The 268267-nt window shown below is 40.9% G+C and overlaps 2 protein-coding genes across 4 annotated transcripts; one reads left to right on the plus strand and one right to left on the minus strand.

Annotated features, from left to right (window-relative positions):
- Positions 1-97751: 97751 nt before the first annotated feature.
- tbc1d22a (TBC1 domain family, member 22a) lies at positions 97752-205136 on the minus strand. 2 transcript variants are annotated; one of them, XM_041029950.1, is made up of 14 exons: positions 204950-205136; positions 204417-204473; positions 202075-202258; positions 201141-201390; positions 197876-198058; positions 182265-182335; positions 173946-174074; positions 170914-170979; positions 166563-166677; positions 148375-148481; positions 137540-137615; positions 128958-129085; positions 117030-117125; positions 97752-99115 (listed from the first exon to the last, which is right to left on the minus strand). In XM_041029950.1, the coding sequence occupies exons 1-14, from the start codon at positions 205009-205011 to the stop codon at positions 98987-98989; spliced, it is 1653 nt and encodes a 550-aa protein (XP_040885884.1). In that variant the 5' UTR covers positions 205012-205136; the 3' UTR covers positions 97752-98986. The 2 variants fall into 2 exon arrangements, with proteins under 2 accessions (XP_040885884.1, XP_040885886.1); XM_041029952.1 differs by lacking the exon at positions 170914-170979 and adding an exon at positions 171483-171545.
- Positions 205137-206736: 1600 nt separating this feature from the next.
- Positions 206737-240210, plus strand: cerk (ceramide kinase). Of its 2 annotated transcripts, none has more exons than XM_041030270.1 (13): positions 206737-206978; positions 217701-217835; positions 219496-219618; positions 221753-221878; positions 222480-222546; positions 223869-224014; positions 228498-228572; positions 228763-228915; positions 229959-230064; positions 230529-230608; positions 233239-233444; positions 236235-236449; positions 238747-240210. In XM_041030270.1, the coding sequence occupies exons 1-13, from the start codon at positions 206810-206812 to the stop codon at positions 238850-238852; spliced, it is 1707 nt and encodes a 568-aa protein (XP_040886204.1). In that variant the 5' UTR covers positions 206737-206809; the 3' UTR covers positions 238853-240210. The 2 variants fall into 2 exon arrangements, with proteins under 2 accessions (XP_040886204.1, XP_040886205.1); XM_041030271.1 differs by having other exon boundaries at positions 233242-233444.
- The last annotated feature ends 28057 nt before the right edge of the window (positions 240211-268267 follow it).

Here is a 268267-nt window from a genome sequence, read left to right on the forward strand (position 1 = left end):
CTCAACCTTATGACTGAGGAATAGAGGAGAAGCATGAAGGGCAGGAATCAGTATTCTCAGAAAAAAAAAAAGCACGCACACACAAATTGACAGGCCCGAATCCTCAGGGCGACTTTATGGATTCTCAGCGCTGCGTTGAGCAAGAGGCTCGTGCAGCCATGCGAGACCAGCCACTAGAAGCCTAAATATAAAATAACCCCGAAAGAGATCCGGGGATATGGGATATGTGTCTGCGCAATCTAACAATCTCAGCTAGCGAGAATAGCAATATACAGTAAACTCAAAGAATGAAAGCAGGTGGAACTGACAGTGTGGTGGATATTTCTTGTTTATGTCTGTACATGTGGCAACGATTGGAGAACTTGCAGGTAGGAGCATTTACTTGTGATTTCCTATTGGAGAGCAATAAAACCTAACCATACCAAGTCCCAACCTGTTCTTATATCATACGAAAATTGGTTGACAGCCAAACAAATGTAAATTCATGGCAACACAGTCCGCGCAGCCATACTGTAGAGTGCAGCATGAATTGGAGGGCTCCCAGCTGACTAAATAAAAATCTGGTTTGATCCAGGGGACGAGCGCCGCCACAGAGCCTGCGTATGTATTAGCTGCGTAATGTGAAGAGGCGGAGGGGAGCACAAGGGAATCGCTCTATAATCTTATCCACCATTCACAATACCTTTCTCGTTCAGTCCATAATACCCTCAAATGGGTTTTTTACTGCCCAGACTCAAAGCTAGCCAGTGAGCTCTGCAAAGTCCCATTCCAATGAAAAATGCCCAACTGCAAACAATGTGGCAGCGACGCTCACAAAAACACAGACTCACACATATAAACAACAAACTATCTACTTCTGGCTGGGAAGTAATTAGAGAAGGTTGAGTTGGTGAGTAGTGCTGCTGGCATAGCAGTCTGCTGAACAGAGGTGTGGTTTTCTCTCAAATTACCTGCCAATGCCTTCTCTTTCTCTCAGCCTCAGACACAATACACTGGCAAACAGACAATGGACTGGAATAAATGAGTGAAAGAGCAAGAAAGTGTCTGGAGATCATGGTTAAAGCAGGAAGGACACACAAAGTCAAAACTTGTGCATGTGATATTCAAAGGAATGACAAGGGATTAAGTGAATGGCACAAAGAAAAAGAGAGTGAAGGAGCTGCACACCCTCGCTGTTTATTCTCTGTCTCGTAATTACTGGAATGATTAATGACCGCTATCAGGACTGTTCATAGCATGAGAGATGATCTTACAGGAGCTGTGGAGTTTGTTGGAGCTGCTGTTAAGTTTTGTCATGCCTGGATTATTGACATTCATGTTGTGACCCTCCAGAATTCACAAACCTGTCATAACTTTAAGGACCTCATGGGTGTGAATCATGGGAGGATATGCTCTGCATAATAGCTTGACGTTCCAGAGCAGCAGGTTGTTCAATGGGCTAATTTTAGCGTGGGAACAGTCTGATGTACAATGCCAGCACAGTGTGTTTGCTTTCTGCAAAACAGCTTAAATGGACTGATGTGGTGAGTCACAGAGTGAAAATGTGCTGTATGTTCTCCTAAAGTTGTGCATTCAGATTTTGCTTATGGCCACCCTATCATCAATCTCTCACACGTATGTTATCTACCATCAAAGAAAAACTTTTTTCCCTTTTACTTTCTTATTGAATAATGAATGAAAACACTGACACTACTCTCATATCTGTACACTACATATGAAGCTACCAGCACCCTGTTAGCTTAGATTAGTATAAAGGCTGGAAACAGTTGAGGAAGCTAGCCTGGTTTGCCACAGCTAATGAAAGCACCATAGGCGAGAAGGAGCCAAATGCAGACTCAAAGACAGGCTGAGTCAGTGAAGATGCTTTAATGATGAAAAAACAAGGCTTAGAGGCAGATGGGTTGACAAGCAGAGAGGCAGGATCACAGGGAGGTAGAGGTAACAGGATAATACTCACTAGTAGGAGGAACACGGGGAAAAAACACAGGAACATGAGAAGATGATCTGATAAAGCACTGATGAAACTGGCAGGTTTTAAACAGCGGCCTGGTGAGGGAACTGGGTTCAGGTGTGTGAGTGGGGAAGGAAGCTCAGGTAACAGGAAAAAACTCCAGGGTGGCCAGATAAAGAATGTCAAATCTTACAGCGAACATGGAGAACACGGGAACTGAGCAAGGACTGGAGACAGGGGCCGGGGGAACTAGGAAGCAGTGGCAAGACTCATGGACACCCACTAAGATGATTGTTTGTCTTCTTCTAGTGCCTTGACTAAATCGTTTTATATCAAGTCATCACAAAGACATAAAGAGTGCAATATGGATCGAGATGCAGAAGACAGCACCGGCCTAGTCTTTATGCTATTGACACAGCCTGTGCACTGTCACGCTGACAAGTACTTCTTTGGTGCATAGCACATCTGTCATTGTTGCTCAATAATGCAACCTTGCACATAGTAAACAATACTGAAAATACAGCTCCCCTGTTATTAGTTTCCCTCAAGGTCTTGGTCACCACTAAGCAAGGGTTATCTGCTCTTAACTCACTGCCAAGCCAACAAAAGAACTTTCTCCGTTTCATTTGTCTCTATCTGCCCATTATTCTGCTCTGTTTTTTTTTCTTATTTTCTCCCTGAATATCTCATTCTTCTAATTTGTTTGTCCCTTTATCTCTCTGTCTTGCTTTCTCTATCTAAAAGATGTCAGAATAGACAGTAAATCACCTATAGTACGTATACAAATTATTTCATATTTGTACAATTTCAGTATTTGTATCCCGATTTAAATTTGATCTGAGTGGGATAATACACAAAATCACAGCCTGCGCATGAGAGGAAACAAGTGCACTAATAACACCTGCTGCATCACACAATTTGGCTAAACTGTGAAACATATTGTCATTGATTAGGCATGGTGTTCATTATTTATTTTCAGATGCCACCTAAACCACCACAGTGGGCTTATTTAAACACAGTCACAAAAACAGATTCTCATGGTTCCAGCTCATTCAGCGTGTTCATCAGCTGAAAAGCATATGATGATGCCAGGGAGGTCATGTCAGATTCATACAGGCGGTTCATTCAGCGGTAACAGCTCAGTTGCTTGAGTATTTATGGATGGATTACTACATGGGCCTATCTGGCATAGGCCCAGGGGCCCAAGGGGTCAAGGGGTCTCACTTGCAAAACGTCTCTCAAAGAGCTGCAAAGAAACACAAAACAACAAAAGATACAAACTGACCACAAAATGACGCAAAACAACCACAATGAGATGGAAAGCAAACACAAATGGTGCAGTATTATTTTGTGTCTCATTCAGTCTGGTTGTCTTAGTTCTCTTTAGGACAGGTAGGGAGGGGCCTTTTAACAGGACTGTGGTCAGGGGCCTGTTGCCTCATAACATGACCTTTTGGGTATGGGTCTGTGGCTCAGCTGGAAAATGTTATTATTTATCAATTTGTTTATTTTAAGCTCAAAAACCAAAACAGACTGTATGGCACAAAAATTAAAAATTCAAGTTGGCTGTCTGTGCCAACGTTTGTTCAAAAAGTGCAGCAAAAACGTGACTGACTTGTTCATGCAGCAGTGCAGTAATTCATTTAATGAACCAACAATTTCAATCATGGCACGGGTAGCCTAAATTGCCAGCGGGTATACAACATTTTTACAAAAAACAGTCACTTCACATCTATCAGACAATTAGATGAAAGTCTTTTTTTTTTTTTTTTAATTTCCTTTCTTCTAGTAGCTAATGCATAAACACTGATTCCCAAAGGCAGGAATTTGTCTTGGCTAACTGTAAGACAACACTGTCACTTACTTTACCTCACTTGTTTGTTTATATACTGATGCAAAGAAGTTGAGGTGAACACTGTCATACACATTTCACCATCAGATGCAAGCTTCAGCACGTTAAAGTGACAAGCCTGCATATATGTGTGTGTGTGTCCCCAGGTGAGGCTCCAGCCTTTCTCACTCTGTAGGTGGACAGCTGATGGGATTCTTCTTCCACCTGACTTGGCCTTATGAGTGTGTCTGCGTGGGTTTTTATGTGTGTGTACCCATCAGGGGGATGTGTGCATATACCTGACAGCATACCTGTGTACTGTGTTTTTTGTGGCTGTGTATGTCTGTCTGTGTGTTAGTTTGGCTTTGTGCATGCCTGTCACACTGTGGATAGCTTCTGGGTGTGAAGAGGGACAGTCTCGAGGCTGACAGTCCATGGAGGGAGCTGTTTGGAGGGCAAATATTACAGAGGTGTAAAGCTTCACACTGGCAAAATGGAGTGAAGGGCTGGAGCTGTCAGGTGTTTCTCTTTTTGCCTATCTGTCTTTTTCTGTCCTTCACTGCTCCCCCTCTAATTTTGTCTACATGTCACCTTACTTGTCTCAAATCAGCAATGAGCGCTGCCTCTCCAATTCTGTCTCTTCTCCCAGAAGTAATTGCGCATGAAGAAATTCTGACAGGTAAAAAAAAGGAGAACTGATAATTCATTGCAATCCTAATCTTTCGAAATTCTTTTAAAGACGGCGTAATAAAGGACGACGTGAAACTAAGGATTCTAGCTCTGCTTTTCAACCAATGTGTTAGAAAAATATCCTGAAATTAAAACTGGCAGTCAGCAGCCACACTGCAATTTCACATCCAAAATAATAAAGAGTGTCACTGTCCAAATACTTGAGGAGCTTACTACGTAAAGCCTTTCCTGAGCCATGAACCCACCGTGGGAAGAAAAAAAAAAAAGTATATTTTAATGCCATAACTCTCCTGAGTAGAGCTCACGTGTAGCAGAAGGTCATTCGTTTCAGCTCACTCCCTTCTCTGAACTGATTTGAATTCATCTCACTTTGTGTAAGAAAAAATACATAATGATGCTATAACTACTGTGCATATTTTTTTAAACATATTTGTTGAAACAATGTCTGAGCTTCAACAAGTTAGGGATTTAAGACACCTGTTCCTCTACAACATTTAACACTTGGGTGGACCAAGGCTAGGCTAGGCTAACTACTGAACAGTCCTTTTTGTTTGTGGTAGTCTAACGCCTGCTGAGTAATTGGCATGTCCCACACACTCGGTGTGGTGTTTGTCTTAAATCATTAAGAGCAGGGGCCTAGCTAGACCCTAGGTCTGTGAGTCAATGGAAAGTAAGTACTGGGTCCCCAGACGTGATTTGAGTCGCTTCCTTTTTTGCCACAAAAGTATAAAAAACAAAACAGGCTGCTAATCAGGTTTTATAGTTAATTCAACTCCTACTGTTACCTCTGAGAATTTAACTTTATGCTGCAAGTGACAATGATATAACTTTGTCTCCAGTCTTTTCTGAAGATGTTTGTTACTAACATTAGCATTTTAACTTCATTATATTTCTATTATATTTTCAGTTCTATAATTATAATCTATTACAATTGGTTTCACATGGTTTTATATGGCTAACTTTCTTCCACCATCCGCTGATGTATGATTTGTGTTCAGATTTGTATTCAAAATGGAAGACATAAAAATGACAGGGATTTTAGCTGAGATGAGTTTTTTTCATTTATTTTTTCCTCTGTCTCCCCCTGGGCAGCACACCACAGCTGAGTCAGCTACAATATCTCAGGAAAAACATTTCAGGCAGTCAAAATTACCAGCAGGTTTGCAACCTATGCATAAAAAGTACTGATGATAAAATGTAGATTAGATGTTTTGAATCAAGACCTTTCCACTAAAATTTTCAGAGAACCTGGTTTATGACAGTAAATACATGATTTGGAATTTTAGGCGTTACAACTGCTAATCAGACTGGATGTTGTGGACACCACTGGCAACAAGTTGTTGTATTTTCACCAACAGCGGTGAGGTGGGTGGTGCAAACGTTTTAATTTCCTTAATAAGCCTTCCTGATGCAGAATTAACAGACTTTGTTGCATTAAGAAAGATCTAACAGTGGGTTTACATAGAGGTTGAAGGTAGTGCCCCTTGAGATTCACTAACCGTCTTCACACAAGATGACAGATCACAGCAAACAGCACTTTGAAGCAACTGCAGTATGCTGCAGGTAGGAAGAAAAGGCAGGGGCAGGAATTCATGTTTGCATCAGCGTCAGGATCTGGAAGCGGTGTTGTACAGGTGCAGCTAATTGGATTGATAAAGAGGAAACTGGTTAGTGACTGGTTCCTGAGTGGGTAAAGGAGAGGAATAGTAGCTTTAGGCCTACTCGATTAGGTGAAATTAATCAGGAAGGTGTGCTCTTAGATTCAAGCTGATAGGATAATAAAGGGAAGTAGGAAAATACCTAAATGGACAGGAGCCCGGAGGCTCAGAGGGTGATGAAAGAAGGTTGAATGCAGTACATCAGGCTCCATATCAGGTTATCATGCATTATTTCACATTTCTAACATGCTGTCAGAGCCAAAGTGTAGTTGTATGAGCCCAGTATGATTCCAATGACGAAAAAGGGCAACAATAAGACAAATAAGCAGCTCGGTCTCAGAGACAGTGTCTGTGGGTGTTGCTGGACTAAAGAAAACACTTCTCATTCTGACTAAGAATGAGCCACCTGAAGTTGAGTAGTCTTATTTGTGCTTCAGTGACGTGCCAATGCTAACAGACAACAAATCACTGTGCTGTTATGAGTTTTTGTCTAAGTGCTATTTTATTTTGTCGCATGCATGCCAGATTGTATAATACTGCTCAAAGCAGAGGTGGAGCAGACCACCCCACAGGTGTGAAGAACCCATAGGGTCTTTGGCAAAGGATGTGGGTGGGCACAGGAGGGTGTGTTGTAATGCACAGTCGGTGACGGCAGAGGCTGAAAAATAACGGGTAATGTGCTTGTCAAAGTCAAATAGCATTTATAGGGATGTCTCTTAGAGATCTTAAAAAAAAAAAAAAAAAAAAAAAGCCCAAAGCATGTGACCTTATCCACCACAACATGTACTACATTAACACAGCTGCACAAAATCTGTTATCTTGCTGAATCTTCCAGCCACAGCAGCTTTCATATATCCAATGCATGCTACACCAAACAACAGAGTTAACGAGCTGGAGAGCCAGGTGATGTAGGCAGTTCTGGTGGAGACCAGACTAGTACTAAAAAACAAATATCATATCTTCAGCTTTCTCAGGTAGCCAGAAACACAACTCCATAATCAGTGCTCATGTTGCTCAATAACTGTAAGATATATAAATAAGTTTACAAGCCAACTTTATAAATTGATATGCTAAAACTGTCTGCAGCTTGTTCTGCTGCCCCCAAGTGGCCAAAAAATAAGCAACAGCTGCTCTCATCTGAATCTAAAGTTAATCACTACCCCAAATCCAGGTTCTTATCCAAAACCCAGATTTTCTTTAAATTGTTTTGTCCATGAGGACATTTGGACCTCGTAACTACCGAATTTTTTTTTGCCTGCGCACACATACAAACACTCCACAATCCACTCTAACACACTGTGGTAGACCACAGGCAAACAGCAGGGAAGTCACAGAGTAATGGGACAATCCATCACCAGCGGCTGCATGCTGCTGCATGGTCTTAGTCAAAGAGACCCACCCGTGGAGACACTAAGGCAGCAGGCTGGAAGGAAGCAACCGGAAGGTACTGATTTAAAGACCAGAGGTGATAACTAGTGAGTGGGAGGAGGAGGGGGAGGCCGGAAATCTTTGCCAAAATTGCTGCCTGAAATCACTGTGGGTGTGTGTGTGCGTAGGCCTATGTGTGTGTGTGTGTACTGTATCCTTAGTGCATCCCCATACACAGTTATACAATATATGGCGCATGTCAGGAATCCAATGTTAAATCATACATATTTAGTTCTAAATATAATTAATATGTTATCCTTTGAAAAATATTTATTGTGAGTATTTTTATTATTATTTTGTGCTCTCTCAATTATTCACACCAACCCAAATGAGGCCTTTTCCTCAGTATCACTCATTACTGAATAATGTTTTAATAAATGAATGAAAGCCTGTCTTGAGAAGTTCAGCTACAAAGGACTCAAATGAAATAATGAACCCTATCTTGAACAATAAATTAAAAGAAATGCCTACAATAACTAGTGATATTTTATTCTGCGTCAACAGACCAAGGGGACTCAATTCTGTTTTTGTTCTTGGTTTTTAAAACTTCCAAAAAGTCCATTTGATTTAGAAGTGATTTCATCTGGAATCTGAAATTTAAATGTGATCACCGAGTGTGACCTGCTTTCTCAAAACACCTGATAAGACAAAGCATGAAATCTTAATAAAGTCACTCTGAGATGACTGTGCAAGTACAGCAGCTGGTACAACACAAAACAGTGGCTGGCAGAACAGAAGAAAACAAAATAATAAATGGATTTTTCAAAATGCTGGGTCAGCTAGTACAATTAGTTGGATGTTAATGCTTCTTGTGGTTTACTTTTAGTGCGACTCTGCTCTGTTTTCCTCCAATCTTTGATTTTTTCCTTTTTTTGGTATCAACACACACACACACACACACATGCAAAAGAGGCTCTTACCACAATCAAATCAAACACATACACAAACATGCTGCCATGCAACTAAAGGTAAGTCTGATCTCTTCAGAAGCGGATATGCCTTGATCCAATTCAATCTAAAGATCACTGAGACCTGTATTGGAGACATGTGGTCAAATCACCTAGGAAAATTAAATTAAACTAGATTTAATAGAGCTGTATCAGGCAATGAAGAAACCTATCATGGAATCAGCCCCCCATCCATCGTCCAAATGGAGACAGGTGATCGGCAAAGACATGGCCCACAGACACGATTAACAGGAATGAAAAACAGAAGAACAGAAGACTAGAATCTGTACACACACACACACACACAGAGGGGGGGGGGGAGAGAGAGAGAGAGAGAGAGAGAGAGAGAGAGAGAGAGAGAGAGACACACACACACACACACACACACACATAGAGAAACACATGAAAAAACAGACAAAGAGGAACACCAGTGCATTTCAAAAAGGAAACTGGAAAAAGCAGAGTATTGAAATCGATGCACTACACACACACATCAAAACGGGGCAAACAACCACAATTTAAAGGTCATGACAAATTCGAGGAACACACTAGCACATACACTGTATGCACATACATGCGGACACAAAAAACGATCTCACACAAGTGATCCCACCTCCTTATGCATTCATGCCACAAACAGTCAGATCGATTCCTAACACAGGGATTCAATAGTAACCACATTAATCCACCACTGGGCACAGTCGGCTTGTCTACCAGACAGACACTCAGTCAGCTACACTGCTGCTCGGGATCAGTATTGGTTTACAGAGGGAGTCTGAGGGAGAGTTGGAGAGAGATGGGTATGAATGAATGACTGCAAGGCTCCCCAGAATGTCACTATGTTCACTCTGCCTGCCCTTTGCAAAGATGCCTGGTACTGTGCATCAAATCAAACTACTGTATAGGCAGTACATCAGCACACCCATGAACGCAGCTCCAACAACATACGGTGACAGGAAAAGAACATGACGGCAACAGCGGGTTTTGGTAGGAAAAAATGGACTAACATTCTGGTCCATTTCAAATACAATGCAGCTAAGACATGAAGTGAGTATTTTCAAGAGAGAAGGCCTAGGGCTACAAAATCGCCACAAACCTGAAGAGACACCTCAACCCACGCAGAAACTGAGCTAATGTAAAGATGCTAAATAACAATGTTACTTTTAAAGCTTAAAACTTAAAACCGCCTTCTAAATCATACAACTTGTAATGCCGTGTTTTCTGTACCCTGTGGTTTAAGCTATGAAAGCAGTATGCTGAGGTTAAAATGCTCGGTCTTGGTCTCGCCAAAAACTAGACTAAAATGTTCCCATCACTTTTGTCAATTAATCTTCTGATGTGTGCTCAGTTTTACCATAAAGCTGCCTTGTATGCAGGCAATACCAAAACAACATACAGTTTCTGTAGTGGATAAAACCTGTGAAGCACTAGATAGAAGACATATCTTGGCAGACACTGGGCAAAATTCAAGTACAACACGATATCATGAATATGCTATATATGCTACAATATCTACTGACATTTAGTGACTTTTCAAGCAGGCTTGAGCTACTTTCCATTGAAAGTAGTTGTTTACAGCTGTTCCACAACGGTTTTCAACTACATCCTCAATTGCGCACGTTGACCATAGGTGGCCCAGCCATAAACTAGGTTTTGACCTCATCTTGCTCACCTACTCCTCTACTTGAATTCAATCAGGCATCTCCATGCTCTGCATGCCTTTTGTGTGTCTGTTTTTTCTCTCAACCTTGCTGTCTTCTGAAACTAGCTGAGTGTTCTCACCTTTCTTCCCAATGAAAAATCTCTGGAATTCAGTGAAAGGAGGACAGTTTTAGCAGCCATGCCAGCGCACTGGCTGCTGGCAAACTATTTAATGAACCCATTACAGCCAACACTCATTTCCCTGACTGAATTCAAAGAAAGCTCACTTTGCTGGAGAGCCCAATCCTCCCTCTCTCTCAGCACTCATTGAGATCAAGTATATTTTATCTCCTTGGCCCAGTGGTAGTTCAATCATCTATAAACTAAGGAAGGTGCGAGGGTGATGCCCAAACCTGGCATGACCTGAAAAAACCTAACACTTCGGGTTCAGCTGTAGTTTTTACTTAACTGCTTTGTCGAGGATTATGCCTTTAAACACACATTTAAAAACCGTTATTCCTAGTTTACCATTAGAAAAGAATCTGTTTAGAATGACTCCTACAAAAAGCCACAAAAAGCTTTAAAGATTGTAGTTAGAGGCTTACCACAGGAAGCATGATGTTATGATTACAAACATGATTAACTGAAAGGGTAAAATGGGGGATGTCTTTTACCACTTCATTTTAATATAATTGAATTAGATACAAGGAAATGATACATTTCCTTTGATAAATGTGAGGAAGCATGAATTTGTGAATGAAGGTTGATCCAGTCACTTCTTTTCTTTGTTTGCAGAATTCCCACTGCTGTCCTCTATCTCTTTTTTGCTCTATCTCTCCCTGTCTCGAGTAGCCTTGGGAGATTTTGCAAGCTTTTTTTGTTATTGATTTGAATTAAGGAGCTTCAAAACACAGATAAATGGATTTTGATCCCAGCATAAATTTAAGAGAACCACATGCTTTCGAAATGTGTTTGAAGGCACGAGCAAAGCTGCTGTTCGGGATGGATTACACTTTAAGATCATCAGCTTTACTGATATGCATGAGTGGACTTAAGTGTGCATGTGTGTGTATGAATTAATTTGTGTGTGTGTGTGTTTGTGTGTGAATATCTTGCCTCTAGTGTCCTCCTTACAGCACGGAAGCTACTGTCCCTGTGCCCTATGGCTTTCCAGGAAAACCAAAGTAACCTGGAGAATGCACAAGCACAGACACACACACCTGTCAGTAATCCACCGCAGTGTTCAGTAGCTTTTTTCCTCTCACTATCCACCTGCCTTCTTTTGTCTTTCCTTGAGGATCCTCGCATTCTTTATTCATGTCGTATGAAACATTTAGCGGCACAACTGCTCAGCGCAGTTTCCATCCTTAATCGAGCAAGTAAACAAAGCACGATTCAGCCTATCATTAACTGATTCAGCCTATCATTTCCAGAGACAAAGCCACGGTCACGACCACACTACTAATATAGAATAATGCTGAACTGCCCTGAAGCTAAGAAGCAGCTTTGCAGGTGTTTATTGAGATTAAAATCAGCTTTCATACTTCTGATGCCTTCCAACCACTTTAAAATTGGAATGAGTAATAAGCCTGCTGTATTTCATATTTGCACAGTTTTTTTTAATTAGAAATAATAAGTAATAAACAAAGGCCGTGGACAGATTTTGAGTGAGTTAATTTCTTATTTTTGGGCTTTGATGAAGTGCTGATGAATACTGAATGATATTAAGCCACACTAGCACCGCAGATACATGGATGACAATGTCAGTCTGTTGGTCATGTCAATTCACAACTTTGGCCCAGACTGAAATGTCTCAACATCTGGTTCAAACATTCATGGGCCCCAGAAGATGAGACCTAATGACTTTGGTAGCACACTAACCTTTCCTTTAGTGCCTTTAGTGATAGATTGAACGTGACCACCATGAGGCTCACATCTGTGCTCTTAAGTAAAATGTCTCAACACATACATGTCCTCCTCAGAATGATTTGTAATAATTTTCATTGTAATCGTCTTGAAAAGTCTGAAAATGAAAAAAATCTGGGGACAATGTAGGTGCCAGGTTTGAAATGAAAGCAAAATCCACAGTATAAAAAAAAGACAATATCTCTTGTTCTGCTGCATGAGTTTTTATCCTTTTTTAAAGCAGTCTATCATACCTCAAGTCTGTGGAGTGCAATGGTAAATTGATGGAATTCTCCTAGTAAATATTAATCTAGCACCACTATCAGTACAAAATTTCATTTAAGAATAGATACATGCAAAATTAATGACATTCCCATCACCCTCAGCTGTTCAGTGCTAATGTTTACACTGTCATTAGCACTGACATTAAGATTTAGCCCAAAGCATTTCTGTGCCCAAGTACAGCCTCACAAAGCCAACAGCACGGATACAGACTTTAAGGAACCTGAAGAAATCATTGTTTGAGTGAACTTTTGAGTCTAATTCAGAAATAACAAACTGCTCTTACCTTTTAATCACTCTGTGATGAAACTTCACAATAAAATGCCAGTTTTCAACTATCAAAGACACAATTGCACTTGATTTGTTCTGGGTTATTATTATAATTTGTATTTTAAGTGGTGACAGTAGTTATAAGGAAATAGGTAGTGCTTTGTCACCAACATTGAAAATATAAAATTATCAAAAACATACAGGCACCGGCTGTGTCGATGCGGATCCAAGGTGAAAATTTATTTGTGATTACTCTGTGTTTCGCTACAATGCATATGCAGGTGGTGTTCTTCTGTCTGACAATTTGATGGCCGCTGCTATCTTAAATGGTCGTATTTGGCTGATTCATGTGCATATAAAGTAAAGAAGAGCCACATTTGAGATGGAAAAGTGAAAGAATTTAGTTGATACTATCCCCCAGGATTCCTATCATAGCAGGTTGGTGTGATTGGTTCCAGCCCAGCGCTGCCTGGACCCATTTAGATAATAAAATGGCCTGCAGTCTCAGGACTCATACATACGGATGCAAATGCAGTGTATGCTCACATGCACATACAAACAGACACATGCAGAGAAGAGGAAGGACAATATTTCCAAAGTCACTGAAACACAGCCAGACAGGCACAAGCATGCCTCATCTGAGGGTGGATGTAAATCGATTGCAGTGGAGGAAGGAAGGCACCAGTAGCGGCTTTCATCTACTTTAAAACTACTACACCTGGTGAATAGAAGACACTATAACGTCCTTCTCAAGATCAACTCACCAGGCAATCAGGCCATTGCTTAACCTTTGTAATAGTTTGGTGTTAGAAAAGTTTATAAGTATATATTCCTTCCTCCCCCTCTGCTTGGAAAGTAAGGAAGTATTCTCTGTAGGAGGGTGAAAAGCATCACTGAGGTGTCATGAATCATTTTTAATCTTGTTAGGAGCTGTATAGGATGACCTTTCTCTGTGCTTCTGTGTTTACCTGCCAGCCGCTGGGCCTATTGTGCAGTTTATAGGGCATCTGGCTCCTACACACACTCAGTCGAGACTAAGGTCAGACTGAGTCATTTTCTAAACCACTGGGTGTGGGACCGGCCTAGTGTGCGCCCATACTGTATCGAAGCATTAAGTCGTGCTCACATACACCTAGAAGGTAAAGACACAGGAGATGGCTCGGGCTGCTGCACCAGCGTTTCTGTAGAGCCCCACTGACTTCCTGTCCGGAAACTTGCAAATCCTACGCTAATAGGGCAAAAAAATTAATGGGATACATGTCATAGAAAGTATCTGAAACTTACAGTATTCTTTCTTTCTACACGCATAATGTTGAATTCATCAGATCAATAGAAGCTGCTAGCATGGCTGTAGTCTCTTAATCATGATACAGAAGTTATAACAGTAGCACCTTGCTTTTTAGCATTCAAAAGCAGCATATAAACAATTAATAAATGGCTCATAGTATTATATAACACAATTTTAATATTGTAAAATATCTCTTCATATTTTATAAGACTATAAAATAAAGTATTTATGTATAAATTCTATTATGTTTTGGTATTAATTAATGAAGTATTTCTGGAAGAAATCTAGTAAGTAGACCTCAAGTGGAAGATTTCTGGTCATACTATTTTAAGTTAAGAATATAACCTTCAAGTTAACACGGCTTTATAAGTTCTGAACACATTAAGAAGCAATTCTAAACCCAACTGAGACTGATTTGTACATGTGGGTAATGTTTCATCACACATTCATTCATAGGAGCATCACACTTCTCAAAAATACATTAGCAAGCAGCAACAACAACAAAATGTCCAGGTTGACATTCCCCCAAAAAACAGACCCACAAGCTTGCAGGCAAGCACATGCAAACACCACTTGCTCAGATAAACACATAGGCACATTCCCCCGCACAAAGCACACTCCATGTCAATTACATAAACAAAGATTTGACATTTTAGTGATGTCTACATTTGTACATTTGACATTTTGCTAAAAGCCTTAAACTTTGTCCAAAGGAGCTCTCAGTGTAATTATGTTATAATCAAACCACCATAAGACAGCTCCTGCTCCTGAAAATGTGTAATCACAGGAACAAGGCATTCTTCAAAGACCTGCTGAAGAATAGGTAATCTTCTTGCTATGCGAAAATGGCTCTGAGGTGCGATTCTATGAATTTTAGTGGACAATTTTAGTTAAATTGCCGCATGTTTATTTTTCGTAAAGGCACCTGGAGTTATAATCAAACCACTCAACCTGGAATTTCCGGCACCATATTCCACCCATTTGGCACCATAGGATCTCTAGTTACCATCTTAACAGGCAGTTTCACAAAAGCAACAGTGAGTGTGTACGGATGTTATAAAAGCTGGTTAAGGCTGGCTCCCTCTTTATCAAGCAATAGCAGGATTTCACTGAGTGTGTCCACAGGACTAAACTGCACACACACTGCTCTTAATCCTTCTAAGACGATACAGGTTTCTCCATCACGCACACGCTTACAGAACAATATGCTTCCTTGTACTTTACAGATGTAGTAAATCCCATTACATCTACCTTAATTGTTCTTAATGTCTGCCTTGCAATTACACTAATCAATGTGCAATGTCTTAAGATCCATGTCTTACCCAATTGCTTCTGACCCAAGCAAAAGGTCCATATCCCACCCCCACACTTAAGGTTGAGCCTTTGCACATCTCATATCGTGAGATGCCAGCTCCACATACCTATTCACATCCTGAAAACTATTCTACTGAATGCACAATAAAACAAGCTTTGGTTCAAACGAAGACATGACCCAGTTCATCCCACAGCAGCAGAGCTGTCTTGTCTGAGACTATTATACCTCCTGCTGCCAAAGATTCTCTTTTGAACTTCTGTAGAAATGTTTTGTTTTCCTTTTTGAAGATTTGAGTTAAAGGCCATGAAGTTATACAAACTACTGCAGTTGTAATCACATGAAAGTCATCACTTTGATGGTACTAGTCGTACTAGTTATGATATATATTAATAAAATGTTATGAATTAGTACATGAAAGGGATTTTTCAAAGTAATACTATCATGACAAGAATCCAACCCACTGGTTATGTAGTGGGATATCGTCCATTGGTTGGATTCATTATTTTGAGTTTTCAGCGCTTTTAAAATCAGCATCTTACTACAGCATCTTACTACCTCAGTTACTCTAAAATGTGGAACCGTTGGTTAGATTTAAGAAGAGATTGTGGCTTGAGTTAAAATAAGTACTAATATAAGGTAAGAGGACCTTCATCATCATGGTTACAATAATAAACACACGGTTAAGGCACAGCTGCCTCCTGTGCTAAAGTCCTGTGTTTTCCTGCTGACCCATCCCCCTCCTCACATGGACTTTGTCACTCTGTAAACTACATCACCTGACTTCCTCCAAGTTTCCGGGAACTTTAAACAGGCTTCCACGAATTGCTTTGCGGCACACCCTTTGTTCACCCAGACATTTGCTTAGTGCTGGAGGTAAGTGACAGACGAGCTCGGAGCAGCTACCAGCCTGATAGTCTTTGAAGGATGCAACTGTCACTTGGTCTGGTTCAGGATTCAATGCATCATATGGAGAGCAGCCATCTGTCCCTCCTTGCTGTCAAATATATATCTAGTCTACAACAAAATCAAATCCACAAAACTCCACCAGATACAGGTAGATGCTGGTAGCTGATGTGACGCTCTCCATGCCAAGAGACTCAGTGTTACTGCTGCTTCTGTCAGTTGATTCTTTCACAGAAAAATTCTGTGTTTGGATTGGAAGTGAGGGAGTGGAAGACGTGACAGATTCATCTAATATAACGGGAAACCAATATATCGCTCTAACCCTAATTAATTCCAATGTGTAAATCTAATTTATTTTCATGTTCTTTCAGACATCACAGGTTCAATAAAACTGTCAGAGTAATGACAATATTATCCATATTAAAGCTTCATAAATGAGCCTCAACGTTCAAAGTATATCAAACAAAAATATCTTATCAATGACACTGCATAAAATTCTGAAATAGATTATGTGCTGAATTTTGTTTTCAATTGTTCTCGGTCGAGTAAATGCAAAACTGTGACTCAGTCTAAAAACGATAATGAAAACAGAGATTCTGATGGAAACGAGCAAAGGGCTAAATCTGCAATTAGGAAAACTCCATTATATTTCTTTCTATTAGTACAGTCACATGGTAAGAGCTGTGCAGTCTCATATAGAATATACTCATATACAATACTGAGGAATGATTAGGAAAAAAAAAAAGCAAAATGGAAATAGACACAATTACCTGTAAAAGTGCCCATAATTCAAAAATGCCCACGCAATGATATCCAAAAGAAAATATTAGGCTGGCATGATGGTACACAAGCTCAACAGTAGACACACAAACGCATACATACAAATAAAAGCCTCTCTTAAGCAGTTGTTATTAGAAAATGGTCATTTTCTTAATGGCGGAGGCACTTAGTCAGAAATGTAGCTTTTCATCATCAGTTAGGATGACTCGGAAACATTCTCTCTTTCTCTTGTCCACATACACAAACATACATTTGCTTGAAAGGCAGTGCAAAGCAGAGCTGCAGTGTTGATAAGTGAGGTAGCAAAGGGAGCCTGATGACCATACAAATATAGCAAAGGCACTTATTGGCTGTCCTTTTACCATCTTTGTGTGCTCTGCAAACACTCAGAGTCTGCTGCATTAGATCTGATGAATGTGGTCTGAATCAAAAGTATACTGTGTGTGTGCACTTTCACTGGATTAACAAAGATCAGGTCAAGGCCTGCCCTCACATATCTTGTTTACCATGGTCTGAAAAGGATGTTTGGATGGGGCAGCAAAGGTCTGTCTGAAGGTGTGTGAGTGTGTGCATGTGTGTGTGTGTGTGTTTTTTTTTCTTTTCCTGGTAAAGACTCTCTCGATAGCCATGAGGTACTGATGTGGAAGAATCATCTGTGTAAGTATGAAGTATCATGAAATAAAGATGTAAAGGGTCAGAAACACAATGACACTCACACATACCCTTGTACAAACACACCTGCTCACACAACAGCATAAACAAATGCACAAAGAAACGCATTACAAGTCTGACCTACACAGAAATTACCCATGGGGACATTTACTCTATAAAAAACTGTCTGAATGACAGTGGTAAGGTGATTATTTTTGGCAAAAACCTTATTAAATTGTTTAGTTTTTACAACATCATGTCCACAAACTGAGATGCCAAGTTGCTACAAGGCCATGATTCCAGTCGTATATCAGCAGGTGGATAACTGAAAAGCGAGGGCAGCCTATTCAGTCTCATTCACTGAACTGTGTCACCATTCATACCTTAAAATTAGTTTCATATGCATTTCTTCTCTCATAAGACATAAGCCTCAAGGTCTGGACATAGCAGGACTTTAAGTCCATTATCTTGCTTGATTAAAACATAAAATGACAAAAAGGACAAAAACAAATGCAGTGAAAATACTCACTTCTTGCAGGTGGCACTGTAACAGCAGCGATTACTTTCCTTACCTGCAGGTTGTAGACGTGAGTGTGTCCTCATCTGCAGGCCTGATGTGCTGCTGCTGTTTTATCGTCTCGGCTCACAGGTAATGCAGGTTGGACGAAAGCTGCCAAAGTCATATGTAGTTTCTGCAGCTGATAAGGGGTAGCAAAACATGTATCACTTATTGCACATGAGCACACAAAGATTTGAGAAAGAATTTACAGCATCAAGGAGAGGTGACAGAAAAAAGAAGAGGGTTCAAATCAAAAACAAGAAGATAATAAAGACAGTAGGACTAGTCACTAAATGACCGAGAGCAGTTCTAAACCAGAGACACAGAAAAATAGACAAAAGGGAACATGGCACAAATGAGAGAACTTTAGCTGTGTGTACTGAAGACGATGAAGATCAAATCACCGTAATTATTCCATAACTGTGGTCTGATAACTGAGCTCTGATCAGTGAAAGCCTTTAGAACATTTCACACCACATTGCAACTGATTAAAACAGTGGATTAAATGTCTGCTTTGCACAAGCAGAGAACAGAAAATGTGTCCTTTGTTTCTCAGATCACACTTTAAGTCAACATATACCATACATATTTAAAAAAGAAGAAGAAAACTGCAAAATCACGCCCATGATGGAGCTCTCCTTTCCTGACTTCTTGAACTTTGCATAAAGTGCAGTTACGATAAGTTAAGAGTGATTTTGCAATTCAATGCAAGAACATTCATTACCACAATATGGAGCCCATATGCAGCTGAATACCATTAAATGGGTCAAAGATGTTGCACAAATAAATCATAAATAAGGGCATAAATATCATTTTCTGATCTTTACACTCTTTATTGTGCTAAATAATGCTAGGTTTGAATGTGCCTTAAGGTGATGGTACATGGTACTCATTACGTTTCACTCTAACAGTAGAATTCATTATCATTAGTAACATGTGTGCACTGACAATGTTTAATTAGCTGATCAAGATAACATTGTAATCTAGGTGCTACACCATCGTGTCAAGTTATTGTGCATTTGTGTGTGCACTATATGTTGCTGAATTTTCCATGTTCCATCAAGCCTAATGAAGACACTGGAAATGGAAATGAGCAATCACTCAGAGACACGCACACATCATTAACAGACACATTTACAGTCTCATGGTGTTATTAAGCACTGATTTGCTTTTTAGCTGAAATTCGTCTGTTCCCTTTTAGTTTGTGAGACTTCAAGAGGAAACACAATTAATTTGGACTGTAATGCTTTTGGTAAATCAGCAGTGACTTTGTTTAAATGCACTCATTATTGTGTTTTGATTCCAGGGAAAAGAATATCCCATGAATGTTTTCATTTATATGCAGGCATCCATATTATAGTAATTATCTGATTATGTCAAACACAATCTTCCCAACAGGCTAACTCACATCAATCATTTCCCTGCTGTCATAAACAGCAGTCATACTGGTCCCATGGCAATTCTCCTGCTGCCATTTAGCTTTCTCATGTGACGCGTGCTTGAAAATGGGACATGATCCAAACAGGAAGTGACTTCATGCCAATGTTTTTCAAACACACACTTTCTACAGCATCTGCACATGATGACTACATTACAGTAGACTTGAGAGATGACAGGAGGCAAACTTATAGACTACAGAAAGTAACAGTAAAAGGATAAATACAAACAACCCAAAATTACTGAAGCCTGAAAATCCTATTCAGTATGACCAGCTTCTGAGGCACCATCTTGGAACATGCTATCCAGATCTCTCAATACATCATAGTCTTTGCACTCCTACTGGAATGGGAGTAAAGTGAAACTCCTATGCATTACACTTGAACCAGTAAAGGTGTATGCAAACCTAGCAAGAGTTCTGCAGCACTGGAACTGGTGGCCAGCAGGAACATAAGTAAACATAACCAGTCTAGTCAACCTGTTAGATTCTAGCAGGTCTCTTTATTGTCCAGCTAGCTGCTCTGCCAGTGTCCGCTGGCCATTAGCCAAGCAGCAGCACTGTCATCTCCAGCATGAGCTTCTAAAATGTGAGGTTATTCATAATGTCCCACAGGGAAGTGTTATGAATTGTGGTTCTCAGCTCAAATAGCAGACTGAGCTGTAATGACAATACCAGGCATGCGGAGAGGAGAGAGCAAAACCATATCAAGGCCAAAATGACCCATTAACATAAAAATACATCAGCGGACAGCAGAGGTAAATGCTTCCACAGCTGGGAAGACAAAGAAAGCATTAGAAAAGTATTAGAAATTGCAATCAACAAAAGTAAGCTTCAGTACTGAAAACTGCTCATTTAACGTCGCCTTTATTCATATCATACTTTATTGTGTATTGTTTTTTCCTCACAGATCAACAAGCTTAATCTGATTATTTCTCTTCTTTGGGGATGAGCAAAGTTTTATCTTGTGTTATCAAATTTTAACTTATAATACATTTAAAGAAAACATAGCACTAAAATAAAAATAATATACAATTTTTAATATACTACACATTATGAATCTTAAATTGCACAAGTTAAACACTTGTTTCCAAACAAGACTAAAATATTTGCTAAAAAATAAATCCTTAAAGGTGAAAGTGTCTCTAATCAAAGCTATTTTTTCATGTGTTACTGAGATAGAAAAAAAATGATGGGTTCCTTCATTTCATGATGTTGCAATATCCTCCATCCTTTCCTGTGAAACTGTCACTGTGTCCACATGCATAATGATTAGTTTCAACCATGCATGAAACTACATTGAGGGGGACTGGGGCAGTGGTCACGCTTGTCAGTGGTAGACAAAGGATGGGTCCCATTAAAGAGATGAGCTTTCGCACACGCAGAGACACGCATATACGCACGTGCACATGCTCACTAAGTCAAGTAGTCATACAAATACATTATCAAAAAATTAGATACAAGTCAGCTACACTGTGTGGAGGGTGAGTCAAGAAGCCAGTCAGAAAAATTTAAGCTTCTGTCACTTTCTATGTCATGAAAAAGTCCTATTGGGCCTGACTTGACTTGGCGTAACCCAGGACAAAATCCTTTAAAACGACTCTTTGTGTGGGGTTGTGCTTTGAGGTGCAAGGTGAGAAGAAAAGCTTTGGGAGTCATGGCACAGCCCCATCTGTTGATTTAAATTGAGCTTCTGAGCCCATATGTTGTCGCCGAAGGCCTTGCTTAAACATATTTCCACCAGGGAAGCACGAAAATGCTCATTGTTCTCACTTTTTCGAGCAGGAAAGGTGGTGTGAGTTCAAGCGCAGAATACAATATCTACTGGATTAAGTGATTTTTTTTTTTTTCTAAAAACCATATTAATCAAATTAGAATGACAACACAGTTAAAGATCGCATTTTAAATAAAATAAACATTTTAATTTGACAAGGTTACAGGTTTGGAACAAAAATAAAAAACATTCTTCCTCTTCATCTTTTTAAATAAGATAAAATGTCGACCTTGATGCAGGACAGACCTTTTTCATAGCATATATTTTAAAATACCTTCAAACAAAAGGCAAAGCTGTATATAAATTTAATTATTATGAATTATTAATTAGGAATAGTTTGACATTTTGGGAAATGTGCTTATTCTCTTTCTTGCTGGGTTAAATGAGAAATGTGCATTATGGAGCTATAGCTGGGAATTAGCTTCCCCATAAAAAATTAAAGCAGGCTTGAGGCTCTATCCAAAGTTCAAATATATTCTTACCCATAAAAAACACAACTGTCATGTTTACATTTCTGCGTGTGTATGGATTAAACAAATGAGATGTAACTTTTTAATTAGTGATTTTTAGAGTTAGGTATTTTTAAACTTTGGACAGGGCCTATCTGCTTTCAGTCTTCATGCTTGGCCAAAGGAAGTTGACTTCTTGACTGTAGCTTCATAGCTACAGACACAGACACAAGAGTGGGATCAATCTTTTCATCTAACTCCTGTCAAGAAGGAAAATAAGTTCATTTCCAAAATGCCAAAAATCAAATTAAATGATGCTCATGCTCAGTGCCAGGGCCCTCAAAATCTATCAACTAAATGGAACAAAGCTGTCATTTATATTATTAGTTACATAACGTAAGAAGCCAGAATACCCTATTATCAGCATTAAATAAACCTGCTTTAAATTAGTATAATCATATAATGTAACAAATTGGTGACCCCAATTCTTTCTATAAAGCTGCCGGCACACCCAGGGCCACAGAATTTGGCACAATCTCAGACATAATTTTTGACTATGCAGTGCAGTGGTTCAAACTGCTTCCAGTTAGCCAAGACTCCCACAACAGTTCCTCTCAGCCCCCCCCCCGCCTACTCAAAGCTATTATACATCACCAAACCCACTACACACACTGTGTACCCTGTGATTGCGACGGAAACATTGCGACCTCAATTCAGTGTCGACAAACTTGAGTTACTGTGTAGCTTACTTGTAGCAGTGTGGGTAGTGACACATGTTTTCTGCAGGTCTCTTGCTGTGAATATGGATGAAAAAACATCCAGCAAACTACACGGCTAGTGTCAAGGATCACAGTGCAGCAGGGATGAAGTCCCTTTTTACAGGCAAACTCACAGCAGCCTACGATGTGCTGTGGTTTTCTGCAGCACGGACAATCAGAATGTCTTTCTCAACATATATTTTTATGCAACAGTTCTGCCTGCTGATGCTTATTGTTGCAGAATGTGCTTCAGTAATTAATTTGCAAGTGCCCACGCTCACTTTCACAAATGACAATCTATTAGATGACTGCAGGCTTGCTTAAGCGATCGTGGGCAGGATGACAAAAAGAAACTGTACATATTCTTTTGCTTTTGTGCACTTTATGGTTAATGTGAATGAGGGATCAATTTGCAAGAGCAAAACAACAACCGTTTGAGAAGTTGTGTAATAAAAAAGGAGAATATTTAATGATGAATAATATAAAAGAATACACACTAAAAGCCACAGGTGCCAGGTTACTCCCATTGCGAGTGGGTGTAAGGGTAAATTATGCAATGCTTTCTGATCCAATAAACAACCTACCCAACATATTATTCCCAGGGGTGTGTTTTGTTCCCACATACCCCCTCCTCCTACAAGCCTAATTCTCATTTACACTGGAAAACATATCTTGTAAATTAATGAGCAGAAGGTTGCAATTAAAGACGTTATGCAGCATCTGTCCCTTAAGCTCCTAAAGCAGAAATGATTGGAAGTTGGGCCAGTATGCCAAGCGTTTTTCTACCAGACTGCCTCCCATTTTAAGCTGCAAGTTTGTAAATGGTGACAGGTGTTATGCTGATACTCTTTTAATACTGTGTGTGAACTTGTTTTAAATGGCAGCTGGTGAACTGGTGGTAGGAGTATGCTTCTTTCTGACAAAGAAAGCAACTGGTTTAGCCTCACACAAGAGAGTTTGGTAATACTTGAGGAGTTCACACAAAAATTATTGTCTCAAGTCGAGCTGAAATTAAAATTAATATGTGCTAAGAAATCCATATAAATCGTATATATTTTTGGGGCTTGTTTTGACTTGTGTGCTTATTTTGTCAAAACAATAACTACCAAAAAGAGGACTTTTTTCAAGTTCTATAAATGTCTCTGCCATGGTAGCATCCCTTATAATTGTGCTCTTCAGGAAGCGTGATGTTTTTGGTTTAGACTGACAGTATCATTACTGTAATTTGATTGGTCCAGTATGTTCGTAGGTATGCACTAAATCCTCTCAGTTCCACTAGCCACACAAGCAGTTAACCAGTTGGCAGTTTGACATAGGTATTCCTTTTTCTGAGCTCTATTGCTGTGCAGTGAGCTGCCACAATCGGACACTGGAGACGCTAGGGTACCACCTCAGGCCTGTTGTCCTGCACAAACACCTGGTGCTGAAGGCATCCAGACGTGTTTCCAGAATCGAGGACAGCGTTCAAGTCTCAGCAGAACAGGAAGACAGATGGGACTGGGCTGTTGTACAGCCTCTGCTTGGTAGAAAGGCTGAGCTATCTATCACTCCATACATGTCTGAAACTTGGTGGTACAAGCATGACCAAATGTCTCACGTGTGTTGGTAGGATTGTCCCACAGGATGTGTGTGATGCATGTAGTAGTGTCAAGTGGTGTGCACAGCCTTAGTGCTCACATTTTCTGCTCCTAGCTGCTGCCGCTGGCTCGCCCACAAACACCATCCTGAGGCAAAAACAGGGGCTGAGCATGTTAGTCTCCCCCTGCCAGTACATAGCCTCTCCACTACACAGACCCCTGCAGTGCATTCTTACATGGGCATCATTCAACCTCAGGCTGAACTGCAGGGGATGTCTGACCAGCAGTGGGCCATAGAGCCTTGGTGTGCAGGCCCACTGGTGTGTGAACATGCCCTGGTGCCAAGCCAACCACTGCCCCTGCTATGGGTTAAATAGCTCGCAGTGAGGCTCCTGTCCCAGGCTGGACCCAGACTGGGGTGGGGTTGTGCAACGGACCAGCAGCCCTCCACTTTACTTCCTTTACTAGGAATGCAACATGCTAAAGCCTCAATCAGATGGACGCTGATTGATCTGAACCAGACCCACTTGAATTACAAGTAAAGAAGCACACCCTGTATAAGCCTATTACCTGGAATGTCTGCAGTATATCTAAAGAAGGTACTACAGTCTTACTGGTCCAAGATCTCTCATACCTCAATACCCAAAATAGCTGGACTTACTAGTCTCAGAGTTAAAGACCTAACTCTGGTCAGGACAACTAAAGACAAGCTCGAAAGGTCCCCATCTCCTGGGGCTTCTTGAAAAACAGGAAAATATCGTCCTGTCTCAACATTTGTAGGCTAGAACAGTGCACCACACAAGTTGACAAAGCATCTTCTAAGAAATTTGGCTCTCAAAAGTTAGTGAGCCACTGCCAGAGACATGTCCAACAAAGTTTTTTCCTCTTTGTAAAAACAGAAAAATGTGCACATTGGCTGCAGTGTCATAGCTTAAGTTTCCCCACAAAAAGTGAGGAGAATTCAGATTTCAGTTTGAGTATTTATATTCTTCCTCTATGCATCTTGTTCTGACTCACCTGAGCTCCGTATTAGACAGACAGTATTGGCCCAGCTCCTCACACAGACCCTGCAATGAAAATACACAGATAAAAAAACTGACTGAGGCTGGTTTTTCGAGAGCAGAATTTGAGGGCGTATGTACGTGTGCATTGCTGGTTATCTCTCGCAGTTTCTTTCAAAGTCCCCACTCAAACGGGCATAACCGCTCCCCCTTAGTATTTTCCTAAAAAAAAATGACACAAACCTGTGATGAAATGCATTTTCTGCAGTTTCAATATTTGGATATTTCCCCACAGGTGTGGTTTAAAAGTCAATTGATGGTCTTTTTTCACCGTTGATAGCTTGGCTGGCTTAAAGCAACTTCCTAGAGTTGTTTTTCCATGTGTGTTGCATGATACACTCTCACCTTCAGTCTGTTATTTGGCCCTAAACCAGAGTGGGAAAAAATGACTCACTATTATTTCAACATCTTTACCCATTTATTTCTGTTCAGGATCACAGCGGGCAGAGGAGCCAAACCCAGCACGTAATGAACAGAAGGCAGGGAAACACCCTGGATAGCAGAGCTTGAGCCGGGCCTGGTCTCACCAACACACAGCAACTGCACTCGCCCACTTTTGTACTGCAATATTTCACAATGTAACAGTGGACCAAATCAGAGCTAAAACACTCATGTTGGACTTTAAGTATCAAAAAGGTAAGTTTGGCTCACTTGGATTAGAAAGTACACAGGCTTGGGATGTGATATATATCTAAAGGCTCATAGTGTCTCAATCAGGAAGGCTCGTCAGGTGCAGTGTGATCAGACTTCTGACTGTTGGGTATGGAACAAAAACCTTTGATGAGGAAGCAGGGATCCCATGTTCCTATAGCAAACAGCTTCCCTGAGAACCTGAGGTGTGCTGGAAGTCTCTTGCTTTATTTTCTACCACTTACACTGTATAAACTTTACTTTGCAGAAATATACTTTAAATACACTTCAGCATGAGTTACTCCATGATTTTTACCCTTACCCTGTATGTACTGTATGTCACATTGTTCAATGATAGAGGGAAGCTTTTACTAAACAAACACATGTCACATTTGACAGCCAGTGACAGTTTTCTGAACACTTGTCTTTTTCTGTCTCTGTGATTCTGTCATGCTGATTGGCTATTTTACCTTTGAAGACATTTTGAATCTGCACATATTTCTTGATGTTGCTCTGAATTCCACCTCCCCCCTCTCCTCCTCCTCCTCCTTGACTGCATGCACAGTATATGACATTTGGAATGAGGCCTTCCCCAAAGGATGCAGAGTTTCTTGCAGGAGACTAGTGATGTACCAGATAAGACAGGGATTTTTTTTTTTGCCAAATAAAGTTATAAAACATTTAGTATCCTAGTTCATTAAGTTTTAGGGCATCTTGGGGAGTAATGGTACTAAAAGGCAGCAGCATTTGCTGTGTTCAGACTTTTACACAATTGTCTGTGGAAAAAAAAAGAAAAGAAAAAACTAAATTAAGGTGCACTACTCTGGGATACTTTGGAAAGACTCACAAATGCCTGTGGGCTCCCAAGCAGCTATATACATGTACATGTGGTTTCAAAGCCCTTCCTTGTCGCAATCAATATCTACTGTGGAGATGAATGTAACTACAAAATACACCAATCAGTGAAGCCACTGAACCCTAATGAGTCATTTGATGGTTTAACAGCACGAGAAAAATCTCAATTAAACTCAAATTTGTGCTATAGAAAAATGGGGAGATATATTATTTATCCTTAAAATGTATTATTAATGCAGGTTAATGACAAAAGTGGCCACAGTACATTTTAAATGTTGAAATGTACATTAAATGAGTTTTTGCAGTGGTGTTCAATTTCATGCTGGTCATCAAAACAGCTACCTGGTGTATACAGTATATTAATACAGGTAAGTAAATAGAGCAGCACTGATTTGAATTGATTTTTTTTTTTTTTAAATAAGGTCCAGTTTTACTTCGTGACTCTGCAAACCGTGTTCATTATGGATGTCATGCCATTTGACTGATACTGACTGATAAGCTGGAACATTTCTTTAGCACGGTTTATGAAAGCCTCTATTTGACCTGACTTTCTGCATTCAGAAAAGAAATGAATCAGGTTTTCTAGCATGGGCAATGAATGAATAACTATAATCCAGACGATAACGTTACACACAAGTTCTTGGGACAACAAACACACTAAGCAGACTCCCCTAAGAAAACATATCTTCACAACAGATTTTCAATGGATCCAGTTTAATCATCCCCAGCAGGGCCCATATACCACATTTAACTGCCATTTGGCTGAGTTTAATGTTGTATCAGCAACTTAAACAAAAAAAGAATGGCTACAGGTAGCGAAGAAGGTATCTGATTAAAGATTTCATGCAAAGTGCTCATGTCATCAACTTTAACCCTTTATGGCCATTTAAAAGCCATACTTGATAGAGGTAGTTAAATCTGTGCTGCAGAGGGACAGTAATCAAGCAGTGTCCCTAAACTACTGCTACACTTCAACACACACACACACACACACACCTACAGCATGCTGACACAAAAACACACACAAAAGGGTACAGTGCATACTAAATAAAATCAAGTAGGCCTACCTTATTACTGAAATGGTGGTGAAAAAACAAAGAAAGAAATAATAATAAAAATATAAACTACAAACTCAATATCTGTGCTCTAGTGATGAAAAGTAACTCAGTATTTACTCAACTACTGTACTAAATGACAGGTTTGAGGTACTTTGAGTAGTAATTTTATGCTACTCTCTACTTATAATCCACTATATTTCTACTCCGTTACATTCAAATACATTATTTTAATTTATTAATGGGTACTACTCATCGCCGGTAGTGTTTTTGTTTAACAAACAAGTCCTACACAATTCTTCCCGACTTGAAACACATCCCTGATGTGTTAATAGTTCCACTTTGACCAGGAACAACGTTAAAATGAAGCTAAATTTATGAATGATGCGCCCTCCTGATTCACGGCGCAGCCTACGCGTTCATTTTAATGTTTACGTGCGTTTTCTTAGATACTTCCGTACTTTAAGTGGCATTTTAATAGGAACACAACTTTTCCCTGTAACGAAGTACTTTAGACAGTCGCTTCACTGCTTTCACTGTAGTTTTAAGACACTTCTTTCATATGAAGAGGTAAACAGAAAAGTACAAGCTCTGACCCAGCGGTGTTGTAGCTCGCAAACATCACAGACACACAAACACCAGGACGAGAAAACCCAGCCAGAAACAGCTTAATGAACCAACACTGACTCACCGGTTTGTGCTCAACAGACCGTCACCAGGACGCTAAGTCCTCACTGAACGGAAATCCAGACCTTCACCGAAAAACGTTTAGGAATTTAGAAACCTGAAAGATGGCGTTCACGGAAATGAAAATGGCGACCTTGGAAAGTTGTTCCTCTGTCCTGCGCACGTGCGGTCGCTCACCTGTGTGGAGGGCAGAGGCAGAAAGTAACTAAGTACATTTACTCAAGTACTGTACTTAGTTACCCGTTTTTTCCCCCTGCCACTTCATTCTTCTACTCCACCACATTTCAAACAGGAAACTTGTACTTTTTTTACTTATTTCACTGCAAGGTACAATCAAGAAAATAATTAGCAGATTAAACCATAATGACAAATGTGATTAGTCGCTGCCTAATATAGAAACGTTAGAAATGAGCTCCACCTCGGCCAGCTGCAGCAGTAAAAGTAAAAACCTGCTCACACATGCCTGCATGAGCAGTAATATATAATTGCTTAACTGTCACAGGGGCCATTGTTCTGCACTGAGTACTTTTACTTTAAGTTTTATAGTCAGTACCAACATCAAGACAGAAATGTGACTCATCTGCTCACAGATACAAATTCCAATTAGATCCAGCTAAATTTCAACTTTAAAATTCACACTTTAGCTAAACTCATTATCAAGGTGGTCCTAGAAAATTTTTTTTTAAGATACATTCATCTCTACAGGAGATACTGATTGCAGCAAGTGCTTTGAAACCACATGTACGCTGTCTGGGAGCCCACAGGCATTCACAAGTCTTTCCACCCTTTTTCATGACCCAGTGTCATGAAGAATAAAATGGAGCTTCTGCACAGTTTAAGGAAGGTTTCTGATTACAGACTGATTGACCTGTAGCACACATACTGATGCCATCATCAGTGCAACATGGATGAATGCTGATTTAATGATACCAACCTACTCTCTGCTTTTCTACTTTTTGGCTTCACAGTTACTTTCCTTAGAATCACAGGCAATATATTAGTAGAGCTAGATATAAAATATTTTTGTATCAATTACCAACAAAATAATTGTTTCCCAGTGAAGAAGGTGGTATCTTCAGATTGCAGCATTTTGGCCTAAACAATTAATCACGGAATAGTCAATGAACTGCTTCAGCGCTAATTTAAACCGACTTGTTGTACAGCTATATGCATTCATCATCACTGAAAAGTTTAGCAACGCGATTGATGCTCAAGGGGGAACTCCAACTCCATCAACTGTACACAACAAAGTCTATTTAGTAGTCTTAGGGGAGGATTACTGCAAGTGTGAACTAAGTTGAGTAAAGCCTTTGTTGAACTGGCGGGTGAGTTACATTGAGATTAATGCAGGCGCCAGGTTTTGATAAGGAAGAAGAATGTGTGAAATAAAAATGGCGATATCTCATTGTGCAGCATCGATTTTGATTTTTTTTTTTTAAACTGTCCATCGTGTGTCTGACAGCACAAAAGAAGAGGAATGCCAGATGAGTGGATTACTCTTTTCATAGTGGTGATAAACTGAATCAATGAGGAATTCAACATTCATTTCATCTCATCCGTGATATAAGATAATTGGATAAACACTGACCTTTTGGACCTACAGTGCAATTGTTTGGCAACAGATTTATTGGATGATGCTGCACAAGATGTTTGTAGATATTTGATAGGGATGTGATGTTTCTTGTCATTTGTCTTTGCCTGTTGGGAGACATAATGATGCCATCGTCAAGTCCGTTTTCAAGAATTTTCAAGAACTGTGTAACAATTTGAGTAATTGTGCTGGTTATTAAATTGGATTCAAAGTGGTTGGCCTTGTGCATGTAATTGGTCTGTGAAGGTTTCATGAGACATAATGAACTATAATACAGCCAGAAGCAAAATAAGCACCCTGCTAACACATTCAAGCACTAACAGGCCATATTTACAGTACACATGCTGTTCATACATTATTTACTGTATATGTATGTGAGTAGGTGTAGTTTCACAATAGCACTGGGTTTCTATTATCATTAGAAACATGCTCCTACAGCCCAGAACCAAAGGATCAAACATTGGACATGAGTCTCATCACATCAATGTCACACTTGTGCACATCATAGTCACATGCACGCACAAACACACACAGCCCTCTGTGCTCACTTCCCTTCTCTTGACCAAATGCTTAGTCTAGCTGTCTCGGTGGGAACTGTATCCTAGCTACAACCACGCACACACACACACACACACACACACACAACCACACACAGACAGACGATTGCGCACACACTTGTCCCATCCCATTTCTCCCCTGGCTGATCAAAAGCAAAGCGCTGTCAATCATACATGAACCCCTCCAATCTGGACTTTGTCCTTGGTTACAGAAAGCAGTCATCATGTCTTTCTTTTCGGTTCCCTCCGTCCTTTCCTTCATTCTCCCTCCTGTCTGTCTCATCCTCCCTAGCCTTCTCATATCAAAGCCAGTGAGGACAGCTTTCGGGCTGTGGATCTAAACAGCGGGCGGCCGTCATGGCAGGAGGTGAATTAATCCACCCTGGCATTTTAAACCCCCAGGCCCCCTCCAAACAGTTACATCTGTGCGGCCCCCTGTATCTTCACCAGTTAATGCATGCCAGGCACCGATGTGAACAATGACACAGTTAAAGTAATCTGTCATCGCTGCACAATTAATGATAGATGGTGACAATTTCTACTTACTCACTGGCGGTTTTTGGACGGTAACTGCTGATTGTTTATGATTTAAAGGGAGATCCGAACTGTCACTGTGAGAGAGAGAGAGAGAGAGTGAGAGTGAGAGTGAGAGAGAGAGAGAGAGAGATTTTTTTTTTCTTTCAGCCCCATATGCTGGTTTCACAGGGGCCCTTGCTTTTTGGCTGTCATATAGGATGATATTCCAAGGCATTGTTCCAGTGTATCCAGCCTCCTCTGAGTCAAAAAGATTCTCCTTCACATTTTCTAACATACACATCAGACAATACAAATCTATTTACTATTTAGGTTTCTTTACTTTACTCCTTTGCCCGCCATTGTTATTCTGAGACACTACATATTACATATTTGAAAACAAAGGTCTCAGTAATAAAGGTTATGTTAGTATAACCAGTCAAATCACATTTTATACATTAACAAATCAAAATCTCATAGTGGAATGTCTTCAATCATTGATAATAACAGTCCTGACATAACATAGTCCCACCCAAGTAGGACATTGTAATAGAGATACCTAGGGAGTTGCTTCTGCTGAGCAGTGGCTGCAGAAAGACACACATTTTTCTTGAGGCTGCAGCTCAGTGACTGGGCAAACTAGCACGTCTCCTTTGGCTGGTCACGTAGATCCCTACAGTATGTTTCTGGCCAGTCTTATCTACATGTAGCTATAGAAGACCATTATTCAAAGTCAGGTCCCTGGAACAGAGTCCCTGATCCCAGGCATGTTGCTCAGCACTGTGTTGGGCCGTTATCTGGCAGAAGAATAGATTATGCTCTAAATGAATAGATTATACATCCAACAAGTGAGAAAAAAGGAAATTCATATTTAAGGAAAGTGTGTTTTTAGTAAGGAAATATATATATATATATTTTAAATTACCAAAATAAAAGAACCAAGACAGTTCTTCAGTTGCAAGAGTGAAAAAAAAAAAATGAATTCAGCACATTTCAGCAATATGTCACCAGATCATGATGCCCTTTTCTGTCAAATTTTCTCATTTTGTAACTCAGTTGTTTTGTCAACTCAGTAGTCTGCAAATCAGATTACATTTTATCCCTCAGTGACGATCTATGGTTCATCACACGTACAAACCGCAGCGGATTTGTATTTGATGCCACTGAGTTTTTCTGTGATTATGGGGCAACCATAACCCTGTCTGAGGCTGAGGTTATCTCGGTTGGCTTCTGAGGCTGTGTGGATAGACACATCAATGAGGATTTGAGGGGAAGAATCTATATGAGAAAGTGAAGCAGAATGAGCAGAAAGAGACAGATAGGCCTCCCCAAGTGTGGCTGCAGTTTCACAGAGAACTGAGCCATTAGCACTTTTATTGTCAGCCAATAAATTTCCATGGCTGAAGATTGATCAGACCTTACAGAGCTCCACTCAAAAGCATCATATTAAAATTGGAAATGACAGCTTAGTCTGCTGGTCCTTTTGTTTCATGCAATCTTTTGTAGCTCTGCCATGCATCAAGAACTTAATGTGCATATGGCTCGTTGCTGCTTTGGCACAGGGAGACAAGTGTGACTTTTCCTGGCTGAAATTGTTCAGCAGATAGAGAGCCCTATGGCTTTCTGGCTTGGGACGGTGATTGAGAAAGGCCAGCTGGCTTACTCCAGGTCTGGACGTGAACTGACAGGAGAAATATGGTCTTGGGGACTGCCAGAGGAGAAGGGGGTTCTGGGAGAAATATCTATTGGCCAAGGTTGGCCAACAACACTCAACCATTCATGGCTTAAAATCTAGGAAAGGCTGAAAACACCCAGCTACAGTTGGACAGAGCTTGACCCAGCAGAAGCTCAAAACAAAAAGACAATGTCCTAAGATATTCTGATGGTACCAGTGGCCAATTCCTAAATTTTATATAACAATAAAGGCGATTTGAGGCCACTATTTGCAACCATATTACATGCAGCAAAAGCAGCATATTTCAAGCTTAATTATTTTCCTAAGACATGCTGCTACAAGGAGGAAGCCTCATTAAAACATAATGTATGCCTCATGATCACAGAGTAAACTGTTCCAAGCAAGAGATACCTGACTATTAACCCATGGTTTTCTTCTGTACCATTCCTTGTTATAGGTGTTGCCACATTTCACATCTTCATTTGCTCTTAAAACAGACAGAACTGTTATGACCACAATCAATAACTGCAAGAAATAATGAACAAAATAAGATCAACAACATCTGGTATGATACTGTGCATATGGATTACCATACACAGTCCATAACAACACAGAATGCCTGCTTTAGTGCTGCAATATTGGTATGTTTTTGGTTTCTCAAAGAGCCAATCTGTTGACGATTTGCATCAGCCTTAGTTTTCTGACTGATATAGACCGAAACTGCCATATCTGATCAAATCTAAGTAAACACACAGGTGACTGGTACATTTTGAGGGCAAATACTGCACTGAGTACATGAGGTTCTCTCACACTGCAGGTGAAAAGGCAGCTATTTAAAAAAAAAAACATCTGCAGCTACGTCCATTTGCTCAAATGTAACTGCCATGATTGACTGTGCTCATGTTAAATTAAAGGCACCTCAGGATTATGAACTGGTTTTCTGCATTTAAAAAATAATGCTCCATCTCTGTGCTAATCATTTGTGATGCAAAAGTGCTCCTGACAAATGTGGTTGCCCCACGTCTGTTACTAAGTTAGTCCATTTAGCAGCATTTTAGACACATTTAGTTCCTCTCTGCTTTCATATGTGCTCAACATGTACAAGTCTGCAACACTGCACACAGTTATGCACACCGCATGGTGGTATGCACCATTGCTTTCTCTAATCAAGTTGGGTAAAAAAAAAAAAAAAAAAGGCTTAACCTCCTAAAGCAATTGGACCATGTGGTATTAGTCTCTATTAACTGGTAAGAGTCTAGATCTCTACCACACCCTTGAGAAGTCATTGACTTGGGTTTTTTTTCACTCATTATCTTCATTATTCATTTATTCCGTCCTCATGCTGTAAATTAAGCGTGTTCACGTGTACTTAATTTTCAGGTTAATTGTGACTTATGAGATAATGACTCACACCTGTTACAATGCTTCAATGCATAGTTCCCACTCACTGCCTGAATCAGAGAACTAAATCAGTGAATGAACCCCCATTTAAAAAAAAAAAAAAGAAGTTAGTTTAGTGTAAATGTAAAAGACTACAGCTGGAACCACAGATCTCAATACAAGTTTAAGAAGGTAACATGGACATTGATTGAACCCAAGGTAAATAACTTTAGCTCTGGTCCCCAACATTCCTGACTGAAGGGAAAACTTAAACTGTAAGCTACAGAAGTTAGAACTGTAGTGTGATGGTGATTATTTGCTCCATCTGCTCACAGTGTGTTAAAAAAAAGTTTTTTGGCTGCACCAACACAATCATCGTTCCCCACCCACCCTACTTCGCTGGATTTGGCTCCCTGTGACTTCTTCCTCTTCATGAATGAAATTCATGCTGATGGGTCTCTGTTTTGACAGAGTGGAGGAGATGCAGCATGAGCTGCAGATGGTGCTTAACATGGTTACGGAAAAGGACTTCCAGGGAGCGTCCCCAGCGTGGCAAGAGCGCTGCGAGAGGAGAAGCGTATCACAAGGTGACAACTTGGAGAGGGACAGCAGCTAAATTTAAATCAGAAACAGTGTTTGGTTTTTACAGTCGCAGTCTCTGAACTTTTTTGTTGTTTTCGCTGGTTCGAAATCTCAGGGCATTTCTGATTAACTACTAAAGACAAAAAAAAACTGAGGAGATGTTACTTTTTGTAATTTACTTATTCTTGAATCTTCTTTTTGAATGCCAAAAATATGGACTCCTATGAAATCTGAGCTTAATCAATGGAAACTACAACTGAATCAAATCTTTTTAAATGGACTTTGAATCATTTTGAATTTGTTTTTTTATTTTTACATAAGTGCATTCTTTGTGAATCTGTACAAGCTGTGATTTTTTTTTCAGGTCAGTTCTTCAGTGGATGAGGAGCTTACAGAAAAAGATCTACATAATTTACAGACATACCATACCACGATTTCCTCCTTTGCTCTTCAGATGCTCCGTTTTTCACCTCAGTTGCTGCCAGGATGTTATGTTTAGAGCCAACAAACATTATTATAATATACACACAATCATGTCTCTGCCATACTTTTCATAATTCATATTTCTTCCTTGATTTCCTGACAACTAGAGAGCTTGTCAGTCTGCATGATTTATTGATGGGAGGTTTGTGGGAACAGTTCACCTGCTGTGACCTTAATACCAACTGCCTTTGGAAGTTATGCAAATTAAATGGTCTGTATCGCGCACTCCAAAGTTGAGGGAATATAATAATCAATATTTAAATATCAATCACTCTGTGTCTACTCTTGGCAGTGAATGGGCTTTAATTTACATCCAATCTCATGTACAGTGTTCAGAGAGCTACATTACTGTATAGACAATGCAATCAATTAACTTTTCACTCATTACAATTCTGTACGTGAACCTTTCATGTAGACTACTATTCTCGCTGTGAAATTTACCGCGTGTTGATCAAATGGAGTCACTTCAAGAATCTCTCTTTGTAAAACACACAAATGGTTGGCTGATCAACATCCCTCAACAGGCCACATTTTATTGTACAATAATTCACAGACTCATGGATAAGAGGGTTTTACATAATGTCGCCTGCTATTCATTCCGAGAACAAAGTGGAGGCCCTCCTCATGTCTCACTCCCAAATCTGTGGGTGAGCTCATGATTAATGTGTAATTGACTTGATGAATGGGTTTCCCATTCCATGAATCCATCAAAATACTGCTTGATTAAGCATCCTCTGCGCGTCTGATTAAAAACCAGCAAGATCAGCTTCATTTAAACACAAGCACGGACCCATCATGTTTCAAAATCTGGTCACGCCCACTGATTATCTCCTTGCAATGCGGAGTAATCAATGCACATAGAGGCTGGGTATCGGGGGTGACACAGTTGTGGTTGTAGGGGATAGTTTGCAGGCAGTGCGGCAGAGAATCGGCCCAGTTTCAGCAATCAGTCATGCCAACAGAAGTAGAATAGGATAGATAGGGGGAGGAGGAGGAGATGGATAGTGGAGGGTAAGAGTTTGAGAGGTGAGAATGAGATGGAATGGGATTCAGACATGGATGGAGAGATGGATACAGAAAGTAAGACAGTGTAGTGAAGAAAGTTTGATAGGGAAAGCAGGGAGCGGGGGAAGGGGGGATTGGTGGAGATGGGGGAGAAGTGCTGACAGAGGAGATGATGAACAGACAGACGGAGATATGTTACGGGGTATTACGAACAGAAAGGTAGCTTAGAAACCGCATGTGACAGTCCCCTCTTCACTTCTTCTTTCTGCTTGAATCTATACCTCTTTTTTCCATCTCTGCTCGAAGTGTCAATGAAATTACAAAATGATATTGACCAGAATCTCACCCTCACAGCTCCCAGTGAAAAAAGACACTGCATCCCTTACAATATATCACCTGTACCTGGCTACTATATGACATTTAACAGGTCTATATAGTAAGATACTCAAAGATACACTTTACATTAAATTTAAACAAGAAGAAATATATTTAACTGGTTTATTGTTGTCTTGAATGAAACTTTCAGAGCATACATCAGCCATATGGTGTGCAAAGGCCTCAATTCCCGGGGGGTTTCTCTTCTGTGACTGTGTGTACCTATGATGTGATACCTAGACACCATTGCCAGACCCACAAGTATTATAAATAGCAACCTTACAGATACTATTTTTTTTTATATATTTGATCAGTAGCCTATAATGAGAATATGTTCCATTATGTGACTTTGTTGTAAATATACTTCTACTTTTGTGGCAACGCTGCAAACAAATCCTTACAGCTAACACTTAAGGACAGAAATGGTACAGATCACTGTGTGCGTTATTTTTTCTTTATAATTTAGATATTCTCAGCTTATGTGATGTGAAAACTAAACTCAATTAAAAAAAAAAAAAGATGTGTCTTGTTATTATAGTTCAATGATAAAAGTGGTGACACGCAGCAGAGCAGTAGAATTGCTAGAAGATAGATTTGTAAAACTTTGTAGCCTGCCTATTCTGTTTTATCTTGATGTTCAAGACAATGGGTGCACATACACTGAAATTTAATCTGTATCGCACGCGCCTCTTGTCCTGTCTTTAAAAAAAACTCAGTTAAAATAAAAAGTTGATATGTAAGAAGTTAAATCTTTGATGAGGAAAATGTCCTTGACTACTACTCCAAACACTGGTAATAATGGCCTCTATCTACATCTGGTACGTGTCTTGTCCACAATAAAATAAGGCTTTCAACTATCCCAGATTTTCTATATTTCATTCCCTTTGTGGTCCACTCACCCAGTTTAGTTTCCAGAGCTTTGGAGATAATGAGACTTTGGCTCATGTCTGCATACAAGAACATTCATTAACACTCAGATGAGCATTAGCAGCAGAAAAGCATTTCTCTCCTCTCTTCTCACCTCCCCTTCAGTTAGAGGTCTTATTTTCTTGGCAGCCATTAGTCCAGCTTGTGTTTTCTTACCTTGTCTCAAATTGTTGATCTTGTTTCCATCTAATTTCCAACCTTTAATCAGCCAAACTTCACAAGCACTCTCTTGCTTTCTTTTACATTTTCCTCTCCTCTTTCAATCAAGCTCAGGCCGTCTCCATGCTTCTCTTTCTACTGAATTTCTGTCTTTATTTCTCTCTCCACGTGCCCCCACTCCTTTACCCTCACCCCTTCTCCCCTCCCCTGCCACCCACCATCTCTCTTTCCTGCTCGTACTGAACATCAAACAGAATCCATTTCCCCTGGAGAGCAGGACTAGCCCCTGTGAGCTGCTCTTGATCTCTGTCCGAGCATCTCTGTTTGACAGCTTACAAATGAGCCTGACCCCTTGTAAATAGGACACACAACAACACACACACACACACACACACACACACACACACACACACACACACACACACACACACACACACACACACACACACACACAAACACATACAGATTCCCCTACGCAACCGCAAGTGAAGTGCGGTTGTAACCTCTGTCATGAAACAAGACCTTTGCTGGCCTCCCTGCTTTCGGAGACATCGAGCGATTGTGCAGCTCTGCCCACTGATGACTCATTTCTGACTGTCTGACCTCTAACCCTGTGGTGTCACCTTTGACCTCCGGTGGTGAAATGAGAGACAGTAGTGAGGAGAGAAATCAGTAAAACATGAAAACACGCATTCAAACATTACACCTGCTCACATTACATTTCATTCCTCTTATCCTGTAATCTGTGCACCACACTGCTTAACCACGCCAGCACACACACAGAGCATTACCCTCTTCACTGTAACCCTCTATGCAGTTCAGTCCTCCGATGTGTTTACCACCACAGCGCTGCAGCACGAGGATCACTGAAGTTGTTATCATTGTGCCTGTGACATCGGCCCAGTGCACCTCCTGACATTAGGTTCACACAGATGCCTGAACAGCTCCCAACGCACTTCTGCAGTTTTGCTGTGGATGAAAAATTTATAGGGTATCCTGGAAAAAATCCAGATGCAGCTTCATCCCATAAATATTTATCTGTCCGTTAACTATTGTGTTTGCCGTAAGAGGGGAAAAAGAGGACTATATGGTGGAAAGAGGTCAAAGCTGAGAAACAGTGCGGCAGCTGACCACACGCAAGACAAAACTGCTGAAAACTGACAAACTAAAACTGGGAAACATTTAAAAGTGGCCATAAAGTAAACACGTGAGTAAAATACAGTCTAGAAGTGTTCAATGATCACAGCTGGAAACAGGTAGTTTGCCTGAGATGCAAATGTTTCTGGCTTTATAAGATCCAACAGATCAGCAGAGCATGTGAGTGAATGCAATCCATCAATATAAAAAATGTGGAAAAACCTACAAAAACTATCCTGACTCTTCCTACAACTTCCCGTTTTATCAAGTTGACTAATTGGGTGTGAAGGACCTCAGTCAGGAAGATGACCAAGGACCCAAAGCAGCAGGCCAAATGTTTGAGAAGAGAAAATCATGTTAAAGCTCTGAGAGCATGACACAAAATATGTGGTCTGATGAAACAAAAATTGACCTTCAGCCAGTGTTATGTCTGACAGAGACCCGGGACACAGCACAGTTCATCATTCATCTAACACCATCCTACTGTGATGCATGCAGGTGGAAGAATCACATGGAGGCAGTGGGTGAAGCAGGGGGGTGGGGGGAGCCTTTCTGTGGCTGAGACTTGAGATGATTGAGAAAGAATGAACCCAGACAGACACAGTCACATTCATAAAGAGAAACAGACTTTAGATGAGGAGATTATTTTGTTGTCTACTTATGCTATCCTGTTTGAATCACAATCAACACTGGATGGTTACGGAACAAGAAAGTAAAGTTTTCCAGAGAAAAACGCAGACTTGAATCTTGTTTTGAGTCTGCAACGCATTAAAATAGCTGCTCACAGATGCTCCCTAAATCTGCGAGGAATAATCCGGACATATATGACAGAATGCAGATCTGCCTGTGATCCCCTTGCCATCTTTATGTTTTTGTATTTTGTTTTTATCATCTTGTTGAGGGTTTTAATCCAGAGTTAGTTATTTTTAATGTAAAAAACTGAAACTAGAGAATAATTGGTGTTTGTGCCTGATGAATTACTTAAACAATTAACTGATATTCAGAACTGTTGCAGATTAATTCTCTGATGATCAACTAGTTGATTAAGCAACTAATAGTTTCAGCTCTGCCTGTAATATCTCTGAGACCATTAGACCATTTAAGGCTGTTTTGCAAATCAATGAGCAGGTTTGCTTTATGGCAGTACCAGATTTCCAAGAAGTAATGATTTGGCGAGTTAGGTAGATCTGTCAGGTATTTAATTCACTGCAATGACTAAAAACAGACTTTACGGCCAGTTTATTTTATCCATATGGCTTGACAAATTTTTTTTTCCAAAAAATGACCCTGTATTATATTAAGATAAATTCCTATTTATCCGAGTTTATCACAGGCATTCATGATGCTCCGAGAATGAATGCCGGTGATTCAAGTGATCTCTTGATTTTTCCTTCTAGTGTCAACATGAGGTTGACATTTGTAATTTAGAATGAAATGTCTTGACAACTGGATGGATTGGCATAAAATTCGTTAGCATTTAGCTCAAAGCACTGCAGGTGTGGCAGTAGACTCTATTTAACACCCCAGTTTTGAGATTGCAACCACACGTCATTACCCAGTGTCATTTTCAAAGCACTTTCAGGTTTTTAAAAGCTACTCTGCACATGTGGTGGGACTTACAGAGTCATACCGACAACACAGAAATAACTGCAGCACAAAAACGTTTAGTTCAATTAACAGAAGTACTGAAGACAACAGTTACAAGGATTTCCCCCAGCAGCAGCTGTCGGTCGTGTTCGGTAGATAAAAAGAATCTGTTTGCATTCACCAACACACCAATCTATTCCGTGGAGTTGATTTCAGGGCATCATGCAGATAATGAATGGTGTTATTTACTGAAGGGAGGCCACTGTGGAGCAGCAAGAGAGAGGAGATGGCTGAGAGGCAGGCAGGTGTGTGTGTGTGTGTGTGTGTGTGTGTAGCAGTGTGGCCCTGAGCTAAACTAGCCTGTCCTGCTTGTTCTAGGCAGGCTCCCTCACATGGACACACACAGAAATACACACACAGACACGCACACAGAGCACTCCTCGACATAACACCTCCCAGGCACATGCAATTGCACACACACACACACACACACATATACAGAATCAACCTCCTACGCAGCATCTGTCCTCTGCTGGCTGAAGCAGCCCATGAGGTGCTGTAGTGATGTGTGGTTCCAACAGCAATTTGGCTAAACTGACAGCAGCAACAAAGAAAAGTGTGTGTGTATGTATGTGCAACTCTGTGTGTGTGTGTGTGCGCCGGTGTATGTTTGCTCTTGAAGTGTCTTGAAATGTGTTCATGCAGGATTGTGGGTGTGTGTGACCTGCACATATGGCTTTGCATGTGCTCCTGTAATAAGTCGTGTGTGTGTGTGAGTGATTGGACTGTGTAATCATTTGCATATGCCTCTGTGTGTGTCTACAATTGTAATCACTATGTGTCCATATCTGCATATGCATTTCGTACCAGTCGTGTGTGCGCGCATGTGTGTGTGTGTTCCAGCAGTATTTTGGTTTGTGGATGACAGTAGTGAAGCGCAGTCTCTCAGCAGGTGCTATCTAATATTACAACAGGAATGTAGGACACAGGGCCATACAGTACAGCAGTTTAGCTGTTTACTGCACTGTTCAATCTGACAGATAGCAGACTACCAGCTTGTCAGTATGCACTTGTACGTGCACCATAGCAACCCTAGCACAGCACCTACACTTCCTCTTCTGATTCAGTGGTTAGACTGAGCATGTTGACTTATGTGAAGGAGACCAGGCAGGCTGGGTGTGCACGCATGCTGTTGTAAACATGCGTGGGTGTGTACAGCGGGTTATTTTAAAAAGACATACAATGTTGTGCATGCCTTTTTATTTCTCTCCTTTGAATGAGAGCATGATCTTTTATATGTTAAGTGGATGTCATTCATATCCTTGAAAAAAAGCACATTTAGCACATTTTCAGATATGTGTAGAACTGTGTAATTGTTGACTAGATATCTGGGAGATTAAAGAGCAGTCAAGCTTAAATTCTTGCTATAAACTCTCGTAGTTTCCAGCTATGTTCCTGGAAATCTTCATAACTTCCAAAAACTTAGGTGGTATTTACCTGTAAATTATTCCTGTATCTCCAAAAAATACTAATTTAATTAGTACTAATTAAAAGGGAAATGGAGAAAGTGTTGCTATAGTTGCTATCTGCATGGCAATCTAAATATCAATTTAACTGATGTTTGTGTCACATATTGGCTTAATTGCATGTTTGCATATAGTTTTCAGCTTAACACTCTATCCCTTTTCCTCTTAACAGTCTTTATGCTAAGCTAACTGCCTGCTGGCTGGAGCTTCATATTTAGCATACAGACATGACAATGGTATCAATTTTCTCATCTAACTCTGGGCAAGAAATCAATTGTGTGTATTTCCCAAAATGTGGAACTACTCCTTTAATCTCCATTCAGTCCTTTTACTTATTGATATGTCCATCTGGTAATACACTACTTTTTCTATCCCCTCCAGGCTTGCTTACCTCCCATTTCCCATGAGTTTTAGGGTGCGGGCTTAGCTTTATCACATCTAATGTGCAAGCAGATTACTGGTAAAAGAAGAGCACTATTCTTATCTGCTCAAACTCTCATTTTTGGAAACTAGAGGTCTTTGTGTGAGAGTGTCAGACAGATACTTCTTGCTGACCATGTGCTTGTAATTGTAATACCTGTAGCAGTAGCTGGTGTCAGCCATAATAACTGTTCTGTCCCGCTCAAAAACAGGGGAAAGGCAATGAATGATGAATGATATTTCTGACCAAGAACCGTGGATGTGAAGAGCTCCCGTGTAACAGCAGTATGGACACATCAGGTACTCAGGTATTTTTAGAAGCCTCATGTGCCTCCCTGCGCTGGACCTGTCTGATTGCAGAAAAGCTGTCAATTTCCCCCCCAAAATTTCACCCTCTGTTTAAATTATGTTCTTTTTTTTTTAACCGACTTCATCTTTTGCTGCTGTCGCTGTCTCTGTCCATTTGCGCCTGACTTTTTCTGTCATTGTCTTTCCTTGTGCCTTTGTCTCCTATTCCCTCTGCCATTTTTTCCTGAAATGCATCACCTCTGCTGTCCCTCCCTTCTGCATTTTTCAAATCTCCAGCCATTCCTCTGCTCGTCTACCCCTCCCTACCTGTTATGTCTCCCAAAGTCATCCTAATTAGTGTTTAAAGCTCCTGCTCCCCCACGGCGAGGTCGTCCGTGCCCGTAAGCCACCGCTGCCTTGTCTTCGCTGTGCCAACTCTAATGAAAGAGTCCAATCTACTGCCATCGGTGTGTGTATGTGTGTTTGTGTATCTATGTGTGTGTGTGCGTAAGAAAAAGGACAGACCACTCACACATCATTAACAGCATTACCTCAATTACACAATCTGACAATGAGAACCAGCAGAGAGAGATGGGGAGTGAGTGAAAGGAGGGTGCAAGGAGGGAGGAATTGACAGGGGGGGTAAAGAGAGGGAGGGGGAGACAGAGGTCTCACTCAGCATAAATGGAGAAACTCAGCAGCAAAAATTGTAATCGTTTTCTTCACCTGTCAAGAAAATGTAAAACAGCTACTGTACACAAAACCAATTTCTCAACTGCTCTGAATTTAATCCTCCATTTCTGTTTAAAAAACACATTCATTCATATTCAACACATATCCAGGTTTGATTGAATCCACGTTGACACATCACTATGACAGAGACACAGCGGTGCACGGAAGTGGGTATTTCTGTAAGGGGCCCTGATGCAATCTTACCAGCCTCATATTCCTTTTTCTCTCCTCTATCTCTTTGCATGACAGTGCTTTTCCCCTCCCTCTGCAACAACGGTAACTAGATTTGACTCTTGTCATGATTTTCTGCCCCTCATTCCTCCTCCACGGCTGCTTCCTTTTTTATTTTTTTTTTGAAAAGGGAAGAACAAAAGAAGAACCGATGCCTGTCTTTTAGTTATCACTGAATTTCCTCAGGGAATAAGAAACAAAACAACAAAGGTCGGATAAAAAAGAAGCGAAAGGGGACATGATGGAGGTGGAGAAGATGCTGGCGGACGGAGAAATGGTTCAAATCAATATCATGAATCTACAGGGATTTGAAATGGTGCCCAGGGACAGTTTAGGAGCAGCACATCCGCTGCCGATTGTGTGTCTCACCCAAGGGGCAAGGCCAGTCAGGGCTGCTCGACCACAGTGCTCAACAAATCAATAGTCCTGCATTTTGTGGGTATATGTGTGTGTGTGTGTGTGTGTGTGTATGTGTGTGTGTGTGTGTGTGTGTGTGTGCTCTCTGCCCACAAGCCCAATATCCATTGACAGAGAAGGCCAGGTGAAGCGCTGGGTGAGAAAACTGTGCAAACAAGGAGATTGTTATGGGAGTGGGGGGTAAATAAATGCTGCAATAAAGGTCCTGGGGCTAATGTGAAGTTTAGTCTTTTCACAGGACAAGATTTTTAAAAATAATTTCTGGAAAATTACAAGGAAAAAACAGCAATTAAGCTAAATTTAGCAAATTAAGCAAAATGTTTTACTTAAATATGATGTGAGAATAAGTGGAGAATTAGGTGAGATAGTAACCACTTAAACAACTTGGGTGATAAGAATGAAATCATGATATTAAAAGGATTTTTCTTTTCTGATATTAATATACAGTAAAGGCCCATAGCAAATGTATACAAGACTACATGTAAAATAATTAAAGGCCAACCAATACTGGAATTTTTAGGCCAATAGTCCTATTTGGGATTTTTAAAAAAGCAGCCTTTGTCCCCAAACACATACACTAAGTAAACATTTTTGACAAACATACCTTAAATAATTTAAAACAATCAAGAATCACGACCCAAATATGTATTGAGAGGGACATTTATCATGTAATTTCTTGTTAGTTATCAGCTGCCATATACACTGATAGCTAAACAATAAGGAAGTACAAAATGGCAATTCAGATCAATTGGAATTATCCAATAATCCAATGTTCTACCAGGAAAAGGGAAATGAAATAATGCTATATACTCTGTGTAGTACTCACTTATGGTAAGGTTTTGTTGCTTTAGTAACTTTAGGGGCCATAATTTGTGACACAGTTGTACTACAGTGGATTGGGTTATAGTGTAAAGCGTTCATGTTATGGAACAGACCTTTGTGTCTCATTAATATTTAATGTTACATTTTTGAGGTGAGCCACAAGGGTGCGGCGCATGCAGCGTGACAAACTTGCTCTGTTGTATGCGGCTTGCGAGCCAAGTCACACACGGATTGTACATTGCAAAGTAGGGGAGTCACTATATACTATGGTCTTGCAACACCACTCAACATCTAAACACAGCCCACAGCACAGATTCTGACATTTGTCGGTAAGTTTTAAAACCAGCGAAGCCGCTGTAGCAGACTTGTTAACTAGCTGACACACTGTGGGTGGGTGTATCTTTTCTTTTACAGTTTGCTGGCTCAACACACTCGGTGGCACACACTTCTTTGTCACACTATCAGGCTCAAATGTTGTCCCCTGCACACCAGTGATATTAACACACTGTTGACTAACATTTAGATGCACAAGCTGTTAAAATGAAATGTTAAATATGGCATTAAAATTCTATCCTGCTAACAGACACGAGACATCATTTCAAAAGCAGATCTAAATCTAAATAGATGGAGCGAAAAACACACATTATGATTTCAGTATGACTTTAAATGATGCCTAACTGTGCATTTTGTACACACTTCACTTCACACTACATATCGAAGGCTGAGGCAATACTGTATGGTCCTATGCATATCTATTCTTTCAAAACTCTGGTAATTAGCATACTGTACTTCAGGCAACAGCTGGCGCTCCATACTTGAGTGCATTATCTGTAAGCTAGGGAACAAACACATGTACTCTGTTGTTGTTTTGCAAGTCAGAATCATTATTATTGCAAAGCTAAAAAGGAATACAAAATTCAGGCAAGACAGCTGAGGGCGCAACAAGAGAAACCATTTGCATGTGCAGTGATTTCCATCAAGATTATTTTATTATTCTGTTAAGTGAAATGGAAACAATTCATTGGTTTCAGAGCATCAACAATGAGGCAGAGGTTCACTCTCTAAAAGGAAAGAAACTAACAATATTTCTAACAATATTTCCCCCATGTGGAAACTAGTACAGTTTGTCACTTAATCTGATCTCGTCAGCTCGAAGTTGTCTTTATATAATAGTTTAATCGTGGTTTGAGTTTATCAGGTGCATTCAAGACAGGCTTTTCACAATAAACCTTGTTTTTCTGAGCTATGGGGCTGACCTGAGACACAGGGCAACACAAATGGCAGAACAAATACCATCAAAGTCAAAATCCCAGTTGGAGTTGTAGAAGAATTGCCATCAAGAAAGGTTTCTCAAGTTAATTGTGATGAGACAACCCTGCAGTCAAGCCCATTGCGGATCTACACAGTCATGAAGGGGAGCACAAACAAAACTGCGGCGACAAGTGGGAGAGAAGAAATGTTGGTTTTTGTGGAATTGCAGTGGGGTGATTGTTTACTTCACCCCTCCTTTGGTTGGGTCCTTCCTTTGTGTGCTTCTCATTTATGCTGACAAAAGCTGCTGGCTAGAAGAGGTGAAGCACCTCATCCTAGTTTGCACGGCTGTACTGCAGAATGGCTGACAATTTTTTTTCTACGCACTCATACACAGAATTTTGGTAGATTCTGGAGTAACTTCGAGTCATTTTTTGCTCACTGATTGGTCTGAATTACTACTGCTGTTTACCGATTGGCTCCCTGACTCATTGAGCACTAATAAGGCAGAGATATGCAGTAGCAGTCATTTCAGTTCATTGCTAAAGTGCTCGTCCTACTCCCCAACTGTACATTTTCTCCATTTCATTAAGTAACCAACTGGTCATTATATCAATACAACCTTTCCCTGTTGCAGTTGCAGTTACAGTTTTCTTTCACTCTGTTGATTATGCCTTATTGTGAATTATAAGGTGTAATAGAGTATACTTTTCCTATTAATAGGTCATTGCTTTATACATAAGAACTGATGGAAAGGATATACTGTGATGATATATCCTTTTTTTTGCTTTACCTCTTGTCATCCAAAGAGCCATTTTACGTGGCTTTACCATCCATGGACTGACATAAATTGCTGTAAGGTAACCATAAAGTGCTCCATTCATCTGCTGGTTGGTTGTAACGGTGGAAAAGAGGCACTTGCCATGCCTGGTGAATTTCCCCCTTGGTTCATTTAGCTGAGTAGTACAGAATGGCTTCAGGCAGATCTGATGAGTCATCCATTCAAAATGATTTTTTGATGCTTCCCCGCTCTCTTCCACTTAAAGAAATAGCCTCTGTGATAGTGACCTAAAACACTGGCTTTCAGTGAAAACTCCATCTGAATTTAATCTACATGTTAAGTAATGTGGCACGGTACATCAGAGCCGTTGGATCCAATTCATGTACTGTAAGACATTACATCATCTTCCAAGAGGCTTTATTGAGGCTTGTGAGTTTTATCGAAGCACAGATACGTAACATTTCTGCAGAAGGCTGCCACACCGGTGAAAGCACAGTTAAGCATTTTCAGTGGTGGGGATGATCTTGTTTTTTGGGAGTTTTTTTTTCCTGCAGGAGTACACAAATGATTGTCAGTGCAGGTCATATTGTCAGCTCATGAGGCCCTGCATCTAGACAGAAACCAAATAAAGCTCTGCCTCTTAATCTTTGTGTCATAACATTTTCACACAGAGGTGAGATAATAGAGCTTTTATATAACTTTATATCTCAATTTTTATCTCTCGCCCTATGTATCCACATCTTTGTAATGCTCTTCCTCCATCCATCCTGCTTCAGCCTCTGCCTTGCACTTAATTCTGCTGCATTTCTTGTCATTTTCTGTTGCTCTGTCATATAATTACTTCTATTATTTGCAGCACTGTTATAATTCCCCCATTGCTTTGCAAACCAAATCAGCAATGATGTGATGCTGCAGTGCTACAAATCAGTGAAAAGCTCAAAGCCCCAATAGCCAAGCTAGTGAGTCTGTCAGGCACAGCGGTGCTTTGAGCTAAAAGTTAACCTCAGCAGGTTAACATGTTCACAATGACAATGCCAACATGCTAATCTTCAGCAGGCACAATGTTTAAAGGATCCAACAAGCTGCACCAGTGGAGAGGAGCGTATGTATCTTGCTCGAGGGCATCCTAAATGGTGCAGGAAATCTTATCAGACCCTGTTATGGAAAAAAAAACACCAACCAACAAGATCCTCTATTGGTAACAGCTGACGTTGTGTTGTGTAATTGCTGATAATGGTTGCTGATAGACCAACCCCAAAGGCCAAGCCTCAGGGAAAGCACTCTAGATTGTCGGTTGAACAGCGACTGTCACTCACTATTCACGGTCCATGACCATATAACAGACAAAGCACCACATACACACACACACATCCACACAAGCATCCATGCTTTCATAAGCCATTAACCCCTGCCCTACCATATACCTCAGTATAATTACATTCTACAGGTAATCTGCGTCGGTAAATGCAGGAAATAACCCATAACTGCCCTGATAATCACTCACTGTGCAATAACAGAAAATGATAAAGATCCCTAAAATGATAAGGGTCTCAATAAAGAAATGACACACACGGGCGACATGTGACAAAGAAATGAGGTCCTGACCTTTTCACCACACACTGATGCTTCAGTTATTAGACCATAAGGCCTTAGGGTACACATTTTAAGACAGTGTTATAAACCCTGATTCCTTTCCTTAATTGAGCTTACCACAAATTTGATATTGATGATCTGGGGTCAATTTAAGATTAAAGGTCAAATACACCTGTCCTGCAAGGAAAGAGTTAGCATGTAATATACTGCTATACTGTATTCCATAATCATAGTGGGTATGTTTTCAATATTTGTTTTTAGCAACATTAATAGTGTGGCTCTGGGCAATGTACTTTGATAATTTAAGCCAATGGCTGACACTGAAAGCAAAGATACAGCCATTACACACACGTTTCCTTCACTTGAGCCCTTTTGTGTTTCCCTTTGAACTAAATTACCTGCTTTTTGAGAGAAACCCACACAATAATTGGAACAGAGGAGCATAATAAAAGCAAAGGATAGCTGGTTAAAGCTGGGTTCAATAGCGCTTTATCGTTTTTGACATAATCTTGATTAAAATACAGTTTCTATCATTGTTTTCTTTGTGCTCCTTTGAAATTCCAACTGCTTTGACAAATTATGGCTGAGTGAGGGAAATGCTTTGGCAGCCACGTGCAGATAAACACAGTAGGTGGAAATACCTCAGCAGGAGATTAAAATCTTAAAAAAGCAAAGAAAATATGGCTTAGACTTAGAACAATGTTAAGAAGGAAACCTGTGGGATGAGCTTGCTTTGAATACAGTTGGACAACTTGGTGTTTGAAGTGAGGCCTTGTGAAAGAACTGGTTTATTGGACTTAATATGTAGTGTTTACACAGTGGAAATGGAAAAGGAAATGGGCTGCATCTACTTGGGCACAGCAAAGAATGGCTAGCATTGCAAGCACAAAGCCCAAGGATATGGAGTGATGCTTGGTGGCGTGCGTTTCTATGTGTGTGCGTGACAGAAAAAGAGGGGGTGGGGCTTCTGCACTGTGATTGAAATCCGCTTGGAAAGTTTAACTGTTTGCCTTAGTCTGCCTGCCTTGCCAGATGGCCGTGGTTTGTGGTCTGGGACTGCTGTGGCACAGTCCATAAGGCAGCCGTCTCTCAAACCCATGTAAGAATCCCCGTGTGTGGAGTTGTTTTTTGTCTTCTGCAAATTCTCATTGTCTGTTACAGGCTCTGCTGTCTCACTGCCTGAATTATAGAGAAGATACACAATGAGGGCAGGATGTTGGTGGTGGGGTTTGGGTAACTCGTCCCATTAATGTAGTTAATATTATATTTTTACATCACTGCAGGGTGGCCAGCTGGATAACTGAAACAAGGTCATATGCGTATAGTATTTTGAATTGACCGATTCTAAACCCAATCTCTTTCTGTCAAAGCTCTAGTTACTGATGAGTAAAAACAACAAGACAAAGACAACGCTGGAGGGCTCTATGTGATTAGGTACAAGCACAGTGACTCACAGGCAAGATCTACGACAAAAAGATGTTCAAATTAACATTTACTAACCTGTGTAGTTTCAAACATTAATATTTAGAAAAAATGAGAACAGAGTCTCAAGCTTGCAGTAGACTACAAACCAAACTGAAATAGCTATGCTCTTACAGGCAGCATCACCGGTTTGTAACCAAAACAACTGGAAGTCCTGTCATTGTCTTCTATCTCTAACATAGTTTGCTGATTGGTCCAGCTTTCCGTTGCGGGGCCATCAATTCTCAGATTCTATCAGCTGGTATCCGATGAATGTCTTAATGATGGAGAATTACATTTTAAACCGTTTCTATCACACTGTAATGGAAAGACTTAGAGGTAAGATCGGAACAATCAATCAATATTGAGCTTATCTATGGAGCTAATATAACATACTATGACCTTTATGCCAAAATTAAGAATTCCCTGCTGATTTCTTTACATTCTGAATCAACTGCTGCCAACTTGCATTGGAAAGTTGTGAAAAGGAGAACGCTGCAGATTAGGTTACACCTCATGAAGCAGGAAAATAATTGTTATTGACTTCCTGGTTAGTCCTCGCTCCCTCTCATTTTCCCTCTTTTACTCGCCTCTTTTCCTTTCCTTCTTTCCCATATTCATCTGTGTGTTTACCTCCATTTTGTATTCTGTGCGGAGGCTTACTTTACTATTTATTTTTCATCTTCTCCTCTCTCTCTGTCCACGTCCCCCCACCCACTATCATTTATCTCTCCCCTTGTCACATCCTCCCACCCTCTCTCTATCCATCCATCCCTTCCTCCTTCCCATGTGGACAGGCTGCTCTGACCTGTATCTGTCTGGCATGGATGAGTCCCAGGTTTGGTTTAAATGCCCCAATTATTCTCCTGAATTATGATGTCTTGCTCTGGGCTGTGTTGCTCTGTCTCTGTGGCTCTCTTATGAAAGCTGGCACGGCACAACAGAACCATTTACAGAGGCCAGTTTAAGGGCACGTTCACATGAGCACCTCTCCCCATGCAGCAGGCCATGGGCAGCTGACGGTTGGTGTGGAAAACTGGCCTCATAAAGACACTCTGAACAGCTCTGATGTATCCAATTTAAACGTCCTGCTTTATGAGGCACCCGTCTCTTGTTTTCTATGGATATGATAATCGTTATGAATTGTTTCACTTTGGCACAAGGTTGGATACAATGAGCAAAGTCCCAATAGAGAGAATTAATCTATAATTCAACATGTTTTTTAGTGTGTTTAAATGACTGAAATATTTATTTTACTGCATTTGAAGATCTAGACCACATAGAAGACAGTTAGGTTTAAATGGTTACAGGAAAAGGAAATGGTACTATTGTCTATTTGACATAGCCACTAAGTGTAAAACTGGAAAATTTACGACTTCCTGTTACCTGTGCCGACAGCGGTATGGATCATCAAATCTAACTCTCTTAAAGAAAGCAAATGAGTGCATTTCCCAAAATGTTGAACTATCCCTTTAAATTCTGTCCATCTTGCAGTACCTAGCAGCCTTTTCTTGTCAGTCCGTTCTGTGGCTAAAGGAACATTCATGCTTTAGTGTAAAAGATTTGCCATCGAACTGAAAACCAAGGCAGGTGAGGCGACACACTCCGCGCTGAAGGTGACTTGATACAGCACCCTGGGTGTATTCACACATGGTGCACTCGTACTACTCTCCCTGTTGTGCAGAACTGATTCAGCTCACACTTAGATGAGCCCAATATAGCCTAGCCCTCCCATCTTTTCAAAGCAACTGTGTAATCCAGCCTCCATGGTTATATCCCTCATTTTTACCACCAGTGTAATCCTACATTACGACTGAACCCACTAAACCTCGGGTGACATATGTTCCACACTCTGAAAGGTAGTCTAATCATCCAGCTCTTTTTCTTCACCCTATAATTGATCATATCGCATGTGGCCTTGATTAAACACCCACTCGCACTTCAGAATTAATCATGCATTGCATGAACTTAACATTAATCACGGTATAACCCCCGCTCCATCTCCATTCCTCAGTCGGACTGTAATGGGATATTCATCTCTTCAACAATTAATAACATCGGCATGGGGGCTTCTGCACACTAGCCCCATTCTTTCTGTTCCCACAGTGTTATTTTAAGATGGTCGCGGGCGATGATTGAGGGGTCGCAACAAGAGCTTAAATGGGATTTATTAGTGTTAGATGCCAGAGGTGAAGAGAGGAAAGAAGTGATGAAGCAGTGGGGCGACTGTGAGATTGTACGAAGCGGAGAGAGGGAAATAGAGAGCAGGGAGAGCAAGAAAGAGAGAGGACCTAAGGGTGATAGTCATTGGCATGTTTTCACACGTGTGCCCGCTGGAGAGGTATCAATCTTCTTTATCTCTTTTAGATTTTTTATATCTCTGTGTTTTTCTCTCTGCAATAACCCCCTGCCACCTACCAGGTGATTCATCTGAAACACTCGGCAGCAGAGCTCCTCTGGGGTTCATAGAAAACCCGCCACTACGATCCATAACAGTACATAACGACACACACGCACAAAGGAATGAGAGAGCTGGAAAATAGATTATTATGCTCTTCTCAAAGATTCACCTGATCGTAACAAAATGAGAGTAGCCTATCACACAGCGGAGCTGCTGTAGCGCAGAAAAAAAAAAAGCACCAAAGAGATGACTGACGAACACAGAGCTCATTCAGTGAGGTCACTGGATGAAGTAATGACAGACAGCCATATAACTTTTTACAGACTCTGGCCTAAAGTAATGATGGTAAAGCATTCACTGACTCATCCTGTGGCCAGAAGGAAACACAACGACAGTAACTGGCCAGAAATGACAGCTCGTTCAGTTTGTTCAAGTCTTCTCTACTGAGCAAAATTAAATTCAAGTAAATCAGAAGAGCAGCTGGATATTTTGGGAAAATACGCCTGTTCACTTTTTGTTTTGCCGAGGGTTAAATGATACCAAGACTGATACCACTCATGTCTGTGTGATGAATATGAAGCTACTGTTGAGCCTGCAGTTTATTAGTTTTCTTATCTTAAACACTGGAAATGGTTGTTGGCTTACAGAGGATTATGACAACTTGTTCATTTGTTTACCATACAAACAGAGTCCAGAGTGATATGAATCATCTGATCTAATCCTCGGCAAGAAAGCTAATGAGTCAACTTCCCAAAACGACAAATCATTTCTTTAACTTAGCAAAAATAAACCAGGAACTTCTTCAAAGAAATGGAAAGTCAAATTCATGAAAAAACAAGATGGATTCATCATTCATTCACAGGTGATTGTGCTGCTACAGTTTCACACAGTCAACATGTGGCCAAAGTAAGTTAGTGCTACCTGGATAATGCTGTATACAGGATGGTTCACTTTAGGAGTTGTGTCTAATTGTTACAAAATAAAAGCTCAATATAACAATAGTAAAACAAGAAGTTAAAGCACTGTACCTTGGTTTAAGGTGTTTGTTGTTTCCTGGTTTTGGTTCCTGTTCCTGTCGTCCTCAGTCAGGTGTTCCTCCTCTCCAGTGTTAAGGTGTCATAGGAGTGGGCCACAAAGTTTTCCAGTCCAATCTCTCTAAAGTAACCAAGACCCATTTCCTTCAGTCCATGCTTTCAGAGCTCTCAGTAAAGTCACCTATTGATGACATCTTTTGAGAGACTGTGAAGAGGATCTTGGGAAATGTAGGAAAATGTAATGTGCCAACATCCTGTAATTACCAATTGTGGCCAAAGGGGCTGCTGTTCAAAAACAGCTTGCTTTCTTTGACCAGAGACAATGCATTTGTTGCACCAGATATAGCCAAAAGCTTATTTTCATCTGCAGTCTCTGCAGGCTACAGATGATGTGCAGGTTGATGTAACAAAATATTTAACATGAAAACAGACACAATAAAACAATATTGCCATCAAAATAATGGGACACACTGGTTTCTAACTAGAGAGGATGCTGTCAGTAACCGAAAAGGACTTAAAAAAAAAAAAAATCATCAGTAGAAGAATCATCCAAACCGACACGCAGCATTACGGCTGGCCAACTTGAAATGTATCTGGAGACAGCAGGGGCCAAATTCCTGTTTAAAATGTGTTGCATAAACAGGGTGACTCACGCTCCTCTGGGCTTCCCACGTATTTACCACACATTTGTGGTAAGTTTGCATTCATTTTACAAAGGCCATTTATCTAAATATACACATCTGTCCATGAAAGTATCTCCATGAAATGATGCTGGGATGATGTTTGACAAATTTAAAATAAAGGAATTCATCAGCTGGAAACCACTGCAAATACAACAAGGTCAGTCTTACAATTTTATTTAATGTCCCCATTTTAAAGTTGTAGTGTTTGGAAGGAGTGACACAAACACTATACTAAAGTACTAAGAGTGAGAGGGAGCACTTTTGCCTCAATTTTAATCATAGTCAGAACTGTGACTACATTTAATAATTAATTTCGGCCAACAACCAGAAAGGCATCTCTCTCCTGCTTTTGGTAGCAGCTCTCACATGTTCCCAGCTGTGAATGAATTCTCTGGCGTGTCTGATGTGGCACCTGATGCCAAAAACAGGATGTTTCTTGGCAGGTAGAGACAATGTGCTTGAGCATCAAAGGATGCCAGGTTCTTTGAAGCTCCTTGGCATTGGTCAGCCGCTCCAGATGTGCCACGCAGCGCCCCCAGTGGACGTGGTGTGAACCCAACAGATGTTTTGCCTCCTGCTGCGACATAATGGTGAAAATCCAGGATGACTGTGCACACGTGCTTGCAGATGTTTTACTTATGGCTTGTAACAAATTGAAATAATACAATCCATACTGTGATACTGACATGATAAGGATTTCTCTTTCAGTGATCCCTATAGTGCAAGGAGAAAACCTCTCTTGCAACTATAGGGAACATTGTGATTTTTAACATTTGTTAAAAAATCTAAAACTCCATGACACACGTAGGTACAATCTTTAAGCGAACAAGACGACAAAGGCATAAACACAAAGTTAAATAATCAGTAGATGGTGTCTAAATGGTGTCTTAGACATTGTTCCTGCACACACAAATTTTCTGACATTTACACAATGAAAAACAACTGATTAAAACATAAAACATTCAAACTCATATAATTAAAACTCATAAAACATATACTAAAAAAAACACCACATAAGCTCACATGAAATAATATTCACTGAGTGATATTTCAGCATTGTTTCTGAGAGACCATGTTTTGTCCATTTTGGCACAGTGGACTGGTCTAAATACTATAGTACCCATGGGCCTCAGGCACTGCGGCCATAGAGAGGCCAGTCTGAGGTGCAATTTGGAACCACAGGGAATCATGTGTTTCCTGAATTTTTCACTTCCAGAACCAGAATCACCAAAAACAGTTCAGGTGATTTACCACCTTCAGTCTCACTGGTCAGTTATATGTGCCCATTTTTTGGCACCTGTCATGAAATGATCAAACAAAGTAAAAACACAAAATTGTTGACATTAATGACACAGTCTCAGTTCAGGGATTGGATCTCTGTAGCTTGTTCGTTTACATGCACACGCTGCAACTTCTTGGTGGAATCAGTCTCAAGACACCAACACCCTGAAGTGCTTTAAACAAAGAACGGATGGTACCTGATCACACAGTGGATATATTCCGTTGAATAACTCACTCCAAGCAACAATCATCTACATTCAGTGCAAGTTTGTTTTCCGCATTACACAAGAGCACTGCTGTCTTCCCGTCTTCTTACCTGTGTTGTGTCTTCCCCATATACATTATATATGACTCTCAAAGCCTTTTGTTCATCTGAGCTTCTTGTGTCTCCATAAGTGGCACAGGGGACAGAAAAGCAGCTGAGTCAAAGGTATGATAAACCCTTGAATGCCTTCAGTATTCTCTGTTGGCTGTTTGGCTGTGTGTAAGACAGAGCTCCCATTGCTCTCCACTGTGTCAATGGCACTCAGAACAGCAGCCTACAGTGATAGCGCTCTGCACTTCTTTTCATGCTCGCTACTGTGCCACGGGGGGGAAAGACATTCAGTTTCCAAGGACATGAATTCAGCAGTGATTTAAACGGCTCGAAGTATTTAAATTTAACCACATCATGCCTGGGAAAAAAAAAAAAAAAGCAGCACAGCAGGCAGCTTTTTCTGTGCCATAATCCACACTGCTTTTGACTGTGATAGTAGCCTTTCAGCATATCTATTGAGCTGTCATGTCAGTGTTTAATCAGTGGAATAAAATAGCACATTTATAATAAAAGTCTGATTTCTAAACTTCAATACATTATTCTGTCTTCCTACGTCAGTATTATCCTACTAGACACCAGAGTATTATAGCAATTATAAAAGAGAAGATGTTCTCTGCTTTGATTATAGGCACAGCAGTGATATGGCAGTGTAGTGTTGCAACAGGAGAAAGCTTAAAAGGCTCTTGTGTCGTGAGAGGACTAATTATACAGTTCGCTTTCTTGCAAATTGAGAACGTACGATGTTCATGTTGTTTAACAGAGGCCATTATTGATTTAGGACTATTTTAAAGACTCTTATCTTACTTATCTATACTTATCTGAGTATTTCAAGGATTTATCTGTATTTTTAAAAGCTCCTTGCAAAGCTCACGGTTTGATTCTGCAAAACACATATGTGCAGTTTCATTAATGGTGGTTATCTCTTCTACTTAGGCAGTTTGGTACATAAGTAGATACACAATCCATAATCTGACCTCAGATCCCTGACTTCCTCTTCTTTTGTTTTTTAATACTGAATCAGAAATAATGCAGAATACTGGGACTTAAGCCAAAGGCAATATTAAACATGGGCAGTGATGCACTGGATAACTTTTTGGCTAGTGCCTATGAAAAATGAATTTTTCACTAAGATATTGCTTTGCTATTTGGTTAAGGTTTGTTTTCTTTTTTGTTTGCTTTGGGGCAATGAGCAAACCTTGGCCTTCACATAAAACCACAGTGGACAGTGTCATAGAAGGTGATGTGTTTTCATATAAGTTTGCAATTTTTTTTTACATTTCCAAGGAATGTGGTTGAGGCACATTTTATTCATGTCTCCCTGGTCCTCCACCTCAAGAGCCAGGAGAAGAGTTGCATTGAAAAATAGTTTCTGGCAGCCATATTATTTCTTACAGCATTGTTTTGTTCTTGTTGTAGAGTTTGGATCAGGCCTGTGGTTTTGTACTAATGCAGCAAAATTGTTACCAGTTCTCAAAGACATATCAGCTGATATTTAGACTCCTAAGTTTCACACATTCAGTTATAGAAGCTGCCCAGTACAACCACAGACTTGTGTTGGTGGCCTCCGAGCAGTTCTGCTGGAACAGTAGTTGGGTTAAGTCCATGTTCAAGGGCAATGCAATTTATGGTTATCAGATCACATGTACTGTTATGAGATTACAGTAATCTTTTATTCCCTCTAACCCTCAAATTATTGGCCATGTAGTTCCATTCCTGGTGTCAGCTCTGTTCTCAGCCAGCTCTCAGTAAGTAGGTCTGATAATGTCTGCTGCAGATAACAGTGGAGGGATTCCCTGTGCTTCTGTCTCTCACGCCTTCCCAGTCCATTAGCCAGCCATGCTGACTGTGTGGCCGACAAATGACTGAATTAGATCCGGGTGTCACCCGATAGGGGGAAAATATTTTGTCTCTCCTAGATCCTTGACACATGCTCTCTTCCCCCCGTGGTGTCTCCCTATAATGTTTCTCTTTCTGGGGAGCCCAGTTCCTTCTTACATTTCTTTCTATTTTGCTCTCCCTCTCATCCAAGCATGAAATTTCCTAATTTCACATTACAGCACATGACACCAGACCATTTATTCTACTTTTAGTTTTCATTTGGAGTCACATCTCCTGCTATTCTTGTCTTACTTTAGTGCAAGTCTGTTATGTTTGGAACTTGTTTTGAGTGCAACTGTAGATTACAAAATCTCCTGTAGCAAAACAAAAACTGACAATCATCCGAAAAAGTACAAATTTACATTGCAATCTGTGCAGAGAAGGGAAAAAGAAATCTAAATTCTGTTGAGATAGTGGATAGAAAGATGAGGATAATGAGGACTGTAAACTCTACAGAGAGCTGGAGGTGAGTAAATTTCATCAGTGAGGCAAATTTCAGATGAACTATGACACTGCACAAGGCCATATGCAATCACAGCACACTCAGTGTTACTCCAGGATCTGGTCTCACATTGTTCACAGTCACATTGTTGGACAGTCATTAGGGAAAAGCTCAAAGTGTAATTTTTTTCCTGTTATTTAGTAGTGGGTTATGTCCTCAAAGGAATTTCTGTGATCCCTTAAAAGTCTGCTCTCCAGAATAATGACAAAACCAACCGGGGCCACTGCAACTGAGCAAGATGTCTTTGGAAAATTTCCAGTAAATGACCTTGTGCTAAGAATTTCTGTCAAGTAGCTATTTCAACAGGTCAGTAATGATCCTTCAAGGTCAGCGTTTAAACTAATCTTAATGAGAGTAACAGGCAGCAGCTGGATCCGAGGACAAACAGACCAGAACAGATTCAGTCCAGCTTAGTCCAATTAGTCGACACCTATGTCCTCACATCACCTCGAGGTCTTTCACCCTCGTCTCTGACTGGAGACAAAGGTATTCGCAGAGCAACCTCTCCTGTCTAAACTCTTAGTGGTGCCACTCTCCTATGTCCCAAACTTTTAATTAGATTTGATGAGCTGCTGGACTCTCTTAAAACATGTCTCCATCTTGGTCTCATTCTCACTGCTCAACTGTCTCCCCTCAAGTTCTTTTTCCCCCCTCTCTTGCCTCTCTACACCTCCTTGATTCAGTTTTTCACATTCATACCAAGTCCTCTCATCTTTTGTATCTTTCTGCACATCTCTCCATCCTTCACAGCGGTCTCTGTCTCTCCTGGCCCAGAAGCAAATATGGTTCATTACATTTTTAATGTTGTTTGTAATTGCTTTGCACTCTCAACATGTCAAGAGCAAATCATTTTTCCACAGCATTTGTTTATGTTTGGTGTGCAGGGATCTCAATGAGCCCTCTGCAAGTGTTGTACTAAACATGTTTTTTTTTTACCCACGCTGACTGTAAGCATCTCATATCACTTGAGTAGAGGAGCTCTTAATGTAAGATGCTGGATTGCAGCTGGAGATTACTCCATTCAGAGGAGAGGAATATGCTCTATTTGTGGTTCCCATCCGTTTAATTTATTTTAAATTTCTATTTGCTGCGGTGTTGTTGTGTGTTGTGCTTTCCATTCGGTCGTCACTGAAGAAAAGACAGCCGAGGTATAGAAAAATGTTTCATCCACCCAGACTCATTTCTAAGCATTTTGTATATTTTAAAATGGTAAAAGAGTAAATGTGCAGATGGATTTCTGAGTGATGGTATAGCTATTTTATTCTTGCCTACAGTTTCCATACCTTCTATCGATTTCTTTTTCTTTTGCCGCCAACTCACTCCCACAGTTTGTCATGTTAAATATTACTTTGCATATTATCTCAATATCACTTTGCTTCGGAGACATGGCTTGCAAATAACCACATGAAGTAAAGTTTTTTTTAAATAGCTGTGTAGGTGTGTGTTTACTGAGCAGGACTAGATTTATATTCTATTAACTGATCATCACTCTGGTTTGTGAATATTCAAAAACAAAAAATATTTCAAGTGTTTAATGGCTTTGTTGCTGAGAGTTAGATGAGAAGATCGATGTCACACTTCAGATGTGCAAGTGGTATAAGTCCTCTCATCTTGTTCTAGTATATATTTAAAAAAGCTTTTAAAGTATAAAGGCAACAAAAGAGTGAAAGATCACTGCACGAAACTAATGTCAAAACAAAACGAAACCGTTCCCCTTGTCTCTCCTATCTACCAACCTGCCCAGGCCAGGCGCCTCAGCAAAACACAGCTCCTCCTACCTGTCAAAACACAAAGCTGCTCAGTAAGCCCACAAGATTTCAAATGGGAGCAGGGCGCTTGCTGCTTTGTAGTGGGCAAAATCTGCCTTTCTTCTCACTTCAACAAGAGCTTTGAAAAATACCCAGCCCCAAAACAAACAGATGAGATTCAGAAAGTGGAGGAAGACAACTGAAGCAAAGCACCAGAGAGAAACAGAAAGGAAAGGGGGGGGCAAAGAAATGTAAATAGAAATAGATCTTAAATTTACTGAAAGTCAGAAGTCAGGTGTGTGTGTGTGCATGGGCACTCTCCTCCTCACCTCAAGCAACTGACAGCTGTCATGTCACCCTCCTCACCCCCCCACACACATGCATTTGTACTCTTGTACATGTGAGGACCCTCACTGACACAGTGTAATTAGAAATGTCCTCACTGAACATCTACGACTCTAATTGGTCCTCACAAAGACAGAAATGCACAAACACAAACACCTTCCCTGTGCACTGTCTGAGTTATGTAAAAGCTTGCCAATTAAATATTGAGAAGAACACACAGGGAATCATGAAGAGGAAAGAAAAAGAAAGATAGAGATAAAAAAAAGAGAGAGCAGAAAGAAGAGCACACAAGCAAGAGGCGTGGAAGGTGCAAATGATGAGCAGCTTCTGTGTATGTTGTAATTACATAAGCGGTTTCTCCTCAAATCTCCTCCATAGATATTTAAAATGTCACCCAGAGTCAATGCCAAATTGTCTTTTTCCTTTCTCAGCAGGAAATTTTTGCATTGATTATTGTCAAACCTCTCGTTATAGCTGGGTGATGTGAACAAAAAAAAACTTTTCCTTCAAGCTCGGAGCCCATTCACAATTTGAATCGATTTTTTTTTTCCCTCCAATCGCAATGACATCGGACTTGTCTATGAATAGCCTCTCCTCTCCATGCACACTCTGAATCAAAAGATGATCATGTGCGGGAGGAAGGATTGTTGTTGGCTTTTCCCTGCAGAGACCACGGCTAGCATAGCTGCAAGTCAGTATTGACAGCTTGTGCAAGTGGATAAAGTTAATGTTAATTCTTTAACTCCTATGCCAAATGTTTGTTCCCTCAATCCAGATGAATACTGATTCAAAAGAGTTTGTTGTGAGCAGGCGCAGAATACCTAGAGAGCACACGTGAGAAAGCTGAACACTGCTGAACGAACGGTGGGATTAGCTATCCAATCAATTTGTTTTGAATATTTCCAGGCTCCAATCGGAGCAGCAAGAGAGGATCAAGAAAGGGAAAGCTGTAGCTAATGAGAGAGATGTAGGAGAGCCAGCATGCTGCTGTGGGAGAGACAACCAGGGCCGAAGCAACAGGTGAGACTGACAGGAAGCAGCGAGACAGAGCTTTATATGGTATTCAGTTATTTATCTATTTGACACAAAATACACCCCCCAACACACAGTCAGCTACCACCACAAATAGAATCTAATTCTGTAGGAAACACTGCACATCCCTGTCCTAACTGCCCACATGTAGTGCCCACTCACACCACAGGCAAGACACATGCAGTAAAAGAAACTCGAAGAAATTCTTCGTCAGGCAGAGAGAGGTCATCCTGATCACATCTAAAACTGGGTGAGAATAACAACAACAAATCACACAAAACTCATTAGGCAAAAACATTTACATGCAGGGTATCAAGTGGTCTTTAAATGTTATGAAAAGCACTGAGGCTTTCCAAGGTGTTAAAATGCCCTAAATTTAGAAATGCACAAATTATTCAGTAATATACATGAGTCCATGTATATTACTGAATAATTCTAGGCTTTATTGTTTGCTTTTCTTTGACTAGCATGACTGAAAAGTTTCATTCTCTGCTGTATTAAAAAAAGGCTTTAAAAGATTTAAAATTTAATTTGTTGAACGGTGCAGGAACCTTGAACATACCTTGAACTCTAAAAAATGACCCTGGAAACCTCTGAAACTTTTCTACAACACAGTTCTCAGACAAAAATTATACAAATTAAGGGGTATTTCGAGAAATAACACCACCACTTTTATCAGTATTCTAGACTGGAGTTAATGGCCGTTATATGAATATGCTGGGCACTTGAGTAGAAACTTACCGCAGGACGCACTCATACTATTAAAAGTGGACAGATTAGATAAAAAATGGATTCAGATGTCCCTGGCCTCTTCCAAACCCTCCTTATCTCAAGTGTATGAGCCCAGGTCGTGTCCCTTCCACTGCATTAGACATGCACACGTCCTCAGCATAACACTGAAACACACAGCCCAGTGGGAGTGTGGACGCCAGTGCAGCGAGTAATCTGGAAGAATCTTGTATTACAGGGCTCATATTCATGTAAAACAAGGCTTACAGCTTACAGCAGAGGAGTTTTAGATTATGTTTAATACTTTTATATATATATATATATAATCTTCCTTTCTCCTGGAGATACACAGATTTTTTTTTTTTTTTTTTGCATATGCAATGTGTCTGAAAAGCTAAATAGTATACTGCAGTAGTATTCCTCAGTCCTGTGAGTGTTTCTCTCTGTCAATCACCTTGGAGAGGTATGACAGCTTTTGACCCACTCTGGTGTTGCAGCTCATATAACCAGCTTACTAACAGGGCGATAATAACAGTGAAGCACAAAGCCTATCTTCTGTGCGTTAGCGTGGCTCCCAGTGTGAGCGGCTGAGTGACGAAGAGACAGAAAGAAGAGAGAAGGGGTCACAAGGCCCCGAATATCCACTTAAGTCTCATGAAAATGAAAATTGTTCAAAGCACTCAAAGAACCCACCTCATGCATCCGTCACTGTTCTGTTTTTCAGCTCTGGCAGTGACTCAGACTTGGATTGCCAGCCTTTGTTTTTTTTTTTTTTTCTTACCCTCGCCTGAATAGAATTCAGACTTCAGAGGCAGTCGCTTGATGATCGCTGACATTGAGAGAGCCCTGCTCAGCGACCCCTGTGACCCAGAGCCTTAAATCTCCGAATGAGAAAGTGAAAAAAAAAAGGAGAGGAGGAGCAGTTTATGATGTCGCACTTCAGTGAGCACCGGAGAAGAGAAAAATAAGTATCAATTTTACGAGGGGCTCTAAATCAGGATGGGTTTGCAGAGACGACTTTATCGTTCAATCTGGCCGCCTGCTCTGGAGGTGTTAGCGAGGTTAGACAAGCGAGCGACGAGCACACCCGCCTCGCCATAACAATAATCATCTAGCTAAGCCCGCAGCTCACGACCTGTAAATTGATTAAGGAGAGGATGGTGACAGAAAGATTCTCTGCTAACTTTGCTGAGGCGCTGCGCGATGAATTTTCAGGCCTTCATTAGACGGACTGTCCGTCCGAGCGTGTTGAATCCAGAGAGGAGATGATGAGAGGGTGTGAGGGGGTAATGGGAAAACTCCAAACTCATTGGCGGTGTTTATACGAGCTGTCTACCATGAAGAGAAGGGCCACGGCCTGCTTTGTCCCGAGATGAATAAAAAAATCATCTTCTCTGTCTGTTTCATTACGGAGAATCATTTCTCCCAAATCAGAGCAGATAAATCATTTAGAGAAAAATGAGGGTGTGTGTGTGTGTGTGTGTGGAACGCCATTTTGTGAATGTGTTACAAGGCCTCTGTGTATGTCTGCCTTTGTGTCCGTCCCCTCTCTCTGTGTTTTGTGCGTAGGTGTGTTACAACACCCATGCTTACGCGTGAGTGTTTGTGTGACTGTCAACTTGAGAGTCAACAGAAGACATGAAGAAGCGGATGGTTATTTCTGTGTCGGGGGTGAGGGGAGGGGGGAGGGGTCGTGCCCGAGGAAGCATGATTAAGACGCTGAATCAGACTCCGTGTTCAAACATCACAGCAGAATCATGCAACTTTAACTTCTTCCGACCCGTTGACACAAACAAGTTAGACATGACTCCATCTAACATTAATCAGCCCCTCCAGGAAACTCGAGGATGCAGAAGACTTTTTTTTTATGCAAGATAAACAGTTTCCATGCAAATATTGCAAGGCCTTGCAATTTTGGCCAGCCTTTTACAGCATAAGTCATCATTTCCAGAATGACGAAGGCTGTAATATTTTTAGAAATCATTAATTAATTACAATAACCCATTAAAAAAAAAAAAACACAGTTACAATACAGGCTTCACAATATTTAACTATATATTTAACTCACTCAATCCTCTCAAATCAAACCATATGAATTGAGAGTATGAACTGTATAAATGTTACACAATTTTACATATTGTACATAAACCAAAAATATCAAATTTAATTCAAGAAAAAGAGTGCACTTACTACACTGTAAATACTGTAAATACTGTAGAGTACTGGTGTTGTATTTCACTAAGTGTTGTGAGATAATGCAGGCAAAGCAGAAAAAGGTTGGAAAGGGCACAAGGTCAGAATTTGAATGAACAGAGAATGAAATGAGTATTTTTGGAAATGTGCTTATTCGCTCTCTTGCAGAGAGTTAGCAGAGAATCTCGATACCGCTTTCACGTCTGCAGGCTAAATATAAATCTGGAGTCGAGAGACAGTTAGCTTTGGCAACAAGGATTGAAAAAAGGAGAAACAGCTAGTCTGGCTCTGACCACCTACCAGCACCTGTGTCACCACTAATTATCACACTATATCACATTTCATACTAAGTGCTGAAGAACCAACGTATAATGTGGTTTTAGATTGGCTTATATTGTGTAATCTAATGTTGGGCAACCATGTGTCTAAAGCCAGAGATGGGGGCCTTGGAGCTTCATATATGTTCAATTAGAAACACTATTTGAGCTAAGATGTTAAGATCAGCTGTATGATTTTTAAGTGCTTCTATTCCACTGTATTAACAATTCTGTTTCCATACATTAACTATTCTTATTTACTTATATTAATTAGTCTTTCTCAATACACATCTCTTTAAAGCTGTGCTAACTGGGGCCATGGATGAAGTTTCCAAACAAAAGTCATGACAGTTTTTCAGCTCTCTCCAGAGGGTAACTTACCTTCAGGCAGTAAACTGAAAACCCTTAATTTAATCTTTTACCTACAGACGTGTTTGCTTTGATTCCCTGTTATCCCTGCATACCAAAAAGCACAGTTTTTTGTTTGAAAAAGAGAAAGAGAAACAACAGGCATGGCTCTGTTTCCACTGTTTTTTTGTTTTTTTTTTAAATATCCCTGGGGATGCCGTGGTGTGCTGTAACAGTTGATTTCTAGTGACACTGAGCCACAGGAGCAAAGAAATGAGGAGGGTGGCTGAAGAGGAGCGTGTTACCATTTTTCACATGGAATAATTCGCTCCTGATTCAAGCAGATCTACCCCCACCTCACTGAAATTTCAAAGAGAATGTGCAAGACATCCTCAAGTATAACAACCTGGCCCCTGTAGTCCCACACCAGCTTCCTTCTGCAGTGTTGAAATTTTGTTTTTACTCTCAGATAGCTAAGCTCACAGCTCACACATTTTAATGTATTGCCAAATAACGCATTAAAATGTGTGTCCGATTTCCCTAAACAGCTTGTGCAGCATAATCCAATTGTTTCAGGCCCATGGTGCACAAATTTGACTTATTACATTGTACAAGCTGGTTTGAAAAATTATCATTTGACATTTAATGCTGTGAAAAACCGGCCCCAGATAACTTCATTAGCTGGGGGAATGGCTGACATGAAACTACAGGGAATAACTCACTTGTTGGTGATCTTACAACTTGGATTTCAGTGGAGATTAAAGCAACATAGGGCTACATACTGGATAATAAGAAGTGAATGAATGAGCATGAAATCATCAGCAGGACATGTCCCCTTGTGTACAGGAACAAAATGGGGCTCCACTCAGAAAAACATTGCTTCATAGCACTACTGTTGATCAAAAACTCCACAGGGCATCTTTAAATACAGCACTTAAATCAGATCCCACCACTGTGAATAATATAACAACATTTTATTGTTACCTTCAAACGTGGCTGGGTCTCTGTTTATGCTGAACTCAAGTATACCAGAAAAAAAAAGAAAGAAAAAAACCTAGAACACAGGCAGGAGTGTGGCATGTGTCAATTTGTGATTAAAGTGCATTGATAAAGTGGCCTTTCATTAAATACATACTCCCAGGTCTGAATCTCTGATTAAGTGATTTATGATTAAGAGCATGCAGGATTAATTCAGTATTTTCTTTAGATGTAAAAATAAAATACAAATAAAAGGATTTCTTTTTCCTCCTCCTGCTCTCTTTCATTTTTTTTAAATTAAATTTATTAAAATTTGATAAATAAATCAGCTCCATTGTCAGCACCAACTTCTTCCACCCTAGTTCTCTTAGAAAATTAAAATCATTCCTTTCTGTTAAAGATTTGGAGATCATAGTTCATGCTTTCATTTCCTCTTGCCTCTATTATTACTCTCTATGTAGGAATCAGTTAGTCAGGCTTATTTCACCTGCAGCTGGTACAAAATACAGCAGCAGAACGCCTGAATGGTACCAAGCAGAGAGACCACACCTGCCCTGTGCTGGCCTCTCTTCACTGGTTACCAATGAAGTACAGAATTGATTCGATAGAAGATCCTCTTTTTGGTTTTTAAAGCACTACGTGGACCGGCACCAGGTTACATCTCTGAACTGCTCATCCCTTACTCCACCTCTGTGCTCTAACTAATTTACTTAAATCCTCTTATGTCTTGTTATTTGCTCATTCCTGCATTTTGTTTGATTGTAATCAAACAATCTCATGATTTCATCTCATTTCAACACAAAGGCATAGACACTACCACAAAACTTTAACACACACATAAGGTACAAAAACACGTACAAGCACAACTGGCCCTGCACATGCCCCTTTTTTTCACCCTTTACACCACATGGACCAATGAAAGTGGAGAAAACCAAAGCAATCCAGAGCAGCTGGGCATCTCCTTCACTTAAGGACTGTATTAACCTTTCCACAGATGTCAGTATATAATAGGTGGTACCGTGTGCTGCACACTGGCATTTGTCTTGGATAAGGTGCAGGGGTCCTCCTGCTAAATGCCACCAGTAATGAAGCAGCTCTCTGTCTGTGCCTGTGCTTCCTCTAATCTGCAGTTAATGTCCCTCTAGAGTATCTTTATGAAAATGTGTGTGTGTGTGCATGTGTTCAGTATGTGTGTGTGTGTGTGTGTGTGTGAAGAGCATAGAAAGACAGCTGTGTGAATTTTGTGTCCGTCCTTAAGGAACTGGGATGCATGTATTAATATAAGTCAGCAGTGTGTGAGTACGTATTGCCTTTGGAGATGTACTGAGTACTGTGATTGCCTTTAATATGTTACTTCCTCAACTGATGTGCAAACATTAGTTTTTCAAACTTGAGTTTTACCAACAGAGGGGAATATTCACCACCAACAGTCCAAGTACGGCCTATGGCACACTGTCTTCAAGATTTTGTCATGGTGGCAGCAATTCATGGCCATAATAAACCCTGCAGAGGTCACTACTATGGTCTAATATCTCCTCAGCTCTCTCCATCACTCTGTTTCTTCTTCAAAATTCTCCTTTATCATTTTACCAACAGATTATTGGAGGGGGTGAGTTGACTTGCATCTCAGCCCTAACCTCAGCATTTCAACTCACTGGGTATCACTGTCCATCAGTATCGATTCTTCAAAACTCTGAGCCAAGAATCTATAGCGTCTGGTCAAGTTGACCAGAGACCTATGGCAAATTATGGCAATGTTTCCCAATATAACAGTGAAAAAAGCCAACATGCTACACATAAATTAGAAAACTCTGAGGCCTTTACTTTGTATAAAACAAAAATAATTGAGCATGAATTTTAAAATAAGATGTTGATTCTAATTGATTCTTCACACAGACTTCAAAACAATCCATTTTCTCAGAGCCAGCATTTAGCAGCCATTAGACAAACTGCATTTTAAGGCACTCCAGCACTGCCTTCACCACTCAGCCGTGGTGGTAGCCGCTTGGGATGACCATATACTGAATGCATTTTTTATGATTCCAGCTGTGTCAAGCATGCAGAACACCCCAGGAGGTTGGAAGGTTTGAGCCCAGAATCAAAGGCGTGTGATTCTGGGGTAATTCTGCAATGGTAATCACAGATGTGTTTACACAACTTGATATTGAACAGAAATAAAATACAAAATTTAACACAGATGAGAAGTTTTAATAGTTAGAAGAACCTCCCAGTTTGCCAGCATTACATTGCAATGTATGGGCAGATATTTTTTTCTTTTTTGACATACTGATAAATGTTGTCTCATATTTGTGACCGGTCCCCCAGGGACCCACAAAAGAACAGTAAGAATATCTGGTGAAGGTCTTTTCATTATCAACCTCTCTCGCATCTCACTGTCCTGTTGCTAAGCTCGATTGACCAGCCAGAGCAGAAGAGCAGACCCTGTGGGCCTGACCACATGCCACACAGACACAATACTGCATCATACAAGGAGGATCTGCCCCAGAAATACTCCATGAAACCATGAGAGCATATTGTTCTCTATTACAGCATGGTGTCATAAGATTTCAAAAAGTTCAAAAGGCAAGTCCCAAGCTAGAAATGCAGGAATGGTAGAGGAGACAACCTTGAATAAAATGTTCCCTAAAGGACAAATAGATATTTATTTAGGTTTTTCTACTAAAGAAATTGTGATTGAACATACTCATTTCAGTATGTAGTGCCTGAAAAATGTTGCGCTTCACCAGGTTTCTTTCCTGTGCTCAAGAGCACTATGTTACATTCAGCAATAGCAGCAGTGTGTTTGTAAAAGATAGAACCAGAAATGAGAACATGAACTGTGTAGGGTGGGCAGTGATAGGAACAACTGTGGAAAAAGACAAGAGCTCTAGCTACAGCAACAACTCACCACTGTGGTTTAACAGGTTCAACAACTGCCTGCTTTTAACTTAAATTCAAAATTCAAAAACGGCCAAACTCTGCAGCAAAGAGTTTTGCTTGTGTCGGTTAAATAACTTAAGAATGGATCACCATGCCGTTCAGTTTTTCTTACAATTCAATATCACAGATTATTTCAACTTTTAGCTTTATCTACTTTTAATATGTTTGTTAAGTTTTGCAACAAACTACAGAAGCGAACAGACTTCGGTTGCACAACCTTTTACTGATCTCTTTTAAACAAGACATCTGAATGACTGACCTCACCGCCTTCACTAGAAATTTGATTTGTGCAACAGAAGCAGAGAATTGCAAGACAAGATCAAAAATACAAGACTCATGCAATTTTTTGTTTCTGTGGCTGTCACCCCATTCAACAACAACCACAGCCTTTGGTTCAATCTGTAACAGCAGCTGTCAGCACTGCTGTACTGCATGTACAATCTAGTGTGTGCATTTATATACATTTGAACTAATTTTTTCATAGAAGAGGGATATTTTTATTTCAAGAGGATGGGTAGTTAGAAATTAGAAGCAAGGGAGGGAGATAAGAAAGTACTGAGATGACAAAGTACAGCGTTTCTTCTGTATTGTTCCTTTTATGGATGGTCTCTATTGTTTAACTTTATCTATTTTTGTACTGCTTCTGTGTATTCTTTGCACCTCTGACCAAATGAATTTCATCCTTTGAATAATAAAGCTCAATTTGAATTGAACTGGCAGTTGAGTCTTTAATGGAGGGAGGCCTCGCCTGTGAGAATATAAAAAAGTCATCACAGCACAGGCCACATTGTCGACTTTCTGTAAATCAGTGCAGTGAAAAACCAGCTCAGGATTTCACTGACTGCCTGTTAACATCTAACTGAATAGATGAATAACACAATAGAGTTGAACCACACAAGACTAAGAGTCTACAGCCATGATGCAGCTCTGGGAGGCTGATGTTTACCATATTCACTATCTTGGCTTAGCATGCTAGCATGGTTATATTTGCAAATGATTAAAGTAGCATATGGCTTTGAAATACTGTTGTGCTAAAGCAGTTCTTCTACCTCTGTTGCACAGGAAGAGCAATGTTTAAAATGTAAAAATGAAGATGTAAGGGTTGTACACTCAACGCATTACAAGACACAATACAATTTGTTGAGTGACAAGAACTCTTGTATGATTTCCCAACTGAGCATGCAACAAGATTAGTGTAGAAGGAAACAGCATTGTGCAATTAGCGATCGCACTTCCAACATCATCTGCTACCACCGATATACAATAGCACGAAAAAGAGAGAGAGAGAAATAATGAGACACGGCGAGAAGAGCAAGCAGAGGCTCAACATCCTCCCTCAGTCTCTAAAAATACAATTAAAGTCTGCAAAATCATGTAATATTACAGCACAGTCAGTGTATCTACAAAGAGAAATGTGGCAGATGCAAGAGTTCACTGGCGGGGCAGCACACACTGTCAGTTCAAGACCACAGGAAGCATGAAGACGCCAGAGTTTAGCTCTACACGCCAACCCAGGCACTCGTTGTCCAGCACCAACAATCCTCATCTGCCTTTGTTAGCAGCAACATTATTATTTCTCTCTGTGTAGTGTACAACACATAAAACCCCTCATGTTTTACTGCTCTCTACAAGGATCTTATTAATTTTCCAAATACATTTTTCCACAGACTGCTTCATTCTTTTAATGATGTGATTTACAAACAAACAAATCCAAATAAATATTTCAACCCATTAACTTCATGGATCAAATAGAAACAGAATTTAAAATCACACACACACACACACAAAAAAAAAACAGTTAAATTTTAAATATGGATTTCGGTTATAATTCTCGGCAAAAAAGTGAATTAGCGTCTTTCCCAAAATGCAGAACTTTCCCTTTAAATACTACTCTATTTAGAAAACATTGTGTTAGAAAACATTGTGTTTTCTAACACAACAAACATTCATTCTCGTGCTATTGAAAAGGGACAGAATATCAGTCTTGAAAATCAGGTCCCACATGGGGACATCAGATATCAAATGACCACCAGGACTGGACAGCATGATGCTGAGAGCTCCTCAACTCTTCTCTGACGATGAGCTAAGCCTGCCCACCTAAAGTCCTAACTTGCCCTTCAGTACTTGTGGGTGTGAGAACAACCTGGGACTAAAATCCTCATCAACCTGAATGCAGTGAAATCTTGACAGGGAAAGACATGAATAGCATCCTCCCTCCAGTCTCTCAGCAGCTCCTATCAAGGTGAGAAAGGCAACCAACTCCCTCAGCAGCATCAGTGGAGCGGCTCTCTGGCCAGCAGCACAGGACCAGTGTTGCACAGGGCAGCTCACAGCTGTGAATGTGTGTAACATCATTTAGCATGGTGCTGCTGAGGAAGAGGAATCGTGCTTAAACAAACTAATATTAGGGAGGAAGAGGCGAGAAAAAGTAGTCCATTTTTGCCCAACTGCTATGCTGTCCATTATTCCTGTCCTGTGGCAATGAAGGGGAAGCCAGCTGGCGAGAGACCTCAACAATAAACAAACACAACATTGTCTGGCTTGAACAAACAACCTGCAGTTTCCCCAGAGCCAACCTTCCCTCCCCAGCGATGATGAATATTCTCTGTCTCACACAGTCATATTTTTCTGTTGGCTGTGGCGGGTTTTTTGGCTTCAGGGCCGGATATTGATAAAGCTGGAACAGGATTTTCTGCACTGTATAATGTGGCTATCGCTCAGTGGTGTGTGAGGAATGCTCTGTGCCGCTGTGGATATAGATATCCAACCTCCAGCTTTGACACACACACAGGGTGACTGAGGTTTATGTGTAAACAGTGAAGCAAGAGGAGTGTGTGTCAGTCAGTAATCACTAATCTCATACTGTCTCTGACCTCTGTGCTTCTGTCCTGTGTAGACACACATGTGTATGCTGTCCAGACACCAGCTCACACTGTTCTATTTGAGCTATTTACCCATTTAATCCCAGTGTGTGTGCTTCGCTCCATTTCAGCCAGCAGTAATGAGCTGTGGCTAGACCCTGCTGTGCATGTGTGCGTGTGTCTAGATGCATCCTGCAGCGAGGTCTATAGTGTAAACCATGTCGAGTCACCCAGCACAGCTCAAAATAGTGGCACCTCACTGTGGTGTGTGTTTGTATAGTAAGAGGCCCACTCTCCTCCTGTGCCTCATTGAGCCAATAAAATCGTAAACAGACACACGCACATCTATGGGCAACGACACAAATGCACAAACACACTCGCAGTAAACGCACACAGTGTTCCGCCTTTATTATTTCAGAAGTGCTGGGCTATCCTTAACCCTGAAAGAACACTGCATTCGCCGCTGGAGGTTATGTAGCAGTAAATAAATATAATTACTGTATTAAGTTGCATTTTCACTAAAGCACAGCCTCACATACAAATAGGGCTAATGCTCTGTATTAGTGCTGCTTTCATTATTAAGCCTCTAAATATAAATGCTGCACTCAACAAGTTCAGAACTGAAACCTGAAGCAAAAAAGGAACCCAAAGTTTAAGAGCTATAAAAAGAGCAGAACGCCAAAATCTATGATACAAAAATCACAAGATAAATTGTGCTGAGCTTTAGAAGTATGATCTTCACAGATGTGAATAGGGTTGTGCAATAAGTACACCAGCCTGGGAACCACACAAAGACGGCAAGGCAGCTTTGAAGGTTAAAGCACTGTAGTGACACAACAATGTTCATACTTTAACACTCTCATTGTCTAATGCTGTGATGCTGTGTATGAAAATGCACTTTAGTGCTTCAGTAGTTCAATGCTGAGGACAGGTGTAGTGGAGCAAACCTTGCTCTGAAAATGCTCTGAAATATAGCAGTAAGCTGCCAACATCTACTAAGTTATGTGGGGGTAATAGTTTTGCATTGAAATGTGTTGTTCATCAGGTAGCATTAATCTTTCATCGGGAAACAGTGTGTCTGGTAATGGAGACTCTCTGTGTGGCTCTGAGTATTAGCTGAAAAAGACTGCAGCGATAATGGCTCCACAAAAAATCTGTAAAGTTCACCGTGAATCCCATGAGCTCTTTCAAGAGCTGAAGCAGGATGAAACCAGGTTCATGAAGGACTTAATTCTGAAGACTAGCAAACCTGATAGGTGCATATACACTTCCAATAGCAGCCCATACACCTCACCACACTTTTACAATATAGTGTTTGAACCCAGGATTGTCTGGGAGGGGATTAAGATAAATGCATGATTCAGCAAAGACAGACTTAAGTGCAAACACAGCTAGGGGTGTTACTGCTGCAACCAAGGTGGACAACAGACACTGTTCACAGCAGACATGTTTGACATGTCATAGCAAAAGAACCGAACAAGTCTTCTATCGTGGCTAAAACTGTAACAACTAACATGCAGCAACAGGAGAAAGCAGAGCAGAAACAGCAACCTGCACTTCAGCAGTGATGAATACAAAAACTGGAACAGACAAAACGCCACCAGTTTTCTCCAGGACAATACGACTGTCAGTGATTGTGAGCAAACCAGCAGGTGTTTGGCTCTTAGCTGCCCTTTCTAACCTCAACTCCAACATGCCCTCTGTGCCTCACACCCTGCATTCATAATGCAGCCGATGTCCTCTAATGACGAACATGTAGATCTAATGTAGCACAGCAGTGGCCTTGGACCAAATAAATATTTAATAACATATTACGCTTAATGGCTGACTGGGCGCTCACTGATGAGCTACCGGAACGCACGGCATAACGAGCTGTTAGCCGAGATCTCCCCGCTCACTTCTTCTCTGCTCCGATCATCCAGAGACTAAAACCATTACATTATGCATGAAAGGGTGCAATGAGAAGCTGCAAATTGCTAAAAAAAAAAAAAAAAAAACCAGACATGTTGCTTTAGTAATGACCGGATTTATGACACTTAACGGCACCCATTCTATCTGCGGTCAGTCTTTGAAAGGGTAATATGTAAAAATAGCATTGTAGAAATAGTGAAAAATATAGAATTACATAAAAGTATCTTTGTTTTAATTTTGTATATCACATGGTTGATCTTATAAAATACAGCTTGGATTTAAGACTTTGATAACTGCCAGTTTACTTGTTTGATTAGATTAGAACTTTGAAGAAATGAATGTTTTAATACAAACTAGTACAATTTTATGGGATAGAGCCTTGAACATTAATGACTAAAAATGGTTTTTACATTACTTTGATTTTTTTCTAGTACTTTAGACACATTATGAGATATTTGCCACTTGCTCCTCTTTGTATTCAAAAAGCAAATCAGCACTTCACACAAGGCACAAATAAATTATAAGCTATAGACGTGTGAAATTAAGTTTTATTTTCCAAGCAAATTGTTGGAATATAGCTGGCTGACACATCTCGTTTTGGCTTGACTCACAGGTCTCAATACCATATAACCACAGAAATTATTATTTTGGAGAGGAAAGTAGCAATATGGAGGGAGAATGTGTGAAATGCACTTAAATGTTAATAGCGTTAGTAGTCTTGTTGCAACTTTGCAAAACAGTAACAGCTGTCTCCTTCGTATCGTTGGATTCTTTTCTGAGCTATTTGCAGCTGAATTTAATAATTGAAGCTAAAAACCAAGCCAAAGCTTAGCTTTGACATTTTGGGGAATTATTCACTTATTTCATTATTTTTTTTTATTTTCTAATTCAAAATTCAACATTCCTTTATAGTCATTGCGAGTACAACAAAATTGCGTAGCAATCCAGATGATGTATTCACTCATAACAAACAGTAGTTTAAAATAGAAAAGATTTCAAATTAAACTAATTCAATTAGTTGTAACAAATAAAACAATAAGATATAAAACAACATGATGTGATAAAAGTAGTGCAGTTGGAATATAAACAGTGCTCTGTAAGTGTAACTAAGTATTGTAGTGCAGAGTCACATGGGTCCCAAACCATCAGTGTCAGTGTTTGGCAGTGTTCAGTTCTCGCGTGGCTCTGGAGTAGACATGATGGACCTTAAACGTTGACCAGAGTGCAGTGGGTCAAACAGATGATGTCCAGGGTAGGACGGGTCTTTCACTCTGTTGGCTGCTCTGCTGAGGGAGCAAGAGCTGAATAAGTCCTCCAAAGGGGACAAAGAGTGGCTGATGATCGGGGCGGCATCGATGACCCTCTGAAGGGCTCTTCTGTCCGCTGTTGAACAGCTGGTGTACCATGCAGTACGTCAGCACATGGAGCAGCAGCATCAAGTGTGAAAGGACAGTAATCATTGAGGCCGCTGATGACAGTCTTCTTTGGCAGTGGTGAGGCAAGCTGGGATGGTGGACATTGTCACGGACAGGTTGAAAATCATTTTAAAATCCAGATCCTGAAGAATGTTCCAATCAAACAATCCTGCAGCTGCGAGGAGGCTCCTTCAGGCCATATCTTAACAGTCTTTGTGGGTTGGGCCTGAGGCGGGGTATATGTTGGGGTGAAGAGTATGGATAGATGATCTGACTGCACTTGGTTGTAGATACTTGAAGGAAGAAGAAGTTTCACCTCTTGTCCAAGAGGTTTCTTCACTTCTGACTGACTGGCGCAGAGTCCCAGGTATTTCATCTCTGTGGGGTCGTTCTCAAGGTCACTGATGTCACTTGGTTTGTCAGATTTTTGTTTCACAGACAAAATGTCAAACTGTTCCTTTAAAAATCATCAACACAGTCAAGTCAGTAAGGGAAAGCAAATTACCACTTATTGACATGACACACGAGTGTATAACAGCTTTTGAATCCTCTCACATGTTCCAGGTGTTTACACAAGATGGCTTCCTCACCAGTGTGGCTGCACTGACTGGAGCAGAAATCAAGAGAACTAGGATCAGGGCCATGAGGATCACGCAGGCACATGTTCTACGAGCGGTACTCTTACTCGCACAGTGGGGATTTAGACATCCTGTTTTTGTTCCTTACACTGAGCGCAACCTTCCAGTGGTGTGACCACCAGCTGTCGAGCTCATGCTGCGTGGGCTGGAGCACAGAGGCCTGTTTCCCGGGTGCTCGTCCCTGCTGGATGCTTGTGGTTACATACAGTGCTCGCTCAGCAAAGATCAGGCCCACTCAGGCTGAAGAAGCTGATGAAACAACATTCGAAATCTAATGCAAATAATCTAACGGTGGGAAATGAAGAGATTCACTCATCAAGAAACTAAAAGGCTTAAAATGGAGATTCTACTAGGCAGTGATATGAGAATTAAAAAGCAGTCTCTCAATGCAACAGCAAATCTGGAGCAATAACTTCACATTATACCAAATGAAAATCAGACAGTTGCTTCTCGGTATCATCACACTGTGTATTTTCATATTTCTGGCCAGTATAATAACCAAAGGACATCTACTTTTACCAAGGAGCACAGGTATTTATATTCTTCGTGAATTATCTTCTCCTAACTTTAGCTAAGTTCTCTCGGGTATTTTGAATTTAATGGAACTGCATCTGTCCTGTAGTGACGCTGTCCAGTCGAAAGATGATTTATCAAACACCACTGATCCAAACTGACGAAATACCAGAGAGATTGTGAAATAATCTCCCTGCCGGCGGTGAACAAATATCACTGTCTGTAACTGGCTTAAATCAATCCTTGAACGATGCTCGTAGGATTGTGCGTTAAAATTCACGCCGGTCATGTGTGTGTGTGTGTGTGTGTCTTTGTGTGTTTCTGTGAGTTTTTGTCCCGTATGCACACATTTGCTCTGAAGTTGGGGCGAAGGCAACAGGGAGGAGATTACGACTCGCTCACCTGTAAAGAAACCTGAGCAACAGAGCAACCTGCATTAAAGTTTTACCCCCTGACTGATACTGTGCTCAGTCAAAGAGACAGAGAGAGAGAGAGGGAGAGAGAGAGGGAGTCTCCATGGTTACTATGGCTGCTGTCATCTTCACTCCTGTGACCTTTTACACACTGCAGATCAATAATAGCGAGGTATAGTCTCCTAGGTAAACAAGGGAATAGGAAGATGGCTGACAGGAGTAATTGCTGACATTTCTCAGGCAGATTTCTCAGGCAGTCAGTAAAGCTTCAGAATACAGTAGAGACTTATGTAAGAAACTTGAGGCACATCTGTTTTCTCTCTATCGGCTCCAAAATCTCACACCAGACCAGTCACCAAACTTTTTTACTCATGGTGGTGCTGCTCAAAGTGTGACGAAACTTTAATCTGCTGTCACTTCTGATGCACCATCTTAGACTTAGCTCGGTATTAACTCTATTTTTCGAGAAACTATAAGCGCACGGTGTCTGAGGGGGCAACAAATCCATAGTCAAACGAAAGGGAGATTATAAATGTAGCTATACTATCCTTCTTTATTACACCAAAGGATTTCAGATGGAGCTTGCGCTTATTAAAACTCCTCTCACGGGCTGTCTTTTGAGCAAGCGAGGCAAACCCTTGGCAGAAGAGCAGGGGTTGCCTTGGTGAGGCTCCGTTTGAAGTTGTGAACTCCTAATTTGTTTTCCGTCTTAAGCTGCCAAGCCAAGCCTTTTCAAGATGCCTTTTCAAGCTCTTCATGGGTGAAGTTGCTTCGGTGCAGATGCTACGCAGAGAGGAGGGTAAAGCAGAGAGATAGGCGGAAGATGAGAATGGATGGAAGGAGCGAAGGGAGGGACTTTGATCAGGACAAAGACCATTGTGACAGAGACAAATAACGGGTCAATGCGTGAAAATGGTCTGGGGAGCAGGAGGAGAAAAGGGGGAAGAGTAAGTGGAAAACCTGATTCTTCACAGCAGGAGAAGTGAAAGGCTTATTCTCTTCTGAGGTCTGGGGCTGTAGTGCTTTGCTAGGTCCCTGAGGACATATTCAATATCATATAAATTAATGCAATAATGATTGCAATTCTGCAACATTAACACACTAAAAATGCATGTCTTGCTACAGGAGCCTACTTTTATTAGAGGTGGGAATCCTCAGGAATCTCACAATTCAATTAGGTTTCAAATCTTGGTGTCGGGATTCATTTCAGAACTGATTCTCAACTCAAGATCGATTCTCGATTTAATAAAGAAGAGAAAAAAAGGGGTCACTATTTTCAGGCTCTTACTCTGGTCCTAAGCCATTCGTTCATTTTCTTAGTTCAATAAATATGTAATATGAAAGACTAAAACCTGGCATGTAAGCTTACTGGCCTCAGTGAGAGTCTGTGAAATACAGAAATCAGAGAGAAGTGTAGAAGTATGCAGCTTTGTTTTGTTTTAAAAAAAGAAGAAGATGCTGTAATAATTTGGCAGATATTCTGCATGTGTGGGAATAATGAAATGACAGTGTAATTAGCACCACTGGCTAAACGTCTTCTGCTAAAACAAAAGTTTGTTGCCTGGTTTTAATCAGCCCTGTTTTCTTTTTGGAGGATATATTTTTTAGAACTTTTCTAGAACACTTTGGAGTGAGGACAGTTCATCTCTTTTTTGTTCTTTGTTTGAAAATAACTGTCTTTGTGCACATGAAATAAATATTCATCAGATCACCCTTTCTCCTTTTATATGACATGTCTCTGTAATTGTGCTGTCTGCATATTTGTACTTCATCCCTTTGTCAATACATTTGGTTTTGTTTAATCGCAGTTGTTTACATTTTGCTGTTGCATACACACATTTCGCTGACAAAAGTATTTGAATCTGAATCACAAAAGGTTCAAGAAGGATGAAATATCAGAACAGACATGGCAGAGACAAAGAGTGTCTATTGTGTTCCTGTACAGTTCACACACTCACTTGGTACAAACAGAAACACGAGCAGCGCCTTCGTATCTTTAGACAGAACTTTTGTCCAGAACACAGCAGCTCTCTGATGGCAACAAGGTCTCAGCAAACACTGATGCTTGTACATGACACCTCGATTTTTTCTCCATCCTGACATTTCCACTTCTGTCTAACACTATATTACTGTCAATCTCTATTATAATGGACTCAAAAATTAAGTGCTAGCATGACTCTGCTGCCATGGCAACTGGCATTACATCTTTGAGTTGCTTTCATTTCTTCAAATACAAGTTTTTTGTTTTTTTTCCCCCTGTGCTTTCTCCATGCGTCTCCTGTTCTTTGGCAATTTGCCTCATAGAGTAAACTGTGCAAATGGACACATTAAGCCACATTGTGCACGCACAGTCAGACACACATTCATACACACAAGCGGCTATAGCCCAGCGTGAGCAGTACCAGCCAGGAGCACAAATACAACAGAAAGAAAAGTGAGCGAGAGCATGAAAGGTGGGTTTATTTTCAGAAAGTGGGGTTCAAGGCCAAAAAAGAGTTTAATACCTAATTTCAATTTCAGCGGTGAGACGGAGGGACTCGGCGGGGAGCCGGAAACCTGGCAGAAAAGAGGCCACAAGAGAAGCAGGGCAGCGCTGTAATGTTCGCCTCCTAAGCTCTTCTCAGTGAGGGGGAAGAGCGGCCGCAGTCGCTCTGAAGCTCGGCCAAAGAAACACTCACACAATTAGTGCTGGAGTTTAGAGAAAGGTCAAGTGACTAAAGGGATACTTTGATGAAAATATCTCAAACTAAAGTAAATGTCATACTTCTTAACCAAGTTTTCTGCAGCAGTACAATACCTAGAAAACCTTTGTAGGTACTATTACTACTACTACTAGTACTACTATTGATTGTCAGAGCTTCAGTTACCTTTAAAAATGCTATACGTAAGTTTTTACTATCACTGCATAGCCAACATTGGAATTAACAGCTGTTTACTTTGCAGTCTCAAAGAAACATTGTGAGCTCAGCATCAAACTTCATTCCTTTACACACCAAGAGAAAGCAAGCATATCCTTTCTGCCTCTATTTCTCTCACTTTTTTCTTCTAGTGATGTTAACCTGCTAACTTGTTTTATTCTGGAGAATTAGCACATTAAAATCTAAAAAAAACAATCAAACAAATGTCAAACATCATTCAGAAATCGATGTTATAAAGACGGATCACTGGTCCACAAAACTGACCCCAGAAACATCCAAAGTACACATCTGCTGCAAAATCATGAGGAAAATAGAGCTAAGGCTGAAAATGGTGATTACTACCTGTTTTAAGAAATGAAATAATCCTTTTGTCTGAGCTGTTAAGTGAATGTTTGGTGCATCAGGTGGTGGATGAGGCCAGCAGTTTTAAATATGCTGAAACGGATTGCCCAAACCCTTGTGCAACCCAGCAGGACGCCTGAACAAATCGGCCTCTGAAGTGTGGAAATCTACAGTACAAATGAATAGTGTTAATCTGGTGGGTTGAGTGCTGCACACTTGCAGAGAGAACATACTGTGAAATCTTGTTTGTTACCCTTTGCTCTCTTACTCTCCAACCACCTCTCTCTAACACCCCCTCCTCCCCGAGTCCTCACTTCATGTTATCTTCTTTTGTAGTCTATCCTCCTTCCTTCTCCTCCTCCTCCTCCCTCCGTCTTACTTCTCCCACTCTCCTGGTCTCACTTCATCTATCCCGTCTTCTCCAGCTCAAGTGTTTAGAGCCTGAAACGAAACAGGCAGCGTCTCAGCAGGAGGCTGCCGGTAGCGTTGAAATCTGCCTAGCTTCCTCCCACAGTCTCCTCCCTGCTCCCACCCTCTCCTCCCTGCCGTCATCCACAATTTATACAGCGCGCTGAAATGATAATTCACCGACGTGATTCCGCATACAACATCCATGGGACCCCCTACCAAGAACAGAGGAGATGGTCTACACTTCCACATGGCTTCATGCATATATGTTCAGTTCAGTTGTTGGATGATGGATGTACTCTTTCTAGATCAAACCGAGTCCTGCTAATAACAGTACATGTTTGCGTGTTCATCCAGATGGCCTCATTTGTAGTACTTTATATTACATAAGTCTCCTTGTTTATTACATTACAAGCAAACTTCACAATTCTTTCTTACAACTTAAAAAAATATTCTTTCTGGTTTCTTTTTTCCAAGAATTTTCTCCTCTCTTCTATGAGAATTATTTCTGTGTCAGAAACTGGTGTAGATACATGGTGAGATGACAGATTACCCAGTGTCAGAAAAAGCTGCGGGTTCGATCAGAGGCTTTGTGTTGGTGGTGGAGTTACTCCACAGTAACAGCAGGTTACCTTCCTGCAAGAAGTGAAGACTCATACTTGAGGCAAAATCCTGACATGTTCTGAGTAGAAATGGCAAACAAAAAGGTTTTGAGAAGACACTGGGAAACTTAAAAAAAGTGTGGCGATACAAAGAAAAGCAAGGGAGCATGTTTGCTACCCGATTGTAGTTGGGAATGTATTTTGGAAGAACTACAGAGTACGCACAGTTGGTTATTGCAACTCCAAAAAAAGAGATGCAACACCGCATCATGTTTTTCAAGGGCCCAGCAGTGATGTCACAGTGTACCGACACACTCTGGAGTACACCTCTACATCACTGCAGCAACAAGTGCAGTTAAACCAGTGGAGGTCAGAAAAAAAACATGGTTTTCAGCTGCTCTTTAAACTTTTTTTCATGGCAGCGAAACCTTTATTAAGTCTCAACACTAGAAATAAATTATTCTCAACTTTACTTAAAAATCAATATTTCAAAATAACATCACCACTTTCCTCTGATCACATACAAACTATTAGTTTTTTTTTCAATGCTGACTTACAATCAGTTGAAAAAAAACTAATGTTTTAAATGAACACTCCAACTTTTCATTTTGGCACGAATCTCTTCTCTCTGCAATTGTTTAACTAAGCTTTCAGTGCTTTCTCTTTCCCTGCATATTCTGTCCAAAACGTCTTAATCTGGGGTGTTTCTACTCATAATAGGCAGCTTAAGGGACAGAGTTTTTAAATGTTGGATATGAAAGAGTGACTTGGCCTCCATTCTTCAGCTCAAACCCCACCTCTGGCTTTAGTGGCAATCTTTTATCCAAGCAAGATTAAGGCTGCATTTGCACCAACAAAGATTATTTTTTAAAATTGGAGATTAGTTAAAGTTCAATCAGGATGACGACTTGACTCCTTCTGCTGCTCTTTCATTCATTCATTAACCACAAAAGGCATTTTTGACAAAGACATTTTGACTTGTCAAAAGTAAGAAAAGCACAGGTGTTACTAAAATATGACTCTGTTCTATTGTGTCTCTGTCAGCCATGACAGTATACCAGTGAGCCAGCATGCACAGTACCAGGCCCCTGATAATGAAGCAGCTGAACAGAATTCGCCCATCATTGATTTTATTATTTACACCTGTGCTTTACCTGCTGTGACATGTCAAAAAGTCTTCTGTAAGCATAAGCATAAGGCGGCAAGCAGTTACTGCTGTGTCTGGGACCCGAGAGCATTGTTGGTATTTGGTGTGTTGGTATTGCTCTGTATTTTGAATGGGCGGCAGCAGGGTGCAACTCCCCCACCTCAGCCACCGGCTCCGATCCTGCACCATATGCCACAGGGTTTTGCTATCTGCCAAGTTTAATCCTTCACTGTAAAAACTGCACCTTATCACATAGCCAAATAAAGCAACTTAAAATAGAGGAAATACTGTAGTTTGCAGTATGAGCTGATTCAGTAAGTTTGCAACTTTTGCAAATTAAAATCATGGCAACTGTTCACTGCCCAGAGTCGATAACCAAACTTTGACGCAGAATTAAGTATAATTCAGGTAACTCACACCAGTAACGTTAGCTCTTGCATTGTTTCTGTGGTTGCCACGGTTACACATTGCCACAACAACAAGTTAAGTAACTCATCAGCTTAGATGAAAGCAATAACCATATGCATTCATGAAAACAGCAGCTATTCTGTTTACACTGGGAACAATGGAGGCAGCAGCAGCAACCACTCACTTTCTGCAAGTGCTGTAAAGCTTGTTGTATCTTAAACTGCTAATGACAGAAGGAGCAAAAGGAAAATAGTAGTTACCTGGAGTAACTGCAGTTCTCTGAGCATGGCAATTTACTGGGGTTTGCTATTGTTTCAGCCCTGATGATGATCCATCTCAGAACCTCTTGAACTCCTCAGAAATTCAGCAAAGCACTACAAGCAGAACAAAGAAAAAACTTGGCATGAAGAGAAAGAGCCGTGCACTTATAAATAAAACACAGAAGTGGAGACCAGAATATCCTGTGCACCAAGCTGGATGCAAACTAGCAATATGGCACCCACATCCATCCCTGATCAGGCAGGAAAGGTGCCCACCAGGATGTCCCAGCAGGGGCTCTGACTAAAGACCCTAAAGTCATATCTTTTCACAATTTGTGAATGTAGACCAGTTTTGTGGTTTCTGAATGACTGTAACTGGTAAGAAGAGCCTCTTGCTGATAAGTTTTTCTACTCACTTTCCAGATCACGAGGTTCTGATCCAGGATTTAACAGGTGGGATCAGTCTTCCCATATGAATCAATGGACATCTTTCACTTTTATTTTGGTTGACGGGCAGAAGTGTATTTTCCTGCCCTGGCAAAGCCTGTGAGCAAACCCCTGCTGCCCTGCATTTTGACACTAATGTGGTTTGCAAGATGATTCCTCAATAGGCAAATTTAAAGTCTAGTCTCATGCCACGTCCATCTATTCAAGTGTGGACAGAGTTGTGGTGTATCCTCTTTTGCATTTTGCCCATACCAGTCCCGTCCTTACCCTTTCCCTCCTCCTGCGCCCTGATATGGAGAAACCCCTTTGTGGATTACCCAGCAGGTCTCATCAAAGCCAGCCAGCCAGACTGCTGACTGACTGTCAGAGATCTCTAACACTTAGATAAAGAAAAAAGAAACACACTCATTCAAGAGCACATTAGTGCACTAAACTTGCTGACACTTCTCAAGACAATTTAATTGCAATTAAAGTAGCTTTTTTTTTTTTAACAGATTACAGGTATATAATTGTATATTTTGTTCTATAACCTAATCTCACTCACTGTCTGAGGAATGTTAATTTGTTTACATCTTACACATCCATGTGCTAAATATCAGTAGTAGCTGGTCTAAATTAATAAGCTTTGACAAAGGTGACTGCAGTGCTCACTAAATCCCTTAAATCTTTACAGCATTACTGTAGCTATCACATGTTTATAAAGCAATAAATGGCTTTGAATATTGGTTATTCCAATATTCCAAAAACCACCATTTAGCATGAGTTTGATTGATTGATAGCAGTTATCAATAATGCTGTTTGATATTACTTTTTAAATAACAATAGCATTATATTGCACCTGGGCTGGCACTAATGAACAATGTTGTGTGAAACAGGGGTCACACAAGGAAATAAAACATTCATCTTAGTCAAGTGAGCAAAACAGTCAGAAGATACCAATCACGGTCAAATTTCCAGTACATGCACAATGGCCATGTTCGATATGAGATAACACTACCAAGTCAAAATTCACACACTATGCCATTAAGTACACAGTGTTCACAGTGTACTATATGTAAGTGTATTAGTGGACTTATCCAAATTAAGACACAGTGTGAGATTTGATGTGATAATATGGTTGCCATGACAGCAGCTGTGAAAAGAACAAGATTGCTTAGAATAATGTCCAAACCCCTATAGGAAGTGTTGTAATATCCGAAGTGCTCCATGGCAACAGGTGAGAGAGATGGAGGAGTGAGTATAGACAGGGCATATAGACAGAAATGTGTACTGCTGTAGTGTATGGTTAAGTTATGTAATGAGTCTGTGTTTATATGACAGAGCCTTACACGTGCAGTCATCATGTGCTTCTGCATGTGTCTCGCCCGAATGTGTCCAGATTCCTTCCATCTCTATTATCAGATGTTCTTTCACAGGTTAATCTTACGTAACTTTACCAGCTGCTGCCCAGCAACTTCCTCCGACAGCCGAGTGGGAGCCCGTTATAACCTCACAAAGTCCATTTGGCTTTCATTTAGAAGTGGTGCGTTAAGCAGAGAAGCTTCAGGAGCAAGATAAAAAATAAATAAATAAATAAAAACCCATTAATCTTCTCTAATTAGCCAGACATGACAGTATTCAAACACAAGGCTTTTAAGGCTCAGAAACCAATCAATTTGTCTTTAAAACTCTTTTACCATTTCATTTACAAAATGGGATACATCATTACTGAAACATAAAAGCACACATTTGAATTAGTGCTCCTTTGTCACAGCTAACTAAGGCCTACTTGAAAACAATATGTGGACCATTGGCTGCTAACTCAAGCAAGCTACTCGTTAATTGTCTAGTGGGTGCTTTATCTGGAATCAAGGTATAAATAATAATGTATATATAGTGTAGAATTAAGATGTTTCAGGGCCTCCATGCCTGTTCCTGGTGGGGTAAAGAAAAGGAGACAGACTGTGAAAGGACAAAGTGGGTGATGCAAAGTGTCAGAGGAGTATAGGTGGGAAACAAGACAACAGCTACGCTATCAGCTCAGTGTGGCTTTGAGCGAAATGCTAATGTCTGCATGCTCAAAGTACTAATGTTAAGCTGCTGATATGAAGCAGGTATAATGCTAACCATGTCCACCATTTTAGTTTTGCATCTTAGTTTTGCATTTTAGCATGCTGATGTGTTAATTAGCACTAAAAACAGCTGAGGTGGTTGGTTAGTTTTGCAAGTGTTTACTGCAAAACTTAATTTCAGTATTTACTTTATTGCAAGTAAACTGGATCTGTGGATGCAGTGGATAATGACCAAATGATTAGAGTTTATCTCTGTACCAAATTTAATGGCAGTGCAGTAGCTGTTCAGATATTTAAGCCTGGACCAACATGAGCTATTGGAAAACCCAGATCAAAGAATGTAATTTGAGCAAACTGAGAGCACAAAGACAAGGAAGGATTAAAGCAGACTCGCAATGATACTTTAAAATTTAAACTGATTCAGGGCCCCAGCGCAGCTGTCAGATAGGCAGATTAGCATTGGAAATGTACGCAAGTGTCAAGGTAGATGCATCACTTCAATTAGCTCAACAGTCACAAAATGATTGCACTACACAGTCGTCAAGTAGCTGCCTCACACTCGCTGCTCTTTCTGAGTAAAGCTCTTTCCACTGTAATAAAGTGAAAGAGACGTACTGTACCAACAAGGTATCACAAAGGATTTATTTTGACATTGTGGCCTCCTTCTCAATCCAAATTAGTGCGGCTGTATTTTACAATGAATGCAGCCCCCTTCTAGTCTATTTTATATTTCTAGTGATACATCTGTCAACATATTGGAGAGCAGATTTCCTTTTGCGCCTGGGTTTAATCCAATATTGACAAGTGAGGGTATAAAAAAAAAAAAAAAAAACGTATCTTCACAACTATTCAGTTATGTTCCTTTTTGAAATGAGAAATACAGTTTTGTCAGTTTCAACTGGAGTGAGCCGGCACTGCAAAGCATTCCCATATACTAAAGAAATAACTGAGGTGGAACAGATTTAACAAATCAAACTAAACTCGGGCAACAGAAAATATTACTTGAGTGGTAAGTGTGTTGAAGGCAATTACAGGCCGACTTCAGTGACATTTTTACTGAGCCCGCTTTCAGACCTCTGAATTGTTACCTACAATCAGATTTGGACTGTTAAAAAAAAAAAAAAAAGTCTGAGCTGTTGGTTTTAGACAATGCCAGCAAGTAGCAACAATAGACCTTGGTAATTTACAGCATAATTAAATACACACAGTTGTTTTTGTAATAACCTGTACAGTATGTATCAACACACAGGTTAAAGGGAACAAGATACAAAGTTTTGGTAACAATATGGGAACTTAAAAATCATTTATATATACATTATAAGTATTGTGTTCAGTTATTTTCATTTCTTGAAAAAGTGACAACCCTAGAAGATACTGGAACTTACAGACCTTTCAAAGACCAGAATTACAAACAGGAAACTGACATGAAAGTTTAATTTAATTGTTAAAGTGCCAAAACTTTTCCTGCTAAAGTCACACTGAGTGTTAAAGTTTCTAAAGCAACAATTCAGTCCATCAGGAGACAATCACAACAACAGACCTGTAACAATAAAGCCGAAATAATGAAGTCGCACAAAAAGTCATGTTACACTCTTTCAGAGTTGGATCACAGAACTAGGACTCAAGGCCTTTAAATAAAGCGCTGAATGTGAAATTAAATAACTACAGTTCGCAGCAATGCATATTGTCTGCTCTGCCGCAGCAAACCCTACTTTTTTTTTTTGAACATATGAACCTCTTTGTTGTCGGTCTCTTAAGTACCTTAAGGTGAGACTTCTTTTATTTTTATTTTCTTTTATTTTGAAAGGCTGAAGGAAAAGCTGGCTGACGGAAAGTGGTCAGTGACATTGGGCTCTAAATGGAGTTCAGTGTGTTATCCACAAGCCAGAAAAGGGAGGCAGGAACTTTAAATAGCTGACTCCTGCACAAGGACAAACGCTCTATGAACGAGGGACAACAGGCTAATATGTGCTGGGTCACAATAACCACTTGGCTGGACACTTGTATTTCTATACAGGCCCACGTCTTGCTACTGAATTCAACTTATTTTAATTAAGACTTTTATCAGCTGTACAAGCAATCGTTTAGATGCATGTTCCAACATATATACATATATTTTAAGATAGCTGTGAAAGTCTCTTCCCCTCTTTACAGCAGTGTTCGAGTCATATCTACAATACGCAGGAAGTACGAGCCTCCTTCTCTCCCTCTGTCACGCCGTGCTGAACAATGAAATCCCTGCCAATCCCTAAAACCACCACCTCCATGAAATACTGGAGTTATTCCTCCTCTGAAATTCAAATGAAGATTAATCAGAACTGCTAACAAGGCAGCTTGAGTAACAAGTCCTCCGAAAGCTGTGTGATTCACCCCTGCACCAGAAAGAGGGCAGGAGGAAGGAAGGAAGGAAGGAAGGAAGGGGAGAAAAGAACGGTAATAGATGGAGAGGACAGGGTGTGTGTGTGTAATGTTTGTCTCCAAAACAATGGGTCAATGGCTGAGTGTGTAACTGTGACCCAGGAATGTCATCGTAGGTTTCACAGGTCAAGGCTTTTTCCGTCCATATGTGCAGAGGCGGATGTTTGTGTATATGAAAAGGCTTTATCCACACACACTGTGGATAAAGCCTTTTCATATATGTTTTCTTATGGAGTGTGACTGGGTGTGAAAGCACTAAAGAAAATGATTCACAGATTTTTAGCCTTTAGGTCTCACTGGCTGTAATGTACTCAGACTAAATTTTAAACCATGCCCAACTTTCTTCACTTTTAAAACTTGATTTTTGACACTGAAAAACACCTACAGGAAAAGATAAGCTCATTTTATTGGATGACAGTGGGAAATCTTACAAAATGCTTCTGTGCTGCCTTCAGGATGTACTGAGCCTGCTGTCTGAAGACGGGTTAACGCTGTGTGGTTAAGCGTCTTATTATTTTGAATCCTGCCCAACGTTGCAGAAGAAACATCTGAGTTGCGTCGCCTTTTCATAAGTTACTTTTTCCTATTGTTAGAGTAGCATCAAGCTGCTCTTTTGTGAGCCACCTATGTTTGCCCACACGCTTGCGTGCTGTTTTCCTACTCTCGCATTGTGCTAACGAAAAGAGTCGAGCAGGTGCACACTCAGCCCGCCTGTAGCGGTGTCTGGTACTTCAGCCTGTGTAAACCAGCCAAGGTGGTCTGTAAGCTAAACAGCAAGTTCTCCTAAAGTACCAAAACCAACAGTTTAGCTCAGCCTTGTAGAGGCTGCAGTAGATTTACAGTCCTCTTTAGTCCCTCTTTTTTTTAGAGCGGTCCAGTGGGAGAGGAGAAGGTGAGGGGTGAGTTGAGGGTTAGAGTGTTAACTTGATAACCACAAAGTGTCTCCTGAAGCTGCTCACTGCCCTCTGATGGCTCCACTAGTCTCACAGAAAAGTAATCCGGCTGCTGAAACATCCTAAGTCAAATACAAACGCAGACATACACAGTCAAACAGCAGTTAGTGTGTGTTTGCTTTTCGACAGCTGTTGGATTTGTACTTCTGTTTGCGTGTTTGTCTCTGCGCTCACATCCCCGGTCCACAGGGGCCAGCCGAACCCCGGTGATACACCCCGGTGGGACAGCGGCAGCTCTGACCTGCTGTCCTCATCTGCCTGACTCGTTGCCAGCGTTTCAACTTTGACCTGAACTCGGTTTTAATCTGAAGAGCGAAGGAGTGAAACACAGGTGGAAGCTTAACTCAAGTGCAGAAAGGTACAGCCACATGTATCTGCCACTGGAACAAGGGATCCTACCCCAATATTAAATTACACAACATAAGTTCTTCAGAGAATCTCAAAACTTGTTATATGAAGATTTTTAACAGAGAAAAACACAGTATCGAACCACGTAACGCCAGCATAAACACAGACCCGCACACATCTTAAACACATCACAGTACAGCGAGCCTTCAGCCTAAACCCCCTCTCTTTGTCTCTCTCGCTTTTATTTTAAGACACACAAAAACACACTGACACACACTATGGCAACTTGCCAGGTGGCACATTGTCACAGCATGAGGTTTTGTGGTGCTAAAGGCAATGCAGCGTGGCACTGTGTAAACTGTCATCTGGCAACAGAAGTGACACGACTGGATCAAACTGTGGAAGAGCTTCCTCTCCCTCAAACACACACACACACACACACACACACACACACACACACACACACACACACACACACACACACACACACACACACACACACACATTAACAATTTGAGCACATACACACACAAGCGTAAATAAGCAGACAGATGCATACATGGATTGAGACAAATGCCTCCACACACACACACACACACGCTGTGTTAATCCCTGGACACCTTGAGTGCAGGACCACACTGACGAGGTTAGAGGACTGAATTGTAATTTATCAGTTTAACCTCAAACTAATGCAAAAAAAAAAAAAAAGCCAGTGAGAGTATTTCCCATTAGTGTGTGTGAATGGATCTACTGTCCAGTTGGCAGGATTGAACTGGTTAAGCAGCCAAATGAAAAGCAGGAGTAACAGTAACACACACACACACCTACACACCAGTTAATTACATACCCTGAGTGTGTCATTGCTAACCATTCTGTCTTTATCGCTACAGAGTCACTTAGGCTTAGGCCAGCGGGGTCGGCTGCTATTTTAGCTAACACAGCAGCTTGGTAGCCTAAATGTGATAGAGGATGTACACATCCACACACACACACACACACACACATGTGCACACATACACCCCCAACGTGAGAGGGTTAAGACATTCGTATTGCAGTTTTTAAATTGGTGTGGACCTGAAACGCTGCGTTTTTTTTTTTTTTACCCAATCACCTCGGAAAAACAGCCACCACAGCATTGAGGGGATGAGAGCAACTTTTACTGTAGGTGCTGTAAATCTAGGTAGCTTATCCATTTGAAGGACTTCTCTGCAAAAAAAAAAAAAAAAAGGTGAAACTGTTACGAGAGAGGATTTCAAACTCATATTCACTTGTCACTAAAAGCAGATTATAACACTCTCTAAACTCTAACTCTATATGTTGTATAAAAGTGGAAATTAACACTACAACAATACATGTGAAGTGAAGTCTGCTTTAGCTGAGGCTGGACATTTCAGCTGTTTATCCATAACTTTTAGATAACTAGTTTTCACACTCTGAATCTAGACTAATCAAATCATAATCCTTGTTGTTCAGATTAATTGAGCTGCTCCACAACCTTTGCCCGTACCGCTAAAAACCCCTGGCTGGAACTCGAGATATCAGTATTCAACAAACAAGACCAACAACGTTGAGTTTTGTTGCAGCTGATGTGTAAAACCTCCCACTCTCCTTCACTGTGAGCCTACGCTGTGAAATACATTTGCAGCCTGTAAAAGGCACATTGGACAGGAACAGATTGCGAGGCGTGATGCGGCACAGTTCAGCATGTTGCGCTGTGGGTTAGACCCTTTTCTGAGCAGCCTCCAGAGGTGTCAAGGCGTGACTCATCATCAGTCAGCTTACTGCTCTATGAATTTTCAGGGATATAAAAAAAAAAAAAAGAAAAAGAAAAGAAAAAAAAAACATGCATCACAGATACGCAGCTCTGGCTGCATCGTCTCTGTAGCAGACAAATAATCCATGCTGTGCTTCCTGCAGTTATTTGAGAGGATGAAATTATTTGTCAAGACTGAAGGTGAACATCTGTATCGGTATGAAAAGAAAACAGTCTGCCGTCTCGTGGGTGGCAGTCATGAGCAACACTGAAACACAGCAGCAGTTCCTCTGTCAGTGGCATAAAGTGTAACCAGGTGACCACTGAGAGGTAGAGCTTTGAACGTTTGCACTTTGGTACAAAACATCACACACTATGAAAAGTTATTTAAAACAAGCCAGACCCTTTTGTTCTTTGATAGGTAGGTGTCACCGTTTAAATGTTTCTCAGTGTCAGACGACTGTATCAAAATAAAGGGTTATAAAGGCAACCTTTACTCGTGCCAATGTCTGACAACAAAGCAGGAAAACATATTGTAGTTGGTGACATGTGTGTGATTTGCCAAATTTCAATAAAATAAGCAATTAGAGAGGCAGAGGGAACACAAAGGTGGCCTCTAACTTTGCCTGAAGGCAGAACAAAGCTGGTCATGTTTGTGCAAGTTTTATTGAATGACAGTCAAGCACTGACTTTCTCAAAAAAAAAAAAAAAAGTTTGCTCTGCTGACTCTACGAGTCAAAGCTGATATTTTTAAATGTACAAATTTTGGAAAGCCTCTTGGTAGAGCTCTGAATTTGAAGTTTTGGTTGAAAATTAGATGTTCTGTTAAAGTTTCTAATTTAATGGGTGTTCTGACTGAAAACAGCACAGCATTGAACAAAATGCAGTCAGCCCGGACACATCTCACGGCATCAGCTAGCGACTAACATTAGCTGGGCAAGCATCGCACTCCAGCACCATCTAACAAGGCGAGCTGATCGACGCACACGGCAGCTGATAGGCCAAAGAAAACAGCCTTGGATGATGTTGTCGAAACCCTGCCTGGTCTCATTAAAAATGAACGAGCGGGCTGTGTTTTGTCTGTCTGAACGCCACCTGACTGTGGAGATGGATGTAGAGTGACACGTGTGTGAAGTCTTGTCGATCTCGGTCACCATGATGCTCTCAGTGCTGATGAGAAGACACACAGCAGATCAGATGGGTCCTGATGAAGTTTGGCTTGACGCGATGAGTAAGCAGTCGCAGCTAATTCGGGGGAGTTCGCTTTTCTTATTGAGCAAATATAATCCTATAATAAAAGTCAACTGAGTTGACTATCTAAATTGTGCGAAGTCAAGTATGAATATTCAGTATCAGTGCGAATCATGGTTACAGAGAGAAATTCTCACCTGCTACAGGTGAAACTGATGCCAAAGTCAAAGTTCACAACAGTCAAGCTGCTTAATTATCTTCTTGATTTAAATCATCAGACACCGAGGTTTGAAAATTTGACTTGAAGAAATGAAAAGACAGTTCAGTGCTTTGTTGCAAGAGTTCAAATGAAGTGCCTTCTTTAAATAGCCCTCGAATTTAATCTCTGAAGAGCACGCTGCTGCACATCTTAGGAGCAAGGAAGGGAACTTTTTTTTCAGTCACTAAGTGTCAGCAACTGATAAATCCCAGTGTTACTAAGCTACTTTTACTATTTCACCAGCTGACTGAAATAAAACATGTCTCTTAAAGTATTAAATATTGTAAATGAAGTTATTACAGGTCTTATTTCTCTCCCTGTGATGTCTAGTTGCTGTGAAGTCCACTTGTGGCAGAACAGCTGCTAAATCCATCAGCTGGCCTCATGTTCTCCTACTCAGTTCCAGCTTTTTCAGAACCGGTCTTTGTAAACGTGCCGACTCGCAGCACGACTTCTGCGTTTTACCTGCCAGTCACTTGTAAATCAAATGTCAAACTCAACCAGGCAGGGCCAACATTTAACAGCATGTTAAAGCAAACCGAAACACCTGCACAGTGACTGTGATAATCTTTCAGCTAAGATTAGCTGCGCCTGCTGTGTGTCCTAGCTGAAAGATTATCACGGTCACTGTGCAGGTGTTTTGGTTTACCTTCTCAGCTGGATGAGAAATCAAAAGATTGCAACAAAAATGAAGTTGCTGTTGTTGGAACAGTCATGGCAGAGACAACACTCGTGTACAGTGTGAAACACCAGGGCCACCTGAAACACTGTAGACTGATGCTGTAGTTTCTGAAAAGGTCGCTATACTTTTGCAGATGAAATGGAGACGGATTAACAACAAACTGAGACGTATTTTCAAATTTAAACACTACATTTGCTGCTCTGAAGAAGCCAGAGATCATTTTCCATTCACCGCCCAACATATTTGGTTCCCTCCGTTGCCTCTGCAGAAACTTTAAACTGAAACTGATTTACATCCCAGCTGCCAGGGCCTCCACAGTGCATCTAAAATCCTCTCCAGAGACACCCTCAGACTGCGTGTTATCCTTCATTGTGACAATAAAGCTGCTGTTGCCCAGATCCTCTCTTTGGAAAAAAAAAAAAATTCAATCAGGAAATTGATTTCAGACGCGGGCTTAAAATTCCATGAAAGTCTGTCTCAACATTTCTGCCTTGCTGATCCCAGAATGCTGCAGCATTTGCCCTGTGTGAGCCCTTGATGAAAAGGACTCACGCTGGTAAATACTGGTTTATGGGCCTGTAAATTAGAGGAGTTAGGAGGGCATTGGGAGGTAAACAGCAAAGGATGATGCTATAATAGTGACATACTGTACAAATAAACAGTAAACAGCTTCAATATGTAGAGAGGAAAATGGCCGTGAGGAAAAAAGGAAAAGTTAACTGTGTTAATATTTGTGCTATATCTCTTTAGCTTCACAGTGAGCTCCAGCTGGTTCTTTGTTGGCACTTCTTCCATCTTTCATTCTCTTACTACCCTAGTGTGTATGTGTGTGTGTGTGAGCGAGCACGCACATGCACTAGCAGGCACCTTCCTGCGACCATTGTTGGTTTTAATGTATTTTTAATTTCCCATGAATTGACTGGAGTCCTCAGTGACCGGCACTCCATAATTGGCTGCCTGTGTGAACATCAGTCAGCTTAACGAGAGCAAGGGAGCTTCTACTGGCGCTGCTGCTGCTGCATGGGCTCACCACACACACTCACACTCACACTCACACTCACACTCACACTCACACACACACACACACACACACACACACACACACACACACACACACACACACACACACTCACTCATTCACAAACACACACACACTCACACACACAGGTATGCACTCACATTTGCAAGTGAATGCAGCTGGCTCTCGTTTTTGTGTCTTCTCTGTCTTCTTTTCCTTCTCCGTCCTCTGCAACAGAGACACGCACACGCACAAACACGCACGCACACACATGAGAAAGCCTCATTAATCAGACTGGTGCTGCCATTGCTTCCAGAGGGATCAGACAAGAAGTGTTTACCTGTTAGACTGTGTGTATGGGAATGGTGCATGAATACAGCCGATACAATTAGCTACACAGTGCACATGAGCGCAGCTGTTAGCCCTGGCCCGCTCGCCGCGCTGACTAATGCATGTGCAGACACAAGGTTTCCAGGCTGTTTGGATAGAGAGGCAGGGGAGACATGATGCTCTGAAACACTGTGTGTCATACCTCCAGTTTAATTGACTGCAATTGGACATGGAATATTTAGCAATGCAGTGAATTTCTTTCTGCCCATATCCTCCGCTCTATCTCTCACACACACGCACAAACTCACACAACAGTGCTTGAACCACATATACAACAACATGATGCCATATTCAAAGCAATTTTGTCATATATATTTATTTACACTTTCTATTTACAGATTTTTGTTTCAAAATCTTCTCTGTACACATTTTAAATTCAAGAACCACTACTCCTGTCACCCACAACGCTCTAGTATTATTAGATTTTTTTCTGAGTACTCAAGAGGCAAAAGACATGGGGGAGGATTTTTTTTCCCCCCCAGTTTGGTTTTCATAAACATATTTTCATGTCTGGAGAAGTAGAGTGAGGGAAAAAAAATACTCTGAAAGAAATGAAAGCAGTTGAAAATGTTACTTAAGGATACCCTCCTGAAGATGCTCCAAAGAATGTTTGAAGTTTGCCTCTATGTGTCTGTGTGTGTGTTAATAGAAAAAGGGCTCCAGCCAGATAGCACCTAGGCCTTCATCACCATGGAGACGTGTGTGTGTGTGTGTGTGCTGAGAGCCAGTGGGTTACAGGCAGGCTAATTTGACACCGGCAGCAACTGAGTGTGTTTGTTTATGAAACCTTCTCTCATTAAAGTCTGATAGGCAGCTAATTCTGGTTAAAGGGAAGTTACTGCATATGACACTACAGCAAAAACTGAGAAATTCGGCTAATGATTTAAAAAGAAGAAGGGTGAGGGGGTGGGTGGGGAGTCGAGCCTACAGTGTTTGCCCATGACTCACACATTCACACACACATTCTCACACACACACACACACACTCACTCACTCACAGAGAGTACAGTAACTGTCCACCTCCAACACTGTTTGTTGTCCCGGGCAACCCTGGTCACTACTGGCATCACTTATTCCCCCACAGTGTTTAATATTAAGATGTGCAATAAGGCAACATAAGAACTTGAAAAGTAGGACTTTGGATAATAATACCTGACAATGATTGACTGTTCGCTAAGCCCCGCCTCCCTTAGTTACTGTTGCTATGCATATACTAGCTACATGCATGAGATTGTGGTGAAAACACTGAAGTTAAAGCTGCACAGCCCAGGCAAAAAGCCAGCTGATTATCCATGTAAAAGACTAACTACTTAGTTGTACTATTATAAGTATGATAAAGAAAAATGCTGCTTAGCTTAAATACTAGTTCATATTTTAAGATGGTATGTGTTTCACTTTTCATGTTACAGGAGAAAGGGCATTTAGGATAAGGATAATCTTGGGTAATGTTGGCAGGGGTTGATGGACTGTGCTGTTAACACTTTGCCTAAACTCTGACAACATCCAGGACTGGGTTGGAGTAATACTACCTTTTTTTTAATCTCACAAACTAATGTAGTTAGCTGATTATATGCTTCTTGGCTTTGTAAGTAGCATCAGCAGTAGAAACACATTCTTTACACTTTACCTCATGTGTCTCTGGTTTATGAAAAAACAGACATGACCCTCAACACTCCTTCAAATACCCTGTGCACACCATTTTAGCATGTCCAGAAATCTAAAGTTCGACAGGCCTACCATGCCTAGTTAACAGGTGCTAAACTATGATTGGACAATCGCTGGTCAGGGGAGGGGTTTAGCAAACAGTCAGTTGCCAAGTTTTGACTATTAATATGGTGTAAATGCCCAGAGTATAATTAAACAGTTTACGTTGGTGGTTTACACACCCCAAAAACCAGATGTGCACCAAAAAATCTTTTCACAGCAAATTCAAAATGTCATACTATTGCTTGCAGAACTCTAAAACCTTTCCAAGTTAATGTGAGGTCAAAAACATATCGAGGATGTTGGCTCGTGTCTCCAGAGTCAGGCACAACTTAATAGACTTGTCATGTAAACGGCATAAAAACAATAAAACCAGAAAGGAAAAGAAGACAAATCTTTAAAACGCTGATTGAAAGAATATATCTCATACAAAAAGAGAGAGAGAGGAAAAAAGGTTATAAACTTTAAAATTAAGTGCAGTTTTTCCTTGTCAGACAGAATTGGAGATGAGGGGCTTGTGAAACTGGTGCAGACTGTTTAAAAAAAAAAAAAAAATTCCCAACATGTGATCAAAGACTGACAGCTCTCACAGAAAAAGCACTGAAACTTCCAAAGAAACACAACTCTCTCTCTCTCTCTCTCTCTCCTTCCATCTCCCCTTCACACACCTATGCACACCGTCTTTGCGGGGCTCGGGTGACAATAATGGATCCTGGCGGAGTCGCGACAGGAGGCTGCAAACGTTAACAGCTTTGTGTTATGTCATGAATGTCTGATTACCCACCCCCCACCCTCACCCAGTGCACCACCCCTATCACCTCCTCCCAACATTACACCAATATGGTGCTACTGACTTTGGCGACATCCCATTTGCTCTAAATGAACAGGACAATGTACGGAACAAAGACGCTGAAAAGGACAAATGTACTGTAATGCTACAATTACAATGAGCGGTGTTAAGCGGAAGGCCATGTGCACAATGATAATAAGGTTGTATTTAAATGCACCTGCTGTTTTTGTTCATTTATCTGCAGCGCTCTACAGACTAAAGGATTTTACATTAAAGGTTATGTTAAGCTGTCACATTCGAGAGGAGCAGTGTGGGAAATGACATTAAAAATGGATTTCTCCCACCAAAACTCAGCGTAACCAAATCATTTTAAAGCCACGACTCTGCTTTACTCCATCATTTTTTTTTATTTACAGCAGAGGGTCTGTCCCCCCTGGAATTATAACGCATTTTTTAAAAAAAAGGAAAAAAAAGAAGAAGAAAACTGCTTTTGGAAAACCAGTTGGAGAAGAAGGCGATGGTGCACAGAGCTGTGCCCTGGTTTTCCTTGTGTTTTTTACATGACGGCACGGAGAGAGATGATCCACGATCGTCCTGAAGCTGAGTGAAGGGACAACTTTGTTTTCGTCAGCGTGTCCAGTAAAACTCCAGGATGTTCTCCAACATCTCTGAGGATTCTCACTGCATTAATTGGGAAGCAGGGCAGAATAACAAGTTACAATATTTTGTTAATTTTGCAGCAGCCCAGTGCTGATTACACATGATTCATTTAAGAGAACCAATATGGATCAAGCATGTGTAATTACACTCGCTGCAAAAACAAAATACAACATGCACTATTTTCATATGTTTATAGGAAACGTATGGGTGATATATTAATAAGAGTCACTCACTAATGCTCATCTGGACACAGACCGATGTAAGTTGAGTATTTTTGAGGTGGAACTACGTCCAGAGAATGTGTAATGAAATATTTCTCTTTATTTGAACTTATTCTGTGAACTATTGCACATTTACTAAACACATTTCATCTGTGCTGCTGGAATCACCAAACTATCAAAAGAGTGCCTCCACATGGAAAACAGACAAAGTCCTGTGAAGTCTATTCTCTGCCAATTGTCAAAGACAATGCCCACCAACACCAAACCAATGGACAACGTACTAGACTGTGCCTTTTTTTTCTATACTCATTAAGTCCGAGCCCGTAAGACAGGAGGAGAGGAATGGGTGAGAAACGACGTGTCTTAATTAAGCCAAAACTGATCATTTTGATATTTACTTCGCAATTTCACAAATTTAGCTTCCATGAGGAGAATTCAATGTCTGAACTGACTTTCAAGTAGTTTATTTTGACGACTTCCTGCTGTGTTTTTTTTTTTTTTCCCTGTCACAATATACACATCAATATGTTTTTGGTCTATTAATGCCTTGATGAGAGGATTTCCAGTTCTCACTACATGTGTGTTAATGTGTGCTCTGAGGTAGTCTTAGGAGGAGTTAATAGATAACATATGGCCCTTCATATACAGACAGGTCTGAGTAAAACCTAATAAGTAGCTTTCTTACTCCTAATGGCTAATTATTATCTTTCTTTCTTATTACTTTCTTTGACGTTTGTCTGCGTATGTTTGACTCTCCTGACCTGCAGCTTTTTACTGTTACACTCAAACGCTGTGATGTTGGCGTGCGGAGTGGGAGGACGGGATAAAGCCGGGGCTATTGAGCTGGTGTGCTTGGTTTGTGGAAGGAGGGAGACGTGATGCTTCCCCTCATCGACCGACAATCTCTCTCACTCTCTCTCTCTCTCTGTAAAATTCTGGTGCGCTCATATAGGAAAAACAATCTGTGTCTCTCCTGGCACGAAGCAGGAGAGCGAACAAAGAAAAAACAGGAGAGGTCATCTTCCTTCAGGTTGTGTTGTGACCAGGAGAGGGGCTCAGATATGTAAACCATCTAGCACAGTGCCCTTTTGCCATCTTTCTTTTCCTTTGCTAACTGAAAAAAAAAAAGGTCACATTTTTGCCTCAGGGAACAAAGAACAATGTATTGCCATGGTATTGGAAATAACAGTAAGCAGAAAAGAACATTTTTCTGAGCCAGACTACACCCCAGGCGGTGCTGAGCAACAGCTCGTGGTCCTGCATCAGGCCTGAGGTTGTACTTTGAGGCGTCAGCTTGAGCAGACAAAACTCCAAGAGAAAGTTGTGGCCTTCAGTGATGAAGAAGAGGGCTCCGCACTGGACTGCAGGAGTGCACGTTTCAGAGCTGATCAGAGAAAAATAATTTAAAAAAAGGCTCCACATCAACATGTTAGAATGCTACACCGCACGCCCCCAAGTCATTGGTTGATTCGAATCTCTTAGTAGCTGAAAGGCCCATTGGGCAATTTGGGAAAGGGAGGTTAAGAAAAGAGGAGGTCCTTCCATGTGGGGATAGAGGCCTGTAAGTTCAGCAGATGGCTGTGGGGAAGGGAAATGAGGAAGAAGAGGAGGTGGAGGAGGAGGAAGAGGAGAAGGAGAAGGGGAACAGCTGCAGAGAGCCACGCTCATCATCTCTTGTAGTGGTTGGGCGCGTCGGCAAAGGCAAACTTCAACCTATAGGCTTCAGCCAGCAGAACGCTCACTTCCTCGTTGCCCCAGTGCATTGTGGGAAGGTTCTGCAGGAGGATCATTAGCCCCTGTTGAAAAAAAAAAAAAAAGGAAAACAAAACATTTAGAAGAGAGACCAAGAAATACAAAATGCGCAAAGAGACAGAGGAAAATGGAAAAAGCGGGAACTGTTTTAGAGATAAGGAAGAACAGAAAATATTGATCAGAAGAGGAGAAATGAAAAATACGGATGCAAGAAGACAGTAAAGGCAAAGATAAATCTGCAGGTGTAAAGAGGGTAGAGAGCGTGACGTATTTTATTACACTACAGAGCATGGTATCTATGCAGAACCCAGCAAGCTAATTTTCAATCTCAACAGCGTGGGTTTAGGTCAGACTCTTTCATTGGCATTTTAATTCTTCTGCACCTGACAAAGAACCACTTAGGGCTTTCTCAAAGTAATAAAGAAGAAATAAGCCACATGAAACAGGAGTGGAAGCGCTACTTGGATCTGAGAGTGATATAACACGAAGCAGATGCTCCTGAAACACAGGTAGGCAATGTCCACAAGAGAAGGAAAAAATTCAGAGAAAATTCAAATACTGGTATTAATATCAAGACCTAATTTACACTGGGAGGTAGAATGGTTTGCACTGTCATTGACTCTCGGCCAGTTGTAAATGCAAAGTCTGCAGTTTAGCAGGGTGCTTAAAAAAACAAACAAAAAAAAAAACATGCAACTTAAGAGGTCAATTATGTCTCATCCTTCTATCTCCAGAAAGTCTGGCAAAAAGCAGCAGATAACCCCTTAACTGGTATAGGAGAATAAGTACAGCCAATACAGCAGCAGATTGAAGAAGCAGAAGTGCTAAGGGCTGAATACTCACCAGCATGTAATGTTGCTGACTGTGTTGCAGCTATTGATATGTTTCCTTGTAAGAAAATATCACAGAGTGCTTTTAAAAACTGCACCATCTGAATGTATGATAGGAATATATAACACATTTCTCTGGTTCAGTTGTACGGTTTGTTCAGTTACGGTGAAAAACTATTCCAGCCTCAAGTCTTTACTGGACTCAGAAGACAACACCCAGTACAAAGGCTGTGATCATTACCTCTATACTGGGTCCAGATACAGATCACATGTTAAGACCAAATGTGAGATTTATTTGAAAACTACAAAGCTACGTACAACCACCTAAATGCAAGTACAGCATAAAATATTATTCCAGGCTGTAGCTGCATTTTGGATCCTACAAAGTATACCCTTTGGGATCTGGTATGTGCGAGTGTAATGTTAGCGTGGCAGACAGGCACAGTTACACTTGCTTTCTGCCTCTGCCAGTGTGTTTGTGTGACAGAGATGTTATTAACTCAGTCAAAGTGGTTTAATAACAGCTGCGAGAGAGAAGGAGAAAAAAGATAAAGAGGCGGGTCGGTGTATGGGGGGAAAAAGGGAAAGAAAGGATAAAGTGTCAAGTACAATTGAGAGAAGTTCAATCCTTTCCCCAGATTCCTGTTCTGTACATTACTGTGCAAGTACGAAGACAGACAACAGCAACACACACACATACGCAAGTTCAATCTTGCCGACTAATGCCTCTCTCTCAAAGGGGAATGAGACTGGTTAGTAGTGAGACAGACTGATTCTGTGTGTGTGTGCGTGTGCATGTACGTGCATGCCGCGGATCAGTGTCCCGGGGAGTTCTCATCATCAAGGCTGAAATCATTGCCGTGACAACAGGGTTTACAACCAATCATGGTGTTGATAATCACATCGACGGACAAATCACGTTGGGTCTTCTGGTGTCTACACTCATCTGACTCTTGAGCAGTTTGCTGGTCTCTCGAAGGATGCGACTCCGTAACAAAAAGTATTTTAACACTGATTCAAGCCTTTGAATATAATTGTAATGAGTCTGTGCTGTAGCCTTATATTTAACCTCTATTTCATCAGCGTGTCGAAGTGCTTCCAAATTTCTATGCACATTCCACTCTCATCTTTCCACAACTGCTGAGAAAGTCAAACTGCACAAAACTTTAAGTGGGTATATTTACAACAGTGAGGCGCTTTGTATTATTTTACCCTCCTACAAATTAAATTGAAGGTGTTTGGCTCCATTAATTTTTTCCTTCCTAGCTTGTTTTTAATGAGCCGGTGAGACGACCCCGATGACTTTTCAACAAAAAGCATTTGTATTCTGACTGAGGGTGGAAAAGTGCAAGTTTTCTTCAACTAATGAAGCTCAAAGCTGCCATTCCTGGCCAGATTATACAGATTAGGCTGAGGATGTGTTTCACCTCTGTCTCCTGAATAACTAATAGGTAAACCCAGCTGAATATCAGTTTTGAGATGCAGCAAATTTGGAAATTTGTTGTTTTTCTTAGCCTCACTAAGAGAGTAGCTGGTGATTACTGCGGTGGCTGACTTTTGTGAGCCTTAGGCCGTTGAAATGTGCTGAAACCCTGTTGGAGTATTTAAAAAAAAATTCACAAGGAGCGAGAGCTCTGCTAAAAATGCGAACAAATTTGACCTTTGTCCAGTGTCGTCAAGCATGGAAAAAAAAACAACCTCTCAGTTCATGATCAGATTCTGTCTAAAATACTGCTCCGTATTACAATCATGAAAATCCAGCTGCATGTTAACTCTACATTAAATAAAACCACTATATTAGATGCTCCTTTGAGAAGACCTGGACCTTGACTTTGAAAGGTTGACCTAATGACTTCCCCCCTTTGGTTCAGAAAGACACACTTCTCTGAAGTATTTCCACTCTGAGGGATGGAGAGAGAGAGAGAGAGAGAGAGAGAGAGAGAGAGAGAGAGAGAGAGAGAGAGAGAGAGAGAGAGAGAGTGAGAGCAGAAGAAAGAGAGAAGGGCAGCCTGATCAGGATTCAGCTTGCCTTTCTCTCATCTGTATTCAATAGAGCATCACTATCAGCTCTCTCCTTTCATCACTCACCCACTCCCCCATTCACACACACACACATCTGAAATCCAACCATTTCGCTCACAGCTAACGGACTGCAGGGGAGGGTGCGTGTGTTGTGTCTTTGTTTATCTTATGTCTGCTCACATGAAAACAATCAGATGCCAAAAAAAAAAATCAACTAATATCTGAACTGCAGATGTCCTGCTGAACACCTGTGGGGCACGTTAGGCTGAAAACAAATCAGCAATAACTATTTGCTGATTGAAACAGAGCAAAGAGAAAACAGGTAAAAGATAAATAAATTATTAAGAAAAAAAAGGGGGAAAAAAGCCATCGGAGCGCTTTTCATACTGCAGCTGATTTAATAACATGTAGTTCATGTGTTACTCAGCCATAGAGAGCGCAGTTCATGTGAATCTATGTACTGATGTGTGTGTACAATATGTTTTCTGTGCATCACCCCAGGGGTCCTGGATGCCTGGGGCGAGACACCATGTACCTCCTCTACTGGACTTCACTGCCCCAGGCTCTTCAGGCAAACAGGAAGCTTCCCTGTGCTGTATCCTGGCTACACATGACTTGTAATGATATTAATATATGCTAAGGAGCATTGCTGGACTAAAAGAGTCATGTTAAATGAATTCTGAAGGCCTGACAGTTACTGAACCAGATAATTGGGATGCTGCTGATGATCCCAATTATATTTTTGCTTTAAACCAAACCTTTAATACCAGGAATGAGGAAATTCTGCCTAATACTATTGACAACGGCAGGTATGTAACTAACTTAAATGCTTACTGACATCTAAAGTCCCTCTCCACTCAAAAATGTATCTGGGTTATTTTTTACTTTACTTGAATGTTTGACCTTCACATTGTAGAAAAATGTACGTGCGGTGTTTGAAACTAAAAGGCTGTTTTTTTTTTATTCATCTCCTGAAGGAGGGAAGTTTCTCTGTTAGTTAACTTTAATTTGAGTTGATGTACAAGATGATTTTGAGAAATCACAACTAGTCTGGAAACCAGTCATGGTCCAAATATAACTTACAGTTAGCATAAACATAAAGTTGCACATATAGTACACATAAACTACAGAATGGAAAGGAAATATATGCAGGGAAAAACTTTTTCTTTGTGGAAAAACCATATTAAAACAAATTCTTAGAGTATTTAGTTCATTATCAGTTATTTATATCAGTTTTAGCGTATAATACATATATATATCTCCTTCTTGTATGTGCCTCCATGTCTTGATTCAGATGACAGAGTGCAGAGGACACTGTACTACCCGTTGAGTTTTTACTCTCTGGTCGTTTGCACCCCAATTATACCAATAAACGAAAGACAGCTACTTCAAATTTAACTAGTCATATTAAAAACATCAGCTGCCATCGCTTTGGGGATTATTTGGAGATGGGGCTCATTTTGAAGCTCTAAAAACTGAAACAATTCAAGAATCTCTACAGTGACCCCTGACTCATTTCAGATGTCCTCCTTGCAGCCTGCTTTAGCCTCCACAGCAGAGAGACAGATAAGTAGGGGGTGGGAAATTTACCATGTGATACCATATCTTTATAAATCAACAATAGGCACTAATTGCTATCCTACAGGAGAAGGACCAACCACTGTCTAATCAAGTGCTGCTTCGAGTGTCACTGCCGTTAGGCAACACACCCAAACAAACATACACACAACATACACATGAGTGTACTCATGCATGCTCCGCCACACAAGTACACATCCATAGTGACTGAGGAGCTTCATTAAGAGCATATTTCTGCACGGTAACCATCTGCTGGCTATCACTTCTGTTGGGCTAATGACTTTAATACGGTTTAATTGCATACATCTCGCTGTCAGGGGGGAATGCTGCACTCACTCCACTCCACACAGGTGGCACCACTTCACGCTGAGAGGCCACGAGTGCCTGCGTGAATGAGTGTGCACGTTTGCATGAGAGAAAAAGGGAATCTGTGCAGTCCATGAAATTAAATGTATGCTGCGCATGTGTTTTTGGGGGTAGTGAAGACTGTCTAAGCCATCGGTAACGAGCGAGATGTAACAAATGTGTGTGGTATGATGTATGGCTGTTTACTACAGTGTGTGTCTCTGTGTTATAGGAAGGAATCAGTGTAAGAGATGATGTAGTAAATTGGAGGTACAGAGCAGACAGAAAAAGAGGATTTGTGTGTGAGTGTGTATTTGCTATCAGTGTGTATGGTATTTATGTAGCTAGCCTTTTTGTGTGTGTGGGTGCTTGTGGTTATTCAGGCATGAATATCCATTTATCCAACAATACTAACAAACACATTGATCCACCATTACTGTATACAGTAATACAGTACGCTACAAAAAAAAAAAAGAAAGGAAAAAAAAACGCAATTAGCACTCCATCTCCTACGCTTGGCAAGGCTTAAGTGGTTAATGGCTATTGATACTGAGGGGAAAGCAGATTGTCAATAGAGTCAGTGCTAAGGCTCTTTCTTCAAAAAGAGAATGGGATCATGTAATGGTTACACAGAAAGCCAAGGCCACTGCCAAGTGAAATTTATTCACTGAGTGTATAGTTATTATTTTAACCTGGATCTGAATGGGGGTGACAAGATTTAATACAGTCTATCCCCGTTTCCACTTCACATTTATACAGCCAGATGTGTTCGGTGTAGAATCAGAAACTTAAAAGCCGGTATGGAGTAAATAAAACAAAAGCCAAACAAAAACCTGACGCTAAGCAGGGCTGACTAACATGAAGACACCACATTTCAAAATCTGCTTTACTAGGAAAGTTTAGAGTCATATTAGTGAACACTGAGTTGGATGAATGCTATGTATGTGAGTTATGAACAAGTATTAGATATAAGAGCTGAAATCTCAAATTGAGTCAGAGAGAAATATTAGCTCAAATACAACTAAGACACTGACTGAAGCTATCAGCAGTAATGGTGGCTTCACATCGTACACAGACGACACATATACACACAGATAAACACACAATTAAAGCTCACTCTTCCTGAGAACCAAACAGTCTATTTGCTGGCAGAATGAGACGGTGCTAAGTGAAGTGAGTATACTGAGTGGCCAAAGTCGTTGGAGGTGCCTCGCTGTCTTTCCTGCAGTGTCGACTACAGCCACCAGCAGCGAGCAGCTAAAGCCCTGGAGAAATTAATGGGGGAGCGACGACAGGTGTGGTGCGCACAAACTTACTAACAGACACACGTTTGTGGCTAAAAATGGCAATCATCTGTAGTAGCTGTTGTGTTTCTTTGACATGTATCATTACACCTTCGACCTCCCTCAACCAACACATCTACATGAACACACAGGAAAATGCAGATACACACACAGACTGTCACCCACGAGCACAGGCTCTCCAGGTTGCTGGTGGTGGTAATGGTGTTTTGCAGCACCCTGAGGTGTAATGGGCCTAGGCACTGCTCTGTCGGGGCCATTAGCTTGCTGTAGTTCGTATAATTACACAAAATGGGCACTCTGGCAAACAGTGGGTGCTAATGTAGGAGTGGGGCACTGTAGCATGTGGAGGTAAGAGCTAACATAGGATGGCACAGCCAAGCTGTCTTGTAAAAAGCCGGTAAAAAGCCTAGTGGATTAATATAGACTGCTTGTGATGTTGTTTCTATGGATAATGTGGTATTTCTGTTGCCAAACAAACATGTTTAGCAAATTGTTTGTTATTTTTTTAAGTGATTCTTTGTTGCAACTAATCAACATGATGTGGATTTGTTTACATGCAGTTCACAGAGGAACTGCAAGAAGAACCTTTTCTCAGCAAGAACCCATTTTGTAGGAAAATGCAAAACACCTTAAGTAGTTTAAAGAAATTGTTTGACATCGTAGTAAATATGTTTATTCGCTTTCTTGCAGAGCATTAGAAGAGAAGATTGATACCACTTTCATGTCTGTAAATATGAAACTACTGCCATAAGCCTTATAGCTTAGCATAGCATAAAGACAGGGAACAGGGGAAACAACTAGCCGGGCTCAGTTCGAAAATAATAAAATCCATGTATTAATACTTCTAAAGCTCACTCATTAACATATCAGGTTTGTTTAATCCATACAAAAACCTGGATTGGTTGCCAGGCAACCCATGGAGAATCCAGGAAGGTACTGCTCCCAGCTGTGAAACAGTCTGTCACGTAATCTCCTGTAAAACCACAATTCGTAATGTTGTTCATTTCGGTTTTGTACAGGTATCAATCTTCTCATCTCACGCTTGGCAACAAAGTGAATAAGCACATTTCCCAAAATGTCCAACTGTATATCTATGAGTCTGTTACTGTTTTAATACTAGAGTTGCACTAACGAAGCTAAGACTTTAATTTGGCCCAGTTATGTGCTTTTGCTGTCTGTAACTTTTAACCAAGCCCGGAAAACTACTGGAAGGAAAAGAAATGAGTGTGTAAATAAATCCGGACCATTTTCTCCTTTGACATTCAGGCATTTCCAACGTGCTTAATGTGCATTAGGTCAGTATCAGTCCTGAACTGTGGAAAGCAAAGTAATTCACAAAATCCTGCTCTGTCATTTACTGAAGGAAAAAGATAAGGCGACATGTGGGATGTGGGTAGAACCTTTGGTAATTTAAATACTGTGGGAGTGTGAATAAGATTAAAGCTTGAGAAAATGGATGATAGATTGGCTGAAAGCTTTCAGGACACATAAAACCACAAGTGTGGGTGTATGTGTTGAGGTTATCATTTGGCTACTCCAACCTCTGCTGATACCTCACAGAAAGATTTGTTTTAATGGATTTTATTTAAACTAAAATGCAAATAGTTATTCTGGTATGAGAAAAAGAACTTGGATCTCATCGCTCTCCACAGTTTACACTCACAGGGAGCAGGCTTTAGCCTTTCACCCATTCCGTACCAGTCAATGTCAGCCCAATGACAAGTTCACAACCTTTGAAAAAAAATGCAGCCAGAAGCAATCTAAGTACTAAAACAGTTGTCTGTGCTTCTTCTGTGTATTGGAGCATTTACAGTGATATTTCACTCCGCTTGGCTTGTTTCACTTTTCAGTACATACAACTTCAAAGTTCAAGAGCCGTCAATATTTAACCGTATGCCCCCTCGGCATCAACCATTATCGCCCAAAATTTGGCAAACGTTTTTCTTTTTGTACCGTTCCAAACATGAGCAAAACTACTTCAGAAATGTATGACCCATCCACTGCAATACATTTATGTTGTACATCCCCGCTTGTGGAGTACCATGCTGTCTACGGCTCTACAAAACTGGCAATATGATGAGCATACTTTACCACGCAGAGGCCCCATGAACTTTAACATATTAAATTCGACAAAATTAAAATAGAGCCTTAACAGTTTAGCTCCAGCCTTCACCCACTGCCAAGTTCAGACAGGTTAATGCCACCCTAATCAAGAGCTCATGATCCCTGAAAAAAGAGAGAGAGCAGGAGCGCCTCAGTTCTCACTTTGGCTGCATATAAGAGCATTTAAATTTAAAATTCAATATTTATGTCTCAATTCGTGACCCAGCCCATTCCTCAAATCTCCTTTCTTCTCTTTCTCTTAAAAATCTATTTGCCCCCCTCCTCCTGCTGCAGTCTGTTTATTCCTTACGAGTGGGTCGATTTTGCTGTTTATTTGGCATTTTTGTGTCTTAACAGAGTTGAGCAGGGGGGCATGCAGTTGGCTTATGGGCTGACAGAGCAACTCCTGTTATTCTGTTATCTCAGGGCAAAAAAGCCATAAAACTCTGACTCTTCCTATCTCTATTTCCCTCTCTCCCCTGGATAAACCTCAGCCAGTGATAATGTCGGTAATGACAGTCAGACGGCAAACTAATCACCTCACACACGATTGTTTTGAGCAGATAAATGCTTTTTCAGAGACTCCTGGCAATGGCAGACCTCTGCTTGCACGCAGAGATCAACAGAGCTACAACACCTCTCAGTTGCACAGCTAACATACAACTGTGTTTGTGCACATATTTCAGCACAAACACACACACTCACTGTTTTGTCTATGCAACGCCACACCATGACTGATCACTGCCGACTTTCCAAGCAGCTTTGGTCATCAAAATCGTGCAGCACAATAATTCAGCATACAAGCCCACGCAAGTTAGCCTTAAAGCGAACTTTAGTTGTCAGTGATGGAGAGCATGTAGGAGGAAGGAGAGCAATGAAAGAAGGATGTCATGGAATCAAAGGCAGGATGGGGTGGAAGGCTACATAATTACTTTCACCATATTAAGTCCTCTGTTTTCCTCTCATTTTTTTTTTCTCTTCTCCTCTTGTTTTGGCACAAACAGATTCATACACCACATCGGGCATGGCACTCAATCAGCGGGGTGATTATTAAAAGTTGTTTACCGGGGGTGGCCTTGTCTCTTTTTCAGCACTATTGACCACAGTGCCATCCATCAGAGAAGCTTCAAACCCCTGAGAGGGTCTGCTCGATACCAGCCAAGTTTGGGAATAAACTTCTGAGGGAGAAGATGAGGAGGTCTTGTCATGATGAATGGGTGAAAAGTTTGGAATTAATCAGAGGAGAGCATCGGCTCTTTACTGGAAATTGCAAGGTGGTGATCTCAATGGGGACTTGCTATTGCTCATGCACACACATATATACTATAGGTTAAAAGAAGAAGGAAAAACAAAGCAAAGAAACTCATTTACTCATTGAATGAGCTTATCAGAGCTCCCACATGTATGGACACAATACCCAAATTCAAATTAATTATTATTAATATTGTACTCTAAAAAAATTAACTAGTCACCTTCTTTACAAAGCCCTGTCCTAATGTCATTTCAATTTTAAAATACATTGTTGCCAGTTTATTGGAAACATCTTTGTGCAGGTTAAATTTGTTGACACTAATTTAGAGAGGTGTTTACTCATCTCTATGATCAGTTTTTGATGCTAGTGGTGTTCATGGTGACACTGGTGGCTCAATTTGATAGAATGATCGAATGATAATTTTTTTTTTTTTTTTTTAAATATCACATAACAGAAAAGGGACTGTGCATGCAAAAGGCGGTAAATACAGAAAAAGTGCCATTTTCCAGTAGAGGGCCCTATGGACTACATTGTTTACAGCATTTGTGTTGGCAGAGTAAAACATCTAGAGTGACCAGATGTCCCGATTAAATAGTGCGAGTTCCAATTTTCAAGCATTTGTCCTGGCGTCCTGACAGGGACACACTTTGTTCTGATAATTAGACTGAATGGATTTGAGTTTTGTTTTTCCAAAAATAAACTTTTTAAAAGAGATCATTGTGAAGTTTGTCTCCAAGCAAAATAATAGGGTAAATTAACACTCTAATTAGAGAGGGGGAGGGGGGATTATGGGTGTTTTTCTTTCGTTATTATAAAGGAAAGTGGCAGGGAAAGCACAATTATCAAGATATATCAAAGCCACAAAGTGGAAATCAGTGTCATAAATTAAAAACAACAAAAAATCAAAACAAAAACAAACCTTCATTGTTGTAGTGGAGAATACTGACACTGAACTGCAGCTATGGCCTCTTAAAAAACAGAAGCTGATCTATCTATAGGCAAACGAGTTCAGACGCTGGCACACAGTTAAAAGGACACTTATTCTATTTACACAACATGAATATGTTCTACTGATATCACGCAGAAAGTAAGCTGATTGCATTTATCGCCACATGTCCTGATTTTTTTCCCTTTTATACTTTGCCATCACAGCTGAACACAACACAGAGGTGCACCTCCTTACTTGTCTCTCTGTATAGTACCTTAGTTCTTCTTTTATTCCAAGTAGTGTTCTCAGCTTTACAAACAGTGTTATTTGGCATGTAGTACATTGGATGCATGGATGCTGCAGTTTCTAATTCATTCAACAATGCGCACACAAAAATTATGCAACTGTAGGCTGCTTGCATATTGTTCCTCAAATAAAATATATATAATCACTGAGTTAAAAACATTTCTTGCCAGAATTTGAGGTTTTCATCCTCTCTGCAATATAAAATTAATCCTAAACAAAGTTGTGTTCCCAGTCACGGTGATTGAAATAGTGCTGACATTTCCAGAACACCCTGGTTCCTCTGGAGTGCCCTCCTTTCCTTTATTGCTAAGGCTGCCTAACCCAAGGCGCTCTCTACACGTAACTGATCTGAGGACAGATGCTGACATTTGCAAAGGTCCACAGTTTTTCACACACCATTAATTACGCTGAAAACAAATCTTTGTCTCCCTCTTTCACTCTTCCACTTCTCACTTGCCACCCTCACTACAGCTCTTCTGCAAATATTTTTGGAAAAAAACCCAAACTGTAGTGACAGTGAGATTCCACTTACACAGAACTAACAGCTTTGCATTCACACAAACGTTCGGTCTTACATTAACAATCACGATGGGGATCCTCAGAGCGTGGGCTATTCAGCAAGGCTTAATCTGAAATCTCAAGGAAACAGTATTAGATGTCTGTGATCAGGTGGTTACGCTGATGACTGAGAAATCCATGCTTGAAAATAATGCTCTTGGTTTTGTTGTGAATGGACACAGATGGGAACATGTCGTTGGAAATCTGTAGATTAACTTTCATGCTGCCTTTTTTTTAAATGATTGATTGATTGAGTAAATATTGCAGTAAATACAGTAGGCAGAATATATACATGAGCATGATGGGAAAATGTACAGACTACAACATTAATAAGGTAGGTCTCATGCATAATGAAGCACTCAGCTGTTTCTATAATCACCTTTTAGTAAATTCAAGGACTAATGTTTCTACACAATATGTAGATATGCTTTGCTGTGGGAAAATTGACTTTTTATATTCACATTACCAAGAGAAGAGGGCGTCATATATACTGTACGTTCTGATGTATAAAAGGTTGAAAGAAAACATGTCAACAGAAGTTGTACATCTAAATACACCTGAAGAGATTCAGACACAGCACAGGCAGAGATGAAAGTGTGTGTACACAGTATGTATGTGCCTTTTCAAAACTCTGGATCTACACAGTGAAAGTCAAGAAAAAAAACTGCAATGTAGGGTTTCTGCTCCATGCACTACATCACTGCCAGCTTCAAAGCTATGAGCTGAAGCTGTATCATATACGCTGAAGAATTTGTGGAAAACGTACAGGCCTTATTTGAACAGATTTAAAAGCAAAAGGCTAGAGAAGGATCCCTGCTCAAGCACCAGGAAATATGGCAACTGAGTCTTTCAAACTTCTTCATGGCATATAAATGTCAACTTCTTCATGGCATACATGACAAGTTGACATTTGTGCCAAAACCTAACAAGAACCCCCATTTCCCTGAATTTCTGGGTAGTGGTTATTGGCTTGTTTCAAAATATTACAGAAAAACATGGTAATTTGCTTCATCTGAACTTTGAGGGGATGATTTCAGATAGTTCAGACTGGCCCATTGTCAAATTTCCAGGCCCAGGTACAGAGCCACAGTCACACTGCTCCACATATGTGGGCTTACAAACCAGAGAGTAAGTTCTGCTGTAGCCCTGTTGGGTGTCTGCAGGTAATACAGACTAATGGGAACGGTGCTGACTGTGCTGGCATGTCCTAAAAACAGCAGCGCAAACACATACCTGCATAATATCTCTCCGCTGGTGTGTGATCAAAAGTGAACATGTGTGACAGGTGATGCATGAGTGTGTGCATTAAACGGTACAGTGTGAGAAAGAATTGTTTATGTGCATGTTTATGTTGTCCTGCGAGGCTCTGAGTGACAGAAAGTGCATAAAAATGCAAGTGTGTGCAAGCACTGACTTATCCATGCAGTCCAGGCCTGCAGTTAGCAGTAGTGTGCTAGCTGGAGTGGAACGGTGGAAGGCAGATTGCTTGGGGAATGCCATACTCCTCCTGCTTTTCATTTAGCGGCTTAACCAATCCAATCCCACGACCAGGGGAGGAGATTCACAGTTACTCTCCTTACTATGTTTGATAACAATGCATGAATTATCCTTTTTAAATTACTTTCTGCATGCATTTTTTAATTAAAACTATTAAAGTGAATCAATCATTTGTGTTCCCTTTCAGGTCCCCAAGCATGTAACTCGCCAGCAGTTTGTCACACACCGCTGCTCCTCGCGCTCTACACTTTACAGTGACTGCAATTAGCTCACGCTTTTTTTCTACAGTGAGTGACTACACTGCAGTGACTGAGCAGAATTAGAGGGTTATGCATATTAAAGTGACCTCAAAAGAAAAACTTTTTTTTTTAACTCTCATGTTTGCATTTGTGAGTTTGAACTTGCGAGCTTTTCAAATTAACATCTCTGCAGCTTTGAGAAGTGGTGAGCTATTTCACAAAGTATAATGATTTGAAAGTACTATGATATTATGAAGTTATTATTTAATTTATAATGTTCATTTATTTCAGGGATAAACAGGCTTCCATCTCAGCAAAGTACAAATAAATGAAAAACAATTATTTATAGATATTAAACAAAACAACAAGCTGTTAATGTTGTGCTGTGTTAACTAGCTGCTACAAGTCTAGTTATACTCCAGACCTGGAGCAACTGGAGAAGTAATTCAGTGTAATAATGAGCAGATTGATGAGAACAGGTTGGAAACCTTTATTATATTGCTGGGAGCACGTGTTGTTTGTGTGCATGCATGTTTTAAGCTAAAAAGGTTAGGCCGACATCTGTAATAGGATAATATAAAACAATGTTTTGTTTTTGACAAGTGTGATATTGCACTGCCCTAACAAGCCGTAATAAACCGCCATCTTCTGGGGACCAGGAACATTTATGACCAGGAGGCTTCATCCTCTGGGGATCATAAATACCTGTACAATATTTCATAGAGATGCATCATACAGTTGCTGAGATATTTCAGTCTTTGTTCTGGACCAAACTGGTGGACCATCTGACCAACACACTCCCCACCAGCCCCTCTACTCATGATATCAATGATGAACCAACATATGGAGTGAAAAATGGAGGAAAAAAGAACATGAATGAGTGAAAGAGATCCCTGGTGAAACAGAAACAAAACAAATTATGAAACTTAGCAGCAGAGAAAAATATAATGGCAGAAACAATGCAGCTAGGAATTAGTGACTTGAAACAGACGGAGCCACATAGAGAAAGACTGAAAGAGAAAGAAAGGCAGACATGAGAGGATGCTGTGAGGGTTTCTGGGTAAAGCATGTGGAGATAAGAGCTGTTCAACAGGCCCTTAAGAACCTGGCAGGCCCACGTTTGAACTCTGAGGCTCAGTGGATCAGAGGCAGAAATCTCTTGGAATTAAACCACTAAAGCTGAGAAGAGAAGAAATACTTTTCTCTCTCCCCACTGACACTTATCTGCATCAGAAAAATACTTAGTAAACTGCATTATATTTGGTAGATCAATTGGAGAAAATGAACAATTTTCTCTGAAAGCCACAGCCCTGTGCCACCAGACAAATGCCTTTTTAAGAACCACAGACATGTTTGTTTGTTTGTTTGTTCTAATTCAAAGAAACATTTATAAAGTCTTAGTGTAACTTCAACACAAATGCACACTTTTAATCTGAATGTATAAATATATATAAATCCAGACAAACTGAGCCAGGCGACTCACACACACACACACACACACACACACACACACACACACACACACACACACACACACACACACACACACACACACACACACACACACATGCACATGCACATACACACAGGACATCTGTGTTCCATTAAGTACAGACAACAGACTTCCCATGAAGACATAAACAAATAGGCGATGAGAGCTCATTTGCTGTATACCGGGCAGGGGAAAATGCCAGGATGACATTTGGCTGTGTCTGCTTATGAGTACGTGTGTGCTTCTCCATGTGTGTGGAGGAGACCAGACTCCTGAGAGTGACAAGAGAAACAAGGTGTATGGTGTGACTGCTGTTGTATCGATGACATTAGCGCTATAAGGGATGTACACGATAGTGAATTTATCACGACAACAGGCAAACATAGATGAAGTATTGAATATCCATTAGCAGCAAGTGGGAGCAAAAGAAATTTAAAACTGGAGTAGAAAAGAAAACAGGGAGAAATATTACTGCAATTTAAAATATGGGAGAATTAGAAATAAGTGCCTGTCTCTAATATAAGCCTGCTTTAAATGAAGGCCTAGTTCTTACTGCAGTTGAGGGAACTATTTAGGAATTCATGGCATCTACAAAGTCTTTTACCATATTGCCACAGCAGGGCGAGTATTTTCTAAAGTTTCTTGCAGTCTCCATGAAGAGTAGGTACTCCTGGGGTTTCTTCATTTCAGAACTACTACTGCAGAAAAGTTTTTAACAGACTGTAGGGTGTATGACTGAGTACGTGTTGCAGATACCCACTGCGGACTTGGTTTTCAATTATTTGTCCAACAGCAGAAAAATGTTTTAAAACCTAACTAAAAATCTAAGGCTTTGCTGACAGCTCTGTTAGGCTGCACTCACAGTGGTGCTTTGAGCTAAATGTTAACATCAGCATGGTAACATGCTCACAGTTTTGTATTTTATTGGGAGGATGTTAGCTCATTATCACTAGACACAAAGGTCAGCTGAGGATGATTAGAATTAGATAAATTTCATGGTGGTGCTACAGAAAAAAAAAAAGTCAAGGGATCACCAAAGTTATTGGAATTCTTCGTCTGTGGACCATGAATGTTGTGCAAAATGTTGTTCTGTCTAATACATGTTGAGCTATTTCACTGGATGAGGGACAGTTTCAACCTGCTGTCCCACAGCGGTCGACTGACCGACTGACCGACAGACTGACACAGCTAGCATGCATAACAAGCAGAGGGGAGGAAATTATAAGCTCAGAGATTAAAGAAGAGTTTTTTTTTTCACAATAAAGCCATGTGAAGTCAAAAGTCTCTCATACTTGTAGGTTCACACATTCTGATCATGCAAAAACTGAAGCCGACCAAGCTGTAATAAAGTCGATGGTATTTAGGAACTTAAATCATTATGATTTTTCAATCCGCCATTGTTACTTCCCCACAGCCTTTATCTGCTCTCAGTATGCCTGCTTAGTCTTATTCAAATGACAACGATTTCCATAAATGCAAGGATTTAAAAAAACATTTCATCGCAAGAGTGGACACACTGTAACTAAACAAAGGTTTTCAAGGTTTTTCTGCACACATACTGTAGTTCAAAACGATACAGAAATCCATTAAAAAGACAAATCTTTAAGGTCAATCTGAAATGTAAAAAAAAAGTAGCAATCTTATTTGAGCTTGAAGTTGACTGAGAGAAAAGGGGAGAGGGTTTGAGAGGCTAAGAAAAGTATGAAAGTAAGAATAGATGTTAAGTTGATGTCTCATCTTCAAACTCCGACAGCCTCCAGTGTCTCACTCAGTGGGTGAATCAGCTTTAATCAGCTGGCCTTCATCTAAAACACAGGTTCTTTAGAACCCAAACCCTCTGACTAGCGTTGCTGTTGAAGACTTTTTCTGATTTGTTGCACAGTGGGAGTCACAGAAAAGGTGGAGCGCAGGGCTTGAATGTCACTGTCAAGAACGCACGTTATGTAATTTCAGCCCCCTTGTATTAGCTGTAATTGCATTGGTTTTCATTCCTCTTTTCTTCAAAATAACCACCTGAGGGGAGTTACAGTAAAACTCAAATGCGCAGGACCTCTGAAGAGCTAAGAGCCATTCCACATTCAAGCAAGGAAAAAATATAACTCTGCAGTCGTCTTAATAAATAAAATCCAGCACAGTGGCAATATTCTCAAGGACTGCTACTATGATCCAAGGTGTCATTCACACAAATTCTCTACTTACACTGTGGGAAACTACTTTCAGATTTTAAGCTCAAAAGCTTCAAAAAAGTAAAAAAAAAAACAAAACATTTTTACTCATTGTAACTTACTACAACTTACTACAGTTAAATAAAACAATACATATACCTTTAACAAATGTTCTCTGTCTAGATTTCGTTCCTAGAGTACACACATCCAGTGTCATCTAAAGACAAGATCAACCTCTGGAGGACAGGTTCACTTTCATTTATCTGGAAACCAGTGATACAGCAGTCCTTTGGTTTGCCGTGTCCATTTTGAAGGGTAGTTATTGCTGTTAAGCCTCCAGCGTGTTCAGACTCCAGCCTGATGCTGTCAGTTTTAATTAATCATCTGTAACTTTGCTCAGAATAAAATTGTGTCTTTGTGATAATAGCATAGGGGAACAGCATTACACAAAAGTGTGCTAGACCATAAATGTGGTCTCCACATATATTTATATTGCTCTAAAATTTAATCTATTCTTACTTCTACCCTGTCATTCCTACCCTGATTGCCTTTCTTTACGCTTCCTCTATTTCTCTCATCTTCATGAGGATGGATATTTTGCCCTTGGCACAGCACTTGGTAGTCTGTATGGAAAACCAGCCAGTAGGTAAAACTATATGGAGCTGGGAGATAAGTGCTCTTAAATTTGTGTATTTGTGTAAATGTGTGTGCTTGTGAGGTAATGAAGATAATACAGACTCAGTGGGCACTGTAAATAAAACGAAAATAATAAAAAATCAACATGCATATGATCACACTGTACAGAAATAAGGACACAGCAAATGAGATGCAAGGTAAAGCAATGATGGAAAAAAAACTGTATACAAAAAAAAAGGTAAAACAGAGAAAAGGAGAGAGCAGCCAAAGAGCAAGGATGATGTTTGTATGTGATGATATTCGACTGTGTTGTACTGTTAAGAAGCCAGGTCCCCCCAGTGAGCTGGCAACCAAAGTCACCTTCTGGCAGCTGTTTACTGTCATCTACTAATGCACTCACAACGACTTTTGAACCTCACAGTTAATGACCAGCGAGGTAGTGGAGAGGGATGTAGGCCATGAACAACTCCACAACAACAGCCTGGTGGACTGTTTTAATGTGTGTGTGTGTTTTTTTTTCTATGCAACTGGGACAACTGAGATTAATTTACATAAACATGAGGCTATGTACAGTATACCACCATCAGTGTGACCACCTGGGTATGAAAACAGTGTGTATATCTTTATTGTATGTGTGTGATGCCAATCTGTTTCTCACTTCACAGAGGCTTACAGCACCCCCTGTGTCTCACGTGCACGTTACCTGAAAATCCCTCTCCTCCAGAATCTCTTTCCTCCACCTCACCAGGAAGGCTGCACACACGTAGAGGTGGAAATGGGAGAAGCCCTCTGGTTCAGCCTGGTGAAAGAGAGAGAGAGAGAGAGAGAGAGAGAGAGAGAAGAAGAGATGAAAAACGCTGTGGACAGCTGCTGATTTACACCAAGTTTAACATTTCACAGCCATAAATCAAATGAGACCTCCATCACAGCTATGTTATATTCAAATAGAAGCTTAACGACGTAAAGACAGCTTCTCAGTACATTCAGAATATCTATAGCTATGGATTTTCATCGCCTTTCATTTTAATAACGATTTAGAACCTTTTTTTTCTGCCATTTTCACAAAAAAAGGGACAAGGAATGAAAAAATAAAGAGAAATGAATATAAAACATTTTCTGTCACAATCCAGACATTTACATTTGCAAGGTGACAGAGACAAAGATACAAATCCCCTCTTCTTTATACGGCTTTTTATTACAGCCCCTCGTTATGTTTGGCAGATCACTTTTTTTTTTATGACTTGGCAATGAGCAGGGGAATTAAAGAGGGGGAAAGACAAAAGATGAGATGTTCCTTGTTCTATTCATTTTTTTCTCCAGAGCCATATCACAGGGAGGATAATTACCACGGCATTTGAATGCAAGGGACTTAGGAGAGCATGCTCCTTTAAAGGTGGGATACAATATCCAGAGTGCATCTTAAAATGTGAGATTTTCTGAATGCACTCTGGCATACTTGTCAGGGGGTTTCGTTCCCCACATATGTTACTTTAGCTTAAAATTCATGGAATCAAAGTGTGCACTCTTCAGTGTGTGTGTGTTTGTGCCACCCAGATGTGCATGAGAGGCAAAAACACTCACACTCTTAGTAATAACATGAATTTGTGAATTATTCCACAAGAGTGCTCTCCTTTGATAGTATGCAGCATTCAAACATGCTAAAATTTTACTACCCCGGCTTTAGGAAACAGACCCACACACGTATGCTCTATGATATTCTATGATATACTCTGTAGTCTTCTTAGTGGGTTAATAAAGAGCCCAGGGCTACACACATGTTCCAATAATTCAACCATGTTTAGCACATCTGTGTACTAATTTCCAATTAGACAGAGGGTGTAGTATTAGTCCTTTCTACTTTGTCTTGGTATTGTAACCAACTGTAAGTGCTGCTCTTTAACCACCATACTCATTTGTGTATAACAGTGAGCCATAACTCTGCAGGAATGAACAGAAACTGCCTTTCTGCTGTGATAATTGAATTTCTCTCCAGGAAGAAAGGATGGAATAAACAGATTAATAGTGGATAGACAGATTTTAACACAGGGATGATGTTATAAAAAATAAAAAAGTGGTCTCCTCCTTTACAGCATTGTTGTTTCTACTGTGTTTTGGGTTTTCTAGACAGATTGATCCTCTCTGCGCCTTCGTGTGCGTCTCCTGTTGTTTCGGTTTCCTCTTGTTTTCCCTCCCAACGATTTTCAGATTTTTCCAAACGTGTTTGTGTGTGAGTGAGGGGGGGGGGGACAGAGAATGTGAAAGAGGGAGGATGGAGTGTGGTGAGAAAAGAAAAAAAAGAGGGGTGTTTGTGAACAGCGAAGCATGGCGTGATGCGAGTTGTAAACTGGCAGGTGATTGGCTTGTTGGTCTAACCTTGCAGCTTCAATCCAAACAACTGAAGCAAGCAAACACACACAAACACACACACACACACACACACAGATGACTGAGTATACGAGTGGCATACGGGAGCACAATGTTTATCAGTCCTCAAAGATTTGTACAGTTTTAATTTCCTTTCTTCTATGAGTTTATGTTTGTGTGTGTGTGTGTGTGTGTGAGAGAGAGAGAGAGAGAGAGAGTTGCGGCTGAAGGCACCAGTGAACTCTCAGGGAGAGTGAAACTCTGAAATCCACTATTCCTCTTTGTACTCCCCCCCTCCCTCTCTCTCAATCACCCCTCCATCTATCCTGTGCTCTCACAATCTGTCACCTCCTTCAGTCTCATTCAGCAAATGTCTGTCACACCCTCTTCTCTCACTTTCTCATTAATATGACTGTGAAGAATATTTCACAAATTAGAAAGTGATTTATCTTTATCAGAAACAGCTTCTGTTAACAAGTAATCTTGATTTGCCACCAATCATTTCCATGGTGATCCAACATGGACAGCCAATGGACAGCCAGTCCACTGGCTGCAGCAGGAATGTAGCCTAACTAATGACGGTGTATTTGACTCACTCGTTTGCTGACAGCTGAAAATGGCAGAAGAAACAAGAAAAAAAAAGTAAAAAGAAAAGAAAATGCTCACTTTTATTTAAATACATCTCAATCACTAGCATGACAAAGTGAAAATTCACCACAGTAATGCTCTTTAATTTTGTCATGGACATCTAAAACACATTAAAGGGAACATTACACACTGGGATTATGATGCACAATCAAAACGTGTGTATTTTATAATTTTAATATTATAATATTTTATAATCATGTCTCTCCATTAACTGTGGAGCTACAGCTAGAGGAAGATATTAGTTTAGCTTAGCTTAAAGGCTGAAGGCAGAGAAAACTAGCCCAGCCACTGGAAGCTGAGACAGCATCAATCTTCTCATCTGACTTTAAAAAAAAAAAAAAAAAAAGTCAATAAGCACATTTTCTCCTTTAAATGTTTACAACAGCAAACTCCAAGCACTTGTGTGAGAAAAATAATCACCAGATTGACTGATGATGGCAATAACTGTTAGATGTAGTCCTGTTTATCACAAACTTTCTCACACTGCGTTATACAAAATTCAACCTTTTGTAAATGAAAATAAATGCTACAGCCTGAAACTTTAACATCTCTCTCCCATCCCAGTACCTTCTGCTCTCTTTTGTCACTCATTTCTCTCTTTGCTGCTCTATCCCTCCCTCCTGCTCCATCCATCCACCGCTGCGGCATCAGCTCAAGGATTTCTCATCATTATGATTTGCAAAATAAAGTTTGTCATGGGAGTCAAGGTGACTCCGTCAAACTTGTCTCTACCTCTTCTCCTCCATTGTTATTCTAGGTCCTCCTCCCCCCTTGTGTCAGGGCAGCCATATTGGCTGAGACAGGCGAGACTCTGACTGACAAGCGCTGCTGATCAAAGGGAGGGGAGAAAGTGGGGGAAGGGCGGGGGTTGAGAGGGAGCATCGGGGGAGAAAGGGCGATGGGGGTACGTGGGGAGGAGTCGACAGGGAGAGGAGGGAGAAGTAAGAGGGAGTGCATGAGAGACGGAGAGGGTGGGAGGCTAAAGGTGAACAAAGGAGGAAAAGAGAACGTGGAATGCAGAGTGAGAAGGAGTACAGCAATGTCACAGCGTCTTTAAACTGCTGCGTTGGCTGTCTGACTAGTCTCATCCCTCCAAAACAAACCGGCCTGACGTGGGACTAGCCGACTCCAGACAAGGTGAAAAGGTGACGGTGCGGCAGGGTGATGTAAGATGATAAACGAGCAGATTTAAACTGATGTAACAATTACACAGATAGAATATGATGAACCACTGGAACTCCAGAGCTTTTAAAGTTTTACAGCTCTTTTCATATTATATGTGTATGACTGAACATGACTGCAGCAGTGATTGGTGATAACTGCTTCAAGCTATACAAGTATTCTTGCATGCAATTCCTCCCTAAGTGCTGCGATAGTGTGCATGATGTAGGTATGTGACTGCAGAATAAATTTAAAGACTACATGGCAAGGACAGGAAACTTTGAACTGTAGATTACAATGTAAGATCTGACAGAGAACAAGAAAAGACTGATGACAAGAATCAGGTCATGGTGCAGTCCATCAAAATAGGGAAGCAGGAGGCCTATGGAGGGCGAAGATGCCCACAGTTTGTCAGAGAAATGGCTCTAAATACATTTAAAATCAACTTCAGCACAGTTTTTGTCCCTGTGTGTGTTCCTCCAGTGTGGTATCATGCTTTAGGCTAGATTTTAAATTACCGAGCACTAAGGTTAATCAGAGGGGGAAAAAGCAGCAAAAATCAGGATTCCCACTTCGCCATGGATTTAGTCAGTTTTGGATCCCTGCTGTTTCTGTTCAAGCTCATTTAGTGTTTGTGTTTATGTTTAATTCGATATTTGGTTGCCAAATATTTCCTTCAACAAACAACAAAAACAAACAAACATCTTGCTGCTGCTGCTGCTCACTCTGACCCTTGTGACTTTGTATCTATTCATTTTTAGTCTACATTTATTCTACATGTTCTACATTTATTCTACATGAGGTCAATTAAGAACAACATGTCGTTACCCTGCTTGTGCGTAAAGCATATGTGTTGAAATGACAGTGAAGCTGGACTTGAGCCTGATACCTGAAGAATAAAAGCAAAAGAGCGAAAATAAAAAGCAGTGAAGAAATATTGATACTGATGCTAGTGGGAGTGCGACAGAGGGCCACAGAGAGGAGAATTTTATGAGTGAGTGTGTGCATTTCTGGAAGACGGTAAGACTCAGGGTGTGTATGACCAGGGTCCTGTCTACAGAGGCCTGTCTTATTGTTTGGAGTGACCACAGGGCCAACCATTACTACAGAAGAGAAGACAGAGTGGCAGGTAAAGTGAGGAGGGCCACTTCCCTCTGGGATAGTCATACAATCCCTCTTTTATTCAGCTGGCAGGTAAGTGTTTCATTGATAATGCACAAGTGTATGTAACCCTTGTATAGTCTGACTTTGGAAGAACTTTCTGAGTGAGCTAAAAGATGTGAAGGTCTGAATGAAGCACCAAATTTAGAAAGGTTCCTTCTCCTTGGGTTTTCAGAAACTGACAAAAGACGAAGCTTAATGAAATGAAAATGACAGTTATAAAACGTTAGGTGAGATGAGAACACATATTGAGGTCAGCGGTGGAAGAAGTATTCAGATTCTTTACTTATTCTTACGTAAAGATTCTTAAGTTATTCTTTACTAGTTGTTTACAAGTACAGCTACTGATATAACAATGTAAAAATGCTGCTTAAAAAGTTGTAGTCCTTGGTCATTGTTGATGCTTGTGCTTAATAAAACAAGTTAAACGATTAATCAATAATTAAAATAGTTGCCTATCAGCTTTCTGTTGTCGTATAGTAGGAGTATAAAGTACTATGAAAAGGAAATAGTCAAGTTAAGTATCTCAAAATTGTACCTAAGTACAGTGCTTAAGTAGATGCACTTGGTTACTTTCCACCACTGATTAAGGTTAGAGCTGTGTCACTAAGAACTTCAAAGAAACAGTCTGTGTCTGTGCTCTTTCATTTCTTGGCTAATGGTCTGACTTTTGCTGCTGTAAATTACAGCAACTTTCCCACCTGGAATTGACACATATCATCACATCTTACACAGCGGTTTTAAACATGGTCACTAACAACGCTCAACAGCTCCCTGCTTGGGAAATTCAACCATCCATATGGGAAAAGAACCATGTTTTAGAACTTGAAAATGTCACGGTATCCCTTTAACAGCCATGCTAATGCTGCCACACTGAGCTACTTGCTAATTTCATGCTCCACGCAACAGGGATAATTTGGTCCCTGTCTGTCTGTCCGTCTGTCTGTCTGCCTGTCTGCAGGGGAGGAGAGGTGTGTGTGTGTGTGTGTGTGTTTCGTTGTGAATCATTCCTCCTTTCTGTCTGTGTTTCTCCCTCTCTTCCTTCCCTGAGATAGTGACAAATAGAGAAAAAGTACAAAGGATTAAAAAAAAAAGGAAGAACTAGACTGAGGGCAAAACAGACAAAAAAATAAAAAAAAATCAAAAGACAAATACCATGAAACGACTGCAGGTAGAAAGACAGAGAGAGAAGATGACAGAAACCGAGAGGAAGACAGAGCAAGAGCTGTCTTGTGCTGGATCAGGCTGCTGAACAGATGGTCACACCGCAGAGAGAAGACCACAGCGGAGACATTACAACACTCAGGTTAAAATCTCCCCTGGAACACATATACGCACACACGCGCACACACACAGGCTCAGTGGCAAAGGGCAAGGTCTTTCTGTTCATTATCAGCATTTGTGAGAAACCCAAACAAAGGCTATGCATTAAGGACCTTTGTCAAAAAGCTGAATTTAGCTATTCTAGTTTGGACATCAGTAAATAATGCATGCATTTGCTGGTGTTGAAAAGGGGCCTATACAACAACCGAATCATCTGCAAAAGAGAGAAGCATCCTTGGCTTGGAGGGAAGGTCGGGAAAGTGTGGAGAGGGCTCAAACAAATACATGAAAACACATCGACGAGCAAAGGAACACAGCACTTTACAGCACTTTTAATAGCTCATTTTACCAAAAGCATTCAAACCAAGGATAATCTAAGAATCCTTGAGCGCAGAGCGAGCTCTCATCATTCAAAAGCACAGTCCCTTGAGCTGAAGATTAGGAAAGCGCTCACAAGGATGCTGTGTGGTAGAAATCACATGCTGTGGGCTCTTCTGTGCAGCACCTCCTATGCAGCATACCCCCACCCTGCCCCTACACAGTGGTTCTCCTTTTCGAGTCACGACCCCCCAGAATAATCAGGCTGGTGTCCGTCTGCGTTCCGAGGTCTCCTTATTTACAAATTCAGATCTGAATACACTGTCGTGATAGCTAGCAAAACTGTCTATAGCTGCTTGGTTAAGCACAATCCTGTGACACAAAAACACTTTGACACACAATAAAATCTGTTCTATAGGAAATGATATGGCTGGTACAGGTGATATAATGTAAACACCATTCCCGGGTCTAAAATATATTTATTTTTAAGATGCTATTTTATTTTTTTCCATCTAGCAGCCTCTGGTAATTATCCTGAGACCCCCTTGACAGTTGGGATGCCCAGGTTGAGAACCACTGTCCTAACAAACCTGGTTGCTTGTTGTGAACTGTTTTTCATAAGCATAATTTAAGGACAAATATTGAAGAGAAGAGCAAGACATAAGGACATGGTTGTAAAAGAAGCATAGAGGAGTAAATCTGGGATAAGCTGAGAAGAAAGATGAAGAGTAGAGAGGAGGTGGGAGGAGAGTGGAAGAACAGCTGTACAGTCGAAAAGAGAAAAAGTTTTTGAAAGGACAGTAGAAGAGAGCAGAGTAGAGAAGACAAGAGCAGCTTTGTGTCTTGCTGTCAGCTCCATTGAAAGTTTCATGAGTGGAAATGGCCTAATTCCCCTACTACGGTAGGACTGGAGGTGAGGGACTGCCACAGAGGCTCCCAAAAAAGGTGTACGTGTGTGTTTGTGTGTCGTCTGGAACGGTGTGTGGGGGCGTGTGCATGGGTGTGTGTGGAGGCTACGATCCAAATGACATTGTAAAACATCAAATATTTAGAGGATGGATTACAAGTACAATGTGTAGTTGGGTTGCTGTCAAGTCACGACAAAGCAACAACACCGTTTAATCATTCATTCCTTGTTTCTTTTTTAGACTTGAGGTGTACGGTGTGCGTCTGGGATCCTTACACACTGTAATTCTTGATTACAGTCATATCAATATACTACACCCACACATCCAGACCCACTTATTTAGTTTCAGGTTCACTGAGGCAGGAAACCCAAAAAAGAAATGCAAACTTCTCAAGGGCGAGTTCAAACATTAAATGTATGAAGTTATGATGAATCCAAACCATTCCCCTGGGAAGTATTCTGAAAGCAGAGCACATAACAGCACATGACAGGTACCGTGACAGCAGGCTAAGCACAGTAGCCCATACATCCTTCCTGGGGAATCCCAAGGTGTTCCCACCTCCACAGGGAGCCATCCAGGAGGCCTCTGAATCAGATGCCCAAATCAACTCAACTGACTCTGTTCAATGTGAGGGGGCAGCAGTTCGACTCAGAGATCCTTTCAGATTTTTGAGTACCTCAGCGTATTTCTAAGGAACTAGGGTTGGGGCTGATTACTGCAAGTTTGAACATTTCAAACTTGCAGGGGGTTTGAGGTGGAATTAGAATGAAGGAAATAAAACTCTGCTAAAAGCCTCTGCTGCATTCATTTTAATACCTTTTCTCCAAATTGCCATCGTCCCACTGACAATGAAGCACAAAGCTAAACTGATGGAGTGCTCTTTTAGCCAAGTACTTTCAGCTGTCTAACCTTACAAACAGTGTAGTTGCCAAGCACGGACACTTAATGAGTAGCTTTGCAGAACTGTTCAGTATTAATGTTCTGTTTGTTGAGTCAGATAATTCCAGTAATGTCGTGATTTGGTGCCTGTTTAAACAAACACGTACTGTGTGACTCTATAAATCAGTAAAATTATTCAAAATCATAACAAATACAACTTAAACTGAGACGGCCCCGTGGCGTTAACTCATCCATCATTGTACCCACTGTTCTGACATCAAGGTGTAAATTACTTTCTGGAAATGAATTGTGACTAAATGTCAGGACAAGGAATTATGCATTTTTCTTAGGGACATGAGTAGTTTATGATGCTGTAAATCCATTTTGAAAGCAGGACTTTCTGTTCCCCTCATGTTTGGCTTGATGTGTCTCTCTGACTGTGTTTTGCTCACCGGATTGCTGTGCTTTCACTCATTCTTTCTGCTTTACTTCTGTCCCTCTTTCAGCTGGATGATGATTAGATTGGTCGCTAATCTCTTTACTGATGATGCATGATGAAAAATAATGGCTTGTTGCTATGGACACCATGCAGACTTCATGCACAATAGAAACCATTACACCCCTGAGCTGGGTCAGGTACAGAGCATTACGGGGTCAGCTAGTATATCTTAATAACAACAAGCTTGTGTTTGAAACATGATCAATTATGGATTATTTACATGATCAGGATCCTGAGTTTCATAAAGGGCATTCACTTAGGCTCTAACGTAACTGTCTTCACATACGTTTACAACCATAAACAAAACATTTCCTTGCTTGTCCATCTCTCACCCTTTCCCTCTATCGCTTACTTAAGCCATTCATCAATCAATGCATCAAGACTAACTTGGAAACTGTCCGAGGAAATGTGTGAGACAGCCTGCCGGGGCGTTAACAGGACAGACTTGCACTGTGCTGAACTCTCTGAAACATAAAAACACCTGAAAAACATTCACACACATTCTTATTAAGCTCTGCAACTCCAGATATGCACACCTCTCCTGCCAGCTGGCTGTGGTTAAATCAAAAACACGAAGGAAAGAAGACCTAAAAGGCACAAGAACATAAGAGTTTGTTGTAATGATTTAGCATCAGTCCTTTACAAAAATAAAACTCAGTGACTGCCAGTAATTATTATCTATAGCTGACCAGGAGCTTGGTTTATCAAAACATAGTGCTGCTGTCGGATCAAGCAAAGTGTTTTTTCTGAGTAAAATAGGTTTCTGAGGCTTCCTCTCCATTGATGCCCACATAAGTCATGTGGGTGGAAAGACTGCACTTAAACTGGAGGACTTTGAGAGTTCAGGACTTGTTTTTCCAGGTTCATGAGCACTGCGCTGCAGCTGACCCAGCAGTTTTATGTCACTGAGAAGAAGAGAAGAAGGCAGGGACAATTTAGCAAGACTGAAGTAATATAAATCTTTGGAAGCTTAAATTGTTGGACTAAAAATACTGACAGCTCTCATTTTGAGTGAGTATAATAGAGTAATTAGAATTTAGCAACTGATTTAAAGATTTAAAATTTAATAAAATGCAGAATACTACAGTAAAGTACAGAACCAGAACCTACAGTAAAGTTAAACATTACATAAATTACCACAATCTGCAATAGTTTTATCAGCATTCAAGAGTTCAAGAGTTCCAAAACTAAATGTGACAGAAAAAATTACCATGTTTTAATGCAACTCAGGTCGAGTAAAGAAAATAAATAAATAAAATAAAATACCACCCTTGCTGTTAGGTGGCTTTTACTTGTCAGTCGCAATCTATCTCATGCTGTCCAAAGTTCAGTTAAAGTTCATTAAGATTTAGACAAGAGTCATTTGGTATCTATTCATTCAAGCTATGGCTTGTTGAATGCAGTAGACCAAGCACTTAAGCTATAAACTGAAATGTGTCCATATTTAATTTTCTTTTTTTTTTTTTTAATTTCTGTGTTCCTGTTCACTTCTATTTTTACTCGCTAGTCATTCCTTCCTCTCCCTATTGCCTCACTTTACTCCTTCACCTCTTACCCTTCTAAATTTGCTTCCTGTCTCCTATCAACCAACTCACCCTTTCCCCTCAGCCTCCTTTTATTTTCCCAGGAAACTTAACTGCAGCCACAATGATCACATACAGGAAGTGTTACCTGAGAAAATCCCTGGCACGTTTTACTTTGCCAATGCTCTATCTTTCAGGCAACTTCAAACTTGTGGCAAAGTTAGACTTTTGAGTTAAGCAAACATGGACGCGCTAAGTCTCCTGTTGGGTTCCATTAAACTACTGCAGAAGAAGCTCACAACAATATTCCATCATTAAAAGAGCACCAGTCAAGGCTCAAACTGTGAAAAACAATGAAAAAAAACACTACTGAAATACAGGATTTCTGTATTTCTGTTTGTTTCATGTCTCAATTTGAGGAAGGTTACAGTCTCCTCATCGCTCCACACCGTCTGACAAGGTTTGGATGTTTAGGTCACATGATTCATGATTAATCTGTCAAGTCTGTTTCCACAATACTTTGTCGCATTTTGCTTTTAGGTCTTTTAAGTCTTCTGTCTCAGCCAAGTGAAAACTTTTTGCAATACTTATTAGTTTTTTTTTTTTTTTGTAATTTTCTGCATTTCCACTCCAATTTTTTTTTATCTGCCAATTATACATGCGGATGAAAACAGGTGGATGAAAACCCACCAAGTGATGCTGAAGATGCTGAGAACAGCAGCAGGAAGAACAATGGAAAACAGCTGCAGACGCTGTTGCTACGATGACAGCTGAAAAGATACACACATATGTTTGCGCAACCACCTGGCACAGCTGAAAGTGCCTCCGATGGAGAAGATCATTTTAAACCCTACATTAACTCTCCATTCATCTTCTCTCTGCTCCCCTCATCTAATCAAACACTTTGATGTGATCGCATGTCTTACACTCTCAACCTCTGCATCAACTGGAAAATCCAGTATATGTACTCTGCTCAACCCCTGGACTACCCACTCGTGTCCCAGCATATAGACACACCCCGCTGAATCAATAGCAGACATTAGGTGTTATTGACAACGCCAACTGAGGTTAACAGTCTGGCATAACTGTAGGTGTCGCCTATTATGCTGTGTGTGCATGTGAAAGAGCAGAAGAGTGAACAGGTCCAGATGTGTTTGAATGGGATTAAGATCCTGCTCTCGCTCATTCTCTCATTTACACATCTAGGTCAACACAGTAATAGGCTTTACTTTGACACTCTCACACACACATATATACAAAGAACACAGCTGCCATAAAACGAAAATTAAACCATAAGTTAAAACAGCTAAAGCCTTTGTTCAGAGTATGAAAGAGGCTACTGACGTCTTTGTTTCCTTTCTGAATGAACTAATCCTTTAGAATCCCTCGCCCGCAAATCTTCTCCTGAAACGTTTTTTCATTCACATTTTTTAAATCTTTCCATAACAGACCACTATCTCACACACACGTTGTGCTAACACCAAACAAATCAACTAACAACTTAAGTGTAAAAATGTCAGTAGCATGGCTGTGTGATCGGGCTGAGCAGCACAGTTACACAGATACAGGCTGTATCACAAGCTCTGTGTAATTACAGATATCATAGAGAGCTGCCATGTTTGAATACCTTTATAAAAAAATATCTTTATTATGTGGCATCACACCATTGGGTTGGCTGGGATATAATGGTAGGAATTACAAAAGCGCCACTTCTGAGGCAATCATAGATGTCATTATCAGAGAATACCCCCGTTTCTGAAATCTCACGCAGAGCCAGATAGAAATGGACAGATAACAAAAAGCACAATAACAGTAGCTTTGCCGTGTGTGTGTGTGTGTGTTTGTACCTGGTAGGTGTCCCACAGTCTGATCGTGCAGCGTAGTGGCAGCTCCCTCATCAGGAGGTTGTTCATCCAGCGGAAAGCAAACTGCAGGTACTCCACCTCGTACTGCTGCATGTGGCGGTGCACAGACTCTGCCAAAAATAATAATTATCATAATTTTAAAAAAACAACAATAAAACACAAAGATTAAGGTTCTACTGTTTGAACCTATCCTTTTTAAAAAGAAAATGGTAGCGATGCAGACGTCTAGAAGGAAAAAAAAATCCTTTAAGCACTGGCTATAATGATGGTGACAGAATCCTTCATAATGCTCCTCTCTGTTAACAACATAATCAGCGTCTCACACTCATGCATGCACACACACACACACATATATATAACAGAGATGTAATTATGGAGCTATCAGAATTGTCTGAGAAAAGCTACGCACCACATTGGGATGAGAAAAGGGAGTGCATCCATTGTTAAATAAAGCTTCAAAGCAATTGCATGTCGGTCCAGTGAGGAATGGAGGGCATACACTGTAGGTCAATGGCATCCAGAGGTGAGGACAGAAGCAATGTATATGTGATGTATGGTGTGTGTGTTTTTATTATTTCTCTCATATTACAGCTTCCAGCAGAAGCTCATTAAAACAGTATTTTTGCTGATTACCTGACCTGTTGTAAAAGGTCAGTCTTCAAGCCTGTGTCATGTTTAACAAAACAGTGACTATTTATCGTTTTTTGTGTAGGAGAATAAAATGATTTTAATCTTATACAAAGCACATAGGTTTGTGATTTTCACCTCCACCTCTATTAATTAAAGTTGCAAATACCTATTCTGATTTGCAACGGTCTTCGGTCCTCCCTGCCAAAACACACGCCTTGTTAGTTTAAAATATATCTCTTCTGTGTTGTTCTATGAGGCATGCTGCATTTCCTGTTAAGCCTCATTTGCTCTGTTTGCAGTTTGAGCTTTGTCAAACTATGGTTACATGATTTTCAAGCAACACGAAAAAAGAGTAATGACTAAAATGCATGTAGTTACCACTGAAAACTGAAAATATTAAATTACCCTACAAGAACAAACACTGCTTTTGTTCAGAAGTATTTTTTCAGAGCAGATTAACACACATTTGGCGCAATAGCAGCTATTTCCAGCACCTGAACTTCATCATCAGTCTATCCGTCATAAAATCTCTCAGGCTGCTCCGTCCTCATCATTATCCAACTACCACGTGTTTTCAGTTGCACATCCTTGAAAATTCTGGGTGTATAACAGTGATGTGGAAAACTGGCGTTCATGACCAATCAACAACATTCAGCGCTGCTTCCTGAACCCCCAGAAAATACCACCCTCTGAGCAGGGAGTCTTTTAGGGATAAAAATATCTCCCCGGAACTTAATTTAGGCCTTGGTTCCACCAGTGGAAACGCAGGTAGGAGAAATGAGCTCCTCAAAAGGTTTCTGTTCCCCGGGGAAAGTTCCTGCGGTTTGAATGCACCTAATGGAGGTTTGTGACACAGAAGAATAAGCTACATCAGGCTTTGGCTTCACAGACAGTACTTGCAAATAAAGTCAATGCATCGTTGCTTTTGGTCTTTTCATGGCATTTGTTGACAATATATCAACAGCCTTATTCTTCAAAGTAGGTTTGATGGATTTTCTGTGCACATTACTATAATTCATCTGATGTGGTATCAATACGACCTGGGATTTCATCAAGAAACAGCTGAATGAAAGCATCCGTCAAGACTGCAGTTTTCACTCAGTTTGTTTTCCAAGCATCAACATCAGCTGGCTATTAGACGTCCACACCTGTCTCCTAATACACACAGAATGTTTTCTTTCAGATAATGTGTCACTGCAAAAAACAAATCCCACGGAGAGAAGACCACACAACGCATCAGTCAGTCTCAATATGTTCTCAATACGGAGTTCAACCATCAGTGTCGATGTCGGTGTCATGGCACGGCACGCTTGGCATGAACGCTCGCTGAGAAGGATGGATGAGAGGCAGAGAAAACTTGAAGCACACGGGGCCGTGACACTGAGAACGGCTGCCTTTGTTCCTTTCTCTGTTCTTGATAAATGTTTGTTTTATGCTTCTTTACATAACAAAAGATTAAAAATACCACTCAGTATTCAGCGACTCCCTATTCCATAATCATCAAACCCATGACACTCATTCTCTCTCTCATACAACAAAGGCACACACACATACATTTCATAATAGAGCTGTAATTATAGAGCTGTCAGACAATCTATGAGAAAAGCCAGTTAGGGAGGAACTATAGCATCCTCTTCTCTCACACTCTGTGCTCTTAATCAGGGCTGACTGACAAGCACACATACACACACACACGCACCCAAATACGGCTTTAATAAAGCTTTAATTGGTGAAACATTATGCAAGGTATTTCTAGCCAAGAACACATACATTATTACTCTCAAACACACACTACAAACACTTGAATGACACCTGTCTTCCACTGCTCACACATGCGTGTTTAACAATTAGGCACACACTCCACCACATGAGCAGGGCGCGAAGTAAACACAAAGCTATTATTTCACACTCCTCTCTGCAGTTTAATTATCACATGCTGCTGTAAAAGCACAAACAAGGCAAGCTCATTAACAGCGTATGCATCATGGTGACAGATCTTAGCTAGCTGCCAAACAGAGAGGGAGAGAGTGGAACAACTTTAGACAATGTTAAATTACACTAATGAACTTGTTCAGCCTAATATTAGTGACTTCACCAAACGGAGAGAGGAAGAGGTGCACGATGGAGGAGCGGTGGAAGGGAGAGTCGTTTGTCATGAGGAGTTACCGCGGTGGGAGAGGAGAGGAGGAGTGAAGAGAGGAGACATAAAATTTTAAAAACAAAAAAAGGAAAAAAAAGAAAGGTACAGAATAGAAGAACGCAATGAACTGCACTGCTTAAACTTGTGACCTTTTAACCGTGGGCTGCCGTCCAGCTGGCACAGTGCTTGGCATGCTGGGTAGCGTAGTTACGGTGGCTGGGGGAGGTTGAGTATGACATCTCTCATAGACACTGATTGACTGATGAGTCTTGTCTTCCTTCCTACTGCTGGTTAAAGTTTAGGACGCAGGCCACGGTGCCGGCTAGTCCGCTCCCCACCGTGGACCGTAGCCCTTGGCTGGTGAAGTGCGGCTGCACAGCAGGGGGTCAGAGGTCGTACAGTGACTAGTGAGCGGCTCCCAGGATTCTGCTGATGAGGCCAATTCTGTCTGACTTCGTGCTCTCCTTGGTACAAAACGTAATTACCGTCACAATTTTCTCTCCCACTCTCTACTGGCTTTCTTTTTTTTTTTTTTCTCTCAGCATCTTGCTCTCACTCAGTCTGTTCTGACACAGTTGCTATATTTTGAATCTGTTCTGTGTCATTTGCTCCCATTCCCTCCTCTCTCTGTAAATATACTGTATATTTAAAACAAATGCACTCATCTCACTGTAACCTTTACTCATTTCTTTTATTTTACTCTTGCCTGCAAGGAGGATTTACACCAATCCTCCAGTAGACACAAAAACAAGGCTACAGTGCCATGTGTTATCACCAGTGTTTGATTTTCTGTAACCAGGATCTTGCACACCAACTCAGCAAGCAATGTGCGTACACACAGTATGTGGTGCCTCAAGTCTTTTTTCTTTCTACATATTGAATGTAACTGACCATTTACTAAGCCTTTCTAGTTACCGTTGTTTAACTATAATTAACAATTTCTCTTTGGGGATGAGCTTCGTTTGTATGCGGGTGAGATACTTTTTCATGCAGCCAAAATACACTAGACATATGGTTTGTTCTGTGAATTACTACATATAAATAGTAGCATATACTGTATATATGTTTGTGTGTGTGTACATAATACTGTGTGTACATATATTTGCCCGTGTGTTAGTGTGCATACTGCTTCTGGTGGCACTGTGATTAAATCTCTGTTTATTTGTTTGTCACACAAAGAGAAACACCCTCCAGTGAGTAAAAATGATAAGTTTAATAACCAAGTCAAGTACAAAAGATAGAGTCCACTGAGTGACGCTTGCTTAATTATTCCTCTCACACAGCAAACAACCACAAGGTCACATATTTGTTACTGATTAGCCTGAGGGAGACTACAGAGATTGTGGGGGAGAATATGTTCTTTCATGGTGTTGCTCTATAAACGTGTGTGCACTGTCACACATAAACAATGCTTCCCTGTCATTTCTTTCCTAAATATGAGGTCTACGAAATTTGTTCATGTGGAACCTGGTGCAGGAAACCAGAGGAACAGCAGAAATGCAAGTGCATTTCTAAGGACAGATTTCGAAAACGCTTTGAAGTACGGAAAAGTGTATATGATACGTGTGAACATAATAAATACTAGCTGTTTGTAAATGGAAGAATTGTGGCATAGTTACAAAAAAACACACACCGAAGATTCTATGTAAAACTTGAAATTCCTAAAGGTTTGTTAAATGAAAAATATTTAATTAAAAGGAAAAAAAGATGTGAATTTCCTTGAATAAATGCAGGTAAAACAGTTGAAAACATGCAAAGAACTGTGTGCTAATTATGTGAAATGTAAAATTGCTGCGGGCATAAAGAGTGGGGTTCATGAACATTGTACAGGTGGTGACTGGAGGTTGTGAAGGGCTGTGTGGGAAGACGGGGAAAGATGGTCTAATTGACCTTGGGCAGGTTAAAACCCAGAGCAGGCCTGAACCTGAATTTAATATGCGTTTCTTTAAAAAATGGCACACATCAAAAGAAAAAAATTAGAATTACAAATGTTGCTAAAACAAAAAAACTCTTGCATAAAATAAATAAAAATTTAAAAAAACACACAAAGATCAAACACAAACACAAAATGAACTGCCCACTTCAAAAAGCAACTGCTGCTACAGAAAGGTAAATGAGCTCGAATTTTTTTTTTCTCAAAAGCATAAAAACACATTGTAACTTTTTTCAGCCTTTCATTACACAACACAGTCCCACAATCCAGCTAACAGCCTTTTTATGTAATTCAGGCTCAGAGCGCACACTGCCAGTGCGTCCTCTAATTTGCATAAATACATTCACCTTTGGGCAATTTGCATGTTGATGAACTTGTGCTAATGCACTTGCATGCAACAAATACACAGAAAGAGATAAGGGGGAGATAAAGAGATCAGAGGAACATTACAAGCATACCGACAAAGTGGCTTGTCTTTTGAGGAGAGACACGTGCTAGCGTCAAACAAGGCTAATGGGAGTTAGCGTCACTTATTACAAGTAGGATTAATTAGAGAGGAGGGGCTGGGGTTGGGGGGGGGGGGGGGGGGGGGGGGGGTCTGAGGGAGGAGCAAGTAATGGGAGAAAACAAAGATATTTTAAAGTAAAAACTTTCCAACAATGTCAACCGCTGTCTTCAACTAAGAGAATCAAAGTAAAGAAATAAACATCTTTGATTTTAAATTTTTTTTAACAAATCTGTGTAGTTTGTTTGGCCTCCTTATTTCAAGTTCAATTACAGCTTACAGGCCACATCTGGATTCACGGAGTAAGTAAAAACGGAAAATTCAAAGAAAGCCTGCAGAGAGATTTGATCTTTTGTGCATAAAATAAATATATATATTAGTTTTATTATACTGGATAAAGAACACTGAGAAAGCCTTAAGCCCTACCCTGCCACCACAGTAGTAGGACCTGAGGGACTAGGGAGTGTTTTTCCAGTCGTTCCAGGACATAAACTGATGACATTAAGGTCATCAAACCTTATCCTTAAAACACTGAAATTAATTGCTGTCATAAGACTCTAAAATTCATGCTCTTGAATTTTCTTATACCTCTATGCTGCCTTTAAAACAGGCAGTCATTCAGATTTGAAAGTTTGTTAAAGGGTGATCATAACCAAGCTTTGGTAATGGCATAGCACTTCCTGTCAAAGACAGGGAAATGCACAGCTAAACATCTCCAAAGAGATCCACAGCTGGTCTAATTATATGCTGTAATCTAAATGCATATAAAGTCACAAAATGACTTTGTCTTTGCTCCAACAATATCTTGCTACGCTGCTGTACGCCTTTGAATGCACTTTACTGTACATTTCAGTTAGACACCTCCACAGTGTTAAAAGTTATAGTACATAATGGATGGTGGGGACATGGTCATAAAAACAGTGTACATTATCTTTCTTTCCCTCTCTATGACCGTACAGTATATGTACGTTTTCCCCTCCATCTGACAGATATATAGGAGGAGCTACATGCAGTCATTTTGAAGAAGCAGAGAGAAGGTGACAGAGAAAGTGGAGCGAGACAGACAGATCAGCAATGTCCTATCCCTGCTGACCCAGTACTGCAAACATTAATGCAATGAAACACTGCACTGAGGTCTTTCACTCTTTCCCACCATCGTTGTTTCTCCTCCCACTGTCTTAACAAATACCCCATCTACAATTAATGCTCCTGTACTGGATACCCAACTGATGCAAAGGCTGAAAATGCAAGCCCCGTAGCAACAGCTAATGTCTAATCTTTTGCCTTTTTTTTTTTTTTGGAAGGTTACAAACTCTCTAATGGAGAATAATAGATTTGTTCATTTTGCAACTAGTTTTGTTTAACGTGTAATGGATTGTTAATCTCAGAAGAAAGATATAAAAATTAATAACAAACAGAGAAAAACAGTAAGGAACTAATTTAAAACAATCTCATAAAAATCCGATTCTACAACTTGGGATTTCAGAAGAGGAAAAGTAATATTTAAAAATCTGTAGTCAAAACATAACCCTGTTGTGAAAAGACGTTTTCCAAAAGTCTTTATCAAAATGCACACTACTCTGGATAAACCGGCATCTGATAAGAGCTGATAGGTAATTCTGGAAGAGATGAGAGGCCATTGTTCCCAAAACAGATTCTATGTCGACAGCCGAGCGAAAAACAATCCTGTAACACGAGATAAAAGCTATCTGTGATCTCATTAGGGGTGGTAATGTCAAGCTAGCGAGGTATAAAATGGCTCTGCTCCAACTATGATGACAAGGCACTTATGGAACAAGATACAGTAAAAACGTCGAGTCATTTTTTATGTTTTTGCTCGGGTGTGGTGAAGCTCGGATGGTGCCAGGACTTTGCTTCTTTTTTTCTTCTTTTTTTGTGTTAATTTATTTCTATAAAAGATACAAACACACACACCAGTTCTGACCCACACATACACTCCAATACACACCATCTGTCTCACAAAGGTCCAAATACAAACACATACACAAGTATATCAGTGTCTTTTTCACACACAGACAACATCATGCACCGACACTGACACTCATACGCCCTTTCTTTAGTCAAGTTTACTGGTCACAATTGCACATGCAAACAGACAAGCCTGCATACACGCACTAACTTTCTCTGACATTCACACACACACATATGCACTCTCTCTCTCTCTTTCTCTCTCTCTATCCATTTGAATGCAGCGAGCGAGTCCTCCCCTCCCTCTGGCTGACAGAGCGGGTGACAGGACAGTCGGACAGCACCAAGGTTAGCCCAGAACATGACCACTGTGCAAAGGCGTGCTTTGATAAAACCCTGTGTTGCACAGTGCATTGTGGTCCGTTGTGAACGCCACACACGTTTCCAGCAACAAAGGCGAGTTTGGATAGTGAAAAGCAAACCAGGCGACATTTACACATTCATTGTTTTGACAAAATGGGAATTACACTGAGAAAATCAGCTTCGCTAATTAACACTAAGTTGCGAGTGTATGTGAAATGTCATCGAGCCGTGTGCGAGTACACCGTGTGTGCATACATTACCTTCCAGGGCTCAGCATGCTTTGCACTAATAATCACCAGCACGTACACATTTCTTTGAGAACCGAGTGGAATGAAAATTTGCGAGACACTATCGTTAAAAAAATGAATAAATAAATAAATGGAAGAATCAAGGCGTGAAATGTTACTTCCTGGGGTGTATCCAGCTCTAACACAAGATTTCAAACTATCAAAGAAAGTTCAAGTGTTAAGCAAGCGATAAGTCAAAATTGAGGAAAAGAAATTGTCGTTAAGGCACTTTTGAGGTGACATTTATGCTTTTTTTTTTTTTTTTATTCCTGTTGCCAGGAAGAATCAGAACTTTAAGATATTTATGCAAGCCAAGTAGTGTCCAATCAGTGCCACCCTTCCTACTCCCTGCCACATGCATACATTTCAGAGCTAAACAAGGCTTTGCTTGAGCACTTCAGTGAAATGAAAGAGGCAGAGAGATCACAACAGGCCTTGTACTTGATATGCTCAAACACGCAGTATGCACAAGTTGATATTTCCCTTGTCTGCCTTCAAAATACTCATAGGAAAGAACAAAATTTACACCGATATACATAAAACCTTATATTGTTTGTGGTGAGTTAGGTGTGTTTGAGAAAAGACGAAAGAAAGGGAAACAGATGGATGTTACACTATCAAAAAGAAAAACAGAAAGAAAAGAAAGAAAAATAGCAACAGGAAAGACAAGGAGAAGTAAATGGAAATCAAGTCAAAATGGCAGAGCTGTGAGCAGAAAGTACTTTATGGATGGGTGGAAGGATGGATGGATGGATGGGGGCAAGGCAGATGACTCACCATCAATCCTGCTGACCAGCTCCTCCAGGGCCTTGACTTTCCTCTGGATGCCTGGCTGGGCAAATGTATAGTTGTCCTGAGGAGAGGAAAAATCAGAGGGAGTCAATACAGACCCATGCTCCAGTCTACAACTGTGAAAATTTAAATAACTGATCTGTAATATGTATGCTGACTCCCAAAGCGAAGGAGTGCAAACACAATGAAGGAATAATTTCAGGCAACAATAAGGAGCACAAAGATCAGACAAGTAAGTGGATAAGGCTCCTGTGGACCTGGAATGACCACGCAAGTGCCAAAAAAAGAAAGCAATAACTGGAGCTAAGAAGATCAAGCAGATTTTATTAAAGGAATATTTGTCATATTTCTCTGTAATTTCTTAGACAAGCTGTGAAATTGATCCTTGTTGAGAAATCTAACATGATTTGTTTCACATTGAGGTTTTGCAGCCATTTGGCCTGAGAGTCAGTGTATCACAGCACACACTCAAAAGGGTTTGAAATTTCACATTTTCACTTTGAGGATTCATTTTCAGAGAAGTGCAATGGCAATTACAGATTTGAAGTGTTTGCCAGGCCTCATTTCACACCTCACACAAAGCCTGAGCCATCTTTAAAAACAGTAAATAGAGAAAATAGGCCGCCTAACTAGCACTGGCATGATAAAACATGAGCGTCTCTGGCCCTGAAGACAAAGTAGGGGACTGACTGTAAATGTGCCTGTAAGAACATAACAGGTGAGCTGTGAATGGGTCCTGACCTCATAGTTTAAAGAAGAAAAAAAAAAAAAAAAAAAAAAAAATCCTGGGAGCCGATTTCTGAGGTCTTCTTTTCACTATTGTCCCTTTCAAGCAGTTTCTGTGCCTCATCTAGTCTGGATAATGCCAGCAGGTTAACAAAGCTGGAAAATTAGTAGGAGTGATGTTTGTAAAGCTACTTGTTGAAGGCAAATGTAGGGAGATGGACGCACAGGCTACAGTAAGTAAGTATTAACTCACTACAATGGGTGCAAGAAATGTCACTGGTTTTTTATTAAAACTGTGACTGTGTTCTGTAATGAGCCTCCATATCTGATGTTCTCACAGTTCTGATAAAACATACTGTTTCAGGCAAACGTAGATTCTTCACACACACACACACACACACACACACACACACACACACACACACACACACACACACACACACACACACACACACACACACACACACACATATATATATATATATATATATATGTATACATACACACTATAATAAACCTCAAACTCAATTATTCACATCAGACAAATCTTGATTTTCATATAGTCCTGGTTATCTAATGAGAAGCAAATGAGAAACCTTGAGACTGAAACTGCTGAAAGCTGTCCACAGCTGTGATAACATTTCAACTAAAGACGAAAGACACCAAGTTTGAATAAATATTATAAGTTAAAATATAATGTGTGTATGTGCTGTATACAAATACAAGTATGCATCTGTTTTGTGCTTACTGTCTGATTAAGATAATTACACATTTTCTTTTATTTTAATATGAACACAATAGGTGAATATGATCAGCTATTGTGTGGGCAGTGCCAGTTGGTTGAACTTGCAGAATACAATACAAGTGAGAATAGCACATAAGCATTTTGTGTGTGTGTGTGCGCACCCAAACACACACGCACACACACCGAGGATTACGTTTCCTTGAGGGGTCATTTCAGTGTGGCTGGAGAACAGCTGATGGTGCAAACTATCCAACAGATGGAAAGAGGGAGAGAGGAGGAGAAAGAGAAAATGAGAAGGAGAAAGAGAGGAGAGGGAAAGAAAGAGAGAGAGAGAGAGAGAGAGAGAGAGAGAGAGAGAGAGAGAGAGAGAGAGAGAGAGAGAGAGAGAGAGGGGAGGAGAAGTCATTTAGCAATAAACAGCTCCAGTTGTCCTTCAGGCTCAGCAGAACCAAGGCATGTGTGTCCTCCTGAGTTCATCAGTTGCTGGCAGTGGACAAACCACATTCTCTCCTGCCTTTTTTTTTTCCTCCATGTATAGCATCTTTCCATCCCTCCATTTCCACCCCCCCCCCCAAGTATTTATTCATATTTCCTCCATGCTACACTTGTTTTCATTATCTGAATCACCATTGAACCTTATGTAATTCTACATTTGTAAATTGTCTCCATTTCCTGTCCAGAGCTTCTCTGACTCTGTCTCTTCTACCACCCCAATGTTAATACGGTTAGGTGCTAAGCAAGTGTGAGGGCCAGTACAAGTAATTACATTTGCATTATTGAAGCTGCTGGCTTTAATCAACTGCCCTTCTTTCTCTCCTTCTGCCTCTCTCTCTCTCACCAGCTTCTTCTTTCCACTTTTTCATTTAAATTCCCTGTTCACTATACCTCTTGTCAAATGCTCACTTTTTCTTTCTTGCTTTTTTTCCCACGTCAGTCTCTTTAATGCTTTTCAATCAGTCGAACTTTCACTTTCTTCTCATCTCTTTTTTTTACTCACATACACTCTGTTTTGTTTCTGTGACTCTTATAAAATTGTCTAACGCTTTCTTTATTTCAGATCTGTCTGGCTGTCTTCATCATATTTTTTGCTCATTGCCACCACTTTGTCTGTTTATATGTCTGTCACAATCTCTGCCCTTCAATTTCTAAAATGATTGCTCAGACGGAAACCAAAGTTTGTTGTTGTTAAAGCCATGACTCATCATTTTTAGTGCACTGCTGATTCAATTTTCTTTTCTTTTTCATTTTATTTTTACTTGTACATTTTCATCCCGTGGTTGTTTTTTTTCTTCATCTTCAAAAGAGGAAGTAATAGATTTTATCTTGTTCTCTAATTTCTGGCAAAATCAACACGGAAACAAACCTGGGACCTAGAAAACTTTTAGAAAATTATGCATCACATGAAATTTTGATTTCAAGTGAGTAGGCGCCATGAGAACTAAAGGGAAAAGGACTTCTTTCTGCTCTAGTTATGTAATCAAATCCAGATGTAAAAAACATGGTAATGTATTTGAGGGTCAAGAGGTTTTCAAAACTCCAGTCTGTCTGTGCTTTCAGGTGTTCACTTTCTTTCATCGCTTCATGTCTTTCTCTTGATCCTCCCTCTACTGCACTCTGTCTTGCTCATTTTCCTCCTTTTCCACTCCTCTATTTATATCGTATTCCTTATATTTCTCCCTCCTTTTCCACACTCCTTTAATTCCCTCTTTTCTCTAATAAATCCTGCTGTTCTTTCTTCATCCTACTCCCTCTACATCTGTCTCATTTTTCCCTTTTACAATCTCTAACTCTTGCCCTCTCCCACCTTCTGTTCCCCATTTCATTGTCTATTTTCATCAGTATGGTCGTGCTAATGAGGCTAGACTTGACTAAGTGTTTTGAACATGCTATTATTATGTCTCCTCTGCTTTGTTGTGTTCCCTGGTTTCATTTTGTTCCACAGCGTACTTCATTTTATTTTGTGACCAATTATTGTTTAGTTAGTTACACCAGTTTTTTTTTTCTTGAGCCATATTTGTGATGAGGATAAAATACTAATGTACTTTTGTTGCTGTAGTTTTATTTTTCCTGCATTCACATTTATCAGTTTTTTTCTCTTTTACCTTTGTCTCAACTGCTCAGCCTATTTTCCTCATCTTCTATCCTCTTTTTCTTCCCAACCCCTCTCCCTTCTTTACTCCCTCACCTCCTTTATTCCTTATTTTTTGTCCCATTTTCTATTTTCTGCCTTATCTGCCTGTTCCCCTTCCACTCACTTCCTCTCTTTGTCAAATCCAGTATGTCGGATCTTTGATCAGCTGAGGCAACAGGAGGAAATCAACTCTCACTCCTTCATTATTTATACATTCTCCTCTTCTCCCACCATCTGTCCATCCAGCACATCTGACCCAGCAACTAAGTGGAACTGTCCCGGATCACCCACGTGAACAAATGGACACGCAACGCACAAACATGAAGTGTGTTTCTCTTTCTCAGCCAGGTGTCAACAGCCTCTCTTTCTCTCTTTCTTTGTTCTCCCCCTCTCCCTCTCTGCCTCCCCTCTTCTCTCTCAGTCAGCTGAATCAATAGCTCCTCTTCACCTCTCAGTCCATTCTATTAGAGACAACAATGGCTCCACGCTGGACTAAGATTGCCTCCTATTGAGACCCTGGATGTCTATCAGCAAGCTGGACAGAAGCAACACAACAACACTGCAAGGGTATGTGTATGTGTGAAAGACAGAAAGACACGGAAGGACAGAGGAGAGAGAGAGATCGAGTGAGAGATGACAGGTCAAGATAAAGGGTAGACAATAATGGACAAACAGCGTTTGCAGAGAAGACTGAAGGACAGGGCAATGATCTGTCAGTCTCAGGCATGTGTGTGAGCGTGAAAGAGAGAGAAGCAGAAAGTGATTATATCAGAGTGATGACAGGTTGTGATAAGGTGTAGACAAAGGTGTAGACAATTACAGTTGTTCAGAGGTACAGGAGGATTGGCCAGGTTTCATTTTGTTGCTTTGAGTTTGTGTGAACATCTATGGCCTGTAGCTTGAGGGAAGTAAACTCCAATGTGTACTGGCAGCTCGCAAGTCTGAGACACAGCAGCGCAGTTCGTCCAGCTGATGGTTACAGTATAAAAGCAGGGCCAGTGTGTGTCTAAGGCTGAGGACCCTAAATTCCTTACTGGTACCGACCACAATATGAACAGGAAATCAACAGGATTAGGAGCCTGAATGTTGCCTGTATTTAGTCAGCATTTAACATTTGAGAAATCTGGGTGCTTTTGGTAAATGAAAAACAAAGTTTCTGATAACACAAGCCGTTATCACGCTAAACACAACTGTTATACGTAAGTATCGGATAATAGATGGTGGGCACATGATGATCAAAGAAACACTCTACATTTCCTTTCTTTCCCTCTCTGAATGCACAGTATATTTACATTTTTCCTACATCTGACAGATATACATCCACCTGTTCATTCTAAAGAGGCAGAGAGAAGGTGGCAAAGAAAGAGGTGGGGGACAGATGTAAGAAGCCGATTAGAAACCCGGTTACCCATTTGCATGGCTGAAGAAACCAGGTTTCTCTAATTCCTTAGCCCAATTACAGAAACCGTGTTTCTCGCAAACGTGATGTTTAAAAAATCAGGTCACTGCAGAAAGCAGACTGTGATCTGGCTGCTGTTACTTAAGTCCATATCTCTAAAAAAACAAACAAAAAAAATCTGAAAAGAACAGGGCCAGACATCATTTTAAACCATCATCTTTCACACCTCCAAATTGGCTTATTTATAGTATTTTCCTTGTGAAGTGGCCTATTTACCCAAGAGCAACCGAATGCTAATTATTTAGAAGAGCAAACATAAAAGCTTTTATTGTTATATCACAAGGAAGTACATGTAGTTAGTTAGGAAGTACTTTGAGACTGCCTCAGAATAAGAACTGTGCTATATAAAGAAACCTGCCTTTGCCTTGCATGACCCCTAACGTGATCAACACCACTTGCAAACAAGGTTTTCATCCAGCGTAACAGTGCACACACTCTTTTCTTTATGCCAGTCTTATTACATAGACGTCTCCATCCATCCTTCCTGTGCCTGATTTTCCAGCCTTAGCCTTTATCCTCAGCAGCTGTTACTGCTTGCGTCTCCACTGACCTGCATGTAAGCTACCTTAGCAAACATGACGCAACCTAAGCTGTAAAAGACAGGGAAATGATGACGGGGGGGGGCGGGGGTATGGCTGACACAGAGGGAGGTGGGTGTGTTATGGTCTAAGTTGTTCTCGAACAGCGGACACATTTGCAGGCACACCAATAAAGCTTGGAAGACAGACAATACAAACACATATACAAACATGCTGTCAAGCATCACACACACACACAGACACACCAGCTGGCAGATCATTCCTCCTCTGTGTCTACGTGTATGTGCATGAGTGTGTGTGTAGGTGGTGGATTGAGTGACAGCCCAAGGTGGCGGTAGGGAACCCTTGGGGAAACCAGAACAGGACATGGCGTCTGGTTTGGTCTGGCTACCGTCTGCTAGACGTCGGTCCTCGGACCCCTGTTCCCACTCAAGGGAGACCCCATCTCTTGCTGGCACCGTGGAAACAGATGGTTGCCTTGACAATGAGCTGACACACTCCGATTGGCTCATGCTCCAAGGGAGGGGCTAGAAGCAGCTCAGATGTAGAGAAGCAAGAGAGGGAGCAGCTGACTATTTAATCTTTGTGTATATTATTTAAATTATGTTCATTTATTTTGTTAGTTTGTTATAAGTGCAGTCAGCTTCACCTGATACAAGTTATTATGTCCAAATAACTCATCTTTTCAGTCTCTGGGGCATTTCAACTTCAGGAGTGCCACACATACAGTACCTGATTCAATACAGAAAATATTACTGAAAACCTGCTAAATATTATTCTTGCCAGGTCAACTCTTAAAACGTTCCAGCCATAAAGTTGTTGTAAACTGAAAGAATATAATTATCGGTCATGTTCTCCACTCTTTGACTATTATTAAAAGTGACTTTGAAGTTACAGTAAAAGTTATAGTTATGTGCCATGTGGATAAAAATCAACATTTCCTAACAAGCACACACATCCTGCCACAGACTAGTACGTCAAACCATGGCATTTGAATCAAAAAAAAAAAGGGGGCCAGAGACATTTTCATGTTGGACCCCCATTTGTCAAGACTACCGTTGAAATATAATAAGTTCAGATCCCTGGGCGAAATTAAATTTCTCAAAGTTAGGTCGTGCACTGGAAAAATACATTTAAGAGCCCCTGCTGCAAAAGGCATATCTGCAGAATTAGCATAAAAGACAGGTTTTCATCTGCTGGCTTTAAAACTGAGAGCCCTCGGGGGTGTGCTGGTAGAATAATGGACTTTTAAAACTTTTTGACTTCATTTCCTTCTCTGGGCATGGCCGGTAAGACACAGGCTCTCCGGCTGTACATGGACAGCACATAGCTGCTACATACTGAGTGCAGCCGTTGGGAGCACTTCAAGCTGTCTATACTGTAAAAAAAGATTAAATTACTAAGGCTTTGACAGCACATGTTAATAATATATTATGGTTTGGGATTAGCAGGACATGCTTAAATCAACAACACAATACTGGGCAGAGATGACAGGTCCACTTAAATTCATTGAAACGGCAGATACGGAACCATTTTAACAAGTTACATTAGTCAAGTTAGCCAGAGGCGCTGTCCAATTTAGTACAAGACTAATTGGCTGCTGGAGAGACTGGGGTAACATTGGGGTCAACTTAACAGAGCTGTGTCTTAAATGGGTAAATGTACCAGTCTGTGGAAGTTCCATTTACTTTTTTATCCATTTATTTTCTGTTTAGCTGTCATTCGGATTCAAATTTATGCACCAGTTTAGAGGCAGTCATGCTTAAAAGCACTTGAAAGTGTCACATGAGTGGATAATGATGAACAATAATAAACACTAGCCCATTTGAACATGACTAATGTGCCCCCTTCTAGTCCTGCAGCTCAGGTAGTTCAGCCATGTTTTTTGATCATGTCAGAACTAGATGTGGCAGCAGTGGGCAGCAGTCTGTTTGATGTGCAAATGGGATCTGGAGAGCTGGGTGCTGTTATCGTGTTGAGGCTGTTGTAAACACATGTACACACACATGCACACACCAGTGCTTGTCCATTTACTACTGCCTTAAAGGTCATGCCAGGACAGAAGAAAGACTGTCTTCACTCATGTACTCCTGAAGCTGTCACTCACCTCTGCTAAAGCAGTGGGGGTGGGGGTGGTGGTACATGTTCTGGCGTGGGTATGTAGTCCTACACAAAAATGTTGCACTTACAGTCCCCAGCCATTAAAAGGGCATCCAAGGACGACTGCCAGCATTTTATTGCTTTTGAAGTGTGAAGACTAACAAGAAAAGTTGTCTTGTACAAAATATTTCTACTAGTCGCTCTGATTTTGTCAACACAGACATTAAAGTTGCCTGGAATCATCTGATCTCTCTAACCTACCTTTTATCCCAGCCTGCTCCTTTGGAGGAGGGGGCTGCAGCGCTGCTCATTAGAGAAACTGCTTAAGTGAATTGACAGCAAAAATAGCCTGTTCCATTTTAGGTGGAAGAGAAATATGGTGGTGAAACACTAAAACCGGAGCTAATGGCCAATTTACTGTATTAAAAAGATAAGACAAGAAACTTTCAAAAGTATTTCCAGTGTACACCAGGTAATTATATCAAATTCTGAGGAAAGTACACCAGCTGTGGCTCATGGATGGAAGAAAGAAAGTTTCTCTTCACAAAATTTCCTAACCACAGAGGTTTTCAAACCTCCCATTCAGGATTTTGTTTCTGCATTGTGACGCTATTTAATATTTTACCCAAACTGGTCCAAAACAAGTGGAGACCAGTGTGGCACCAGTTCCAGAAGAAATAATGGACATATAAGGTGCTTAAAAGGCAGTGAGAGAGTGAAACTGCACGGACAGACTCTCCCTCACTCTAACCCCCAGACCCTAACCTTCAGGCCCACAGTTAAGTGTAATAGTGTATAGTGGATGTGAGAGGGTTTGAGGCGAGGTCAGAGCAAGGATCACCAACTAATTACAGAGCTGAGGCACTCAGCCTCTGTCAGATTGTTTATAAAGCATTAGGGGGGGAAACGTGGGCTTCCCTGGTGCATTGCACATAATTAGTTTGGAGCCAAGGTCACAAACAAACACAAGCATGGGGACAAACAACATCTATACACATACAAAGCGCACACAAAGACACACACACACACTGTTCTTCTCTCTTACTGCTCTCAAGCTCGTCTTCCTTTCGGTCCTGCTCTCCCAGGGGGCAACGAGGCACAGCATCTATTAATTGCTTAAATGAATACTCTACCAATTGATAGTTATTTATTGATGCTCACATTTTATGCACAACACATGCTCCTTACTATTAATTACCTTTGGTGCAGGGCAAACCGAAGTTAAGTTTATTTTAATGCAATGATGTACGTATTAAACAATTAAATTAATAAAAACCACTTATTAAAACGCTGCTCTCTTTTCTCCCTTAAACTTCGCTTCACCACCATCATCAAGATTCAGGATGTTTCTTTTACCCCTGATTTCCATACAACAATAAGCATATTGCCTAATCAATACATTTAAAGACTAACTGCTGTGGCCATTCTCTTAAGTGTTGCTTTAGATTAGGGTCATTGACCTGACTGCGAAATCTTGGCACACGCTTCTCAAACTGTGCCAGAAAATGATTTGAGTAGAGCTCTACTAAAACATGGTCACAGAGACAATCAGTAACACACAGGGAAAGTAACTCACAAGTATTATGAATGAGTCAAAAATGTGGATGTTTTAGAATGAAAAAAAAAAAAAAACGTTTGCTACTTCTTCTTAGAGCACAAACAGCATCTACAAAGGCAGAGAGTCTCTTCCATTGCCTCGGAAATTGTGCTTTAATCCAGAAAACACAGATATGGTAAAAATATATTTTAGGACCAAAGCAGAATTAAGGATGCTAAGTAACTGTGGCACAGTTCAGGGCACATCTAATGCCAGCCCAGGCAGGCGTGTTTAGAATTGACAGATGGCTCAACCATGACCGCTGAGAGCGAGGTCAATTAAGAGAGCTGGTGGGCAAAAGGGTTTGGGAAGAAATGATGAAACAAAATGAAGTTTGGTTCTGAGGTCTGTGTGCAATTATCTGGTCTCCAGACACCCGGGTCTGCTTTAGAATATGCAAGACAATCACATTTCTTAAACCCACACAGAACAGCTCTTTCATACATAATGCTTACACTGTTAGAGAGGTCCTGCAGGCTTTATGTTTGGCACTGAAGGTCTCAAAAGTGTTTTGTTAAATTTAGCATTAAGGCATTTTTCTTGAACTCACCGAATTGACACTGTCTCTGACAACACAGAATGAAACTCGACTCATACGTGCAGGAAATCACAGAAAACCTGCAAGTACCTTCGCACAAACGCACACATACATTGTGTGTGGCGGTCGCCTTTCATGCCATTCGTACACAGTGGAAAACAAAGCCTGGACCGTCGCTGGTTCATTGATCGTATAGTCTCTTGGACTGCTCGCCTTCCATTCGATATGTAGCTTGAAGGTTGCCCAGAATCCTCTGAATGTGTAACAAGAAGCCGGTGATTGTGAATTCCGTTTTTTTTTTTTTTTGATTTATCAATTAATCATAGTCGAGATGTCAAAAAGTAGTGAAAGAGATACCCTTCACAGTTTCCCAGAGTCTAAGGTAATGTCTTCAAATGTCCAAAAACTAATGATTTTCAGTTTATATTGATAGAAAACAAAGAAAAGAAGGAAACTTTCTTATCTGAGAAGCTGGAACCAGACTCTGTGGTTGTTTTTTTCTCTATTTTTGGTGCTAAAAAAATTATTAAATAATTAAATAGTGTTTCTGTTGATCAACTAATTGATTAATCAACTCATCGTTTCAGCTCTAGCTAACTTTAGCCATAACAACCTCATATTGTGAAATGGCTCGCTGCTATGATGAGTTCTGGGGAGCTACTTTCAGGCTTCTAGTGGTTGAAAAAGTGAAGTGCTTGATGCTGCTTAATTTGAGTTAAAGCACCAACAATCAAGACTATCTCTGTTGAGACTGGATCAGATAAACTTCCATCAATACAAAAAAAAGTAAAGAGAGTAAGTAAGTAAAAGAAGCGTACAGGAAGCAGAGCGGGATAGACAGACTACACGGAGGAGGGAGTCAGCAGGAGACTGAGTACCTACAGTATGTTGGTATGAAAGTATAAAACTGTATGTGGGTATTTTGATCAAAGTTTATTCTAAGACAGCGTACATATTTTCATCACATCCGTACACACATGCTTACCTGGATGCCGTCCAGCAGTTTGCTCATGCACCAGAAGCTGTCAGCCTCAATGTTCCTCAGAGCCTCTTCCTGGAGGCTGGACACGTCAAAGTTTTCCACTTCCTCCTCTAGAGAAGAGAAAGGAGAACAGAGGGAGTGAGAAATAAGCAGTGCAGGAGACAGATGGAAAGGAACGGCGAGAGAGGTGAAAGAAAATGAGAGGGAAAGTTAAAGAAAGGCAAAAGCACAGAGAGAGAAAGAGTGGAGAAGAGAGACACAGAGAGAAGTTCAAGCCTACCGGCACAGCAGGGGCCCTGTCATAAGCCCACCATTCAGAGGAGCAAGGAAGTCAGAGGTGTATGGGGAGGACAAATTCAATGGGGAGAGTAGGCACAAGGGAAGAGGTAAGGGGGTGGCTTATGAAAGAGATGTATGGAAAGGTACAGGGCCACTGACAAACTGGAGTGCGGGAATAAAGGAAGAATGAAGTAATGGAGGGAGTGCGGCGGCGGAGCGTGTGGGAAGAAAATAAATAGCGGACTAATAGAGTGGGTGAACGATTATCATCTTTTGAAAAAACAGCGTTTCTTCCACGGCTGCTTTGAACACTGAGAAAATGTCACAGTCTCCACACACACTGCATTAACATACACTTTTTTTATATTGCAGACATAGTGAATCTATTTTGCATATTTTCTAGGAAAAGCAAAAGAAATTACGCAGCTGTTGGTATGTCTTTGAGCTTGCTGAAGTTACAGGACCACCCCAGAGTCATGTCACCAACTTTGAAAGTTTTATCCTTTCTAATGTAGTCTTTTACCTTATTTTACCATATTCCTCTCATTTTTACTTTACTTTTATTGGTACTTGTTTTCCTGATTTGCATTTGACTATTTCGTGTAAACTGCAAGAAAAAAAGGTATAATAAATACAAAAGGCCACTGTGACGAGAGAGGCAAAGAAAGAAGTGAGGTCTAGGCAGGAGGATAAATAGCCTGTAAATAAGTAAAGCAGAATGAGGTTCTGACGTATCCTAAAACACACTGCACAGAGGAAACAATTTCTGAGCAGCGAGCACACTGAGTCCCCAGTCATCTCCAGCGGGTGACTTCAGCGATGGGTGTCATCAGATGTCATTAACGGCAGCAGTGTGTGACGGACTGCAGGGGCTTTGACGGGCTTCTGACAAGCCACTGACAGCCAGTGGAGAGGAGATGGGACGAGACTGATTAACAATGATCTAGAGAGAGAAAGAAAAAAAGAAAGAGAGAGAGAGAGAGAGAGAGAGAGAGAGAGAGAGAGAGAGAGAGCAGGGGCCAGAGAAACAGAGAAAAGGAAAGTGTGTATGTGTGTGTGTGTGTGTGTGTGTGTGTGGCCATGTTACCAAAAATTTAGTGTATGTGAGATGGTGCATTCCTAATACACACTCGCATACACAATCAGGACCTGGCAGCGCTGCTTGGTATCCTTGGCAACCCCAGTGGAATGTTGTCAAGGTTGTAATGAGCATGCTCAGTCTGAGAGACAGGCAGGCAGACAGACAGACAGACAGAGAGCTGGCAGTGGGCCAGGACTACAAAGCCACTAACAACTAGGCTGTATGCTTGCATGTGTGTGTGTGTGTGCACGCGCGCGCTCTCATCATTGTCTTATCTTGCTTGAAGTCAGGTAAGGGTGGACAGAAACCAGACAGAGAGGCTACAGTTCCTTCATTTCAGCGAGACCTTTCATCCTATCACACCCGGACAGATCGAGATGTCCAGACGCACAAAAATCTCATTTTGTTCACATAGCGACCAGATGTTTAATACGAGATATGGAAGTGGTCAGGGGCTGCATTGTGATTACATGTCAGTATAGTTCATTCTAACCACAATACTAACACACAAGCAATGGCAAAAGAAAAATGTAATAAAGCTGCAGGCTACACATAACAGCCATTACTAGAGCAGATGTACATGATCTAATGAAATCCAATTTTTGGTATGAGATCTAAAAATAATAATAATAAAAAAAAAAATCAGTTACATTGAGAAGCGTAAACACAGAGAGAGAGGAAGAGGTCAGACCCCCAAAAAATATTATGAGTCAGAGACAGCTGATGGGATGAAAACTCACAATATTTCTCCTGGGCTTAAATTGAGGCCACAGCAGAAGTCAACTACAATCAACTAGACCTAAATGTACTGTTGGAGCAGCTGTTATAACAGTGCAGAGACAAAGGGAGCCACCATCTGACCAATTTGAGGCCAGTATTTAATTTGATAGCTACTCTATAGTGATGCAGAAGACAATGACAATACAAGAATACAGGCTTCTCTCTGTGGGATGCAGTGGCTCTGGGCATTAAATTTGTAGCTGAAAAGATTAATTGTAAACAGGCTGACTGGCAATTCGTGTGGTGTCGTTGCTGATTAACAAGGTGCTGCGAGTGCCACTGTTCTGGCGTTCTGGGAGACCCAGAGTATCCCAAAGCCTCAAATCAGTCTTTGTCGTGGCTAAAGCCTTACTGTCGGGCGCAGTTCCAAACCTAGACCTTGACTCCGGAGCAGATTAGAAGGGACAGCTGCTTCCAGGAGTCCAGTGGTCGTACTGGAATTGGGCATAGCTCATCACAATAACAAGGACACATGAGAGAGAGGGGGGGGGGGGGGGGGGGGGGGGGTAATAGAGGAGGAGAGGCCAAGTAGTTGGAGTGACTGTTCTCAGTGTGGCTGGATCACAGGGCAACAGTGCCCCCTGTGATCGCTCATGGCACTGACGCAAACACCAATGACCGGCTGTACACGGAATGAATGCTTAAAAACAGTCAAAGCTCAGGTTGTTAGTCATTTTCATGGTCAGGTAGCCCAGACAGCTCTTTCTGTTCACCTCTTTTAAAGGATAAAAGAATCAAAGCCGTGTGGTGAATGTCTGATTTAACAACCTGTAGCTGAATTCACTTTTCATGACCTACTTGCTGCACCTTTAAATTAAATGCTAGTGTTCTAGAAAAAAAAAAAAAAAAAGACAAGAAAATAAGCACCATAAGGCCCGGCCACCTTGAACATTCAACAGACGTTCTGTCTCAGCTGACCTGCCTTCAGAAGAAGAAATTGCTAATTACTTTCATAGGATCCACGCCTCAGTGGAAATTCCTTCAAGAGATTCTCTTGGTAATTACTTTTGGAGCTCTGCCTCCACACTAAGGACCAGCTGACAATACATGTCTGGGACATGATCCGTGTCTCAGTAGAAATGCTTCGCAAATAAGGACCTGGGGAATTTCTGGAAGTTCAAGCTTCAGTGAGCCCTGCATCAGAGAATGGGAGCCTCAGTGGCTTTAGTTCTGTGTGAGATGTTGCTCCAAAATAATCTTCGGGCAAATAATATGCTAGGGCAGTTGAGGCAGCAGGTCAGACACGAGCTCACCTAGGAAGAAGGTCCTTTTTGATCGGGCCAGGTATGCTGAGACACACACAAACTTCCATGTCTGTGCACAATCAAAGATGCACAGGCCTCTGAAGATGGGCATTTTGTGATCAAATTGGCAGAGCAGCACAGCACACACAGGACCACAGACTTGGAGGCAAAGCCAAGGAGCACCGCATGCATGCATACAAAACTGCACACGCACAGACATACACACACACACACCAGTAAAACTCATTACAGAGCAGTAATTGTTTGCTTGAAAGTAATCAGAGAATTTCTTTGATGTTTTGTCTTGATGTGACAGAAAAAAAAAACAATCCCAGAGCTGATATACAGAGGAAAATGTTTAATTTAGGAAGCTAAACTTTCTCCAACAACCCAAATTTGAGGTGAACTATTATTCTCTTGACATAGTTTCAGCTCTGCCACTTCATGTTTCCTATCCCCCATTAATGCACCGCTCCTATCTCTTTTTATACCTCGACTTTCCTCTGATAGACTCTTGATCTCTCTGTTGGTACATCAATGCTTTTCCTCTCTACTCTCCATCCTCCCTTGTTCCCTCCACTTCTATACAGCCACTTGACATCTCTTCTGTTGCTACTGCTACCCTGCCTCTCCAAGCTGTTCCACACAACCCCACCCTCCCCCTTCTTCCTCTCCTCTCTTCCTATTGGCCACAGAGCCAGTTTCCTGCCAGGCCCCAGGGCTCATTTCCTGTTTGTCCTGGCGCAGGGGGCAACTTGTCCAGAGAGACCAACTGCTTGGTCGCTGCCAGCTGTGAGTACTTGGCACAGCTTGGCATGCGGAGCCGGGTTACACCTCCGGAGACCGAGTGCGGGCACCTACATACACAGACACGTGCACGCGCACTGAGCACACACAACGCACACGCTCACGCCGGTGCTGCCATCTGCTCTTTACAACTATGGGCCACAAGGTAATGTGATGTAAGATGATAAACGAGCTAGTTCGGCCTGATGTAATCATAAAGTGTGTGTGTGCTGAGCGCGACAGTGAGTGTGTGTCTGTGCAGACAGCAACTGGCAATAAGAACAAGTCCTGTTTGAAAACCTTCTGTTGGTTCAGATTAATCACAAGCAAACCTGAGTTGCCGACCACCACAGAGAGAGAGCACGCGACTGGTTTTAACCAGATTTCACCATCCAAAGCTTATAGGATCACATGAAGCGGTGCAGTCATTACTTATCATTTACAGCGGAGGTTACGGTTAAATCTAATGAATCTAATGACTTACAATTTGGGTGGTGAATCCAAATATTTCGCAATCCACTTATCACCTAAGAATGACACCCAAGTGACACAGCTGAAGGCTTGACACATGTTAGCTGCCACAGATTCATGTACAGTAATACCTCCACCTCCCTGCCCCTCTAACAATCCCCCACTCCACCTCTCAGTCAGGCTGCAGCAAAAAAAAAAAAAAAAAAAAAAGTCATTTCCCCACCGTGGCACAATTAGTGTGATAACACCGATGTTAATGAGCGCTGAACATTTTCCAGGGAGGTGGCATTCATACTGTTGGATAATTAAGAAGAGAGTCAGCCTGGCAAACCTGGTGTCACTAACACATCTAGAGCGCACACACACACTTGCACAGACACACAAATGTGCAGAATCACAGGATATTTGAGCGCAATGAGAATAGAATTATGGGAGCGTGCGAAACAGGATGTGAGGGTATGAAAATAGACAGCTGGAGGTGAAGGAAGGTAGGAGTGGGAGAGTGTGTGTGTAAGAACGAGAGAACAGGTGATATGAGTGAAGGTGAGAGAAGGAATAATTTATCTTTTTCCTCTCACATAATTTAAGAAAATAATTGCGTGTAAACCCTTTTGTTTCCTTGAATCTTCAGGTTTATGAGACTTATCTACAGTTTGCTGTCCAGTTTCCAAAAAAGCAACTTAATGGGAAGTTGTCCAGTGCCTTCATCTCATAGTTCTTAGAAGTTACAAGGGTTTTCTTCAAAGTATGCTGCTAAGCTTACTCACTGAAAACACTGAACTTCAGCCTAACCAGTGATAAGGACACTTTAGTCCATAAAATCTACACCATCACTCCAACAATTTTCTCATCTCCCACTATCTGCACTATGAGCCGTGTGTCCATACATCAAACAGCAGGCCCCACAGCTGTTGGCAAGATAATGTAAGTCCTTGACATCAAATGGAATACAGCTATTAATACCATATCTGCCTATGTGCAGACACATAATGATCCACTTGCCCTGAGGTAAGATGGTGTCTTGTATGAGGAAGCTTAAAGTGTTTAATGTTGAGTAAGGCCACCGCATCGCATTAACTGTTGCTACCGCTACCAATATCTCTATTTGTACTACAAACCCTCCCCATCACCACTCCTCGTACTGGAATGTGGTATATTTCTACAGCACGGATGTGTGTGAAAACGTGGGATTCAACATGCGTGCAGCTGGCAACATACTCCACAATTGTGTAACCATGGCAATGCCAGAGAGACGCTACATTTCCTGGAACGAGGCCTGTTTGTGTTTTCCTCTACAGCTTTCTAATGTCACTGTGACAACATGCAGAGAAGGGGGAGAGGGCACTGCTGATCAATAGCACAAATCATAGCTGGAGCAACAGGACGGTTCCCCATAAAGCTTATCATGCATACACACTGCCAGGGGGTATTCGAGAATGGCAATATGAAAAACAATTTTTTGCCGAGAAGCCTGAAGGAGGACTTGCCAAAATCCCAAATGTTTAACTAATTCAAACTAACATGCTTTAAGTGTGGTTTAACTAATTCAAGCTAACATGCTGTTATCAGGCTAAAATAATCCTGTTAACTCTCACCAAGCTAATTTGGCTCTTTGAGCACAGCAGTAGGGGATTTGTGGACATAAATCTAATTTTATGTGTGTTCCTGCATTTTACTGGTCTCATTATGGTCCAAATTGTGCTCCAAAATGTTTCCACACTTTGATCACTGATATTACCAGGGATTGTGCTTAGAGCACGAGTGATGACGGTGGACAGACAAGAGACTTAGGTGATAATCATAAGCCTTTTTTTTCTGGACAGCTATTTGTATCTATCATCTATTTGCTTTTCTGTCTCCATCTTCTTCTTTCAGTCAGTCTTTCATGAAAAATGGTTGTTTACATTAAACGGGATGGAAATCAGAGAGAGAAACAAGAGAAGTTCAAACCCTGGCTCCTTTCTCACCACTGTACAGCTGTCCGATCACAGAATGAAGTGGATTTGAATGTCTTTCAGAATGATTTTCAGTTTAGGAAAATTACATAAGTCACAAACAACCTCCCCTAATCTGATGTTGGAATGGCGTGGGGGAAATGGCTTTCCAAAGCTATATAATATAATATATATATTACATAGCTTTATAATCTTTTTCACATTATTATTTTCATTGTGCACTTTTGAAAGTACTAACAATTCCTTGGCAATTAAGGAAGATCATGTAACATAATGTCCTTCTACTTGTCTAACCAGTGCTGTGTATGTAGTTTATAGTGATAATCATATTTCCTGTAATAAAGTGGTTTATACATGTACATGTAAAGTGAAGAATTCAATCAGTTGTTCACGTTCACTTTATATCAGCTGCCTCCTTTTACACACTAATATAAACTTTTTTTAATCACATTCGATGTCCAATCCATTCAAGGCACAGTAAATCTGCCTGCCTAATGCAGGCATTTGGGAGCTGAGGGAGAAGTTTCCTGAGATGTAAGTGAAGGATCAGTCCATTAAGTCATTAGTGTGTGTAATCTGCAGGCTTAGTTATGAAAAAAAAAACCTTAGGGGGAAGAGTAATAAGCAGACATTATGAACGGCAGAAGACACACGTAAACAAACAAGCAGTTGATGTGCAGAGTGGTGAGACAGACACCTCAAGACGTTATCTTGTGCTTGTGTATGAGTGTGCGGTGTCTACGTGTTCGCACATATGAGAGCACAGATCCTTTTGGAGTGTGCATGGGTGAGTGTGTCTTTGTGCGCAAGTGCTATTGTTTCAAACATACCCACACATCTGAAGCGTGTATATGTCTGCGTGTCTTTCCGTGCGTGTGTACCTACATGCATGTGTGCGCACGTGGTCATGATGCAACCCGAAACACCACACACAACCGTCGCAGCAGCACGGTAAGATGACTGTTTCAATTGCCTCCAATTGCATCAGGTCAAGCGGAACGCATCTCGCTGGTGACAGAATGATAAAACAGATTTTCTTTTTTCCAATCACACGGCTGACAAAGAGAACGAGAAATAGAGACTCGGAGAGATCTGAAGCTTCTTGGTGAGGAGAGTTTCAATTTATGGCTTTTTATAGTCAAGTAATTAACTTAATCTAAAAATATTCAATAACCCCTGCGATTATTCACAGAAGATAAATCATTTTTTGACAGAACTATTTCTCTGGATCATTTCAGAGCTCTATTGCTTTTTATCAGGGGCGATGAGAGAATCTCTGGTAATATGGGGAAATAAGATCAGGTCAGATGTAGATTAAAGCACAGCCACTGATCTTCAGCTTTGTATGCCCTATTGCCAAGCACTGACAATTGGTCTGTGTGATTTCACTGGTCATTTTTACACCATAGGCCAAAACATGTAAGTGTAAAAAAAAAAACTACAAATGTTGTACTTTGACTTTGCAAATAGCTAGTCAGGGAGGCTTTCCATTTTCCACCATATTACGTTTATGTAATGACATTTCCTGTCTCTACTTACATTTCTTGACCATGGTAATAGAAACTGAATAAACAATGCATAAAAGGTGCTGCTTCCTTGTAGAATTAACATTTAATGGTAAATATTGCTATTTGATTCTTATTTGTTGGAACAACTTTGTTTATCAATTACTGTCTTCATTTACCTGAGAGGTTCAAATTATCTTTAACAGCTGACAAGTAAAGTGAAGTGGAAATCTCTTAATGAGATGATAAACACTTGAACAGTGCTCCAACACTGGTGTTCATACTGTAACTGGTGTGCCAAAGCAGAGGCTCTTTACCTAAACCCAGCTCGCACCGAAAGTAGCTTTTTCACAGCCACACATGACATTTTCTTGCAACTAACATGGAGAAACTTGTTTTCCTTTTTTTTTTCCTTTTTGATCTGAAGATACTGAGTGTAACACCTTTAAAAAGAAAGAAGTAGAAAATAAATGTGAAGTGGCAACCATCAGAAGTCTGAAAGAAAAGAACATTTCAGGGGGATGAAGAGACTTTTATACAAAGAAAGGTGGAGATAGACAGAGACTAAACCACATAACTGATTCAATTTCTGCCAGTCCAAATGCTGTTACTTAACCCCAGCAACATGGTGATTGCGTTCTAAACCAAACGGAGGAGCGGAGACAAAGACGAAGCTCGAGCCAGGAGAAAGACAAAGAGGGACAACGTCAAAGGAAACAGAAGAACAAATCTCAAACTGTCTCGGGGAAAATAATGCCTACACCGAGGCAATAATCTCACCGAATGATTAAAGCATGAGAAATTAGAGAAAGCAAAAGTAGATAAAGAACAAAGTGGAAAACAGTGTTCCTGCTGGATGTCAGCAGCTGTGCTCGGGCAATCACTAAGCAGCTCATTAGAGCTAATAACAGCCGTTAATCAGAGGGAGACTTAGAATAGAAGGCTCGACCAACAGTGGCCAGACCATGGGGAGAAAGAAGCCGATATTAGTTAACCGCCTACTGGCCAAGATCCACTCCACAGACTGCTCAATCTATAGACGGACAAACAGGCAGATGGAGGAGAGGAGAAGAGAGAAAAAAAACCATAAATTCAAACAGAAAAGACAGAAGCACTGTAATCCCCTGATGTGAGGGCACAAATGAAATACAAATGACCACAGCATGGCAGAGGACGACGTGCCACGGCTAAAGCTCCAAGCCAGTGGACAAACAACTGATCAGAGAAGAAATAAGGGAGAAAATGTAGAGAAGAGGAGAGAAAAACAAAAGACAAGAGAAGATACAATCTTATGATGAAAGGGCCAAAAAATGCAGAGTAAAGCAGAAGTGCCTCAAACAAAACCAAACTGCTGCTTACTATAGAACACATGCTCAGCTTGACCTGATGGATTCAGACAGAATATTATACTACAGCCAATGACTTTCCTGTCTGAGGTTCAGAAAAGAAGAGATGTTAATTCACATCGTTTCCAGTGTCATTTAGATGTAAGCTCCTGTTTTCATCGAGCCAGTTTAGACTCCTCTCATTACACACAGGAGACATCGGCTTCATCTAAGTTGAGTGTGTGTCTGTATCTGTGGCAGCTCACCTCACCAGTCTGTGCCCTGTGTTTGTGTGTGTGTGTGGTGTTACACTCCTCCAGGCATTTCATCACAGCTGACTGACAGTCTGCTTCCATCTTCCCAGCTTTGTCCCTGGGTGCTCCACCTAGTCTATCTGCAATACTGCCCCCCCCCCCCCCCCCCCCCCCCACACACACACACAGAGCACTTCCCCCACACACTGTGACAATTCAAGGGCTGTGACTCTATGTATGTGTATAAGTGGTATGTGCTGCACGTTGACTTTCTCAAAGAGACATCCAGCAGAGCTCTCTCTCTCTGGTCTGAGGCATTGTACAAAATGGTTGTACAGTATATAGTGATATAGGTTCTCCAGTACCCTACTGGTGGTACATTAGCAACACTTAGGTTGTCCATCACAGCCAATTCCTGTTAGGTTCTAGTGTTAAAGCAAGCAGCAAAGTATGGCAGATAAACTAGGCACTTAAGCATTATGTAGGATGGATCACACACACAAAGACCAGCACACACATATAATTAAAACAAGACACACACACAGAGGAGTGTGTGTATATGAGCAGGGTGTCTGCACGTTTAGCTCCAGTCAGAGAGAAATTCAAATCCTGTGTACTTTCTCACCACCCGGCCAAACACTACTGTGTGAAGTAGACGTGCTTGTTGTATTGCTGGTTTCAGAAAGTTAGACACACACACACACACACACACAGAGTTTTGACAAATCCTGTGGTAAAAGCCAAGAAAGCAGTGCCAGTTTGTGAGTGAAAGAAAAGTCACTCATCTATTTTCATTTTAAAAATTCTTTTTTCTCCAAAATAATAAAGACTGGAATATTTCCAACATCCTTTTACTATAAAAGCTATTGTATTTTCTGGAGTTATATACTTTAAACTGTATACTTTGTCTGGTGAAATAAATTAAAAATGTTCAATACTTGATTTCCTTTACAAAGACCTCTTCCTTTTGTTTGTGCATAAATGACCAAATGAATGGGCTTGAAAAAGCCCTGACAACAGTGTGCAACTGCCTAAATCTGTATCTCTGGCCCTGGTGTGGTAAAAAGCAGCTGAACAAAGCAATATCCAGCATCTGCAGTGGAAGAATCTCAGCCAATCATAGTCAATTCAAATTAAAGAACTGCAGCAACTGAAATAACAAATACTGGCAACAAAACTGCTGCATAACAGAGGAGCTTTTTTTTTTACACCTTTATTGATAAGGATTGTGAAGACAGACAGGAAATGCAGGGAAAGAGAGTCGGTAAATGACACGCAACATGGTCCACACAGCAAGGAGTTGAACTTGGGACTCAGTGCTCAGGGCCTTTACACCCATGTGGTATGCACCCTAACAAACCAGTTATCGGCCCGGAGATCTATATTTTTCCTAGAAACACAGTAGTCAAGGTAAAGTGTAGACTGCTCTACATACACTGCCCACCAAGTGTTCTGTTGTCTGGCCAAAGCTGCAGTCATCTGGTACAATAGCAAAATACATACCATAACCTGAAAGAAGGCATGTTGCAAATTAATCTTTTCCCCTCTCTCCTATTTTCTCCCATTGATTTCAGAGCATTTTTCTCTACTTGTAAAGCACAGTTTGTAGCCGTGGAGCTGAGATAAACTATTTAAAACAATGTAAAATGTCAAAAGATCTCACTGAAGCCGACTAAATTTAGAAATGTGCCCTTGCCAAACACTAGTTGCTCTGCATAAGCTAGTAATATTGGGTATATTGTTCAGCTCTGGAACTGAACTCCAGAACCGAGGGAGCCTCGCAGATGAGAGGTGAAACATCTTCGAGTGTCTACAACAAAGTCCAGCTGCCCTTGATTCAACTCTTCTCTGAGACACATTTTTCTGCATTTGTGAAAGCTTAAAGAGAAGCTTTTGGTGAAAAAGTGTGTGTCTAGGGATATGAGAACTCTTTATGATTCAAAAAAAGGCTGGCTAGAACACACAGACTGACACACATTTCTTCCACAGCAGTGTCAAAACCTCCATCATACAGGCACATTGCTCATCTTGCTCCTCATTCCTTCCCCTAATAACCACAAGGACACATCACCAAAAACTTTCTGGTTTTATTTGTCCCTTTACCTCTGTTTGCCCCTCACTAAGTGGTGTGAGTAGAGTTGTGTAAATGTCTCAGGCTTCTCTCTTCAATCCCCTTCCTTAAGTAAATCACGTTGCCATTTGGAGAAGAGCCTCTGCTTCTGTTGCAATAAAATGCATTTAAATTTTAAAATATACTTAACCCAGAACATTTTAGGTTTGTCCTCATCCTTCCTTTCTCAAGGGCCGCCGCTCACCAGGCACATTATCCTATTTCTACAAGGACGACAACAAATGTCTACAAAATGGTAGAAAGCACATCATGACTTTTAAGAACCAAAATCACTTTTGTCTCTGCTGAAAAAAACTTTTCACTTATTTTCTTTATTTTTTCAAATATCAAATCTATATATAGTGGTGGAAACTGCATTTGACAGTATGGACAACGGCCTGAAACACAAATTAAACAACAGATTGCTGATAAAATATGCTGCAAGTACTGCAGCAGGTAAAACTGGTAGTCACCAGTCAAACATATGAAGCCTCATTCTCTTTACATTTAATGTAACGAAAATTGTGTTAATTGAACAAACTTAAACCCAGTCCACTGTAAGACATCAGCCAAATTCAGGTGAAAGTAAACCTTATGTTAGAGCTCTTGATAACAAGCTTAAACTTAACTTGTTAGCTTGCTAAATTACATAATCAGCAGAAACAGAGAGGCATTAGCATTTAATTAGAGGACTAATTATTGCCACTTGATGAATTTAAGACCGATATTCACTTTGCTGCTTTGCCCTGATTTATTCTCCATCAACTCCTGAGAAAAATCTGAGGTTCTTTAGTCGCTAAATGCTCCATTGTGTTCACCAGTAACTGCCTATACTGCAGCTGGAAACATCACCACAGAGAACAGTGATGTTGAGCCAAACTTTAAGATTACAGGCCTGAAAACCAAAACAATGAGCTGAAAGATGCTACAGAGCTCCACAAGCAGAACTGGGTGATAACTCTATGTGGGTTTGGCACAAAATGTGACACCTTCCACATTTCACATAGTTATTTGATCCATTATTGGAATAAAAATATTGATTATAGCAGCTTTAAGGCTCTCTTGTGGCTCTTATTTTAAAGTCCTTTCTCTTAAACTGGCATGCAGAACTCCTTTTTCATTTTCAAAAAAGAAAAAAAAAGACATACTTCACTGTCAGAGAGCCTACAGCACAAGATTTCTTTGAATATTAGTATATCCGAGAAGCGCATGGTTTGATATTTAATCAGACAAAGTCTATACATGAGAAGCACTGTTTTCACACAGTGGTGACAACACTCGGCACAGAGCTAACTGCTGAATTCTTCATGAAATCCTAGCAACAGAGAAGCTGTTGCTAGCCACTTTCTGCCTCTGATGACAAGTACAGCTTCAAAGAGGAGGATGGCGATAGGGTACACCAGGCCATTCATCTCTTAGTTGATAGGAGGATGGACTGCCTGGCTCAGCTGCTTCCTGACAGCATGGGGGCACTTTCTAAGTCGGCCATTTACCCCTTTTTTCCGAAAATCTTGTTTGGTAGGTCTGTTGTTTGTCCCTCTCTGTCATTCGAAATGCCCTCACTCTTTGTCACTCTTAAGCTTGCCAAAAGACATGCTGGCTGGTGTTATTTTCTACTACTTTGTCTCCACTCTGATTGTCAAACCCTCACCTCTTTGGATTTTCGCATACACTGCCTCGTCTCTTTCTCTGTCTCTCTAACATGCCTCCCTGTTTTCATCTTTCTTCAGAGTGGATCCATACTTAGACATTGGCATGCAGATTACATTATGGATCCACTCGCCGATCAAAGGCCGTTCCACATTAAAGGAGGGCTGGCCCTGCTCTTTGGCCCGTCACAGCCCATCCTGGCTTTAATTAGATGACTTTTATTGTGGGCTAATGGGATAGGCGCTACACTGTGGAAGATCGGGAGAAGACAAAAGAAAAGTAATGCCTCACAGTTGGGCAACAAGAAACGATAGACTCTCCAAATCAATTTCTCCTTTGACAAGAGGGAGGCCTGCTAGATTGCTTAACAGTCCAGGTGGATACACAACAACTTTAGTGGTATTTTCCCTTCCAAGACATCAGAAGAGTTTATCGATAATCTACCAATTGGAGCTTTTCAATTTGGATTAACGGTCAGGTATTAAAGAAAGCTGGTGACAGGCAGAAAAGGAGGGCGGCTGTGAAGATGGAGCGGTTCATGGGTTGAGCCCTCTCTCCACATTGCATCATCAAAAGGTAAATGGAGAGTACGGCAGCACCACACCAAGGCAGTTATGTGGCGTGGAAAAGGAAGCAGGAGAAACAGAGCGAGAGAGCGAAAACCAAAAACAAAAAGATGCTGACAAAGTGACATTTGAATAGTGGAATGAAAGGAAGACAAAGGGAAGACAGAAAAGACTTGTTTAGAGGATAGATTAAACAGCTGCAAGCAGGTCAGAGTCTTAATCAGGTTCCCAATCAGTGAACTGACTCACATCCTCAGATCCTGGCTGTCACCCAAACTCACTCTAAGCTTTAAACCACTCAGACACAACAAACACACGTTTGGATCAAGGGTTAGAGAATTAAATCTGAACATCTGCATTAGTGTGAGTGAAAAGGAGAACTAAGTTGCCGTTATCCCAGTTTCTAAAAGACACTTTGGTTTGGAGTTTGACTGCTTTCTAACTGAAAGCTTATCCACGCCACTGCCTCACCTATTGCGCTCCTCTTAGGGCAACTGATCAGGCCAACGTACCTCATCTGTGTTGGTGTGGATCTGTGCATATCAAGGCCCACGCCCAACAACAGTCACCATTAATGCAGGTTTAGACATACTTTTAGCCTCAATGAGTACATTTCTGATGTTCAAACTTAAATCTGTAGAAACAATTCTGTGATGGTACTTGTTAAACTATAGTCAAAGCTTCTGGCAACAGGCTGAACACTGGAAAAAAAACTATATTAAACAAATTTCCCTTTGAAATTTCACTTCCAAGTCTCTGTGTCTAGGGTCTGGGTCTATGTTTCTTAAGAGATCAGTGTGTTCACCAGATAGGCTCGTCCCTTGAGTCTGACAGATCAGTCTTTGCAGAGAACAAAAGTAACATAGATGAATATCTCAGGTGTCTGACCTACAAACACCTTTGAATGTGAATATTTTAATATCTGTTTGCATAAGAGGTGTTCAGCCAACATGTCTACATTGCCCTACATTGTGAAATGGTATTTATTTTTAATGATTCTTAAAGAAAAAAATTCTGACTTAAGAGAATAAATGTCCTGCTTTCACCAATGCGTTCATGAGCTCACAAAGGAGGGAGGTAAAGAGAGGGGGAGGGAAAGTAAAAGAAAAAAGGAAAAACAGATGGCAAAAGAAAAAGAGAGAGAGCCAGAGAGAGCAAGAGAGCACAACAGCATGAGATAGTATATCTCACACTTCCTACCCCTCCACAAAGGAGCAGAATTAGGCCCACCTCATGAAAGAGCCAAACCTCTCTCTGCGCCAGAAAACAACACAACCTAACAACAACAACACGGCGCATCAGCCCATCATGTAAGATGCCAACCAGGCACGTTTGAAGGTTTGTTGGCTGTGTATGTTATTCAAGGCTCATCAGCGCATGGAGTTGCAGGGGGAACAAAGCGCAGGGTGATGCTTTGAAGATCTGACATTAGTCTGACTCACCCACAGAGAAAGGCAAAGAGAGAGGAGAAACAAATGCAGAGAGAGGTGGGGATGGAGAAGTAGAAAATGACAGAGTGAGAGAAAAAGCAGAGGAAACAAGACACAGGAGAACACGGTAAGTGAAACTGTGAAAGACAAGAGAGGCTAAATAAGAAAAATAAAGAAGTCAAGAGTCACTCCTTTATACATCATCCTGCACACAACTAGTCACTGAGGTTGGGGAACATGTGAACTCTTTACACGCTGAGTAATTCATTCTAAAGCTGCAAATGTATACTTAAAGATTAAATTAAAGATGTTGATTCAACTGCATGCTCATTTCAGAGGCTGTGCCACAGTTTATGGTGCTTTTGCATTGTATTGGGTTATATAAAAAGAAGTAAAACCCAGCAGAAGTTACAATTAAAAGCAGAGAAAATGCTTTGAAACAAACACTCATTAGCTCTGAGTAAAGTGCTGTGTGCCAAAAAGCAGTTAAGGGAAACACTGGAGTCTGGGAGTCCAACCTCTTGCGTGCTTCCCAGCACTTAACTTCTGAATCCTAAGTGTATCTCTCTAACCACAGTTGGTCCTGAGTGAGTAAGGTACTCCTCAGAGCATTGTGGTTTCCACTTAGTAGAGCTTTCTGGGCTAAAACATAGCACAGAAAGCTAAATAAGCATAGTATATAAAGTGGAAGGCAAAAGTCTGGACACCCCAAGAAATTTTAGCCTTAAAATAAGTTTTAGCAAAGGTCTCAGACCTCAGTTAGTTTGTTAGGGCTATGGTTTGTTCACAGTCACTGTTAGGACAGGCCAGGTAATGCAGATTTCAAAGCTCCTCAGACCTTGTTCCAAATGTCAGCAGCCATGGGCTCCTCTAAGCAGCTGCCTATCACTCTGAAAAACTCTGAGAAACTCCTGCACAAATATGACACTCATCATGAAATGAGAAGAAAACCTTTCCTGCATCCTCACAACAAACTTCAGCATCAGAAGTTTTCAAAAGAACACCTAAATCAGTCTGATGCATCATCGGTCCTGTGCACTGATGCTGAAGTTAATATAGAACTTTTTGGCTGCAACAAGCAAAGGTGTGTTTGGAGAGGAAAGGGTGCAGAATTTCATGAAAAGAAAACACCTCTCCAGCTGTTCAGGACAGGGGTGGATCGAACATGCTTTGGGCTTATGTTGTAGCCAGTGGCACAGGGGACATTTTGTTGATATAGGGAAGAATTGACTATTAAACACAAGCAAAATCTAGATGCAAACACCACACGGTCCGGGAAAAAAAAAGCTGAAGATGAAAAAAGGGTGGCCTCTACAGCAGGATAATGATCCATAACATGTTTCAAAATCCACAATGAACTACCTCAAGAGGCGCAAGCTTAAGGTTGTTTTATGGCCTTCACAGTCAACCCGACCTAAACATCACTGAAAATCTGTGGATAAACCTCACAAGGGCAGTGCATGCAAGAAAGCCCAAGAATCTCACAGAACTCGAAAAGGAAGAATGGGCAAAAATCCCCCCAAACAGGAACTGACAGTCTCCTGGCTGGCTACAAAAAGTGTTTACAAGCTGTGCTACTTGCCAAAGGGGGTGTTGCTAAGTACTGACCACGCAGGATGCCCAAACAGTTGCTTCAGGCCCTAAAACATGAGAATAAAAAAGTAATCCTGCTTAACATATTAAAAAAAAAGGGGCTTTAACTTTGGAAATCAGGTCGTCTTTTATTGCCTCAACTAGTCACACTGACAGAAACTCTGACCAGGGGTGCACAAAAAAAGGAATTTTGATTACATTTTATTTCATCCTACCTATTTTATTTCTCCTGACTGTGTTTTATGCCACTGGTGCACAAAAACAGAACAAATAAAGAAGTTCCAAAAATTTAATAAAGAAAATATATGCAGTACATTATGCTTACTGACAGTGCAAATTCCAATCCTATCATGATTGTGTCACTACTGTCTTTCCTGTCAACTATCTGGATGGGTGGAGGTACAAGTAAGAGAGCATTACTGGGGTGTAAAATGTTTCTAAGTAGCTCATCATAACTGTTCTGACAATTAAAATCATTCTTGAAAGACTGACAGTGTTCATTTCTCTTCCAGCTGCTTAGAGTCTGTGCGTGCTTTGTATCTGACGTTGTGAGTTTATACTGTCAGAAGAATGAAGTGCGAGAATAAGACAAAACATGCATCTGCGTAAATATGGCACAACATAAACGCACACAGCAGGGGGGAGGGGCTCTGGAGACAACAGCGTGGTGTTCATGAACGAACACACACGTGCCTACATGCCATGCTCTCACTAACACACATACCATAGCCTACATACACGCATGCAGCCTAATTGTGTTAACCAGAATGATTTGATATATTAAGTGCATCTAAACACGTACTGAGGTTGAAGTGTATGTCAAAATGAAAGAGGAACAGATAGATGGAAGAAAAGAGCGTGGAACAGGGGGCACCGAGCTGTAGGAGGAGTTCATTTGCCGGAAAGTTGTGAAAAAAAAGGAGGTTGTCTCGAGGGTCCAAGAGCTGATTCCCTGTGACCTGTGGTGATGAACAAGTGAGTAAACCCTGAGTCTTGCCAGCTACAAAGGTGCCACTATGCACTGTGGAGAGCAACACTCTCAGCAGAGGGGCAGCGAAAAGAAGTGACTGATCCTCACTTCAATGGAATATCACACAAAAGATTAGGGAGTTTTAAAATGAAAGTGGGGGGGGGGAGACAAGGAGCGAGAGACGGCACTCACCGATGTACTCGAAGACATAGACGACGAAGAACGGCGTGACCAGGTCGTTGATGCCTTGCACATAGCCGCTGGCTGGATGGCGGATGGCCCAAATAAACAGGATCCGCTCAAAAATCTTATATGCACAAACATACACACAGAGACAGAGAGTCAAAACAGCGGTTTATAGACAAAGCACATTTACATTACTCAGACAATATGTCAATTTACAATATGAAACAGAAAAGCAATAAATCTCCTTGTTGTGGAGAAGCTTAAAAAAAGGACTTTGAGAATAAAACAATTAACCATCTGGCAAGTTTTTTGTTGTAATCAGTTAACGAATTTTCTTTTCCCTAACATATGATCACCAATAATGAAGCAAAACTTTCACATTCACTGAAATCTTTAACAGTTGTTCTCAGAAAAGCCAATTATGTCTTCAAATATCACACTTGTAAATATAAGGCTGTTAGAATTAAAGGTTTTAATCACAAAAGTGCATATTTCAGAAAGCGAGTGTGGTGTGGGAAGTAGAAATCAGAACATTCTGAGGCATGCCAAGCTGGTGAAGAAGAAAGCAGTTGAACTGGAACAGCTCTGCATGCTATGGGAGTCTGGCTGTAAGGCTACAGATGTGGATATTGATTTTAAAGTTCACACTTATTTGTTTTGTCTTTTCATGTATTAGAAGGAGAACATTAAAGACACCCTGTGGAGTTTTTGACCACTAGTCGTGCTACAGAGCAGTGTTTTAAAGAGGGCCCGGTTGCGTTTGCTTTGTACATGCGCACTAGGATGCACAGGCACTTAGTTAGTCTGCTGATGAACTGTAACATGCGCACAAAGCACAGCAATGCACCAACAAAAGTTTTTAGCCCTCAAGGATATACAGACAAAGTAAACATAACTTTTGTTTCTTTGTTTGCAAAAAAAAAACTCCACAGGGCACCTTTAATGTACTCTTGTAACAGCTCTGGACCTTGACACTCAACTTTCAACAAGCAAATGCATCAAGAACACTTATTTAAAGATGATTTTACTTGAGTTTAATGTCATATTAATTGCTAGTAGTAACAGTCTAAACTCGAGACGAACCATGTCTTTGCCTCTCAGCAACACCTCACTCTTCAGCTCCTTCAGCTGTATTTTTGTGTGTCAAAAAAAAACTTTGTTCTCTGCTTTGGTGTTGGTCTCCTCCCTCCTCTCTTTTTTCGTACTCAGTTTGTTTCTGTCTCTTGCTTCTCCTCTCCGAGTCTGTCTCCTCCTCCATCTCTCACTCTACTTCTCAATATGTTTTTGCAAGGCAAACACTTCCATCTTGGTTATGGGTGGCTGTTTAATGCTGTCAGCCCCAGTGAATTAGAGGGGGCTTGATGTTCAGCTTGTTTTTCTGGCGCGAATATGGAGTTCCCCAAAAATACACATACACACACTCTCACACCTTGCTGTACCACACCCATCAAGCACTTTCTTATTTTTTGGGAATGTGTCATGTTTCTGTCACTTTCTAAATAACCTCATAGCTCATTGTTTTATGGAGAAAAAAAAAAAAAACACAAGCACGGCAGTGTCATTTTTTGGAAGCTGTGCAGGCAAATTGTCTCATTTTTATTTAAAAGTAATTCCATCAGTGTTAAGACAGTGTGAGAGATTGGCAAGATGCAACTCTCTCTGGTTTTCCTTTGCACGTTCTCCTTTAACCACCTTCACCTGCCTCCACACCTCACACCTCCTCTTCTCTTATCAAAGCCCCATCCATCAAAACTTGCAGGGGGAGTAATGGGACTTTCTTTTCATGCAACCTCAAAAGCTGACATACATATTTCACATTGGCACCTACACACAGAACCACTTTGAGTGAACCCATGCACATACACATCATCCAGCCCACATCCACTTTAGTATGGGCAAAGACCCCCCCCCCCCCCCCCCCCCCCCCCACTATTTTTGTGTGTTGCGACATTCATATATGAAAGACTGAAAACTGAGACCGAAGACAAAGAAAAACTTCAGATGCTAACAAAACAACATTGTCTTCAAGTGTAAGCAGAGTTCACTGAATCCTCCAAGGACAGCAAACTGGATTCTTGCAAATTATGTTAAGCTCACATTAATTTCAGATTCTTGTCAAAATGCAGCTTTCCCGTGTCTCCAGTGTCAAAGCGCTATGGCTCCATCCCATTAGTTCCAGACCTCCGAGACCCTGATAAGGGTCATCTCAAGAGGTAGAAAGGAAACTGATACAAGAGATGGTATCAAGTCAAAAAAAACTCTTCATTGACATCTCACACACAAAGTGTGAAAGAGTAAAGGAAGAGCTAGAAGTTTAAAAATTGAGCCCACTTTCAATAGATCATGGGCTCAATCTTTCAAATATCCAGTTAATGAATCAACAACCACTTTACACTCACTACAATGCACTCGTTCAACAGTATCAGTTAAATGCTTAAAATGAAAAAGGAAAATCTGATTTCTTAACATGGCAGACACCAGGGTCTACTGATAAATCCTGCTCTTTCAGCCTGTAATCAGAATTTGGAGGCAAAAGTGAAGGCTTTCTTTTCACGTCGGGAACTTGTAATTGCTGCTTATCAACAATTCGTGAAGACTGTATTGTTCTCCAAAACAAGAAAAACTCAGACACTTAGATACCACTTAGGAAATCACTGCAGAATTGCTTCAATATCTCTCTCTCTCCCCGAAATGGAACAGGCTGTTGACTGCTTTCCATCTCGACTAAATCTCAGCAAGCCCCATGGGAGGGAGAGGGAAGGGGGAGAGGGAGGGGGTGGCTGAGACAAACAAGTTAATGAAATGAAGCAGAGGTGATTTTCAGGTGGCGCCGCAGAAAAACCATATAAAAAAAAAAAAGGGGGCCTTTGGAGTTTGCTGCATACCAAAATATATGAGGAGCACATTGCTTGAATATTTCAGTGCACGCTGGTGGCTTTCATTTGGCAAACAAAGAGGGGAGAGCTGGTGTTTGGGGATGAGAGGAAGAAAGACATGGGTTCTGGGAGCGGGGAAAAGTAGGTAAGGGGCAAATATACATATAATATATACAGCAGTTGTACACACTGCACATTAGATAATAGATAGAAAAGAGTCAGCCACGTCCTTGCCTGGTCTTATGTTTTACCTCCTCACCTCCTCAGGTATAGCTCTGAGTTGCATCCTGTATAAGACAGGGGCAACAGGAGGTGGCACTGCCTGGGTCACTGTGTCTGAGTGTATGAATTAATGTGCTTGTATGTGTGTATAACCTTGTGCACAAATGCTAGCATGTCTCCTCATTTCCCTTTTTGTACGTGTATACACATGAATATACTGGTGTGTATGCTTTGGAGTGTGTGTGAATGTGTTCTTGCCCACACCTATGTGTAGGTGTGTACACAGAGCAGTCCAGAACACTGGCCACCTCATTAGCCTGCATCTCATTATGAGACTTTCCTTTCGCTGTTTTCAGTTCCCTGCTTCTCATGCCAGTGGTTCTGTGTAAGACAGGACCTCCCAGAAGCACTGTAATAATAAGATCAGCTTAACCCCACAGATATGAATGGCATCAAGTTAATTTCCGTGTTAAGTTGCATTGGGAAGCTGCTGTGATAGTCCCCCAGGCCTGCTGAGCTAACTTCCTACGCACGTGCCAAAATATTCTTATTACAGCGGAAACATAAGTGACCACATTTACATCTTAAGTATTTAAGTAACACCGTTTTCCACAGCAACGTACAAGGAATTGAGTTAAGGATTCTAGAAATGTGTGCCTTTCCATATGTTTTCCTAATGTGCCCTAACTACCTCTGCTAGTTATTGTTTTATCAAACATACTGCTTAAGAGGTCTTTAGGATAATTAGTTCTTATATCCCGTACAACACGGCACCCGACAGTAACAGCAAAGTCTCTGTTCAATAGCACTAACAAAGCAGAACAAAGTAGTACGAGAGTGCTAACCATGCAGAGTGAAAGTTCATGTGGATTTGATCACATGCATGACTGAACGTATGATTTAATTCTTCAGTTTGTAGTCTTAGTTTGTATGTGTGTGTGTGTGTTTGTGTGTGCACCCCATGCCAGACCATGCAGTGTGATGAAGCGAGGGTTTTCCCCATTTCAAACTACTAGGCAGAGTTTTCCAAATGTTCCTTCACTGAGTTTTATGATTATGCTAATATAACATCCCACACCAACACAATGCATTTATTCTGTTTGTGCCCGAGTTTAATTATTTTTTTAAAACTGTCAGTTACTTTGATTCAAGCCACTTGTTGACGTTACTGCCCTTATCTGCCCAAAAGCAGAGGGGAAAACCCTGCTAGATGAGGTGGTGTGTGTGTGTGCAGAAGAGGGGGGTGGGGTGGGTCTCACCTCTTGGACAGAAGCTTGTTGAAAAAGAGGAATAAGAGGATTAGTTCTCGGTATGTCAATGTGAATCTGCAGAGAGAGAAAGAGAGAAAAAAAAAAGACAAACACTGAAGCAACGGGCAGGTTAGCACAGATCTGGCCATTACAGGCAGTGACAGAGACAGAGAGGGAGCAACAGTTAGTGGATTGGTGTCCTTGATTGAAGGCAGACAGGGGTTTGGTGGTCTGAAATGGATAGCAGCGGTGGTCTTGAGTGTGTGAGAGTGTCTCTATGAGTGTCGAGCTGTCTCTGTGACAGTGCGTTGATCGAGAGTACATTTGTGTGTGCTTTCTTGTCTGTGTGAGACCACGTTTACACCATTTCAGAGTGTCTACCCTGCAGATGAACAGTACAACAGGCGGACAGATTCGTCAGAAGGGAGCCAGACGGGTGCAGGACAGCGACTGGAGCCAAGCCAACTGAAAAAGTCCAGACCGGAGCGGGCAGACTGTTTGTGAGAGTGTGTGGCTTGTGACGGACAGGACTGGGGATTGAGTTGTATCCGCAGGTCTGTCTGCTCTGTCCACCTTACCTCTGTCACCTTTGGCTGCAGCACCAAAGACTCAGGACTCATCCTAGGAATGTCTATGTGGATCTAACAGCAACATGGGAGAGAGAGTTGTTAGACACACACACACACACACACACACACACGAGTAACAATGTAGAAGTCCCCTTCATGCACTTGTCAACATTTAAACCTGTAAGATATTCTGATCATTTTGACTAAAGGAGATACCTATGCAGTTAGCAACCACAGGTAATCCAGGTGTGTTTATTTCTGGTCAGTCTTAAGATGGTATTGTTCTACATGTGCACATAGGCGATACATTTGCGTGCTGGTTTCTTTTATGCTTCTATGTAGTCTCTGTTTCAGACCCACATCCAAGTCTTTGTGACCTATATTTACCCGTAAAACCCTTCTCAGCGACGGTCCGCTGAGACGCTTATATGCATCTTTGGAGAAGAATAATTCTAGCGTAAGAGACAAATTATTTATTTAAAATTGAAGTCTATTTGGAAGGCTCTAAGGGGCTCACGCCGGTTGCCCAAGTATATGTTGTTCTGCCAGAGGTGCATTTCCCAAATCTCTACAACATGACCCATTAATCAGACTGGCTACAATTATGAGAATAAGGCCCAGACAGAAAAGTAGCAGAATGCTCCTTTAACAAGAGAACACCAATTTACTGCGCTAATGTGTGACTTGTTCGATATAGAAAATGAAACAAATGACAGCGTGGTTCTGTGTAATGATTCTTATGCTACAACTTTCAGTAACATTCAGTTCAGCATTTTGGTTCTGGCCTGTACGGTTGCGTTCAAATGGCTTTCTGCCATTTAAAGTGTAGACATCTACTGCCAGCTCACCAGACTGCATAAGCCAATTGCACCCAATCTGCGAAGCGTAACATGACAGATGTGACAACGTTAATGAGGGATTGGTTAAGAGAGTAGAACAAACAAACACTAAAAGACACGCAAATGTGGCCAGGAGAAGAATTCAAATGTGTTTCCAATATTTCTCTATTACCTCTGGATATCTAAGTAGGCAGCTGTTTGAAACTTTAGCCAAAAGAATTCGATAAGCCCTTAATATAACAAGAATCTGCTGAGAGTGGTTTGGAGTCTTTCTGCCCTCTGGTGGTCAAGTATGTTGTTTAATGCAGCTACAACAGTGGAGCTAATTTTAAGTCTTCAAAAAAAAAAAAAAAAAAGCTAGACTTTTTTTAAACACTTTCTCTTGGGATGGAACGAAACTGCAGCAATACTTCAAAAAGATTGCAGTGCAAGCTGGGACTTCTACAATGGCTACATCCATATGCATATGTATACAAGCATACACACAAGCTGTTTAGGCGAGTAAAAAACAACATAAACAAGTATATGAAAGAGACAGATGGATGGAAACAAGAAGAGACATAAAGTGTGGAGACATATGGAGATTCAGAATGGATGATGGACCTTCCCATATGAACACAGATGCAAAGACAAGCATAAGACACACAGGTACATGGACGCAAATACATCTACAGCCACTTAAACAGACAGACAAAATACATATAAATCCACAGCCATGCACAGTTTGGGTGCCAAAGCAACATATGTATAAACACACATAATCACACAAACAGAAAAAAAAAAAAATTCACTAGAAATCACTGCGCTCTCCGTCAACACAAACAGTGCTGGAACAAGCAGAACTTGGCAAAAATGAGGCTTCAAGATGCGATCCAAACAATCATCAAAACAAAGTATGCCAGCTTTCTGCCACAGTGTAGAGGAGATCAATGGGAAATTGGACGGAATATGAGAAATGTGTGTTTTTGCTATCGACAGCTCACTTTGATGTTTCTTATCAGCCTGAAATGAATAGGAAGTAGTTGAGTGTTAAAAAGAAAGAGTATGTGGGGGAGAGAAAGAGGGACAGATAAACAGAGACAGAGAGAGACAGAGTAAAAGCACATATTATTTTCAAAGCCAAACAGAAGCATTCATTTAGGCAGCTTTCTGAAGCTCAGGGCTGGTTGTGTCTACTGAACAGAGCTCGAACACACTGCCTCCATGTCAACACAGACAGACACACCGACAGACAGACGTCCAATGAGTACAAGAGGGAGAGGGACTAAAGGACACAAGGAGAAAGGAAAAAAAAAAACATAGAAAAGCACTTTTTGCCAGATAACTGGTTCCAGTAATCCTTTCCGCAGGGTCCAATCCTGTCAAAACACAGCCTTTCTGACACACATACGCTCACAAACATACACATAAACAGTTTTGTGTCCTGGCTTTGTGCAGAGGGAATACATTAGGGACGAGAAGTTGTTCTTGTAATTGAAAATGGAATCCTTTGTTGTCCGTCTTTCATTCTGTCCTTCAAGCTCTTGGATTCAGACAGGTGTTAGAAAAAAGTCAGATGTAGAAGAAATGATTAAACACACGACTAAACAGTACCGTGAATGGGCATGTGCTTGAGCTTGAATGTGTTTTATACCTGTCTATATGTGTCTTGATGGTGTTCGTCATTGCGGGAGTCGTAGTATTGCTGGATGAAGCCGAAATATTCTTGTCTCTTCCTCTGAAGGACGCTCTCTCTCCTCTCTGCGTTAGCTGGCAGGTAACCCTGAGAAAGAGTGAGAAACAGACAGAGAAAGACAGACAAAGAGAGACAGAAAATAGGGAAAAGGATAGAAGAAAGAAAAAGAAGGAAGAAAGACAGACAAAAAAGTGAAAAGAGGGATTTAACTAAATTCAGACCTAGAAACTTACACTCAAAAATGATTAAACAAGAAAAAAAAATATTCATTGAGAACTTCAAAAATTTGAAATTTTGAAAACTCTAGATAAACTCAGCTTAAAGATTGGAAGCAAGGGGAAACAACTAGCCTGAATCTGTCTAGCAGTAACAAATACAGATTAAAGAAACAGTGAATTAATTAATAAGTGAAATTCAGGTGCTAATAGGCAGATTTTGTTCCCTTTGGACAGAGTCAGGAGAGCTATGTTCTACTGTTTCCAGCCTACGCTAAGCTAACAGAGTGGTACTGATCTTCTCATCTGTCGGCAAAAAAGCAAAAGCATTACTTCTCAACTTGTTAAATATCCTAAAATCAGTATTCATTAGAAATGAAAAAAAATCTTCATGCTTTCAGATGAATGCTTAGTAAACTTGTCTGCAAAAAAAAAAAAAAACATTTCATTTGTTTTACCTCAGTTTTATCAGTAGCCTGAAATTTTAAAATTACACCAAACTTTACATATTTGAAAGTGTCTGAAATGTCCAGCAAAGGCTGAGAAAACACAAACACAACAAAGTAACTGGTGGTAGCCTCCAAACTAATACATCTGTCAGTTTGTAACATATATTTACTGTACATGCCAGTATGTTCCACATGGGACTCATTAATTAAGTTCTATAGATAATCAGTAAGACCATCTTTTCAGAAACCGCATGGTGTCTTATGTTGTCTGTCTCTCTCTTACTTATCTGTCAGTATATAAGATTTACTGAGCCTTTATTTTAAAATTCTTGTTCTAAAGCCTTGACTTGGTTTAGGTCCGTTAGTCAACTTCAATCAGAAACCAAACACCACCACCTGGGATTACACAGTCTGTAATTTACGCACTTCACTCTGCAAAGAAAACTTTCTGCTGCTTAACCAAACGCTTTCTGCCTCTTAGGGGAGGTACCTTTGTGTCTGTGTGTGTGTGTGTGTGTGTGTGTTTGTCAGACAGTTTCTGAGAGCATACATTTGTGAAAGTGTGTATCCTCTTTGTGCGGTCAGGCTTATGCAATGAGGAGAAAGTCTACTCCAAACTGAACAACAAATCTAAAGTCGATTAAAAGCGAGAGCTGGGACCACAGGCTCTAAAATATTCACAAAGTTAAAATCTTCAAAACACAACTCGAACATGACTGCTGGCCCTGAAAACTTGTCCCTGTGATAAAAAGCTGGATTTGTATAGCTGTTAAATGTACAAAGCTCCTTAATGTAGTTGCTGATATTTTATTATGACTTATGTGCATGTGTAACAATATGCTACACTTTTGAAAATATGAACAATCTCCCGGCGTTTGTTACAGAAATGGTCAGACACTAACAGCACCCCCCGGAAATCCGAGTAACATGTTTTTTAGCAAGTACACATTGTAGTAGACTTTTTGTCTGTCTGTCTCTTACATTTTGTCGTCACCTAATATTTAAATTGAGCATTGAGTTCTGAGAACACATTTAACTGCGGTTCAGACACATCTCTGTTTTGGACTGGCTTTAGTGGAATCACCATCAAACTCAACTTGTCTGCCTCAACCAACAGAGACAACCTGCACATAAAGCGAGATTCGGAACAACAGGCCTTAAAAGCGTGATGTTGACTCAGTGTGTAACATATGTGAGTGTCTGTTACCTATGTGCATTTCTGCCTCTATTGTGACTCTGATGTCTGTTGTTTTTGGAAGCGGGCTACCACTTTTAGGTAACACGCTAGCAAGCATTCAGAAACACACAAACTATCAATTTTGGGCAACTGTCTAGAGGAAAATCAATAGGAAAAGCAAAAAAAAAAAAAAGTTTCTCCTTTCTTGTTTTTTTTTTTATTTAATCCATTTTTTCCCAGGAAAAGGCCCCAAGAGAAGTCTGGAGAGTCTAGAGGATTATTTGTTGCACACAACAACTTTGCTTGCAGACAGACACACACACACACACACATACACCTGGCTGAGACATACAAACACGGGGAACAATCACAGCCAAACTAAAGTGAAGAAAACAAACATACGCAGTAAATCCAAACACCATGGTTCCACACACTCACATGTTCCGTTCTGACATATAAAGACGCATCACATTCTCATTCTCTGTCAGCACATCCATCACATCACTTCCAAGTATTTCTTCTTCGATTTATCTGTTGGTTTCAGTTACTAACCCTAAAAACATGAAAGTCAATCCCTGCACAACCAAAACCCTCTGAGGGAGGCAGACTCCTTACTCATCCACACCTCCTGGCCCATCTCCTTGACTTCTGCCAGTCAGCCAGACTGCAGAAATCAGACCAAGTACCGACTGTGACTTTTTCGTAGTTGCACTTTTTCCTTTACAAACACACACGACATGCACACAAACACAATAGGTCAGCTAAAAAAGCAGTGGGCTCCAGTGTTTAGGTGCACTGTGCCAAACGAGTGATGGGAGAGCCTGTGTGTGTTGAAGGTTAATGGACAGCTCAGTGGAGGTCAATCACACTGTATCTGCACAACTGCTCGACAGGACAGGAATATTCATACACACACACACATACACAATGTAAAGTGCGTCACACACTGTACTGCCATTTTAAACTATATTACCGATAATAGGACCTTGAGAGACGATAAAGGTGAAGACCTGGCTTATAACTTCTGCAACAAAAAACCTGTAGGTTTGTCAGCATAAGAATAGAGAGCTTTATGTGGACTCCTGCCCATCTTCAGAACTAACTTACTTTGGTGAACTCTCTGTGAACCCTGAGCACAAAATCATTGACCTGCCCTTCAGAATGCATTCACACCTAAGCAGTATTTCAGGTGGTAGCCATCATTAACTGCTCTCTGTGTATTTTCCCCTCAAATTTTCGACATGCCACTGCTTACCAACTCTTGAAGCAGCCCTCTCTAGTCCCTATATTTTCAGTAATTATAGGCCCATCTCTAAGCTGCCACTTTTATCCAAGACTTTCAATAAAAAGAACGTCTCAACATACCGGTAATTGATTTCTTTTAATGAAGAACAATAAAATGTTTTGAAAACTGATTTTTGCTCTCTGTGAAGTGGACATACAGAAATTTCCTGCAGCTGAATGACTTCAAAACTCTGTGCCTCAGAACAAGCAGCATTAACAGCCTCTGGTTTCGTCTGGGTGCCTCATCTAATAATGTTAAAAAAAGAACCAATGTGTTGTACTTGTGTAATATTTTATGTTTTGGATTCCATTACATTTTATTATTTCTAAGACACTGTACTGTAAAGCACTTTATAACTGCTTTGAAAGGTGCTATATAAATAAAGTTATTATTATTATTTTTTTTTTTTTAATTGTGTGTCAGCAGTAATATGTCTCTGGCTTCTCAGATTACCCAGACCAGCTGAAGAAAAAGCAGGCAAAGAGCACACGCAGCTAGCCTTTCTTTTAGAAAGCAGAGAAGTTAGAATAACTGAGTCTATCCCACAGTAAAATACTTAGAGTGCCCAAGATTCAAGTGTACTCAAGCTAGAACCTGAGTGACTAATTTTCATTTAATTTGTGGTCCACTGGTTAAAAAGGGTGAGTGGAGATTAAAAAAAAAAAACAAAAACAAAAAAAATTGGAAGGCTAAAAGTGAAGTGCATGAACGCTCTGAGTAAACTGCCAGTGCTACAAAATGTGGCAGCACAGTGCTGCAGTGCTGCCTCTGTTAATCAGTCTACATAAAGCTCATCTCTTCACTCTTCCTTGCATCAATCTACTCCATCCATCCTTCCATCCCTCTAATGGATCCTCCACATCAGTAAAATCTCTGTAAAAAAGGAGAAATATACTTGGGGAATCCATTTGGGGAATTTAAATGAAATTGTCTTTTCTATTTTTTTTTTCCCTCACAGTCTAAAGTGATTTCTACTTAGCAGGTGCACATTATCCTGGAAGAGCAGACTGGAAACAAACTGTCCCACGACAGGCCCAGCAAAAGCTGAACAAAACTTTACCTCCTTTTAAAATGTGTCTCTGTGTCTATACACATATACACATGTATCTGGTGAGCTTAGATTTCTACATGATTTGTGTCTGGCAACATCCATATGAGAATCAGTTTCATTAAAGAAAAAAAAAAAAAGGCATTCGAGATCAAAAAAAAAAAAGTGTTCAGCCAACCAGGTATAGAAGGGTTTGTGTTGATGTCTGAGTGGTCATTTGCTATTTTACACCATAAAATGACCTTTTTTTCTTTATCTTGCATGAAACAGAACGTTATTCATTTCATTAGTGTGTCAGTAATCTTTTCTCATGTATCTGCATTCTGAAATAATTAAAAGAAAACTTCAGTATGCAAAACCAATGCATCGTCAGGGCTTCACTGTCCTAATGATCCACATGTAATCTCATGTGATTCCTATGTTCACTGTAGCTACAGACTTTAAATATTAATTAATACTCAGAGGTTTAGCAATTCAGCATTTTTAGCCATTGAAAGCTAGCCATCGTGCACTCTCAGTGAATTTAAACACACAGGATGGAATCAAATGCACAAACACTGAGGATGTTTACATGTTTACATTACTGTCACAGCCCTGACTTTTATCTTGATTTATCATATATTAAAATATATGGATAACGTGTTTACATGCCACAGAAAACTAGCGTGCGTGTAAACATAGTCGGAATATGGGATTTAATGTTCACTTACAGAAGAGTCAAGGTCTTAAAGTTTAGATCAAAAATTACAATCACATCCTTCCCCTATGTAATCAATAAACCTGCATAGTAAGCAGTGGCAAGCGCTGTGTTTCACTCATCTTCAATAGTAAGGATGATCCTTGATTGCTCAAATGCAGAGAGTGGATTTCCCTAAACATACACAAAGCAAAGATATATATTCACAGAATTTACAGAGGTAACATCTTTAAATTTCTAGTCCCAGATCTGTTTAAAAATGACTGCTCAGGTTTCAGTTGTTAATACTGGGAGGTGACAGTGGAGCTGCACTTCACATGAACTATAGCACAACTGTACAAACTGAAAAGGAATAAAATGTTCCAGCGAAATGTGTGATGCCTCTAACTCTGTGCATACCAGGGGAGGTTGATTACAAGTCTGCCTCAAAAGAAAAAAAAAATCCCATTTTTCTTTTCTCTCAGGCGATACAATTATGTGTACTGTTGTAAGGTAACAGTTTAACATAATAATCTCTAAATCTGTCCCAGCTGCCGCTGCTTCTTGATACATCTCATATAACCCTTTAGCCTTATCAATATTTCCACAGCCAGTTAGTTTTCTCGTCTCCCACCACTTCACATTTAACAGCCACACTCCATTAGCAAATGTACATATTGCCACAGGCTGACATTCTTTCACAAAGCAGAAAAGCCATTTAATTTCTTCCTTTCTCCTTCAGGCTCGGACACCGAGTGGTCTTTAAACAAATTAAATAAGACGGTATTATTTCTGAAATAATAGGAGAGTCGACCGGATGTGTTACTTGGGCTGGAGGCAACCTGTGGAGCCTCTTGCTCAAGAAGTAGAAGGAGGTAGAGGGAGCTATCCGGTCAGGTTAAAAACTGCTCTCTCCCTTCTGGCCTGGTTTCAGGATTTTGCCTGCTTTTTAATTTCCACACTGACTAATAAGAGTGGAGACAGTTATGGATGATTTTCGTGATGTGGTGGTAAATGAAGGCCGTTGGGAGAATGTTACCAAGCTGTGACCGCAGTGGGAAAACTTGTTTCCCGTCTTTGTCAGGTAAAGGGGAGCGAGGCTCGAGCACGCCTGCTGAGACGGGACAAAAAGAAAATCAAATAATTTGGTGCACATTGGTGAGCAGGAGAAGGGCACAAGGGACGCCACTGGAGTGAGGTTTTATTAGGTGCCTCAGCCAAGTTTATGGAATACAGCACAGCTTTGAGCCTCAGTGTGTGTGTATGTGTGTGCAAGACGGCGAATAGATTTTTCGAGCCTGATCCCTCCTATCTATTTCTCCACTGGATCATACCACAGACAGGACAGAGAAGGCAGTCAAGTGTTGTGACAAGATATGAGAGCTTTTGACACCATGCCCACTTATAGCTTTAATCCAAACCCTGGATTTAACCCTGGTATAATTCACACTGCACAAGACTCTAAGATTTTGAAATCTATTGAAATCGTAACTTGTAAGGAAGGGCATAGATTACTTCAGATATGGATCTAAATTTTGCACAGTCAAAACACCTCCTACATTTTTATTTAAAGTAGCCTGGAGATGAGTTGCAGTTTCTGTTTCTCTTATACCACATTTAAGCTTATGGTGACCATACTGGATAACGGAGACCCAGCTTGGTGTTCAACAAAACAGAAAGAAAGTTGCAAAACAAATATTGAGACTGGCTCCTGAATGAGGAAATTCTCTTGTCCTTTAGGAGCTTCAGGGTTTCAGAGTTTGATGAAGGTGAGAAAGTTCCACAGACTCTGTGTATTTCGCAGTATTTTGCCAAAAAGAAAGGTGTATAGAACACCGTGAGCATATGCACCATAGCATATGACCATACACCGTCTTAGTACTACACAGAATGTCAATTATTATCTGTCTCATTCACACAAAATATGGAAGTATAATGGAAAACCATGAGGAACAATATATCCAAGAATTATTTATTATATTTATGAGTACTTCAGAAGTGTAAAACAATAATTTCTCATGATATAATTAAATGATCGTGATCTGAACTCAGATAAGCAGCATAAAATGCATACATGGATTGACCAATTAAAAAGGATTCATTTATTTAACTTGATGCAAGTTTCAGGTAAAAATCGACACTTGCCCATTTAGAGGCAATGATGCCCTAGCTACTGTAGCTAAGCTGTATTGACAACTCTGATTTATTTATTTTTTTACATCCTATAACCTTCAATCCTGTCAATTCTTTCTTCCCCTCATTTCTGTTTTTTCATTTCTCTCTTTTCACTTCTGAATCTGGTTTTTGCTCTTTAATGCCTTCTGTTTTGTTGTGCTTTTCCCTGCTTCTTTGCCCTCCACACAATCCCCACCTCTGCTGCCTCCATTTTTTTCTCTGCAGGGAAGCAAAGGCGGTCCAGCTGTAATTTATACAGGCCACAGGCCAGCTGTGCTTTGCTGCCCCAAAGTTCTCTGCAGTGCTCTGTTTACATATATGCATACTGCACATGAATATGTATACACACCATAGCCACCCACACATGCACGCAAACATTCAGTAGATACATGCAAATACAGAAAGACAAACATGGACGATCAAACAACACCAACAGGAACAAACCATTATTGAGGTTTTATTTGTGATACATAAGCTAAAACATCCAGGCACACAAACATACACACAGTCAGCTAAAGTACTAAGGTGCCCCTCCCCTCCCCTGAGCCTGGCTGCCTACACTGCAGCCAGTGCTCTGCCACTCCATACAGCGTTATGAGCCCCTCACTTCAGTAGAGTACCAAACAAAGCAGCCGTTAATGCTTAAAGCACCCAGTAGGTAACCTCCCACCACCAAAAAACACAAACAGGCACACAGACACACACACACACCCTTAATGACATCTTTTCTGCGGCACATTAGCTATTGTGCGGTAATTAATGGGAGAGTCATGGTGTTCAAAAAGCCAGTCTTCCCTCTGCAGACTAGAAGCTGTACACCACAACAATGGCTTAATGAGTAAACACACCGTGTGTCTCATGAATAAATTATTTGTGCCTCGCAATTAATTTTCCCCATTGAAGTCTGAAAAAAAAGCAGGACTCTTACCAGTCTTCATAAATCAAAAAAGGGAGGGGGGTACGGCAAGAGAACATGACAACAACTTTGTGTGCGTGTGTGTGTGCATGTGCGCCTAAGATCATCCGTAATGTGTTTATTATTAATCGTGTGATTTTATCTCCATGAGCGAGTGTGAGTGTGTGGCTGTATGTGCATTTGATTAAGCTGTGTTTTTCATTGCAGGTTTATCTATGAGAATTCATAGGTTTTTCTCTTGAAGTGCGTTGGTCCGCAAGTTTGAATGTAATGAATGCACGGTGTTTGAATGTACAGTGTATGTCTATTGTATTTACGTGTGCTCAAAGAACTTACTGAAAGGAGTTTCCACGTAATTGGTCGGACCTGTCGGGGGATTCCAGACCAGCTGAGTTTCCGTAGCTCCTCTGTAAAACAACAACAAAAATACCAGAAGGTAAATTTTACATTCACCACTGAGCCTTTTCATGTTAAGATGTAGATTCCCTTACAGAGCATGCTCTGTATCATTGCCCAATATACGCATATCAAAGTATATATGGTCAATAAGTACTAACAAATTTCAGTAGAGGCTAAAGATATATATATATATCTTTAATTAACAGAGAGCACTGACTAACTTATCTGTAAAATGTCCCACTTAAACATATTAAAGCTGCAATGAATCAATTAGTCAATTAACAGATAATTAAACATGTAGCTACCACCAGCAGCTAGTCACACTGGCATCTCATTTGTTTAACACCTCCATCCGCCATATATGCCAACTATTTTGCTGCCTCAGTAAGATTAACAAACAACCAGCAGAGACTAGAACTGCTACTATTCTAGTGTTAATGCACCTGGCCAAGAAATAGATGGCACATAAAGCCTTGTAAAACAACCTTAAATATTTCATTTCACTTGGAAACATGTTTTATCTAAAACAATTACATTCTCAAGAGCCAGAAATATGGAAGTTTGTTGCCTTTTAAGAAATTGCTTTTTTCCGCCTTCCACCATGATTAACGTGTATTTACTACTATGTAGCTATTCCAGTATGTGGTGCAGGAGAAAAACTATACAATTTTAAGATGGCACTTTCAGTTTTTAATCAGCATACACGGCTGACTCTCCCATCTGTTTCAGGCAGTGACAGATAACCTAAATACTAACTTCATGGTCTGAGAAATACTGGCCTACTGTGATAAAAGGAATCCATCTGCAAATTTCAATTTCAAACAATTACTAGATAAGTAAGTCATTCTTGGACAGCTGAATCAATGATTCAACCTACCAACCAGTCATCCAACCATGCCTCTGCTGTCTAAACGTCCCTTCCTGTCTGTTTTTCACTCAACTGAAATTATCTGATGGGATAGAAGTGGATTATTAACTACTCTCTCACCCAGGCCAGGTGAGAGAGACGGTGGGCTATAATGTAAAATAAATCTGATGGAGAGGTGCAAATTGAACTTTTAAATGGGCAGAGAGAGGTTCCTTTTGGGTCCATGAAGACCCAGAAAATATGGCTTAATGCTAGGTGTCTCAGATTACATCTAAACCATACCCAGGTCTCTCTCTCTCTTTCTCTAACACACACTGACAGTAGGAGATGACGGTTGGGTATAGGGATCAACAGTGACTCAAGGGAAACTGCTTTGTCTTGTGGTATTTAGCAACCTGTGTCTTGTATTTCATCCTATTTTCAGTGAATCGAACATAACAACCAGGCTACGATAAAAGTATAGGATCTAATTTCCCTGCAGCAGAAAGAGATCATGTTCATAACACATAATATCATCATCATTTTATCCTGTTGGACGTTTGGGTGAAATCTGATCACAATTCACCTCCAAAACGTGTTTTGTGAGGTCACAGTGACCTTGACCTTTAACTTTTGACCACCAAATTCTAATAAGCTCATCCTTGAGTCCAAATGGACTCCAGGCATTCCCACCAGGCATTCCTGTTATGTTGCAAGAACAAGACAGACTTGACCTTTGGCCTCTGACCACCAAAATCAAATCAGTTCATCTTTAAATCCAAGAAAATATTGGTGCCAAGTTTAAGGAAATTCCCTCAAGGCGTTCCTGAGATATCACATTCACGAGAATGAGACAGACGGGTTGTCGCCTGAACAGAGGTATAAAAACGCAGTGGAAATCTGTTCACTTGCAATTTCACTGCCACTTGTTCACCTGCTTTCCAAGAGTGAAGGAATGAGAGGAAATTGATTTCTGTACAATGAAATAGCACGGATTTAACATACTTTTCTGAGTAATAAACAAATAAATAAATAAACAGATGTACCTAATGAATAAGCCAAATTCTTCCACAACTCTTATTCAAGGCACTGGCTGGAAATTGATAAGCCCTTTGCACAGAGTGAACAGTATTGATTAGTGCTGCCAGATGACTCTGCCTTCCCTGTTCTTCAAGGCAAATGCAACAGAGAGTCAGTGACAGATAGCAGAATAGGAAATAGCAATCACCTAAACAGCAGTGGGCTAAGTCCATTGGCTAAATTGAGTGAAACGCATTAGAGCTTGTTCAGCTGATGGGAGCAGCTATTTATTCACTATAGTTCCTGTGCATCTTCCACTTAAAAGTTCCCCCTTACCTTGTCCCCCAGTGACTTTAATTATATAGAAATTCAATACAGTGATCTAGTGCGCAGCATGGCTCTGTTGGTTTGGAGGGTGTCAGAGCCCCACAGTATGAGAAGGTTTCGATTACCCCAAGGCTTACTGTGCAGCAGCAACTTGCTTTTAAAAACAAAGATAAATAAAATTCTCTCAGATATGATACAGACTACAGAAGCTGTGAAGCAGAGGTGCTCCAGGTTTTCAAAGGAGTCTCTCTGTCTGTCCTTCGCCTTCCCTCTCCTAAGGACTACAACAAGTGTGATGTATGGAAATCTGTGCATGTGTTTGAAAATGAAAGAAAATCTTGGGGTGTAGAGTTGGAAAGAAGTGAGCTTACTAGACCTCTGCAGTCCACTCATCTCTGCTTGAGGCTAGCAGCTCGAGGCTACGTTAGCTGTGGCTGAACTGTCGGTGGTTGAGCTGCATTGTGAGCAATGTAGGCACCAGATTTTACAAGGAAAAAGAATGTATGAAGTACAAAGACCAACATCTCTGGTTCTGCTGCATTAATTTTTATCCTTTTTTTAACCTGCCACCTTGAGTCTGATTATGTTACATATGCTAAATCCGACAAGTACTCTCTTACAAATCAGTTTAATTTACTGCTAATTTTCTGTTTTATCATGCAACACTTTATGTTAGTGATACAGTGTAAAATGAAATATTGATGCCACAGCAAGCAAAACTGATTAGGATTGTGGACCTGTCTCTGGGTTGGAATCGTTGCCAGTCCCAGTCCCAGCGTGGTTCGTTAGGGTCCAGTTTTGCTGGCTCATGAAAGACTGATCCATAAGCTGTGGTTACTGATTGCCACTACTGCATGTCAAAGGATTTGTGTATTTTCTTTTTTTTCAAATTTTGCATTAACTTTCACAGCTGTAACTGACTGCTGGATGAATTTGAACCATTAGGCCGATAGCAATGACATCTACCTTTCACACATGCAGAGTGGGACAACTATATATATATATATATATATATATATATATATATATATATATACAGCAAAGTCCAGGTCTTTAAGGGTGAAATCGTTATCCTATGTGCACCTCTACATTCATTACGCTCCTAACAGCTAGTCAAGGGTGTCTCTCCTCTTACCTTGCACCCTTTGAACCTTCATTTGCACTGTCAGACAAAGAAATTAGTCCATGAATCTTGTGGACTCAGGCTTAATTAAACTATGTTATATTCCCCCCCACCTGGCATTAATCTCACCGTAGGGGGTTTAGAGAGGAGGGGTAAAGGGGTGTGGGGCACAAGTTGGCTAATGGTCTTTACATCCTGATGCTGCAGTGATCTCCTGAACACCTCGTCCTCTCTGATCAAACATTTAGCATGAATGGTTTGTGGAAGAAAGAATGTGCGCAGTGAAGGGGCTTTTGTATGTGTGTGGGCATGTGTGAATGTGTGGAAGGGGCAAGGAGCAAATATTTACTTGGCACTATGTGGCCAGAAGAACAAGCAGATGTGCCCGTTAGACCCATACATCATATACAGAAAACCACAGACACAGCCTCTGCTCCTGCAAATCGCTGTATTCCAAACCCTCTCCGACAGAGAGCCGGACCGCTGCAGAATCCAAATCACTGTTACCTCAATGTGAGCTCGGATGACCCACAGCTTGACTGTCAGATTAATGATGCACTGCACTGGTACAGTGCATGAAAGGACAATGGTACTAGGATGAGGCTTTCGTCAGATTCTTCCAGTTTCACGCGTTTTAATTAGTCCTGGGCGAAAAGGCTGCTTTGAGAAGAGGTCTGCACAAGGAAATATATAATCCATAATCCATCTGTGAAAGAGACTCTGTGGTGATGCTTTATTCTAATGCAAATACACTCTCATAGGAAATGTGTCCATTCCTCTATTTCCTAAATGCTTACTATATAGCCACACTCATCTCAGCTCCAATTCGAGAGAAATAATTTCTGCGGAATAAAACTCAATTTCCCACAGTGGGCAGAGACAGAGAGGGCGATATGAGCATAGTTGATGTACGGGCTAAATTGCAGATGTCGTTTCATTAGTGTGAGGCTAGCTCATCTCTCTCAAAACATATCTGACTCTCTAGGGCATCTCTTGTGCATTATGAATGAGACAGTCAAGCCCCAGCTCCTCTGGAATAAATTAAAGGCATTTCGTGACATTTTGAAAATTAATCTGTTGTTTTTGCTCAGCGGGCACTTGTCACAATGTGGGCGAAAAAGTTTCTGCAACTGTCCTGGAGGCGACGAGGGACTAGCTGTCCCAGCCAGTTTCAGCGAACAAAGTTAACAATGCAAACAAGCCATTTTAAGCCGACAGATTTGTCACTCCCCCTTATGTATAGTAATCTGTAGTAAAAGAAAAAAAAACGCTGCTAATTGAAATAGTGAAAACATTCCTTTAACAGGTCTCTATACAAACAATGCAGAGGCAACTCATTAAAGCAAAAACTCTATTTACAGTCAATTCAATCCAGGCAATCATTTCTAAGTATACATCCAGAAGTACAAGTGGGGGCAAGAGAAAACACAATTTCCCTATTGGGACCATTATTATACACATGCTCTGGATCTAGTGCGATCAGAAATGTGAGTGTTTATCATGCTGGTAGGCGCAGAGCTCAGGGGTCTGGTCTGGAGGAAGCTCTATTCCTCGCTGACATGAAAAACACCTGTAACATCAGCAATGTGCAACTCAAGGACAACTGCTGCTAGTCTTTCCTCTGTGTGTCTACTGTATTCCATTATGCATGAACTTACAGGGGTGCACTTTGTCTTGGCTGGAGTTAAGCTGGGGACCACAGGGGGTGATTAGGACACCATGTACCTTCTGTTGAATACCCACAACAGCTGCTCTGATGTGGGACCCTCAAAGGTAATGAATGCTCAATGACTCCTGAAACATTCAAAGGGCAAAATATAACTAAATATCATGTTTTTATTTCATTAAAACGTATTTAACCAGCCAAGAGAACCAAAAGTACTATAGAACTGCAGCTTGAGAGTAGTTTAAAAGGAGATGGAAGGTCACATCAAATGAACACAACATGGAGTTTCCCAGTGTAGTCACTCATGGACCTTTGCCGACAGCAGCTCCAGTGAAGCAGGTGGGGTTGGGTGGGTGTCTTGATAAAAGCCACCTCAACTGCACTGTACTTGCTGAGGGAGGAGGGAATGTGTCTTATTCACCTTTCTGGCCCAGATTCGCTCAGTCTGCATGGGGATTTGGACCACTTACATGTGGGTCACAGGACCATTTCTTTAACATTTTGGCTATGTAACACATTTTCAGTGGCAAGTGTCTGAACAAAGAGCTGAAGTGAAACTGGAACTTAGGGGTTTTGTTCCACAGATAACTAAAAATCCAGCCTTGGAACAAAGACTTACTATACTATAAGTAAGGTAATTTAAATTTAAGTCCTGGTGCAGCTCTATTATAGATATAGCAGCCCTGCTGCTGTGATGGCAAATTTTCACAGTTGCTGTAGTTCTTCATATGCTGACGAATTAATAGTTGTTTAACTTTTAACTAAGTACATTAATGGATGCCAATTTGTCTTGAAATGTGAACAGTAAACCCCAGGAATCAGTTTCATTCTTCAGAAACAATGATGAAAGAAAGGCCGGACCTGATGTCCTGACCTTGGCTTCCTATTGGGCGTAGATCTAAGGAGCCCTTAAGAATTTAATTTAGATTCCAATCTTGATTATACACAAAGGCCAAGCACATAGTCAAGTGCCACTGTTAGAATCATGCATGCATTGATAACAGACTCTTTGCCCCCTGAGTGGACTGAAACAATAGAGTTCGGGGAGCTTAACAGGCTGAGCAAGGGCTCTTACTATAACCAAGCAACATGAAAACTAGAATCGTGCTTGCAGTTGTATGCCTTCACCAACCAGTCAAAGATGCAGACTCCTATAATACATGAAGTGACAACTTTGAAGGTATTTAATAAAAAGGTATTTGACTTGACTTTGTTAAGTTGTAATTCTTGTTCTGCCATATGTCTACTCCATTAATTCAATTCAATTCAATTCATCGAGAGTCAAATTCCTTGCATGTGTTCACACGCTTAGCCAGCTGATTTAGACGGAGCATAAAGCTACAAACATGGACGCTGCTGCAAAAAAAGCTACAAATTCTAACCTGAGGATGCTTCACACAGCACAGAAGATCTAAACAATCACCACAGTTTCAAAGTGTGAACCCAACACAATATGGTCCCTTCTGCTCCTGAGGTATGGTGCTGAATAATGGCCAGAAAAGCATGTGAATTCCTGAGTTATAGCCAAAAATGTGTTATGTGAGGCCCATGACCATGAGCTTTGAACACCACATTCTAATCAGCTGATTCTTGAGTCCAATATGATTTTTATACCTCTGGCCACAGCTGTTGCCAGTGCAAAGGCATAAAAATAAAATGGAGATAAGTATGAAAGAATTTGAGTGTGTGTGTGTGTGTGTGGTTGTAAGTGTGTATATGCAAGTGTGTACCTGCACCTCTTCCATGTCTGCCTGTCTACCTGCCTGTCAGTCAGTCCACCTGCCTGGGTGCATGGGTCTGTATGAAGGCCAGTAAGAAGAATAGAAGAGGGGAAGAAGCACTGTCAGTCAGTGCTGGCTGAGCAAGGAGCTGATGGGAGCAGGAGGGAAGACGGTTGGCGGGCCGGAGCCATGCACTATTCAGGCATCATTCAGACGGAGCGTGACCGCTGGGGCAAAACGCCACAAGGTTCTCGGCAACACACGCTTTCACACATGTGAATACCGCACACACCTGCCAAAACTGAGGTTCATATTCAGCAACAGGAGCTGCCTCAGCAAATCAACAATCAACACTGTGGCACGAAGGTTTTCATGATCTTATCCTTGGGAAGCACCACAATCAATAGTTCTCTTGCTGTAAATACTATGGTACGTAATCCAAAACACCTGCCATGGATAATATTGCAATGTTAAAAAGTAGATAAATGCTATCCCCTCTTACAGGCACTGTCCCAGTGTCATCTGAAGCCTGTTTGCCAGTGAGGTCAGAAAAACAATACAGTCAGGACAGACACCTTTATCATGCAGTGTATTAAAAAGTTAAGCTCCCCACCTATAAACCTTGAATACTGTGAGAGAGTCCTGAATGGTCTAACTCATCTAGAGGACAAAGTGATGGCGCCAGGGAGCAGACGGCTCGTAAACTAATGGGACTCTTGTAAAAAGATACTCCCCCCTGGATTATACCTGCTCAGGAGGCCTGATGGATGGCCCAGATGGCTGGGAGAGGACACCGGGCATAGATGAGTGTACAGGTGTTAGAATATGTGTGTGTGTGTGTGTGCTCTTTCGTGTGCTATAACAAGGACTTGTATAGTCAATTCCCTGGAGCTTGCCTTGCCTTTAACTGATTTAGATGAAACAGGTTCTAAAATATCTGACCTAGTGACACTTTTTTTAAAAGAAGCAAAGTTTTTGAGGGAATAATCAGACATTTTGAATTTCAGTTATTTTACTTTTGCAGCTAGTGGTTATATTGGGAAGAACCGTTTTCTACATTTAATGGTCTTTAAAAAAAAAAAAAAAAAAAGAAGCTGCCTGTCAAAGGATAATGAGCTACCACAGTGCACCTGGCAGTTGTGAAATTCAGTGAAAAACAGTGATGCTGCTATACAGAGCAGGAAGGCTGCTATACAGATTCCAAACCCTGTTCCTACATTGTGGCACATTTATGGCCAAAAATCTATCAAACTGTATCTGTCACTGGGAAATGTTAACCTAATCATGCAAGTGCACACACACAGAAACATCCTTTCCAAATGCCATTCAAGTGACAGGAGCAGGTGAAGAATAATGTATGTCGAACCATTTTTTTTTTAATGTTTACAGAGGCTTATGTTACCCTCTACACTTTAATATTATTATTTTATTATTAATTTAATTTGGGTTTTGTACTCTTAGTCAATCATAATAGTTTGAAGACATTAAGTTTGAATGTGATGGACCATTATTTTCTATTGGTTGACATTTTAAAGACTAAAAGATTAATCGATAGTGAAAATAATCGCTGAGTGTGCCTCTACAACACAGCACAAACAAGTCTCATTGCCTTGTGACTAGTTGGTTTTGAGTCCTTTGCTGTGGTGAGACATAAAATCAAATCTGGAGCTCAAACATTACCAAAGTTAACTGCTTACTTCCAAGTTTGCTGCTGGATATTTCAGCAGTGGTCTAAAAAGAAAGCTGAGCCTTAAGGAAAGAAATTATTAATCATGTATAAACTTGCAATACAATTTAGAAAGATGTCACAGAACGGATAAAAACAAAACTCTGGCTATGTCTAGTCAGATTGCTTTTTTCTGAAACCCTAAATTAATAAATCACTGAGTGTAGAAAATAAAGCATAGGGTTGAACTAAAGCTGTTGCCAGTGGACACATGAAGCAGCACGTCCCAGTGGCCAACAGAGAACAGGTGTGAACTGTAATGGCTGAAGTGTGTTCAGTCAAGCTTCTCTTAGAAGAGAAAGGATGAAAAGTTCACACGTAAGACCACATGGTGTAACATATGAATAAACTAAGCCAGACAATCTGGGAGGCTACTGACACAGACAGCTGGTGGTTGGACCAACCTCATTAAGTCAGGTGTTTTGCCTGGGGACATCCTAGGAGGCAGAACACACACAGAGCAACAATCGTGCGCATATACTGTACATACCATGCAAAAGGCACACAGAGTACAATTTTAAAGCACAACATTTGAAATTACAAAATGCTGTGACTTCAAGATTCAGTATTTCTCACAGTATGTACTTTCTAAGAATAAGATAGTTACAGAGAAAACAACATACGATGCATTTTCTCTTTATCCTCTCTAGCTTTCGTCAAATGCATACTGTTTATGTCTCAAGTAAAAGAGAAACCTTGCACTGAGAATTCACATGGAAACCACCTCACTGTACATTTGCCAGAGATTTAACTACCTAGACAGTCTAATGCCACATTATCATTTCTTTTACACTTTGCAAGCCCGTGACGCACACCTCTAAAATTGTCACACGTGCACAGAGGCATTAGGGCTGAGTTAAATTGAATTACAGCGCCACTTCCCACTTTGATGGCGGCTATTAACTTTGCAAACAGTGCTGATGGTAAGCCTATCATATGGTGGCTGCTGTGAAACAGGATTGCGGATTGTAGCACGACAGAGTGTGGAGCAAGCAACTCGTAGCAGAAAGTAGCAGACCCTCCTAATCATAGCTGCTGCAGTGAGGGTGATGGCAGCAGGGGAGAAGCTGTGCTGTGGTGGTGCTGGAGGTGTAACAAAGAGCTGCAGCACCCCCAACAGAGGGCAGAGACACACCGACAGGCAGCAAAGGCAATGAAATGAAGTGTGTGAGTGTGTGTATTCCTGTGGACAGTTATTTGTTTTCTTTTCTGATTTCTTATTGTCATTTAGCAGCTTCTTTGTGTTTGTGTGCTCTGGTGTGTTATTTATGGTGTCGATGGCCCGCAGACGTACAGTGTGTGTATTAGGACGCATGTGGGAGTACACGTGTGAGGTGGACTCTGCCTCTTATAATGCCCACACAAAGAGCAAACAGAAAGCAGGAAAAAGGAAGACGAGAAAAGACAAGCAAAGACATGTACTGATGAAAAGGGGAAGTAAAAGACTGCATGGATAAATTGCCAGGAAAGAGAAGAGGAGAAAGGACCATTGCCATAGCAACAGCAGTATTTCTGTCATCCAGCAATAACTGCTTGATGTCAGATGCCAGCTCTTGGTCTTAAAATCTATTAAAAAGAAAAAGATATGCAGAAAGTCTGTAAAGCCTGGCATTATGGCTTATAGCCCATCACAGAGCGAGTGGCTCACAGAGGGTTTACAACAGTAAAGACACGCACAAAATCAGCCACACACACACTACTTATTCCTGAATTTTGAACAGAGCTGGCAGAAAAATAATAAGTCTTGTTTTTAAGAGCAGCTGAAAAAGCGTAAAAGTGAAATCTATAACAAGCTATAGGAAAATATGGGAGACCATCTTGTCAAACATGTCATTATGGCCGGGCCCCAGGGGGCCAGGAGTGCTGTGCCCACCCAAATTAAATTGACGGGACTTTTAACTACAAGCTATAAACTTTTCACTGTTGTTTATTTATTAAGTCTAAGGGACCTAACTGGAAGTCTGGCATATTTGCTCCCTTTAGCGCGCTGCCAGTGTGGCTGTTCTATTGGCGCCGTTCTGTGCACAGAAACTGGGCTTGTGTCCTGGTGTTTTTCACAAAAAACACACAACACTACACTTAGCTGCAGTGCACACAAACTTATCTGTCTAATTCATCAAGTTTTAAAATACTTCCAGGACAATCAAATTAGGAGGGAGAGCACTTGTTTTCCAAGATGTGACATTTGAAAAATGAAATGAGAAACAAGAAAATAACCCCAGTTCTGTCATATGGAAAAATCAAACAGCCTCAGATATCTCAAAAGTGGTGGGAAAAATCAATCAATCAATCAAGCAATCAATCAAGGAATCAATCAATCAAGCAATCAATCAAGCAAGCAGGCGGTTTGGGTAACAGAAGCCTGTCTGTGTGTCCGTGTTTATGTCTGGTTTAGTTGCGTACACTGACAGGCTCTATGATCAATACAGATCAATATCAAGGTCTCTATAAATTAACGATTTTCAGTGTGGCACTTGGCAGCTGTCAGTCATAATTCAGCTTTATAGCTTGGGATGGAAAATGCAGAGCTCCATTTTATTTTCTGATTAGCGAATCAGTGGTGTTTACATGCTGTTCAGTCTGATTTTCATTTTCCCTGCAAATGATAAATTAGCAATTCTGTACTGACAAATACGGTACGGGTCTTTTGATTGAAACTTCATCTAAGCACACTGCAGTCAAATATCTGCAAGCGTATTTATGTAAATGTTCTTCTTTTCTTCAAAACAGCAGGAATTTCAGTAAGCTGTAGATACTGAGGGTTTGGGTGGGTAGGGCTTTATATGCAGTGTGCCTCTTTGCTTCAACAAACACTCAGTCTGATATTAGATAAGGTTGTTATGTGAATATGGACAGTAGAAAGTGGTTTGGCAAGACAATCACAGAAATATAAATGTGAGTCTTGATTCTGATCCATCATCAACTCCTGAAGCTCAACCAACAATGTAGCCGAAATAATACAGAAACACTGATGGTGTTTTAATTTAATAATGAACACTTTTAAAGCTTTAAAAAAACAAAAAAAAGCAAGAAACTAAACAGATGTCCATCTAGATGGAAAACCATTTTAACCTCAAAAGGTGGGTGATTTGATTTTACCTGGGAAGTGCTGCAATAAGACGTGAAACACATGAAGTGGAGGAAGTAGCTCTATCACTTTAGCCCTTTTTCCTCAGCTTCCCATCTGAAATTACTCCCTCCTCACTGAGCGTACAGTGGGTGCTGTGTTCAGGTTCACGCAACAGACAGGCTCGCCTCAGGACATCAGGAATAATTAGGCGAGATCAACCTGAACATCAATCACCCTACTCTCGCATATGCGCAGGTCATCACCTTCTACATGACCTTACATGCTAAACAGACCGCTGTCACAACCTGTCGCAAGGCTCAACGGAGAAAGAAAGAGAGGGAGAGAGAGAGAGGGTGTGTTAAAGAGACAGGGAGACTCTGACAAGGATGCTAAAGATCTGAATGCAAAGGAGATCATGAAGGCAAGTTGGACGGGTATAATGATCAAAAAACAGTAAACGCTGACTGGTGGAAACTGGTGAACGAGGGTGCCTGCTGTTGTTTTATTGCACCACCCCTCCCCCTCAACTCAGTGCAGGTTTCTTCTGACTAACAGTTCTATAGGCAAAAGTTTCACATCACTTCAGGCATGTAAAGTATAACTTCATGCTGCGTGAGCAGACTGACAAGGCGAGGCAGCTATAACGCTAAGTTATGGGCTAAATCCATCGAGTTCACAAAATCGCACACATTCATACAGTGCCCAACACGGTCAGACACCAACAAACGCACTGTAGACTGGCAGCCCTGACATGTCGGGGGGCTTGTCCCAAAAAAATGGCCGCCTCCGCAATTAATGACACCATTCAAGTGAGAGACCAGCCAATGGATCATCCAAGCCCCCCCCAAACCTTCCTTTGAGCTCAAGGACAGTCGGTCAAATTTCTCTTTTACACAAGGGGGCGTCATCCCCGCTGACAGTGCCTACTGCTATGTGTGGAAATTTGTATGAGTGTAAATGAGTCACAGACAACAGGGACACTGGGGGACAATGACCTACGCTTTAGGGACAGGGAGTTTAATTCATCTTGTCATCTTGCTTGTATTGTTGCTTAACTGAAAACTGCAATTATCAGCTCATGTGTAAATGGTAAAATACACTACGTGAAAAAAACATTATATGAGTATTTCAAAAAAGACATGTTCATGCCCCAAAACAGAACAACTTTATTAACCAAGGTCTAAAAATGACTCATAACGACTGGCAAACAATGCTATTTATCACTTTTGTTCCAGAAATATTTTGAATTCCATCGGATGGTGGCAATTACAGTTTTTTCGTTCCGTATTCACATCTATATCCCATTCTTTGCTGCTGCAATGACCCAATTTCCCCACGGGGATCATTAAAGTTTCATCTTATCTTATCTTATCTGCCCCTATCCCTCTCCCCTCCCCTATCACCCCCCCTCCCCCAGCCCTTCACTTAATTATGTCCCGTGAATGAAGTTCATCTTTCATGCTGCCAGCAGCCGGCAGCGTGGCTCGCCCGTTCTGGGCTATCTAATCATGGTGCAGAGACTAAACTAAATTTAGACAGCCGGCTTGTGATGCCTGGCAGGCTCTAATGGGGGCTGACATCTCAAGACACTTTGCTGATGTACAGGATACACTCTGCTCGAGCAGGCCGCAACCAAAGTTGACTAATGCTGATGACTTGTGAACCAGTTTGTTTTGCTCAAAAAGTTTTCAAGGGGATCACACACAGAGGTGAAGTACTGTGCTGACTAAGGCCATTCAAACTTAATGAAATCCAGCATTTACATTTTAGGATCTCAGCCAATGCTCTCAGTGTGTGCACCTAACAGTAATCTACATGTGGCAAGTAAAGCAGTGGCAAAGTGCTCCGAGTGACACACAATTTTACACAACTTACACAACCAGCCATGTCTGTTGACCGATATGGGAACGCACCTTAACATACTGGATAAGATATTTTCATGGTGGTAATGATAATGTGATAATCACTAATAATTAACAAGGAAGTGCTCTGATTTTATATATCAAAGTCTGTACTACTGATGTCACTTGAGTCAGTGTTGGTTGAGGCTGAAGACAACAAGTTTGAGAATGAAAAATATCTGTGTGCGTGCAGTTAGAAAGAAGAAAGGTTCCAAACCTCTACAGCCCACCACCTCATCTTTGCTTGAGGCTAGCGGCTCATGGCTACATTAACAGATACAGGCATCACCCGCCTGAACCTGTGACCAAACTGTCGGCGGTCTAGCTGCACTGCGGGTAACGAAGGCGCCAGGTTTTCAAGTGGAAAAAGTATCTGTGATTCTACAGCATCGCATTTTGACTTTTTTCTCCATTGTTCATCATCATCTCCAAAAATATGACAAAAATGCTAAACGCTTGATGGCTTTTAATGTGAAACAGATGGAGGATGTTTTGACTTTGCCTTGACAGCAGTGACACCAAATCTCTGTGCAACAGCAGCAAGAATATATTAGAAAACGGAGAGGATTCTTACTAAAATATGACAAAGTACAGTTGTAAAAGAGGAGAAATCTGAGAAAAGGCTTGCCTCCAATAATAGCCCGTCTCAAATAAATGCCTGGTAGCCTCCTCAGTTGTGGTAAATTAAGACCAAAGCTACCACTTGAGACTGGAGGCTACGGTATTTAAACTGTGACATTTCTGCAGTGAAATATCTCCGACACACTATTTTACCATTTAGCATATTTAGGGTATTTAGACAGGTACATAACCCATTCTCCTGCTAAGAACCGCACTTTTAAAATTCCCTTCCCTCGTCTCACTTCATGCTCCCCTTCTATCAGGTACACTCAACACTCACATATACACACACACACACACACACTGCACCCTAAGCACATAAAAACTATCCAAGGACATCAGATGTATATCCTTAATCTTAACACACAGAAGAGACGGGAACGTAAAAAAGGCTTTTAACAGAGTTTGACGGTACATCCTCCTCCATTAATGCACAAGACAACTTCTATATTTTTCATGAGCCAGTTTCTGCGCTTTTACAAAAACCGACTGAGGTCATGGTAACAAACAATTTAAAGCATTTTTTTTCTTTTTCACAGCACGTACACATCCTCCATTCCCAGAACTCAAGTCTGAATATGTGTTATCAAGACACACCATAAATATAAAAAAAAGGGTTTCAAAGTGCAACCAAGTACGGATGCAGAATTAAAATGCTTAAGTGATTGAAATAATACAAATAAAAATTACCTGTCTCTGAAACGGACTGGAGTGACAAAATATAATTTGATTAAAAATACAACCCAAATTTTTTTGTATAGATTGTGATAACAGTGATTCTTAATGACAATTCATGTTGTTGTTTCAAGGGACAAAATCTTTACGTAAGACACAAAGTCTGTATCTCATGTAAGATTACATCTTACAGTTCTGTTTTTTTTTCCTGTATGAAGATATAACTGCAGATGTTTCTGCCAAATGTCCCTATAACTCTGCACATTCAAGGGAGCTACGGTCGTTACATAACGCCCCATCTGTAAATTATAGCCTGGTCACTGTCTGGATGTTGACATTCAAATTGTACACTCAGATTGGCTCAAGTGGCAAACTTTTCTTTGATGTAGTTTTGTCTACTTGAAACAACGTCATGCAACATGTTGGTGCATCGCAGTCGCCAAAAGTTAGTTTCAGAGGACACAAAGTCAACTGTAAAGAGAGAGGTCTGCAAGGATTTCATGGCCACTGGGGTAGCAGTGGTAGCAAACAAAGTCTCTTGGGATGGATAAACAATAAAGGCCTGTCGTTTGGTTAGAACAAAGGCCTGTCATTTGCTTTTGTTGTTGGTGGTATTTTTTTCCCTTGTAATCTGCATGTCCAGATGGCAGGATGACTTTCTCCCTCACAGCATCGTTAAAAGCCCGGCACAGCTGGCAGGCTGAGAGTGAGCAAACTATGAGTGAGAAGCAAAAGAGCGCGAGGAAATGAAAAAGTGACAGAGCTTAGAGAACAAAAAGAAAACGGTAAAACTAGACACAAGCTGAGCGATGCGGAGAAAATGGAGTACCAGTTGGATGAGTATCTCTTACCCAGATCTGTGTTGGGTCCAGCCAGCAACTGTTTGAATTTATCCAGACGGGACGCTTCCCTCTCGGTCATGGCTGGGGTGCCAGATGTGTTCTGGTCAGCCATGCGAGCCACCAACGGGATGACGGGTGGCCGATGGGGCAGAGACCGCTGTCTGTGGAGGGCTGCGCATTCACCTGCTGCATCTGGTGGGCAGATAAAGACGGGTTACATAAACACACAGACAACAAATGGAGGGATTTCACATGATGCAGCACAGGATCTTGTGGACATGATGGAGGTCTGTAGCTTTTTGCCAAGCTGAAGAGAGCATATGTCATTACATGTGAAAGGACTAAAGATTTTGTGCTTCCTACCAGAAGTTTCTAATTTGCTCAGAAGTGTGTTTGGATCTCAGTCTGACAAACTTTGTTTACATTTTCAAACCGCATGGTTTTACTCCAATGTTTTAATTTCTCCCTCATCCTCTTCCTCCTGATCTAACAACAGGAATGAGAGAGGTGTGGGTGGAGGCTAACAGTTTTCTACAGCTCCATATTGCTCCATATTCGCCAAACCATGGCAACCATCCAATCAGATCTCAAGGATTTGATTTAAATCTATTTTGGAACAAAACCATGCCCACATATTTCCTTTCACTTCACATTACTAAAGATAAAGACGTTCTGACTTCTGTTTCACTTCTCTGTTTCTTCTACACAGAGAACTTTGCAACTACGAGTTATAAGTAGTTCCAGTAACTGCTGTGCACAGCAACTTCCCATGTTAGTTAGTTTGCTTGCTCGTTAGCATGTTATCAAAGTTATATTCAAGAACTTTTTTCAGGATCACTGAGCTGATATTTTTCTACAAGTCTAATCCGTATTTCTGAAAAAGTACTAAAGAGCACGACTGTGGCCAACACGTGGACGACTTAATGCCACGGTAACCTACACTTGGAACCCAATGGGACTATTGCCTTTTAGATATAACCTTACTGTATGGTTCCAGGTGGTAATGAATGTAGTTACTGTTAATGCTTTGTTTTGTAATCAGCCTCCAGGATGGCAGCAGTTGTTGCAAAATTTCTGTGAAGCATCTATAATGGGTATACAAACACATTAATTCAGTCTGCTGAGGGCCACATGTTCCCCCAGATGTGCTAAATAAAAAAAAAAAAAAAAAGAAAGAAAGAAAAAAGGACAGAAAGAGTCAAACACATTACAAAACAGACACCACACATAGAGACAGGTTATGAACAAGCTGGTGAGGTCAGGGTGTCAGTGTGGAGAGGGATGATCCGTCTGTCACACTGAACACTAAGCAAATGTTCATAAAGAGCCCTGTGTTCATAAAGAGCCCTGCCAACATTTCACAGTGCAGGAGCAAACCTCTACACATCTACTGAGCCTCGATAGTCACACAAACACTCCATAGCAATTAAAAAAACTGGAATGCTGCCGATTTTAATACCCTTTTCATTTTTTACAGGAACAAATAAAAAGCTACAAATTTGTTCTCAACCACTTTATTTGCACTTTGAAAAATTAAAAAAGATTATTAAAGCCGGCAGCAGTTTCTTTGTAGGGGAACCTTTTGTGTGACTGAAACAGTGAGCTCCTTTTACAGTCCATTTAATAACTTTTAAATTTTAAGGGGCTATAAAAGAAAAAGTCAAGATAGTGGAAGTTAGTTGTCTATCACAGTATGCCGCATCAATTAGTACAGATGAAGGAGGAAAAGCACGTGTTCAAGTGCAAAAACATAAACAGAGAGCACATCCCCTGAACCAATATTACAGAAAATCATAGTGTATAGTGCATATTTTTGCCAGAAATACAAGAGGCTGCAGAAATCAGAAATCCCCAATGACCACTAGCTTCTGTGTGTGTGTGTGTGTGTGCCTTGCTCTCTTAGATGCAGTGTAATAGGATGATGAGCGCCAAGTCTATGATGTATGTAAGTATACGGAGAGAGTCTGAGCCTCACTAATGAAAGCCATGCTGTGTGCCATTATCAAGAAGAGAAGAGAACAGAAAAGAGGAGAGGAGAGGCTACAAGAATTGAAAAATAAAACATACAATAAAATCAGACACCAGCAAACACAGCACTCTGCCTTACTGTAACTGTGCATGTCACTTGGTTTACCCACCTGCCAAGCACACTGAGTGTGCATGTATTCACGCTTGCATATAAGTGACAGTGTTTTTGGTTTTGTTTTTCACCAAAGGGTGTCATCTTGCATATCCTTGTATCCATAAATGACATGACAGTGCATGCTAGCCCATGCTGTGTCTTCTCTGAGAAGATAAGAGGTACTGCCTGAAGCCAAAATCCTAGTTATTTTATCTGTATCTAAACACAGCAACAGGCAGACACCCAGGCAGACAGGCAGATGACCTGCCAGACAGGACAACAGTCAGCCAGACGTTCACGATGTTTGGCGTCTGCTGCAACTGCTGCTGATGTTACAATCTGCAAACCAACAGTAGAACCATCTCTTTACAACCTTTCTCTTCTATTTGTTTAGAGGGAAGTCTGCCCTACTGTACCCAGGTTTAAGTTTCCACACTTGCTTCTATCTTTTAACTAAAATCATTTGATTATAAAGGCTTTAGTATTTGCATGATCTCAAACTGTTTCAATGCTTTACACTCTGCCAAAACCACAAGCGAGTCCAATCAAAGTGGCAGTCTATCAGTAACACTGCTCTGCAGAGTGATAACATCTGCCAAGTATTTTTTTGCCCATTTCTCTGCTGTCTGGATGCTGAATGGTTCTGCTGAAATTTGATGTCATTGGAATGTGGTGACACAAAAGCAGCTGTGAGACCAGAGTGAATAAATATACAAAAAAATATATTTGTTGTTAAAAAATATTGTAGTTTGTGAACCAGAAAAAGTGAGTGAGTTGTTTCCTAAAATTCTGAGTATGTTCATCTATTTTATTCTATTTATACCAAACCATTAAAGTCAATATGGCAACATTTCCTGTGTGTCTTCACAACATTTAACCCTTATTTATGCAGGCTGTATTGGCCAAACATCCAAGATTCGAATAAAATCAAAACAATCAAAAACTGAACAACAAACTTGAAAGCAGACTCAGTTAAAGGTTATAGGCAGGCACTGTATGGGGTGATTAATGAGAACTGTATTCCAGCTACACACAGGTTTCTTTTCCAAATATTCATGACATTGGTGCACTAAAAGCAAACACAGTTTAGCTTTTACTGTGCAAGTGAGCCAAAAAAAACTTTTTGGACACTGAGCGATGGTGTTCACTAACCTTTAGGTGACCCAATTGGAGCTTCACTGTGGGATTTCACCAGGCGGCCATCAGTATAAGGGCTGCTCTGGGAGGCAAACGACACCTCTGGGCTAGTCACGTCTCCCTCCTCCCCCCTGTCCTCCTCGTCCTCCTCGTCCTCTTCTTCGTCCTCCGCCGCCTCCTCCTGCGTGTCTTCTTCTCTCTGTTCTAGCTCTGTTGTGTCGTCAAGCCTCTGTCTCTCCTGCTGCTTGCTGTGATTCTCAATCACCTGTAGAGTAAACAAGGACACAAACTACTAAACTCCATATACAGCAGTGGTGTCCAAACTGTTCCACAAAGGGCAGTGTGGCTGCAGGTTTCTGTTCCAACCAATCAAGAGCACACAGTTTGACTGTCTGAAGATTGAGATCAGTTAATTAAATAAGTCAAGTCTGGTGTGCTGCTGCTTGATTGGAACAAAAACCTGCAGCCACACAGACCTTTGTGGAACAGTTTAGACACCTCTGATGTACAGTATATAAAACAAATTTTTAAATACTGTATACCAGAGTTTAGACACCTCTGATATACAGTATTTAAAAAAATGTTTTGTGAGACACACACTCCAGAATTTATTTATTTAATTCTAAACTACAACAACATCCAATTTCAACATGTGTAACTTAAACTGGTAAAAATCCACTGGCAGATAACCATCCTAAATGCACAGAGATTTTAAGTCATTTTTAGTTATTGCATTGTCTAAAAAATGCAATTTTTGGGCTATTTTGTTGAACAAGATTATCTCTGGAAGGTGCAAACATTAGCTGCTTTAAATGCTTTAAATGGGCAGAAAAGGGAAACAGGCTGGTGCTGTGGATATAGCAACAGTCCTTTGACCAAACCCTTATGGCAGCAAAACATCCACTCTTCCTAATTCTTCTTTCTCAAGCCCCTTTATGTGTTTGCTCACCTTATTGGCTGTCTCCATGACCACCTCGATGTTAAGGTTCTGTGCGGCCATGGCCAGCAACTCGTCATCATCATCCCCGACATCCCAGGCATCACTTGTGATGCTCTCAAACTCTTGGAAGGTGGTCGCCTTCTTGGGCTTGCCTGGCGTGGCTGGAGGAGGCTTGTTGCCTGCTTTAATTAGACTGGAGGACAAAGAGAGGGCCATGGTGAAAAGACAAGGAAGGAGACAAAAGGAGAGGGACGTAAAGTAAATAAGCACAGTGAAGATAAGGAGAAAAAGGGGAGGAATGAACAGTCAATCATTCTGACACTGACGGATGGGGAAAGAAATAAAAGAACACTAGCCCTTGGAAGAAAGAGGAGAGCTTAGCAATTAATTAATTAACATTTGAACTAAACAAATTGTGTAAAATATTTACACATTACACAGTGACATTGGCTTTTGAAAGACAACAGTAATTCACAACACTCATAATGAAGCACATAGGTATGTGAGTCACCACCCCTACACACGCATACGCTTAATCTTAAACACCCGAATCAAAAGCAGGCTTCAAACACCTAACAGGACACAATCTGTCCATGTTCAAAAGACAAAAATTTCACTCAGTTGCTTCCTTTGTACTTCAAGGATACCTTTTTATTCAGCGGCAACAAGAATTGCAACAGAAAAAGAGAATTCAATCAAACTCAACCTTTCCTGTTTAATCATGCGATGCGGAAAAAAGGAAAAGGGAGGAGGGGAAAGATGGGCAGCGGGAGAAAAACGAAGGTGCTCTGATTTCTTACAAAGACAAGAATTACCATAATAAAGAGACAGACTTGTCCATATTAGCTCACTTCCATCATAACTTAGAAGAAAAAAGACAGTCTGAACTTATACCCTGACAAAAACACAAGCAAATTAAATTCAACCCCCTGTGGAAATCTACATGATTAAACTTCAGACAGAAGAAGGAAAAGGATTATTACTGAATAATGGGCTGTTTTTCTGTGAATGTGTAAGGGTGTGTGTGTGGGAACTGAAACAAGATTGGTGCAGTCAATGACATGTTATAAAAAGAAGTTCATCCATCCATTAACTATACCACTTATCCTTTTGGGGGGTTAAAAAAAAACATTCAAAGAGGGAAAAATATTTCCAAATCAGAAGCAAATGATTATGATGCTTTCAAATAAGTTTTCTATAAACTTTCATTTTTTATCTGTACATACATTATTCAATGAAAAGGCCAGTCTCTTTCTTATTAATGAATTAATGAATTAGATTAGAACATACACTCATTCATTCAAACTTGTTACAAATCCCAAACCTATCTTAGATCTTTAAATAACATAAAATAATCTGTTTGTACCGGGGATAGTTTCAAGCCTTTCAAGTTAAAATCAATCAAAATGAAAGCATACCTAAACTCCTTTCAGCTGTTCACCCATCATTTACTAACTAGATTTTCTGGTAGGTTCACTTCCTCTAAAACAGCATAACAGGAAGGGCCATACAGTGGAAACAAAAGGTTACCAGAACTATACCACAATTACCAGCATGTGACGTTTCATACAATCAAACATGTCACACTTATGGCCACACCCCAGTCTATGATGCCTACGTCTTCGTCAGCTGTAAAAAGGTAAAACTAACGGGTCCACATTCCTGGTTGCTATATGGTGACAAGGATAACATGTTACAGAATCAAGCCATGACACAGCAATTTTCTGTTTTGTGTGAGTGGATGAGTAGCTACCCTTTAAGATTTTTTCATTGTTTTGTTATTTAAATGTATCCTCCCAATTAATTCTCTCCTGGCACTAATGGTGAACAGAAATGAAACTATTGGAACTTCAAGCAAATGTCATTCAATATGAATAATGTTCTGTCTTATGTATTCTGACTCTTACCAAGGGACTAGCAATTGAATAAAGGTCATATGTGACCATCTATAAGACTGTTTGTCATCAAAGAACCATCAACCTCCTGAGTAAAAGATTAATCTCCCATTCAAAGAGGAAGAGAAAGCAAACACTTACAAATAATACACACCAGATAAACATGTTTGTCAAAAAAAAAAAAAAAAAAATATATATATAATAATCTGATGAGATCTTCCATGATGAGAAGAGATATTTTCATCCACTGTTGCATCTTAAGAAATCTTATTTTCAAGCTAAAGAGAAAGGACAGCCAAGGATGAGAGCTAGGCTTTTAGGTATAGTTTTCCAAACTGAGACACACTGTTAGCACACAAAAACTAAGAGAAGGAAAAGTCTAACAACTACTCACAATAGTCAACAAGATCACGGGGTACTTTACCAAAAAAAAAGGAAGTAGTACATTTAACTTACTTAGCATGAAGGAGCGGGTCGAAAGGTGGATGCTGTGCTCCATACACATGTTGAATGCTGAGGAAGTGGAGAAGACAGAATGTTACCGGATGAGCTCATTTAAAACTGGCTGTCAGGCTAGCCATGTTAGCTCCAAGTTATCCCAACAATGCCAGTTAAAACTGTAGTAATACGACAAAGAGAGACAAGAATGACATTGATTTGTTGTAAAACCATAGCTATCCCGTTATATAAAACAGTTACTGTATCATTAGTTGCAATTCTGTAAGTGCGGTGTGGATAAATTACTTAATTGTTAGCCACTGTTAGCAACGTAGCTCTTAGGCAGCTAGCAGCAGCAAGGTGTAAACTGTCTGAGAGACTAATTTCCCGCAGACAGTAAAACAATACGGGGTGGGGGACTCGCAAACTTTGTGCAATACAGATGGGCAGTTAGTTAAAGTGAAGGTTGCGTTTGAAGCTCAACAGTGCAGCGTCAGTTGAGTGAGGCTAGCTACGCTAAGCTAGCCAACAGAAGGTAACACGTCACTCACCTGCCAGGAACCTTGGCTGCGTTTCTTTTCCAGAACTGTTTTCTGTTCCCGTCACTCGACATCTTCCCTCCGCGGTTCCAGCCAGTCCCAAACACAAACACCCCAACGCTGTCGTTGTCTGTAAAATGTGTAATTTGTGTTTATTTACACCAGGTCCCCCACCTCCAAAACTCAGAAAGCTGCCATGTTGATACTGCCTAATGGGTGAGCAAACGCGGCTGTGATTGGCTGGGGCGACACTTCCTCAACGTGAGCCAATCTCAAGTGAGATCTGCTATTAGGTGGCTTGAGAAGCAGCCGACGTCATACATTGCCGTCCTTGCTTTGTTGACAGACACTGCAAACTATGTGTCAATCAAAAGAGAGACCACCAGCATCAGGACCAACAGGCACGGAGAGAAAAATACTTACGAGTATTTACCTTCTCCACTGCAGCTTATAAACTGATGTACTTATACTTTCGTGAGGTTTACTATTATTTAGAATTGTTTATATAGGATTCATACATGATTATTCAGACATAAAGATGGTGTGTTTATAGAAAATAAAATAGTAAATCATCTGTCTGAAAATATATTTTTTGAATTGATGGATGCAATGATGGTTACTGACTGGCAATATTGCTTAGCAACATATATTCACCATCAATTTAGACTGAGCAGTTTGTTTAGTGTATCTCTCCCTCTCTGTCACACACAGTTACACTTATAGAGGTATCCAAACAGTTTAAACATATGAAAAACTAAGAGAAGTACTGTAGAAGGAAAGAGGTGTAGTAACATAAAATATCTTTACTATTACAATATTTCCATCATCTTGAAACCAGCTCAGTCTAATCACCTTTTGAGCTACAGAAGACGTACGGATGCTGAGAACCACTTAAACACAGTTTAGTCATGTTTTTTCATGTTGGTGTTTGCCTCATAATGATCACTGTCTGAGGGTTATGACAGGTTAAGGTAGTTATTCAACTCTTCAGTCTGGAACTGTAGGGAAGCACCTACCTGCTCTGAGTCATGGATCAGAGCGCTTACGTGTTTATGCAACGTGCTGATGCAGTGTTTGTCCCACAGAAAAGAAGCAAGCAGGAAAAAGACAAGAGCTATCACTCTGTCACAATTTTTCTATACTGCAAACATGTCTACTGTTGAGGTGTTTTTGGTATTCATGGTAAAGTTGTAAAGTCCTAATATCGCAGGCTTCTGTTTGAAATATCCGGGGCTACTTTATTTTTATTTATTTTGTTTTATGCGTTATGCAAGTTTCAGAACTGAATGTAAAGGGTTGCCAGGGAGGCTTTCAATTCCAAAACAGCCTCGGGCAAAGTCCGTTATAAAAAACAGACACAAAACCTTCAGAGACGTGTGGTTCCTCTTTGATATGATGCATTACAAACTGTATTTAAAGTCTCAGTAAAAACATAACTTGTTGCATTCCATCAGTATAATTGATTGAATCTTTCTTTACTTTAGGTTTTTATTTCCAGGAAATCAAAGTAATAAGATTTCATAGCCAAGGTCATACTGTCAAAAACCGCAAGAATATATTTAATTTCTTTGTTTTTCTTTCTTTCTAAGGCCTTCACGCACAGCATGAATTGAAAGTGTTATTGAAAACCAATCTAGATTCATTCCCTGCCCAATGTGAGACAGCACAGACTGGAAAGTAGGCCGGTTTCGGTTTTACCACTGAGTGAATCATCTTGCTCACACACGATCTTTGTTTTAAGTCCTCTCTCCTCCTGACAGCTCGGGCCGACCGGCTCATTGACTCAACACAGTAGAACACATATTAAACGCGCTGTGCTGTGCGGTGCCGGGACAAAGTTCAGATGAGAATCATCGGACAACAGCGTAACTAATGACACGTCTGAGCGAAATCATGGAAAAACAACCCAGATTGTTGTCCTCGAAGCTTTTTCAGAGGCACAGACAGTTTGAAGTTGTTCTAAACCGCAGTGTTTTGGCTTGGAAGGAAATAGAGAGAAACAGAAAACGAAGCTCAGGCATCAGCAGTGTATCTGAGACAGGTAAGTCGTTTTACGCAGGAGTGAATGAGTTTCATAGCTTTGTCATGATTCCATGCAAAACAGCTTTTTTTGTCATGTCTTTAAACTTAGCAAATATGAGCCAAATAATCCTATTACATCATATATCATCATATATTTTTTCTAAGTAACTAGTGTTTTTCTGTTGTATAATTCCTTCCAGTAAATCAGTTACCACAGGTGAATGTAGCCACTGTCACCCATGCAAAAAAAAAAAAAAAAAAAGAACCCCAGAAACAGCTGTCTTCCCTCTCTGCTCTCCTTATCAGGATCATGCACATGTTGAGGGAGCAACAGTCAGGTCATGTAGCTACTGTAGTTGGGGTCTGTACACTGACAAGAGCAGGTCACATAGGTGGGTTCTTAGGCAGAGATAATTAGGAGGCTCTGTTTCTCACAAGCTGTAATACTGTTATTTAATGTCTCCCAGGAAGGAGTTCATTCATACTTTCATTAATTCGTCCATGGAGGCTGTTTTCTGCCCCAATGAGCTCTTTGAAAAACTCCAAAATGGGAGCTTAATAGAAACTAACAAAAACAGCCTTTAATGTGGTTTGGTCACTGCGAGGTTTGAGGTTTTATTATAATAATATATCACCAAAAACAGTTCCAAGTTGTGACTTTGTGTTTACGTAGGTGACATCAACTAGTTTACATTTTAAATAAGTTTTAATTACATTTGTTAAGTTCTTATGGTTCAACTCTATTTTGTAAATCACTCGTCTGAAACCAGATTATGCTTAAAAATAACTGAGGAAGAACTTTACATGCAAAACAGGTGCTTTTCAACCGAAGTTCCAGAAAATTTCATTTTCTAAGAACTCATGTCCAGGAACTTTCCCAGGAGTAAAAGTTCCTGCAGCACATTGTGATGTGTGTTTCCACAGCAGAGCCAAAGCCCCGGGATGCTTAAACAAATCAGTCTGCTGGCATATCAAAAGCGTGACGGTCACTTTCCACGTCATTTGCACGAACGACAATGGTGAACTTAACCAATTCAGTGCTGCACTCCCCACCCCAACAGTTCCTGAACTTTCAGAAAGTACTACCTCATAGGCAGGGACTTGAAATGATCTTCCTGGAACTTAATCTAGGTCCTGGTTCTTCAAGTGGAAATGCAGGTAGTAGAAATCTGTTCCTCAAAAGGTTCCCTCCGTGGAAGTGCATTTGTGAAGTGATTTGTTTACAAATAGCTGGGCAACCCAATCCAGGGTCTCATTGAGGTAGACTCCCAGCATGCACCTGCTGTGGTTGTTGAGCAGTGCTCCAAATTTTGCTCCTTTCCATCCTTTGCATTGGGCAACTTCCACTTAATCCAGGCGTCCTTATAACCTCCCGAGGCTAATGTTTGTTCATCTAGATGAGTTCCCTGGTCTGCAATTACTGTACCACATCGAGTGGAGTGATTACAGCTGGCACTGCACACTTCAGTTTAAACCTGGCCATTGACCTTCCTCAAAGTGGTATCAAGCGCCCTATAATAACCTGCCATAAAGACTTTCATTTATTGAGTCAATGTTCACCCCCCTCCACCCACAGTGATCACTGTGACAAGAGCAGGTCAGTTTACCCTGGAGTTAGGAATCAAACAAAGAGTCTTTGCCAGTAATAAATATCCAGGAAGTTCAACATTAAACACTGCTGTTTAAAAAAAAGAATGGTGTTGCATTCATTTCTGGGACAATCAAGCTAAGCAACCTAAAGTGACTAATTATATTTACCCTTTTGCACTTGTAGTCTTTGAGCACAGTCTGGTTATCAACAATGGTCAGTACAGTTGTAGTTAATCAGTTACTATAGTAAAGACAGGGGCAGTGGTTATTGGAATTTTCCCTAACGTCTTTGCACATACCCAAACGAGAAATACTCTGGACTCCAAGTGTTGCTGACTTACACCACATTCCACACTTTCCCTTCTTGTGTGGTTCTTTCTCTCTGTGAGTGTTTACCTTACATTTGAAGCAGTAAAAATTCACAGCTGTCTGAGACAAATTGGTGAAATGTCCTTGAGATATTTGTTCTAGAGCTGACAGAATTTTTTTTTTTTTTTTTGGTAAGTTAAGACACTGAGTCATTACCTGCATGGTTACAGAGTCAGTGTCTACCAACAGCAGAAATACAGAAACTGACCAAGTAACATTTAGAAGTTATGAGAATCAGTGGGTCCCCTGTAGCACGGTGAAGACAGAAGAACATCATGTCAGCTGATAGCGGGAAATCATGCAGCATGACTCAAATTTGACAGGTCTTCCTCAGCCTGTATTTTCCATTTTTGCCCAATATATTTTCCCTAACATCAAACTGACACACAAGTGCCATAAATGCCAGGACGAATTGTTATGAGCGGTAAACATCACTCTGGCCTTGATGTTCTGGCTTACACAACATTAGTGGATGTTACTGCTTGACATTTAAGTGGATTTTGTTGAATCAGAGCATCCGTCAGTCAGATGTGCTGAGCAGAGCACAAGACAGGGTATCCTAGCCAGGAATGTTATTTGTACACACACAAAGGCTCGCTCTCACAGACATACTAGTAAAATCCAATCACTGAGATGGCATGGCCTCTGAGTCCAGAGTAAATCCAGAGTAAATGCAGGCTCCCATCTTGGAAGAAAATCTTGAATAAATCATGGCATATTCTTTAGAGAACGTCTGCCCTTTCCTCCAAATCACTATGCTTAGAGTACTTCCTCAGGACCTCTAAGCCTGGATATCTCTCCTGGCCAGGGGTAAGGTTTAGATATTTGCTTTCCCATATGGCAGAGCAGGATACAGATCCGACATGTTACAGTGATTCGCTTTTAGTGATACTGGAAGTTTTGGAAATCAGGCTGAAATAGGGTATCAGCACCACAGAAATACTGTAATAAAATCCCATAGTAAAGCCCATATACGGTATTACAAGTTAAGAAGCAAAACAAAGCTGCATGATTTTGTGCATGAACTAAAGTTTAGTCTGAAATTTCTGAAATAGACAAAAACAAGGCTGTAGCCTTGTTAGCAGCTCTGTGAGACTGTACTTAGACTTTACTAAATGATATTCTTAATCTCTGATGAGAATAGTTTTGCAGGTATTTGGTGACCTGATGGTGGTGCTAGGGGAAAAGTCAGGATAACATCAAAGTGATGACAAATCATCCTCAGAGGGACATTAATGTCTATACAAGATTTGATGGCAATCCATCCATTTGTTTTGGAGAGCTACTCAAAACTGAAAGTGTCCATCTCAAGTTTTCCAAAAAATAAATAAATAAAATAAAGTCTAGGAGTACCAAACAAAAATGCAGATTCATGGGATTACAGAAAATCAAGGTCACAAAAAGTAGGTTTGTATTCAAAGTGATGACTTGTATTGACTGGTGCTTTTGGCACTGGTGTTGAACTAGCAGTATCACTGCACCCCTAGTGACTGCTCTCCTGTTATACCTTCCACCTTGGCTGTCCTTTCTTCTCCATCTGTTTGCCTAAGCGTTGGCTTAACAAACCATTGTGCCTGGGAGAAATCCACGTCTTGTTTGACAGCTCACTGCCATGTGTACCCAGGCAGATCTGTGCTTTGTAATCTAAAGCTGGTGCTCAATGCACAGCCCTGTCTGTACATTGAGAGACGGCTGCAGAGGGAGGGAGAGAGATACAGAGAAATAAACACTGCCAGAAAACGACAGCTGGAGATTGGGTAAACTTTGCAGGTTTATACTGCATTACTGGCAGCAATACAGGCCCTTTCATTACTGTGATTGTATTTATTTACCTGTGGCTTAGTTCAATAGGCTTAAAGAGTAGGACCTCTAAAGCTAATTACTGCACGCAGTGCATCAGTGACGTGGATTATGACATGTTGGTGTGGTTGAGTGATGAAGAGGTGTGTAACTATCCTCTCCATGGTAGGACGTAAACACTGTTTTATAATAACTCACGTTTTTGGATGTGTTACAGTACAACAGCTTCATACATCGACCCCACTTCAACTAAAACCCAGCATGGGGCCAGAAATGCTTAAATATTAGGTTGAATACCCAACAACATAAACAGTCTTATCAGTTTCACACCCTCAGTTGAGTCTTATCTGCTCTCTCGCACCTGTGTTGCATGTCACTTGGAATGCAATATGTAAAAGCAAAACAGGAATGACATAAAAACAACACAAATAGTGTGGGAACGCCTAAGAACGCAAGTGCTTCCTTAAGCTTGAACTGGCTTGTCCTCTAACACATTGTCAGTGCCAAACCACAGTAACAAAAAAGGGATTACACATTGATTCACTGTGTAAAGGGAGGGGTGCAGAGGACAACAGCAGAATATGAATATGGTGACAGCTTGTTGTTGTCAGAGGACTAAAAGAAGAGGAGGGCAGGGGCTGTGCTGTCAGAGATGTACACAAACATAAAATCTCTGGTGCCAACACGAATGCATGAGGTATACCGAGATAAGATCAAATTCAGTGCAGTCATCCCCAAATCTCTCACACACTTCATTATTTTATTTTTGGGCTTATGAGAAAATGTCGAGGGTTGGGTCACTTCAACACCTAGGTGCAAAACACCAAGGGTGTGACAAGGAATGCACAGACATTATGTTGACGTGAGGCACTGTATTGGAAACCAGTATTCTGGGTGGAATCCCGTCAGGTGGGATGCCTTCCTGTTTCGGGGAACTTGGATAAACAGGATCATGAATTAAGCCAAAACATTTCATAAGGTGCTCATTGAAAAACCATGATGGCACCAAGTAGTCTTTAGTGTTTGGACTAATATACACTGAGCTTAAAGTACTGCTACTAAAGTCAGTAAAAGCAGCTCATCAATTGCCACAGTAGAAAAACGTACCACCACAGTGACTGAGGTCCAACTCCCAGCAGTGATGCATGCAGCTTAACCCCATAAAGGCACTAATTTATTATGCATTGTCCAAAATAGTGGAAGCTATCATATAACAGCTTACCAGCTATGATGGCTGCACCATCTTGTGTTTGTTAACCTCCTCTGTCGTAGTATAAACTGCTTCACAGAAATACAGTACAGAACTGTACAAAAACACAGAGCTACAGTCGCATAACATACAGGTTTCCACCAAACTACAAGGTACAGTCCTGCTCTACCCTGTTTCTGCTTGTGTACATGTCTGCCACAGTGAACAACAGCTCCTCTTCACAGCCATACTCTTGAATTTCATGGTGGAGTATATTTCTAACAAAAGAGCTGAATTTAACTGACCCCCTAAGCTCCATTACATTAACACAAAGGTCCTCTTTGTTCCATTATTATAGGATACAATTATTGCCAGGACCAGGAGCTCTCAGTTTTTGACAAGTCCTGCTGGACTTTTAGCCCTCTAGGGAGTTAAAGGGCCACTTCAATGATTTTAAACTTTATACCAGGCTCGTTCTCATAATGCGACACACTTAAACAAACCACTACACCAGTCAGTGAACTCTTTCATAGGCAGGCTCTCCCAAAGTCTGTTCCTGGATGATACAGTCATTGGGCTGAAGATAGACCACAGGTTGCTAATGCTTACATTACCACGTTTAGGATTTAGTCGGAATGATAGAACATAGACATTACAGATAGTGCTTATCAGTGGTTCCCAATATGGCGGTTGGACATTACAAAGTGGTCACAAGGGAAATCTGAGAGGGTCACAAGATAATTACACAGGATAGGGGAGCAGAAAAAATATATTTCTGCTACACAGAAATATTTTTTCAGACTTTCCCTTACTGTGATATTGGTTAATTTTACCTATAGGCCTCTGAGAAGGACTGCTGTATACAATCATGTGCACAGCAAATTCACAGATTGTTTAAATATCTGTAAACTGGTCATGGCTCTTTAACTGTGTTCACTTTGCAGGGCAGGTGTTAATCCATCTCATGTGGTTACAATGGAAATCGGTCGCACCCAGGGCCCGGAGGACTTGGATGTTTCTGGCTCAGTAGAGAAAGGCTCTAACAATGCCAGAGCTAGGGATTACATTCACACTCAGGGCAAAACAACATACTGCCATTGCCAGAATTTGAGGTCCAGAGTTTCACATGCCAGGCTTAGGGAATCATTCTCTGTGTTGCTTCTTGTCCTCATTTCACGTGACTGTCTCTTTGAACTTGGCCTTATTCCCATGGCAGCCAACGTGAACCTCTTGTGTGGGGAAACCTGAACTGAAACCTGTCAGGATGTTTACGGTTGTGTTGCCAAAAGGAATCTTGTGCAAATTTTGGACAGTTTCAGATTTTGCTTTTTATAAATGTTTACTTATTAACAACTGTAAGCAGAGAACAAGCAAAAATACTGTGCTTTGCAGCACACACTAATCCATAAGCTGATGTTTCCACTGAAACACTTTCTATAACCATCAAAGTGCTGCCTTTTCTTGAGTGTGTTAGCAAAGCAAGAAACTGCTTCACTTATTACTTTATGCCCTGTTTGTTTAATCTGTGTAAAAATTGTGGTTTTATGGACTTCTACTCAGCCAGATGCAATGAATTCCTTTGTTTCAAGTGCTAAGCTAAACTAACAAGCTGCTGGTTATAGTTTTATATTCACTATACAGACTTACACTTAGAGTGGTGTCAGTCTTCTTGTTTAACTCTCTAAATTCATAAATCATATCATAAATTTTCAAACTATTCCTTTAAAGTGATGTATTTGCCACACCATTATTATTATTATCAGTAGGTAATTAGCATGTATGTAAGTTAATTCCCCCCATTAAATTCAAGTGGATCATAATAGTTAATTTGGTAACTGTCAGTTTAAAGCAGTATTAACTACATTGTTTTAGCACTGCCTCAGGGGTTTAGATGTCACATCAGCTGGAATCATACCCATAAATCTTGTGAATTATATCTAAATCTATACAAGCAGTATTTCTGGCACACCAGGAGAGCTAAGTTGAAAAAGTTTTTCACAATTGGATGTGTTACACATTTTTTTTTCACAACTCACAGTCGAAATTCTATGGCTTTATAAGGAAACACTGATATCAGTATCACCTGGCAGCCTCAAGTGTTTACAGTGGGCCAAGCCGAGAATCGAGTCAGTAACACAAACACAAAGTGTCACGCTCCAGGTCACACTAATTTAATTACTTATGCTTTCAGAGTTGTTGAAATGACAACATTAATATTTGGTTTTAATTTTGTGCTGTGTAGGTTGCCGTCCTCGTGACTGATCGTTTGTTGTTTGTCTCCTTGAGATGTTACAGCGTGTCCACTTAGGCCTAATTGCCATTATCCAGGTCTTTAATTTAGAGAAACTGAGAGCTGAAGCACAAATAATGTCAAATTTAGAGTTTTTAAAATGACAAAAAACAAAGAAAAATCATATATGTCTTTCATTCTAAAGTGGTTGCAGGAAATGGAGGCCAGACGTAGACTATTATGTGACCCAAAATGACACCAGTCTTCTATATCGGTGTTCTCAGGTATCACCGTAGCTTTACAGCAACAAAGCAAACATTTGAATTCTTTCCTTCAAGTGCAGAACAAGTTCCAGGCATTAGAAAATAAACCCGCCCTGTTCCTGAAAAGCTGACTTCTTGCAGATAGTGGACCTCTCCGGCTCAGAGTAACACACTGAGCCCCGTGGTATGAATAGGCAGTGCACACTGCCTGACTGCCAGGGCTAAGATTCTTTTCAAACACAAAGAAAAGTATGTCAGTGCAGAGCAGAGAGGATCTGCCTTGTATGGCCGAGGGCTTAGCATGTAGCTTATGGACTGCACTGAGCTAAAAAGTAGGGAATTTGTGTGTGGCTATGTGTTCTGGGTGTGTGTGTGGGGTGATGGGATTATTGTGTACTTGTGTGTGCATATCTGAGTGTGTGTGTGTTTATCCCCTCAGTGAGTGTGTGTGTGGCAGGGTTATTGGAGCAGTGTGAGAAAATGGGAATGTCAGCTATTGTTTCCAGTTGTTTCCCCCAACACAGTTCACTGGGATTGTTAGCTTTGTGCTTGTTTCTGGGGTCAATTTGACCAAGTTGTCCAAAGGAAAGGCCTGCCCAGAGAGCAAGGGAGAGAAAGAGGGAAAGAGATGCTGCCTGTACTCGCTCACTGATGAATATTGTTTTGTTTTGTTTTTTTGTCAGAGGTAGCTTTGACTACCAGGTTAACACAGAGAAAGGATTTCATATATTTTTCATTTTTCGGATTTCACCATAAGACAGGGGGGTGTGAGGGATGTAGGTTAAGATAACAAACATGTAAATGTGTTACATACAAGATAAGATATTCAGTGTTTTGGCACTTTTTTTTTAGTTTTTGTTGAATTATCTCAAATTTAATACAATTTGTTGTAATCTTGGGCTCATTCTGCCTCTAGTTGTCACTATCAACATGCAACATTTTACCATAGATAATCTGCTTTTTCTTATCTGTTTATGCCTGCATGAAATGATTTTTGACATATTAGCACATCCTGCTCAATACACTGTGTCTGTTTTGTCAGCACATCTCTGTACAGATAAGTCAAACATCAGTATTGCATGTTGCACTACTTTTACAACATCAGTTGATGCAGATTAGAGTCTCAGCCATCTTCCTGCTGGGTTGGACTTTACACAATCGCATGCACGTGCGTAAAAGGTGCGCTTAAATCAACAGGTTAAACAATAAACTTCCTCACCGATGTGTTTGTGGAAGGCCTGTTGTAAATATCTGCAGGTGTTAGTCAGTGTGACGTATACTGACCTAAATCTCATTGTCAGTAATGAGCCATTATAGATCTTTTTCCACATGTACACATGTAAATAATAACCATGTGTTAGCTTAACCTCTACCAAAGAGGATAAATGAGCATCCTTGCCACTGTGAAACTTACATTCAGGAATCGCCAGGTTAAATGTGTTCAGTGTTGAAGGTTATGCAGCTTCATTGTGTGAACACGGGGACATTCAGAGTGCTGCGTGCAGTATTGAAGGTCAGTAAATACACAGAAGCTGTTGTTGGCTGCTTATTAAACCAAGTGTCTTGTTTTCTGTTCCTAAATGTTTTAAATACAGAAGATATGGTGTGTGACTTTAGAGGTTTTGGAGGAGTTTAAATGCATCTTTGACAGAATTATTTTACAACAAATAATACAGGTACAGTGTGTATCTCTCTGTGTTTGCAAGGGTTTTCTCTGTGTGTTCTAGTTTCTTCCCTCAGTCCAAAGACATGTGGGTTAGGTAATTGAAAAGTCTAAAATGACAATGTATGTTCTGTATGTGTGATACAGGCAGCCCAACCAATGACAGGGTAGTGTCGGGGCCCGTGTGACCCTGAACAGGATGAGCAGTTTAGAAAATAGATGGAATGTTTAAATCCCATTCTACATACATACATTCAGTAATCCATTATATATTTTAATTCAGCACCAACAATCACTTTGGCAGTGCACTAGGTGTCATTTTTCAGATAGCTGGAATGAAACTCTTCATTCTTTTTTTTTTTTCCCCTAAAATAAAGCCATTACCCACATGGCCATAACTCTTCTTCCTATTTGTCAAAGTGTGAATATCGATGGCCATAAAGTTATTCATGCCTGCATGGCGCATCATCTTTATTTGAGAAAGAAATGAAATCCTATTCCCTCAGACTCCCAGGAGAGAAATAATATGTCATGCCTCCCTCCCATCCATTTCACCATATCAGCTGAATAAATTTGCAGGAGAGACTGGAATGCCTGTATGTGATGCAGTTGAAGAGGTCAGTTAAACTCGTTGCATGTAATATTGTCCTTTCCGAGTACAAAAGTGAACTTGTGAATTTGCTCCGTTAGTAGCATAGCTATCTGTTGCGCTTGAGTGCCCAGAATTTCTGAATTTAAATATAGAAACAATTTACAAGGGAAAGCTATATCGTGAGATCTAGTATAGAATATTTAGGTATCACCCTCCTTGCACTGAGTTGCACCTTCTTACACTCTAAACTTCGGGGTTTAAGGTCTTTTTTTTAATGATTTTATTGCTATGTATGTCACATTCCCTTTATTTTCCTATTCTCTACCTTTCAAACATAGTAAATAAATACCTTTTAAAATCTTGGATGTCACTTAGCAGCTCTTTTAGGTGACTCTGTCTCATCAATGCCAGGCGGTACCAAATCCCACTACACCTGACAAATTCTGTTAATGAACAAACCATTCAAACGCTGCCAAAATCTTTCACCCTGAAGTCATTTTAAACCAGAGGCCTGAATCTCGTTTCTGTGAGAAAGAAGTAAAGGAAGCTGTTGTTCCTCCCCAAACACTCACAATCTCTCATGGGATATGGCTGTGATATTCTTTACATTCATTTTATTGTTTGTGCAATCATTGATAGACTTCCAATAAGTCTGATGAAAGCCGTACTGAGACAAGTCAGTGAAGTTGCGGTCCATAAAAGTAAAACAATGATCTGAAATATGTAAAGCACTCTTTAGAGCTGAGGGGAACTGCGAGGGCAGGTGATAATTGTCTGTTCTCAGTCATGTGGTCATTGTTAATATAAAGGTATTGATTATAGCACCTTTTATATTCACGTAAGTGATGTATTTTTTGTGAACATTTCCTTTATATTTATATCCACAGCTGCTTTGGTTTGTCATTGTGTGTCTATGTACCCGTCAGAAAGTGAAAAAGTTATTATAGGCCACAGACCAACTGTGACAGAAAAATAACACTGTGATTTGTGATTGTGTCATGCAGTCCACTACAATATAAATGAATTAATTTATTCATCTCCTCAGCGCACAGTCATGCTGTTCAGGTGTGTGAAATAGTGGCTGTCTGCAAGACTGAGGAAGACAACCACGACGACGCAAAGACCAGGAGTCAGAAAAAAGCAAAGCAGCTCTCCCAGGTGTATCCTCATGCATTTACAGGTATGAAAACCTTTTCATGTTTTTCAGCCAAATACAACAAACAAAAGAGCTCCTCTTCTTCTTCTTCGCCTTATTGTACATCTTAGCTGGTTAAACACTTGTATAATGTCTTCTGTGCAACATGATATCTTTGCTTTTGCAGCACTAATTTTGACTGTTATTTTTTAAATCTGTCCTCCATCCTACATCTTCATGGAGGTGCAGCGCCTAATCGCTGAAGTGCCCCTTTAAGAAATAGATGCAGCATATTTTGTTCCTTCCAACAACATTGCCTGGAGCCAGTTTTCATCACTGTCACTTTCATTTTATTGCAGTAGGTTAATGCCACATCACAGTTACATTTTGGGTAAGTGTGCCAAGAGCCTGTGTTCAGCTCCACCAATCACAAGTGATCTGCCACTGGAAATAAGCCTGTAGACAGCTCCACAGTCTGAAAGTAATGCATTAACAACAGAGTCCCTCACAGCTTAGCTGACTGGGTCTAAGATGGCAGCATGCCAGTGACTTATGAGCTAAAGCTTGATTTTGAGCCATTAGATTATATCCAAACAAGATCGGATTTACATTATTTATCACAGCCAAATGTTAAAAATGACCTCACTAATGTGAGTTTTTACTGGCATTAGAGTGTGTCGAGTCTGACACGACTGCGCTCCCACAGTCTGTGGAAACTTGGCTTCAAAGACACGTCCCATCACTTACATCCTGATTATGTAACTTATTAAAGGATGATTTTGTTCCCACTCTCAGCGTCTCTGTGCCTGTGCCCCACTGTAAGCATGAGGTACTGTAAGTGATTTGGGCTGAAGAGCTTGCCTGAAAAGTTAACTTTTCTATCTGATGGGGAGGAAAAAAAAATTGCTTAGTGTGATAATTTGACTTTGAAATGCTTAGTGAGTGAATCTGCTGTCAAAGTGCTTAGCGAGTGAATTTTGGGTCCTTAATGTAAATATTTCAGTAATGTTCCTAGCAGGATATTATGTGACTCCATCTCTTACTTTTTGTCTGACTATCAGCAGAGCCCTGTTCTATTTAACCGGCTTCTTCTTCATTTCCCTCATGCCCTCATTTCTTACTCATTCACGTATCTGATTGACCTGGCTGGTGAAGATAAAGCAAGGGTTCACTCTCGGTAGCAGATCTGCGCTGTAGCAGAGTCAGGTGGTAGTGAACGCTGTCAGTGGTAAAAGAATGAACGAACAAAGCATCATACCTCCTTGCTGGCATGAAAAGACCTGCCCCAGAGCCCCGAAATACTCACCAAATCAGACACAATGTGAGAAGTTTCACAGTGATTCATATCTGGGAGAGTAATTTTAGATCGTGGGTGGCAAACATAACATGAATGGAAAAAGCTATCAGAGGCTTTATTTAGCACATTCTTATATCTCTCTCTAAAATCAGATTAGGAATTCTCTTGTATTCATGATAGCATCTTTCTTCCTTTGACACTCCTTTTTTCCAGTCTTGGTCTAATAACTATGAAGTGTTGCTCAGTAAGTCATTAGAGTATTACACAAAGATTCAAGGTCTATCCGCAGACATGACCTAAACGTATCCGTGTGGATTGTAAAATGTAAGCCATCCCTGGCAATGATCTATAACACATTATTTTTTTCTCACACTCTCTTCCTGTCTTCCTTCTTTTATATCTCCACAGTTTCGTATGTGCGAAGGACAAGGCAGCACCAGTGGCGGTGTAGCGATGTCACCTTCCACTGCGCCGATCAGGCGCTCTGTGAGCAGTGGATCCAAGCTATCAGTGAGCAGCTGTCACTTCTCAGTACGTACTGTTTAATGCTGTTCTTTATAACAGATGCCATGACGTGCATTTGGCTTAATCAGACCTTAACTCAATCAGAATCAGTTTATGGACCACAGATGTCATAAATGTGCCACGTACTGCAGGAGGAATCTGGCTCATTAAGCTGCATGACACAGAACCAAAGGGCAAATGTACCTGTTGAAAAAGTATTAGCTTGGTGAAAATGGCTGTCCTTGTAACGCTTATACTTAAACACACTTCTTCCTTTGTGAAATGATGGATATATTTGGTCCATGATGAACAATTAGAATTGATTTTTCATATAGAGAGTGGTTTAGAAGCTGCTGCTGGTGCTGTAATTTGTCTGGCAGGCTAAGTTTGAACTAGAAGACGCTGTGCTGAATAGAACAGTATATTCTGCTTGGAGCGCCTTTGTACAGGGTGTTCTGTGAGGATCAGGCCTTTTGACATCTCGAGCCACCAACACCTGACAGCAACTCTAAGCTGTAGATATACAACTCAGTGTTTTTCTCTCCTTTGTTTATGGACTGCTTCACCAGGACAGCACCGTACAGTATGCGTTCTAAGTTACTGTTGGTGACTGTTGGTAACTCTTGGTAAATTTTCTTCTTGAAAGTCCTGCATCTCAAATTTTACTGAAGTATTTAGTAAGTACTCACTATGCAGAATGGCCCATTTCACAATCATAGATATTATATTGTTGATTTAAAGTACAAGTACCTCAAAATTGTACTTAAGTGCAGTACTTGCGTAAATGTACTTAGTTATTTTCTAGAGCTGCCATCTTCTCTCCACTCATCTTCTTTAATGAAGTTATCATTCAAGACAAGCCCTGTGAGCTCTGCTCCTCCTTTAGTGTTTATTACTGTCCATAAAAAAGCATTTCATTCTTTTCAGTTCTATCTTATGCACAGCGAACCTCAGGAGAGCCCAGAGGCAAACCAACAATAGATGTGGTCCTCTGCATTTCTCCTCCAGACAGTCCCTCAAAGGCATAAAGAATAGAGCCAGCAACAACAGTATGATAAAACATATAAATGGCAGCATTACAAGCATTAAAAAAAAAGAGTGTAGTGTCGTATAAAAATATCTTTGGCTGCCTCGCGTTAGTACTTGAGTCCAGCTTACTGTCCAGATGTGTTCCAAGGAATCTGCACATCTGTCTACTACATGTTAACATCCCTTTTGAACACAAAAGACAAAAGTTGATTGAAAATGTACCTAGAGCACATCACCTATCAAAATTTTTACATCATCTGTTTGCAAAAGAAAAGATCAGCCTAACTATGTAGTTTGATGTATTAACACTTTACAGTAACAAAACATTGTTATTACTCTATAAGTCAGAACATATTAAGCTTTATTACATTTTTGACCTAGTTGAGCACAAAATACAGTGTTTTACTCTTTGGGACTTAACAATGTGATTTCAACTGATTGTATTATTGGGTTCTAAAAGACTTAGTGTGTATCTGGAGTGTGGAAATACGAGTGTAAGATGGGTTTAACACATTTGAAATGGTGCACTTGGCCCCATTTTGCCTGGAAAGATGAATCAATTCAAGAAAATTAACTACATTTATTGTGAAGGTGAAGCCTCAGTGTTGTTCGGCAGTGTTCGTCGCCTCCACAGTACACCTTTACGTCACCCATTGACAATCCATTTATGTAATTTAATGGGACTTTTGTCTTATTGCCAAACAATATCACCCTATATTTCTTTGTGCTCATTTAGCGCTTGATCCCGATCCATTCGTTTTCAATTTGAGCAGCTGCTTTGTTCTATACTATCTCAGTTTGTTGTCCTAAATGCAGTCTTCCACAACAGCCATAAACAAGCCATTTAGTATTCTCCATCACAGCAGCACTTCGTAGGTTTATCACCGAATGATGCAGCACCTCTGAATTGCCCCACACTCCTCCCATAGTCAGTAGACAGACCATTTATTTCTTGAGCAGCATGTTTTGGGGACCAGTCAGTTTGACTGAGCATTTTGAGAAAGGTCTCTGGTTAATGAAAACTTCATCAAGCTGCTGTCAGCTGCACATTTGTAAGAAAAAAAAAAAAAAAAAAAAAGGTAAACACTGAGCCTTTTTAATGACTATCTCACACCCTTCCCTCACTTTGCAGCCAACCGACCGAAGAACCTTCTGGTGTACATCAATCCCTATGGTGGGAAGCGGCGCGGGAAGCGTATTTATGAGCAGAGGGTGGCTCCGCTGTTTCGCCGCGCCTGCATCTCGGCCGATGTGATTGGTGGGTCCCTATCAGTAGTGTTCCTCAACATTTAAATAAAAAATGAGTACCGATGGCCACCGTATAGATCTCCACGTCCACCGTGGCCTCTTGCGGGGACCGAAGAGGCTCGCACGGATATGATTTGGCTTATAGTGCCATTAATCACACCAGCACCTTAATGGAAGCTGCGATAGTTGATAAGCTTGGGTATCCAAACACATCTATTATTCAATAAGTGTTTGCTCCAGCTACACATGGTCTGGGGTATTGATAGTCCATCGGAGTGAATACTATTCACTCTATATGCCTGGTAAACAGATTTACTGTTGAAATATTGTTTTTGTGGGCCCAGGGATCATTTTACAGGCTAATATACAATAGCTGAATTACATTGTTTTGTGCTACTGTGGCTTCGCTTTTTGTGAACATTAATCTGCACAACAAGTTCCAGTGATTGTTTGAAAAGTGCAGCACTTTTCCTGATCTTTTTTTTTTTATAAGTAATAGCATGCTTATTGAACGAGTCAAGACACAAAGCGTCTAGTCATTTTGTCTGTGCATTCCCTTTCAGTGGAATTGTACTAACACTTGCCATTTGATTTTGTTTCTATTTCTGTAGTTACAGAGCGTGCCAATCACGCCAGAGACCACTTGAAAACAGAGGCCAATCTCGATAAATATGACGGGTGAGTGCTTGAGCTAGGTAGCTGCGGCTTCCAGGCTTTCAACGCTGGTTCTTCACTGTGACAAGGATCTGACCCTTGTCTTCTCATATTGTAATAAAACACTGAGAGACTCGGCCATGAGCTGTGTGTCGGCTAGTGCATAATATAAGTGTGTGCGAGGCCCTGTTGTGTTGTAATTTGTATTGTGTTAGATTTTAATCACTGAGACAAAAGCCCTGTGAGTTTCACACGCTTAACAGTGAGTGTCACTGTGATGATCTCTGACACTGACTTGCATTCCCTTGTGCAGAGTGAGTTTTCTGTGACCTGGCAGTGTTACTATCAGTAAATACAGGATTTCCTTTGGCAGATAAACATTAGTAAACATGCTACATAGTAGTGTAGCAAATAGATACTGTTGTAAACCTTCCTGTTTTGTTGGGTCTTGTTCTTGAACCTCATACTCAAGTGTAGGCTCCAAATAAAGTTGCAATCCTACATCAATAATAAATATAACATTGTATGTACAATTATAAATATAAGAGCAAACACAAGGTAAAAACTGTGTAGGAAAATGCAGCTATAATGTATGTTAGGAGTGATTTGAACATGTCAGGCTGCACTTGGGCTCATATTGGTCAGAAATATAGTCAGGAATGAATTCCATAATGTACCTTATTTGACTTGTTTGATGGATAGGATGCTTTGTTTTTGAAAAACGTAAGTTTGAGGAAATAAGACTAACTGTGGGTGCTTCTAATAACTTCAGACATAGCAAATGTATCTGAACAGAGGTCTGAGGTAACTAATTTCTAGCTTTTGACCCAATTTGCACATTTTATCATCATTTCATGCATCTAGCATCCATCAAAAGTTACTGCAATAAATCAAACTCCACCAGCCACTCACAAGAGTCAAGTTTATGTTTTCAGCTCAAATTGTACAGCATGCTGCTGCTCAGGCCTGTGAGTGAGGGGAGCATGTGAGGTAAAATTCAGCCCATAATTGAAAATAAAGGGCATCAATAACATGAAAGGGTTTTCCTGCAGAGTTTCCCATCAACTTCAGCTTCTGTTCATCAGATATGCGGTCCAGCAAAACAGGGTTAGAATCCATTATGCTTTTACTCTGCAGTTCATACAATTTATAGGAGCCTTTATGTAAGGTTTTTGAGACAGACTAAAAAGCTGTAATGCAGGGTGGCACAGCGTGGTATTCTTATTTATTGAAGTGTTTCACAGTTAGACCTGCTGCCCAGTTGTGTTATTGTCAAGGTTAGAGGCAAGAACTCTCAGACCCATGTATGCAACTTGTAAGCTGTTGATATCATTTATGTGCACCAGGGTGGTGTGTGTGGGTGGAGATGGGATGTTCAGCGAGATCCTGCACGGCTTGGTCACCAGAACCCAAACTGACCACGGTGTGGACCAGAACCAACCAGATGCACAGTTGGCGCCCTGTTCTCTACACATAGGGATCATTCCTGCAGGTGAGCTTTGTCCTCACATCACATCAGACATATCGAGTAATGATCTGTGGATGTCAAATTAAAGGAATCTAACTTTGAGGTTTCTCCTATTGTTAAATATTTAAAGGAATAGTTCAACCTTTTTGGAATTATGCTTTATAGCTTATTGCTTTATAGCTAAGAGTCACATTAAGTTTTATCTTAGCTTAGCTGGAGTCTGGAAGACAACTTTCCAGACAACAACAGGTTTATGTTTTAGACTGTTATTTGGTCTGTAGAAGTAACTTCTAAGCAAACTTAAGTTAGCAGGGAGCTGGATGTAGACTCAGATTTAACTTGCAAATTGGAGAGTGGAATCAGTCTTCTCTTCTAGCTCTCTGCAAGAAAACACATTTAACAAAATACTGAAATATTTCTTTAAAGCCATTCAGACATTTGTGTTATACAAAATTTCATCTTACTGGATGCAAAATGATTACAAAAGCAGAGCTGTTTGAGAACCTTAGCAACTCAGTCAGACTGTGGTGCTCCTATGGCTGTACACACCTTGATGTGAAATAATCTAAGAAGTCACGCAAGATTGAAATCAGACGCCACAGCAGGCTGTGTAGAATATTATGTAGTGCTTGCCACAGACATTATAATTTGCCCAAAGCACACAACTTTTTCTCAAATGGAAAAACTATTGCTCCACTTTCACCATCACTGTTGCCCTCTCCACCTACACATGCACTGTAACCCGCTGCTGAATGTGGAGTTCACACCAGTGTCCCTCACAGTGGTCAAAGGCCCCTCTGGGAAATGTAGGAAATCACTTGTGGCTCCATTATGAAGCAAAATAAACAAAAAAAAATATCATTGAATAAGTCCTGTAGTCACATGTTAAGTGTCTACAGTGTCAGAGGGCTCCAGTGAAAATACATGTGCAGATTTTAAATGTACGGTGTGAATGTGTTTTGTCAAGGTAAGTTTTGCATGATGGATGTGATGGTGGAGTTTTTAAAAAAAGACTTAAGTGGTCACTTTCGCATAAAAATCCCACTCATCAGAACTGTTATTGATTCCCATTGTGAAGAACCTAAACCCTGCTGATCCCGGGTTGCTGAGTTACATAAGAGAATCTCTATGGCAACAGGGCAGGGGGTCCCACTAGGGCCCTGCAGAGGGTCAATCATTACAAAGTGCCATAAATTGGATCGTGCTGGGTGACATTTTGAAATCACTGTAATTTTCATGAGGATAGAAATACAGTGCATGAAGACCAGTATGAGGCTATCCGGTGCACAGCTTGATGGTAATAGCAGAAGGGTTCAAAAAATGGCTGGGAACACGGTGAAAGATTTTTAGGTGAATTAAAACCATGATTTGGATGTGGTGGCTCAATTTGGTTTTTGCCTTTTATTTTTTCTGCCTTCTTACAAAAGCAGATGAATTAAAACATTAGGTGTGTAACACTGTCTAATCTCTTCACTCAGCTGTATAAAAGGTTTCACATCTTGACATCGCATTTCTGTTCAGGTGAGCAGTCAGTGAAAACCCAGGGCCGCTGGGATGAAAGTTTTCAATGTTCAACATCTGTTCTAAAGAAGTTTTTAAATATCTTTGATATGCTGTTTCAATACAAGGGCTTTACTGGTTAAATGTGGAGTTAAAAGTGCTTTTCTTTGCTTATTTTTAATCATTGAGTTAAACCCTCTAATGACCAAGGCCAATCTTTCTTCAGTGTCATCAAACTCATCAAAGTTTTTGTGCCATCCTTTCCCGAGCGTTAAATAAACGCAGACATGTTGATGAGCAGTGGCTTAATTTAAAAAGGCACCTTCAAGAGTTTCTTCGCAGCTCAGTCAATGAAAGAAATGACTGCTTATGATCGGACAGACAATGTCTGACGTTTGAGAACAACTCATTTATTTAGTCCAGAGGGAATAGTGGCCAAGAAAGGCGGAGTGGCATTTTTGTCAGTTCACTGTTGATGACAGTGGATCTGCATGTAGTCACCTATGTAACAAAAGTCCTTCTTCTCCTGCTGTGTTGTCCTAAAATGATCAGTGAGTCTTTGTCTTACTAATTACTCTGTTTTTATTAATGTCACCTCTGCCAGTCATTCATCTCCTTTGATTGTGAAACGTTCTCTAAGGGAAAGCGTATCTAAAATCTTGGCACACACATGTTTTTCTGAAAGCAGGCATTAGGGTTTTGCAACAAAAGCTGTGGCCTGTCACACAGCCATAAAATCTGATTCTGTGCAGATCGGGTGCTTGTACCTTTGCCACCTGGGTGAGATTTACGATTCCATCAATGTAACGGTCAGTGTTGCTGTCAAAGGCGTGGAAACGTTAGGTATCAAATCCTCTGTGCCGCGGTTCAAATTAAGAGTCATGAACTCATTTACGGCCCTGTCACAGAGCTTTTAAACACACTATATTTGAAACATTTCCTCATGACACAGTCCTGTTACACTGGCTTTAGCTGTTAAGGTCTGAAAGAGAATGTCAATTAACCCTGACACACTGAAAGCAGATTTTTTTTTGATGAAAAATAAGTGTATGTCGTTCAAAGAGCCACTTGTCTGTTTCAAAAGGGTTCACTGATGTCGGTATATGATACTGCCACGAGTGCAGTTATAAATACATTCATGCACTGAGGATTCAAACTGCAAAAATATCCTTTTAGGAGCAGCACTAAAAAGCATTGAGACTCCATTGTTGTCCTTGAGATAAAGATGATCTCGCTGCCAAGATGATCTTACTGGCGAGACAGTTTTGGGGGAACTGCAGATAAAAACTGGAACTTCTCCACTGAGGATATGTCTTGTGACAGTTTCTGCTCTCTCCTCTGGATATGCCAACAGGCTACTGTGGTTGAGTAACTTAAGGGGAATAAAACATTGAACATCTGAGGGCTGAACATAATTGAACATCTGTGTGTGCCACTTAAATCAATTCAAAGTCAGTTGGCTTTTACTGTGTAGCTTTAGAAGAGTCAAATGGCATATGTCACCATTTTTATGCTCAGCAAAATGGCAGGCAGCGCAGCGCTGTCAGGAGCAATTGGAAAGTGTTCGGATGCGATTATGAAGCTCGGAGGAGAAGAAGCAAAGGCCAGATAAGTGATATTCATAAAAAGTCATTGAAAGCGAGAGGGGAAGCTCATCTTCATACTCATCTGTGTCCACCGCTGAATGACAGGCCTGATCTCTGTCACGCTTCTGTGCGCCAGCTCAAAACATCACGAGTTAAGATTTCACCCTCTCCTCTCCTCTTTCCCTCACTCCCTCTGTCTTTCATCAGTGGCAGCGGGTCCATTTCACCACTCGAAGATGATCAAAGTAGGGCAGATAGGTCTGAAATTACACCATGTGGTGCAGAAAAAGAGCGATAGAGCCTTATTACCTCTCAAGTTGAAAGATTTAATGTCAAACTCAACATTTCTCTCAAGGCAGGGTATGCCTCTTATCCTTCATTTGTTGGTTGAAGGGAGCCGATGATAGCCCAGGGCCTGGAGCCATCCGATTAGTTGACTTTATGACTGAAACGTCTCCTCACTTACGCCTAATAAAATCATTCAGCTGAATTCTCTGCACTTGGTAGCAGCTTTGAAAGACATGTCTCTCTACCAAGGACCAAACCTTTTATGATCAGTTTTATTTACGAAGACGACATGCACACATGTGATTAACATCTTTGTAACTTTACCTCCAGGCAGGGTCTGGCAACATGACTGTTCTCATTAGATAGTAACACATAAAACTTTCAGGACACTCTGTCCATCGTACTTATGACAAAAATATTAAGTCCATTAATAAAAAGGTAACCAGAAGTCCTCCCTGAAAATCAAACTAATATAAATGTGCTATTATATCTCAATGTCTGTTCAAATTTCTCCCCAAAAGTGTGGTTCTGACCAAACGTTGTCATCTTTAGATGCGTAAACGGAGTAATTTCACTGACATGGGGAAGTATCAAACACCCGATTCACTTCCTGCCTGCAGCAATGGAGGAAGAAACAGATTGAAACACATGAATGACAGCTGGCTCATCGCTGCAACAATGCTGGGATGGGTCGACCAGCCTAACCAGCGCTGATGCATAAAACTAAAACAGGACTGTGACGTGGTTGATCGATCCCTTGCAGGAAACGTTTTCTGGTCAAACTAGACTCCCCACAAAACAGAACTGTCCCTTTATAACAGGATTGCAGGGTGGGGCAACTAATGTGACATGAATGCAGGTGAGAAGGGAAACTGTACTTCTCTGTGAAAACAACTCAGCATTTGAGTTGCACTGACTCAACAGCTATTGACCTGCTAATTAAAAAATGTTTTCTAAGAAGTCTTAAAACTGTGTGCTATTTTAAGTTATACACATAATGGAAATTTTTTTTAATTGTTTTCATGAAAATAGTGTATGTGCGTCTGGGAAGTCACTTTTCATTTCACATTGCCTTTAACAAGTCACAATGGCACAATGGCTAACCATCCACCTGTGTGCCTCGTATCCAACAGGGTCCACTGATTGTATCTGCTTTGCCACAGTGGGAACCAACGATCCAGTTACTTCTGCTTTACACATCATTGTGGGTGAGTAGGACTCGTGTGTGTTTGTCATGTGTTGTTTGTCTCAGTGCTCAGGGTGGCTTCTTGTTTCACTTTTATCAGATGTTAACCTTTGAATGATCATTACAGCAGCTGGTTTTTGTTTCATGTTTGTGTGTCACAGTGACCATACAAGAGGTGTCATTTTACAGCTCTGCCGGGTGTGTCTTAACAGGTGACTCCCAGCCGATGGACGTGTGCTCGGTTCACCACCACGACGTCTTCCTCAGATACTCGGTCTCGTTGCTTGGCTACGGTTTCTATGGAGATGTACTGACAGACAGCGAGAGAAAGAGGTGGCTAGGTCCTGCTAGATATGACCTGTCAGGTATGAAGGGCATCATTTTCTGAACTTGAGTGACTCTTCAGACTAAGCCTACCTACATGGTTTAACCTTTCTTTTAACCCGCGGCTCACTGGCCTTAGAGCTTAGTGACCACACACCTGCTTATATTAATGTTGGCTAACCTGGAGTTTATCCCAGCGTTTGCGGGTCCAGGCTTTGGAGGATTAAAGATATAAATCTGTCAGAGAGGGAGCTCAGAAAAGAACTCAAATGCACGACTCCAGAACACGGGGATAAAAGGCAAAGGCAAGTCTTTAATACAAACAAAGTCGGTACACGGGAAGGCAGTCCAAAAATTAGGCAGAGGTATCTGAATCAAGAGGCAAAACCGTAAAAGAACAAAGTGGGTCAAAAACACAAGGAGAAACAAATGCTGGAACGCTTGACACTACAGACCAAGACGATCTGGCACAGACAAAGGGGCAGGCAAGACTTAAATAGACTAGGGGGCGGGAAGAACAATTAAACACAGGTGAAAACCATAAAGGCGGGGCATGTAATCAGAATTGGAGGGAAAACACCAGAGGGCTAAATTAAACTGGGGCCAACTGTACAGAGGAGAAACCTGGGGCCTTATTTACCACAGCATGCAGAAAAAAAAGTTCTAAATGTGTGTGTAAGAACTGCTGAGATGAACAAAAAAGTTGACATTTAACACACACACCTTAACACAATGATCAATTATAAATCAGCATGTGATATGGCAACAGACTTGTGGACATAATTCTCATTTTATGTGTTTTCCTGTATTGTTACCAGTGTTAAAATATACATTTTCTCTATTTCTGTGCTTGTTTTCAAAACAATGCCCAGCAAGGTCAGTTATCCTAATGTGTTTGGCAGATTTTTAACCAGTTAAAGTCACAACAGCCACTAGAGAAAAAGAAAAGTGGCCCAGTTGTCTATGCAAAAGTGTCAATTTTACTCTTAATTGTCTTGTCAAGTATAATTAGAGTTAAATTAAAACAGAGCAGATCAAACATATCAGCATGAATTCTGCAGCCCACACTGTGTTTTTGTTCCAGGGGTAAAAACCTTTCTGAACCACAACTACTATGAAGGCACCATCTCCTTCCTCCCCGCCGAGGGCGACACGGGCAGCCCCAGGGACAAGCTGCAGTGTCGATCCGGGTAAATAAAGCATCTGACATACTCATTTCTACAGCTTCCTGGCTCCGGTTTTACAATGTGCTAACTTATCTGATGTAGTTCAGTGGCAGCTGTGCACCTGCCAGAGCTTAAATGGGTTAGTTTACGTTGACCAGGGATCTGGTCTGATTTATTGTGGACTGAACACAGTTGGTCTTTTCCAAAAAGTGCCTGACTATGTTCTGTGGCTTTTGAAATGCAGGACACACATGTTGTTTGTGTTTGTTGTGGGGACTGAAAAACACTGTAAACCATTAATTATGCTACCTACTAAAAGCATTTCTGACAAAAGGTCATTATTTTTAAATCACTACACACAGGTACATTATACTGTGTGTCAGATTAAGATGGACTGAATTTATTCCCACCTGATGAATCATTTAAGCCTGTCACAGCAGTGCTAATCGTTTGATGGCTGTTAAAACAAGGTTACGCTGATGTTTCAGGTGCCACGTCTGTCGGCACAAGCCCTCATCAAAGGACAAGCAGAGGGAGGTGTCAGGGGAGAAGGAAAAGTCTGAAAAAGGTACGAGTTTTGGGTTACATTATTTGAAATAGTATGTCAAATTAATCACACCAAAAAGTGTATTTCTCGTTTCTCTGCCTTGTTACCTGGTGCTTTGTCTATTCTGAAACCATTTCTAGACTTCTGAGATGTGTGAAAATGAATGTCTCTGAAGCTGTAGTTGGAGAGAAAAGACCAAAAAAAAAAAAAAAAAGGAGATGAGACAGTTCCACACTGGTTGTCTTTTCCCTTGAAGTCTCATACACACACACACACACACACATAGTACAATCCAAATCAGGGGATATTTGCATTTTTCTCTCTTTCGGGGCAGATTAAGTACCTGAGGTGGTCTGAGTGTACCTAACATCATCTTCTCCTTCTCAGATTTCACTCTATCTCCATTTTCTTTCGGGGCTATTTTTCTTTTGCGGCATGGCAAAAGTCTTGATGAGATTCTTGATGAGTTATTGACGAGAAAATATAAGCTGATTTCGGTGACACTGCACAGCTCCACGTCGTGCCCACCGCCGGAGCCTTCTTTGCCTATCGATTTCTAAATCTCCGTAATCCACTCCTTCGTCTGTTCGTTCAGATTACACCTTCCTCGATGAGGCTGGCGTGTGTCTGTCCGCTCAGCCTCGAGTAGGGCAGCGTCGTCTCCTTTTCCCTCGTCTGTCCCCCCTGACCGTGGTGCACACACACACACACACATGCACACACTTCATTATCTACAATCCTCTCAACCCATCAACACAGCAGCACAACCCTCTGGAGGCAGATGAAATACTGACTCCTGTGTGTGTGCACTGGTGCATGTTTGTGTGTGCACTTTGAGCTGTGTGTGTTCTTTTTCCCTCTCTAATTAGTGTCGTGATGTTAAATTCAAGATTTTCTATCTTGGCCTGGCTATCTGGGGGACTGCAGCTTCCTGTGGAGTGTGTGCATTATTTTTTTTCCTTCTTGTGTAAATATGAAAGCAAGCGTAACCTGTTTGTGTATGACGTGTGACCCACTAATCAGGAAGAAATTTGGCTCTGCCAGCTCTGACAGGGGGTTTGCCTCACGCCAGTGCTGCTGTTTGTTTTGGGATTTTTTTTTTTTTCTTCCTGGCGAGGGAAATCTCAGACAACTGCTAAATCAATGAGGCACGACACATTCTCTCTCTGCAAATGAGCCAGCCTCTCCTCCAAAAGCAAATACTCATTTGGAAACATTCTCCTAATGCAGAACCTACAGTCCACAGTTGGATTTGTTGTTTATTTTTATGTTTTTTTTTTACATTTTTTTAAATTTAGCTTTAATCACCACTTCCCAATTAGAATATGGTTGTTTTTATGTAGCCTCAGTGGGCTTGTTATCATTGGTTTGCGTTATCACCTCTGTAAGTTTATTTTACGAAATGAGGGGGAAAGGTAATGAATCGTTTTGCTTTCCGAGATCACTTAATTTTCCCTCTGAGATGCTCATAAAACAGAAGCTGATTTGGACGTCTGTGATCACTTTTTTGCCGCTTACTCCAATGACTATCACCTTGGCGACAGGCACAAGGAGTCCCATGGGTGATACTACTGTGTCTTTGATACACCATCCCCTGTAAACAGTTGCTAATCTCAGAGGAACACAGTGGTGATTTGTGAAGCACAGCCATCACATCTGTCATCTGAGATTTGGAGGCCGCATGTGCCTTTAATCATAACAAGAACACTTAAAGTTAATCCAGTCCACTTCCATCTACTTATATGTGACTTCCTCTTTAGATATTGCAAACCCTTCCTCGGCCAAACTCAGAACAGAGGACGTTTAGTACATTACTCTCAGAATCAAAGTTTCTATCTCGGTTCAGTCATCAGGGTAAAGCTGCTCTGAGGATTCCTGCCAAAACATCTGGATCTTAATGGACCCTCATCAGCATGACTGCTGTTGTGTGACAAGCTTGGAACTTAACCTCAGGACTCATAAAGCACTTGCACACAGTCTAATTTCAAGCCCTTATTCCTGATGGAACACAGATGATTTGTTTCTGCACTTCTGGAATAACCAAACAGGAGGCTGAACAGAATCAGGATTTCTCGTATCTCGCATCTTACTGTCAGAAGCAGGTAGCTGAAGGTTAGAATACTCGGAACAAACTCAAAATATTTGTAAATGGTGTGGAACTGCTGTTGAATACAGCTCAGTGTATTCACTGCATCACAAAGTCTCTCCACTTCAAAGTGTCAGTGTCAGATGGAGGAGCTTTAACACTGCAGTGAAAAGAGGAGAGTTAAGTAAACCAGGCATTGTCAGTGGACCAGACTTTTCACAGACTCTGACATGTTCAGCAGTACTTGATTTTTGTTGCAAACTCACAGTTTTCCCTCCACTGACACGGCAAATTCAATTTTATTTTGCTTACACTTAAATAAAAGTGGATTCACGTATATTTGGACTCAAGTTATTTGGAGTTTACTGCTGGAATACTTTAAACATAATATGTTTATAGTATTTAAACAGTGCAACTCAAGTTTCACAGCCCAGTGGAGATTAAAATACTGGACACATACCTCAAAGCAAGAGTTTTAAGAGGTTTGATAGGACAGTGTTTTATTTTAATGTTCAAGATTATTTTCCGCTAATAAATCTAATCTAATCTAACTCCTCTGTTTCAGAAGACAGCAGTGGTTGGAGCGTGATCCGTGGAAAGTTTATCGCCATTAATGCAGCCAGTATGAGCTGCGCGTGTCCCCGCAGCCCAAAAGGCCTGTCGCCCTCCGCCCACCTCGCTGACGGCACCACAGACCTCATCCTCGTCAGGAAGTGCTCGCGTTTGGACTTTTTCCGACACCTCCTTCGACACACCAACAAAGAGGACCAGGTAGGAAGGAAGGAGTTGGTTGTAGCATATGTAATGTGTAGTCTTTTTTTTTTCATCCCTTGTACTCATACTTCTGTGGTAATGTACAGAAACACTGTGCATGAGTCACGCTGTGCAACATATTTCAGAGCTGAAATGTACCAGGAAAATTGATGTGAGTTGGATCCAGCAGGGATTAAAGAAGCCTCCTCTTCAAAGAGAGAAATCTCAAAAAAAAAAAAAAAAGCACCAAATTTTGAGACAATTTCATCCATCCCCCAAAAAACAGCCCATCAGTCTCTTTGCTGCAGAATTTAGTGCTCAGCATCAAGAGTTTCTCAATCTGAGCGCTGATGAATTGAGAGTGTGTTAAGTCTTTGAATGAGCTCGCTTGCTGTGCTAGCACCTCCATTTGCTGACTCCGCTCAATTTCCCAACTATGGTTCACTTTAGTTCAAATGCCTTAGCCCCTGTGCCTTCCCACGTATCATAAATAACCTCCACCCTGGTCCGGAGAGGCACCAGTAATCGCTGCATCAGGGATATGCTGTATGGGAGAACAGGCTGATACCAGACTAATGCCCTCTCAGGATAGCACAAGTATTACCAGGGGAAGTCTGGTGATTAGTAATTATTACCTCAGGAAGGACCTCGGGAAGTTTATCCCATTTAGAAGAATCTTGTAAGTAGTTTCAGTAGCTGCCTCGGTGAAGGTGTGAAATTGCAAACTGTGTTTTGAGCCAACAGTGACATCCTGAGGTGAGTTTCAATTCAGAAGATCAACATTTTGACTTGTGCACGCAGCATTTGGATTACAAGGATGAGTTTCACTGTATTATATTATATATTATTATATTTGGATTTTTAAAAGTTCACTGCCAGGATTTTTTTTTAAAGAAAATGCTACAGAGGCTGTTTCTATTCCAGGTTGAGGAAAGATTTTGCTGCTCTGTGTGACATGAAGCGTGTTCTTGGATTGCTGCAGTCCCAGTGAAATATTCCACCATGACATGAAATGATGACATGAGGAATGAAATTACTAATGTGCGTGGGTAAAATCAAATTACCAACGTTCCCTGGTGATGCTACAGCAGAGAGGCCCTAAAATTATTTCATGACAGTAGATTTCCCCATTATACTAAAACTCAATGCTGAGGGTCAGCAGAAAGATGTTACCGTATCCATCTAAGAAACAATTGGAAATTGGAATTGGATCTGTGGACGGCAGTGTTGATCGGTTGGTCCAACACTTTGGTCCAGACAGAAATATCTCAACAACTGTTGCATGGATAGCTATGTTATTTTCTTCAGACTGTTTCATGGTGCCAAGAGGAAAGAATCCTACTAATTTCTGAAATCCTTTGACTTTCCTCTAGTGCCACGAGCAGGTTAGCATCTTCCGTTTACAGTGAAAAAAGAAGATACCTCACGAACCACCGTCTAAGGATCACATATCTCTGTACCCAGAGTGTGGCACTGGCAGTGAAAAGCCACAGTGTGCTCCGTCTCTAGCTTCAGGCTGTCCTGGCTGCTTTACTTGCAACACACTCAGGTAGACAAGTAGTCGCATGAGTAGGGTGAGCGGGACTTTGCATCAGAGTTCACTTAATATCAGCATCACTGTCCAGCCAAGCGGAGAGAAACAAGGAGTGAGAAGCCACTAAGCGTATTCATGGCCTTGTCAGAAAGCCTTTTAGGCAGACGGTCCAGCATGAATGCAAAGCGGCTGCAGTCATAAAGTGGGTCTGATGCGAAATAAATGGCTGTCACTCCGTTTTCGGGATGAGAGAGGCCGCGAGAGGGAGAGAAGGAAGGGCGAAGGAGAGAGAGAGAGAAAAAAAAGCGGAGAAGAAAAGAGAAGAGAATAGAGAGAAAGTGGCACCCCGTGAAGTCGAAGAAAATAGTGCGCCGGACAGAGTTGAACCTTTCTGCGACACTGAGTGAGATGAAAGGGGATTTTTGACAAAATCATTTCTTTTCATCTCCCTCTCTTTCTTCCTCTCTTCACCCTTCGGCCGTTTACATAGTCTTTATGCACCTCCATTTCATCTGACCTCTTCTCTCCCTCCTTCCATTTTGTATTTGTTCTCCTTTTTGCTGTTTTCTTTTTGATAAATGGTATTAAAAAAAAAAAAGAAGGCTAACCCCCACATGTAGTTTTCCTATTCATTATAAAATCAGTGGGGGTCCATAAAAAGACAATAGAGGAGAAATTAAGTTTTTACCTCCCCCTCCAGGAGCTAGTAAACTAAAAAAAATTACATGCACAGGAATTGTTTTACTACAAATATAATCATCATATTTCAGAGTAATATTCCTCTGCCCATCGCCTGCACTATTTTGTGTATAAAATTAAGTAGTTTATGTTGAATTTGAGACATTTAAATGTTCAGAAAGTTCATGTTGTTTTCAGAAAACAGCCTGAGCACCGTGTGAACCCTAATGGATTCGTCCAGTTTTCAAATTTTGGTGACAGTTGATGCTGGATGCATTTGTTTTGTTTTCTTGACCTTGAATGGACCTTTAATTTTGGACCATAAAATCTTAAAAACTTAAAAATCCAAAATAAATCACACCCACTTTAAATTATTTGTTTCTGTAACATATTCACATGTTAGCAAAACAATGAACAGCTTTCATCGTTCAGCATATGTGCCCTCATCACTTATCTGTAATTATATTGTATAAGTGAACTGAAACTCTTCAAGTCATTCAAAAGAGTGGGCACATCTGTTCCTTCATCCATCCATCCACCCCCCCCCCCCTCCTCTCTTTCATCTATTTCTCATCCATCTCTGCTTCCCTCTCCAGTTTGACCACTCGTTTGTGGAGGTCCACCGGGTAAGGACGTTTCGTTTCCAGCCTCTGCACCAGGAACTGACTTCGCTAGAAGACCTGAACGAGACTCCAAAGAAGAACAGCTTCAGTCCCATGTGCTCTGGCCAAACGACCTACAGCTACAGCAAAGCCCACAGCAGCTGGAACTGTGACGGGGAGATCCTGCCTCACGCTGCCATCCAAGTCAGGTAACTAGTCACCTGTGAATGCACTTTACAGCTCCAAACATACAATAGCAATTATTTCAAGCAACTTAGTCCATGCTTTTCTTTTTTTTTTTACTAGAAATAAAGAAGTTGCTCCATTGAAAAGTAAAAAAAGTCCAAGTTTGGTGTAAAAAATAAATTAGAAACTCAGCAGCCAGCAGTGGGGAAAAACATTATTCACCTGCGATGATGAATGTATCACCCGTGTATATGGATTTTTAACACTGTAAAACTGAAACAATCATTTTGCCTGCTAAAGGAAGCCACAGTTCAATCATTTTTCCACCGTGCCCGCTTATTTTCCATTTTATGAAGCTGTGACGAAAATTGCGTTTTTGCAGCGATGAAGACTGGATCACTCTCAGCGTAGATGTCGACTGGCAAAGGGCTTTGAATCTGTGCACATAATATTACAGAAGTGCTGAAATACTTGCAGAGCTCAGTCTCATTGCATCATCATGGTTGGGTATTCACAGCCAAGTCTTTTCTTTTGGGTATTAAAGCTGCGTTGTTAAAATCTTTAAATTGACCTCAAATGTTTCTGAGTATCATGAATTGAAGCCTAAGTGGGAACAGATCATATTCTTTATGTCTGAGAGCTCTGTATTCACAGTGCACTGAAGTAAAACTCACACAGACAACTTTTTAGCCGCACTAACCTTTGGTCTAGACTGAAATGTCTCAATAACTATGGAATGAATTGCTGTGAAATTCTGTATGAACATTCGTGTTGCTCAGAGGATTAATTCTAAGGACTTTGGCGATTCCCTGACTTTTTTTTGTTGCATCATCATAAAGTCAAATATTTCATTTGTCCAATACTTTGGTTGTAGCAGTGTTTATATCCAGGTCTACAGTATATACCTGCCTCTGTGCAGGGGCATGTACTCTATGCCTAAAACTAGCTACAGAGACAATGCACATCTTCCAGACTACAGGTAATTATGTTAACTCTGTTTAACTCTTGTCATACTGGTACAAAGCTATTTGGAAACAGGAAATAGATAAAGCATTTGATGATGACAACATGCCAGAGTTTAAAGTCTGCAAAGTGTAAGAGTGAGTAGGTGAATAGTCAATCTCAAGGAAAAGTAAGGAGACATGAAGCTTGGTATTATCTGGTAAGTTCTCCTATTTGGCTAGACAGAACTGAGAGGAGTATTTACTGCTGCTAGTGTCCAACAGTGTAAGATCAGGAGACTCTTTCACTGTTCCCTGTTGGACAATCTTGGCAACTCGGTGGATTTGCCCCCCCACCCCCTCCACCACATTATTCTGGCCCTGTCCACACATCAGCTTTCCCCACTATCAGATCTCTATACAGCCGGTGTGGCACCGCTTGACGCATCATTTATTTCATGCTCCATTGTACTTTGCCAATGATGCATGGCGCTGTAATGTTGCTAATTTAATGGTCCTCCCCATGTTAAAAGGCTACTCCCCTTTAATTAAAGCAGAAGTCCGTCCTTTTATTGCCTCTTCCTCTCTGCTAATCGTTCTTGGAGTGAGCCAGCCAGAGTGCTGCTCGGATAATTAATGGTAATAGCCCAGGCGAAACGGAAAGAAAGTAAGAAGGAAAGAAGGAAAGGCTGTAGAGTTGCTACAGTTTTAGTAGTTTCGCTTTTGAAAATGCATATTTGAAAGTGAAACTCAAGGTGCCACAGTGATTGAGCCAACCTGCAACCTAAACATCCTGCTTCCTTGATTTTAGAGTCATTATATGTATTGTACTGAACTTTTGATGTTCATTCTGGAAATAAACCCTTCACACTGCGCTGAAAATTACCATGCTATTCCATTCTATTAACTGCTGGTGAAGCCTACAGGTACACACCAGGTGTTCCAGTAAAAATACAAGTGCCATTTAGCAGACAAAGGCACAGGCAGTACTTGAGGCTGTACAGTATACTGTACCATAATAGCCATTTTGCCTGTTCACCGCTTGTTTTTCCTCAGTCTACTTCCACCTTGTATGCATCAGGATCTGTTACGCGTGTCAGCCCCATCTGTGTTATAACATCTGTTATAGCTGCTCTTCAAAGGTCTTTATACTTTACACACCACAAAGATTGTCTCACTTTCAAGTTTGCGTGTCAAGTCTGCACACAGGGGTGTCGTTCCATTGCTTTTACATCTGCCACATGGACAGTAAAGTGTCATTGAAATGAGCATAGTCATTAAGTTGATGGTTTGTTATTCAGGCTAAATGATGCATTTTGTGTGTGTGTGTGTGTGCGTGTGTGTGTGTGTGAATGTGTGTGTACTCTGTCTCTCCGCAGTGTCCAGTGCCAGTTGATCAGACTGTTTGCCCGCGGTATCGAGGAGCAGCAGTGTGTGTTTGAAGACCCTTGTACACTGTGGGGCCTGGAGCCAAGCACACACTAGTCTGTGGGCTGAGAGCTGGACTGGACATTTAGCCGCCAGAAAACAAAACACTGAGTTGCACTTGGCAACATTTTCCTGGAAAAATACATGCATCACATCAGTGTAAACCCCAAATGCTGGCATCCCGTCTCTCTTTAGTGAAACGCGCAGGAAGTGATGGAATGAAACTTAAAGCTACGATAAGAAAATGACGATAGACAGATGCTGCCACCGGCCATAAAAAAAAGTAAAGATGGAGATCCAAAGAAGCCTTACTGAAGACCACAAACTTCAGTTATCTCCTCACTAATATTTTTTTTTTCCCGGACATTTTTGGAAAATGGAGATGCTGAAGCCGAGAGGATCTCAGTCAGCCTGGATGTTCACACGGCCACATGTAACAGAGCTGGACTGGACTGAGCTGGACTCGGCCACAACAATCAGCAAAAGGTTTCCATTCTGCCATGAAGGAGAAGGCAAATAGGATTTCACCCTACACAGAGAAGAAAGGCAGCCAAGGAGATACGGATTTGTAAGAAGGATGATGAAATAAATGCCTGTGAAGTACACTGATAAACTAAAAAGTCTTAAAATGCCAGGCCTGCACAAAAAAACCCCAAAAAAACAAAAAACAAAACACATACACTTGCAATCTGATCTTCCCTTTTTAGGAAAAAAAATCATTTCTTCAGTGACCCAGGTGAAAGCAGATATGAGCCAGGGGCACTAATGAAAAGAGCTGAATACCCTACTAATGCACTAACAGGACCCCGGTGGCTTCTGGGTAATAAGGCAAAGTGGTTGCTAAGTGATTTGGTGTGTCTCAGCACTGTTGTGCCGCACCTGTGGCTCTGAGCTCTCCTTTGGCTAAAAACTACCAACAGTTCAGGCCTCACCTGGGATTATCCTGAATTATAGATTGTTAACGTTATTAGGGAAGATCTATGAAATTAGTTTCATTTAGCTCCTTTTAGCTGTAGGTCAAGCTGGTCTTGACATGTCTCAAGAAAGGTTTATTTTTCGTAACATAATAATAATTAAAAAAAATAAAATAAATAATAATAATAATACATTAGGGTAAGGTATTTGTGTGTGTGTTTGTGTGTGCGCAGAGTTAACGGTGGTTTCCTCAGTCCCTTTAGAGGAGTGCAATCACTGTAGTGTGCATGTGTGTGTGTGTGTGTGTGTGTGTGTGGGTGCCAATGTGATAAGTTAGCTTTATCATAATTAGCCTCATGGCCGCCATTTTGCAGATGTTCTCTCACTGCAGCCAACACGCTGCTAACACAAGCATCTATAGATGAGCAGAGACAGAAAAGCACTCACACATTTTCTGTCTTTCTATAATGCTGTTTATGATATTCAGTGTCCTTCTGCTTCAGACACACACACACACATTTCTTAACTGTTGACACCATAAAAGCCTCGTCCTTTCTTTGAATCTTCTGCAGGTTGGATAACACTGACTCTGGATGTTTATAATGCTTCACTTTCAGCGCTCACTTTTGTCAACCTACAGTATGATGTTCTTTCAGACCCAGATGCTTTTAAATCCACACACAGGCACACAGGTGCACACTCCAGTGCACATGCAAACACACTCAAACTGTGGAAGCAAGGATATTGCAGCTATTGGAAGCTAGCAGGATAGGCAAACTAGTCGCCCTCCCCCCCCTCCCCTCCCACCATGAGCATTTGTTACTTTTTGTTTATACTATTTGAACACCTGCTGCACACCTGAAGCTCCCATACTCTCAAAATTGTGTCCTCAAATTCTACAAAGGAGAGGGTTTGTGAGGCGATAATTGTGTTTAAATTTAAAACTGAAAATTTACATCCCCTGTAGAACACTAATGGACACAAATCCCAACGCACACCAAGGATGTAATATACCCTGATTTCCTTGCAGAAATTAATATAAATTTCAGCTTGACGTTACGTTTGCAATTCAGTCTTGCTGGACTGAGTAAATACAAAATAAATTGTAAATAGATATGAGATCTATTTTATGAAACTGCTTAATAAAGTGCTTTCAAAGTTGAGTTCTTTTTCTGTCCTTTTTTGTGACCTTCATGGTGTGCTTGACGCCACTGATGTTTCATTGCCTCCTTTTCTTTTTCTCTCTCTCACACACACACACACACACACTCCCACGCATGCACACAAAGGTCAGCACTCCCTTGCTCTGACTTTCTCAATCTCACTCTTTCTCTGTCTCCCTGTATGAGTGGAATTTAATAGGGTGCTCTGATGTGAGCGAGATGTTTCATTAAAGAACATCAGACATCAAAGGTCTCTGCTGAGATGGAGTGGTATTTCAAGCTGTGCTCATTCTGCACACAGTCTGGATCTTGTTTCTTTTTTGATACCGCGAGGCAATTCCAAAGTGTCAGACAGCAACAGAGAATGGAAATCTGAATTTGGTAACTGTAATCATTTCAAATTTCTAACCACAGATGTGCAAAAAATAAATCCCGCTGACGACATGTCGTTGATAAAACTTTATCAGTGAGTGGGTTAAATGGATTTGGGTGTCAAAACATCCCAAAACAAGCTTGTCAAAATATATCTGTTTTGTGTGAGTTATTCACCTAATCCTACTGACAGAAATGTGTAGTGTTCATGTTCATCAGACCTCCTAGCAGGGCACAAATTACTTCACAATTTTAAACCAAACACCTGTTGAAGCTTTCTGTCCATGCACAAGTGATAAAAAAGCAATTTCTTGTGTGTTTTTGTACCCGAGTGTGTTCTGTGGAAATGACTTCAGCCTCTGAACCCACAGCACCTTCATTATCTTTTACAGGCCATGCAAAGGTAGCTAGTGCACAGTGTGCAAGATACCACAGTATCTGCCAAAACCACACAAGGAACCCCACATCGTGTGTGCCACTGCACATTTGTCCTCTTCATCTGAAATGAGCCTACAGTGACTGCACAATTGAAAGAGTGGTATGAAATGGAATAAAAGGATATATATGGAAATTCAATTTATGACATTTTATCTAAATCTAACAGTAGACTTAGAAGAGTCGATAGAGAGTATTGCTGTAACTGTTAGATGGAAGCACCTCATTCAAAGTTTCATTAGTTTTGTTCACACTTCCTACAAATCTCAACCTTATAAACTTCTCTCAACTTTCAAAATTCTTGTTGGAGCCAGTGCTCCAGATACAACTGTTCATTTATCCAAAGTAAAATAAAATTTAAGAAGCAGAACTTCTTTCTTTTTTTTTTTTTTACTCAGTCAAGAATGACAAATTAAGACTTAATAATTCGAGTCCTGATTATTTATATGATCTGTCAGCAAAGTCTTAGATGTTTTGGGCAGACTACCAAAAAATTTTGTGCCAATTTCAGACTTGTAATCTGCCGGATAACACCCAAATCTTCTTTGATTTGTCAGTAGGGAGCACAAAGTCCAAACCATGTTGATGGCTACATTAAAGTACGGCAAGACGTCTGTGTGGTACTTACATTTTTGAGTGTGTGCCTTGGCAGTACTTTCCAAAAGGAAATAAAGAATAACAGTCACCACTGCCACTTGTGGTCCCCTGATCCATGGAGACATATTTATTTATGAATTTATTTATTTTAGTTATTTCCGGCAACCACGATCGGCCACCAAAGTTTGACTGTTATAAGCAGGTACGGGGTTATCTCTAATGAAGTGACCGACTGTCCTCAAAATGGTCACACATTACTCCAGCATAACCACTAGTATGGCAACAAACACCAGAGGGATTTTCCAGCTTCTCCAGTCCGCAGTGACAACCAAAACTGTTTTCCCTCCCTCTCCTTTTCTCCCCTCATTTTCTTGCTTTGCTACTTTCTTATTGATTTATTCTCCATCTGCTTGTCTGCAGCCCACTGAGAGCCGCTATCTCATCCCCACATCCCACCTGAGACGCAAGGTGAGACCAAACAGCGGCAAACACCTTCTACCGCACCGCACACACACACACGCAAAGCAGAAGGCTGTCCTCAATTCTCAGTGTCTTTACCCAAAGAAAGGGCTCCTAACAGGACATGACGGCGCTGTCGCGTCCCCTGGACACTCTTCTTCACACTCTTTCCCACGCTCACCTTCACACGCACACATATACTTTCACACTCACACTTGCATCAACATGTCTCTCTTTTCTCCCACCCCTCCCCCACCCAACACATAAAGATTCACACCTAAAACGTGCTCTCGTCCTGTCTCGTCTTTTAATTTCCTCCCTTCTACCCTCATGTGCTCCCCTGCATATATTCTCTCTGTGGCTTTATGAGGTGTGTTTTGGACGTGCTTTGAGACTACTCCCATTATTATTAGCCTGCTTTGGCCTTTTCAACTAGTTTCTCCAATCAGGAGCTAAGTATGACAGGTTTTTTGCACCTTCATCCACCTTATTTTCCTCTTAACCTTTGTCTTATCTCTGATGCAAACAAACAGCAGGTGAGCTGGTGCACTGTAGGCATTAAAAACAAACTGCTCGGCCGACGTCACACCCGCCATGGTTGCATGATGACACGACGGTTGTGTGATGAAATAATCACAGCTACACAATGTGGAAAATTGCTGTTTTCCCAATACAAGAGTCAAACGAAAGCGTAAAATATTGGCTTGTGTGAGACAATCAGGTGGGTGGTGTGAGAGCTTTGTGCGTGAGAAACAGACAAGGAGGGACAGAGAGAGCAGATATTGCAGGGGCGGTGGTCCAAACAGCACTTCTCTCTGTATTGATTGGAATCTGCTCCCTGTGAGAGATTTAGATCAATGAGGCCATAACAGTCCATCTTCTCAGTCAGGAGCCACTACCGGCCTCTTATCTCTCACTCTCTGTCTCTCACACTCACCTTTACTCACACACACATTTCAACGCACTAATGCACTCACACATGCTGGAGGTCAGACCTTAAAGCTGGACCCAGTAATGTTTTTTTAATTGATACATGATTGTACGTTATTGTCCGGTGGAGTGTGTGTGAGTGTGTGTGAATTTTTCATTGTCTGAGGTGCTCTCTATGCTCTTCTACAGAGAAATATTTACGCTGGTCAGGTCATCATCAACTGGATATCACTGGTCTGTGCCTTAAGGTTTGATTAGGTTTCATTCCTGTACAGGACGTTTGCCGTTCCATGCCCAACTAAGCAAACTCCATCCACTGATGAAGACCATGAGATATGAGTGAAAGCTCTGCAACAAGCTGTGAGATTGTGATTGAGATTGTTTCATAAGCTGCTGTTTCCACGGTCAAGATTAAACTGTTGAACTCAGCGTTTTCTAAACAGAGTAGGGTTTGCTAGGAACTAAATACAGACGTTAATCCGAAGCAGGTTACGTCGACGACTGTTTGTTCCAAACTGCATAGTGATATTTTTGATTATAAAGCAGAAAACGTGATCAGCAACCCACTGTATTTAAGTTAGACGACACTTGTTATCAATTTATTAGGACTATTCTGAATCAATGATTGAAGCAGCAGCAGCAACAGCACATTAAAGCTCCAAGTGTAGTCATTCTGTTTTTAACTTTACAGCGAATCATTTTCCTTATTATGGTAATTTCGAGTAAAAGCCAAAGAGAGAGGCCCTTGAATCAGCATTAATACAGCAATTAGCAAGACTACACGCCCAGCATCCTCTTAATCTTGCAAATCGTAATAATCATCTCAAAGCAATGTGGTGATATGTAATTTACTCCGCAATGCTTCCATTTTCGAGGAAATTTAGCCTAATGTGCACCAGGGGTGAAAACTTTTTGCCTGCGGTGCTATCATTTTGAATGAGTTGGGTTTTCACTTATCACTGACTTCAGTTGCATCATTTGTGCAACAGAAAGACACATTCTGCTACTGTTACTGTTTTACAGCAACACAGTGCTGTAAAATACACTAACATCTATCCACGTTACCCTGGCATGATATGTATTAGAGTCTCATTTACAAGTTGGAAAATTCTATGTAAAACTGAGCACTGAACAGAAATTATACAGTTATTGTAACAATAACAGAATCTTTTGCAGCCGTAAGCTACCAGTGATGCCGTTTGTTAATGTTTAAGATCAAAGTGTCCTTTCTTTTGACATGAATATTTAAAAAGTTGGCCCATAATCATTAGCATTAAAGTGCTTCATCAATAGACAACGAAAACCAGGCAATTACAAACTCATGACTGATGCCGTTCTTTCCAATCAATAGGAAACAATCTGAGTCTGACGAGACATCACTTATAATGTAACAGTGCTGCTGTGGTACAAACACATAAATGATTAAACATTTCAATATGTCGTTAAGCATAGATGATTAAAATAAAACAAAGCTGGAAGCGAGGAGGGGCTCTCATAACACAATCAATAGATAGAGTAGGAAAGTCACTACTGAGTCTGACAAATTATTATTGCAGCTAACGTGACTATAGAGGTCACAGCTACTGATGATGGAGAGTGTGTGTGTGTGTCTCTGGTAGACTGTCCTCTCATGTCCAACAAGTTGTCATGTGGAAACGCAGCTCCATAGACCCTCATCCATTATAATTCTCAGCAGGTTTTGATCCTCTTCACACTGGAAAAGCACCACAATGAAGTATACTCAAATTGTAAAAGCCTGAAAAGGAGGTAGGCAAATATGTAACATGGAAATCTGTATTTTATTTTTTTTTTCACAACATTCCATTTATTTTAGAACCACCAGCAAAATTCTCTCACGTCCATTGTCTGGGTTTGATGGCCCAACTTTAAGATGAAGAAACCAAAGTTGGCCATAAACTCCCATCTCAGTGTCCACACTGTTGTGTTGAAGTTGTGCGACTGGAGTCGTACCTGCTGAATCCACAGTCGCACTTTGGCCTGTGCCACTGCAGAGTGCTTTGTAGTGACAAGTCATTACTTCAGCTGGCTCTTTGTTAGCAAACAGGGACTCTGTTGCTGGAGCAATCTACTCATTACTTGTTAATCACTTGAATAGGAGGCCCTGTTTGTGCAGACACACATAAACCCAGCTGCACGTGCACAAACATATTCAGCGAGCATGCCGGACTTTGTTTTCTGCTAAGCACAGACGTTATTGTGTTCCTAATGGTGCTTGAAGTAATTACACCCTGTAATGTTACTCGCCGTCTAGTCCTCTCCAGCAAGCCACAGCATGGTAGTTCAGAAGTACCATACACACACCACCATTCTCCCCTAAATGACTCCATTAGCCAGAAGGCATGTGCAGTCGCTTCGTCTTGTCCAAGAATATGAGGCATGCTTCAACAGCAACCTAACTGACTGCATACAAGGCGGTAGTTGGTCAGTGGGAGCAAACACACAAACAAATTATTAGTTATAGCTGTCGTTAGAAGTCTGTGCATGTGTGTGAGAGAGAGCATGAAGATCTGGAAGACTTTGATATAAACTTTAAACATTACACGTCCATCGTGCAAATAGCTGAAGTGATCTTATCACTTTATAAAGCTGATATGGCAGTCAGCAGTCTAGGTAAGCATCCAGCAGACATGAGGCAATATTATCACTCATTTGGAGCCATGTCTCTGGCCACGTCTCTGGCCACCTGGCAAATGCAAGTCCCTTTTCTTTTTTGAGTAACAGCAGTTTGAAGCAAAGAGGGAAAATATCTGTCACTAATGAACATGTTATATTAGTAAATATTATGCACAGTTTTACAAAGGCCATGAAAACACATTTTGTCCCTCTTTGTATGCCGGTTTGTAGTAGGTGGGTGGAAAATGGCTAGATCACATGTTTTTGTTTTGCAACATTTGAATCAGAATGCTTCTGTTGTCAGACCATTGTCAGTTAAATCTGATGAAACCACCTCCACACGGGCCTGAAGAAGCAGATTAGCTGTGTTTTCACTGTTAAACTCTTAATAAACTTTCACCTTGATTGTTGCTTATTCAGCCATGAATAATCTCTGTTAGAGTAAACTGCAAGTCTGTCACCTTTAAAGCCCTCTATTTAACGCCTTCTGTGTGACCTGCGACCTTGACTTTATCATGGCACAGTGTTGTCTATATCATCCTCTTGCAGCACAGGATGGAAACACTCCTCTCTGCTGTCTCTCGGTCTGAGTTCAGGCAAAATGCAGCACAATCTAATATTAATGCACCTCAGTCAGTGTGACTGAAATGACTGCTGCTCTAAGGCAGTTTGCCCTCCAGAAAATTCTAACTGATACCTCCTCTCTCCAGTCTCCAATCACCCTTACGACCCAAGTCTCCAAACCCCCCTGAGGGATATTTTGTTTAAGTCATTTCCTCCTGTGTCTGTGCCTCCTCCTCTTCTCCCTCGTACATTTGATGTCACAGACTTGTTTTCTGTTTATGACTGCAGGATGATTGAGGCGCGATGCTCCGGTGTCAGCTCTGCTCCAGGGGAGAACGCAGCAGGACACGGACAAACAAAAACTGTCACCTTCTAAGAGAGGTTCAGCTGACATTGGGGGATGAGTGTGAATGTCTGAGCGTGTGTTTTTTTCCCCTGTGTGTGCGTATGTGTATTCAGCGTCCTCCCTGGGGGTAGACATCTTATCTCAGCGGCGTCGGGGAGAAAAACAGGCCAATGTGACGGTGCAAAGATTTGCCGTGGGTGAGAGCGGATAACGAGACCTTCTGATTTACCTGCACTGACAGGACTATAGGGCGTCCTACTTTACTGTGCAACCAGCCATTGCTGACCAAATCTGAGAGACATGGAAATGGAAAGGAAATGGAGAAAGAGGAACTGACAGATCATGTTTATCTGACATGGGTTGTGTCCAAGCCTTCGCTAAAGATGTGACCAGTTGTAGCACAGCCACAGTAAACAACATCTTTACCACCATCATTAGCCAGCCAGCTTCCCGTCCTCTCCTAACTGTAGGATGGTGCTTGACTGCGCTGAGGTTGCCGTCTCTGACAAAGACAGGCTTGGCACGCAGAGTCATTTGTGCAGCCAGTACAAAAGAGGGACCACACAGAAGGCTCTAATTGGTGTGGCTCCCAATGGAGTAACTACCTCCGCCATTGACCTGTATGGTGGGAATGTCTCAGGCAGTAACAGCTGACTTCTCCAACACCTACAGCCAAATGATATGGAAGACAAGGGCCTCACAGTTTGGGTTTTGCTGAACATCCTGTCTTTCCTTGTCAGCAGGCAGTTCACACAGGAGGAAGTGAAGAATAGCAGCCTGATCTCATTGATTTGGACCACATGCCGTACCAGATCACAAAACAACATCAACAAGATACAGAAAGTATGTGTCTTAGAAATTTACAAAAATCCATTTTCATCCTGTTACAACAAAACAAAAATAAGAGGAATAGTTCTCCCAGACAGTTCTTGCTTAACAGCTGGCATTAGAATTACAACGATCTGACCCCCTGCCGCCAGCAGCAGAAGTTGAGCAGTTTCATTTACTAGTTTTGTATTGTTTAGGCACACATCTTGTATTGTTTTGGCTCGTTTCTTGTTTTGTACGGTGGCCCTGAGAGCTCAAGGCACTGCAGCTTACGAAAACACATACAAATAGACGAAACACAAGCAGATTTATATCCAAAGTTATAACAGTCTTTTGTTTTGGTTTTTGTTTTTAGAAATTTGTCAGCCATAACATGGAATTTCATCTTTAGATGTCAGGCTGATGACTGGCTGGCTCACTGCTAACTTGTAACTCGCCTCAACCTCATGAATCTTTTCCATAGATGCCAATATTTTAGTCAGTCAAGTTTTAATAATGGAAGCGTATCAGAAAATGATAATTCTGGACAGAGCTGCTGCACCTACCTGTAGATTCTGTTTATGTAACCATTTTTATCTCTGTACTTGTCCTCTGTGTGTATCTCGTAGCCTGCTGAATTGGAGCGTCACTTTACGTCTCTGAGCTGCATTCAAGCTCTCTGTGATAGGTGCTCATGAACCTGACAACCAGAATGTAAGGAAACAACTATTAGACTTCATTTGTGTTTCCCATAAACTTATTCATCCCATGATGCTTTCAGAAATAGATGTTTTGAGCCTGTGAGAGGGACCCATGTCTCCGAGTCCCCTGCTTTCAATAGCCGAGCACTCTGGGAAAATTAAATGATTGCAAGTCCTCCAGTGCCCCCATCAGGATCTTTTCTGCACCTCCAGTCCACCTCTCTCCATCCTTTCTTTCATCTTGAGGATCTCATGCTCATTTCATTTGGTTTTTTTTTCTTCTTCTCTACAACAACAACATCTCTCTTTTTCCTCTCTCTCCCTCTCTCACTGTTGTGTGACTCAGGAAAGCCCAGAGTATTGCCGTTGGGTGAAGCCATTAAGAAACGGCAAACAGACATGTCGGGTCTGCAAACAGTGTTGTGCGTGCAGGTGTTGCAGAGCTAACAGACAGGAATCATTACACTGTTGCACTCAGATCGCTGCTGTTCCTCTGGGACCGAGCCTCCACAGGCTCGACATACGCACAGATGGGTGGATACACACACACACACACGCACACACATACAAATACAGATTAAACCACATATGGTGCACAGGTATATACAAAATTTCACCATGTCAGTGCATGCTTACAGGTACACACGGGAAGTGAGTGCCTGTCAGTGGGGATTATTACTGCTTTGTCTCAGCTGCAGCTCATGAAGAGAGAGGGGGGGGACGGAAGAAGTGAAAAAAGAGGTAATGGGGGAAAAAAAAACAAAGGGTGAAGACACAGTAAAGAAAAAAAAGAAAAGCAAAGACAGCAAGCCAAGAGAAAGGCAGAGACAAACCTAAATCTCCTCGTGTTATTGTACCTGAGGCCAGAGAGTCAGCTCGCTCTGCAGCCTGGCTAATGGTGCGACATTCACCAGCATATTTCACCGGACACATTTACATTTGCTACCGCTCTGACCTAGTCATAGCACATCTCTCCCTCATTTGTCCCCTACGTGTACGTGTGTGTGTGTGTGTGTGCAGCAAGGATAATGACTGCATTGATCAGAGACATCCCCAATGGGTGGTCTTGTTCCGTCAAGGCTGAGAGAAAACGAGAGGGAAAGAGAAAGAGAGCAGGGCCGAACGGGATGCCCTCTGTTGCTAACCGCCTCATCGCATTAGCCAATCAAATATCCATCTTGGCTGTCGCCTTCCTGCACCATGCAGACTATCAAAAACTAATCTGCTGCCCTGTTTTTATCACCTGTCATGTCTCTGTTCCTTCCTTCCTTCATCATCCCTCGCTCGCTGCTTAAAAGTATCGTCTTTGGCTCACACGTTTCAGATCTGATTTATAAACTTGCGGAAAAAAGAAAATACTGCATTCACCTTTTTGGTCATTCAGCTTACTTACCCAGACTGACTCGAGTGGGGTAGTCAAACTAACCCTTCAGCTCCTGGTACTTCATGAGCACAGTGACAAATTAAAAGGAAAACCCTGAATAAATCAGTGGAGGAACATAACAAATGCAGACGCTTCCATACAGGTCACAAAGGGTCACTGAGTGGTTTGATGAGTATGAAAATGAAAAATGATGTGGACCATATGCTGTGGCCTTCACAGATCTCATCCCAACTGAATACCTATGGGAGATTTTGGAGCGACATGTCAGTGTTCTCCACCACGGTTCCCGTTTTGTGGCTCCTCAAAACTAAGGCTGTTGATACCAAAGACAATGGCAGGGAAGTTGAAAAGAGACTCAGCAGCTGACACAAAAGAAAGAAAAGACTGGAGTGTGTCTTTGCTCTATCAACAAAAAGTGCAAGTGCCTTTTTTAAAATTATACTCAATGAACAAAAAGGTGCTCAGATGCTCTTTAGAGTCAAGGACCATGACAGGTGCAAACAAGAGCAGGAAAAAAAAAATCCAAGGCCTGAGTATAACAAAAAGCCTTTAATATTACATGGCTGGTTACACGGCTTATACCAATGTGTTCCAGCTGAAAACCTTCATCAGAGGTGCTGAGGTAAAATACAAACACACGCTTAGCAAAGCCATTTCCTCTGCAAACCTTCGGCAGGCTCACTACAACTGCAGTGCTCTATGACTGAAGAAATGTACTGCACAGGTGTGGTCTCCTATTTACTAATGATGTAAGGCAAAGTTGAATTTACTTGGATGTTCTATGAGTATGTGTGTAGCCAACCTTCGCTCTGTAAAAACACATTTGCTGTAGGGATTATAATTCATTTATTTTTTTCAACATATGGTGGTATCTTGTTACAGTTGCTCTAGGATTCAAAACCAACACAACTCTAACTTGCACGGAGAGATCTGAAGTTTTTCTGGAAGTGTTTTCCCAGAACTAAAAACAGGAAAATTCTCAGACTTTATCCACTTTATCCGCTTTTTTTTTTTTTTAAGTCAAAAGCCTGGTTCTGTTGTTCACTTTCCCAGTAACCCCACATGTTGTGAGTTAAGAACTGGACAGACAGCCTTCAACCTCAGCTCTCTGGAATCTTTGTTTAAGCACAAACTAAACCATATTTAATCAGATAGAGATTTTTTGCCATGTAAAGAGAAGAGTAAGAGTCAGGCCTGGACCTCTGATAGCGTTTCTGTAATCCTGAGAGTTGAAGGCAAAGACCTGATTATTTGGGACAGATATCCAGCACCCATTGTTTGAATTACGCAGTTTAAATGGGCATTTTAATCTACACAGAAACAGGCTTCTCCTCATGATAAGGTAACATCATTTGTTTAGACAGTTTATAAAAGAGTACTGTCTTATGTCTCACAACACATACACATATGATGATGTCTCCCTTGTCACAGCACTGAGAATAAAGTTGAATATGGAGGATCTTATCATTGAATTAAAAAAAAAAAAAGTAGGTGCAACACTCTGAGGTCTGACAGCTCTGGAGTTCCATTAAGAATTCTTCAAAATTTACAGTGAGAGCAAACCGCCACAGCTTGCCGCCCACAGAAACAAGGCAATCACTCACCTCAGCCCCTCTGCACAGCCAGACAGCATTTACACACACACACACACACACACACACACAAAGGTTCAAAGACAAATGTTCGCGCATACATGCAGACAGATTCAGAGATGTACACACACACACACACACAGGAGGCAAGAGGAGAGTGCAGATGATAGTGCTGATGATTTCTTGTTGCTGACAGTTGGCTTCTCCCCTAAGTCCCATGTGTGTAGGCATGTGTGTTTGTGTGAGAGTGTTTGGTGTGTGTGTGTGTATGTGTGTGTGGGTGGATAACGATCAGTCATGGAAAAGGTTATGTCTGGTGCCAGTGCAAACAAGAGATGCAGGATGTGGCCGCAAAACACCAGCCAATCCAGAATACACTTCACCTTTGAGACATAACATACATATTAAAGGGAAACGCGTGCACACACACACACACATTACTGCCAACAGACTGATGAATTTACACACTGAAAGAGAAGCATGTGGCTGTAAAAGAAAAAAAAAATGGAAACACGTAAATTCTCCCCTTATCATGCATTCACAGCAGCACGTGTTGGGGTTGACATCCGCTTCTTTTGAGGTGCTTAAAGGACTTTGCTATTTAGTGCTGATGACATTCAGAAATATTGGATCTTCTTTGGTTTCTAATCTCTTCCTCTGCACTCCCTGAAGGAGCATGTGGGTCATTAAAAGTCAGGGCATATGGCACGATGCCTGCAGGAGATGTGGAAGGACCCCATCTCATCATCGCCCATACATTTCTGTATTTGTGACTCAGGAAGAGGAAAGAAGGAACCTGAGGGGGGGAGGAAAAAAAAAGATGAGGAGAAAGACAATGAGCGAGCGAGATAATTGAGATGCCAAAGACAACAGTTTCAGAACGAGATGAAACAAGTTTGCAGTTTCAGTATTCAATGGCAAATAGACACAAAGCAGAAAAGCACACAAAGCCAATAAATCTCCAGCTGTCTCCCGAGAGTTTGGCTGATGTCTCCCAGGCACGCATGAATATTAAATGGCTTTTTGTAAATCAAACAGTGGTGTGTTGGAGAGGACTGCAACAGAATTAGGTGGGAAAGGGCAGATAATAAATTGACTATTTTCACGGACGATGCCAAAAAGCTTCTCCCCGTGCGAAAAGATACGGCAAGAGAGCTACACGGAAAAGTGCTGGAGAGGCCTAATGGCTTCGATTTTTCTCCTTTCTCTCTTCCTCTTCCCCCTTTGCGATGCAAACACGCACACACGCACACACTTTCAATAAGGCATAATAATGATAACAAGGAGAGTTATACTGCTGGTTTGATCTCATCATTTCATGCACACACATTCTCTCCAACACTACACTCTGCTGACGTTTGGTTACACACCAGAAAAGATGAAGTGTACACAGTCGACTGCACTTGAATTTGCATGTGTGTGTGTGTGTGTGTGTGGGTCCATGCTTTGACATTTACTGCAGAAGGGCAGCAGAAATATAGACAGAAAAGGGAAAAGAAGGACACAGGGTATGGTATGTGTGCTCATTGTGTATTTCTATATGATTGTGTGCTTCTCTTTTCTTCCCTCAGATGCAGTCTTGGATTGCAATGCAGTGGGGAACCAGAAGAGAGAAAGCAACAGACATGAAGGGAGGGAGAGAAAGAGGGAAAGAGATGATACAGGTGAGAGAGAAAATCAACCAGCTCTCACACAGAGACAATCAATAAGCTCTCTTCTCAGTCTATTTCCTGTGGGCTGGCCTGGGTAATAGCATTGTGCCAAAGCCGCCTGTGTGTAGCCTGGGAATAGGTTCAGGGTGGTGTGATAGTAAAGCATGAAGCCTGCACTGCGGTGGGACTCACACTAATTGTTACTTTTGTCATAAAGAGGGCAGAGGAATCACTGGGAGAAGTGTTGTGGAGACACAGGTACGATGTCGGGGGAGTTAAGGTGCAGGGAGATGAGGAGAAAAGTGTGATTACTCATATTTTGTTTTTCTCTCAGTGGCCTGAATAGAAAAATTCACTTTGAGATATTGAGGGGGTTTTGTTCATTTTAGGTTCAATCTGCCCAGTTTTAACTAAAATAAATAAATAAATCACGTAATCTGTTCAGATGAAAGTGGTCCTGTGATGGAGAGCACGGCAGTAGATGCCGAATATTGGATCTTAATCTTAATATTAGATCTTAATGTGACTTATTTTCATAATGTTCCCTGGAACGTGACTCCGAATGAAATCTAATGTTGCGCCGTGTCTGCTGGATGTGTAAATATATCAACTATTTGCTAGGATATCAACTTTCTGAGGTTCTGCCTTCCCCAGAAGGCCAAAAAATAGAATTTGTTAATACTGATTAAATATTAAAATCTGTCATTTAACTTTGCTCAACAGCATGTTTTGTGTGGGAGGGTGATTTAAAAAATAATGTAATATTGTAGTTTATTATTTTTAGCTGCCTTTAATGAACAGTCAAAGATGAATAGTGTCACACCACTGTGGGGAAAAAATAAAGTCTGGGAAGTGTAGTTTTTTTTATTGCTACCAAATCAATTGTTTTAACTTTGCTAAAATCACAAAAGGTTCAACTTCTAATAGTAACTGCTGTAGTATGTATTAGTTCATCTTAGTTCATCATCTCCCAGTGAGAGATAGGCTAATGTAACAGCAGCTAGCAAGGGAGTGATGCTCAGTCCACCTTCTTTCATAGCATCTGACAGTTTTTAAAAATTGTTTTCAACTGTTTTCCTCCTCTATTACTGTTTGTTAATTCAACAGTCCCATTTTGGCAGGGGAATGATTAAAATCTCATCTCATCTTATAGTTTCCATGCATCATGCGCCTGCCTGTCCCTCCGAATCTCCACCAGGAGCAGGAAATAAAACCCAGTGTGACACATGGGGGATGACGAGAGTGGAATTTCCACTCCAGTGCAGGTGAACCCAATGATTCATTAAACAGAACGAGCAAGTCAGCAGGAGTGCTATGGCGGGTGGGGATACTTGGGCAGGTGAAGGGAGGGGGAGCTGGCTGAGAGAGAGAGCAGGACAGGTGGGGGCAAAGAGAAGAAGGAGTTCAGAGCAGAGTGTGGGGCTGTGGGGTCCATTCATATGGTCAGCCAGTTGGTTGGTGGGCCAGTATTCAGGTCTCAGTGATCCTGGGCTTCACCACGCATGACCGCCAAATCATCACACACACACACACAACCTGAACGTGGGCTGTCTGGAAAGAGGAGAGGCAAGTGCTATGGAGTGTGTGCGAGTGTGTGTGGCGTTGGACAGGTGCACCAGATGTCCACTTTCCACTCCCGTGGCCATTGTCACTAACATGCTCAGGTATCATGGGAGGGGACGGAGGCCAAATGGCAGACACGGAAACCAGCGTATCTGGAACTGGCCGTGGAGACCGAGAGGGGACCGGCTGCATCCACCTGGCAGGCGACCCAGGTAAATACTTCACGGCAGCAACCCCGAACTATTTCACAACATTTGAAAAGGCCAAACAGGAGTCAAACTCAATGGCTCACCTCATTCCAAAGATGATCTAAGGAAATCATCTGAATAACTACGATGATCCCACCTTATTTGGATCATACAGTGCTCACACTGAACATGTCTGCTTTGCATCTAGAGACTTCAGAGACTTTAAATGGTCATTTAGAGGAAGCTGTTTAACTTGGTTTTCTATAAAAAGGTGGGAAACAGGTAACAAAAGTAATAAATCATCCACGCAAAAAGTTTGGTATAAAGATGACAAGTTGTGGTTTTACAGGGAGTAATGTTCCAGACTGGGCACATCCTGGCTGAGACAAATAACTTCCTGAAATTTCTGCTACTTGACTGACAGCTGTCTTTGTCCTAAGCTAAGATAACCAGCTTCCCAACACATCAATCGACTGCTTTAATCTTAGGACTTGGTTTTACAGTCTGCAAAGATGCTGCAAGCTGGCGAGTGATTTGTTGCTGTACAGCTACTTTGGTCACCTTATAGAGGTTCAGTGCAGGATTAATCAAAGTGTTAACATCACTGTAACAGATTTCTGTCTTCTTTTAGTCCAAGAATCTCCCGCACATTAAAATCGTGGCAGTTAAATAATAATAAACAAACTGCTTTCAACCAAATGTGGATCCATGGAGTGAAATCCTAATCACTGAACGGCTCAGAAAGGCTTAAAGCGACAGACACAAAAAGAAGAAACAGAAGAACTCAGAGTATCATCAGCATTTGTTTTCTGCTATGAAATGCAGATGTTCTCGCTTCCTTGATTGTGACTAATAGTATTTTGACAGAGCACCCAGCTGGTGTATCGGCAGTATGGGGCAGCGCATCTGCTATCCTTCTCAACTTCAGCCTGACCTCTCTGAGGGAAGCTGACACACACACACACACACACACACACACACACACACACACACACACACACACACACACACACACACACACACACACACACACACACATTGCAGGAGCCATCCCACGCAGGGCAGCTGAGTGAGCGAGCTAACAGCCTGTGACCACGCTGTAATTATGAGCCGTTTTCTAATTATGAAGCACTTCGGTGGTTCTGCCTCGACCACTGAAACTTTTATTTAATTTTTTTATTTTCTTTTATGGCCTGCAGGAGCAGAGGCAAAAACTATGGATGAAGGGAAAAGGCGGTGAGTGCAGGGGCCGCAGGGTGGTGGGGTGGGGGATAAAGCCAATTAGAAAACTACTGGAGAGACTCAGAAATGAGGAGGGAAGAACGCAGCAAACAGCGGGCAGAGTAAAGAAACAGGAGACAGTGAGACAGAAACAGCTGTCCGTCCCTCAGCTGCAGTTTTCTCAGCAGGGTTTTCCACTGAGGAAAGTGCCAGCGAGTCGCCTGTAAAACAGAATCATTACACCGTTAACCTCCAATCCATCTTCATTTAACTGCGCTGTAAGAAACTATATCGGTAAAGAAGCCATGGAGCTTCTTGAAGTTGACTGTGGAAATGGGGTGGAGCGAGTGCTAGGACCGCTAAACACACCCCCATCCCTGTCCCCCTCCAACCACCACCAATCCAGAAGCCTCAGTGTGGACATGGCCAAGTATGAAGGCAACCTCTCTCTCTCACCCTCTCTCCCTCTTCTTCTGTGGATCTGTGGCTGGGTGCAGCAATGAGAGGTGACTCGTGGCCGATTGTGATTTATGTGGTGGTGGGTTCGGGTGTGCAGGGACATGGGCCGGTGGAGGGGAGAAGATGGATCCGAGGTGAGACCGAAGGAGACAATCTGATTACAGCCTTCTACCTCCTTTCATCTTCATCCTCAACACTCGCCGGTTCGCCCGCTCTTTCGCCCACGTCATGTCGCCATGGTAACTTAAAACCTGGTAAGAAGCCAAGTGATGGCAACAGCGACCTGATGGTCAAGGCAGAGATGGACACATGCTGAAGGTGAAAACTCACATTTAGAAAGAGAAAAAAAAATAAAGACAGATGGTTACAGATAAAAAAGGGCAGAGATTTACAGAAAAGTTGTTTGTCATGTTGTCAAGTTACATTCAGATCACAGGGATGTGCCATCATGTGTCCAATCCATTAACAGCTCCCAAAAAGATGAGTCAGTAATAAACTAACAGCTTCTCTGCTTTCATCTGTTATTCTTTTCTGAGTTCATCTGCTCTCAGTTACCAGGTTTCCATCCAAGAGCAGCACAAGTTTTGACTGAGTTTCAAGAAAACTGGCAAAAGAAAAGGCAAATTAACACGTTTATGTCAACATTAGGAGATGGTTTGTCAGGATAATCAGCCGCTGGTGCTAATTTTCCAGTCCAGGTGGGTTTAAATTGTTGCAGGAGAAGAAGACACAACAACATAATGTAAATAAAAGAGCACCAGTCAAACGCAAAAAAAAAAAAAAAAAAACAATATAGAAAACATCTCAGCCAAGAGTATAGGGGTTTTTTTCCGCAATATTTGACATTCTCACTCAGGATTTTTCAAACTGAAGATGCAGGTAAAGACAGGGGGATGGGGAGCCACTTATTGGTTACTCTTCTACACCTCAACTCTTTTCCGTTCTTGCTGCTTCACTTGACACTGCAAACCCCCTCAGGTCTCAGATCTTACACAGAAAAACATCCAGACAGCTGGATACAGATAAACTTAGAAGTTGGAGTTGTGATTGGTTCACAATGGAGACATGTCACTTGTCTAATCCAAAAACAATTCCCATAAAATGAGCCAATAACTATCTGATTATCTAGTTGTGTCACTTGTGTTGTGGCGAGGTGATTGGACAGCTTTCAGCACAGACAAAAAAAAAAAAAACACACCAACAACCCTCAACACTCATTTTGTTTTTGTTGAGCTCATCTGCCGTCATTTGCTTACACTTCAGCTTACATCTTTCAGTTTATACACTTGAGCTTGTTCCAATTTCATCCATTTCAGCTGATCCCTTCTAAACAATTTATCACTCACACTCCAGCTGACATTTCAGCTCCTTTCAGTGTTTGAACCTCAACTGAATCTTCAGCTCCTTTCAGCACTTTTGCTTCAACTGATGCTTCCACCTCATTTAACACTCTCACACTGACTCGATCGACTTCTTTATTTCCACTGCTTCAGACATTTCAACGGCAAGTCTTTGCCTTTTCTAGTTAAACTTCATTTTCTGAAGGGAGCCGGGTCAAGGTGAATCATTTTGAATGCAGAAACATGCAGGTATTATGGTGGGTGATATTTAGGTTTAGGATGTACTTATGTGCAGGTGTGCATGCAAAGACAGGGCGTGGTCAGAAATGGCATATTTTTGGATTTATCATTTCTGCTTCTATTCATATAAATGTATAAATCCATAATATTACATTATAAACCAACATTATAAGCAATTGTAAGGAGTCTGCATTGACACAAACGTACTGTCAGCATGCACATGAACACCAAGGCCGACTGAAACCTGCTGTGTTCTGAGATTGCCATCAAGTGGCAGAAAGAGGAAATGATGCTGCAGCTTTTCTCATTTCTGTTCTGATATTTGATGATGGAAATGATTTGACTGTATAAAACTGAGAGTAACTTTTATGTCAACATTCACAATCCTTCAATTTAGCGGAGAAGATGTGAGGAAGGAGAGAAAGTGGAGCTCTGAGAAGGATAGAAGGATGGATTTTGGGGCGGAGGAAGGAGATGAAGTAATACAGAGTTGAGAAAATGAAGACGGTTCAAAACTTCAGTACCAGCAGTAACGTGCCAGTATACATATTTAAACTGGCACAGACAAATGCTGACTCCCTAATACAGCCATAATGATGAAGGTAAGCAGTTCTAAGCGAGCGGCCTGCTGTTCACTAAATCACAATACGGACAATAAATATGAGGAGTCAATTGTCTCATCTGCTGCCCAGAGGGAGAAGTGAAATGTTGGTCTACTCTGGATTAGATCATTTATCACTATCATCAGTACAGTGCGCATTACTGTTACTGCTGAGAGATGTGAAAATAGCTGACCGCAGTGTGCGATCTAGGCCTGACTAAGGCTTTGCAAGAGACACAAAAAGCAAAAAAAAAAAACTTGCTTAAAAGGTGCTGGGTGTAGCAGTTTTAATGTCAATAAATCATTATCGCTATAAATTTGAGACGTTACAGGCACTTTTACATTTTAAAAGTTACAAAGTGCTTCATGGTCGAGAGGTGAAAGACTGACAGAGGTGAGCCTGATGAAACAGGATGAGCAGAAAGGTAAAGAATCATTGATCACCGAACACAAGAGAAGAGAAATGAAAATGAAAGGATGCCAAAGAAAAGGAAGTATGTGATGGGTGGGATTAAATAAAAAGGACTATAGTGCTGTCATCCTGATTAAATGTAGCATCAGCTTTGCTAAATGTGACACTTAAGCCTGATACTGTTAATTTGAGTTCCATTTTGGTCTTGTGTGAGAGCACAGAGCATGTTTCACGTTGCACACTACATGTTATCCCAGTCCGTTGGGTCTCGCCTTTTCCAAGCTATCACAGTTAATTAGACACAGATTCAAACACGCTGCACATATCAACTTTAATTCCTCCTCCCGTCTCACTGACGGACAAGTAAACACAGACAAACCTAAGGATCGACAGACTGACAAACATCCAGGCAAACATGCCACAACGCTTCTGCTCATTACCCTCTGGCCTCAGCAGAGGAGCGTGCGTCTGCCGTGGACTCGCTCACTTCCACCGTCCTTCTTCCTTCCTTTGGATGTGACATGAATAACCGCATTATGATTACCTCCAGCTCTGCGATGCAGCGCGTCCCTCCCACTCAAAAGACTTTGTGTAATTAAAATCAAGACAGCAGAAAGCCTGGGAAATAACTTTGAGTGTCAGGATGGAAGAAACAAAAGTGAGACGGATGGGAGAAGATGAAGTGAGGCAGGGTGTGAGGAGCCTCTGTTATCTGGTTTGATTACTATGAGAGAAGAGGGGAAAACTAAGACAGAGTGGGATGCAAACTTAAAGCTGCACTGTGCATCTTATAAACCAAATGACAGCAAATAGCAGGGAGAACTAGTTTTAATTTGGCACTTTAATACACAAAAGTCACATCTGTGAGCAGCACAAAGCTCGCTCGTGTTCAGCAGCTTTGCTTGTCTGAAAAAGAAATTTCGCAAAGGCCGTTTTCTTTCAGAAAACGTTGCTCTTCTGACCAGTGTAGTTGTTTTTAATCTATTTCCCATCCCTCTTTTCTCAGTGAGTCACAACACATCTGAAAACGAGGAGCTTAAAACCTGCAGAAATTCAAACTAGTCTTTTGTGTTTCATTTTTAATTTGATTCGTCCCCTACTGTGCACAAAATGGATTTTCTGCCTGTGGTCATATCCAATATCACTACTGAAATAAGGTGAAGGGTCAAAAGACTCCATTAGTGGAAGTGAGATGTTCTTTGTTGCAGCTTTGTGACTAAGGTGTGTAAACTGCCAACATTTTCACAAAGGAAAAAATTATATAACTTGAATAGGACAAAAAAAAGGGGGCAGAGTCCATGACTTCATGATTTCACAGCCTCATACACAGCAATTAGCTCTGAAACCAAACAGCAGTAAATCAACATCGACACTGCTTTGTGTCAGGAAGAGAAGAAACAGAGCAACAGGCACAGGTGTTCTTTTATCACCATCGTCTGGCTTCTTCAGCTCGAACCGACCAATAGGAACAAAGATGCCAAGATTAGCCGATGAGAGGAAACAGGTGTGCCGCCTCTCCTGCAATGTGTTTGTTTCAAAAAGGGGAAATACCTAATTAAACTCATCTTTTTAAAAAAATATATTATTTAGAATTAAAAGATTTACGATCAGCAGTGTGATCTGTTTCTAAAGGACACGTCCTGCGTTCAGCAATCAGCAGAAAAATATACTAAACAAATCAAGTAAATTAAAAGAAAATAATTTTTTTTTTTTTTTTTAAATAGTCAAAATAAAAATAACGACAATATAAATGCACTTAGAGTTCAGACATTTTTTGATTTGTGACTCTGTGGTGGTGTTTCACTTTCAAAAACATCCCAGGTGAAACTGATCATCATTCGTTAAAATGGAGGGAAATTCACTGCAGGGACATCAGCCATCTACACTCACCCACCACTTTATTAGGAACGCCTGTCCATCTGCTTATTCATGAAATTACCTAGTCAATCATGTGGCAGCAGTGCAATGCATAAAATCCTGCAGATACACAGCAGCAGCTACAGATAATCTTCACATTAAAAATCAGAACGAGGAAAAATTTGAGTCTTTCTGAAGCTGCTGAGCTCCTGGTCTTTTCACACACAACAGTCTCAAGAGTGTTTTACTCAGAATGGTGTGGAAAAAAAACATAAAAAACAACAATATCCAGCAGGATGGGGTCATGTCAGCATGACAGAAGGTTTCCAACATCTTGTGGAATCAATGCCACAAAGAACTGAGGCTGTTTTGAGAGCAAATGGAGAAACTACCCAGTGTTAGTGTGGTGTTCCTAATAAAGTGCCCAGTGAGTGTATATCCTGTCAGCACACACACACACATACGAATACACACACGTCCTAAATTCTGCACCGTCCTTCTGGAGGACAGCAGAAAATAAGGTGCCAGCGACCAGCAGCTTTCATCAGACTTTCCAATGTTTTGCTGGTGACAAGCAGTGGCTCACTGTATTACAAATACACGCATGCACACACAGACACACACAGATTCCCCATCAGAGAACCATGACCTTAGATGTAATGTGCAGACAGATGCTGTTCTCTTCATTTGTTCTCTCCAAAGCGCTTGTTGTTTTTTTGAGAGCGACTACAAATATGAAAGCAGTGGAACTGAACAGTGAAGTGATCAGATTATCAGGTACACAGCAGTGAAGCCTGGTGTATGGAACTTCTATTTGTGTATAAACCTAATCCTAACTTACCACACACACCAATATGGCAGTCAGCGAACTGTTTAGCCAACTTATCAAAGGCAGCATTCATTCTGCTGTTTACTGGCAAATGTTGAAGGAATGCAAGTTTGGTTCAGATGTTGTGTCTTGGTTAGGTTACAGCAGATTCTGACTGCAAGCATGAGCAATTTCAGCTTTTCAACAAGAATCAAAAGTCCTAGACCTTTTCCCTGCAGAGAAATCCTTTGAGCTGTTCTGTTAAAAAGCAAACACTGGGCCTCTTCTTTGTCAAGGACACTCTGGTTATTAGTGACAGAGACAGTCCATTCTACAACCAATCCAGTCAAACTTTTATATTCAAAAACAACTTCTTTTTTTTTTTTTCTTTTTCATTGAACAGATTTATTCATGTCTAAAAACTCCAGGCTGCGCTGTTAATTATTTTCAGGGTTGGTTTTCTTTTCGGCGCTCAGCCCGACGAAACATTAATGCGTGAGCTGAAGCTCGCCCTTTGATGACCCAACAAATCTGTCTCTGTTCTGAGAGGCAAACATGCTTCAACAGGCAGCAAGACAAGAGAATAACAATTAGAAGATTTAAAAAAAAAAAAATTAGACATACAAAGCGCCCGGTCGCGTCCCTACATTCATCGAACACTGGGTCGTGACACTCTTCAGTTATCTGTCAGAGTTATCTGCTTGATGTGTCCCCTCCCTCATCTTAAACATCTGCCAGTCACTCACACACACACATACACACACCATCTCCCCGCTCACTCCTCAGACGTGTGCCAAATAAACATCATTAAAAGCAGGCAGCGGTTGCCCCCATGCGACACCTACCATGCGTGTCGGGTAAACACCACAACAGCTCATTAGCATCCAAAGTCATCAAATTACAGTGTGTTGTGTATGTGTGTTTAAGTAAGAATGTGAAGACTTTTGTGTGTGTGTGTGTGTGTGTGTGTAGGCACATGTACCCCTATCTACAGTGCAGGGGGTGGTGGTACAGTGAGAAGAAATATAGTTTTACATGTTCAAGTGTGTGTGTGTGTGTGTGTGCCTGTGTGTGTGTGCCTGTGTGTGTGTACACTCACTCCACTTCATGCATCAGCGCCTACATTTACGTGGCTCCAAGCAATGGGGAAAACAGTTCATTGTTCAATAAGCAAACTTCTGTTAGAGGACGACAGCAGAGTGAGCTAAAACCGGAGCAGAAGCTCTGGAGAGCGCTGGTTAGTTAAGGTCAGTGATTTGAAACCTTTTGCAGTAGTTATGCAAATGTTGAAATAACCACATTTGAAGGTTTCGCTCAATGATTGAAAATGTTTCGAAAAGCCTTCAGAAAGCTTCGGACGTGTCTGGTCGAGCATATTCTGTTTACCCGTGGAAAGATTAAAGGCTGAGGCCGGATATATTTTTTTTTCTTAGTGCCAACAAATCCAGTGAAACCACCAAAGCCAACAACGTGTTAGTTCATCTCTCAATACTCCATAAACTTGGCTCCAAACCCATTCACTCCCACTGAAGACCTACATCTTCACAAACAGGTCACAAACATATTGTTTCAAAATAAAAAAAAGGGCTCCAGTGTGAGATAAGACGTACCAGACAAAAGGCAAACACAGTTTAACATAACAGCTGAGCAGAGCAAACAAAACGTGCCTCATTAAAGCGAACTCTGAGAAAGCAAGAATCCAAAATGGCAAACGAGCCACAGCATAACTTTGCAAATATTAGGGGTTGATGTGTGAGACATCAGCATCCGCCTGTCTCATATGATCCTGGATGCATTTAAAATACATTTAGCAGCATAAACTACAGCTGTACCACTGTCGGATTAAACGCTTTAAGTCATTGTAGGACTCCGGGCAGCAACAGCAGCAGAGGTAGCTGCACAACACACAGACTTTCCCTCCTCCACTTTCGCAGCCTTCATTATACAGTACACAGCTGGAGGCCTCGGGGAAGGTCGTGAGTGTTTACGTGCGGGTGTGTGAGTGTGTGGGTGTGTTAGTGTGTGTGTGTATGTGTGTGCATGCGAGTCCTGGGGGAAGGTTTTGGACCTAATTGGCACCGGCATGTCAAATGTTCCCGTGAACCAAGCTGGCACCCCTGTACGTCAAAACTCCCCGTTCCCAACAAACAGAGCGGCGCATGAATGCGAATAAGTGTGCCGACCCCTGAGTGACTTTTAGCATCCCAGCGCTGCAGGCAATGAGGACAGAGGCAGGAGGGCTGGAGGGACATGAAATCAGTTTATTAAAATGAACATACCCCCCCCCCCCCCCAAAAAAAACTCTGACTGGTGCATGACCTGAAATGACTGCTAGAAGGTCACAAACATCTAAATCCCCAAAATCCCAGTACTATGTGCAAAAACCACTATGCTTTGTGTGTTCAGCAGAGTCGATGATCTGATCAGACTGAAACACCTCGCTGGATAAATTTAGATATTAATGAGGAGAAAAATGATTTTGCTGGAACCACTATAACTCCTTAATCAGTTAAGATGCAGAGCTCCCATTAATACCGGCCATTATATGGAGACAAGTATGCTGACATAGAATTATTTGCTAATGAAGGCGAATTAGCTTAATTAATGACTTCATTAACATAACTACTTATGTTCAATATATCACGGAGATACGGTGGGACATTAAGCAGCTCAAGTGCATCTCATTTGTTATAGTTCCACCTAATTTATATTGAATATTTTAATATTTTATGACATGTTCTGCTGTCACATATTAGATATTTATTTCACATTTTTAGGAGGTTTTATCACACATACATATTCTGTACTCCTGGTTAATCTTCACAGGCTAATATTAGTGTTTCTCTGATTAGGGAGTGTATGAAAATTACCGAAAAAGGAGAAGGTAAAGCTTCACACAGTCCCTTAAGGTTTGGCCATAACCTTAGGGTTATGTTAGAATGCAAGAAATCAGCTCTGAGGGTGAGGATGGGGGACTCTTTACCTGGGACATGTAGCATTAGCTCAGTGGTTTTGCATCATATCATGTGGATCACACACATATTTAAGACTCTTTCACTGGGCTCTTGTTTTAAAACCAAACTGCAGGAAACAGCAATAAAGTCAGCTGGAGATTTTTAGCTTATGTGAGCTGCAGCTGAGAGAATCTGCTGCAGCTCAAAATCCCCAGTTGTCGGCTACAAATGAGAAGCCTGAGAGATTACTGAGAGTTAAATCTGCTGTTATCACTGTAAACTGCCCTTGTGTTGTGCGAGAATGGACAGCTGAGAGAGTGGGGATGGCTGGGAGCACTTTGACCTCTGACCTCAGTATGTCTACATTTCTGGCTATAGCTTTGAACCAGAGAAAGAGAGTTTGACTAACTTCTAAAAACACATAGTTATGGACGGTGCTTCCATCAGTTCTCTCTTTTTATAGTTTTTCTACGGCCGGCATGCTCTTCTCTGAACGGCCTAACATGGTTTGAAAACCCTCATTTGACCGCTGTAAACACAGTGTGTGGTGTGTTTCGTGAATTAGCAGCCAATGCGGCCCTCTCGCTCCTCTGCGTGCCTCCTGACGCAGCTTTGTAGTCTTCACTGTGGAGCAAGCAAACGGTTCACTGGGAGGGTAAAGCTGACACCAGATCTGCATAAAAGAGCCATCATCCGTAAAGACAAAGAGCTGCTGCTGCTTCCTCCTCGGAGCTGTTTTAGGTGAGAATCCAATTACAAGAGCATTATTGAACTGTGCGCTCGCTAAACGTTGATTGGTGCTCTGATTCAGATCCGATTTAACAGCTGATATCTAGTTGTGTGTGAAAGAGAAAGATGGAAATTGCATTAGGAGAAGGGCAGGCTGCTGATATTGCTGCATATTTATGTTACGTTGACCAAAAGTAAATATCATTTTGTTTTATTGCTTTTTTGTTTGCTTCTTTGATTCACCTCATTCGGTTATGGTAGATGTTTATTGCACACATGCACCGTATGAACTTGCTTCTATCTGTGTACATTTTATAATAACTGCCATTAACATCAGTGACTAGTGCTTCTGCAAGACAAGCAGATGTATCATGCTAAGAGATAGACTCTGTGTGTGTTTGTATCTGTGTGCGAGTCATTATGCTGGGTGCTGACAGCTGTGAGAGGAGAGCTATGGCCAGAATGTCCTGTTATCCTTTAGGGGAAGCATCATTTCAACATTTAACTAATGACTGATGGCCGGACAGCCAAATGCCTGTCCTCTGCACTACAACACACACACACACACGCCCTACCACACACAGAGACAGAGAGGTCACCTCAACCCACCACAGCTAGTGACCGCCCACTTCACAGACACACGCAAACCAACAACACAACCAAGTGTTAGTGGAGTTTAACTGCTGTATGTCTCATCAATAATATTAAAAACACAATTTGCTGACTTAAATGTTGTTGTGCTCTAATTCTTATAATCTGGCAAGTAGAAGCTTACACCTGCTGCTGCTTTTTAACTACCCCCAAACCCTGCTTCAAGAAGCATTAACAAAAAATAATGATAATTTAAAAAAAAAAAACAGCTTCTCTAGGGCTGCAGAACAAGCTATAAACACCGAGTTTGCTAAGTTTCATTCATTTTAACTAATGAATGAATGAATGAATTGTATTTTTTAGTGTAAATCATTGCAGCTCCATGCTAGCATGGGTATGTAGGTTGAGCCTGGTCGTACCAGAGACTGGCACAGCAAAAATAAATATATAAGTGGTTTAGCTCGGTCATATACTGATGGCTTTTGTGGGACTAGTTTGAATAGCAGCTGTCTCATGGATGGTTGCAAACCACTCCGCAGCTCTTTTGTGAAGCAGTTCATACTTTTTATAAACTTTGTTTTGTGTGTGGTGTGTACACACACACACACACACATACCACTAAATGGACAAGGAGACAGAGCTGAGCTGTCAAACCGTGTCACCATTTTGTCAGGGCGTACAAATGGTAAAAGGTGCCACGTTCTGCAATGTCTCTTTTGGGCAGACTAAAAATACACTGTGAATCCATCAAGCAAAGCAGCAGGGGTAGACCGAGGCCTCTGAACGGCTCTGAGGTGTCATTTACAGAGTGTCGCTTCAAACTGCCTTTAACTGTATGAAAGTTCGCGACACTCGTTCTCTTGCCCCGTTTTGAAACAGAGCGTTTATGAACAAAGAAAATGCGAGGGCCTCAGTGCGTTTCTGCTGCAATACACTTTGCGTTCACACGTCAACACAGATCAGTGAACGAGGCGCCTCCTCGAAAGCCAATGGGAATAACAATCTCTTTGGGTTCAGGAACAGTATGTGTTTGAGCTCTGACAGGTTCTCTGCAGGAAATCTGTTGGATGAGACACTGCTTTTCTTGTATATGAGTGAAAATTGATTTTTGGGGCCTTTGAAGATAAACCACATTATTTAGATTTTCTTTGTTATTGAAGTTTTAGAGGGTTTGGACTGGGTAGAAATCTAATTTATTTGTCATCATGAATGATACATAAAACACTGAAACATCAGTCATTTTAGCCTCTAGCACACTGTATTTGTCCAGAAATCAGAGGTAAACAGGATTTCCCACAGTGCTGATTGGCAGCAGTTGCCTGGTGACTCCTCTACACACACAATCTACCTGCATTTAAAAATGGAAAAAAAAAAACTGCAAATAGCAAACTGTTATTGGGGGAGGGCATGGCGAAAAGACTCTCTCTTAAGATTTAAGCTTTTCCGTTTCTAATGACCTTTCTGAAACTCTTTTCAACTCTCTTCAACATATTTTCTGTGGAGATATGGTATCTACAGAACAACATTTCTCAGGCCTCACTGTTTTTCCAAGTGCAGTCAGTCATACCCTTCACCTGCACAGAAATGCTTGAATGTGTCACATGTTATCTTGCAATCAGGGCTCACAGACGGATATTTTCACAGCTTGAATCCAGTATATAGTCTTCATTTTCCACTGTGGCACAAAGAGAGCTTGTCATTCACTACCTGAAAAGAACTAAAGTGGTGCCATTTAAGCCAAATTGAGCCAGATATAGAAATGCATGTAACAGACTCCATAAACTGATGTATAGAGGAAACAATTTCACGATCCTCCATCAAGTCGAAGGCTCTCAACAAAAAAAAAAAACAAGGAAAAGAAACCAGAAACAGTGGCTATGAAAATGGTAGCAAGCTGTAAATCATTTTTGCAACTACCCCTCCCAGAAAAAAAAAAAACTGGTCTCCCAGTTCACATC

The sequence above is a fragment of the Toxotes jaculatrix genome, chromosome 22 (genome assembly GCF_017976425.1).
Source record: "Toxotes jaculatrix isolate fToxJac2 chromosome 22, fToxJac2.pri, whole genome shotgun sequence".
Taxonomy (NCBI): Eukaryota; Metazoa; Chordata; class Actinopteri; family Toxotidae; genus Toxotes; species Toxotes jaculatrix.

Bases quoted from the DNA above. Each gene is read 5' to 3' on its own strand.
- tbc1d22a (XM_041029950.1), bottom strand. From the start codon at position 205,011: ATGTCGAGTGACGGGAACAGAAAACAGTTCTGGAAAAGAAACGCAGCC. The intron at 204,474-204,949 runs GTGAGTGACGTG...CCACTTCCTCAG, and splicing joins GCAGCCAAGGTTCCTGGCAG to CATTCAACATGTGTATGGAG. The intron at 137,616-148,374 runs GTAAGCATGTGT...TCCTCTCCTCAG, and splicing joins AACTGCTGGACGGCATCCAG to GACAACTATACATTTGCCCA.
- cerk (XM_041030270.1), top strand. From the start codon at position 206,810: ATGACACGTCTGAGCGAAATCATGGAAAAACAACCCAGATTGTTGTCC. The intron at 206,979-217,700 runs GTAAGTCGTTTT...TCATCTCCTCAG, and splicing joins CAGCAGTGTATCTGAGACAG to CGCACAGTCATGCTGTTCAG. The intron at 222,547-223,868 runs GTGAGTGCTTGA...TATGTGCACCAG, and splicing joins AATCTCGATAAATATGACGG to GGTGGTGTGTGTGGGTGGAG.